At 36.1% G+C, this 229,070-nt stretch overlaps 9 protein-coding genes across 19 annotated transcripts; 5 read left to right on the forward strand and 4 right to left on the reverse strand.

The window, feature by feature from the left end:
* The first annotated feature begins 26,131 nt into the window (after positions 1-26,131).
* Positions 26,132-27,289, forward strand: LOC121415404 (galanin receptor 2b-like). The gene has a single exon (XM_041608603.1). The coding sequence runs from the start codon at positions 26,132-26,134 to the stop codon at positions 27,287-27,289; it is 1,158 nt and encodes a 385-aa protein (XP_041464537.1).
* An 18,319-nt stretch (positions 27,290-45,608) lies between these two features.
* LOC121415907 (arrestin domain-containing protein 3-like) lies at positions 45,609-67,213 on the reverse strand. The gene is made up of 10 exons (XM_041609287.1): positions 66,839-67,213; positions 65,882-66,373; positions 65,036-65,144; positions 63,133-63,211; positions 61,632-61,779; positions 55,195-55,297; positions 53,788-54,044; positions 52,432-52,609; positions 50,977-51,131; positions 45,609-49,291 (listed from the first exon to the last, which is right to left on the reverse strand). The coding sequence occupies exons 2-10, from the start codon at positions 66,029-66,031 to the stop codon at positions 49,223-49,225; spliced, it is 1,248 nt and encodes a 415-aa protein (XP_041465221.1). The 5' UTR covers positions 66,032-66,373; positions 66,839-67,213; the 3' UTR covers positions 45,609-49,222.
* Positions 67,214-70,139: 2,926 nt separating this feature from the next.
* LOC121415908 (membrane protein FAM174-like) lies at positions 70,140-73,758 on the forward strand. The gene is made up of 2 exons (XM_041609288.1): positions 70,140-70,605; positions 72,631-73,758. Exons 1-2 carry the CDS (start codon positions 70,223-70,225, stop codon positions 72,758-72,760), a joined length of 513 nt encoding a protein of 170 aa, XP_041465222.1. The 5' UTR covers positions 70,140-70,222; the 3' UTR covers positions 72,761-73,758.
* Positions 73,759-85,850: 12,092 nt separating this feature from the next.
* LOC121415405 (titin homolog) lies at positions 85,851-109,231 on the reverse strand. Its single transcript, XM_041608604.1, has 14 exons — positions 108,981-109,231; positions 101,884-104,348; positions 99,493-99,526; positions 98,203-98,291; positions 96,985-97,061; positions 95,603-95,688; positions 94,170-94,224; positions 93,720-93,789; positions 92,692-92,739; positions 90,206-90,431; positions 89,791-89,854; positions 88,294-88,422; positions 87,250-87,345; positions 85,851-86,711 (listed from the first exon to the last, which is right to left on the reverse strand). The coding sequence occupies exons 2-14, from the start codon at positions 104,279-104,281 to the stop codon at positions 86,604-86,606; spliced, it is 3,480 nt and encodes a 1,159-aa protein (XP_041464538.1). The 5' UTR covers positions 104,282-104,348; positions 108,981-109,231; the 3' UTR covers positions 85,851-86,603.
* A 6,729-nt stretch (positions 109,232-115,960) lies between these two features.
* Positions 115,961-143,185, forward strand: LOC121415910. Of its 5 annotated transcripts, none has more exons than XM_041609291.1 (5): positions 115,961-116,060; positions 135,110-135,610; positions 141,305-141,530; positions 141,702-141,935; positions 142,454-143,185. In XM_041609291.1, exons 2-5 carry the CDS (start codon positions 135,255-135,257, stop codon positions 142,577-142,579), a joined length of 942 nt encoding a protein of 313 aa, XP_041465225.1. In that variant the 5' UTR covers positions 115,961-116,060; positions 135,110-135,254; the 3' UTR covers positions 142,580-143,185. The 5 variants fall into 5 exon arrangements, with proteins under 5 accessions (XP_041465225.1, XP_041465227.1, XP_041465229.1 ...); XM_041609293.1 differs by having other exon boundaries at positions 115,981-116,103; XM_041609295.1 differs by lacking the exon at positions 115,961-116,060 and adding an exon at positions 122,026-122,044.
* A 2,283-nt stretch (positions 143,186-145,468) lies between these two features.
* On the reverse strand, positions 145,469-159,037 carry LOC121415909 (ubiquitin-like protein 7). 2 transcript variants are annotated; one of them, XM_041609290.1, is made up of 10 exons: positions 158,864-159,037; positions 156,743-156,862; positions 155,484-155,563; positions 154,559-154,643; positions 153,621-153,678; positions 153,145-153,263; positions 152,675-152,721; positions 152,153-152,281; positions 151,483-151,755; positions 145,469-150,381 (listed from the first exon to the last, which is right to left on the reverse strand). In XM_041609290.1, the coding sequence occupies exons 1-10, from the start codon at positions 159,000-159,002 to the stop codon at positions 150,259-150,261; spliced, it is 1,173 nt and encodes a 390-aa protein (XP_041465224.1). In that variant the 5' UTR covers positions 159,003-159,037; the 3' UTR covers positions 145,469-150,258. The 2 variants fall into 2 exon arrangements, with proteins under 2 accessions (XP_041465224.1, XP_041465223.1); XM_041609289.1 differs by having other exon boundaries at positions 152,675-152,724; positions 158,864-159,036.
* Positions 159,038-162,053: 3,016 nt separating this feature from the next.
* LOC121415912 (actin-3-like) lies at positions 162,054-169,296 on the reverse strand. Its single transcript, XM_041609296.1, has 4 exons — positions 169,157-169,296; positions 165,106-165,836; positions 163,681-163,847; positions 162,054-162,809 (listed from the first exon to the last, which is right to left on the reverse strand). The coding sequence occupies exons 2-4, from the start codon at positions 165,797-165,799 to the stop codon at positions 162,654-162,656; spliced, it is 1,017 nt and encodes a 338-aa protein (XP_041465230.1). The 5' UTR covers positions 165,800-165,836; positions 169,157-169,296; the 3' UTR covers positions 162,054-162,653.
* A 7,543-nt stretch (positions 169,297-176,839) lies between these two features.
* Positions 176,840-210,433, forward strand: LOC121415913 (protein FAM227B-like). 6 transcript variants are annotated; one of them, XM_041609300.1, is made up of 18 exons: positions 176,840-176,898; positions 186,820-186,950; positions 187,669-187,777; positions 188,784-188,927; positions 190,697-190,717; positions 194,443-194,555; positions 194,983-195,087; positions 195,412-195,510; positions 195,850-195,954; positions 197,180-197,306; positions 198,015-198,146; positions 198,833-198,990; positions 200,342-200,496; positions 201,353-201,430; positions 204,991-205,135; positions 206,259-206,312; positions 208,119-208,151; positions 210,029-210,433. In XM_041609300.1, the coding sequence occupies exons 2-18, from the start codon at positions 186,861-186,863 to the stop codon at positions 210,143-210,145; spliced, it is 1,785 nt and encodes a 594-aa protein (XP_041465234.1). In that variant the 5' UTR covers positions 176,840-176,898; positions 186,820-186,860; the 3' UTR covers positions 210,146-210,433. The 6 variants fall into 6 exon arrangements, with proteins under 6 accessions (XP_041465234.1, XP_041465235.1, XP_041465233.1 ...); XM_041609301.1 differs by lacking the exon at positions 176,840-176,898 and adding an exon at positions 179,406-179,581; XM_041609299.1 differs by lacking the exon at positions 176,840-176,898 and adding an exon at positions 182,713-182,825.
* A 12,448-nt stretch (positions 210,434-222,881) lies between these two features.
* LOC121414885 (CMP-N-acetylneuraminate-poly-alpha-2,8-sialyltransferase-like) lies at positions 222,882-225,537 on the forward strand. Its single transcript, XM_041607934.1, has 3 exons — positions 222,882-222,949; positions 223,653-224,222; positions 224,604-225,537. Exons 1-3 carry the CDS (start codon positions 222,894-222,896, stop codon positions 224,875-224,877), a joined length of 900 nt encoding a protein of 299 aa, XP_041463868.1. The 5' UTR covers positions 222,882-222,893; the 3' UTR covers positions 224,878-225,537.
* The last annotated feature ends 3,533 nt before the right edge of the window (positions 225,538-229,070 follow it).

Consider the following 229,070-nt stretch of genomic DNA (forward strand, 5'->3'; position numbering starts at 1 on the left):
GACACAATCAACGTATTAATACATTGACCTGTTCACGAAATCAAGTAATAAAATAAAACATTGCTGCTTTTTGGTGAAAAGGGCCTGGGTCTCAATTATTGGCAAAAATAAATTTTGGGATAGACAATCAGTCACACGAGAGTCATGTAACATATATTCAAAAGGTTTGTTGTTCTGAAAGTTGGTTATTTCGAAGATTTGATAAAACTTTAGAAAATGTTCTCATATTCGGATTAACACTCTTGTTTTTTTAAACACTATACTTGAAACTGTTTCTGTTACCAAAAACATTTGTTATTTTGAAAATTCAAGAAACATCGGAATAATCAGGAGGTATGCAATCCAAAGACAAATAGGGCGTACTCCAGTTGCAGAAAAAGGATCTTAGGGTAATTTTTCCCCCAAAAAAAATCATATAGCATACAGATATCTTATGCCTTTTTAAGAATATCTTTAAAGTAAATGATATACATCTTTTTCAGGTCGACCAATTTATGTTCAAACTAATAAACGAACCCCCACCCCTCAATCATGTCAATTTTTTCAAACATGTTCTGCAAAAAATCCTCTGTGTACGTATGGCCAACAAGGCAACAAAACTTTTATCACCTGTACTCACAAGTTTTGTCTTCTCTGGGCCTTCCTAAAGGAATTTGATTTGAAAGAATCTTCTAGACCTAATTAGATATTATCAAAATTAAACTAAAAGTATATTATTTTGCCAGTACTCCATTCTAGAAAGTCAAACTAACAAATGAAACTAAACTATATTGTTTAATTCTATTCTAATAACATTTATCCAGAAAGATAATGACCTGTTTTACCTGTTCTGTCCCTCTCTTTACTTTCATTTTGGCCCGCACCACTTGCCCCCCCCCCCCCCCTCTCTCTCTCTCCCTCTCTCTTCACTAGTTGTCGCGATGATTATTTTCTTCTTATTTTCCATCCCTCATTAGTTCTACTTGTTGATATTTTACGTAGCATGTCAAAATAATAACTGAGAGAAATTATTGTGTGCAATATCTTATTTGATTATTCTAATAATATGACAGAGGTACCTATAACCTATAATTGCACTTGCTCTGTCCCCTCCTTCTCTCTCTTCTTTTTAATCCTCTATTCTTCACTAGTTGCTACTATGATTTTTCTTATTTTTCATATTCTACGTATCACATGATATCTAATTTTATTCTAATGATAGGACGTCCCTCGTTAGTTCTATTTGTTGATATTTCATTTAGCGCGTCAAACTAACAACTGAGACTGTAATTTTATTCTAATGATATGACGTCGCTCGTCAGTTCTACTTGTTGATATTTTATGTAGCCCGTCTAACTAACAGCTGAGACAAATTGTGTATAATATGTGATTTAATTGTATTCTAATGATATGACGTCCCTCGTCAGTTCTACTTGTTGATATTTTATGTAGCACGTCTAACTAACAGCTGAGACAAATTGTGTATAATTATGTTATTTAATTGTATTCTAATGATATGACGTCCCTCGTCAGTTCTACTTGTTGATATTTTATGTAGCACGTCTAACTAATAACTGAGACTAATTGTGCATATGTTATTTAATTTTATTCTAATGATATGACGTGCCTATAATAACATGTTAATGCACCTGCTGTACATGTGTACTTAATCTCTTCACTTTCATTTTTACCTGCACCTCTTCCACCCCTCTCCCCTCTCCCTCTCCTACCCCCCCCCCCTCTTCTTCTCCTTCTCCCTCTCTCTCTCTCTCTCTTCTTTCCTTACCATGCTTACCCTCTCTTCTTCATTAGTATAAATAATGTTATGTTACTTTATTTGTTTATATGAATAGAAAATCTGTGAATACAAAAACAAATTCAAACAAAGGTTAGGAGCAACGAACCTTCAGAATGAATGAATATAAATAGAAGCAGAGGCGGATCTCCGATTTGTCAAAGAGGACGGGGTGACATTTTTTTTTAATAGCTTAAAAAGGGCTGATAGGCACTAGTCTGCTAGGCAAACCCTTCACTCGAGATAAGGGTCTGACTGTGCAACCTACTCATGCCTTGTGTACTGAAGGCTCGAACAGTATGGAAGCAGGAAACCGTCAAAAACACGGATATACGTCGTGTCGTAATTCAATTTACTACACGACGTAAATAATTACGTAGTGTAGCAATTCGAATTACTACACGACGTAAATAATTACGTAGTGTAGTAATTCGAATTACTACACGACGCAATTCCGAATTACTTCCCAACGATTTAATGTCATGACGTTAAATGAATTAGTGTCGCTACATCAAATAATTAAGGTCGTGTAGTAATTCGAATTACTACACTACGTAATTATTTACGTCGTGTAGTAAATTGAATTACGACACGACGTATATCCGTGTTTTTGACGGTCTCCTGCTTCCATAGAACAGCAAGTTATAGTCTTTGCGTGGAGGCACACTTGTTGATCAAAGTTCCAGTCAGGGTCTGTGCCTGCAGACTAGACAGGCACCAAATGGAAAATGGTCAGGTTATGCTTTATAAGAAGAAGTGAGAACAGAAGAAAAAACGTTTGCCTGTTCGAACATGAATAGTTGTTTTTTTTTTTATTAAAGGAAAGTCCCTTTAAATGCATCATCACCCATGAGCCCCACCCCCTCCCACCCCCACCCCCTTTTACACTGGGAGTGTCATCCTCTCTCTCAGCCCCTGTCCTTTTCGCTCTATGGTCTTTTCACCTCTAACCTAAAAGAAACATTGAAAAGGTTTATCTCACAAGGTCGTGTAAGGTTTAATATGAAATTAATTCAATAAGAAAGAACAGAAATTGAATTGGGTCAGAAAACATATACAGATGTGATTTTAATTGTATCAACAGTCCAATAGACCCCGCAATAGACCTCATTCCCTCGCTGTGATGTCCATTTCATTCCATGCAACACTAGATGGCATTAGGGATACCTGCAGGGTATTTTGATGGGGGCGCGCGGGGTATACACGACCTCTCTCTCTATTTCATTACTGGAGTAGTATGAAGTTAATACCCAACCAATATAGCCTTAGCGGAAACACTCGCCTTTTGTCCCTTCGTCCGTCGATCTTCCCTCTTCTTCCTCCTGGTTTCTAGGCTTTTTTTTAATCACTACTTGAAAAAAGGCGGACACCCCCTGTAGTAGCATTGTCTCTACTGGATGCATGCGCTTATTCGGGGGCGCTAGGGTTCCGGGTCCCCAGGTAAGTGAAATAGGGGAAGAAAAGAGTGGGAAAGAAAAGGGAAGAAAAAAAGGAGGGAAAGAAGAAGAAAAGGAAGGAAACAGGGGGACAAAAAGAGAGAAGGAAAAAAAGAAGGGGGAAGGGGCCGAAAAATTGATGTTCAACCTAGGTGCGCCAAATTGATGTCCGACCTACGGGGCGCCGAATTGATTTCCGACCTAGGGGGCGCTGACTTGATTTCCGACCTATAGAGGGAGCCGAATTGATGTTTTACGGGGCGCTGAATTGGTGTTCGACTTAAGGAGTCCCAAATTGATGTTCGTCTTAGGGGCGCCGAACTGATGTTCAACCTAGTTGCCAATGCATATTCGACCTTTGGGGCGCCAATTTGATGTTTGACCGCTCGCATTATTGATTACTAAAAGTGCTTACAGATTCTTCAATTTCGAGGTCAGAATATCAACATTTTTCAGCTCGCGTTTCTCGCTCCCATCTATTGTTTAGACATACATGAAATACGTATACCCATCTTGTTCACGGTTGCAAAAAGTGCTAGAATGTCTGATCGGGAAATAGATGAAAATACCCCCCCCCCCCCCATATAGGCGAATGTTGGATCCGCGCCTGGTAAAGAAATTACAGCTCCTGCACACATAATTTTAGTAGGACCTACCACTCTTATGAGAAGTTAAACTAAATTGAAACCCCAAAGTGTTTAAATTGCTTTCTGGTCGCATTTACTCTTTTCAAAAAGTGGTATTACAACATACTCATGGATATTTTTTTCATGAACACATTAATAAAAAGTCTTCGCGGATTGCCTTTTTAACGTGATGGAATAAGATAATTCAACATGCATTTAAAGCACCTATATATGATTGCCTGGCGGGGGAGTGCCATTTACCGAAAAGTTCAGTTATATACCGTGTTTACACTCAATCGGCTTTTGCATCGGCTCTCGGTTCTGAACCTAAAGCCGATCAAGTGTAAACACGGTAATTGTGTGCCAAAATTAGATCCGGGGCCCCCGGAGTGCAAAATCCTGGATACGCATGATGAAATAATTAAAATGAATATACTGAAGATACAATATGAAATATTGGCGTAAGTTATTTATCAATGAACTTTTGCATCGATGTTTGGTTTCGTTGATTAAAATGTTGGTTTAATCGATGTTTGGTTTCGTTGATTAAAATGTTGGTTTAATCATTTTGCTAGTTAGGGATAAAACCCTCTCACGTCCCTGGTTTGACTCAAAATATAACATTTTATTAAGATTATCCTTCAAAATTGAAGTACTATAACAACAAGTACCGATCGTTTGTGTGTGCATTAAAGTCGAATATGTAATAAGATAAAGAAAAATATACAATCAAAGAAACGTTTTATTTTACACAATTTGATAATATATTGAAAAATCATTAGATCTTATATATTTAATAAAATTCATCGTCATAATCACGACACATATTTATCATTATCGTCATCATAATTATAACGGTCACTATACTTTTCTAATTATTGAAATATCAAAATGACAAACCAATAGTGAACCCTTGCCAAAGATTTACACAGGTTTTAATTGATGTTAACTAAATCTTTGGGGGTTTGACATCCTTTGTTATTTTTTTAATGAAAACAAGATAGCCTATTACAAGTTTGGCCGTGAGTTAAGTGATAAAAATATGCTATTCTTCCTTTCATTACGACCAAAACCTGCAACCTTTAGGCCGATTTGACCTCACCTGAAAAGAATTAACCAAAAGAATATTTCTTTCAAGAGATTTCCTGTTGTTGATGTGAAAAAAATCCATCAGTGTACTTTCGTAAGGTTCTTCAAAAGAAGATGGAAGTCTAACTGTCCATTAAGAGCTATATTTGTTTTCATAGGTGAATAATCAAATTAATAAAAAGCTGAGAAATAAGACGTGGGTAAATAACCCCGGAGATATCAGAATACATCTCTATTTAACCTCGAGATTGAATAAAGATATTTTGCAGGGTTGGATTTATATACATAAACGAAAAAATATACTGGATAAATTGAACTCTTAAGGACGTGAAATCAAGAATAAAAGCTTAATCATAAGAAATCATCACGAAGCCCGCTAAAAGGATTTTTCAAAGAGCGTATATTTTAAAGGTGATGGGGGGAACCTTGGATCTGACAAAAATGAAATGTTGTTGTCAAAGGAATATGTCATCTTCCCTTGGCGTTACATAATCATGATAATGGCTACAATTTTGCAAATGTCTATGGACCGGATGGCTTCGGTTTTGACGAGTGAACAAAGCCAACCACTCGATTGATTATCAGATATTCATATTTTATCAGCCCCCCCCCCCCCCACCGAGATTCATTATAAAAGGATTATCTGACATTGGAAGCATGTGCTTTTAATAAGAAAAATAAAGAAAGAAGTCCCTTCTTCTTTCAAGTTCTTCGTAGATTTTTTTATCAATAAGTTTTTATTCAATATTGTGTATGAAAAGAGGCTAGGATATATCTGCCTCCTCACTGGGTAACGAAACAAACACGCACCATATCTCTTAAAATAAAGCTTTCATGAGAATGGAAAATTGTTTGATTAGTGCTCTTTGGATCGTCTTCCATTCAACAGACGCATTTTTTCTAGCATGTTTTATTGTCTACATTCTATGCAAGGAAGATGACTTGTAATCAATACTGATGAATCATGCCTCGAGCAAGTGGAACGGCACTTTTCGTAGTTATATTTACAATTATCACACTGGCGGATCCAGGGTGGGGGGGGCACAGCAGGCCAGTGCCCCTCCCCCTTGAGAAGCAAAATTTGTAATGTAAAAATGCCATTTAAACAGAGTGTGTCCCCTCTTTTGAAAGTGAGGAACTTTTTTTCTTGTCAAATTGTTTCGGGTACGAAACATCCTTAATTTTTGGTTTAAAACCTTTTCTTCTTTTTTTTTGCTTGTCAAATTTTTCTTCCGAAAAATGTGCCCCCTCTTTTGGAAAATCCTGGATCTGCCCCTGAATTATCAGTTGGCCAGGCCAGGCTTTCCCTTGGACACCCTTCATCATGTTCATTCAGTATTACGTGCCTTTCAGTAAGGCCGTAATGAGCGAAACAAAATAGGGGGTCAGATATGGCGGATATGGAATAAGAATTTTAAAAAGATGCGAGCGAGCACAGAAAAATGACTGCTTAGAAACAAATTACTTTTTTCTCCTTTATTCTTGGTTTTGAAACTTTTGGGGGCCATTCCACCCTACCGCCCCCCCCCCCCCCATCTGTACGCGAATGCACTGCTCCTCCCTACTCAATAAACATTACAAAGACGCAGAGGTATTGCGAGGGCCAAATCTGTTAAAGCCTAATATCTTTTCATTGCAATATTACTTAAAATTCGACCCAAATTTTTCCGATTTAAAAGTAGGATATATACAAAACATGCGTGAGATTCAGTTCGCTTATTTCACCCACTCACCCACACCCACCCGCGAACACATACAATTTTCTCGATCTCAATCATCGCATGTTGCACGTATTCAGGTATTGCGCTCAATGCGTGCAACATGCGATAATTTTCATTGTGTCTGTATTACAATTTATTTGCAAAAAATTACAATATTTTGGAGGTAGCAACTCAGTATATGCAGATCTTGTGACGAGTGCACCGTGACATCGAGACAATTCATGGTAAATCTTATCCGTACAAAGTTCATTTCATAACAAGGGAAAAAACAAAAACGAATTCAAAACAGGGCAACATTATATACATTATACAAATGAAACAGTGAATGAATCGTCAAACCAATCAACCCACAACTGAACTACATGTAAGCAAATTACTCAGTTTATATACTGGATGTAAGTTGTTGTTTTTTTTTCTTAAGTTTTGTCTTAAAGTAATTCAAGGATGGTGCATTCCTGATGTCTTTAGATAAATTATTCCACTTTTTCGGACCTTTAAAACGAATATTATGTTAATAAGAACACGACTTGTGTCTTGGCAAACGAATTCATGAAAAGGAGCGTGTGTTGTGTTTATATAACATATGTTTCCAATGATTCCAAGTATTCATATGAGTCTTTAAAAAAATCTTGCAATCAAGGGAGAGAGAGGATTCCAATTAACTAACGTATGAAAGCACTAAATACAGTTAATGCTCATAATTATTGGTCACTCAAGTATATGTGAAGTGTGATATGCAGGTACACTGTAAAAACTGTGGTGTTAAAGCTGACACCAATTGGTGTTAATAGAGGACCACACCCTGAGGTGTTAAAATTACACCCTAAAGATTGAACATAACACCAAAGAGTGTAAATGTAACAACCAAAGGTGTTGTAATAACACATATAGGTGTAAAACTAACACCACCAATTCAACACCGGTGTAAAATAACTGGTATGGTCCTCTATGTACACCGGTTAACACACAGTTTTTGCTGTGTAGCATTAAAATTTTATCAGTCAGACACAGAGCACGGGAATTACTTAGTAAGTCAGTGACCTGCCTTTGTTCAATAAACTGCTAAATTTCAAGTGCACCCCCCCCCCCCATTGAAAAAAAAATCAAAATTATTGACCCTTTACTGTGCAGCCATAATAAAGGTTTCAATTAGCAGCAACGCGAATAATTTGCAATGGGATTGATCCGGGATTTTATCAAAATGGGGTACAAAATGGTGTCTTTTGTTGAATTCGTTTTACTACAAGAATGGTAATCACTCCTAAAACGATCGGACAAACATAATTATCGTCAATTCCAACGAGGACTGCATGTCACTCGGTAAATATTTCAATGCTTTTCCATTTGGCGTGTGTTAGCATTTTTTAGAGTTTCTTTCTGAGAACTTACTGAACTGATATCGCATAAATGAGCGATGATTGTTTTCCCTGTCATTAGATTGTTCTTTCCCTATCAGCACGATCGAAGAAAGTTAAGATACTAGTACTGTAGTAATTCTGGTTCTAAACAAACGAACAGTATTTGCTGAATCAATTAAAATCAATCTGCTTGTCACATGTTACATTTTCCTTTTGTATAGCTTTTGCTTCATTGTCGTCTAAAGCATTTCAGCTCCACCCCCTGCCCTTGCATATATCTTCCTCCACCTCCCCTCCCAACTTGTCACATATGAGGAAGATTATTGTTTGCTTCAGATGTTGGTACTGATCTTAAAAAAATAGGAGTAATGCCTAAAATTTGTTAACAAATTATAATTTCCTCCTATAAAAAAAGCCTCTGAATTTACTAACACCAGTTTGGTTTTGACATAACACCAGATAGGTGTCTACACAACACCAATTAATATTAAAACAGCATCGGTTTGATTCCAAACTAGTGTCGTTTCAAAACTTCTCTGGTGTAAACATAAAGGGATTCCAATTATGATTCCAAAATTCTTGGAGCACAAAACACAGATTTTCTGTCTTGGTAATCATGAAAGAATCATTGGTATTCTATATTTCCATTTAAGTCCATTAAAGATATAAATAAAATTCTAGTTTTCATTTTTCAGTTGAACATCAACGTTAGTAAAAGCCACTTTTCGGTCGAGTGGAATGTAAATAAGGCTATAAAATGAAATCCTTGGTAAAAACGGTTCTTTGAAATCCCTCAAGTGTCGCAGATGGTTATATTAATATCTAACTCTGGTCACGCTCTTACTTTTGCAACTTTACATCAGCATGCATTGATGTTGAAGCGCGGGTATACCATTAAGTAGTGGGGCGGATGCCCCCCCCCCCCGCGCCATTAAAGGACAAGTCCAGCCCAACAAAAACCTGATTTGAATAAAAAGAGAAAAATTCAACAAGCATAACACTGAAAATTTCATCAAAATCGGATGTAAAATAAGAAAGTTATGGCATTTTAAAGTTTGAACGAGCCAGTTACATCCAAATGAGAGAGTTGATGACATCACTCACTCACTATTTCTTTTGTATTTTATTATATGAAATATTTTCATTTTCTCGTCATTGTCATGTGAAATGAAGTTTCATTCCTCCCTGAACACGTGGAATTCCATTATTTTAACATTTTGTGCTTCAGGCAAGGAGGTCCTAATCGTCAAATTCGTAAAAATGGAAATATTGTATAATTCAAACAATAAAAAACAAAAGAAATAGTGAGTGAGTGACATCATCGACTCTCTCATTTGGATGTAACTGGCTCGTTCATATAACTATTTTGTTGAAAATAAGCGAAACTTTGAAATGTCATAACTTTCTTATTTTAAATCCAATTTTGATGAAATTTTCAGCATTGTGCTTGTCTGATTTTTCTCTATTGATTCAAATCAACATTTTCCTGAGGTGGACTTGTCCTTTAATTTTTTTTGTGATTGTTTTTGTTTATTATATCATTTCATCACATCTCCTTTTTTAGCAAAATGCAATACTACCGTAGTTTGATTGATGAGAATCCGAGGAGTCCTTATGGAAAATGATTGACAGATTCATCCATTCTACTCTGGAAATATTGGTTCGGAATAAAATCATTTTGAGGAAATACCAATCCCGTCTTACATCTTGATATAATCTTGGAAAATCCATGATCTAATCCACGTATCATACCGCATAGTGGTCAGTTATAATACAGGCCTAGTAATCTATAAAAAAAAAATCACGGATGGCGTCGGTCATCTTAATTGGGGGGGGGGTAATGCGAAGAAAAGCAAAAATTGGGACATTTTAATCGTAAGACGATCTAAACGGCCAAGGGCAACAATCTTCATCTTCCTTTCTTCTTCATTTGTCTTCGTCTAGCTCTTCTTTTTCACCACGTTTTCATTTTTTGAATAAAATAGGGGCGCTTGCCCATATCACCCCCTCCCCCGTAGTGCCAGATCCCATCCCTATCAACTAAACCATAATATATCTAAAATGGTCATGATTTAAATCACACAACGCACGACGTTCAATATAAATCTAAAATGCCCATTACTGCCGTAATTTGAATGACAATCATCTAAAAATAAGGATTATCGCCCCCCCCCCCCTCTTCCTGTGCCGCCGCCCAGTCTATAAAAATATAACTATTGAAGATATAAGACTATATACAGTCGAGATTTACCTCACATGTCACGCCTTCAGGCATGTCACGATGTTTGATATAAATTTGATATTCAAAGTGTCCATTATTGTCGTTTATTTTGACAGTAGTAATCCATTCAAAAGGGGCCTTAATCCATGGGAATCTTGGAAGATTTGAATTTTCGCGCATAATGAAGTGGAACTGCGAGCAGAACTAATACAGTATAATATAGGGGCAATTACTTTGAACTCGCTGCATTCAAAGTTCCGATAAAAGCGTTTGTTCGTGGTATATAGATTATAACCAGCTCGTTCTATTTCTGCTGTGTTAATGTTCTTCATACAAGCCTTCCATGTATAAATACAGTGTACAAAATAACGTACTTTGAAATCGCTGCATTCAAAATATAAACGTCTGTTGTAAATAAACATGATAAAGGAAGAATTGTGTAGAAATAAGCTCAGTTTGTTCTATTCTGCCGTTTTTAAGTGTTCTGGTTGCTTTTAAAGTATTTTTTTAATTCCTTAAATTTTGCATTTTTAGAGTGGTTCCATTTTCTATAGAGCACATTATAATAATGTTACAGCAAGAATGGGAAAAAGCAACGTGCACAAAACATAATTATATTTATGTTTATACAAGTTCAATGATAGAAGCCAACGAATGTGTCCTCAATGGCTGTGGATTAATTTAAATAAGTAATGGGGTTTTTGTACAAGGGCCTTTTTCTTACCATGAAAAAAGGTAATCATTATCTCCAAGATATTTTTTGTTATACTATTACCACTTAGAAAATCATTTTAAAGAATGTAAATGATATTGCCATGGTTTAAAGTGATTGGTTAACATTGGTTTGACTTTTAAAAAATCTGAGCTAGAAGGTCACACTTTTCACCTGTGTCTGTGATATGTTATAAAAATTAAGCCCAGAAAAAATTGTGTTCGAAAAACATTATTTAGTGCTTCAAAAATTGAAATATAAAGTGACCGGAAACACCATCTTAATTTCATCCTATACACTTATGTGTACTATTTAGGTGTCTATAAGACGCCTATGTACAAAATCGGGGTTTGCCTTGTAGTTTTAGCTTTTCATTCTCAATAATGGTTGTTTTCAGGGTTTATTAGTTCAAATACATGCACTTGTACACATGTTTCATATTGGTTTGAGAACTTTTTAAATCGGCTGCTCACAAAGTTAAATAATACCTTTAACGTTTCTTGTGAATGGGGGGTACTAGGCTGTATTTGAAGAGCTCACTTGCAAAAGGGGTTAGGTCCATTTTTCATCAAATTTGATTTTTTTTTTATGTCTCAATGAATAGATTTTTAGTAGCTTTATAAGATGATACCAAAGTAAAGTTGAAATTCCTATTAAAAAGTGAACTAAAATGGCAAAGAAATATCACTTTTTTTCAAAAGGGGTCAGGTCCATTTCAGTTTATTTGCAAAAGGGGTTAGGTCCACACAGAATTTTTTGGGAAAAGAATATCTGTAAAAATATGAAGACAGGTAGATTTCTTTTATACCCAATTTCATGTTCTCATGGTAGGGTATCAAAAATTCAGTTTCGTATAAGAATATTGCAATATGGGAGAATTTAACCCTAATACTCCCGGGGGGGCCATAATGCCCCCCCCCCTCGACAATTTTCGCGATATATCTGCGGCATAAAATTTTTTGACCTCGCCGCTCACTGACTTTTTACTTTCAAGTCTCGCACAATTTTGAGACCAAATTTGTGACGTCCGTGTACACGGTTACGACATTACTCAACATTATAATGTATAAGTGCATGTCAGACCCAGAATTGATCATAAGCGTGATTTCATGTATACAAATCCAATGCAAATTGTGTATTAAGCCAAAATTCATAAATGCATCATTATTTCTAATTAATTAAACTTAATTAATTTTGTCTTGTTTATGATCAGAATTAAGTCCGGAACGATTTCCATTAACAAAAAGTGAAAAAACAAAGAAATATATAAGAAATTAAAAAACACTAAAATACATAAGAAATCGTTCTTGATACCAGAATTTTTTATTCACAATTGTTAGGATTGCTATAAAGAATATTTTCACCAAAAATAGCATTCTAGGAGCTCTATTTAGTGAATCAGAGCAAAAAGTATGATTTCATGAATAAATTAGCATATTTTATTCATATAAAATAAAAATATATGAATTTAGTGAAATTTACCAATGCGACTGCGTAGAGTACGTCATTCTCTACTATCATCCAAATTTTCATTGTGATAGCGCAAATCCGCGGCTGAGATCTCAAGGGGGGCCATGATGCCCCCCCCCCCCCCGGGAATGACAAGAGTCAAAATACTCCGGGAGATTTAGGGTTAAAAGAAATATTTTCTTGGAGTGGACCCAACCCCTTTTGCAACAAAACTCTTCTGAAGAACTCATTTGTCAAAAAGGGTTAGGTCCATTTTTCATAAATTTTATTGTTTTCTGTCTCTAAACCTCTAAGTTTTTAGTCACTCTGATGATACCAAAGAAAATTTGAAATTCAAATGAAAACGTGAATGAAAGTGGCAAAGAAAAATCACTTTCTAATCAAAAGAGATTGAATTCATTTCAGTTTGCTTGCAAAAGAGGTTAGGTCCACAATGATAATTTTTAAAAAATATATAGAGAGAAAAAAAAATTGAAGACAGGTAGATTTATTTTATACCCAATTTTATGTTCTCATGATAGGGTAGTACATCATGACAATTTAGTTTCTCATAAGAATATTGCAATAAGGGAGAATAAAAAACGTGTTTTTTCTTGGAATGGTCCAAAGTGGACCTAACCCCTTTTGCAACTAAACTATTTATACATGGCTAAGGGTTATAGAGGTTTGATTGATGTATTTTCTTGTTCATTGATTATTCGTTTATTCATTTCTTCAACTATTCATTTACGTATATATTGATTCATTCACTCACTCACTCACTCATCTATCATTAGTTTAATAATTTATGCATCTATAATCATGAATGTATAAGTTTATTCATTTCATTTTATATGCTGCAGGGTTTACCAAGGCGCATATAGTGGCGTACCTTGGGTTACGGCCGGGGGGGGGCACGATTGCGAGTCACTTATTGATGCTTGCATCAGGCTGAATCAAATAATGAAAGATCGAAGCACCAGGAGAAATATTTTATATACACGAATATTTGAAAACGTAAAATTTTATGCGCCATTTAATTCTCTTGAACATGAATTATGTATCTTATTATGCTGAAATTTGGAGGAAACGACAAACGAAAATGAAATGATAAAGTCTGATGATCATTGATCGAAAAACCGTTGATTTATTTTTAATGAGGTGTCCAGAGGATGTTTTATTTTTGTGTATGTGTTTTCGTGCGGTGTCTATTATCATGATAATACTTTCAATATTCAATGTATTTATTTGATAAAATAGAAAAGGAAGTATTATTGACTCTTAAGAGAGACGTGTTTCCCGGAACACTGTTACCAGCAGCATGAGAATGGTCGAAGAAATAAAATAGAAAGTGTTGATCAAAATCACCCAGAATAATGTGGACCTTAGACTGGGCCTGGGAGTTTATAATGATTTACTTTACTTATATACATTTTAGGTGCAATAGTAACATGATTAATGTGTAATAATTCCCAATCTATAAGCTATGAATATAGAGTCTGCAGCGTCGTTTAAAGGGATGGTCCGGCCTGAAAATATTTATATCTAGATAAATAGAGTAAAATTCACAGAACAAAAGGCTAAAAGTTTCATCAAAATTAACAAAAAACGAAGTTATTGAATTTTAAAGTTTATCAATATTTTGCGAAAACAGTTATATGCACATCCTCATGAATATTCAATAGGTGGGCTTTTCTTATGTTATTACATGCAATCATAAATGTTTCATTTTTCATTCATGTGAAAATGATGTGTCTCCATTATGATGAAATAAGTTACGTCAATCAATAACTAATTTTCTTAATCAGTTGTCAATCCCATTGTATTAGTCTTGGTAGAAAAGTTTTGAATAAACCTAATTTCATATAATAAAATACAAAAGAACAAGCGGACAGGCGCACCGGAACACTTTCAGTTTTTTTTTTTTTTTTTTTTTTTGGGGGGGGCAAATTCCCGAAGGGGGCACAATATTTTTGTGGGACCCCCCACGGTAAGGACTTTGTGTAAAAATGGAGTATAAAAGTTGCGTTTCTAAGAGCATTCAAAAAATATATCTCTTGAGAATTAAACATAGAATTCACTACGAAAGACTATCCTCGTAATTTATGAGAACCTATGAAATCTACGCGCAAAAACGATCGCTTCGGAATGTGGTTTTCATGTCTGATCAATTAAATTACGTATTACGCTAGATAAAAATTACATTTTTCATGCAATATCCTTTCAGAATCATATATTTATGTACATTTACATACACGGACGACGCGAGAGAGCACAATCATCATAAGTTTCAAATAATTCCTTTCAGAACAAGAAGTGTATTAAACAGAAGAAGTGTAACAACAGAAACAAAAGAAATTTTAATGAATGTCTTTTCAAATTCAAAGTGTCATACTGTTCCGACGTGATAGATGTCGATAAGCACTTAAATCCCCATTCTATGCAATTCATTTCTGACATCAGCATTGGAGATAGTCCCTGATTATCCATGCATGGGCAAATACGTTTCATATTTTGTAACTGGAGGAAAAAGAAATATGACAAGCTTAATTGTCTAACGATTTAAAAACTTTTCTAAAAATCATTAAAGTTATAAACATAACTCGATTTATGTGTTTCCTTTTGCATATTTTGTATGTCTGGGAAGCACTTTTGGATGACTCCTTCAAAATCTTCTTTTTTCTTTACATATTTTTCTGGGGGAAATGAGACCATAACTAGGAAATGATGAATATCAAATTCCAGGAAATATTCATTTGTAAATAATCGTGAACTGATTAACAAACTACCGCAATTCATAATGTACATTATGTAACATTATTTAGAAGAAAACAATTACATTCTATTAGCGGATGTGGTTGACGGTACACCATGTGGAGTTTTCGAAAAAGTGAAGAGAGGAAGAAGTGAAAGTGATAGGGAAGTGGACAGTCGATATAGGAGTAATTTTTGTTAAGTAGTCCTGAAAAAGACAATAAAGCAGAAAAGGTTGAAGAGCTAGCATAGTCTCATTTATCCAACTACTCAAGCCTCTTTTACCTTTTCTGTTTTACAGTCATTTTCAGAACTACACAAATTTTCAAGAAATATTACTCTAGGACCTACTCTCAATCTTCCAATTTCTCGCCAATAGATTTTACTTCAGAAGAAGTAAAATTGATAGGCGAGAAATTGGAAGATTGAGAGTACAGTGAGAGTAGAGTAGGTCCTAGAGTAATGACGACCTCAAGATGTTATGGTTTCTGGGCTTGACAGCTATGACATAGATTCCCTATGTGGCTCGAGTATAAACTAGCGTTCACGCGCGTTAGTGATTTCGGGTCCGATCTGAGCGTTTCTGGGCGACCGCGCGTATGTTAGCCGACAAAGCCAGCATGCATTGATTAACTTTCAATTTGCCATTCGGTTTTAGTCTGAAATGTATTCATTAAAAGGTTAAACGATATCACACTGTAATAAGATGGAAAAGGGGCTTATCAAAGGTATGTTTCAAAGAGGGACATGTTCGTCAAAAGACGTGAGGCTTACTATGATATGTAATTGCCCCGTCAGAGGCGAAATTGTTTCATTTTTGACAATGGAAATGACAATTTTTAGGCAGAAAAGTGGCTTCATAGTTTACTTTTGTCCTTAAATAATCTATCATTTTTCTACTTTTTTTTTTGGGGGGGGGGCAAGTGCCCCCCCCCCCACGCTTCCGGCGCCCTTGCAAGTGGAGACATGACATCATCAGCCCACCTAATGAATATTCATAAAGACATGCCTAGAACTGTTTCACCGGAATGATGCAAATCTTTAAAATTCAATAACTTTGTTATCCGAATTTGTTCAAATTTTCAGCATTTTGCTGTATGAATTTTACTCTATTTATCGAGATATAAATGTTTCTAGCCTGGACCATCCATTTAAACATGCGCGTGTAAGCTCCCCGATGAGTACATGGATAATGTTTCGCATTTACTACGGAGACACTCTCTACAACGCATCGATTCCTTTGAAAATGCAAATAAAATCATAATGGAGAGCTGAGAGGCATTTTTCGAAAGTTGGTGGACTGGGACGACAGTGCAGATCATCGGAAGATTTGCACCGGACGAACAATTGCGAAAGAGTCGTTGTCCAGCGTCAAGAGATTCCGATGATGTCCCGGTCCACCAACTTTCGACAATCTCAATCTGATGACGAATATTATTGTTATCATTGTTAGCATTAATCCTATTGTTGCTGTTGCGGCGACACATTTCGGTGCTCTGCCTTGGTGAATCATTTTCCTATATTCTTTTGTTTGATTCTTGTCTTGATTTCCCTTTTCAAGCCTTATTTGAGACATATTTTTCTTGAGTTACTGTTTGAATGTAGTATATATGTATGTATACTTGTATATACTGTATTGAAAGAAATAAATGAGAGTATTTTCATTCTCCCCTCAAATCAATGCCACTTCATTATTGTTTTTATTATTTTCATTTTTAGTAGTATAGTAGTAGTAGTAGTAGTAGTAGGTAGTAGTAGTAGTATTAGTAGTAGTGGTAGCAGTATAGTAGTGGTAGCAGTAGTAGAAGTAATAGTAGTAGTAGTAGTAGTAGTAGTCATGGTAGTAGTAGTAGCAGTAGTAGTAGTAGTAGTAGTAGTAGTAGTAGTAGTAGTAGTAGTAGTAGTAGTAGTAGTGCTACTACTATTGTTCAGTGTTGTAGTGCCTTGATGCTCGGCCTTGGCCTTAAGGCGCCTTAAGGCCTATTTTTTCAAAGCCTTGGCCTTGAACATTCAGGCCTTGGCCTTGAGAGGGCCTTGGCCTTGGCCTTGAGGATTTTGAGCCTTGAAATTTCAAGGCATTTTCAAGGCATTTTCAAGGCTTTTTCAAGGCATTTTGTATTTTGTACTTTCATTTGTTTTATACAAGTAATTATAAATGTTTCAATTGTTCTGTACATGTACATCTAATGACACTAAATACTACCAGTCAGCAGCAGCAGAAGCAGTATGTGTACTTAGCAGTGCCATCAATTGCAATTATCATCACATAATTATGTAACAAAGAGAAGTGATGAAAATTGATATTATTTATTGGTAATATGACGTAATCATGACTAATAAGGATAATGACAATATCAATAATAATGATAATAATTACGATTAGGATTATAGTCAGTGGCGTAACTACAGGGGGGCATGGGGGCACGTGCCCCCCCCCCATCGGCTGACTAAAAAAAAGGAGGAAAAGAGGGAGAAAGGAAGAGAAACGTAGTGGGAAAGAAGACAATGTTCATTATAATGTTATAATTATGTTATGTTACATTACATAAGAAACATTTTTTTCATATAAATGAAACATAATTTGCTCAGGGCATATGTCTTCATTGTTCCTGGTGCTCCCATTGTCTGTTTACCGAGATATATAATCCTGTTATACTAAAACCTCCCGTTTTCAAGTCAATATACTGTACACCAAACTACCAAATATATTTCCTCGCACTTCGAGTTATTCTTTTACATGTACAAAAGTATGCTTCTTTTTCATGAATACTTTAAGTGATTGTCCCATTTTAAGGTCTTAATATAAAACATTTCCTGTCCGTGCTTACGTTCGCAGTAGTGGATTGGTGAAAGATGTCTGCTCTCCATCAATTCCTAGAATGAGTCCTTAAAATGTTCCTTTTTCTGTTTTCTGATCTGAATATCAAAAATTTTCAGCTCGCGCTTCGCGCTCGCATCATTTGGTTAGTGAACTAAGTAAGTCCTTCTTGAATTCCTACAAACAAGCCTTAAAATGCCCCTCTTCAGGTCTGAATTTCCTAAATTTTCAGCTCGCGCTTCACGCTCGCAAGATTTGATTAGTGAGATGGGTATGTTAATTGTTAATCATGATTACAAGTGCTTTATGTGCATGTTTAGATGTAATTCTAACAAAATCAGCAAGCGCTTATTGGCACTCCCATTAGATGACTATGGTGAGATGTGTATAATCTTAATAGATAAAAGATTCCTAAAATATAGTCCTTAAAATCTTCCTGTTTGGGGTCAATATTTACAAAAATTTCAGTTCGCGCTTCGCGCTCGCATTATTTAACGAGACAGGTACGTATCATGATTACAAAAGATTGATTGTAATGTCCCTTTTTAGGTTTGAATATCAAAAATTTTAAGCTCGCGCTTCGCGCTCGCATTATTTGACTAGTGAGATACATGTCCGTTTATTGGCACTGTCCTTATAAAAATATCTCTATTAGTTCAGTATACCTGGCAACTGGGAGCGCTTTGCGCGCTCACTAGGCATTTCCAAGTTTTTGCTGGTGCCCCCCAATGCCGTGACCCACGGTACACCACTGATTATAGTGATTTTATGACAGGAATAACTCTGACAGATCTGACTGCAATTTTGACAACAATTTTCAATTTTTTCATACTCTAAAAATAGCTTACTCTGAAGAATGATAACAAGGTTGATTTCTATTCCATTAGGTTTTCCTTCTATTATTTTCTTTGACCAACAAGAATGTTTTAAGTCTTAATGATATTCTGAAAAGATTCGGTAAACTTGAACACAAACTTCAATTTCGTCACTTCCAAATGGGCTATGGCATCAATGGCATGATGAGCCAAGCATGGCATTCAGAGCAAAATTTTAGGTTTCAAAATCAACAAATTTTGGATTGTGCTTGCATATATTATTGTTAAGTAAGGTTCGCATTCAATTTACACAAAAAAATGCTTAGAATGTCTAGTTTTTAGATCGGAATATTACAAATTTTTGAGCTCGCGCTTTGCGCTCGCATTTTTTTGATTGGTGAGTTATGTATCCAATTTATGAGTCACTAAATGCAGTCCAGAACAGCTTCCTTTTCTGGTCACTAAAAATTTCTGCTTGTGTTTTGTGCTCGCGTTAATTTGTTTAGTAAGATGCACACCTTTTTCATGATTACAAAAACAGCTCAAAATATTTAAATTTCATTTCTTATTACAACATCTCGCAAGGATGCCCTTTTAACAGTGATTGGCACCATTAAATTGACCCAAAATCGAGTTTTACAACTTCAAAATTGATTTTTTTTTTCAAAACCACTTGCTCGCTATGCTTTCTATAGCGGGAAATTAAAGCCTAAATCAAAATATCTGTCTTATCAATTAGAAATCACTTAAAAAAGCTTTGCTGAACTGCACCAAAATTCTCATTTTGACTTATACTGTAAGTGCATTTTTGGCTTTGACCTCCCCCCCAAAAAAATACATTCTGCCTCCCCTGTCCCAGGTAGAGGAGAAAGACATGTTGAGAATGGGCATGCCATGATCAGATCACCTTGGTAATAATAATTATTGCAAAACATGAATCGCCTAGAACAATAATGAATTGTACAAATGTAACTATATGTTTATTTTGATTTCATGTCTAAATCTACATGATCTATCATAAAATTATTTTCGTTTTAAATGTACAAGGGTAAAAAATTTTGCTCACTCACACCTTTTATACATTTGGTCCTGTGTGTCATGTATGCCGCCTAAGCATTGTTGTCTTTTTTCCATATATTGTACAATTGAAATGCCTTGGCCTTGGCCTTGAGGTTTTCAGGCCTTGGCCTTGGCCTTGGGCTTCCATGCCTTGGCCTCAGCCTTGGTTATTGAAGCCTTGGCCTTGGGTATTAAAGCCTTGGCCTTGGCCTTAGCCTTGGAGGTTTGAGCCTTGACTACAACACTGCTATTGTTATTATTTATTTATGTTATTATTATTATTACTATTATTGAAAATTATTGTTATCAAAATTGATATTATTAAGATTATTATTATTGTTGTTATTATAATAATAGTAATTATTGTTATCATTATCACTACTACTACTACTACTGCTGCTGCTGCTGCTGCTACTACTATACTACTACTACTACTATTACTACTACTGCTACGGCTACGACCACGACCACGGCTACTTATACGGCTACTGCTATACTGCTGCTGCTGCTGCTACTGCTGCTACTACTACTACTACTACTACTACTACTACTACTATTACTACTACTTGTATTATGATAATGATATAGGTTGACAGAATCATATACACTGTAAAAAAAGTAATTATAAATAGCTAGATTAATGTTTCATGCTAGACAAAAAAGTGTTCATATCTGGCACTACCAGGTCACATCTAACCCGATTAACCCGATTTCTTGATTTTGTTAATGCTTTGAGAGGTTTTGGAAGGGATCAAGTCGAATGTTATTTTTTTTTTTCTCTCTCTCTCTCTCCTTTTTACCTCGAATGGAGTTAGTCCACAAATGAATAGACTCCCAAGGACGGTTTAGATTTATCATCTTACTCCTAATCCGTCTTTTATTTTCTCCTTCTCTTCCTTCACCACTTGAAACATGTAATTCAATTTCATATTCATTCTATTCTAGAAAGATCAGAACAACCCAGTCGAATGTATCATGACTTCGAAACGAACATGTCTTGATGCCGTAACGACATCATCCACATCGTTTGTTTCATCTTTTTACCATGCTTATTCATGACTTTCGCCTCATTCAGCATGTTCAGAGTCGATATAAGAAGTGCTTTTACTCTCGATCGGATGTATTCCCAAATTCGCAAATGCATTTAAAAAAACACACACACATTTCTGCTCCGGATCATGAGGATAATATATTTTATTTTGTTTTTTACTCGGATAAAACATTGCTAAGTTTAAGGTTGAAGCGTGTAGGGCTGCGTTTATGCGACCTCAACCCAGAATCATGATTGGAATCACGATTTGAATCATGATTCAAAACAGCAACATGAATCACGATCCGACAGAATCAGCGTTTATACGACCATCTTTCTAACGCTGTTTCACCCTGAATTCGGGCCGATCCAGTGCGCATCACAGTGCGCAGTTTGACCCAGGAAGTATAGGTCAACATTTTCGCGCGTGTTTCTAACTTCACGTCGGCTGCTAGATTTTTGCTGCCACCGGAGCTAACGCGCGATCGTTTGTGCAAGTGCAACTCGGCTTCCGAAAAATAAATCTTTTACTTCCAGAATTCCGTGTATTGTACCTCGTATTGTTTTTGTTAACTTGTATTCAATCTTGTCGGTTCATCAAAAATGGTGTTCGGTAGCCGTAGTACTGGGCACGAATTCTGTTAATTTTGTCTCGACAGGCGGTGCCACATCTCCGTTGAAATCCCTCCCTCGCAAGCGCCGCTGAAAGGGACTCGTAGATCGTCTTATATTTCCGTGAATCCCGGTAAGGGATGCTTGTGCTTCAGGCTGAGCCCAAAGCACAAGCAGAGCCCTGAGTTCGTCGTCAGTCCAATTTGTGCCTTTGGAACTTGAAGACATGATTGATGAAAACAGTGAAATCAGGGTGACCAGACGTCCCGTATTTCCCGGGATTGTCCCGTATTTCAGAATATTGAACAAAATGTAGTTAATACATTTTGAAAGTGACGAATTTTCATTAAATAACCAACAGCTGACGAAGCAGGGACAACAATTAAATCGATAACTGTAAACTTTTGCAAGTTCTGCGATGATTTCTTGCTAATACGTTGCAAACGAACTGGCCTCCTGCCTGTGTGTGGCAGGCTACTAGCTAGGCATGGAGGATCGAAGCAAATTCTCAATGGTGCAAACACCTCACATGATAAACAGTTTTTCCACCAAAATAATCACAAAATCGGCGGGAAATTCTTATAATTATACTATGGATTCTCAGTTTAATGATTTGGAGATGTAATCGGAGGAAAATGTTATTGACTTTTCATAGATCTAGTTGTTTCAGCTTTCGTTTTGAGTCTTGGTGTGCACGATGCCGCGATGTTTCATCTAATTTTTAAGTTTGACAATATGTTTCACTTTGAAATTTTATTCATTTCTAAAACATTTTATGTTTAAAATTTTAAAAATACATTTAAAAAAACACCAAATAAAGTTATGATTTTTATTAGATGATTGGATTTTTTGTTTACTTGAAGTTTGAACTTTTCCCTTTTCTTTATTTTATATATACCCTATCCTTTCTGCTTGCCCTTTTTTGTTCCATCTATCTTTATTTCCTATATCTTTCTTTCCTCGACATTTTCTTTTCTCTCTCTCTCTCTCTCTGTTCATTTTTCTTTCTTTCCTTCTCATCCAATATACTTTTTTATTTCCTTCATTCTTTCTTTCCTTATAATTACCTTGGCTTCCTTCTCTCTTCGTCTCCTGTTTCTTTTCGTTCTTTCTCTCCTTCCATTATTTTCTATTTTTTCGTTCTCTTCCCCTTCATTCTTCCCTTCCATTCTTTATTCCTTTCTTCATTTTTCCATTCTTATTCTTTTCCCTTATTTTTATTTTCTTTCTTTTGTTTCTTTCTTTCAAAGAATGAAGGAAACATGTTTATTTCCTTCATTCTTTCTTTCCTCCTTTTTCTCACCTTTCCCCCTTTAATTATCTCCTTTATTTTGCGAGACATTTATTAATCTTCCCTTCCTTCCTTTCTTTCTTTCTATATTCAAAGAATGACGGAAACCTTTTTTAACTCTTATTATTTCTTTCATCCTTTTATTCTAACTTTCTGTTATTTATTTTCCTTCCTTCCCAATCATCTCTTTTCTTTCTCTCCTTCATTCTTTCGTTCACCTTCCCTTCTAATTCTTTATATTTTTTTTCAAAAGTCTTATAATTATACTATGGATTCTCAGAAGCCCACACTTTGTGTGGGCTTCTTTGTTGATCTTCGTTTGTCAATTGTCCCGTATTTCATTTTGTGAAATCTGGTCACCCTGAGTGAAATATACAAATGACGCTACAGTACAACACCGGGGTACAATACACAGAATGATAATTCCTAAATGCACATGACAATTGGCATATACCGGTACTAGTACACTGGCAATCTGCTACACGAAAATTAACCTGCATGAAACACAGCGCGCGCCTTTGAGTCGAACCCGGAAGAAGCACGACACAATGACGTCATAGAATCATGATTCAAATCACGATATCGTTTATACGACCCTTTTCGTTCGTGATTCTACAGAAACGTCTTTCCAAACGCCCCTTTTTCCGTGTTTCATGTTTGTGATTTGAAAGACGTTTATTTCCACTTTCGACTAAACGCAATCGTGATTCTGCAGAATCGTGATTTGAATCATGATTCTAATCATGATTCTAGGGTAAAAAAGTGTCGAATAAACGCACCCTAAGTAATATTTCGGGAACATCCGGTCCGTGCATCCCCCGCCCCTCTCGACGTGAGGAGCATAAAAACTATCGGTTAGTGGGGAAAAAAAGTCATTTTTTCCTGACATGAATCACCATCAATCGGGAGTGAAGACCTTTTCACCTTTTTTTTTGCTTGGGCACTTTGCACGACAAATTCCAGTGGTGGCGCCACGTGTTTTGGAGGGTGAACGAAAGATGACGTCATGTTTTCTCATGTTCGCGATGATTGGGTATCATAATACTCGACGGCCCATGCGTCTTTTTTTTCTTTCTTCTTTCTCCCTTTTTCCCTCCACTTTTTTTTTCGTTCGCCTTAACTTTTTTTTTTCACAGCTTGACAAATAATGGGGCCGTCACCCCATCACCCCTCTCCTGTCCGCCTGGCTACATCCGGTGATGGTTTGTATTTAATCTTTCATGTTTTCATTGAACCTGATACCTGATATTCACCTTTCCTGTACCGGATATCGAAATCTGAAAACTATGGTTCCGATTTATTTTCATTAATGCAAGTCACACCTGCATACCGGTGAAACCGGCTCCAGGTCCAGGTCCCCGTCTTACAAAGAAATACGATTGATCCAATCAACCAGATCTATGGAAAGCCAACAACGTCATGATCAAAAAGGCACGTATGGTCAACGAATTTTCTCGATTGAATGTCCAGTCATAAATTTGTTGTTGTGTTGAAAATTCAGTATGCTTTTTTTTGTTAAAAAAGGACATTTTGCAAGTTTCCTAAGGAAAAAAATATGGCATTGATGGACTTCCATATACTTGAGGTTCATCAGATCGATCGTAGTTGTTTGTATAAGACAAGGTCCTGATTGACCACAGCTTCCACGCAGGATATTTCCAATGTTACCATCGGTCGGTTAGGAATTGGTTTCGTTGGTGTGACTTCAACATATTGGCCTCATTTTAGCGTGATAACAAATGGGTTATTCTTTATTTTCACCTCTTTTTTTGTAAGGTTTATTTGGATGATATACGGAAATGAAATGCAGCGAAACCCTGAGCTGTGTTGTTATGAATGTACTGTATATCGTTCTTTAATTATCAATTTCTAAGTGATCAGGAATTTCCTATTTAATCACAATAACCAGATAACAAAACCATGATCAGTAATGACCACGGGGTCGCTTGGGTGACATTGTCTCCCTATTTCCCTTACCTTACATTACGACACTCTAAATCTATTTTTCGTTGATTATACCAGATTACGTGTATTTAATAATTATGTGTGATACCATGCTTGGCGATTTCGTGAGATTTTTCGCCTCGGCCCGGGGCGGTGTTGGTGACGATACGCCCATCTCCCATAGATAAACAACTATATAACATTCAAAATGTCTAAGTTTGGATACATTAGAGATTGGCCTTGTAACGAACATTACCCCCAACATGCCCAATCATGACTTGTATTTCTTTTGATGTCTAAAACCATGAGATTTAAGAACTAAGAAAGAGCATGGTAGGCCCTATACGGTTGGCTTACTTTGCATGCTGAAAAATATAACACCCTATATACCAGCAATGTTACAAAGCATCAAGTAATTCTCGAGTTACGACTTTAAACGTTAACCTTCTCCTTATCTACCTATTTATAAAAAAAAATATGTTTATCTATCTATCTATCCATCCATATCCATCCATCGATCTATCTACCTACCTATACCTATCTATCTTTCCATCTATCTATTCATAATTTATTTATCTATCAAAGCTAGGTTCTATTTCTCTCACTCTCTCTCTCTCTCTCTCTATTAATCTACCTCCCCACCCCACCCCCCCCCCCTCTCTCTCTCTCCCTCTTCTCTATCTTCCAAATTTGCATGACTAAATCTGCAACCAGTCAAGCACAACCAGCATAATTATTATGTGAAGTAAAATGTCGCCTCCGCGTCAATGAGCGGTTGAACTTCTTACTTGACGTACCGTGTAAACAGTTGCCAACAAAAGGAACGGGTCATAGGAATGCATTTCGGGAAAGTCCTCTCCATAAAGTTTTCAGGAAATTACTTAGCTTTTTTTTCTCTCATTCTCCGAAGTCGTTTGGTTTAATCGATCATACCGGAACTCAACGTAATACACTGCAAGGTTGAATTTTACAGTATAAACATAGAACTGTTAAGGTATTGTCATAATCCCATTTATTCATTGTTTTTTGCGCAGGTTATTCGGGAATAATTATAGTCTGTTTCAACTTCGATTTTGAATTCGACCATCGTTGTTCAATCTGCCGACGCCTGATCTGTCTGTGATCGACAATACGCACGGAACGTTGGTTGATTGAACCAAAGCTGACATTCTGATAGTTTTATCGTCATTTGCCTGCGAGGAATCAAATTAAAGTCGACTGTTAAAATCTGAAGCTGAAGTGTAGCTGGAGTTTACTGAACGTGACCTTATTCTACCCCGTCATTTCCCGGGTAGTTCCCATGTATACTTGTTGAAAGAGAAAGAAAGCCGGAAAGTCAGCGTTTGGGGTTTGATTGTTCTTATAAAAACTGCAAAAAATTACTGGCTGGGCTCACTTTGAAGCAAGCTTGAATCATTAAACATGACTGATTTTATGAACCTGACAGAGAGCACGACATATTTCGGATTCGACGACGTCAGTGGAACAGATTACAATAACAGTAGTGATGAAGGAGGAGGAGGTGGTGGGGATGGGGATGGTGGTTATGGAGGTAAACCTATGATCTGGGTAATTCTTGAAGCCCTTATTGGCTTCCTTGGCGTTTTAGGAAATGGACTCGTACTTTTTGTTTTCTTCAAGGACAAGTCTCTTCGGAATCTCATCAACTCGTTCATTATCAATCAATCCATCATCGATTTCACCACGTCTTTTGTATTCTTGCTGATCTGTTTCCTGCCGAAGATTACGTTAGACCCAACCAGCTTGGCGAACCTCATCTTCTGTCAAATCTGGGCCTCTGAGTACGTCCTCTGGGCCCTTTTTATTTCATCGAGTCTCAATCTCGTCAGCATCACGCTCGACCGGTACTGTGCCATCATCTACCCGGCGAAATACCGCAGTTCTGCCAAGAAGCTAAAACGGCGGATCAAGTTGATTTCGGTAGTGACCTGGTCTTCCGGTTTCGTCCTCGACTGCTACTGGCCCGCCATCCATGTCATCCATCCTATCTATGGCTGCATTCCGGGTTGGCCCAACAAGATCATGCAGGGAGTAATCGGCGTGTTCATCTTTTTCATAACATATGCTGGCCCTCTGGGTGTGATGGGGTTCAGCTATATCCGCATCTTGTCCAAACTGCGGAAGCCAATCGGTCAACCTGCTCCGACAGTGTCTTCTAAATCCACAAATTCAAATACATGCGATAGAGCCATGCATCCACCGAAAAGGGGCAGGTCGGAGAGAAGCGAACGGGCCTCTCGTAATGTCATCAAGACGATGCTTACAGTTTCTCTTACCTACGCCATCTGCTGGGCTCCTATCGCCTTCAACTACTTGGTCTACAACCTCGGTGGGCCCTTGGACTTTCAGGGAATCTGGTACGCCGTAACGAAAATTTTTGTGTACGCTAACTTATGCGCGAATCCCTTCATCTACACGATGCAGTATCAACAGTTTCAAAAAGGATTCGAGAGGGCGTTCAAGGTGAAGATATTCAAAGGTTTGCCGGACAGTACTGATCCTACCAAGACGCAACCAAGTGTCGCTTCTGATGATCGTCAAGCTGATGTCTCTGTATAGACAAGAGGAATATTGTAAGTGCCCGAAGAACTGATGGTGTTTCCACCATTAACGAAGATAAAAAATACCTGGATCGGTATATAGAATGATTGTCAGACATTGCCATTTCAACCTTTAAAACGGTTAATTTCTTGCCTGAACTCCCCAGCAGATATAGTGCAAGTGTCTGTAAAAAAATTATGATAATTCGACCATGGACCACCTAAATCAGTTACTATATCTGGAAAGAATTGAAAAGACACTTAGTATATTCTGTCATGTCCATGATATAACGGTGCATTCTTCTGTGATGGATTCTTTCAGTATTTTCAGGTATATAGGGCCCTGGGAACAATTTTTGGACTGGGGGTGCTGATGTAAATTTGAAAAGAAAAGCACAAAAAAAGGTTTTCAGATCAAAACGGGAAATCAAATTGGCCAGAGACATTTGAAAAGCAAAAAGGGGGTTTCAATATAAAATGAAGGTCATTTTGGTTACGTTTCTACTATTTTATTTTTCTCCAGATGGGGGTGCTTTCTACGAAGAATAATACACACAGCACCCCCGCTTCCCATGGCCATGTGTTCAGGGTTGGTGCAACAGTAGTGGGTAGGTGGGCAACTTCCTCAGTCCTATGACGTACATGTATTTCAAAAGTGTTTTCTGAACTGAAAAAAATACCAGGAAAATATATGAAAGAAGAGTATAGAAGTGTTCGTATTACTATATTTATGTTTCACTGAAAAAAATGTGTTGTCTTGCTTCTCTCTCTTAAAAATGCAATACCAACTTTATTATTGGTTATGTCAGTCAAGGGGTATACCGAATTCAAAGATTTTTTTTGTTACAGCGTATTTTCTCTATTCAGAATGTGTTCGTGAGAGGCTAAACATGGGTTGAATAAAAAAAAACTGTCACCATGGCCACATCAAGTTTAATGTATACCTGACAATCAAAACGTGGATGACCAAAATCAAAGCATATGCTCAAGGTGACTTAAACAAATTTGAATGTAGATTTCCAAGCCAACTTTAATTTCGCATTTTCTTTTCTAATTCTGATGCAATATGTCACCGGGTGTATGGATTTACGGAGGATGACAGGATTGACAGGGGAAAAAGTTGTATTTATGCGTCCTCAAAGTGAAAAAGGTATCTTTGTGCATGGATCTAGGTCCATGCTTTGTGTAATACACAGCAACTTTGTTTGATGTTAATTGACAGTATAATTATTAGTAAAATAGTTCGGTGTCTACTTGGGAAGAGATAAAAAGTTGCATCGATGGCGCATTGTATAATCTCCGAATGACGAATAAAATTGTCACGCTGAACAAGATAATGTAAAATGCACTACACCTGATTAGAATATTAATGAATAAACGAGTAAACCGATATTTTTTCCTTATTTGTGTCCTCATAACTTTGCATTTCTATTCTGGATTATTCTGGAATTTATATTATAAATGATTACCTATATATATTAAAGATAATTAGTGGTCGATCATTGGTCGGCTCATTTTGCTTTGAAAAGTAAATTGAGCCAGTCTATGGTGATCACATTTGTAGTTTATCCACCCTACTGTAATAGTATAGTACAACGTAACTATTCAATTCATTTATACTGTGACTTCCATGGCCGTGCGCAGAAATTTTGAGCGGGGGGCATAAAGAGGGGCAGCACGTGTAATTTTTTTCGAAAAAAACACAAAAGCGAGGTTGCGAAGCGACCGAGCTTTTCATTGAGGCGATTTTCCCCTTTTTCAAGTGGAAATTAAGGATTTCTTGCATACTTTGGGTGAATTTTGTGAAAATTTTCATTAAGAAAATGTTTTGTTGGTGGCAACTGCCCCCCTGCTGCGTACGGCCATGATGATGGCTTCACTTTTCAGGTCATTTTGGGCGATTTTCCCCCCTTCTTGATTTCATTCAAATCAACTTGATGGGGTTTGGCCGATCTACGCCTAAATGGCATATCATCGTAAGTGACGTATTACGATTTTAATCACGATTTTCATTCTTCGAACAACTCCATTTTTACCCATACGGGGTTACATAAAATGGTAACTTCTTACTGAATTCATTATTCTTATTGAATTCAAAATGGTCTAATTATCAGATCGTCTAACAACATCATGATCTACCATTTGGTCTAATCTTCGTCTAATACCAGTCGTAATGTTAGTGTTATTTTGGGTTCAAGGCAGTTGGTAAACCAAGTGGATAATAATATCAGAAGGTATAGCATAAGTGGGAATTAGACAAAAGAGACAAATATAGGCTAAAATAGCAATTAGACCATTATGGCTATATCTGGTTGTAGGCGAACTGGGAATGAAACCAAAGTATAGAAAGTGGTTAGAGCTATACCAAGTGGCAATTTACCTAAAAATATACCCAAATTAGGGGTAAAAGTAAACCTTTTTTAAAGGTCAAATCCACCACAGAAAAGTGTTGATTTGAATCAATAGATAAAAATCAAGCAATCATGATTATGCGCAGATAATTTCATCCAAGTCGGATGTAAAATAAGAAAGTGATGACATTTTAAAGTTTCGGTCATGCACAACTCAGTGACATGCAAATGAAAGAGTCAATGATGTCCTTTTATCACTATTTCTTGAATTATATTTTCCATTTTTGCAGATTTGACAATAAGGAACAACTTGACTGAACCATAAAATGTTAAAGTAATAACACGTGTTCAGGGAGAAATCAAACTTTGTTTCACATGATAGTGAGGCGAATATTGAAATATTGAATATTTTATATTTCATGAAATGAAATACAAAATTTCAAAATGTCACAACTTTCTTACTTTACCCCAGTTTTCGATGAAATTTCCAATGTTTAGCTTGTTGGATTTTTTTACTCAAATCACCTTTTTGTTGGGGAGGAGTTGTCCTTTAATAAAATTAATTGCAAACGATGCACAATCAGTTCCAGTGATCTTTTATCGAAACAGGAAATAAAATATTGAATGAAATTAATGAATTGATATTTTCATTGAAAACCAAACGTGCATCGAAATATATCGAACACTGTTGAATACATTTACATGGGTTTAAAATCTAATAATGACATGAATAGTTTTTAGGAGCCCGAGACAAGCAGACTTGTGGGAGAGTTCCTATAATCAATTCAAATTCACCTTATCAGGTGGGAACCATGAAGTGAAAATTATATTTATTGAAATGTATATCATGCTATACTATAGTGACATTACATCGTTTTGTTTATGTTATGGTAGTGTAAATATGTCGCGATACAAGGAATAAAATTCTGGTTTTCAGTAACCTATCTTGGGTATTGAGGTATGTTTTCCCCTTTCGATTTTCTTGTCAGCAAAAGCCGGACATTGTCAAGCATGTTAAGTCCTGATATACCGGACGTACCCGGCTGCCATTGATATGTTGACATGCAAGAGTTTTTTCCGCTACCGATTTTGTTTGTCTTCTGCACGTTCGTGACCGTACGCAGATTTTTTTGTGGGCGGGGGGGGGGACAGCACGCGTTAACTTTTTCTTTCGTGCATATTTTCGGTGAATTTGTAAAAAAAAATCAGTTAATACACTGCGCAGGGGCGGATCCAGCTTTCGCCAATATTATTCGCCAAAAATAATTATTGCGAGCGCGAAGCGCGAGCAGAAAGTTTTAATATGTATTCCAGTCTGATCGAAAAGGGACCTGTTACGGACTGTTTTCAATTAGCTAGGAAGACGGTACATATTTCAACAATCAAATGATGTTGACGTTCTGACCTAAATATTGAATCTAAGCAAGTTTTTGTAACCATGAATAGGATAAGTATAATTGAACAATTGATGCGAGCGGAAAAATTGATATTGAGACCTAAAAATGGGCCTCTTCCTATTCCTCTTCTTAAGCGCGAGATGAAACTTTTCGATATTCCATTCTAAAAGGGGACACTTCAATTATATAAGATTCCAAATGTTATTATCTTATTTATTAATCTAAGTATGTAAATATGGCTCTTATTTATAACTTTCAAAATGATAGTTAAGCAAATTAACACAATCATTAAAAAAACAGATAGCGTTACATATGAAAAAAAAAGAAAAGTTAAACAATGACGTTTAGTTAAAACCATTTTATACTTTGTATTGCCATCGGAGTGATTCCCTTCTGACATGTCCGAAGTGTTTTTTATCCGAAATAGTCAACCACTTGCAGGTATTTTTCATTAATTTTGGAGTGCAAATAATTTCTATTATTCTGTATCCATACATGACATGGGTCATGCAGACCCTCTATAACACTTGCTTGCGTTGAAATTGGCATTGTAATCAGCAAATAGCTCCTGCTTCATCCATGATTACTTCTAGGCATGTACGTCTCATCTATTATTATTATTCTACTGTGCTTATTTTTCACACAAGGCCCAGAGCTCTTGAAATGAATTAATAATCAACCTCAAACTGCGAAAGAGCTTGGTTTGTAGTTATGCCTTTCTGATAATTGCTAGTGAGGGAGACTGTTTAGTGATATAAATTGATTATTGTTTCTATATGATTATTGTTAATCAGAGGATCATTTTTATTGAATATTTTTTATTATTTTTTGTTTATATCTATCACGTTATGGCCAATGACGGTTAACCATTGCCCCCCCCCCCCCCTCCTCCGTCGAGAATGGCATTTTAGTGTTTCATCGTAACCGCAATAACACATTGTCTATGTTTCTTTAAATTCTACAGTTATAATTCAATTACATTTTTTTTTATAATTTGCTACCCCTCTGCGTATCTTATCCGATACAGTGTGAATAGTATATATATCAAGAAGAACCTGGAGGGGGGAAATTAATAATGATATGAGAACAAGTAGTGAGAAAATCTCAAGAAATAAAACAGCAAATGGGGGGGGGGGCAAAAGGGGGAGAAATGGAGAACTATCACGGAAAGCAGGGACGGAGCTGTAGGTGGGGCAGGAAGCGACCCACCCCGACCGCCCCCATGATTTTTCTCGTAGTGAATAAAGGGGAAATGAAGTGAAAGTGAATAAGAAAGGGAAAGAGAAAAAGAGAGAAGAAATAAATAAAGAAAGAAAGAATAAAAGAAGGAAGAATTGGTGTTTAAAAAAGAAGAGATATGTATTAAAAAGATAGTGTTAACTCACGTATGGACTTTGAACCACAATGTCCGGGGTTCAAATCCCATCGCAGCACTCACCGTCCTGTTGGCAAGGCATTTGTCTGCATTTTGTCACTCTCCACTCAGGTGATAGTAACTACCTGGTAGGAATGAATTCCTTGAATGCTCGAGCATTTAATCAGGATAGCCGTGCTAATTTAAGCCGGGAGTAATGCTGCGCTAAGAAGAAATTGTATTACCGCCTTATCAATTACTATTATTATTGTCATTGCTATTATTATTGTCATGATGATTAACGGTTGGAGTGGATGAAAATCCCCCCCCCCTCCAATAATTATATAAACAAAATGTACATTATGGTAGATCATCCGATTTTATATAAAATAAAACCTTCGGACCAAATTGGAAGAAATGTGTGGTCTCCGTGTGTTCCCTGTTTGCTACCCCTCCCCATCAAAATAATCCTGACGCCTCCGCCGATGAAAGGCTATTCCGATTTTCAGCTCATCATTACTAGACTATCATATTTTGTATAAAGCGGGTATACTTCTATTAAAGTCGATTACACTTCATGTCATGTCCCTCTATATGCATGACATAGTTCGTGTGTGCTCTTCTGCACCCTTAGTTTGAAATATTGAATGTCAAAATCATGAAAACGAAGAGTTTCATGTGCAAGAAATCATACATCTCCCTTTTTGGTCAAATGTCTTTTCGTTACTATTTTTGCAATATCCTCGCAATATATATTGTAATAATTTTAGAAAAAAATCATTTGAATAAGTGTGAGTGCAAAAAATGGAGAGAAACTGCACATTTGATTAAACATCTGCCCTTTCAATCTTCCGAGTCTCGATCAGCACGGGAAGAAATATCTTCTTAATGTATTCCCGTATTCTTCTCTGTTTTTCGAGATGAAGATGTTTAATGTGGCGGAATTGTTTGCAATCAAATCTGCTCCTACCAAGGGAGGTATTGATATGACTCCAAGAATTCCTTTATCTTGTCTAAAAAAATTGATAAAACCTTATAGCTTCGCGATGGAGGAGGAAGTATATTGTCATTTCATCCATGTTGCGCGATCATAATTCCTTTAGAAATCACAGAAAAGTTCCATTGAATTGGAGATGATATTAGGTAATAGAGAAGAGAGAGAGACGAATTCTATTTGATTTTAATTCTAGGAAACAGCGAAAGCTTCGCACTTCGTCCGCGAGGGTGGGAAAACTCCTCCCCCCCCCTACATTCACCCCTATACCTCTGCAGGAAGCGCGCTTCGCGTGTACTTACTCCAAAATTAAATCCTGGCTACATGTGGTTGTACTGTTGAGTGAATTTCATGCTTTAAACAAGTGGGATTCGTGTGAAAGAGCAATCTTTGAGGTCACTACCAAGGAGAATGAATATCGAGAGAAAACAAATTCATTCATTTTAAGTGTTTTATCGAAAACATAGTAGTCCTAAATATGCCTTCCAACGATTCACTGACATTGCTCAAACAAATGTAATGCCAATCATTGAAAGTGTCTGTTCCTTAAAAAAAACTGTATTTAGCAACAACAATAAAAGATTTATTGGTAATAAAGTTTAAAAGGATTATAATTATGTACATGCAGGTAGACATGCAGGTAAGAGTACAAACTAACGTCCCACATCAAGAAGCACGATGTATTCAAGAACAAAGTTAATGTATTGAAAAAGCCAGTCAACTGATGATAATGAACAACTAAGGGTCTTTGCCGAAAATTAAAGAACCGAAAAAACAGTTTAGTCCAAAGTTTCGGAGGTAACGAATTATGGCATATATATCTTTTGTTCATATACCAGGACAAAACTATTGTTTTGATTCACTAATGATTTACATGAACTTCTTGGTAACCGTTGTTCATTGTCATAAATGGCATTAATTTGACAATACATTTTATATGTTCTTGAATGTGTCGTGTGTCACGGAACTCCCTATTGTCGAGTATTGGAATATCGCCGAGCTGGAATATTAATTTCCTTGTGAAAAAAAACGAGAAGGTAAAATGCCATTACGCAGTTCAGTCTCAAATGGATATGGAATTACTTAAAATACTAAATCAAACACGTTGGGTAAAACGTGAAATTGGATCGGTAGAAATATTGGCGAAGTTTTATGTACGGTCATCATAATATAATATCGCCAACGCTTCAATATACAGTGCAGGAGCGAATTCAATGTCAATGACGCGAGCAAGTACACACGGAGGCGGTACAATGAAATGAAATAAAGAAGAGATGTCCGTTGATATTATAGATAATGCTCGCACTACGAGCCCACGGTTAACATGGTCAATTTAAAGGGGGGGGGGCAATTTCATAAAATATGTACGTCCAGAAAATGGCAATTTCGTCTGCTGCGAACTCGTCCGCTAACCACATGGTCTACTTTCATTTAGTCTAATGCCATTCCGTCCATCAAAAGTTCGTCTAACAACCATTAATGTCCAACCCTATCATCGATTCGTCTAATCACCATTTCGTCTATGGCCATTTCGTCTCATAACCAGTTGGTCTAATATCCATTTCATTTTCATTCACTTTGCACGATTACCACTTTGTCCAATTAGACTAAATGGCTATTGGACCAACTGGTTATTAGACAAAATGGTGAATGGACGAATTGGTAATTAGACCATGTGGATAGTGGACGAACTAATGATAGACCAAATGGTAGCAGACGAGTTGGCAATTGGACTGGCATTAGAGGAATTGGAAATAAACCATACGTCCTACCCCATGCATGTATGTGAGACCTTTGTGTGAAATTTTCTGTCTCTGGTTCATGTGACAGTCTTGAATGCTCTCAACCATTATGACTTGGTCAGTTTATGAAGTGAATTAAAACTTTAGAAAATGGGGGTCGGATCTACAAAAAGTTTGATTGTTTTACAGAATTACCCAGGGGTGTACTCCAAGCAGAATATCAGTATATGATTTGAATGAATAGAATATTAAGCAAAGCACTGAAACTCATGAAAATCGGATAAAAAAATAACGTAGATATAAAAATTTACGAATATTCGCATTTTATTTGAAACATAATTCATGCATGTCGTCGTGAATTTGCAGAGTGAGATAAACCACGTCCTAACTTACATTTTCTTCATTTTGGTACATGAAATCTTAATCATTTAATCGATTTATTCGAGTGTAAAAAATGTATGTAAAAATGTATCCCTTATGAAAATTTCATTGGTAATCTTGAGCTCCCACATTTACCAATACCAAGGGCGATGCCAGCGTAGTTTGATGAGGGGCAGATAACAAGGCTGTTCAATAATTTTCTCAATTTTGGGGTAATTGTCACATGGCCTATAAATTCTCTTCCATGTTCTTCTTTCTTTTCTCTTGTATTTTAAGGGGGGTATTCTGAAAAGTCTCGTAAGTTTCCACTTAAATATCCTTTTAAGTTACCCATTTAATGGAGCGCTAATGTACCTCCAAATTCGTATTCTGAAAACTCTATTAGCGCTCAATTAAGTCCCTTTAGGCCACTCCCCTACTGAGCCGAATTAACCAATCAAAAGCGTTCTTACAACGTAAATTTTTCTCCTAGCGCGCAGTGTCTCTTCACTTTGCTGCCTTGCAGCGCAGCGCCCGGCTGATGCACTGCACCACAATCTTGATACAAAGAATTTTTGCTGAAATGCTAAAGCATTTGCATCTGAGATTAGAGGTTCGTTATGTTGTTGAAATTAACTGTTGTCTTTTCCCTTTCTCTCTCATTTATTGTACCTTTGTGCATTTCTCTTTATTTCGAACGCGTTCTGATTTTCACAACCCCGGCTATCCATTGAATCCATTTGTAGCTTTCTTTCTTTTTCTTTTTTTTTTACAATATTTTATTTGCCTCTGTCTCGGGGCCATGATAGGGGGGGGGGTTCTTCTTTAACTTAATTCCTACTTATTCTAAAAACTACATACTTTTCATTTATATGAGAAATCTTCTCCAACAAAATTTGAATAAACATATCTTAGAAATCAAACAAGAATTATTTAAAAAAGCCGAAATTTTATTGAAATTGATGTACAAACGTTATGACATAGGTATCTATAGGTGGAGAAAACGATGGCATCACTTCACTATTTTTTTCTTTTGTATTTTATTCTATATTCGTTTAAATACTAAAGGGGTCTATGCTTATTTTTTCATTGTCAGAAACAAGGTTTAATTCACTCCTGCACATTGCTGCATCTGCCGTGATTTGGCAATTTCATTATTGTCAAAAAAAGTGTGCAAAAACAAAAAAATTTAGGATGCTAATAATAAAAGAAAATATAGAAAAATAATAGTCTTGTTTTCCCTATAAGTACACAAATATTTCTGTCTCCCTTTTCCCCCTTTTCTAATTTATTTATTACCAAATATAGTCCCTAGGCCCTATTCCTTATTTTACTTGTTTCTACACCACCTTTTCCCCCTTTATTCTATTCCCTTTTTAGCTCTCTCCTTTATTCTCTTCCTTCCTCCTAGTATTAAACCGATTTGATGATATTTATACGAAATGAAAGCAACATTTAGCAAGATATGGTGAGACTTAATGGACCTCTTATCACCATTATCTTTCCCCACTGGAAAGTCCGCTAATTGAGCGCTATGAGACTTTTCAGAATACCAAAAGTCTCGTAACTACTCAAGTCTTCGCGCGGTCATAACGCGTAGTATTGCAAGTGCGCGCAACGCAACCCTGCCAAATAAGGAAAGGGGCACTTAAGTGACTTTTCAGAATACCAAAATGCTAATTGAGCGCTAATTGAGCTTTCAGAATACCGCCCCAGACTACACCTACTTTATCTAGTGTCCGTTTAAAGGCCATGGCACACCTTTCGACATGGTCCTAGATCAAATTTTGGAACAAATTGCATTCAGCTCATTTTCTGAAAATGTGAATAAAAAATATGTTTTTATTCTAGGTTCAAATTTACCTCATGGATACTAATATAAGGATTTTGGATGGTTGCACGATTATATTTTGGATTAATCGTCAATTGGTTTCAAATCGTAGCCAATCTTACGATTGATATGACGCCATTACGACTAGATTATTAAATTCGCTTTTATTATAAGGATGAGAGCATAGTCATATATTTGAACGTACAGGTATTCCTACGATGATTTAGAACACTATATTTCATGTCTCAATATTAGCATAAAATTCCACTACGTTTTATTTCAAAATCGGATCGCAGACCAATCGTGAGGTGTGCGATGGCCTTTACTCTCTTACCCCCTCACAACTCCCTGCTCTAATCATGGTTACTCAACTCCATGGTTACAACCAGATAGTTATAACCATTTGGTCTAATTGCCAACTAGCCAATTCACCCAATGTTTATTTTATCTTAAAAAATCATCTAATATTACTCAATAAGTCTGCTTGATTATGTCATGTAGATTATTCTGTTTAAGAACACAAAAATCAATTTGACAAAGCTTGTCACAAAAGATAAGACAAAGAAGAGATTAGACCTATCTGGGCATCAGACTAAATGACAAGTGAGTATTAGACCAATTGATGGTTAGACCAAACTATAATTAGATAAAATTGATAGTATATAGACCAAGGGGATATACAAACTTGTGAGTGTGGTAAATTATATCGGTCGGTTCATCAAATTAAAGCAGAAAGATGGGAAACCCCCGTACCTCCGCAGCGCCTCCAACATGTCCAAGGTCATCATGGCCATGGTCATGGTATTCTACAGAAGTCTATTTTGGTTGCTTTTTTTTGGTAAAGTTACTGGGTGTGATTGGATTCGTATCAATCATTACACCAGGATGTGAATGTTAGATCGTCAAGAAGAGCTTTAAAATCATAAAGCTGTACTTCGTCGATATTGAGTTATACCAGAATCCTTGTCCCCCTTCCCGCTCTTCATCTGTCTCTCCCTCTCTCTTCTGCCTTTTCTTCTTCTTCACCTCCTTCTTTTTCTTCTTCCTCTTCTTCTTTTCCTTCTTCTTCTTCTCCTTCTTCTTCTTCTTTTCCTTCTTCTTCTTCTTCTCCTTCCTCTTTTCCTCCTCCTCCTTCTTCTTCTCCTTCATCTTCTCCTTCCCCTCATTTTTATTATCATAATCATCATCATCATCGTTATTATCATCAACATTTATTCTCCTTCTACTCATCCTCCTCCTCCTCTCCCTCCTTATTCTTGATCGAATTTACTCGATGTCGTTTCCAATGACGCACTGCAATAAATTTATGTTCACTTTCTAAAATCAAACATGATTAAATGCAGATTTGTAGTTAATTCGCTAAATTCATTGCAACGCCCTGTAACTAATACGCCCGATTATAATGGCGCGCAAAATACCTAAAACCTAGCCCCGTAGTCTAGTCGGAAATGTGTTTATCTTGTTTATAATCATTTTAGGACCCCAATACGGTTACATCGTGTTCATGCCTTACTGAAATTGGCATTTCGTCGCAATTCTTTGTTAATTTTGAGGACATGTATATCTTCGTGTTTTATATCTTTATACTTACAAATTACAAATACTTACAAATACAAAAAAAACATAGGGGTCCGTGCACTATCGGAGAACATTTTGCTTTCTCACGTATGCATTGTAAATGACATCAATCTTAGCTTACTGTCACAATTTTTGTGCCAGTCGGGTCCATGAAATTTGCTCCGGCGACATTTGCTCCGCTGTTAGTTCCACACACTAATGGAATTACCAACTTCAACCCTGGCTTTAACCCTTGCAAGACCAAACCCTATTAATATAGCATAAAACCCTATTGCAACCCTAAATCTTAGACAAAATAAGTCCGTTGCAGAAAGAGTTGCGTTTAAACGCAAGTCAAATAATCAACGCAACTCCCAAATGCGCGCTGTTGATCGGTTGAAAATCAAGTTTCGCATGATTTTTAGAGTTGCGATTGATTGCAACTCTTTCTGCAACAGGCCCCCGGAGTAGTTGTCGCAGGAGCAAATGTCTTGTAACCCTGTCAGAGTGTCGGTCATTCCCCAATAATGAGAACCGATCGACACCCATGATAGTGGTTTTTTGGCTCGATTTTATTTTATGCTATTCTCTGGGTTTATCCCGGGGGGCTTAGATTATAATTGGATGGGGTGTTAGGCTCGGGGCTTGAAACCCTTACCCATTTCTAAGGGTCAATGGACCGTGTAAAGGTACCTATGTCTAAGGATTTTTCTCAAAATTCAGAACCATGCAATTCGGTCGGCCGAGTGTGCCAGATATTATGCACTGATTGAGACTTGTGAGACGTACCCCGGTGCCCATTGCTATCGTACTAAGATGTGGAAATATTACAGGTATAATCTACTCGTCCATGTACCGACTACTCGTACTCTCGACCGGGACTAACATAAGACATTTCCGGGGCTTTCCCGGGGGCTTTTCCTGGGGATTCTTATAAGTGTTTTTTTTTTCCCACTGGAGCGGCACATCCCCGTATGCGGGGGGGGGGGGGTTATAACCACGAATAGTGGAAATGCCAACGCCATTATACACCAGTTACAAAATAAATTAACTTTGAAATAAAACACGTGATGTTAACACAATCCTTATGCTCGTTATTTTGACAATATTTTTATTGCACAAATGTCAATATTCACAAACACCAACCGACAAATCACCCAAATACACGAGTACATCACATATATTACTATTATTATAAGTAAATGCAGTGACATAAAAATAGTCTATTTACACCAAATTATAAGCTTCACTATTAGTCTGGCTCCCGGGAGAATCTTATTAATTTCCACTTCACTTCATCCACATGACAAATTATGACTTTCTAAAATATATATTGTATAGTCTACCCTGTCAACCTATTACACCATTAAGCATCTATTTCCAGGATTTTCATTGAACTACCACCTCTAGAGATTATTTCCTGAGAGATGATAAATGTATTCATTTCACTCTTTTTTTGAAGATTGTGTATTCGTTTGAACGCCAGGCTAATAATAAAAACTAAAGGGTGGTGCTTAAAAGAGAGACAGGGAGAGAGAAAAGGAGAAAGAGAACAGGAAGAGTGATATCGGAATAGGAAGAGACAGATGGAGGGGAGAGAGGAGGAAAGAGTGGAAAGACAATACAGGATGAGAATGGGTGAGGGAGAGGGAGATAGAAAGGGGAACGTGCGTGTGTGCATGTGTGAGTGAGGGTGTTTTCATGTGTGTTGTGTGGGTGTGACAGAGAGAGAGAGAGCAGTCAGGTGGACCAGCCATCAGGATACTCTGAGAAAAAAAATATGATCCAAATTATCTTTTTATACATTAAAAGTCTACTGAATCTGACTGAATGATCTACTACACATGAACAACTGCGAAACAAAACCACAAGTATCATAGACTACATGATCACACGATAATTCTTAAGAAACTTCTTATAGACCCCAAAACCCTATTACAAAAATACATCATCATTACTCACCCTCACACTTATACATTGTAATGTTTTCATTTTATTTAAAACTTATTTGCTTTCTTTAAAACAGAGGTTTAATATGGGCACTTTACCATCAGTCTTAACATCAATATTAATTCTGATTTTAATTGGCTGTGGAGGCCTGTTACTATGGTAGCTGTCATTGATCGATAGAAGATTTACATTCTATGTTAAGGATTCAGAACATGATTGTTTTAAATTATAATAACTCACCAAGGGAAGCCACTTCAGCTACTGTGAATTGTTTGCCCACACAACCTGCTTAACAATGTTACTATCAACCTTCTCCAGTCGAGCGCCTGACACGAATGCAGAAGATTAAAAATAAAATTTCAGTCTTTGGTATGACTCAGCTGGGGACCGAACCTACGTCCTCCAGTTCATGAGGCATACACTCTACCACTGAGCCACTATGTCTATGTTTATAGCAACTTAAATAAACAGTAACATTCTTCTAAATCTGTGTCAACTTGTGTCACTTCCCTCCCATCCCCACACTCACCCCCCACCCATCCCCACACTCACCACCCCCCCCCAACTCACCATCCCCAATCAAACAAGGTGACAAGTTAACAATATCATAGCATGGGCATTAAAAATGAAACATTAAAGATGTAACCAATCTGCAATAACGATTCACAGTTACAATTACACCTCCAAGTAATGCTATACTGTATTACAGCATTACAAGTAACATAATTACACAAAAAGAATACAATCATGTGTACTTGATTGTAACTGAGAGGGATTAATTTCCTCTAATTACATGATATGATAGGAACTGGACAATTTAAGCCAGGTCAATAGCTCGTACCTTATAAGTATTTCCATACAGAATGCCCTTTTCTCGCAACACAAGAGCATGGGGAGAAAAGTGCAGGTTACGCCTGGTAACCAACCTTTTTTTTTATTAATCTAAAACTGTTGGTAACAGCTTTCCTAGAACAATCTAAGATGAAGAACTATTTTATGATACCATTTTCAACAGGATTATTATAAAAAAAAAAAAATCACAATTTAAGAAAGAAATGTCCATCTGCAAGAGTCCTTTTGAGCATTTACTACAAAATCGTGGATTTCAAATACAATCATGTAACTTGGTGGAGATGATTGGAAATCCCACCTATGTAACCAACATTTGACAAGGTTAATCTACTTGGACTGTAACAGCAAACGAGGACTAGAAAGTCAAACAAGGAATCTTCAATCTTGATAACATGATGGTATCTGAGACATGAAACCTTTCTCTAATTTACATGAATATGAAACCATGACACAACCAAGCTTTGTGATACTCTTCCTGATGAACCCAAAAATTCATCCATGTCAATTGGTCAATTTATATTCATAGGCCACTAAAGTTTGAAATCTTTCAAAATGTCTGTCTGTGAGAGAGTGCTCAGATTGCTCATAAAGACTGAGCACAAAGTTTCACATAAGAATTGAAACAAGCATAGACAGGGTGCATACAAGTATATTTACATTATTATGCATCACTTATATTCACAATCAGCCTTTTGTTTTTATTTAGAAAGACCCATTTGAAAGGTTAAGATAATGCATGTACATAGCAACCAAATCAAACATGCAAACAAAACCATGAAATGAACAATAAACAACCATAGAAAAATGACATCTTTACAATATATCTAGAATATACAGTGTGACACCGTGGTGAAGGCGTAGTGTAGATATTTACATGCTCATTTCATAGATCAACGTGAGATAGATGGATCTACATCACGTAACAAAATCATCCATACATCACTAGTATCCATGCATTTGTGTATAATATACATGTACATACAAAATCTAAAAAGAAAAAGGATACACGTGTGAAGAACCATCCTGTAAGTTATCAGCAAACACAAAAAAAAACATGAAAACTGGGCCTAGTTTCTCAATTCTCGTGAACTGGATTGTAATTGATTGCAAATCCAATAAGATCAATCATTGAGTTTTGTGTGAAGGTCCAATATTAATCAGCTACAACATTAAGAAAATGGGCAATGGAAGGACAAACATGCATTTCAGATTTCATTCACAGCTACAAAATGTAATAAAGAATACATGTAGCTCGCTGAATATTACACATATAAAATAGTACCAAAAGTTGAATATCGTACAATCAATTACAACAAAAATAGTCACATTTGCAAAGAAATTTGTACATTTTAAGCTGAAGCGCTTCATATTGCAATGATAATTTACGTATAATTATAGTTACTAGGAAAATGAAACGTGACAGTTCGCTTGCATTAAATACGGCTTGCAATTCCATCCAAGTAACTTGATCAAGTATTACCTAAACTCTGAGGGAATTCCTTTTGTAAAGGACCTCTAAGCACCTACCATAAGAGTCTGTGACATACATGTACAAAACTATTAAGTTATTAAATAGAGAGATACCATGGCAAAACTATGAATACTGCATGCACCAAGAAACAGCTTTCAGCTTTTTTATTAATACTAATAGATATATGTTTTCATATGGCCCTAACTATTGCACATCTAGTCTACTTACAGCGGACTACGCACGACATATAGAAAAACAAATAGCATAATATCAAGGTGTGTATTAAAATACAGCCACTTTGGTCTCTTATTCTGTGTAAGAAACAATGTGAGATAATAATATATGTAGGCAATATGTTACAGAGTGACATGCATAATACCACACATGTAGGGGGTACATATTGAAAATGAACATGATGATAGTACAAAGCACACTAAACTATAATCCACCAAGATGCAGGAATAAGTTCAATCTTTATACAATGTTTGTGGAGTATACCGAAGCGATGACATCATTAAAAAAAATCAGTGCTTTTATTTTACCATATGTTGCAGAGCAAGATGAAAAACATCCATAACCCAATTCTGGTGGGAATGGGTCCATAGAGGGACGAGAATTGCCTGTATGAATACCTATGTAGCCTCACTGTAAACAATGTAAATTGGTCTGGTTCCAGACACTACTGTGGGCCCATTGGGTACCTACATTCATTTGGCCAAACCTTGGGTCAACACAAACAGATTCATGTCGTATTTCGTGTGTGGAGATTTTTCTTTATGCTCCACCAAAATACTGTATGGTCATGAAAATGCTAAAATGTACAAGAGAAAATTAATGGCTTCACATTTGATACTCTGTAATGGCCAATGCACACCTGACGATTGGTATGCAACTCGATTTTGGAATTAAACATTTGATGTGAACTCATACTGATAAATACTGAGCTGGGATTTATTAATATTGTTGCAATATAATAATACTAATAAAATGCAACATTTATATAGCGCTTAATACAAATGTTTCTAAGCACTGCATACTAGTACTATTACCCCGGCTTTAGCACGGCTACCCTGATTGGGCGCACCGAGCATTCAAGGAATTCCTTCCTACTGGGTACCCATTTACTACACATGGCAAATGTAGATAAACGCCTTGCCAAAGGGCACTAGAGCTGCGGTGGGACTTGAACCCCGGACCTTGTGGTTCAAAGTCCGAAAACTTATCCACTGAGCCAAAACACCTCTACGAATATGCAATTCCCCTTATAATATAATAGCAACAAAATATTTTAGCTATAATGACATATTAACAATCATTACATCTGCTATGATTTGAAACCAATATAGCCTTTACTCTTTGACAAAGGCTACCAATCACTTCAAATACAAAACTTTTTGTTCATTTCAAAAGTTTCAGAAAATATGTAAAATGTGGTTTTCCAATATCAGGTTGTAGACCAGTCATAAGCTGTGCAGTGGCCTTAAAGGGAAAGTTCACCCTGATAGTAAGTTGGTTTTGATAAAAGCAGAAATATTTGAGAAAAATGTTGGTGAAGGTTTGGTGAAAATCTTTCAAAGAATTACAGATTTATGGATATTTGAAGTTTTTATTTTGTGATGTAAAAGACAAGCAGCTACTGTACATGTATATGTTGTGAGATATAAATTTCCCAGAATGCCATTTTCTAAAGAAAAAATATTGATACTGGTTTCATTTGTGCAGTGGATATATTACGAGATATATCATTTCATACCCCCTTTCTATAAGAAAGACATTTGTATCTATCATATTCCACTGAAACACTTGAAATTATTGACTTTATATTACGAACCGATAATTTACATCATAGGCGCAATAGGAAAATGACAAATTCGCAGAGGAGGGGTGTATGAAAACTATGGTCCCTGGTCATACAGCTGAACCCTAGCTGGGCCATTGTGACATATTTTCTGTTGAGTAAATCAATCAGACAGACAAAAATACGTGTTGATATCTTGTCTCCAAACTGCCTCATTCAGGATTACAATATATGATAGGGAAAAGCTGCTCGCTTATGACGTCACAAATTTAAAAGCTATAAAGATATAACTTTCTTATTCTTTGATATGGATTTAATCAAACCTTCACCATCAAAAGCTCAGAAACATTCATCAGCATTAATAAATAGTGTGAAAATTTGTCCCAATTTAATTACCATTTTTAAGTCTTCAGTTTGATAATGATTAAAAAAAATGTAAAGCCAGAATTCATGACATCATAATGATTTCATTATGATATCATGATGGGTTTTACGATGTCACAATGATTTTATTGTGACATCATGGGTCCTGGTAAATGATGTCATTACTATATACCTGCTCAACTCTATAGACATATTTTTGTACCAACATTTTAAAGAATTTGAATGATACACATTCATATTTTCTTTTCAAAGTGCAACAAATAAAGAAGGTCTTTCATACCATCTGATTTTGGCACCATGTCTTGATTGGCCTTTAGTCAGCTTTCATTATGGGTACAGTACAAATCATGTAGGGAGCAAGAGAAGCTTCCCAAAAAGGCTACAGGTTCGTTCAGATATGGTACAATAAAGCTCTGCATTATGGTGCATTAAAAAAATTGTATTTTAAGCATCACAAAATCATGCAGAGTTAACAGAAACCTCAAGACCAATCAGATTGTTCAAAGAGTTAGCACTGAATAATTTGTCCTAACAAAGTCATAATCTCGTTAAGTATGAAGTCATAAGTTTGTACAACCCTGGACCAAATATTTAGCGCTCAATTTTAATATCAAATTTTTTTTAAATAGATTTGAAGCTTAATCATTTAGTTTTAAACAGTGAGAAGACATACCAAGTCAAAGTGAGGCTTTACTTCATTATTCAAATCAGTTGTACAAGGTATGTTCTAATACTATGAGGAAAACACCCACTTTTTACTACAAGACATAAATGGATAAAGCCATTCATGTGAAAAATATTATTCTGAATTACACAAGCAAATTGGCAGTGTGTGTTGAGTTAAAACACTGATATCATTTCTTCCAATGTGCAATGCATGCATGTAGGTATTGGCATTTGATTGCCATTTTATTAAAATAAATGACACAAAACTCTGTGACATCTCAATTGATTGAACCTTCTACACTTCTTTCTAGGTATCAATATACATTTTATGTAGAAAGATCTGTTTCGGTTGTACGCTTACTTTGGCCATTTATTATACACATTACTAAAATTTTTATTTTATTCTCCCAACTGACCTATTTGGGCAGATTCAACAATTAACAAATATTCAGTATTTTTCTTCAATGATATATATATATAGACATCGTGCAAGAATTTTCATAATCTAAACATATTTTGTTTTGAAACTAATACTCCATTACAAGGGACAAAATCATGGGACATGGAGATCGTAAAAAATGTGATAAAAGTTCAGGCAGCATGGATTTGATTGAAGTCCAGATTGTCATTTTACTTACACTCTTAGCATCTCTCTTTATCGTTGAATAATAATAATAACGGTATACATGTATTTACCCAGGGTAGCCACTTCAGTTCCGAAAACTGTTCTCCCAGCGGGCCCTGCTAATATTATTATTATGAATAAAAGTAAATCATCCTGCATTATGCTTCATACATTTGAAAGTGAAAATGCAGTTACCCTGGGGTTTCCGTTTCATAAACAGTTACAAATATTGCAATTTACCATGGTAGGTGGCCATAATGACATAGTTACGATAGCTACAAGTCCTTTAATAATATGAAACAAGCCCCTGGTTTGGTCGGTCTACTGCCTTTTGCTCTATCTTCCCTTTCCCAGATGTCACTGTATATCGGCACCGATTACGTAAAAACTGCTGTGTACAGGAGCACTCTAAATGTAAATGTATGTAATTGCTTTTCCATACAATCACCTGTTTGATCGATTTCTCATTCCGCTATCATTTGAAACATAAATTATATTATACCGAGGTTTATATATTATACCGAGATTTTTTACCTGACTGCTAAGAAAGCATGAATGCCTGTGAGCAAGCAACCAGGGGACCGACTGCTTAAGGTCCTCTCCAAGGGACCTGGTAATGAGGATAAATGCCTTACCAAAGAGCACTAGCGCACCACTTGGGAATCGAACCCAGGTCACCGGAATCCGAAACCCCCGCTCTACCGACTGAGCTATCATGGCAGTCTTAATTCAGATAATTCAAATATCGAACTTAAGCTGAAATAAAGGTATGTATGCTTTCCCCATGACAGTTAACTAGCTGGCCCCTTTAAATGTAATGAACGGTCTACATGTAGATAAAAAACATCAGTAATGAGTTGTTCTTAGGGTGTGTTTGATGTCGATTTTCAAATTTAAACAACATGATTCACAAGACCCAGATATGAAGAGAAACAAAAGAGTGTTAAATGTCCCCATTCCAGGTTATAAAATTAACCCTCTTTCAGATCACGATCAGGAAGAAACTTTATACTAATGATTGACCCAATTGACAAATCTGCTCATCAGATCCTGGCATGCTCACAAACAATGTATGCAACATCTCCACTCCTCTTGGAGCTTCAAGCAGTGACTATAATACAATACAATAGACACTCTACTGTAATCAATTTTAATTGATTTGTAATGGGCAAATCACGGACCAACTGTTAAAACAACTCTCACAGGATCTTGGCACCACTGGCAGCTTTCCACCGCATCAATGCCAAACTGGTTTCACCAATGACATGGGAAACATCTCACATCAGTTAATTTATTAATCAGTCATAATGGCTGATCTTCTTAGGAGTCATACCTTACTCTTGGGCTTATTTGGTTACAATGTGGATTCAAACTCACCACCTCACAACCATGAGTCCAATACCCGAATAGACCACCCATGTTCATGCATAATTAAGAAGCAATGTTATTGGAGCAATCTCTGACTCCAACCTCTACTGGCAGAGAAAAAAGAGAAAAAATATCCACTTGCATCTGAATCAGTCTTGCTCAGAAATCTACCGTAACGGGATCACACGATGCAATAAAACACAAAGAGAAGACGAAACATCAACACGGAGCAAAAATGTTGTAAAACCTGTACATGAAAATGTTGGTCCCTTTTGAGTGTCACCGTGGAAATATCCACTTCATACCTCATACCAAGAAAGCATTAATGGTGCTAATCTAGTCATAACATCCTGAAACCTGTACAGAAAGACCACTGAAGGGAGACAAGAAAAGCAGTCTTTATGAGCAGGTGGTCTTCATATATAGGTTCCTGTAATACATGTTTCAAAGTGGGATACTATGCAAGGGACACCAACCATGTGAATGGTCTATACATGGTACTTCTATAGTTGTCGCTACTGTACATGCCTAAATAAAAAATTTCTCAAGGTTGCAGAGATCCTGACCCAATGCTGCTTGATGTACCATCACACTCATGCCTATTCACTATTTTCACACCGTCACTATCTTCATGCATCTCTCATGCAGGGTTAAACAAAAAATTCAGTAAATTTGATTCATAGTTTATCTCATATGAGACCACAGTGAATTACATAAGAACTCATAATTGCAAAGAGTTATCTGTGATACTGATAATCATCATCATTAATTTGCATCACTTCCCGTTAGATTTTGTCTCATGATGTGATTCATATTTTACAACTATGCTGGCTTATTTTACATGATTTTAATATAATTCTTAAGTACAATTTTATTTTGCAGAATGCTGAATAATTACAGTAGCAATGACGGCAAAGTTTTTCTTTTGAAAATGTCCAAATACCTGTAAAAAATAATGGTAAATCCATTGGTTATGAACACTTTGATGAAAAGCGACAATAGCATCACACCGTAACATCATCTCAGAAGTGACCATTACTACCAAATAAATGAAAGGACAAGGAACAATAAAGCAAGTATCATCTGAATAACAGAGATGACAACGTGCCTTTTGATATACCTGAGGTACCCCACATGGCACTCATTTGGTACAAACTTGCAGAATGATGATGGCATTTCGATCTTGGTTCAGAGATGGTCCGAAAAACATATTCACCCAGCAGTCAAAACGTGTTGAATCTATGGTCAGGCTCTATGACACTCCCTCACATAGCGACGGTTGTCTGGTTGTTTCTTCGCTACTATGGACGTTAGGATCCGTCTGAGAAAAAGTGTTAGGACAGTAGTCATCAAGATTAATTTTATGACTTTTCAAAACCTTCATGAAGAAGTAAAAATGAAAGATGTCTCTGATTAAGAATGACATCTTTGAAAAACCTGCCATAAAAATTATTACAGGCATCAAGATTAATTTTATGACTTTTCAAAACCTTCATGAAGAAGTAAAAATGAAAGATGTCTCTGATTAAGAATGACATCTTTGAAAAACCTGCCATAAAAATTATTACAGGGAATAAAATCATTTTATTTTTCAAATTAGATTAGCGGTTCTGGTCACTGGACAAAATATCACACTGCCATTATGTACATTCCTATGTCAAAATTCGCTACATGAAAGATATTTTAATAAAATACAAAAATTTATAGCAAATTGCAATGCAATACAAGGAAACTGTTCCCTGTATTATGCAGTTTAGATTTAATTTCATATCCTGTATTTGAATCCCTTCATTGTCTGCAAATTACTTACTCTGTATGCTGCTTCTCTCAATCATTGGGGAATTACTGAGTGAATATTTATATCGTATTGACTGGCCTTAAGGGGAACACCAAATATATTGCCCGCAATAGAATCATATTGGCCTGAGTCTTTAGACGAGGGCAATATGGTTCTTTTAAGGGCAATATAATTTATGTTTCCCGAAAGAAGAGCCAGTCAATATTTTCATTATTATCCAAATCAGACATCTAGAGCAAAATCGTGAAAGGTTAGATATTTTACCCTTTAAGAATGCGATTCTATTTTTCCATGTTGAGCAGACTGTGCCTATAAGCTTAACCATTGTGACGTATTTGAAATGTCGCAGTATCCATCTTAATTGACATTGTGACGTATATTGTGATGAGCGGATCAATATGATGCATATTTCTTTCTACGTGACCACAGATGCCCGGATGTGAGACCAGGGAAAATCAAAGGTATATTTTGCATCGTCTCTGTATGCAAAGTCAATACGCGCAAAGAGACCGAGTAAAATACAAACAATATACCTATCCCTTCCTGATATTCAGAAAATCTAGGGCAATACGGTTTTGTAAATGATCAGCTCAGATGTCTGATACGGATAATAATATTACAATATTTAACTAATTTAATTAATATTCAACTACCATCATGCAATGGCATGAGATGAACTGCAAAACAATTGAAGTTTAAAAGCACCCCCCCCTCCCGTAATGTGGCCACGCCAGCTTTCTGGGCATCAACTCTGCCACAGGCCAATACAGACTTAATGTTATCATGAATTGGTTCTATGATAGAAACAGACATTGAATTACTAGTCCTAATGAAAAAACAAATCAATTCATCATTACAGGATTGAATAATTAGGCGAAAAAAGACAAAAACTCAGTTGCCGTAACCCAAAACGACCTTGGTAAAATTTGCTGAATTTTATTATTGAAATTGTGCATTCTGACCCTTATTTTAATACATGTATATTTTTTTTTCTTTTATAAAGATTGGAAAATTATGTGGTCGAACATTGTCCATATTATAAGCAGTAAACACTTGAGCCTGAACAATCCCTAATCTCCATATAAAATAGATCTAGGTGCTCCTTCCTATCATATCTAAAACACTAAAATTTTTAAATGAAAAAAAGACAACTGCCCTAATTTCATTCCTTCATAACGGCTGACAAATCAATTTCTTTTAGGCCTTACCAATGAATAGGGTGGTGGTGGTTGCCTGAATTCGTAGTTAGAAACGTAAGTATACATCGGTGTGAACATGGGATCCCCCGTCATCTCTGCGTCGCCCGGTTCGTCATCTCGTATATCCACTCCTCCAAACACGCACTCTGCATAGCTTGGGGGTGCTGTATCATGAAGATAAAATACTCAATCGATTATTATCATTCCATCATTTAAAATGCAGTTACAAAATACTTTTTACCTCTACATGTCCCTGTTATCTCTGCATCTCCTGGCCTGTCGTTTCGAATACCAACTCCTCCAAAAATATGTACTGCATACTGCTCGGGCATTTATTTAAGGTCAAGTCCAACCCCATAAAATTGTTGAATGGAACAATTAGAAAAAAAAAAACAAGCATTCAACAGAAAATTTCATCAAAATCTGATGTAGAATAAGAAAGTTATGCCATTTTAAATTTTTGCTAATTTAACTAAAAACAGTCATAAATAAGAGCCAACTTGACTGAACCATAAAATGTTAAGCAATGGTAATTCCACATGTTCAGGGAGGAATGTAACTTTGTTTCAAAGGACAATGCAGAGAAAATGGGAATATTTCATATTTCACATTATGAAATACAAAAGAAATAGTGAGTGATGTCATAAGTCCCTTCATTTGCATACAGACCAAGATGTGCATATAACTGTTTTGTGAAATTTAAAAATGTCATTACCTACATGTACTTATTTTACAACCGATTTTGATGAAATTTTCAGTGTTATGATTCTTGGATTTTTCTCTTTTTTATTCAAATCAACTCTTTATTGGGATGGAATTGATCTTTAACATAAGCATTGCCAATTCCATACTTCTTTATATCGTTTAACCCAAATTGTCCGTGGGTATTCTTAGCCCTGTTATGCCCCCCAGGGATAGGGGGAGCATTGCTTCTCCAAATTCTTTCAAACTTCATAATTTGATTACTTTCACACACAAGTCATTTTATTACCAAGGCTGGATTCCCCTTTCAACAAGCATAGTTGAGTTTGTTTGGTGCTGACACCTACCTTGCAATCAGCAGAGCGTTTCATCTACATTTGATGTCTGACAAATTGCCAGATGTGACAATTTTCATTGAATTTGACTGACTGAGAAGCACGGTTACTGTAGTAACTGTCAGAGGACTTGTCAGATATTAAAGTCTTTTCAAGAAACGCTCCCGTGGTGGTTGTCAGTTCTAATCCAAGCCATGACGTTTATTTCCTTGATCAAGAAATTCATCTACATTATGCTGCACTTTACCAGAGTGAGGAAACGGGTATCGACAGAAAAGAATTCCTCAAAATTCAGTCAGCACACAAAATCGGTAGCCTTGCTTCGTTAGGGCAATTTAGGTGCGCCATGAGCACCTTACAAATAGGATATGTGCAGAATTGAAATACACTAAATCATAGTTATTATCATTGAAATTAACATTCATACCTTCTCCTTCCGAGAGGGACGGTGACGGGAAGATACTGGGATAAGACACCTCTATACCGCTGCTTCCTACCGATAGCACATCAAACGGGGTGTAGGGCGGAGCTCTTAGAGGCACGGTACCAACCACGATGGATAGGTGAAGATACAGGTTCATAGCTCCGGTGATATCTAAACATATCTGTAGTGGAATCAGAAATGATAACCCTGTCAAACAAAGCTTTAATGGCGATGGATCACATGTTGATTTATACAATTAATTGCATTCATCATTGTGTATAATCAATAGTAAAATTCAACCCCAAGATCAATCGCTATGCTTTATGTTAAAGGATCTATAATAGTTAATTTATTTGGTTTATTGCTTCACATTCCACAAAATATACATATTATTCATCTTGTTTTTGAAAATGTGCCCCTCCCCCGGCAAGTTTGGATCCACCCTTGAGTGTACATGTTACTATCATGGAAAACCTGTTATTAAAGACCGAGACCTTAGCTAAAAATTTACAGGCAGGAAGTGTAAGTGACAAAGGAAATGTTACAAGAAATCTGTTATAATGTTAAGATATGTATATATTTTATATGTCACAGGAAATATATGTTACAATGTGAGTTTTATGCATATTCACTAAAAGATAGCAAAGTATTTGCTGAAGAAAAATTCAAAATAACAGATTTCGAAAATAGGCATTATCAAGCTTCTTAATGACCTGAGTCAGAAGGGTTGTGTTTCCTTAGGTTCATACATTTCCAGATTATCAATTTGATTTTTTTCCCCTGCCGTTTGGTGAATATGCATAAAACTCACATTTATATACTATGTAAATATAAATATATTGAAACCTACAACTCTTCACAATGTTTCTTAGTGGAAACCTGTGCCTAATAAGCGAGAAAAATATGGCAAAAACTAGTCCCAATTAAGCTGTAGACGTAATCAACTCAAGCTTAAAGGAAAATATATTTATGATATTTCTATGTGATAAAAGTGAATAATATCAAATGCATATTAAATTTGGAAAGCAAAACTATCACCCGGTTTTTCTGTGTACAAAACTATTGAATCACAAAACACAGAATGACATCACGGATTTGAAAAGAACAATAAGGCTTATCTTTGAAGCCCGATAAATGGAGCTATCCCAAAGCAAAATACTCTGCTGGGAAGTGATGAAAATGTATAAATCTTGCAGTTTATAAACTTTCAATTGATACATAATTTGTCAATTTCAATTTTTGGGCCCAGTCGGGGTCTTTAATCATGAGCTGAATTCTCTTGCCATTGAGATTACCATTCCAAAGTCAACATAAATTATTAAAAAAAAAGAAATTGATAGGAAAAGATACCCTGCTCACCGTAAGGAAATATTCCAGTTTTATTATACCACAGTTGGTCAACGTCGGTGTGATTGGGGGGATTTTCAAGAGTTTATTGTTCCAGTTCTCGGTCCGCCGTCCCCGGATCGTGTTCCCTTGCAGACCGGCTACTGCATTGCGTACGGATCTCGATTTTCCATCGGCAAAGAATGTGGTCCTTTGATACAGAGTAGCACGGGGTTTTATGCGCCGGGCAGAACCGTTCTGAAACTCTGCTGATATGGCAATAGATTCTCCTACAAGAATGAAAAAGTGAAAATAAAAAGCAATTGACCTGGATAGAAAAAAAATGTATTAACATTTTTAAAAGGGTGAGGAGGATTATGCCTTTACTCACCTCCTTTTATATTCTAATTGAGCCAAAAAAATATTTTGATGCTCACTCCAAAGCTACATAACTGATGAAGATGAGGAGTGGAGAAAATAATTCATTATTATTCTACACTTTAACCCATGGGAGATTGGTTGGTTATGCAAGAACATGCATTTTCCAAAGACAATTTCTAACATAATATGTGTGGGTTTAGTCTTCAACAGATAAATTGAAAATCTATCTCACCCTTCCCTCATACTTTTTTTTCCTCTGGATTTAGAACCCTGTTGTACTTTACTGGGGTTTATTTCCGATTCTTCTAATGCCAATGGGTCAAATTGCCAACTCGTCTACTACCATTTGGTCTATCATCAGTTTGTCTACTCACATTATGGTCTACATGTACTTTCATTTAGTCTAATGTCATTCCATCTAATAACCAATTAGTCCTACCACTTGGTCTAATTAAACTAAAGTGTTAATTATGCAAAATGAATGAAAAGAAAATGGGTATTAGACAAAATGGTGATTAGACAAAGTGATGATTGACCAAATGGTTATTGGACCAAAGGGTTGCTAGACAAAATGTTGGACAGAATGGCATTAGACTGAATAAAGGTAGACCATGTGGTGAGAAGACGAATAGGCAATTTACCCTTCACTGGGTTCAAATCCCAGTGTAGCTCTCACATCCTTTGACAAGGTCTTTATCTACATTTGCCACTCTCCATCCGAGTGTAGTAGACAGTACCAGGAAGGGGGCAATTGCTTGAATGCTCAAGCACCTGAACCCAGGGAGAACACTGGCGGGGTCAGCCGCGTCGGCATCATCATCATTATTACTATTATCATTATCATTTGTCATTACTGTTATAATCATCATTATCATCATTATCATTATGATTATTAACATTATCATTATTTTTAATATTATTAGGATTATTATCATCATCACCATCATCATCACCATCATCACCATCATCATCACCATCATCTTCATCATCATCATCATCATATTTACCAGTACAATGCACTGAATAACACACAAGGAGGTGAAATATAGACATGATTACCTGGGCAGTATCCTTTGCGATCAGTCTTTATTGACATGCTAATGTTACCTGCCACGCATAGTCCACAGCATACAGTCTTTTCTTGAAAACCTGTTTGTGGAGCCTATCAAAAGCAAGAAAATAAAACTATAAAAGTATAAAGTGACTACTTGATTTTTCATGCAGATTTATATGTACATGTACGTTACATAAACATTAAAAAGGTATACCTCCAAGATTTCACTTTTCTAACACAAAGAAATAAGCTCTATATACAGAAGTGTCCTTGGGCCCTAAAATTAAACATTGAAATTTTATGCATGAAAGTGACAAGGGAAAAACAGAAAATATTAATTTAATCATAATAATAATCTGATTAAAGTGCTTAAGATATTACACTGAATGTACCTTGTAGCACTTTCAGATAATTATTATCACAGTCATCGGATTCAATCATTCATTCCCACACACAGCCAGGGTATACACATCCTCCACTCCCAAAGGAGTATTTGAGAGTCTCCAATGAAGCTCGCACAATACTGGATAGAGCTACAGTGATATTCACGCTGAGCACCTACATGTAGGCGGAGATTTTAGTGTGGATAAGCGCCTTGCCAAAGGATGCTATGTAGGCCATGGTGAGATTCATACACTTGACAGAGTTCTGCTATCTTGTCTGACCCCTGCACAACTCTGCTTTCACTTTTTCAATGCATCAGCAAGCCTAATTTAGAAAATTGTCATCATTCCTAAATCACGAAATGGTGAAAATAATGAAGTTTGTTGAAGAAATTTCAATTGGCTCTTTTTCAATGCACATAGAACGGAATTCAACAAAACATAGAAAGTGACATACATGTACATGTACAAAGTTTGGTACAGTATATGAAAAAGAGGGGAGTTTGGTTTCTTGTGTGTGTGTTTTAATACAGATACAGCGTACATGTAGTATGTACATGTATACAAACAATACATGTACATGTTAAATTAATGAAAAAAGTGTATCTATTTTGCTAGGAAAGCTACGTGTTTAGGGTCAAATTTGTGAGTGTATAAAAAAAAATAAAATGTTTTATAAAGGGTGCACTGTTTGCTCCATTAACACTACATGATTAGAGCTCGATTTGCGCGAGATGTGGGAGGTTGGGCCGTACTCTACCCATTGATGTACATAGGTAAAGGTAAAACTGACGACTGACCTGGTGACATTAACGAAATATCGCTGTACTTGTTTAGGGGTTCAATTCAGGGAATCGTTTTGTTTCCAAAACTTTTTAACGGTAGGGTTTCACATGCCATGTTCAGAATATGGAAAATACATGTACTTTTTTTAGGGTGCTTTTTGAGACCCCATGGTTGCACATGGTACACCTGTATCCACTCATTAATGGAAGTGCCCCAGGGGCGGTATTCTGAAAACCGTGTTATAGCGCAAAAATGGTGTTAGCTAACACAATTGGTATTCTCAAAATCGTGTAAGCATGAAAAACACGTCAGTCAAGTTGTAACACCGCGCACGGTCATGAAATACACAGTACGCAACGCGCAACCCCCATACGCGGTGTTAGGGCAAAGGGAGGAAGATAACACAAAATTTGGTATTCTGAAAATGGTGTTAGCAAAAATTTTGTTCAAAGATAACACGAACATTTAACACTGCCCTAAAGGAGAAGTTAAGTTGGGAAGACGATGGCTGCACTTTTGCTAGCAGACGGAAATGTCGATAACAACACAAACTGGAGGAGCTGAAGATAACATGAAATAAGATAACATGCAGATAACACGGTTTTCAGAATACCGATTGGGGGTATGAAATAGAGGCGTGTTAAATCAGAGAGATAACACGCTATTTAACACGAAAGTTAACACGATTTTCAGAATACCACCCCAGGTGAAATTCAATGGACCCTTTCATGTACCGGTACATGTATAATTTCTATTCTGAGGGCAACGCTTTCTGATTTGAATTTGAGAAACTACTTTTTCATTTCATATCTACATGTAAATTCATTTTCACTTCCCCTTTAAACCATAGTGGCTCCTACATGTATTTCTCTTTTGCTCTAGTAGCAACTTCATCTGCCTAATCCAAGAAATCCATTCTGATTATGTATGTAGTAATTGGAATCAAGAATAGCAGAAATAATTATGCTTGTCAGTCATAAATAATTATTGTCTGTACTCAAATATTTGAACTATACAACTTTTTTTCATCTGCTTTAAAACTATTAGTTTCACCAACCAGATTCATGAAAACAAGATAAAATGAATACAAATCATTGATGAAACTGTTCCACATGTGAAATAAAAATATAATTTTTACATATACACAAAATTTAATTAAATATATAACTAATAAATACCCTTTTTAGACAGGCTAAAATTTCCTTAACCCCGTACTATTGGTGGGGCTAAATGGCAATTTAGCCCCACCTATAGTACGGGGTTAAGCTTAGCCCACTTTCGTTTTACACAGCGTTTTTGCAAAGTGGGCTAACCCCACCTATAGTACGGGATTATTTGGCCCTGCAAAAAAGCAGGGTTATCCCACCAATTGCGGTGCTAAGAGCAATAGTACGGGGTTAAGATCGCATGTGTAAAACGAAAGTGGGCTAAGCTTAAATAGTACGGGGTTAAGGAAATTGCGAGTGAAGCACTTGTACTACGAATGATCGACAAAAACCACTAGTCCGGGGTTAGCGAGTTTCGTGTGTAAAAAGCAAGCATTCCTTATCCGGGGTTAGCAATAACAATTTGGCATGTGTGAAAAGGAAAAAAAATAGTACGGGGTTAAGGATAGTACGGGGTTAGCGATAGTCCGGGTTAAGAAAATCCTGTGTAAAAAGGGCAGAAGAAAAAGATAATAATTGACACAACCAGGCCTACAGCATGGACTAGCCCAAATTTGCATATGTACATGTAAAGTGTGAAAGTAATGTTTCAGAATATACTATTGTATCTTTTGCTTTGAAAGTTATTTTTTTTAATACAGTATTTACAGAATACTTGAACTGAACCACCGGAAAGTGAAACCAAAAAAGATTTTCCTTCCTGGCCACTCCTACATTTTCACTTTAAATCAGTAATTATGTTTTACAGCTCCTCTCTGCATCATTCCTAGCAGACTAGGCATGGATTATCTCCATGTACACCCACAAGTGAGAGAGTGGTAGAAAGAAATAGGGAGAGGAAGAGAGAAAGGGAGAGGGGAAGAGAGAGAATGGGAGATAGAAAGAGAGTTAATACTACCGAGAGGTGAATCATAATTGAGTTCATCTCAATTTGCATTTCTGAGATACAGTAGTTCCTTCCCCATGTATGGAATATATTACAGAATTTCCCTTAACTAGAATATTCTACCTTGCCAAGTTCGTGTTGTAACAAATTGCAGGGTGCTACATAAGCACTTGCCTGATTGCCCGGGGCAAGTAAAAGTTATATTCAGGCAAGTGTTATGAAGTTAAAGACCAAAACTACTTGGCCGAATTGGGCAAGCAACATTCTCACAGTGGAATGACCAAAATTAGGGTCAATATTGACCCTAATTTTGGTCATGGCAGGCAAGATAAAATCACTTTGGAAAAGAAATGCAATAACAAAGTAGATCAGTTCATGTCAAAAGAGAGAAAAGGTCAATGGATTATAAGGCCGCAAAACTTTGATTTGAAGAGGTAAACTTTTTTTTTTCAATGATTTTTTTCAGGCAAGTATATTCCAACTAACTAAAACTTTACTTGCCCGACTGGCCAAGTGCTTCTAAAAAGTTATGCAACACCCTCAATTGCATGCCAAGTTTTACCCAAAGGTGGAATGTAAGAAAAGGGGATTAATGTATCAACCCAGTGTTCCTACAATATATCAAGTTATTATTAATTATCATCTACATGTATAGAGTATTTTAACAATACATTTAAATGCATATTTTGGTCTGCATCAATTGCCTGTGCAGTATCAGTGTATCCCTAAAAAGGACCGAAATCCAATGAATATCCAATAGGCTCTGTACAAAATTTGAGAGTATGATGAGCATTCAACAGTCTAGTGCGCACGTGCGAATGCATTTAAACATGTACAATGTACAACAATGAAAGCAATGTGATGTGCAGCATAGAGCACAGTGATCCATGTACATGTTCAATCAAATTTCTCCCTCTTTTTTGGGGAGGGGGTGAGTTGGGATAGGTAATAATTACATTGGATGGCTTTATTTCCTAGAATACCAGAAATATTCCACTCATTAGGGACAATATTTTACACATCTGCGATTCATGCAATATTTGCCTTAACTCTTGGAATATTACTGGTATTCCATTCTGAGCCATCCAATATAATATAAATATCTATGGAAAATATACAGTTTATACTAAAGTCAATTAAACAGATGATAGCAACAAAGTGAATGTTCGCAACTCCCCCCCACACACACAACAACAAAAAATATATTAGATTACACCGAATGGGAGCTTAGTAGGAAAACTTGAAAAATTGATTAATTTCATTTCAATTGGATTTTCTGATAAAATGGAAAAGAAAATCAGTCCAATGAATTCATGAGAGGGTAAAAAATTCACATTTCAATGAATGAGCCATGGGTGATTTAGCCCCTGACATTTCCAAAAAAGCCCATTGAAGTTGAAATTATTACTCTCCCAACTTCATATACATGTAAAACTGGTTTAAATAGTCATTTTGAAAGGGGCACGAAAATGGTCTGTACAGAACAGAAATAAAAAAAAAATTATTATTATTTTGTCACCTGCATTCTTCAGACTTGAATACTAATATTGCAATAGTAAACAATAACATACATACATACAGTAGTGTAACCTAGTGTATTGTACATGTAATCTGCTGAAAGTTATCTAAACGCCTACACAGTTAGGCGTTTAGATAACTTTCAGCAGACTTATTTGAATACACCTGTACACTGAATTTCTACATTTCCTTTTTATGTGTGACCAACAGCATCAGTGGGGCATCGATGGACGGACTACTCGACCATTGCATCTACATGTAAGGCAATCTTATTTGTTTTGATATATGTTCTTTGTACATTGCCATCTATTTCACCATATCTGTGAATCTGTGCATGCGAGTAAATTGATATTCATTTTTTGATCACTTTCTAATCTGGAATTTGATCTTGGGTCAAAGAGGAGATTTGTTCTTCCTATTTCACCCCTAAAGGACAAGTCCACCCCAACTTAAAGTTGATTTGAATTGAAAGAGAAAAATCCAACAAGCATAACACTGCAAATTTCATCAAAATTTGATGTAAAATAAGAAAGTTATAACATTTCAAGTTTTGTTTAATTTCACAAAACAGTTATGCTTATCCTGGTTGGTATGCAAATGAGGAGACTGATGATGTCATCCACTCACTATTTCTTATGTATTTCATTATGTAAAATATGAAATATTCTAATTTTCTCTTCACTGTAAAGTGAAACAACAATTAATTCGTCCCTTAAATTAGACAATATTATATGGTTCATTCAAGTTGGTCCATCTTTGTCAATTATGTAAAAAATGAAATATAATCCAAACAATGAAAAACAAAAGAAATTGTGAGTGAAGGACATTATCGACTGTCTTATGTGCATGCCAATGTATTGTGCACATAACTGTTTTGTGAAAAATAAGCAAAAATTTAAAATATCATAACTTTCTTATTTTACATCCGATTTGATGAAATTTTCACTGTGAAATGCTAGTTTGATTTTTCTCTTTTTATTCAAATCAACATATTTTTCTAGGGTGGACTTGACCTTTAAAAGACTGGGTTATTTGAGATGTTCTGAGGAATGTCCCCAACATTAACTACGTCTACAAGCCAAATAAACAAAAAATAATAATTTCCAATAATCATTATAAATAAAATATGAAAACTTATTCGTCTAAAACATTATTTGAATATCTAACACCCAATTTTATTTCAGATTTTCATTTTTTTTCCTTGATGTCATCTTTGTTATCCTATTTAAATTGGATTTCACAAAGACAAATTACAACAGCATAACAGATACCCCCCCCCCATTCATTTTTAACAGGTTAATATGAAATTTGAAAACCAAACGTATTTGAGGAGCTTATATTGAACGAATTTTCTTTTTCTGGCGCACTGTAAAATGAATCAACCAAAGTATGGGGAGGGGGAATGAAATAGGTGGCAGTCAATGGGGGGGAGGAAGCACAAACAAACTTGAGGGGTGGGCAGGATGTGGAGCAATCCCCCCCCCCCCCCCCGGAATGAATTTTGACGGTTTCAGACAATTTTGTCAGTGCTGGAAAATGCTTCTGAAAATGGGAAGTAACATTTGACCTCTTTCTTTTCTTTGTCAATTTGTTCTGCCCCCCACCCACCCTGACAAAGAAATATATTTCCTATATTTCTAGGGACGCCACTGCGGGGGGGGGGGGGAGAAATTGCTCCACTGACAAAATATAATGACACTCACCAATAGTTGAGGTGTATTGATATCGATGTGATCAATGACGGTAAATGCTCTCTTGGTTTTGCTATTGAAGCCCCATGGTTTATCAATCTCAGCCTTTAGCCAGTAGCGTATCCTGCCATACTTTCCTTCAAACGATGTGGCAACTCTCCTGTTAATACACACAAAGAAATACAAGTAAAGTAAAGAAATAAAGTGAAGAACACAAATTTGCTCATGAATTTGAAATAGGGGTTTAAAATTTATTGTGTGTTCAAGCCTCAAAGGTGAAAACTTAATTACTTCTCCCAAGAACCCAATAACTAAAATTGCTTTGAGGAACTGTGCATGGTAATAACTTGAAATTGATGGGTTTTTGTTTTTGTTTGGGGGGTGGTGTTACAAGGACTTACAAAGAACCCAATAACTAAAATTGTTTTAAGGAATTGCACAAGGTAACAACTTGAAATTGGAACACAGAAAGAACTTAAGGCCTGGTCCCACTGGCCAACGGACACAATACCTATTCATAATGGATACAGCGTACAAGCAAAATCTTGGGATGGCTTCATCCGCTCAAGACAAAGGACAAAATGGGCGAACAATGAAATCACAGTGGACGGATGATCGATGGATATAGAGCGACTGACACACGTACATGTATGCAAAGAGTAAACAACGGATAAATACGTTTTCCACGACTTTTTAGGGTGCTATGTAGACGCACTTGCCCAGTCGGGCAAGTAAATTTTTGAATAGTTGGAATATACTTGCCCAAAAATGTAGTTCACTTGCCTGAAAAATTCATTGAAAAAAAGAGTTTTACCTCTTCAAAAGAAAATTTTGCGGTTTTCTACACCATTGACCATTTCTCTCTTTTGACATGAAGTACTCTACTTTGTTATTGCATTTATTTTTCCAAAGTGATTTTTATCTTGCCTGCCATGACGAAAATTAGGGTCAATATATCATATCGTCCCTAATTTTGGTCGTTCTATTGCTTGCCCAATTCGGGCAAGTAGTTTTGGTCTTTACTTCAAAACACTTGCCTGACTCTAGCTTTCACTTGCCCAGGGCAAACGGGCAAGTGCTTATGTAGTACCTTGATTAGGGTAAAGGTACAATCATAAGGATCAAGAACCAAAGTGACTTCTGCTACAAATCATTACCGTTCGTGGCTAGATGATTTCTTGCCCTATAAAGCATATCGGTCCCTGACACAGAAATGCAATTAAACTACATGTACAGCAGAGTGTCAAATGTGATATGCCCTGTCTAAAAAAAATAGTCATGTAAGTCATGTAACATACCATACTTACCAGGAAAAAAAATCCAAAGCTACTTTTTAGTTCAAGAGCCCAATTTTGCTACATTGAATTACAGTTTATATTGCACACCATGAAAATTTCAGGGGCTCTTTACAGTCTTTATTAGTTTTTGCCAGGACTATGTAGGGCATTTGTGGTGGGAGGGGGGGGGGGATTCCCCCCAAGCTCCCCATGTATTTTCTCTCCCTTGTACTTACCCATACGGGATTTGAAAGCTAAATCTCAGTTCATGATGGCCTGCTCTCAGAACGGGATTACTTCCACCTTCATCTTCATCTAAAAAGAAAACCAAAGCAATAGGACAGTTTGAAGACAAAGAGCTCTGGTGTAGTGGCATTTTAAAAGGTGCTATCAAACTTTATTGTCACAAGTCAATTTCACCCATAGGTGGGCTCTACTACTTTGAACAATGTACATGTAGAAGGCAAAAGTACAATTATTGACTCATTAGGTGGCAAGCAGTCTCCATTTTTTAAAAGTTGCAGTGCTAAGGGCCCTGTTCACGGCTGCCCATATCCCTGCGGAAGGGAGTCTATCAGTTTGCAAAGATATGCCTACTCATTGTGTTACTATAAAAATTGATTAGGCCTATAATAGATTCTTCTCAAAGAATTATAATTTCCATATTCATCCTGAAAAAAATGGTATTTTCTGATTTTCTAATATCATCCTTCATTATGAAGCACAGCGCTGTATATGTAAAATACATGCTCAAGCTGTATCAATATTTTTGCATCACTAGTCATTCACTTCTACAGAGTTACAAACACTCATGCAGACATAAGTTATTGGGGGTCATACTTTGAATACAAAGTCATCTGTAGTGCAATTGTTTGCATTGGACCTTTTAATTATTTTCGTAAAACATTCAGTTCACTATAACATTGACCAAATTTTCTTTAAAAATTCATAACTATCTTTGATCACCTTCACCAATATTTTTCTCTTTATTTTTTCTTTGAATCAACTTATCGTCGGAGTGAACTTCCACTTAGTAATCAGTCAATCAGTAACATTCTGTCTGAAGATATATTATGGGGCAAAGGTTAGAGGTTTGGGGTTCAGAATTACGTGATAAGGAGTACAATGAAGGATTGTGTCTGAGGAGTAATATGCAGATTCATCTATTGCCACTAGTCCACTTATCACATGGTCTACTCCACTCATTCAATGAACAAGGATCTCCATGTGTGGCAAAATAAGGGTGGCAATGTTTGGCTTATTTTCTCTTTTTCTTTCGGGCAAATGCTTGATTTTTTTACACTGACAGTTTCCAATACCCCTTTTATTCATACAACTTGGCTCTTATTTAAATTTGATTCTTTAAATCATTTTTTTCTTAATTAAAAATAGAGATCAAAAAAAGAAAATTTTCTTGCCATATTACTTTCCACCAATAGAGGGCGTACACAAAAATATGCCCAAAATTTAACTTTTTGAGCGCTCTGGTGAATACAAAAATTATTCCCAAGTTACTAATGAAAAATAAATTGCAACTGTATGGAAATTAGTAATTTTGGTCACAAAAGTGATATTTTAATGATTTTTTTAAAGTGTGTGCTCTGTACAACATTGGCATACCATAGTCCTACCTGTAGATTCCCCACAGGCAGGGTGGTAGCAGTGAACAAGTGGTCTACTCTCTGTCTAAAGCCACTCTGTCCATTAATCTTTCTTCGAACATAACGACAACTTGGTCCAATAACCATTTGATTCAACCACCACTTCATCTACTCACCAGTTTTCTCACAACCAGTTGGTCTAATATCCATTTTATTTTGTTCACTTTGCCCAACGTTAGAAAAAAGTCCAATTATTAGACCAAATGATATGTGGACTAAATGGCTTTTGGACCAATTGGTTATTAGACAAAATGGTAATTAGACCATGTGGATAGCTGCAATGTGATGGTAGACCAAATGACAGTACATGAGTTGGTATTTGGACAAATTGGCATTAGACCAATTGAAAATAAACCGTCGGAGGGTAAGATGATGTACAGACTAGATCTATGGCTAAAACACTTTTGCTTTGCTAATGTGTGAACTTTCCCTTAGAACAACTGCAGTAGGAGCAAATATGCTGGAATCGTTTAATCACCTTTTCCAAATAAGACTTGTTTCATGTAGAAGTACTCCTCCTCTGCATCATAATATTTGGTGTAGGATCCCGTTTGGTGACCTCCACCTCTAGATTCACTCCAATGTACCTACAATAAAGACAATTCAATGGGAAAAACAATGAAATAAAGTAAGACTTGACAAAGGAAAAAGAAGAACATGTATAATAATCCACTATGATGGCATTGGCAATTCACATAATCTCTGTTTTAGTTGAAGAGGCTACTCATACAGCCTTTGAATTTGTACCAGAATGTAAAATATACATGTACCTATCAAGCATGATGTTTGATTTTAAATGGTGACCTCATCAATTATTACTATATGATTATTACACCTTACATAACATTCATGTTCACAGATCTATGTAAACAATGCAAATAATTGCAAACATGACAATTTTAAGATACTAGTTCATGAAGGCCTTTTGTATAATTATAGAAAATATAAGTTGGCCTATCTATCTGTTTTACAAGTACACTGTACTGTAGGCCTTTATGTACATGTATGTCTGATGACTGTCTAAAAGGCATGGATGGAGCATTTTAAATGATTTGCATCCACTTACATTTGTTTTGATAAAAAATTCCTATTATCAATCCATGGACAAATTTAGATAATCAACATTTTTTTCAGGAATCCATCAAAACCCTGGAAAAGCCCTTAAGAGTTTAAGGGTAGGGTCTATCAAATTAGTGAAACTACTTTAATAAAAAATATCATGTTCAAAATGCTAAGCTTCACTGAGACATCCCTGGACAGCACAGCCAGCCAGTCATCTACCAACCTATACTTCTGAAGTAAAAGTAGGTCTCAGATTTTTTACCTTGGCAAGTCCACGCATGTAGATGCGGATGCCTCGCATTTTCATGTCCCCTCGAAGGTCGACAGCGACATGTCCCGAGACAAACTCTCCTGCCGAATATACATTCTTGTTGTTGTCGAGCACTATGTGGAAATCCTTCAGTTTCACCATATTGCATAATTACACAAAGCCACAAACACACAAGTCCTGGACCTCCTTATTAATAAGCACGTCTTATCCTTTAATCTGCTTGTTTGGGGACGGTGGGTGGTGCCTAGTCTACAATGCATCAAATATCTTAAAAATGCCATTCAAATGTCTCAAATCATTTCAGGTACATTTTTTGTGGCGACACACCGGTCACTGCGACAAGCTGCATTAGACTCCACAAAAAAATCTCGCACCACTCCTGGTCATGAATGTAGTCTTTGTACATGTAACCTACTCAGTCTCATTCCAGTAAGAGTTCAATTTGTATAAAAGATCACTCACAAACTGTTCACAAGATGAAGACTAAACATGAGGAATGACCAATATAAATTTTAGATATTTTCCGCCATCACCTGATCACCGTTTAAATTGTTGCGGAATTCAACGCTGGTGGAATTGCACCATAAATGGGTCAAGGCCCCCAATTTAATAGCCCAAACATGCCCAATTTATCTTTATTAGAAAATATTACCTTAAACTAAAAACACCCCGTAATCCTTCAGTCTCAGACCCTGTTACTATTAAGTTAGACATTCACAGCCAGGCAGGCACAGGCCAAACTATAAAACTTAGTTAGTCAAAACAAAATGGAAAGAATTTTGAATTTCTTGGATTTGCAAATCTGAAAATTTTTATGAACACAGGCACAGCTAGCTTAGATTTTGATCTAATTTAGATCCTACGGTGCTGTTTTTAGTTTGGTTTATCTTCTTGACTCCAGCAATGCTGTCTTCTTGACTCCAGCAATGCTATGTTGACATAATTTACATTTCACTTATTGTTGTTGAGCGATGCTGTCACTGTCACTGTCTCCCGAGTCCTGGCTGTGCGCTGTCATTCAGCTTTGTGATCTTGTTGCTGATTGCGGGCTTGGCACTGCACTGTACGTAGCTGTGCCACAGGCACAGTGCAGCGACAGACGGACTCTGCGGGATGCGAAGTCTGGGTTATGCCTGGCTAGATTCAAGACTCGGACAAATTTACGTGCTTTTACCAAGTTTATACATCTGCTCCAACCAGTAAATTCGCTTTATATCAAAATTCGGGCTGGCTGCTTCTATTTCCAGATTCTAAGAAGACCCTTAGATGAGTTGGGCGTCCTTTTTGGTCTTCTCCCAGCTGATTATTTTGATTTTTATCATTACGAACAGTAGATGGCGCTGTATTGAGAATTGCACTCAATTCAATTCATTTATTTTCTCTTTCAATCTTTTTACATTTTACAATGATAGTTCAATATACATATTTACAAAATAAAACATTTAAATCATTTTTATAATACAATAATACTATGAAATCGAAAGAGAAGGAGGCCAACTAAAAAGCAGAGCTTGTAGGGTGAAGGCCCCCTTTCATAAGTACATTTTATAAATAAAAAATAAGATAAAAAAATAAAATAAAGAAATAAACAATTTTATATATATATATATATATATATATATATATATATATATAAATGAATAAAAAATAAACAAAAATACATATAAATTATTCAGTATACACTGTATACATAAATCATAAAACGATTAAACCGGGATTAAACATATAGTATAAAATAAACATAACTCTGGAAAATTGTATTTGACTATAAATTTTGTAAGAGAATTTGTTCAGTAATCCCGGTAATTCATGCGTGATGTTTTTCAATTTAATTTTGTAATGATTCCCGGGAATGATACTGAAATATGTTTGTAGTCTCGTGGATAATGCAAATAAAGGATTTCAAGCTCGAAGGAGTGGGCCACTTATGGCTCGTCATGGATCAGTTGTGACTCGTCGGAGGGGTCAGGGATACGTCCCTTGCATAGGTTGTGACTCGTCATCAGGGGGGCAGTCTGCCCCTAAATTCTGCCCCCCCCCCCGCAGGTACGCTAATGGATATTTATTTAAATGATTCGTGATTGCAATCTGCTTTAATAATATTTAAGAGGATGAAAGTCAAACATTAAGACTAAATAAAATTGTTGATTTCTTGTAAAAAAAACTGTTGTTTCATATAATTCTTATGATAATTTGCTGTATCACTGAAAAGATGGAGCAATAACACTGAAAATCGTAGAGCGGCATCAGCCATTTGTATATGCTCTCAAAAAAGAAGGCCAGTATCGTAAACTTTTTTTATAATGTGCGTCCCAGAAAGAAACGAAATTGCCTAGAACTATTGATGATTGATGATATAAAATTACAAAGTCAAATTGACCTCTATATAACAGCATTCTTTTTCATCTGGTATAAATCCTCATTCACGCATGAGTGAGCAAAATTATTGATACCAAAAACTCACTTGGCGGGTGGTATCTGAGTTTCCAAAACAACTGTTTAAAAAGCTAAATATCTGCTTTTTAGTTTGATATCTTAATTTACTGGAAAATTCAAATGGGCCAGGAATAACAAAGTTCTATTCATTATAAAATTTAAAAAAAAGTTATGGGATATATAGCTGTCAGACTTAAAAGATTTCCGATCGCACCTCGATCGCGATTGCATTGAGTTAGATCGAGACTTGATCCCCTAGCTTTCATACGGGGTCCAGCGTTGCACACTCACAGGAAGGGGCGGGGGCTTGCATGGGCGGCGATTCCCCCCCCCCCCCCCCCCTCATAAAAAAAAATCACGACCGAGGAAAAACTGATAAGAGAAAAGGAAAGTGAAATGTGATATTATTTTCTAATATGTCAAAATCTATCACAAACTTTGATGTTTGTAATAAAAATGTCAAAGTTATTTAAAGTTAATTTTACGTGACTGATAGGTCATAACAAGCCCGCCTCTGCCCGTTGCATACAAATTAAAGTTACCATTATGGTAACTTACTTTCCATCAAATTGTATAACTACCATGGTAACAAGGCTCAACAGCACCACTAACTTTTACGTGACGGAACCAGACTTTTTTCAAGTATTTCACCTCCCTCTACACTCGTAGATTATTGTTTGGTTATAGTTTCATATCTACTTCACAAAAAGCGCTTTGTTTTGTTTTCAGGTGTAAATTACAAAAAAAATCAGACACGCTCACATGAACTATTATAAGGTAATAATTTTATTTGTTTGCAAAGAATAAAGCGCTACTATGCCTATAGGCCTCTTCAAATTTCAGTGTTTAGGACTACCCCCAACCCAAATTCTACCCCCTCCCCCCTTATGAGAAAAATAACCCTGCATGGATCTGCCCCTGTCGTTCCTCACTCCTTCCCCTAGATAATGCCCAATGTGAAATGGGGCCACAAAAAATGGGGGGGGGGGTGAGCCGTGTCTGGCAAACTTGCGAGCGAGCAAAATTTTGACATTTTTGTTACAAAGATCAATTTTCGTGATAGATTTTGACATAATTTTCAGACTGATATAACATCATAACATCATATTTCACCCTTCTCTCTTTCCAGTTTCTCTTTTTTTTTGGGGGGGGGACAAACTAGTGCCCCAAACCCCCATCTGCACGCAAGTGATCATGCCGATAATGTCATTAAGATCTTGTTCGAAACTCGATAGGCACTCCAGGCTGAACATAATATATAATGAACAGCTATAACCTCACACAAATAAAACAGTGAAATTTTTATCAAAATCGAATACGGAACAATATAAAGTTATGGTATATTATAGGCGGTGAAAAGTCCTGTGCACGTCTTCATAAATATACAATAAGCAAGATATGATGTCATGTTCCTATTTTTTCTTTTGTATTTATGAAATTATATTTATTCGAATTTTGTCCTCCAATAATGAAAAGGATGGATTGACTAAATTTACTAATTATTGCTGATGCAATTTATTTTGCTATATATGGCTGGGATTTTTTTTTTTTTAGTTTTACACACATGCATGAATATGAAATGATTATAAAATCATGTAATATCATGAAGGTGGAGAGTTGGGACATATCGTCATCAGCCCTTCTATTATTGCTGAAGATTGAAGGTGAAGTTTGAAATTCAATAACAAAGAGTGAAAAAAAAGTTTCGATATAAACACAATTTACCTTAAATACCTTTATTTATTCATTTTTTAAAAAATTATTTAGAATCAGACAGTGTTGGCGCCCCCTGCGTTTGTTGGTGATCATATGACGTGGATATTTCTCACAGTTATGCGGTACGAGAAAGTGAAAATCTAGCTAAACCATTGGATTTTGTACAGTATTGAGCTGAAAATGGGAATCAAATTGATTTCAGTTGATATCCTAAGGATGCTTTTTTTCTTCAACACTATGTTTTCGAAAGTTAATAGTTCCCTGCTTTATTTTCTGATTGGGTTTCTTGGATGGCAGCTGGACTTGGCATTAGCAGCGGATCCTGATCACGTCGGCGACGGGGAACCTGCGGCTGTCAAGACCACTCCTTCGGCTACGCCACATTCACCGGGCTCTAACCTCAGCACTTCCAAAATACCGACCGCAAACACAACTTCGTCACATGATGGAAAATTCGATTTTGGCGACGTTTTGTATGACAAAAGCATGCTGAGAAGGAGTTTCTTTGTGCTGATTGGATTTACGTTATTAGCTATTGTGTTTTTTGCTGTCAGATGGTTCAGGTAAGAAATTTTATTTAAGTTAATTCTACTGTAGCACGGAAAAAACATGATTGATCTGTTTTAACTCAGTCAGTCGGCAAGCCCTGAAAAAGTAGCTTCTTTTATCCAAGTGATATTCATGACTATAGGGTTTTTGCATAGTTAATGAGCTTGGTGCGAACCAAAACACCTCTTTTTATTCTGCCATTGCTGCTCTAAATATTAACCAAATTTCATGTTTTTGGTATCTTTGTAAAGAAGAAGAATCATTCTTTCAGGTCATGTGTTTGGAATTCTTTAAAAAACGTTGTAGTATAGGGAAAACTTTTGATATAAAACATGAAACAAAATGATTTTTTTCATGCAACAAATGTTGTTGTTTTCACACTTGATTTCTGTTTGAGTACAAATGATTTTCAGATCATAATAAAGCTGAAGATCTACGCTTTAATATGATATAATTTGTATAAGAAGATGTATCTTAGATGGGTCAGCAGCCAGCTTTTCATAGGCCAAGTACATTTAGCAGCTCAAAAACAAGGATACTGCACTCTGATTGGTCACAGAGACCACACACCCAGGCAAATTCCAATGTTCCCCACACTGGGCCTCTGCAAGGTCACACTCACCATGTGGTAATCTCTTCAAATAACCCGCGCCTGTTGTGAAAACATTATTCAGCCAATCAGAACTCTGGATTTTATGTTACTCAGAAATTTTAGAAATCTCGTCTTGCATCTTGATGGAAAAAGCTGGCTGCTGACCCATCTAAAAGATGCCACATATCAAGAGTGACATTGTAAGAAAGTATAGAGTTTGAGCTTTCTGATGATATAAATAATGTTGGTACCTAAAACACAAAATGTTGCACAATTTGCAAGTGAAAACAGAGGAAGAAGTTTCTGTTTGATGCATCTTTTCTCGTAAAAAAATCACTTATTTATCAAAATATTTTATTCAAAAGAAATAACCAATATGAAAGAGTAACATTTACTCTTCTTAATGGTACAAAAATAATCAATTTTAATCCAGGAGAAAGTGGTTAAATTCTTTGAGAAAGAAAGTCTCACAATTCACGAGATTTTGCAGGGACATGAATTCAGCCACGAGAGGACTTGGATAAATCTGGCCCATTTGCTCATTAACACAGGGGCTTGCCGACTGACTGATGTGTTTTAACTTCAGCTTAGAATTTTCTTAACGTTAGTTCGAATCAGATGAAAAGAAAAAAAGGCACAAATTATAAAACCCATTAAACTGGTTGTGGTTCCAAGAAAAAGAAGGGAAACTAAAAGTAAAAAGGAAAATTAATGTTTAAAATAAACCTGTATTACAAGAGCATTTTAATTATATATTTTTTTTGTTACTTACAAATTGCAATAAACAAGTTAGTTCTTTATTTGATCAAGTAGATCTAAAGAGTTCAAATTTATCTGTTTCGAGGAGTTTTTAAATATTTTTAATTTTTTTATTTCTCCCCATTTACAAAGACGGTTCACGATCATGCAGCCGCCATTTAGGGTGTTCAGCAAAACCCCCCTGACGGGGCTCATCGTTTTTTTTGTCTTTATTTCATAAAAAAGAAATTGACCAAAGTAATGATAATTATTCCGTTTTGGCCTTAAATGCACCAAAAGAGGAAAAATAAACTTAAAAGGACAAAAAACAGTGAATTGCTTTGGCTGTCGCGCAACTCCCAATTCCGTGGTTTATCTGAACTTAATACATAAACATATGTCCATTGAGTCCCAGTACAGATCAAGTTAGAACTTCAGTCTCTGTAAATGGTGAATGGAGCCAACAGAGTTCAGCGGAACAACCAATATAACAGAGATCGAAGCTTTTGGTCTACAGTACATTCATGTTGGTTTAGGAGACCTTTATTTTGAGGCTGAGCCATTGTAGAATTAAAAGTTGCCAGAATGGACAAGTTACCTTGGTTAATTCAAAACGGGCCTCTTGTCTTGAAGGAATCCTCTCTTTGATTAAAAGATTAAAAGAAATTGCGATACACGTGTCACATTCTCTTTATTTGTATTTTCACAGGTCAAGAGGAAAGAGAAAGTCCAAGAAATATGGGGTCCTGGCAACACGTTCATCAGACATGGAATTACGGCCACTAGACCAGGATGATGATGAAGAAGACATGACAGTGTTTGACGTCAACTCAAAATAGTAATAATTTATTCACACACCAAAAACACCTATAACCTATCCAAGCATTTTCAAAATGAAATACATGTAATTTGCCTTGAGGTAAACAAGATGCATGAAGCACATTCCCCAACATATCTGTATTATGTACTAATGCATTCTTTGTTACTTATTGATATGCCAAGATGGATGTGCATGTACAGTATGTAAGGTGTAAATGTATCAATTAAGGGGAATTTTTATAGGGGAAGGTTTGTTTGTTAACCCTGGGTATTGAATACCATTTGTTGTGTCAAATTTTCATAGTTTATTTATAAATGTAATTGTAATTGTGGTTGGCAGAAAGCTAAGTATAGTTCCCCCCCCCCCTGGCCATCTCTCAAAAAGCAAAGGTGCTTTAATATATACATGTATTTAACAGATATTTGTCATTTAAAAATGAAGTTTTGAAAAATCAATGTATTGAATTTCTGTACCATGTGGCCTGTAATTCTTGTGGGGGGCGTATTGGATCAAGTATCATTTTGTGAGCTTTATTTGACCAGACCATGAATACTTTGACCTTGCATGCACATTACCCATGATTCATCTGATCTCCCTGGCCCCTTGCTGTGAAAGAAAACTTGGAGTTAGCAGTAAAATACACACAGTGCAATCTAGTAACTTAAAAGTGGAAATTTCATGCTTATTTGCAGCCAGGGGAGTATTTAATCCAAACCACCCTTGGGAATTAAATTATTTTTATGAAAGAAGAGAATGGTAAAAACAGAAGTCAATAGGTTGAAAGAAATTGGACAAGGAATATGAAAGTCAATGCTGATTGAAAAATAGGATCACTATAAAGACGATGTAAATATGTCAAATTAGCAATTTGTTGAGAAGATAATACATGTACATGTAGGTGGTAAAAATAATGTTCTCTGTAAGGCACCCCCTCCTGCTGTCCTGCATAAATTAGATAGTATATTTATATGTCCTCTCACAAGAAAAATCATTCAAAATGCAAATTTCCAATGCAAGTTTCCAATGCAAAGTCCCATGTGTTTTCATGGGGAATTTTACACTATTGGGATCTACATGTTAATCTCTCAGAGTAGAACAAGATTTATTACCAGCAGATGTTGTGTAATGCTAAGTGGAAATTGCCTTAAAATGCTATAGTCAATTCAATGTTTGTGGCCTGACAGTTGGCCGAGACTAAGCAGGCTGTGACGAAGAATTTCTCGATGGTACACGGTGGACACCAAGTTTGATTTTCCCTATTACATGTCTCTTTTACAGGCATTTGAAGTGCTTTTCACATGTCTGGGGTCAGAAAAAAAAAGATATTCCACTGAACCCTTGAAAGCTGATGCCAATCTGACTCTTTAAATGATATTTTTTTAGTGATTTCATCAAAGCAAATGGAGTAATCTGTACATGTACCTGTATCACAAATAGTGTCATTACTTTTGCAGTCAACTTTGAATCCCCATAGGTACAGTACTGAGTACATGTATTTTGTTTCATAGCAAAGTACTTTCTTGGCATTGAAAATAAACGAAAGTTGTTGCAGAAAACAGTAACACTGATTTGAGAAAATCTGGAAAATCAAGGTTGTCACAATATCATCCTACATGTACATGTGTACATAAAAAAGTATCTAGATCTGGTACAAAACTGAATTTTATACTGGAAATGTGAAAACTAAGCTGAAAGACATTCAGAAGATCATCAACACAGATACATGTAAGCACATGTGGGGCAGTGATTTATGGTTGGAAATTTACTTTTACAATTTGCCAAAGTGCAATATTGGGCTTAATTTGCTAATTTCTTAGCAATTACACCCTATCTTCCAGATTCATTGGGCTTATTTATTTTTATTCTACTGTATGTACATGTATACTGACACTTGGGTGGTCATTTGATTAGATTCTGTACAAAATCATCTTGAAAATCACCACAACTGGCATTGATCTTTACAAAACGTGGTGGCATGATATTTATTCATTATTATGAGAGTCTAGTGGTTGTATAACCCATCTCTCGGAGAGTAGTTGCCAGTGGGTTCAACTCCTACTGCTGTACTCAACCGAGGCCGAGGTGGGTACACTGTAAATCTGGCAGAAAATTATCTATTGAAACACAAGGCTTATATAACAGGTTCTGTGATAATAATGGTAATTATGTTGCATTATTCTAGAGCGGCTTTTTTTTTATATAAGATTATGATACAGTAAGAATTGTATAATAATTTAACACCAGTACTTCTATAATACAGCTATATTGTGTACACAAAGGTTATATTCATTTTACCCATTTCTGTATCTCCCCAGGGCTGCCTATCTTCCTATTAAAGTAGCTAAACTAGCTATTCTTTGGAAATGAACCAAATCATAAGTCCAAATATACAGTTTCAAGTTATGGGGACTATTTTAGTCAAAATACATGTATGGTAGTCATTATAAGGCCATATGGGGGGGGGGGGCTAAATACACTAATCTCTGATGTCTGAACCCTATATGTGTATCAAGCAGTCAGTAGACAAATGAACCTACATGTACATGTATGTAGTCTCATTACTTCAGTCTCTGCATTATCCACTGTGTGAAAGCCAAAGGTCTGTGCCTGCAGACTATATGTACCCCCCCCCCTTACACTCTTTTTTTCTGTACATACTACATACAGTAGTACACTTTTCAGCAAATGTGCAACTTTGTTCATTAATAGAGGAAAAACCTAAAAAGAAACAAAATCAACATTTTAAAAATCTATTTTTCTTTTCTCATTTGGTTGTAAAAAGGAGAATAAATTCTGAACAAAATCTGTATTTTCTTTTGGGGGAGGAGAAAGTGTTCAAGGGTAACATGTATAATGACTTAGTATTAGATGTGATGTGATATCATTTGATAACAATACAATTTTTTTTCTTTCTTTAAATTTCTCCTGGGGGGGGGGGTGGTTATAAAATACAGTGTCTTTGTCACATGTACATGTACTCAGTAAAATGTAAATGAATTTGAGATCCATAAAATGTAATACAACCAAATTTGTGATCATGTGTGCTATGAAGGCTGCCCTCACAGATTTACACAAGTGTTAAGAGTACTTTTGCTGGTATCAAGCTATGTGTTAAACTGTATTCCTGATCAATAATAAACTCACGTTTTCACTATTTCCCCATTTTCCTGGTTATTTGTTTGAACAAAGGTCAAAGTTAAGGGTATTTAAAAATCTTTGAAAAAGAACCATGGTATTTATGTGCAATATGAGTTCTTCTTTTTTTTGTGCACAAGGCTTCCATGTATATAAACTGTGTTTCGTTTGAATGTCTTACTGTGTTTGATTTGTGGTTTTATATTTTGTGGAAAATTATTTCTAATTCTTGTAAAGATCAGTGCAATTACATAGGCTTTGTGGCTTTTAATGACAGAGCATTTCTTTAGTCTTTTCTTTTTTTTCAATTATCTTATGATTAGATTGCTTTTCAAGCACTAGGGATAGTATATTTATAGTGGTACATACATTTGCAGTATGATGTTAGTTGCAAACATGTTTAATGTAGTCAAATCAAGTCCTGTTTACCCCCTTTACATTGACGATGTTCTTTTCACAATAATATGTGATGTGTATGTATGGTATGTTTTGTTGAAAATGAACATGGTTGAATGTCAGATGTGATTTAGAAAAATGAAATATAAACTCGCTATTATTTGCTTTGTGTGCAGATCTGATGCACTTATTACATTTGACTTATGCATTTAATTGTGAAGAGTTCAGATGGATTCGATTCAATAATGTTATAAACTTGTTATTCGAGCAGATCTGTCTGCATCCGTTTCAGAGTGAAAGGAAAAGTAAAAAGGGGCTGCACATTTAGATGCTTGTTTGATCAGCATGGGAAGTCATGATCTCTGGTATCATTTGAATGACTTATCTGTATCACAGAATTGTGATAACCCCATTGGATATGTGTGCAAAGTTGTACATGTATGGTAATGGTAATACATGTATATCTCCATGTAATGTCTCCTTGTGTTGTAAGAGTTTACATTTTCAAAGGGCTTGTACTGCAACATACACATACACGTCTAGGTACGTTAAAAAAATGTTATAATTTCATCTTATATTTAAGGGTTGTGAAGATTTTGTTTAAAGGTCACATATTTGCTTGAAATAATGTACATTCCATACAGTTCATGCCAATTAACAAGTATGTCGTGACATTTTGTATTGTAAACTTGTTCTTATTTTTTAATGATTTATCTGTCACTGTGTCAGTTGTACATGTTTACCTTGATTGTAATGATAAAATGTCTTCATTTCTCATTTTTCTACTCTAAATAGGGAGTATTTCATTAAGCATCTTTTCAGTGATTTTCTTTGATTAGTTTGCTCTTGTCCAATCAGATGCAAGGATTTCAGTGGCTTATAACAATTGTCAATGAAAATTTGTAACTATTTGGTACCTGAAACTGCTCCCCTGTTTGTGATATTGTTTTATTTAAACTTTGGGTATGTATAGAATGTGCTGTTTTCTTTTCCTGCATGATATTCATTTTATAAAGGAAATTTAAAATATCTGTAGGCTACCGCACACTTTACGACCCGACTGGTTTGCGACTGAGTGATGGGAGGTTTGTCGTCACAGCTCTTGTCAGCTTAAGAGTCGCAGACCGGTCCGAGACAAGTCACAAGGAAAATCGTAATCATTTGACATGTCGAATCCTTACATGTATGACTGGATTGCAAGCTCAATCCAACTTTCAGACAGCAGAGTTACACGATGCGTATATGATAAACAACGCGTATACGCATTAAACCGCACTTTCTCAGGTGCTATGGCAAAAAGCGCTTGCGTGGGTTGCAGACAGCATGGTTGTCGGATCACAAGGTGTGTGGTGTCGAGGCTTATGACTACCTTGCGATTCATCTCCCCTCACTCAGTCGCAAGCCAGTCGCAGACTAGTCGGGTCGTAAGGTGTGCAGTGGTCTTATGGGTTATACATTGGAATTTAAATCATCATGATGTGACAGTCACCTTGGTGTGCTAAGTACACTTCATACACAACACCTGCACTTTGTATTGTCAGTGTTCATTATTTCAAGCTATTATATTTATGCCACATGTGAAGTACATCATGTATGTGAGTAAACATTGTATAATCATTAAAATATGCTTTACAGGTGCATGACACTCATATTGCCAACATTACAGTGTTGAGTTATAGTAGTCTGTTGAATTTTCAAAAACTTATTAATTTAAGGGACATTGTTAACAGCCACTTTTTAAGTATACCATACTTTTTAAGTATACCATACTATATATCATGACAATTCATTTTATTATCCCCAAATTATTTGTTATTTTGAAGCTGTAAAATGAATTTTTACACGTACATGTATATTCACTTCAATAGTCTAAATCAAAATGCCAAATATTTGCTGAATACTTTATTTGCCACTTCAAAGGGATTTTCACATTTGGGATAGAATCAGTTGCTGTAAATGGAAAATCTTTTTGTGTGTCTGATTTTTTTGTAATACTGTATGTCTGTATTAGACATAATAAAATATATTACACCAAGATACCTTGTGTGACTGATTGAATCCACATGCCTATTGATGTGTGATGATGATAGTGACAATTTTACAGTCAGGATGATAGTGATGACAATATGAAAAATGGGATGATGATCTTGATGGTGATGATGGTGATGATGATGATGAGGATGATGATGGCGATGATGATGGTGATGATGGTTTTGATTATAATGATCATGATGATGATCTTGATGGTGATGTTGATTATTATTATGATAATGTGGTAGTGATGATGGTGATGGTGGCAATGAAGATGATGATGACAATGAAGATGATGATGACGATAATGAAGATGGTGATGATGATGATGGTGGTGGTGATGATTATAGTGATGATGATGTTAAGGTGATGTTTATGATGATTGTTATGATACTGCTGCTAATGGGGTCATGATGAGCATTGTTGTGATTGATAGTGATGATGATGATAACTCACCATGATCTTGATAATGAGGATGATAAATAATAGGTGGATCATTGAAGTTTTTCAAATCTTTTTAGAAAATAATTGGGTTGAATTTATGTGAGTTATACTCTAGTATAAAGATTCCTAAATTTCAGATATTTTGGTGAAAGTATTCCTAAATTTCAGATATTTTGGTGAAAGTTTGAATTTTGAACTTGGGGTATCTAGCGCCATCTCTCTGCATTTGTTTTAAAAGTATGTACCTTTATAGACAGGTTGACATTATGTCAGTAAACTAAAACTATGAAGTAGCAGATCTATTTTTTGCTAAGAGGGGGTTTGAAATATTTGACAAGCAAAAAGAAAAGGGGTTATTTCTTCCAAATGAAGGCATTTTGGGTTTTTCTCTTTCACTTTATGATTGCTACCCCCCCCCCCCTCCAAGGATCCACCATCCCTTCCATTTTTATTTTGCTTTCGTCATAAGACAGCCCAAGAAGGGGTAGACTTTGTTTAACCCCCCCCCCCCCATATGACCTGAAATTTTCTCCAAATTCGTTATGCGCAAGACGAGGTTTTGAATTTAAAAAAATATATGAAGATATTTTATTTTGATAGGAGATATGTAGGGTCCTATATATAGCAAAACTGAAGTAATGTTGCAGGTTTCCAAATAAAAACTTGACACAAGGGACTGAAGTATCAGGTTCCCCCTTCATGCATATCTGATTACTAAGGCACAAGACTTTGAGATAGCTTCACATGTTACAGAATTAAGTAAACTGATACGGTGATTGCTAGATTAGGTAACTTGTTTATTTCTGTGTGTGCATATGATAAGGAGATTGAAACCACCAGAAAAATAATCCAGTACATTTCAATCAGCCACTCAACTACACAGATTGGAGGACAGTTTTCAAAAATTGCAAGAGAATGCAAAACAATAATGAAAATTGCAAACTAACACACATGCACATATGAACGAGGGTTGTTTTATTAAAATTTATGAAAATATTACAGGTATTCCTTGTTAATCTCCATATACCCATGATAATTATGTGCGTTAATGGTAATTGATTCCACCCCCACCTCCTTCCCCTTCTCTTTCTTTCATTCTCTATCTCTCTCCCCTCCTACCCCCCCCCCCCTCTCTCTATTTCCCCCACTCTTCTTCTTACTCCCTCCTCCCCCTCTCTCTCTGATTCTCTCTTGCTCTCTCCCTTCATCTTTACCTACTGATCTAACAATTCCTTCACTATTAAAAAATCAGCCTTCCATAAGTCAAATAATTCAAAGCATTATCTCAGATCAGAATAGATGCAAAATGTGTTAACATTAATTTCCTATATTTCTCTGGTCTGAAGAGATTTGAAAGTTTATTTCCAATTTGTCTAATGCCAATTCGTCCACTATCCACTTGGTCTAATTGCCAATTCGTTCACACACCATTACATCTAATAACCAGTTAGTCCAATAGCCTTTTAGTATATATACCATTTGGTCTAATTGGACTAAGTGCCAATTGTGGAAAATGAATGAAAATTAAATGGATACTACACCAACTGGTTATGAGACGAAATGGATTAGACGAAGTGATGATTGGACCAAATGGTTGTAAGACGAAATGTTGGACGGTACGGCATTAGACTAAATGAAAGTAGACTATGTGGTGAGAGGACAAGATGGCAGTAGATGAATTGGCAATTTACCGAGTTGTCTTAATATAGGCAGAGGTCACCTGCCCCTATCTAAACAAACATACAGAAGGGTGGATCAGTGATTTAAGCTACATCAGATCAGTGCCATGTTTTACAGAACAGTTGCGCTAGATTGGGAACAAACTAAATTCGTGAAGTCATTGTCAAGAGAGTAACTCAATATTATTCGCAATTGGAGTTTGATCCGTCTGGGCCCTTTGTAAAACCGGACCCACATAACACAGTATACTAACATCAGAGAGTAAGGCATCTCTATTAATTTTATACAAGTGTAAGTCATTTATTCATAAACATCTTGCAAAAAGACAATTGGGTTTACAAATTCAAAATTGTGCATTGCATGGTTGAATAAACTTTCTTGGAAATCTTTACCATTGTGGAAAAGCTATCAAAATCAAGTGAGGTACTTTATATTTTACTTCTGGCCCAGTAGAAAAAGATATCATAGTACATTTAGCAATGTAATGCATGATATTGAATGAAATTGACTGAGGATTTGAAAAAAAATCTGGCTTGATCATCTACATGCAGATTTTTATTTTATACTAAAAATACCATCATTTAACAGTCATGGAGTATATATTATTTATAAATTGGTCCCATGAGTTATTTTATATTGCATTTTAATTAAGAACATTAAATGTTTAAATGAGGGACTGGAATATTTCTTTTTTAATCAGATGTTTCATAACTTTTTTTTAATATCATTTGTCTGCTAGTTTATAGGTATCACACCAATTCCTTGTGAAACACCCCAGATCATAGAGCCCATTCTCATTACACTTTCTAAAACCAGTTTACTGGAAACTGGCTCAGGAAACCAGTTTGGAAGATCGCTTCACTAGCGTTTACACTTGGTCACACGAAAGTGATTTTCAATACCACTTCGAGTAAAGCAATCTTGTTGCTATGGAAACGCTCTCAGTGGGGGACACATTTTGTGCAAAATTAGAAACCACAGCGTAGGCTTTCTACACACAGTGTGCAGAGTAGCGCGCTCAAAATGTGCGAAGATTGCTTCCCAAAGAATGGCTGTGTCCTCACTTACGCTAAAACCAGTTAAACGAGGCAAAGCGACTTTGAAACTACATCGCGAGGTGGTTTTATGAAACGGTTTAGAAGACTGCTTTCTCATTACACGTTAAACTAGTTTCCACTAAACTAGTTTTAGGAAGGTAGTGAGAACGGTGACTAAATTTACTATATTTGGAAAACCAACCTTGATTTGATAGCCTTTTTCACAAAATCATTGTTTATTGTAACTACATTCCATTAGCTGTCAAAAAAAGCTTTCATTTTGGACAGCAAATCTCAATTGGTAATGGTTTTGGTGCCATTTTTCTTTACTTTCTGTACTTTGTTCTAAATGGCAAATCCTACATTACACATGGATTGGTTGAGAAAACAGGTAATAAAACATATGTCTAAGCTCATGAAAAAATATAGACGTTTATATATATTCTATTAAACTTGATCATAAGATAATAATCATGATAAGGCAAGGCTTACACTGGTGTAGATCAACATAATTTGAACAAAAAAGAGGCAACAATAAAAATTATCTGTAATGATGAAGGTATTTTCCGATAGAATCTCACATAATCATATAAAATATATCTGATAATCCCAAATTGAGCACTACATATAAATGTGCAGAAATAAATTGAAATTACCAAGTTTCATTATAAAAATAAAGAACTGAAAAAACAAAGTGCCTCAGGAAAACCAGAAAAGAATAACACAATACATCTGCATCTAATTATATTATCACATTATCCAGAAAACATAATAATCATAGTTTTTAAATTTCATTCTTATCAATTTTATTTAATTCATATTTCCCAAACACAGATGAATCAAATCTTAACTATGAACTATTATTCATTTACTATATATACTTGATAACTCCCAAAACAGCACCATCCTCATAAATTAATACATAAAAAAATATTAAAAACTATTAAGGGCGTGACAATAGATATTTACAGCAAGATAATAATGTCATAAAATGAGTTTCCTTCATGCCAATACATAGACAACTGTCATGTGGTCTCTTGTGAACTATCAAATTTATAACCTGCTTTAAGAGCTTTACATGTTTTTCAATGAGTAAGTGTACAAAAAAGCTTGCTCCAATAATATATACACAACTCTTGCTGATAAACACCAAGATTACACAGATCAATATACATGTTTATACATCATATACTACACATGGCAATAAGTATTTTCTCATGACAAAGAAACAAACATTATACAACAATAACAAAAACAGCTGCAAAATTGTATTGTATTTTCTTAACAAAATATCATTCCTAGGAGATAAGAAAAAAATAATCTATTTGAAAATTAAGGCACCTCTTTTTTGTGTGTCACAAGAAATTAAGTACATAAAATCCTAATACATGTACACCTCTATAAATACAATTAAGAGAGATAATTTGGGTCGTATACTGGTAAAAGTTATTCTGATATTAGATGTTTCAATGGCCAGCATTTCACATTTCCTGTGCCACTAATGTTCATTATCATAAATGGCCTGCTTTTCAACAGCATTTTCTTAGACAGCCTGCCTCATTGAGAATTACAAAGTGAAAGAGGTAATAGAATGAAACCAAAGTACAGGGAACAATAAGGATTACTCAGGGGTATATGTACTAATAGTGATAGTAAACTTGTAGTTTGTAATCACTATAACATGGTGAATAATGAATGCTCTTATCGACCAATCTTTCAGGATTAACACAACGGAGCCATGTTACAACAAAGGCACAAATTGCACACAAGGATTGTAAAATAATGTAATGTTCAGGTAATGTGACAATGCAGTCGGAAGTATAATTCACAACCAGGAAAACAAACAACAGTTTGTACTGAAATCTAGATTTTTTAAAAGTAAAAAAGAATTTGCAACCACACTGAAAAATCGCAGATATTAACTGTTATTCTTTTTTTTGGGGGGTGTGCAACTTGCAATGTTGCATCTTCTCCTGTGACCTTAGAGTGACATCACAATAGTAACAAAGTTAGAATTCAAATCTATTACAGGCACAGTTTATAGGAAGTGGAAAGTATTGAAAACACAGCAATCTGTACCATTCAATGGTACATCTTGGATGGTACGTGTGGGATGGTATGAATGCTGCACCTTTTCGCTTCCATAGACTGAGCAGGAGTTTTGCAACAACAAGGAGTTTTCAATCTGTGCATTCACTGCTGCACTGCTACCCAAGTGCAGTGTATGTTATAAAAATCTGCTTTGTGCTCATGGCATACAAGTTAACTGGAGCAAAGCATGCAAGACACTGGGCACCAAAGACTCGACCAGGAATACTAGCTACGGGTGATGATGTGCATTTCCCCTAAATAACACTAATCGCCAAGGTAAAGACTGGCAACGTGTGATCTGTGTATCGCAGTGCTTCAATCCACTGACCCAATCAGACTAATACAACAGACTCACATAACAGTTCTTTTCCTTCTATAACTTTAAGTGTATCCTTCATAGTTGAATATACAGTATCAACACAATGCAGAATTGGGTGCAATACAGCACAAACACATTTCAAGCACAAATTTATTTATTTTCATGTGAACAGTGTCTAGTGCAGTAGCATACTGTACATATGTATGTATGCACGTACGCTACTGAACATGCAAATTGGAAAGCCCCTTGTTGCTAAAAACATACATGATTATCCAAGGCTCTTAACCTCCTGATCAAGACCAGGCGTTAGGTTTTGTGAGGAAAAGTCGCGAAGCTCGCACAAAAGACTGGCATCGTAACTGTTAGCCAATCATTGATTGGGATGAAATATTAGTGGTTTCAGAATCCAACACGGTTCTGGGATCAACAAGTCTAAAGATTGGCCTCAGAAAAATCATAAATTTAACATTGAATTTCTGTTATTGCACTTATAAAATAAAGAAGGAATGGCTATAAATAGAATCTAATACCAAGTGGGCAGAAACCCTCATTAAAATGACATAATTCTGTTTTTCGCAGATCAACCAGATCTCTTCCTCAGAGCTGCATATACATAACAAACAGAATGAAGACACAAACATACACATGCAGTGTCTGGACCTGAAGCTGTGGAAATCCGACTGATTTCTTTTCGGTATTAAACTGGGACGAGCCAAGATCCGATTAAAAAACTGAAAATTTGGCAGTTGATAAAAAAAAAATTTATATGTCAGATAACACTAGTAACCTAAGTTCAGTATGCTAGATCTACACGTACACTGAAAAGGAATGGGAAGAGTGTGTCTGTAAGCATAAAAAAATAATATTTCAGTTTATAACAAATAATTGATAATGTGTGATTGAGCTTCATAAATTACAATCTAAAGTATCCAGGGGGCTGATCATGAAGCCGTTCAAAAGCTATGAATGACTTTACCTATAACTGGTGACTCTTTGTGGTCAATGATAAGCATACAATTTTCTCTGGTGTTAATTTAGTAGTCGAATTGTTCGTACATTCGATCGTAATCAAACAGCTATATGAAACAACAACCAGGGGCCCATAACACAAAGCAAAGCAATGATCACAGAAACACTTTTCTACGATTGATTCCATTGACTACAATACACAATCAATCGTGAAAATCAAGCGTACGATTAATCGCTAACCTTTGTGTTACAGGACCCAGATGTGTGATGATAAGGGGTAGTAATCATAAAACAAGCCAAAATATATATACATCTTACATCTGACTGAAGTATGTTTTGATTTCATAAGTTATTCATGGAGATGTACTTCAACAGTGTCATGATATGCTATTCTGAAAACCAAAAGTCACTGCTACATGGATGGTAAAACTATGTAAAGGAGCTAATTATTTTTATTTTTCAGAACCTATGTTACCTTTAAACGACAAGTCCACTCCAACAAAAATTTGATTTGAATAAAAAGAGAAATATCCAACAAGCAAAACACTGAAAATTTCATCAAAATATGATATAAAATAAGAAAGTTATGATATTTTTAAGTTTTGCTTAATTTCCCATAACAGTTATATGCACATACTGGTTGATATGCAAATGAGGGGACTGATGACGTCACCCACTCACTATTTCTTTTGTATTTTATTATATGAAATATTCTGATTTTCTCCCCATTGTCATGTGAAATCGAGTTGTTTTGTTCCTTCCTGAACATGTGGAATTAATATTGTTTAACGTTATGTGGTTCATTTAAGTTGGTCCTAAATGTCAAATTGGTAAAAATTGAAATATTGTATAATTCAAACAATAAAAACAAAAGAAATACTGAGTGATGGACATCATCTACTCTCTCATTTGCATTGTACCAAGTTTTGCATATAACTGTTTTGTAAAAAATCAGTGAAACTGTAAAATGTCATAACTTTCTTATTTTACATCCGATTTTGATGAAATTTTCAGCATTATGCTTGTTTCATTTTTCTCTATTGATTCAAATCAACATTTTCATGGGGTGGACTTAAACTTTAAGGATATACCTCTTGTGAGATAAATCCAGGGGGAAAAATTACACAGGGGCTTGAGGTGATGTCAACTCTGAAATGCTCAAAAGAGCCCTGATTTTTTTTTCTAATGCCCCAGAAAATCCCTATTTATTACAATGTTAAAGCTTATTCAATGTTGCAAATTTATACAACTGAATTTTTTTTAAAGCCCTGGAAAATCCCTATTCATTACAATGTTAAAGCTTATTAGATGTTGCAAATTTATGCAGATGGTTTGTGAAAATTAGCCCCTGAAAATCAATAATCATATATTTTTTGCCTGGATACACATCTACCCATGAATTAAGGGAAAGCTTTATCTGAGAGAAGGCTTAAACTTGCTGCTCACTATGCAATCTGATGCAACCTCTTTTTTTCACAAATGATATTTTGCATTACCGGTAAATATGAAAAATCAAAATAGGTAACTTTGATCTTCAATACTTTATACACGTGTAGGCTGTAATACTTGCATCATATGCCATAATATTTTTTCAGAAAATCAGAGTACAAACAGATATCTTTTTGAAACTTTCAAAGCTGCTAAGTGAGATTCTCCTCTAATATATTTCAGTGGTCAGCATTTGCTACGACCACACCTTGACCAATTGGTACTGCTATGGTGAGCAAATGTCCTTAAGTACAAACAAATACACATTATGATCACCCAATGTCCAGATCTCTTGCAACCTGTAGACCATCCGTATGAACGAGTACTTCGGCTTCTTCTTCTCCAACCTTATTAACCTTCTGGTAGGCAAAATTAAGAGCCTGAGACAAAACATAAATAAGACACAAGATTTTGAAGAATAATAAAATATATATATTCTCAATAATGATAATGATAATATGCAACATTTTTTTAGTGCTGTAATACAATGCACAGGTACCCTGATCAGGCAATCAAGTATTCAAGGAATTCCTTCCTACCAGGTACCCATTTACTACATGTACACCTGGGTGGTGAGTGGCAATGTAGATATAAAGGACATAAGTGCTGCAGTGGGATGTGAACCCCAGACCTTGTGGTTCAAGTTTCAGAGACTAATCCACTGAGCCACAACTCCTCTCTTCTCATTTTCTTGGGAATAACTAATGCTTTTTATCCACAAAATTGTCTATAACATTTAACAAATGATCTGAAAAATTCTCAAAATGTTACTTTTACAGTCATTGACTATCAAACATGAAACACAATTTGAAAATGAGTGACAATTTGAATAAAAGGTATTGAATTGAACAAACGAATAAATGCATGGTCGAGTACAAAATGAATCAAAAAAATTCATGGAATGATTTTAAATATTACCTCAGGAAGAGCAACATCCATGATGTACTGATGACTAGACTTAAGAGATTCCTCAATGGTAAGTACATCCTTCAAGTGCTTCATAATTTCATGTCGCTAAATAAGAAAACAAAGAGACACATGTACTTTAAAGCGATGTTAAAGCCTTTATTTTATTTGGTAAATCCCCCGAAAGTGAATGTCACTACTCAAATTCATCATGCCCTAAAAAGCCTGTACCCCATGCCTGTACAGATTTGGGAATAACAAGATAAGCAGAGTAAGACAACACAAAAGACAGGAGTAGTGTATTTAGATTAACATTGTATTGAGCAGCAAACCCAGTAATTAAAGGCCATTCTCTATCAGAGGCATACCTCTAAAAATTGCAAGTCTATAAAAAAACACAAAATATATACTTTTTCAACATTGTAAACATTTCAACACTACCATATAGATATACTTTAAAAAATATAGGAACACATGGTCATTATTGGTGATTGGTGTGTGTTGGTGCGTTGTGTTCTTTCCTCAGAATGGGGACTGTCCACAGTTGTTAAGTCAGAGGCATGGGGAATTCCCCTCTCCTCAATATCAACATGAATGCAGACTAAAGGCTCTGTCACATCATTCTATGCAAACAACCTTACATGTGACTTGCAGGAGACTATTCTGATTACAAGCAGGTCATTCACATAGACAGTATCTCGCACGTATCTTGCACGCACTTGCCTGCAGGAGCACATTCAAGTCTGATTTGCCCACAGAAAAGTTTTGAACATGCTCAAATCTTTGTTATGGGCGAGCTGCAGGTGATTGTCCACAACTCTTCCACAAGGCTGCACAGAACGATGTGACAGAGACTTAGAGATCAGATCAAAGAAGAAATGGCATCAACATTTTTTGCCTGACAAGTTGTCAGATCTGAGAACTTCCCTTGATTTTGATTGGCTGAGAAGCACAGTTGCTATGGTTACTTTCGCAAAAAACAGGACTTGTCGGATAAACATCCAAGAAATATTTTCTTGAAATGCTCCCTTGGGGGAAATGGGTGTATTATCTTACCTTCTCCTCACTGATGAGTGCTCCAAAGGACCCCCGTAGCAGTCTTCCTTTATCAATGGGTTTATTGGATAAAAACCATTGGTGTCTCAGACTTGCCACTTTTCCACGTTGGATACTGACCAAGTATTCCTATGGTGAAATATAAAAGGACAGTCGGGGTAACAATCTAGAAATGAGCTTGAACAGAATTCAATAAATGACCACCCAATTTGGTGCATGTATAAATTGAGAATGGTGCCAAATGATTATGGTAAGAAATTTGCAATTGCTGAGAAATTGAGAGACCAAGCATGGCATTATTTATAAACCAGGGTCCCGTACCAAGAAGATTAGTGATTAATCCATATGCTTGATTTTCATGATTGATTGTACATCGTACTCAATGCAATTAATCATAGAAAAATGTTCTACGATCATTGCTAAGCTTTGTCTTAAAGGCCTCTGACTTTTTCCACGCAATGCATTGTCCGCTCATTAGACAAGGTGGTTCACAGACCACGAGTCTCACCTAATTTTGCAATCAATAAATTATGTGATATGATCTTTTGACCCCTAGATGACCTTTGACCACATATCATTCTTAAGAACACATATGTGGTATTACCACAAGATCATTTCTACCAAGTCTAAACACAATTGGTGCAGATTTAAAGAAATGAGAGTAATTTGAACGAGAACTTAAAAAAAATATTAACATGACCTCATATTATTTGACCTTTTGACCCCTAGGTGATCTCAGACCCCAACATTCTCGCCTGGTCACACAAGATATTACCTAAGGATAATATGTAACAAGTATGGACATAATGGATGCAAGAATAAAGACATGAGATCAAGTTGAACAAAAATTTTAACATTTTCAAACAGACCAACGGAAAAAGTGATTACTAGGTCTCTCCCATACTTCGGTCATGTGAGACAAAGAGTGTGTAATACAAGCATGGTAGCAGCAGGAAGTGGATGCCATCAAAATCACTTTCTTCAATTTTTATTTTTACCACCACCAATTAATCCAAGGCCACCAAATGCCATTGCTTGGTATGTCCTATTGCCCCCTGTTGGCATCAGATATTGTTTGTGCCCATTTTTAATGTTTCCAACTGTGTGCAGTAATATATAAAAATGTGCCCTATAGAAAAGAGGCTTTGCCAAAAAAAAAGAAAATTTGCAGGTGTGTTTACGGTTTTAAGAATATCTTTTATTTCACTTTTTTTACAACCTACTAATTTGTTTCAATTGTAAGATTGCATAGTAAATATTTTCTTGCAACACTCCCTTACTTCATGAGCATTCCTCTGCCTATACTAAGAAGATATTATTACTGCATGTACATGTTTTGCAAATTCTGGTCTGAAATAATGCTTGGAGTTAGGTAATTATCAAACTTATGAAAGGCCGACTTTAGCAGAGTCTACTGTAAGTCAATCACATAATTTTCAATATCAAACCCTTTTTTTCTCAATTCTAATTGTTCATCATTTATGTAATTTTACCTACCATTGCTTCTTGACTTCTCATGAGTGATAGAAGACGTTTCTCTTTACGTTGCCACTTCCTTTTCCTATAGATGGATAGAAAATTCACAGTTCTGTTGTGGTAACAATCTCAGAAACAGTTTGAATAGAAACTAATACTATTATAACCCAAGAGTTTGCATGTGTAATAAAGTGACTAGTGTATAGACTACACATTCCTGCCCCACCCTATTTGCTACGTCATGTACGTGAGATGCTAGATTTTACATGACGCTATTTATGTAAATTACCCATGACACCTGACCCCACGACACGATGATGTTATCCCTACACATTATTCAAATCAGCAGAATCTTCCTCTTTCATGATGTTGATGAAGAGGACAACTATAATGATGATGATGATGTTGTTGTTGTTGATGATGATGACCAACTTACAATTTAGTCATTTCTTTGGGGTCTCTGTGGAAGATGTTCCTATCAATGCTCAATCTATCTTTCAGGCTCTGCTCCTCCTCATCCTTGTCATCGTCGATATCATCAATGGTACAATGGCTGGTCCTTGAGTAGTTTAAGGAATCTTCTTGGATGTTGTGACCGACCCTGAGGAGGGGGGATGAAGGGGATAAATCACAAGGCGATGGGGGCGGAGAATCAGGGTATGCTGTTAGAGAAAGAGAACAAAACAAAAAGTGAAACTGACAGATTATAAAGTAAAAAGTTACAAAGCACAACAGTGCAAGTTTTATACATTTTTACTTTTGCCATCCTGAGTAGTTTGCTTCAGAAAAATAACAAATTAGCAGGACGACATTAGGCTTTATAAAGTGTTTCTGAATGATACCACCAAACTTGTTATTCCGAGAACAAACCTCTCCATAGCAGAAAAACGTTTTAGTATAGCTGGATCTAGACTTTGGAATACACTCCCCTCTTCCATCCGAACACCGACCATATCATCTTTCAAACGACAACTCAAGTCATATCTTTTTCCAAATATCTAGCTTTCTATTTTGATTTATTTAGTATGTATTTGTTTTGATGATTTTTGCTATCACTGTTTGGTTTGACTTGGCTAACCCATCTGGGGCCTGGTGGCCTCAAGTGCTATACTAGAGCTTCTTGTGAATGATGTGCTGACCGGGCTTGTCCCTTAAATTGTTGGTGAACGAAGCAGCAAGCAAGAGGCCACCAGGCCTCATCTGGCGCAGTTGAGAACACCAATAGTTGATGCAATTTAATGTATATAATTCTATACTTTTTGTTACTTAACATTCATATTTATATTTTATTTCAGACAATTATAAGCGCTGTGATACTTTTTGTGTGTAGCGCATATAAATAACCGTTATTATTATTATTATTTCTCACTGTCCTGCATTCTGGGATAGCATATATGGGATCAGGAGATTACTGGAACATATTGGGTTTAACTAATTTCTAGATTTCCAGATAACAGATTTGTTTTGTTTTGTACTTTACAATTTGCAGAGGAAAATAACTGACAATATTTATCATATCATTTTAATTCAATTTCAATCAAAATTTCATTCATTCATTCAAATAAAACACCAATATACCTCAGAGCATATTGTAAATGGAACTTCCGATTTTCTAAGATTAATCACTATTAACAATTGCCTTATCGTCCATTTTGTACACGTTTGTCAATGAAGAAAACAGAACATGTGGTTTAGAAATATAAAAGAACGCAGAATTAGCATTTTAGGAAACAGGAAACCAAAGACCTCACATTTTTACTACAATTTTATTGCTCCAGTTCACACCATTTTCACACAATGGATTAATTATCACTTGGTTTCCATTTCACACAAAGTTCACCATTGTAATGCTAGTGATCTTATTAATTGCATTGGGCCTTGCCATTGAGAGTATGCTCAAAGGCACTTGAAAGCTGGTGACATCCTGGGCAGTATGAAACTATGCTTCTTAAAAGAAAGGAAAGTAAAACTCCCTGCTGGGTGAGAAATTAAGAGGAATATAATATGAGCTTTCAAGATCTATTCATGTTTGATTCAGGAAGAATATGACTGTAATTAAGATGCAATGCAGGCTAGTCTCAGATTGTACATAGCCCCATCCATTCATTTGTCTGTGTGAATCTCGGCAGACTCGAGCTAATTTCTTATCATTGTCCTGATTCTCACAGCATATACATGTACATCTTTGGTGCATTTCGATCAATATTTTCAATCGTTTTGAGGCATTTCTTTCTCATGACTGTTACGATAAAGAGGCAATGGAACAAATAATCTAATTAAAACATCAAAGAAATATAGTACCAATTATTACAATAACAAATAAAAAAGTGATAAAAACAATATCAAGTTAATCATTAAAATGAGAAAAGACAGTATACAGCTAATGTAATTGTTTTGAGATGAAAGGAAGAGAGAACACTCAAAAGCAAGAGTGTGGGGGCATTGTGGTCTAGTGATTTTGACTCTCGCCTTTCAATCAGATGGTCCTTGGTTCAAATCTCAGCCATGGCAGTGTTTCCTTCAGCAAGAAATGTACCCACAGCGATGAATGGGTACCCAGCAAGATTCATTCCTTGAATGCTCAGCACTGGAAATGGCAGCTCAGGCTAAAGCCGGGGTGATAGTGAACCGGGACTAAGAACAGATTATTTTAGAACGATGGCCCTATTCATACATGTAAATGTGGAGTTGCTATGGTTGAGCGGTCCAAGGCATCTGACAAGTCACATGAAAGTCTAGGGTTCAATTCCCAGTCACTGCAGCTGCGCCCATGAGCTACACATTTACTTGACAGTGCTCCTTTACCTGCATCCAAATGAATGGAAATGCTATATGCATGCTTGGTACAGTGTAACTATGTGCGCCCTTGTTTGTTTTTGTTTCTCTTTATATTATGAATTAAGAGGAAATACATGTACACACCTTCACTAGGTTTGAAGAAGTCTTCATGGGAATTCACTTTTCCAAGACCTGTAGAATGAGATAAAGTCAGGTCAATCAGCATATGTCTATCTTTTGAGACAGCACAAATCTTCTCAATTTAGGGAGACAAAAAATTGACTTTGGAAGAGAAGTTATGCATGCTATGTACAGTTATGCTCTGGTCCTTAACAAATAGTTTCTCCTCACCCACTCAGCCAATTATTCAAACTATAGGGCTTTGCAAGAAAATGACATACAATTGCAAACCAATAAGTCCCTGAATTCAATAACCTCAACAAATCTGTGTTTAATCAAAGGACTTGCAGTTGATTTTTGGACCTATGCTTCATTTTGGAATTTTCAGTTTAAGTGCAATATGTTCATATACATGTATTACATTTTGAACAAATGAACGTTTAGAATGGAAGGACATCCCCCCCCCCCCCCCCGAGAAAGCATTTCATGGGGGCTCAGTGTGATTTTGCCCTCAAAATGCTCATAAGAGCAAATAAAAAAAAAAGCCCTACAAACTCCCCATTCATTGCAGTGTTAAAGCTTATAAATCTAATGCTACACAGAAGGTTGTGAAAAGGGTTTACTACCACTTCGTCCAATTGCCAACTTGTCTACTATCATTCCGTCTACCATCAGTTCGTTCAATAACTACATGGTCTAATTGCCAATTTGTCTACTCACCATTTCATCTAATAACCAGTTGGTCCAATAGCCATTTAGTCCATATACCATTTGGTCTAATTGGACTACGTGTTAATTGTACAAAGTGAATGAAAACGAAATCGATATTACGAAATGTTGAACGGAACGGCATTAGACTAAAAGAAAGGAGACAATTTGGTGAGTGGACGAGTTGGCAATTTACCCTGAAAAGTAGCAAAAAAAAAAATTCGAATAAAATTTTTTGCCTGCCCCCCCAATAAAAATCTTGTTACCAGAACTTTTCTAAGAGGAGGCACATCCAAATCAATGCAAGACCAATTGGAGGATTAAAAGACATACCATAAACTCACCTATTTTCATGATAAAGTCATTCGCTATCTGGACGGCTGTGTGGAAATCAGTTACCCCTTTCCCCTTTTCCTGTGAAAACAATTCATGTTACAAGGTATTTAGAGATAGTTATACAGTAAATTTTGATTCCGAGAGGGTGCCATGACATAATATCATATTATAAAGTAGGAATGGCAAAGTGTAGATTGACATCTTATAGGCTGCTCATGCTGCAGTGGGATTTGAACACATGGCTTGCTGATTACAAGGACTAAGTCTGAACCACTGCACTGAAATTCTTCCCTTATGAAATGTAACCATACTGGGTCTAGCTTAAAAAGGGAGCTAGTTGGCATTGACTTTATAATTGTGATGAATGGACAATCTGGCCAGATGTGCAATAACTATGCATAAAAAGTTGATTATCTGACTTTTCATAGTAAGTGACACAATGATATATTTATACTCACTAGGTATTCTTCTTTTTCTCTACAGTTATAAGGCTTCAGGTATCGGGAAGATTTTCTGTAAATTAAAGAGAACAAAATAAACAAGTGGAGCACCTCTGGCAGTCTCACCTGCAGTTCACAATTCAATATAGCAGCAGTGCTGACTTTGAAAATGACTATAGAATAATCATTCACAAAAAACACCATTCATATGATGATAAAATACTAGATCACTGACCCTAAATGACATTTGACCTTGATCGTGTGACCAAAGACTTGTTCAAGACAATTAGTGATACTTGATTACCCTTATGTCCACCAATTCATGAACTAGATCCATAAACTTTCAAAGATGTGATGGCAATTCAGCAAATATCCCTAAACATGGCCAAACTTCATTGACCTTAGTCATGTGACCTGAAACTCACTTAGGATCACTGATGCTTGATTAACCTTATGTCCAATTTTCATGAACTAGATCCATATACTGTACTCTCAGTTATGATATCTAAAAAACCTAACCTTAGTTAAGATTTTGTTTTGATTCCCAACATAATCTAAGTTCATTGACCTGAAACTCAGGCAGGGTGTTCAGTCATACTTGATTACTTAAATGTCCAAGTTTCAGGAACCAGATTCACAAACATTTCAAGTTATGATGGAAATCAACAAATACCCCCAACATGCCCAAAGTTCATTGACCCTAAATGACATTTGAACTATATGTGCATATATTTAACTGTGCTGTAATTTAGAGCTTATAAAATGCTTGTAAACATATTAAGAAAAAGGGAAAATATGATGTAAGGGGATTAGTTGAAAAGATAGGTTTTCAGTCTACGGTTGAACATTTTGACCAAATAATAAAAAAAGTCTTTATTGAAAATTCTCCAACTTCAATTTTTAATCTGATTAAGATGAAATCGTCAGTGTTTTGCTTGTTAAATTCAGCTCTGGTTAATATTCAGTTTATATCACATTCTAGTACATGTACCCAGGCATGGAGTCAAGGCTGGTCTCGAGGCCACATATTTCCAGCCTTGGCTTCGGCCTCGGCCCGGGTCACATGTATGAAGTCTATGGGAGAAGGTTTTCTCCAGCAACCTTGTGACTTTGAATTACCGGCCTCGACTCAACCCCTGCTAGTACACCTTTAAGTTGTCAAATCTGCTCAAAAGCTCTTCAAACCAAACATATTTTCATATACACACACACACACGATGATATTCAAGACTTTCAACTTAATCTTAAATTCATTTATTCAAAGTCTCTAAAAACAAAACAAAACACATATCCTGCTCTAGCTTCACAACACTTATTAATCAATTGCCACAGTTTCAATTGCATATCAACAACAAACAGCAAATCAAACAAATGTTTCCTATAGTTTTTATACCTTGCAATAAATATGAAACTGGAGATTGGATTGGCTGTGCGAAACTGATGATACTTACGCTTGAAAGTACTGTTCTTTCGTTTGGTGAGTCTTGAAGACAGTGTAGACTCGTCTCGACAAATTCTCTCCAGCTACTTCAATTACCTGCCATGAGAAACAATAAACATATACAAAGAATGCCATTTGTATTTGATGTTTAATGTGAACTGCATCCACAACTTTCCATGAAAACTCTCACTTTTTACACTACCTTTTATATACATGTACATGTAGTGATTGGATATAAGAAAGCTACAAAGATTATTCCAAAATTTAAGTCCATTCCATACTTTTAAACATAAAATTGATAAAAAGTAGGATATTTTCAAGTAAATTGCAAAAATCCTCACATTTAACACATTTAACTATTTCATATCCTTCACATAATAACTGTTTTAGGGTAAACACATTCACAGAATGTAATGATGAATTTGAATAGTGACATTCTTATTCATTATATTTTATTTTCAATGGAATGGGGAGAGATTTACCAAAACTAATACACATAAAGGTAATCTGTAGAAGTTCAGAATTCCAGCTTCATAGTGCTGAGGTTTGTTCCAAGGTCTAATGAGAACATGTATACATGCATATCATACCCACTTTGCATTACCAGATTGTTGCAATGAATAAATTCTTTGTTAAAACCACTGCAACTCAAAATTTAAAAGTTTGAGGACGGTTCAAAAAAAGGTTGATTTTCAGATTTATGATGGAAGTAGCAGCCTTCTTTTCTTTGCTTCGGAAGAGATCTCTAGAAATATAAAGAGACAGTTTTCAGACTTCATGAGGTTGCCACCATTTCTGAATTTCCAAAATACACCTACATATAATTCTGAGCTGTCCTCAATTTTTAAAAATAGTTTTGAGATACCACACCAGGGCCCCATCTTACAAAGAGTTACGATTGATACCATCAGTGTCTTAATTTTTTATACAGGAAATTTGCACAATGTCCTCAGTTGTAAACAAAAAGAAGCATACTGAATTTTCAAGAAAACAATGAATGCATAGCTGCCAACCTGAGCAAGAACATTTCAATATTTTTAAAGCTGAAAATCAGTATGTTGCCGAGGAAATCAGTATTTTTAAAGAAATACCATACATGTACGACGACTCATAAAACTGAAACTTGAGAAATCAGTATTTTGCATGAAACCATTGAGTATTCTTCTCATTTTTCAGTACTAAATACTGAAAATCCGTACTACTTGGCAGCTCTGTGAATGCATGAATATACATCATACATGTAACTAGAAAATATTTTGAACAAACATGCATAATAGATGTTGATGTTGCTGGCCATCCATAGTTGTGATTGACTGAATCAATCATAGCTCTTTGTAAGACAGGGCCCTGGTCTTCAGTGATATAAATCAAGTGTTTTCTCTTTCTACTTACAACTGAAGGCCATCTTAGCTTGTCTTTTGGATCCTGGGCCCAGACTACATCACTAATGCTGAAGGCAGGTGGAAGGTCTAGAAATAGGAAGGGAGAAAATATAGAAAATTCTCAATCTCATCAAACATCACGATCACAAAGGGTTTGATACAATCAATCTTGAAAACATTGCAAATGTAGCCAAACTGAAATATTGGAGATAACGAAGTACATAAGTATATACTACTATTCAGTCAATATTCACTTTACTCGTCTACAAGCGGTTGGTATCTTTCAGATACATGTATGTTATGTACCAAATGGATTCATCCATTTGGTATACTATCAGTTTGGTCCATTTGGTCTATAAACTAATGCCCCCCCTCCCCTGGGGTTATGTACATGTGGGAACAAATCCATTAATATCTTTAAAAATGAATGAAATGAAAACATGAAAATAACCGATTGATAATTTTCTATCATCAAACACATTCCCAGAAGGATGGAATAAAGAAGAACAGGAAGGGGAAGACCAAAGAACTGACAAAAAGATATGGTGAAGAAGGAAAATGAAGCAATAGGGTTGGTCTGAACAAGGAGGATGCTCAAGACAAACAAGTGGACAGAGGAAGTGTCATCTTGTGGAGCAAGAGTCAGTGCCCAATCATAAGAAAATGCTAACTGAAATAAGGAATGATGATTCCTTTTTAATCTTCATTATATTATGCATTAACTTTAAAAAGAGAGAAACAAAAGATAATAATACCCTCAAATTTATCCAGGGTAGCCAATCCAGTTCCAAAAACTATTCAAACTACTTGTACCTTGGTCACATTTGCTCTACGGCGGCCGTACGGCGAGTCGAAAACAGTCGTTTTATTCATTTTTATTCAAACCATTTATGTGTAGTTGGTTAAAAAAAATGTTAAAACGGCTGTTTTCGGCTCGCCGTATGGCCGCCGTAGAACAAATGTGACCAAGGTATTAACACTATATTATTACCCCAGCTGTAGGTGGGCTGCCTAGCTGCTCAAGCATTCAAGGAATTTCTTCCTTCCAGGTACCCATTTACTGCACCTGGGTCGAGAACGGCATATGTAAATAAATGCCTTACCAAAGGATGGGAGTGCTGTGGGATTTGAACCCCGGACCGCATGGTTCACTTAATAATGCATCAATGAAAGATGACCATTCATTCATTTATAAGGCTTAAAATAAGTTGAATTGGGTCCAGTTTACCTTTGGTTTTGGAGTCTGGTGTAAGTACCGGATTAATGAGTTCATCATCATCGACTCCACTGTCCTCATCATGGGATGCATACTCCTGTCTGAGAAAACATCAAACATAAACAATTCAGTGGTAGGTTTTGTGTATAACGACCACCTGCTGACAAAAACTGTACAATGTTTGTAAATAGTGCTCCTTCGGTGTTCTCTATGTATAGGTTTAACTGTATTACCAGAACCTGTCTATAAACACCATTTGCTCAAAGAGACGATATTTCTTGTCACTGTATGGTGGCCTTGGGGGTGAGGGGGGTGGGAGTTTGCGTATTCTGAGTATTAACAGTAACTTCAATTGAAATAAATTGGTAAAAAAAATATGGTGATTTGGAGGCATAATGTTGTTAAGGCAGTGTACAAAAAAAGAAATTATGGTTACTTTGTACTGATAAAAGGATCAAAGTTGAGGTTAATGTACATGTACATCTTTTTTTAGCACTCCAATTCAATATCAAAATCTACATAAGCATTTCCAAGAATCAATGCAAATAGAATGAGGAACTTTGATATAATGGAAATGTTTAATCCAGTTTTATCATCTTGAAATCATAATCCATACTGTGAATGTCATTATTGAGTTCTAAGTTCAAGAGGACAAAATATCAAATCCTCCATGCAAGAAAAATCCAAAGATTAAAGTTCAGTTTTAGTAGAATGACAATTCTGCAACAAGTTGTTTCTAGAATTCTTGTTAATTTCTATCTCATGATTTGATTTATGTGTATATTGAACAAATAAGAAAGTCCAATAATACTGGCATGTTTGCCCGGTGATATACATGTAATGGTTGTAGGGTATTACCTTCAATACATACTGTAATATTGTGACATGCAGTCATGCACTAAGCTCCCTTTCTAAAAGGAGTAGCCTTATTTTCAATAAGCCTGAAGAGATAATGCATGTAGGCCTCTACAATTATTAATTATTTGAACCACCCTAGTTACAAACACAAATGCTAAATCTGAGATTGAAGCAATTCATCTATTTGGAAACTGTACACAGAAACATTTGGGACCTCAAACATGTACATGTACAAATCTAGTCTATTCATTCTAAGAGCTTTTCCTTTCTTTCACAATGAAGGAATATCATTTGTATTGAATTCTGTTTGACTATGTTTTTTGGTCATACATGGCATTATGAACTGAAGCTCTTAACTCTGTATCTCCTATTTCTCAGAATCCAACGTTCCCTTTAATTTTTCCATGATATCAAGAGTTTTTAAAGGCTGGATTAAATTCCTACCTGATCATGTCTATATTCTGCCCTGGGTTTGAGTCTGAATAGAAAGAAAAGATAAATATGATTATTAACAAAAGTACTTGAAGTCTAATGGTACACTAACTGTCCAACTTTCAGTTTCACAAAGCAGCTCAAAGATAATTCAAATATTGGCACATACATGTGCACTGAAGAGCATACAAACCCAAACCTACATTGTAGATACTGCATACACTGTATTAAAGCCTGCAGAAAAGTGTTTGATAATTATCATTATTTGGCGCTTCAATGTGCATCATTCAAGAAAAAATGAATAAAACAAGGAAACACATCATGGATACATATCAACCATCCTGGGATGTTCATTCATCAAATTTGACAATATTTCACATTGCCAAACAAATACACAAACCTTCAGGTAAGCTCATTCTTGGTTTCCTGTGTTATCAAGAATCAAGGATTTGTTTCCTGTTTTCTTTCTAATTGTATTTCTTTCTTTTTGTGTCTGTTATGTAGACAATGAAATAATTCTTGATATCCGCTGAGCTACATATACATTATCGGGATACCTGCCACACATTAAATATATTAATTCAAAATTGAATCTGATAACATTTAAAGTCTTGCACATAACCTGTACATTACAGTGGTGCTAAAAAAAATAATAGTGAAGCCCATCAGAAAATGCACTGTGTGTTGACAACACTACAATGTTTGACGAGCCCAGAGAGAAAAAAACTTTATTGAATGTAATATGTTATCACCAGATTTCACAATTAAATACCAGTATCTAAGACATGGTAGAACTTTAAACACTTGAAATATGTTCATTTTCTGGTGGGGTTCAATGTATGTAACTTTCAGCACATGGTACATACTGTATGTATGAGTATATTTGGATAGTTTGCCACCTGGACTAAAAATGTGAATAATTGGAACATTCAAATAACAGAATACAAAATATAGCAAGATATCTGTACATATACTCCAGGGAAAAAAATGAAACAAATTAAAAAAAAATTCTGTGAGCAATTTCTGTAGAGTGTAGATGGAGGAGCTACAGGTAGGACTGAAGACTATTCTACTAAAATGTGCCCAATCAAGTCAACCCAAACAACAAGTTGATTTTAATAAAAAGAGAAAAATCGAACAAGCATAACACTGAAAATTTCATCAAAATCTGATGTAAAATCAGAAATTTATAACAGTTTAAAGTTTCACAATAATTTCACAAAACAGTTATATGCACATCCTGGTCAGTATGCAAATGAAAGGACTGATGACATCACTCACTATTTCTTTTTTATTTCATTTTTTACATGAAATATGAAATATTCTAATTTTCTCCTCATTTTCCTGTGAAACAAAATTTTATTCCTCTCTGAACATGTAGTATTTCTACTGTTATAACATTTTATGGTTCAGTTAAGTTGGTCCTTAATGTCAAATTGGTAAAAATTGAAATATTGTATGATTCAAACAATAAAAAACAAAAGAAGTAGTGAGTGATGGACATCATTGACTCTTACATTTGCATGTCACTGAGTTGTGCATCTACATGTAGTTTAACTTTTTCATGAAAAATAAGCAAAACAATAATGACATTCTTATTTTACATCCAATTTTGATGAAATTTTCAGCATTATGCATGTTTGAGTTTTCTCTATTTTTCAAATCAACATTTTTCTGGGGTGGACTTTTAAATGTGTATCATCATTATTTGTTGTCTGACAGTTTGTCAGCCCATACAACATTCTTTGGCTTTGATTGGCAGAGAAGCACAGGGGTCTGACTGCTACTATGGTAACTGATGAATAAAACAGACTTTGTACGATATCCAACAATCGACTATCATGATGAAATGCTTCCCTTTTTGGACTTGCTGTTACTGTCCAAGAAAGGTGCTCTGACAAAAATAATCCCAACAACAAGATCTTACTGACATGACACATAATCTGTACAAGAAATCAAATGCCATGCTGTATTAGCTTGTGAGCTGTTTCACAAGATGCCTGGTGACTTCTGCAATGTACCAGACTTAACATTTTAGAACAGTTTCCCAGTTGTGAATGAGTCAGCCATAACTTTATGAACAGCTTTATGAAACACCACCAGGGAATGAACAAGTCACTGAGAGAATTGGGGGAAGGGGAAGGGGAAGGAGGGAGGGAGGGGAGTTGGTTGGGGGTATATTACTTTTGAATCAAAGTACAGTTCAGAACCCCCCAATACTGTACATTCTTGTACATTGTACTTTACATGTGCATAGTCATCAAGGAAAAAAAGAAAATTTGATAATTTCCATCTTTCTGCTCATAGTGCATTTGTAAAAAAACAATTTATTCAATGGGTCTGAAGAAAATATGCACATGTAGTGTACATGTAGATAATTAACTGGATAAAGTCTAAACTCACCTCTGCTCTGATTTGGTTCATCTGATGTCTTCACAGGATCATCATCACATTCTAGGGAGCACTCCTGGAACTTCCTCTTCCTAGTCGGTCTAGCCTTGGGTGGCCTACCCCTCCTCTTCTTAGACCCAACCATCTGATCAGCCTGGACGGATTCTTGATTCTCCTTGGGAGATGGTGGTGAGGTGGACTCAGAGACTCTTTTCAAAGCAGATTCAGAAGCGGCAGTCAGGTCTCTGATCATATCACTGGCAGATTTTTTGCTGTTGGCTCTACGCCGCCGAGCTCTGTAGATAGGTCTCTTCTCCGGAGGTGTTGGTCCGTCTACATTTTCATTACTTTCAGGCACTTCTTTCTTTTCAGGCACCAACTCAGGGACTGTCTCTGGGGAGGTTTCCACTGAAGCATTAGAGGATGGTTTGTCCCGTTTATCAATCACATCTTTAGCAGTCTCAAACTGCCTCTGCTTTCTGGGTCGTTTACACACCCTCCTACTTCCTCTCTGTGTTCTTATCAAGGCCTTCTCTTCCCTCAAATTGTCACTTTCACCCTGCTCATTGCTTAGCAGTATTATTTCATTCTGTTTCTGTGAGGATCTTGGACTTCTTCTCTGCCTCTTTGACATTTTAAGAACATCATGACAAGGAGAGTTCGCTTCAACACAAGGTTCATTCATGTCGGTTTCTTTGAATTGATCTTCTTTAGCCGTCAACTTCTCCCGCTCATGACTTCCTTTAAGTACAGGGATTGCCAAGTCTATTCTCTCCCTGAGAGTATCGTCAACATTCAACTGATCTCCTTCCCCTGCTTCTGAAATATCTTCCACATTCTGATAAATAGATTCGTTGCATCTACCTGTAGCATCCAACAAAGGAAATATGGGAGCACCGATATATATTTGACTACTAACTGGTTCACAATCTTTATCGTCTATTTCAGGAACAGCATTTCCATACAAATTTTCACCGTGGCCATCTTCATTCATCAAAGCTGGCCTTCTTTCCTTTCGATGTACTGGACCTATCCCTACCTCTTCACATTCAAAACAATTCATTTCATGCTGGATGCTTCCCTCATCTCTATCACAATCAATTTTTGTCCTACTTTCGAGTGAAGCTTGCTTTGATGTAGACAAAGAATTTTCTTCTTTGTCCCATTCTACATCTTCACACATTGTCTTTGAATCCTTGCAACGTGCAACCGACTTTGAAGGTGTTTTAGACTTACGTGTAGATTTACGAATAATCATGTATCCATTCTTTTTCCTCCTTGTTTTTCTTCTGGTTTTAAGCGAATTATCATTACCCTCGGATGCATCAATGATTTGGCGCTCTGTTTTCCCTTTTTCAGAAACATTATGATCATTAGGGATCTCTGATTCAGACAGTCTTTGGTGTCCAAGGTTAGTGAAAGCTTCATTTTTTTCAACATTTAAATCTCTCAATCCAAAAGCTGTCTTGGCAAAAGCATCACAAGTTCTCTCCAAATCCTCACCCTCGGATGCATCCATGCTTTGGCATTCTGTTTTTCCATCTTCAGAAACATTATGATCATAAGTGATCTCTGATTCAGACAGTCTTTGGTGTTCAAGTTTAGTGAAAGCTTCATTGTTTTCAAAATTTAAATCTCTCAATTCACAAGACGTTTTGGCATGAGCATCACAAGTTCTCTCCAAATCATCACCCGGCACTGCTCCATACCTTGACAAATGCTCAGTTACACTTGTTACTGAAGAGGATACACTGTCCAACTTTCTCTTAGCTGTGGTCACTTCCGGAATGCACTCCGCTTTGCCGGACTCTCCTAACGAACTATCTTCACATTCTACAGCCAACTCACATTTTGATTTTAGGTCTGCAATTTGGGGAGAAGAATCAAGACTCTTCAATTCATGTCCAACACGAATCTCTTGGTCAAAATCATCATCACTGCATTCATCCACCCAGGCACAACTAGAATCTAAGGTAAAATCTATTGATTCAGTGTCCCAGAGCTCATTGTCTGTCACACCCCTCACCAACCCTTGGGAGCTATCCATATTCTGATGAGCATCCACAGAGTGTTGGTCGTCCGACTGCTTCTCACAGCTCATTAAATTGGCAATAGGAAGTGATATTTCTTCTTCTCTCTTATGTTCTGTTTCACTCGCATCTTCAACATGATATCCATCAGGTTTTTCAACTGGTACTTGGATGTCTGTGAGAGTACAGGGCTTGGCAGCATTGTCAAATTCAGGCGGAACTTGTCCTGTTTCACTTGCATCTTCAACATGATATCCGTGAATGTTTTCAACTGGTACTTGAATGTCTGAGGGAGTGCAAGGCTGGTCGGCAGTGTCTAATTCAGGCGGAACTTGACCCACATAGATTGGCCTGTCATCATCAAAGGCTGTGCCTTCCATGTCTATAGGAATCTCATAATACCAGTGTTGTGAATCCTACAATAAAGGTGGCAAGGTGCATGTACGTCTGCAAGTCAGAAATTGATAAATTACAACAAAATAAGTCATTTGAATATGAAATCAAACAATAGATAATGTACATGTACAATAAAGGTGAACAGCTATCAGGTCTGATAAATCAGAGATTTACATGTATTTTTACAAACAAGAGTGTCGCTAAGGCGAGCACATAATACGCCCCCTGTAACGTGGAAAATGGAGTTATTGGTCAAGCAAGGAAAGTGGAAGGTGGCGACTTCACCTTTGACTTTCTGACCTCAAAATCAATAGAATTGCTGGGATCTATGCTAGCATCATACACACTAAATTATATGAGCCTACAGTAGGTTAAGTTAAAATGAAGTTATCGCATTTACAAGGACTGGAGAAGGCTAAGATGAAAACAGGTCACTGTGACCTTGAACTTTGACCTTTTGACCTCAAAATCAATAGGCTTCCTGGGATCTATGCTAGTATCATACACACCAAATTATATGAGCCTAGATTAAGTGAAACTGAAGTTATCGCGTTTACAAGGAAAAGTTAACGGACAGACAGACAAACAGACAGACGGACACCGAGTGTGATACCATAATATGTACATCACGTAGGATGGGCGTATAAGAAGAAATAAAAGTCAGACATTTGAATTTGCACTTTGTCCAGCACCACAAATTTGACATTTTTTAACCCTTCCTGTGACTTTAGTACAAGTAGAGTACGTTTCCATTTGTGATGTAAAATGACGGCCTTCAGATTATATCCAACAGAATATTTTATAAAACAAACTAGTTTGCTGTCAAAATAAAAATAAGTAAAAACAAAATTCCCATATTTTTGTACGGTTTTGATTCTACTAGGCCTAGTATAATCCTAGCATAATCTTGCGTATTAACAGTTTTAATCCAAAATTTTGATCTTGATTTGAAATAGTTTATAAGACTTTGAAAAATGTCCACTTTTACTTGGATTTGCCTATACACAGCGAATGGTGCTTGTGTGAAAATGGGAATTTCTCTAGTTTTAATAAATGTGTCCAACTAAATTATCACTAAAAATCTAAAATCACTGTTTAGGGTGAGTAAATCTAGGAAATCTGCACTAAATACATGTTCATAGGTTTGCTCATAAATGGCCATGTGCCATGAGGTCGCCCACCAAAAAGGGTGGTGCTGTTACATATTTTGGTTAATTTGTTGATTATTGCTAAATATCCTCTAAACCAAATTAGCTCTATTAACAAGTTTTATAGCATCATTATAAAGCTGAATCTATTGGCTAAATCTAGAAAGTTTCATTGATCTAGGATAAATGGAACTTCTTGGAACTTACACATCTTTAAAGACGGAGCACCAGGGGCGGTGCCATAAGCGGTGCCACTTGTACAAAGTCGGTGGGATTCTCAATATGTTCAGAAATATTCCAAGAGTTTCGAAAAAAAAATCCAAACTCTTGGAATATATCTGGTATTCCATTCTGAGCCATCCAATATAATATAAATATTCATGCTGTTTGGCCTGTGACCCTTGCGTGCAATGTTTTGAAATCGGCCGTGTATAATATGTGTGAGGAATTAGATACTGGCAAAAATCACCAATTTTGAGGATGACCGGAGGATAGACACGGAGTGAAATAAGGGTGAAGAGTAAGAAATTAAGCTTTTATTTATTGTTGATTTCTTTTTTTTTACAATAAATGTGCATTTTTTCCCACCATCTTCACCCACGTTACGCGACGCAAGCGTCCGTAGTATCGTGGGTGAAGAACAATAGAAAACAAGATGGCGGCGTAAACATCGGGCAAGTCTCTTCCTTCTTTTCATATTTTTCTCATATTTTTGATGAATTCTTGTCTAAAAATAAAATCCATAGCGTAGAAATGTCGGAAATGAAGTTGTATCCCATGTACATGATTTAGGGCTAGATCTTTTAGAGAGAAAGTAGAAATCTCGGGGGCGAAAGTTTCAGGTGTTTTGGTGGTACACACACACACATGTATAGAAAGGAAGACCTGGCTTAACCTTACGATAGTAAATGATTTTTACTCTCTAGAAGAAGCCTCCTGGCTAAGGTAGGTGGAGCGTAGTGTAGCGGTAGTGAAGTGGAGCCTGCAAGGCTGCATGAAGTCTTGACTGGGTACCTGTCACCCGACCCCCCCCCCCCCATCCTACAGATTTAGACCTAAATTAAACTCTACACTAAAAACTTTTGAAATATTATCAGAATATCAACAAGGCAAGGGGCACATAAGCATATTGCTCTGCGTCTCAACATCCAAGTAAATCCAAGTAAGACCAAGTAAGAAAGAAAGTAATATCACACAGGCACTTGTTCAACACAAACACAGTGTTTGCCCATACAAAAACTGGCTTTTCGTTGTAGGTATAAGTGGCTAAAAAAGCCTCCGGCTCGAGTCCAACTCCAACTTAAGCGGCTTTTTAATTAGGGGGCATACATGTAGCCCTAGGGGCCTAACTTCCCTTAGACAGGAATAATGGTCGTTTCTGGGGATTTATTCAACAATTTCTGACATTTAATACTATCATCCCCATCGAGTGGAGCAACATAGTTCAGCGGAACAACCAAAATACAGAGACTGGGTTCAGTCTGAAGGCGCTTTTGGTCTAAACTTAGTCTGTAACTTGTAAGTGTAAGTAGCGATCGCAACGGGTTCGCGTTTAACACATTTCCTATTCTGCCAACACACAAAATGGGCAAAATTCATTGAGCCAGTGTATCAACATTTCAAATCCTTTTTTCATAAAATGTTACGATCTTTTTCTATTATATCTAAACTTCTTATTTCTAGTCAATTTACTCACATTTGCATCGCAAAAATGTTGTTTTTAAGGCCGTTTTCGAGAGCACCACCTGTCCGTCGTCACACAATGGAAGTCGCCATTTTGGAAAATATGACTCCAGAACCGGGTTAATCTTGCAAGTTATTTTTACTTGTTGACACCCTCTAGGGGCATCAAATAACCATGTGTTATGTATCATTAAAATCGGCAGACTTTCTTCTACAAGTTAGTGACGATTTCAGTTCAATATCGGCAATGTTTTTCGTTACAAAAAGGAGTTTTTTGGACACTTACGGTAAATCGTGTTTCTATTTTCTTACTTCAAAGCTGTATAAACAGAAAATTTCCCAGGGAACAGTCAAATATCAGATATAAATTAATTCTTTGAAGTGTATTTGTATCAGAAAATCTAATTTTGATATATAAGAATGTGTCGCATAGCTGCGCAAGAGGCGAATGCAAGCCCATGTTGTGCCGCCTAGAGTGTGATTTTGGTGCCATGGGCATGGCTGACCGAAAGGAGTGAGTGGGCGTAGTGTCCGTAGGTGTGGTACTTGATGCATGTATGTTATTGTTAAACCCATTGAAATTAGTTGTAGGTGATAAGTTGTGCATTTGATTTCTGCATGAATTATGTGTATTGATGATAAATTAATGATAATTTCAACTTAATATTTCAAGAAAAAAAAAACAGGCGGGAATTAAAGCAGGCGCAGACCATGCATTGACTGCTGCCTGGTACTGGTATTAAAATGAATAGATACATGACTATACATGTATCTATATTCTGTTGTTTTGTGTCATCATATCAATAAGCTGTCTCATCAATTCACATGATGTACACAATAATGGGTCCCTGTTTTATTATGTTTACTAGGAGGGAGATTATTTTGTAAATGTGATTTTAAATGTAGTAGAAATTCAGATGTCAGAGACTTGCTTTTTAACTATATATTCCAATATATTTAATGTTACATGTAATATATTCTATAATTCTAAGCAGTGGAGTACATTTCTAGCTACTGTTGCAGCTCCAGCTGTCTGATCTCGCATTCTCAGATCTGCAAACAAAAAGAGACATCATGGTAATTATACAGAATACAGAGTGAACATGGACAAGCAGAAAGAAAGAAAAAATTTACTTGCAAAACTTAATTTTCTACTTTTGAATGATATAAATCTTACAGATACCGGGAAGTATAGTTGGACATTCATTTTTATTTTCTGATTAAAGTCTGTTGAGGAATGAGACCCCCAAGAGTTGATTAATTTTTTTTAACAACGCAAAGCGTTCCATGCATTTCTCTTGTCTTATTCTAATTTGTTATCTTACTATATTTTCACAAATAGAAGCTGTTTGAATAAGAAAAATATGAAGGTAACACAGCCATGCTCTACAAGATCACCTCTTGTGTTGCATTTTAGTCAAATTAACTTAGTAACCTACATGAAAAAAAAGTATGGAAGTTTCTTAGATCTACAAGTACCTGTAGATCTGCCACCCAATGGGTACTTGTCTTGGGTGGCAGAAAAGTTCTGCGTATAGCGTCCCTTTAAAAGGCCATATCTTCAGTTATGGTGCTCCAATTGTAATTTGGTCTTCACCATTGAATTTGTCTTGAAAAAACCTTTCAAGTGATGTATAATTTGTCTGTATTTAAAAAAAAATAAAAAATCATGTAATATAGCTAGTGTAAGGACTAAACTTCCCTAACATGCCTAAGCTTTTTCTTAGACTTTTTAGTCACATAATCACTCAAGATCAATATGATTCGCTTATAATATGATTTAGCAAAACAAAATGATTTAAAGGAATACAATTTTGAATACTTTTAGCATAATAAAGTTCAACTAACTTACACTTCACATCAGCATCAGACATCGACGTGAACTTCAGCTTCGGACCAGTACCGTACCTTATCGGGATTTGATTGGCATTGGCCCCGGCCGGTCAGGCGGCTGGCGGGTTGAGCGTGGGGGTCTAAAAAGCAGGGATCTGTCGACGCATATTCCCTGCTGGACCACTGCACTGTGTACTATACTGTATACCGTACAGGCATTTTTTTCGACAATAGATGGCGATTACCTACAGGCTACATGGTTGGCTGGTGGTGGTCAGCATCAATCTGGGGAGTGTTTCATCAATATTTTCATCCGACAAAAAGTTGTCAGATCTGACATCTTTCCTTGATTCTGATTGGCTGAGAGGCACTGTTCCTATGGTAACTGTCGGATAAACTGGTACTTGTCGGATAAAATGTCCGACAAGTTCTTTCATGAAACGCCCCCGGTTTTCGGGATTCGTGACTAGCCTGGGGCGTTTTGGGGAGTGAAAGTTATATACTGTACGTATGGAGTCACTCCCCACTAACGCCTGGGTTTCCTCCCTATACTTCCCCACATACGGGTACAAAACCAGAAACTTTTGCCCCCGAGAATTCTACTTTCCATCTAAAAGATCTAGCCCTAAAACATGTACATGGGTTCCAACTTCATTTCCAACATTTCAGCGATATTGATTTCATTTTTAAAGAAGAATTCATTAAAAAAACGAGAGATTTGTTTTGAAAAGATGGAAAGAGCTTACTTCGGTGTTTACGTCGCCATCTTGATTTCTTTGTCTTCCGCTTGGCGACAGCACGCAAATCCAGCGATTTGCGTGCTGTCGCCAAGCGGAAGACAAAGAAATCAAGATGGCGACGTAAACACGGAAGTAAGCTCTTTCCATCTTTTCAAAACAAATCTCTCGTTTTTTTAATGAATTCTTCTTTAAAAATGAAATCAATATCGCTGAAATGTTGGAAATGAAGTTGGAACCCATGTACATGTTTTAGGGCTAGATCTTTTAGATGGAAAGTAGAATTCTCGGGGGCAAAAGTTTCTGGTTTTGTACCCGTATGTGGGGAAGTATAGGGAGGAAACCCAGGCGTTAGTGGGGAGTGACTCCATACGTACAGTATATAACTTTCACTCCCCAAAACGCCCCAGGCTATTCGTGACCTCACCCCCCACCCTATCGAGAGAAAAAAGACACTACTGGAGACATTGGGACATATACTAGGGTAACTCAGCTCAGGGAGCAGGGTCGGCGATTTTTTTTTTTTTTTTTTTTATTCTTAAAAAAAACCGATTTATTTGATTTAAATCAGTTTTTTGTTTTTAAATCGTTTTTTTAACAATATTTTCTAAAACAAAATGGAAACACCAAAATTGACCCTTACACTGAAATTATCTTCAAAATCATGCATTTCACAACTAAAATGATTATCAACTTCTATTCTACTTTATAATTAAATCTATTCTAAATAGAATTTATATAGAATAATTATGTAAGTCATGACGAAGATGCTGTTCTGCATCCTCTCGCTTGGGATATTTAGCTCCTACTGATGACTGGACAGGTTTGGTCCAAGTTGAGGAACTGCCGTGGTACAGCCATGGGCGGAAATCCCAGGGGGGACAGGGGGGACGTGTCCCCCCTTCTAAAAATAGTAGGGGGACACAATATCAAATGTCCCCCTACTATTTTGGGTCTTTGGTGATGCTAAGAAATATATCACTGAAAATGTGAATAAAACGTGCGTTTTTTGACGAGAAGACCTTTTTTTTTGCTTGTCAAATATATTTTCGTCGAAATGACCTGAAATTTTAGGTAATAGCCTTTTTTTCAGACCCTTGTCCTTGTCCCCCCCCCCTACCTTTTGGGAGAGATTTCCGCCCCTGGGTACAGCTAATACTGCAAAGTTAGTGTTCCCATATTCAAACATGAAATGTGGATCAGTTTATTCTTTGGAAGATGACTCAGACTCACATTCTCGAAAGAGACACATTCTTGATTCTCAAGCCAAGGACTGAAAATCACATGTGTTTAATAAAGAAAATTACATTTCTTTTTGTTTCTTTAAACCTCCTTTGGAACTTGAGCCATGCTTGGAGTTTTTTTTTATTGTTAAGTTAAAGCATTGATTTGCAAAGCTGTGATTTGGGAGAAAGTTGCATGTTTATTTGAATTATTTCTTTTAGTACATTAAACCAGGGGCCCGTAACACAAAGGTTAGCAATGATCGTAGAACATTTTTCTACGATTGATTCCATTGACTACAATGTACAATCAATCGTGAAAATCAAGAGTACGATTAATCGCTAACCTTTGTGTTACGGGACCCTGGAGTTGTACATTGTATAATAAGTGCAATGATTTTTTAAAAAATCATACTGAGTAGCGAAAGTGAAGTAGGGGGGCTACGTGGTAACCGCTTATGAATTATTTATTCCTGGTTTGATGATATAAAATTGATAAAATCTTTCTATTTTGAGTAAAAAAAATAAAACTGCCACTGAATTAAAAAAAATGTCAATTATTTGTGCACGTTTCAATGGAAGTTATTTAAAACGATGATTTAAAAAATCATAGTGATTTAAATCGCGATTTAAAAATCATGATTTAAATTAACATGATTTAGATCAGCCACCCCTGGTAGGGAGGGGAGGATTCGCCCCCCCCCCCAAAAAAATAATAATAATAACTAACGAACAGATGGATAGATAGATAGATAGATTGCTAAAAATTAGATCAGCCTGAGTTATTCTGGGTATCATCCCACATCCCACTCCCACTCCCCCCCCCCATAAATAATACATGTTCAAGGTTTCTTTCTGCCTATTTAAATTACTTAGCATATCATTATGAAAGATTTCTGCCTAAATGAGACAGAAAATCGTGTACAACTCTTGAACGCACACACAGATCACGGAGTGACCCTGAGTGCAAACAGCTGTGTTACAACGTAGGGGTGATACATTTTCACGATAGGGGTGATCAAACTCACTGGAGGGACTTTAATTCACTTATAACAAAGAAATGTGTACTACAGTACTCCTGTTGAATGCTCTGATGAAAATTATATGAGTTTCACATTCATTTGAACGGGAGGACAAGATTATTGTATATATCGAGTGCATTATGCATAAATCACACTACCATTGCGACCCCTGCCCGGCCGATGGTTCAGGCATGACGATCCTGAGTGACGTCACCGATAGAGACCTCAAATGCCAGGAGAGCCTATTCGACAACTAACTTCATCTAAAAAACACGTATTGAAGATAACATCCAATGGGGAAATGGCTTTCATTTTCATGAAATATACATTCCGTTTCTCAATAAATCTTTAACCCCGTCGTTAACTGCCCATTCATTCTCGAGCAATGGGGGAATGAATACAGAGTGTCTCAAAGTTTGTGTGAAAAAAGGTGCATTTTCCATAGAACTTCTGCCAAAAAGCAATGCGTAAGGGAAAGATTAGCCCCAAAACACGAATAGATGAGTTAATCAAATGGAATGAATCATAAAAATCAGTGAAATATACTTTCTCCTGTACTCATTACTGAATACCCCGACTTGATACGATTAATTTTTCCCCCTCTCCATCAACTTTTAAGAAAAAGGGTGCATATTTTAATAAAAATATCATGTGTTATATCGACGGACGCCCGTGCGTACGAGCAGGAGGAAGCCAAATGTCTCGTATTTTTCATAATTCGGACATGATAATCAAGGATACACCTTCTTCATCTTCTTCTGGCATTCTAAATACATTTATTTATCATGAAAATCAATAGCGCGAGCCTAATATTTGATATTCCGATCTGAAAAGGGAACGATAAGTACTATTTTAAGCACTGTGTAGGAAAATTGTGAATGTGGAGCGTTGTTAGCCCAGTGGATAAGTCTTCTGACTTTGAAACAGAGGGTTGTTGGTTCGCATCCCAGACATGGCGTAATTTCCTTCAGCAAGAAATTTATCCACACGGAACAAAATACATAAAAGTAAAAAAAAAAAAAAAATCGCTCGCGCTCGCCCTTTTTATAAGGCTTATAACATTATTTCTTGTTTATGTTTTTTTATAAGAATAAAACTAAGAAGTGACTGATCGGGGAAAATATAGGTGAATATAATTAATTAATTTTGTAATGCTATTTCCCCCATAAAACCGCAATGGAACATTCTGCACCACTAGTCATCCGATGATCGCGAGGTCTGCAAACGTCGTCTGCTATGTTTTTACATGTCCGGTACACTGTATGCAAGTTTTCGATATGGATTTTAGGGGGTCTTGATATAGGTGATCCCCCGCCCTCAGGCAGTGGGTGAGGGTCGGGAAAATTGAACCCTATCACTTCCTGATAGATTGGATCCAAGTGAATCCAAAATGGAAAAAAAATTGTTGGCACAAAAGCCCTACAGGAGCTGTCATGACATACCGTACCCACACTAATATCATCATGATAAGTTATGGCGCCATCTAGTGTTGTAGAAAAGTTTCCACTGCATAAAATCCTGAAATTGGGTCGATTTTTACATAAATTGACCAAGAATAATCATATAAATTACATGTGATGTACTCCTCTGTTATTGGACTGTATAGCAAGACATATGCATTTCATTTCGTAATCTTTTTGTCCTAATTCTATTCTAATTTGCGCCAAAAAGGGGGGAAATTACATTTATGGGGTAACAATTTTGGGGCATTTTTCGCAAAATCCGCCCCACATGGTAAAAGTGAAAAACACTGACATCTCAACATCATCAAATATTAAATCTTGTACACCTCAGACAACTTAAAAATAAAATTGGCGAAGAAAAGTGAGAAATAAGGGTGAAAACAATGGATTATCCTATTGGGCTTTGTACAGGCCAATATGGCGCCAAAAAGGACCCCCTACGAAGGGAAGGAGGGGTCTGAATAAATTTTGTTCCGAAAGTTCATGGTTACTGCGAACGCCAAGCGCGAGCAGAAATTTTATTACTGTTCTAGCATTATCGAAAAGGGACCTGTTAAGGGCTGCTTACAGGGCTTACAGTAAGTTACCCACGAAGATGGTATAGGTTTCAATAATGCGAGATCGAAGCGCAAGCAAATTTTTTTGGCATTCCGACCTATAAAAAAGGTCATTTTAAGCACTTTTTGTAATAATAAATGGGATAGTTATGTAACTAAACAATTGATTCGAGCGCGAAGAGCGAGAGGAAGAAAATTTAGATTTTAGACCTAAAAGCGGGACACTCTATTCATATTTTGTAAATCATAAATAGGATATAGTTAATTGAGTATCATTAATTATGCGATCGTGAAGCGTGAGCAGAAAATTATTGATATTCTGATGTGAAACTGGATAATTTATGTACACTTTAAATAAAGAGCATGCAGGCTATCGCGCATGTTTCAGATTTAGACCTAGAATCTGGGCATTCTGAATACATCTGTTCGATGGAATGTTATGGAATACACGTAGACAATAGGAACTTGGCAAATCAAACAATGTGACCACGCAGCGTGAACTTGAAATGCTGATATGTATAGACCATAAAACGGACATTTTACAGAGCACTTAAATTTGTAAATGAGAAAAAATAATGAAAGCTCGATGTTCGAGTAAAATATGTTGTTTATATTGACTTTAAAACTTGCTCCATATCAGCCTATTGAGCAAGATATGAATCTCATCGAACAGGTAATCCTGGCGTGAAGCGCCAGCAAAAATTTTATATAGTAACATGAAAGATTTTTTTTGCAAGTCTTCCCCTCACATTATTTCATTCACTCGTCTTCCTCCTTTTATTTTCCTCTTCTTTTTTTCTTCTGTCTTTCTTCTTTTCCTTTTTTCTTTTCTTCTTTCTCCCTTTTTTTTGCTCTGCCAATTTTTTTCAGGGGGGGGGCACACCAAATCTCAGAGAGGGGGGGGGGCACGTGCCCCCAGCCCCCCCCCCTTCCGTACCTACGCCACTGATCAACTGAACAAAAAATGATGATATAGATTACATGTGATAATTCCTTTGTTATTGGATTGTATAACAAGACATATTTATTTCATTTTGTAATCTTTTTGTCCTAAATCTAGTGCCAAAAAGGGGGAAAAAATGGGGGTAATATTCTACAATTTTGGGGCATTTTTCGTAAAGTCCGCCCCCATATGTTAAAAGAGAAAAAAAAACATTGACATCACAACATCATCAAATATTCATTCTTATACACCTCAGACAACTTAAAAAAAATTGGCGAAGAAAAGTGAGATATTAGGTTGAAAAAAAAGGATTATCCTATTGGGCTTTGTACAGGCTAATCTGGCGCCAAAAAGGACCCCCCCACGAAGGGAAGGAGGGGTCTAAAAATTTGAACCCCATAATTTTTTTTTATCTAAGGGGACCCTATTGAAGCCAAAACAACCAAAAAAAATCAATTATGGCACAAAAGTCCTACGGGAGCTGTGTCAGTGACATATTGTAACACACTATCTATATTAGCCTATAATGAGCAAGATATGTATCTTCGATCAGGCGATGAGAGCGTGAAAATTTTTCATGACATAGTGACATGAAAGATTTTTTTTATTAATTTCCAAGTCTTCCCCCTTATTTTACTTTATTCACTCGTCTTCCCGGCCTTATTTTACTTTATTCACTCGTCTTCCCCTACCCATCATGTACGTACGAATGGAGGGGTCTAAAAATTTGAACCCCATAATTTTTTTTTATCTAAGGGGACCCTATTGAAGCCAAAACAACCAAAAAAATCAATTATGGCACAAAAGTCCTACGGGAGCTGTGTCAGTGACATATTGTAACACACTATCTATATTAGCCTATAATGAGCAAGATATGTATCTTCGATCAGGCGATGAGAGCGTGAAAATTTTTCATGACATAGTGACATGAAAGATTTTTTTTATTAATTTCCAAGTCTTCCCCCTTATTTTACTTTATTCACTCGTCTTCCCTGGCCCTCCCCATCATGTACGTACCAACGAACTACGTAGAGGGCAGCATATCACACCAAATTTTGTCAATTCCGTTATAATGTTCCACTGATGATGATCTGTCCAGATATTAAAGTGGTTCTACTAATTGCAAGGATTTATAAAGAAGGCTGTTGAGCAAGGTATGTTTTCGGCCATGTTTTCTAGTATCATTCTTAATGACAGGTAAGCCTGAAATACTCCAATATGAATAAGTTACGGCAAAGCAAAGGCTAAAGCTTCAGTTACACTCGGTCGGAGCAGCAGAAGCAAAGCGAGAGAACGCAGGCCTAGACTGTGGGATGGTCGCTAAAATTGTGACTTTCCGTGGGGCAGCAAATATACCCAGTTGTTGTGTATCCGGACGGGTTGTGTGTCCGGACGATCAATTTTTGAATGTCATTTGGAAAAATTTACAAGCGGAGTTTCATCAATTATTAGTACAAAATGTTAGGAAATATTATAAAGAACAAAACAGATAATTACGATTACAAGTAATGAATTTATATTTTTAGTGTAATCCACAGACAAAAAAGAAGGCTTCAAAAAGATAAAGACGTGTCCGGACACCCGACCCCCTATCCTACAACCACGGTTCTGAGTTGGACATGATCCTACAATATGTAAAATATTATGAGTGAATACATGCAACATGTTGCCATCGGTAAATTCTGCTCCTGACCTCAAAATTAAAATGATAATATGCGAAATCGTACCATTGATTCGACTGGAAATTCCACCATTCACCCCGTGTGTTAAGCCAAGGACTTCCGCGAACGCACAAGAGCGTGTACAATACAATGCATGTAACCTCGTTCGCGTTTATATTTTTTATTCGTTGTACATGATATACGTTATAATACAGAATGTACAATGGTGGATAAGATGTCGTCGTCTTCGTCATGTTTTGACAGCGAAAATGACGATTTATTACGAGCAAATATATGCTACATGCACGTCTTACCCAAGGAAAGAGGGCCAGTAAATTCCTTTCAACTTCAAGTAAAGAGCTAGAACAAATTTAAGCCTTTGCTGCATTCGTTGATGTAGACTACCTGGGACTTCAGAATAAAAATAGCTACCGGTATTCGTGCAGCAGAGAAGTTTGCGATTGACTTGCATGCAGCCCGGCCCCGGGAGACCAGCCCGACCAGCATTTCAGCAAGATCCGAATGGATCAAAATAATATAGATGTACCACGTTTACATCTTACCCAGAGCCAGGTCAAACATCGTTCGTATCACCAGCATTCACTTATTCAGCAATCAAGCGATCGAAGGTAATTTGTTTTCACTTTGTGCTCTTGCATTTCACTCTCTGCAAAAGTGAAGCGGTACATCTAGATTTCGTAATTGAGTCGATGAATAATGTGATTCATACGCTTATAAATGTGGCGGTGAAGTAAGTCATGACATGAGTCACATTATGTATCGATTCAATTAAGAAATCTAGACCTATACAAAAATCATCAAAGCTTGTACTGGCTTCACTTTTGCAGAGAATGAAATGCAAAAGCACAAAGTGAAACAATTTTGGCATGGACAAAGATCGCTATAACAAGGATCTCCATCTCAAAATCATCCTCTGTATCTTTTTCACCTTCGATAGCTTGATTGCTGGAATGCTGGTGATACAAACGATGTTTGACCTGGCTCTGAGCAAGATGTAACGCGTTACATCCAGCGTTCTCGCCAGAAAAAAAATCACGCATGTCGGGGACTTGTGCTGCCACTCCTGGGGGGTGGGTACGGGAGGGGGGTTCACCCCTCCCGCGCGGAAGCGGCCTTTTCATCAAATAGAGACGCTGAGGAAGCCCCATTGTGGCGTATTTTTAAGCCCACACAAATGCACATAAATGCACAGATACTTGCCGTTCAGTAGGCTTGGGAGCCAGCGCCGAATCCAAGCACTGAGATAGAAAAAACATGGAATTTGGAGCTGACAGAATGATTTACTTCGAGCAGAGGACAAACTTTCTCTGCTTGGAGCCTGCAGTGTGTGCCGTGATGCATCGTGTGTGTTGTGTGTATTTCTGTGACTGTGCAAAGCCAGTACAGAGCACGTGCGTTGCGTTAAGCAACACTTGTGATTGTATCATCAAAGTACATAGGGATTTGTGTGTGACTTGTGTGAGAAGTTTTTTTTTTGGGGGGGGTTTCATTCCAGAACCCCCCCCCCCCACCATCATTTGCTCGCTAGTCTTAAATGGGAGTCTTGTCATATTGGAATATTGACCAGAAGTTAATAAAACACATATTATTGTTCTGTCAGTAATGAAATTAGCGATTGAACTATGGATATTTTTCAGTCATATTTCCTTTAATCTTAGTCTTTTCATTCCAAACAATCAGTTTTTAATGATGTATTTCACCTTTATCCAGTTTGCCATTTTCTTAAGTGACTGAAAACAAAGACTAGTCCCAACCCTCCGCGAGTTGTTTACATAACTTTCTTTGTCTCTGCTAGTATTGCACAATCTTGAGAAGCACATGTTTGGAAATCTGATATTCTTGCGGAGGCTTACTTCGAACCATCGGGCCTTCGCGTCGGGCCGCGTTATCGCGTAACCCGACCTTTCGTGAAAACAGCCCCTTGATCTACGAAAGGTCGGGTAAATCAGGTGGAAAAAGTGTTATTTTTTGTAATGGTGGTCATTGGCATAAGACTAATTCTTTACGTGAACATTTATGAAAAAAGGTAAACTGTACTCACCTCTAAACTTCTCAAGGCAAAGGCTGACTTTGTGCGGATTGAATGCTAGTTTTTATTCAAGCCGTTTTTCATCATATTTATTTGTTGTAGAAATGTGCGTGAAGGACGCGACCCTTCGTATATTTGCTGGCTAAATTTTACGAAGAGTCGGGTTAATGCACCCAACTATTCGTAGATTTAACGGGTATATTTCACAAATGGTAAACCCGACCTTTCGTAAATAATGTGGCTGTTTTCACGAAAGGTCGGGTTACGCGATAACGCGGCCCGACGCGAAGGCCCGATGGTTCGAAGTAAGCCTCTTGCGGAGGGGGGGGGGGGGTTACAAGATTGTCGCCCTTTTCATTCTGTGTTGGGTTTGGCTGCTACATGGCCTGTGTTGAGAAATTAGGTCAGGGTAAATTTAATTGCAAAGAGAGGCTTTGGACGGCATTCATGATGGATAGTCTTTTTTTTAAGTGCATCATTTAAATAATTTCAACTTCACATTTGCAGGCTTGCAGGTATATTGTTAGTCTAGATTCTATCCGTTGGTAGTTCATTTCTCTCCCCCCTCTCTTCATTCTCCACCATGTACCAAACCCCATTGATCGCGATATTCCCTATTTTTGTGGGGGAAGGATAATTCGAGGGGTTGTTTATATTTAGGGCGTAGAGGTCGATTGTGTAGTATAGGGGCCAGAGTAAAAAAAAAACACACAACAGTCCTGACAAAGGACTAGTATATTGTATGATAAAATTACTTTTCTCAGAATTGTACGAAAGTTCTACAAAAACTTTATCTTTTTACATTGTATTTGGACACGAATGCAGATCTTTCTTGACAAATAATGGGCTAAAAATACTAAACAGTAAACATACAGACCTCAAGTAAACTAAGTACCACACATTCAAACTTGGATTAAATCAAAGTTAATAAAACACATATTATTGTTCTGTCAGTAATGAAATTAGCGATTGAACTATGGATATTTTTCAGTCATATTTCCTTTAATCTTAGTCTTTTCATTCCAAACAATCATTTTTTAAATGATGTATTTCACCTTTATCCAGTTTGCCATTTTCTTAAGTGACTGAAAACAAAGACTAGTCCCAACCCTCCGCGAGTTGTTTACATAACTTTCTTTGTCTCCGCTAGTATTGCACAATCTTGAGAAGCACATGTTTGGAAATCTGATATTCTTGCGGTGGGGGGAGTTACAAGATTGCCGCCCTTTTCATTCTGTGTTAGGTTTGGCTGCTACATGGCCTGTAGTGAGAAATTAGGTCAGGGTAAATTTAATTGCAAAGAGAGGCTTTGGACGGCATTCATGATGGATAGTCTTTTTTTTAAATGCATCATTTAAATAATTTCAACTTCACATTTGCAGGCTTGCAGGTATATTTTATGATAAAATTACTTTTCTCAGAATTGTACGAAAGTTCTACAAAAACTTTATCTTTTTACATTGTATTTGGACACGAATGCAGATCTTTCTTGACAAATAATGGGCTAAAAATACTAAACAGTAAACATACAGACCTCAAGTAAACCAAGTACCACACATTCAAACTTGGATTAAATCAAATCAGATATCAGTCAAGCACGGAAATCACTCTCTCATCACAGCACTAAAAATTATAAACAATCACTTCGAAGAAACAATTGCCAGGGTCAAACCACGGTCAAACATGTGCTTGCGTTGTGTCCTGTGTGTGTATAATGTTTGCAGTGAGTTGATCTTGTGATGATGGGGAGAGAATTTGTGTGTGTGGTTTTTATGTCTGCAGTGAGTTGGGTCATGGATGACTGGGAGAGAATGAAAGGACCAGGGAGTCGGGAGGAGAACCGTAGCGAGCAGCCGCGAGCTAGCTGGGGCGCCTTGCCACTTTCCTAGCCGTGGCGTAGGAGGCCTGTAAGTGGTCTTAAGTTGGTGGGACTTCGGCGCAACCCGATAAATTACGTTGATATCACTAAGATGAGTTCAGGGAGTGTATTTTTTTTTAATGAATATTTCCATTTAATTTTTCCACGCATGTCGCCACGCATGTCGCTGAAATTTTACGCATGGTTCCACTTGGTCTCCATTTCCGCACGCATGGTGTTTGCACCATGCGTATTATACACTGGCGAGAACGCTGGTTACATCTATAACGGTAGTTTGATCCATTCGGATCTTGCTGCAATGCTGGTCGGGCTGGGCAGGAGCGTAACAGGGGTCGGTGGTCAGGAGGGGCAAGAGCAAAAAAATCTCCGGTCTTATCAGGGGCAGATCCAGGATTTTCCAAAAGGGGGCAAATTTTTCAGAGGAAAGTTTCGACCAGCCCCCCCCAAAAAAAAGGTTTTCAACCAATTGACAAGCAAAAAAAAAAAAAAAAATGTTTTCACCCACAAATGAAGTATATTTCGTACACGAAAAAAAGAGTCTTCAGTTTCAAAAGAGGGGGCACACCTTTGTTTTAATGGCATATTTACATTACAAATTTTATTATTTTTGCTTCTCAAAGGGGGGGGGGGCAGGCAATGGCGTCATGAGGCAACATTTTGAGGGGCGATATGGTGTATCGGGTAAAAAAAAAACAATGCAAGTGAGCAAAAAATTTTACATTTTTATTACAAAAATCCAATTTTAGATTTTGACATAATGTTAAAGAAGATAACATATTTTTCACCCTTCTCTCTTTCCTTTTCCTTTTTTTTTCTTGGTCTGTACGCCACGGTAAACAAGATTTTGTTTATGATTTTGCATGCTTATTTTTTAAAAATAAAATCACCTTTTCATGACAATCTATCTGTTCTTCTTTCTTTCCTTTTCCAGTTTTCACTTGTGTTTTTTCTTACTTCCCTTTACCCCTTTCCTCTTTTTTCCCCTTTCCCTTTCATTCTCCCCCTTTTCTTTTTTTCCCTTTCATTCTCCCCCTTTTCTTTTTTTCCCTTTCATTCTCCCCCTTTTCTTTTTTCCCCTTTAAGTTCCCGGTGAACTCCGCCAGGGGGTTAGCTTGCCCCCCCCCCGCACTGTTAGGCCACTGCTCCCTGGGCCGGGCTGCATGCAAGTCAATCGCAAACTTCTCTGCTGCACGAATAGCTATTTTTATTCCGAAGTCCCAGGTAGTCTACACCATGCACCAACGAATGCAGCAAAGGCTTTAATTTGTTCTAGCTCTTTACTTAAAGAAATTTACTGGCCCTCTTTCCTTGGGTAAGACGTGCATGTAGCATATATTTGCTAGTGGCAAATCGTCATTTTCGCTGTCAAAACACGACGAAGACGACGACATCTTATCCACCTTCGTATATTCTGTATATAACGTATATCATATACAGCGAATAAAAAAAAAAACGTGAACGAGGTTACATGCATTGTACACGCTTGCGCGCGTTCGCGGAAGTCCTTAACACACGGGGTGAATGGCGGAATTTCCAGTCGAGTCAATGGTACGATTTTGCATATTATTATTTTAATTTTGAGGTCAGGAGCAGTATTTACCGATGGCAACATGGTGCATGTATTCACTCATAATATTTTACATATTATCGTGTCCAAGAACCGTGGTTGTATTTGCCGCCCCACGGAAATGACAAACTAGAGACATTTTCCTTGTCCATCCCACAGTCTACAGGTACCGTACGGTATACCGGATAATCCAGGGTCTGGGAGCTCCCTGGGTTAGGTACCGTACGGTACCGGTAACCTCGGGCGAAGTTCGTGCAGGCTCCACTCCACTTCACTCCCGCTACACTACGCTCGCTCCACCTAGTACATGTAGATGTACCCGAACTTCGGGACTGTAAAAATTATAGAAAAAAAATATAACGAGAAATTAAAATAGCGGCAGCTTAATTTCTTACTCTTCACCCATATTTCAGTTCACTCCGAGTCTGTGTCCATCCTCCGGTCCGGTTATCCTCAAAATTGGTGATTTGGGGCCAGTATCCTTTTCCTCACACCTTCACACGTAGGCCTACTACGGTACTATTCACGGCCAATTTCATGGCCAAATAATAAAATTTAAAACTTGATTATGAATAATCTTGAACCTTGAAGAAGTACTCTCCCAAAAAGCGTACACGCTGTCCTGGAGAGGGGGATTAATTCAGGGTGACCAGATTTCACAAAATGAAATACGGGACAATCGACAAAAAAAGATCAACAAACAAGGCTACACAGTGTTACACCCAGTGGCGTACCGTGAGTCACGGCATGGGGGGGGCACCAGCAAAAATTTTGATTCACCTAGTGAGTGCGCGAAGCGCGCTCAGTTGCTAGGTATACTGACTTATAGAGACATTTTAAGGACAGTGTCATTAAACAAATATGTATATTACTGATCACATAATGCGAGCGCGAAGCGCGAGCTGAAATTTTTGTATATATTGACCCCAAACGGACACTTCAAGGACTATATTGTAGGAATCTATTAAGAGTATACATATCTCACCATAGTAATCTAATGCGAGTACCAAGCGCTTGCTGATTTTTTTAGAATTATATGCATCCAAACACATAAAGCACCTGTAGTCATTGTAATCATGATTAACATGCACTTCTCACTAATCAAATATTGCGAGCGCGAAGCGCGAGTTAAAAATTAGTTCACATCTGAAGAGGGGCATTCTAAGGCTTGTTTGTAGGAATTCACGTAGTCCATGCGTATTTCACTAACCAAATGATGCGAGCGCAAGCTGAATTTTTTTATATTTGGATCAGAAAAAGGGACATTTTAGGGACTGGTTTTAGGAATTCATGAAGAGCGGACATATCTCACTAATGTTTGATATTAAGACCTTAAAATGATATGTCACTGCATAAAACAATAATAATTCGAAGTGCGAGGAAATATATTTGGTGTGTATTGACTTGAAAACGGGAGGTTTTAGTACAACAGGATTATATATCTCGTTAAACAGACAATGCGAGCATCAGGAACAATGAAGACATAGGCCCTGAGCAAATTATTTTTCATAAAGTTATCTTTTTTATTTTTATGTAATATAACCTAATTATAATATAATATAACATAATTAACAATAATTTTTCCTTCCCACTACGTTTCTCTCACTTTCTCCCTCTTCTCTTTTTCCCCGTTTTTTTTTTTTTTTTTTGGGGGGGGGCAGCCGATTGGGGGCACGTGCTCCCCATGCCCCCGTAGTTACGCCACTGGCTGCACCTGTGAAAAATTATAAAGAATTGGAAGGGTGGGTGAACGAAAGAATGAAGGAGAGAAAGAAGAGACGAAAGAAAAGAGATGAATTGAGAAGAAAGAAAGAAAAAATTAAGGGGAAATGAAGGAAAAATGAAAACAAGAATAAAAGAAAGTTAGAATAAAAGAAAGAATAAAAGAGCGAAAAATGTAACCGTCATTCTTTGAATTGAATACAGAAAGAAAGAAAAAGAAAGGAATGGAAGAAGAATACGATGTGTGAAAGACAACATAAAGGAGAGAAAGAAAAAAGTAAGAAAAATGAGGAGGAAAGAAAGAATGAAGGAAAGAAAAATGTTTCCTTCATTCTTTGAAAGAAAGAAGCAAACAGAGAAAGAAGGGAGGAGGGAAGGAAGGAAGGAATTAAGAGAGGGAGATAAAGAATAAGGGAAAGAATTAAAAGGAAAAGTAAAATGAAGAATGAAAGAAAGGAGGAAAGAGAGGGAGAAAGAATATAAGTGAGAAGGGAATGAAAACATAATGGAAGAAGAGAAAGAATTTAAAGAAAAAGGAGAGGAAAGGAGGGGGGAGAAAAAAAAGTTTTAAGAAAGAAAGAATATAAAAAGGGAAATTTGATAAAGAAGACGGGTAAGAAAAAGGGGGAAAGAAAGAAAAATGAACACAGAGAGAAAGGATCAGGAAAGACAAATAGGAAATAAAGATAGATGGAACAAAAACGGGCAATCAGGAAGGATAGAAGGATGAAGAAAGAAGGATAGAAAAGAAAGAAAGAGGAAAAAAAGTTCAAACTTCAAGCAAAAAAAAATCCAATCATCTAACAAAAATCATAATGATATTTGGTGTTTTTCAAATATAATTTTAGAATTAAAAATAATGTTTTAGAAATGAATAAAATTTCAAAGTGATTTTTTTTTACTTAAAAATTAGATGAAACATCGCGGCATCATACACAACAAGACTCAAAACGAAAGCTGAAACAACTAGATCTAGTTATGAAAACTCAATAACTTAATTGTTCCTCCGAGATTACATCTCCAAATCAGTAATCTGAGAACCCATAATATAGTCATCCAAATTTCCCGCCGATTTTGTGATTATTTTGGCATGTTTGGTGGAGAGAATCTGCTCAGATCCTACATGCCTAGCTAGTAGCCTGTCACACAATGGCAGGAGGCCAGTTAGTTTACGATGTATTGGGTTAGCAAGAAAATCATTTGCAAATCGATTTTATTGTTGTCTCTGCTTCGTCATCTGTTGGTTATTTTGATGAAAATTCGTCACTTTTAAATACATTTTGTTCAATATTCTGAAATACGGGACAAATAGGCGTCCCGGGAAGGGTTTGTCGGGACGCCGGGACAAAGAAGCAAAATACGGGACAATCCCGGGAAATACGGGACGTCTGGTCACCCTGGATTAATTACAATAATGATTATTTATAATTAAGTTTTAAATTTTGGGAAAGGAGAAAGAAAGCACCATTGATGTATGATGGTGGGCCCCAGGTCTGCGCACCTAACAATTTGAGTTGAGATTTAACATGAATTTCTCTTTATTTCACAAAATCTTTTGGCTAATAATGTTCATTATATTATTAAGAGTACAGTAAGTGTACCAAATTTCTCATTAAAAAATGAAAGAACATAGGCCTATAGGACTTTCTTGAAAAAACCTCGGGCAGTCATTTTCAGATTGAAAAAAAATGGTACCCCATGTCTGCACACTCATTCACTTTGCACACGATTCGGGGATTTTGATGACAAAGGCTGCATTTTGAGGTCGTCACATGAAATACCATGAATTCATTATTTTTCCACCATTTTGAGTCGGATTTATTTATGAATACCTGTCTATGTATTGCATGTTCGTGCTTGTTGCGTATCTTTTTAATACTAGAATTGCGCAGATACGCAGGTGCGCAGACTTGGGAGACCGCGCAGACATGGGGGAACTGACCATATGAAAATACAAGTGTGGTATTTTCTGATGTATTTGATTGTTTCACCAATTCTAAATGTATTTTATTGTTTCAACAATTTGTTATACAGTACATGTACTATATGTAGCTCTTGATTTTAGAGACCCTGGGCCAATCGATTACAATTTCTTTTTAGTAGGGATGAGCAGCTGAGTTTTAAATGTGTATGTAGCATTGTATGCAATTCATTACAAGTAGGTATGTTGCAAAAAAAATAAAACTCAGAGATAAGGTGTTTACTTCATGGCATCATTTAGAGCTCATCAAGACCTTTAATTTAACACCTCATTTATCTCAATAGCCCCAGAAATAAGAAAGTTATTGTAGTTTTAAGGTCGTATAAATTGCCTATTCAATTCTTATGTATTCCTTTGTCAAGGCTCCACATTAACTTTTTTTGGTGGTGGCCCGTTCGGGCCACCAAAACCTTCAAATAATTTTTTTTGGTGGCCCGTTAGTAAAGTTTGGTGGCCCGAAAAATATAAAGAAAAACATTAATTAAAAATGAATAAAACAAATTTCTTAAATATTAATTCTGCAGCCACTACCACTAAGTTACTTCCACTTTGTACATCTTGTATGTAAATCGTGCTTGCTGTTATTTTACTTTGCTTATTGATTTGTGGTAATATATAAATTGTTCTATCATTGTAAATATGGAATGATTGAAAGAGAACAAAAGAATTGTATTGTTCCCAGGTATTATATACTATATAATATTATAGCAAGAGAAAATCACAAAAAATATGCTGCAAAATTAGAACAATGCATAAAAGGGGGAAACAAAAATAATTTTTAGAATTGTATATTGAAAAAAAGAAAACAAAATTATAAAATAAATAAGTGAAATACAACAAAGGAAAGAAAATAAAGAAAGAAAAAAAAACAGGAAAAAAAATTAGAGAAAAAAACAAAAGAAAATGGAAGAAAAATTAATAGAAAATTCATAAAAAGTAGGAAAAATTATTATTATTGTTATTCAGTAGAAACATATTCTTTAACTAGATTTTAATTCGTCATTAGGACGAATTAGGTGGTCTGTCATGATTTTTCATTCAGTGTCGGCTGATGTTGTATGAAATGATTTTTTAGATATGATTCATAATCTTGATCATAGACATTCTAGGAATAAATTTTTACCATTGCTAAATGATTACAATGATAATGCAATACGGTAAATACGACATGAAGTTTGGAGCACGTAAAATGCCTTTAAACTCCTCAAAAATTTGATACGATTTACCGAAATTGGCTTTCCAAAATTGCGCTATGAAAGGAGCCTTCTATTTCAGAGCAGCAAATTTTTAATCTACAGTTTCATGTTTTGTATGGAAAATCTTTTTAAAAATTGTTTATTCTGTCAACAATTTTTCTTTTAAGCTTTCAAACAAGAATTTTCACAATGTTCAAAACGTCTGGTAAATTTGAATTATTTTTAATGAGAAATTTTGCAATGCTACAATTTCACAGCATTCACTTCAAAACTCACTAGTGATGTATCTGATGAAAGAATTAAGTAGATTTTTTTTTTTGGGGGGGGAATGTTTGCAAAATTTCTGAAATTCCTAAACATTTCACATTATATTTTCCGTCAAGAATTTTCAATATCGATTTATTAATTGTGTATGACTTTAGCATTAACTTGAAAATTCTTTCTTGATGACTTTACAAAAAAAAGTTAGGTGAAAGATTCAAATACAGGCAATTTTCCCGCAAAATTTCAAGAAAATATTTATTTAAGTAAATTGCATTTTTTTTATTTCACAGAAGGTATCTGAAAATCTGTTATATGTTATATTTAGTGAAAATAACCACATAAAAAAAATCTGGAAATTTCCACAAAATGTCCGGAATGAAATTTTTAACACAATAGCTTCTTGATATTGTAGCGTTTACTAAGAAAATGCATAAATGATGTTTTACAATGTTAAAATTAGCTCTTAAAAAGTTCCGGAAAAACTACGAAAAATGTCCTACATGAAAAACCGCAAAACCAGTGGGCTTAAAATTTACAGGAAGACCGTAAAATTGATTAATAAAACATTTTCTTTAAAAAATTCGCAAAAATTAGGCCAAGAAAAATTTGTCGAAAATTTAAACAGCTCACAACACATTGATGCTGTGGTCAAAAGTGAAAATTATTCACACGTTATTTGTAGAGAATTGTTTTGACTACATCATATCAAAATTTGAGAGAAAACTGACCACTAATAAAAAAGATACGGTCAAATATGTATAAATACGTTGACGTATATTGCGAAAATGTGTAATTTTCATTTTTAACGTAATTTTGTAGTAATAACGCAGTCTCCATATGAAATATTCACTATATCCAAGAGTGAGGAAAAATTGGGGGTCAACGGACTCCTTGAAGAGCTACAGTGAATTTTACATAGGCATATTTTGGGCCACTTTTGACTTATTTTGCGAGTTTGCACGCGCGTGTAAGGCACATTTGAATTGACGCGCATTTGCGTATTATTGGTCGTAAGAGGCTGAATGAGGTATCAAATTAATCAGAAGATCATGGACGATGGACAGACACAAAATAAATGACAACTCGAAGAGGCATAGCGATGGTCGGAGCAAGAACGCGCACGCATACCTGTGCGCGCGCAAATTTTTGACATGCTCAAAATGGCCTGAAACGTACCCAAACTTGACCACGGTTGATTTGGAAAATTTTAAAATTTTGACGCGCGCGTACGTGCGCGTCGTGACCTTTGCATGACCTCTGTTAACATGTCCTGATGACCTGTCATCTGAACTTGATATGATGCAAATATGAATGATTTATGATGATTAGTTGCGATGATATGATCAATAATTTAATTTTACAAAATGGCGCCTAGATGACGTCATCAGGATCTGATGACCTTGAAAAGTTTCGTTTCGCGATTCCACAATAATATCCATACATGACATGAAAATCAAGAAATTTGACAGGCCCGATTTTGAGATAACCTGGCGACAAAATTTGGCAATAAAAATAAATAAAGTAAAATCTGACGATAATAGGTGATCTGTCATATTCATGACAGACCACCTAATCAGGCATATTCAATGGGAAGGGGTATAAATGGTTTAATCACTATAAAAAAATAAGAAAACGGCAAAAGTTTATCAGGAAAAAACAGAAAATTCCTTCCCTATATTTGACAAAATGATGGAAAAATTCACATTTCATATCAATGAAATGCCTTCCCAAAGTATTTACTTCCTTAAGAGTGGTTTAAGAAGTCATTTATAAACAAGAAAGAAAGAAGCTGTCTGTTTATTTTTGGCTAGAAACGACACAGCTTCGAAAGAAACCAAATATCAACATACATACAAATGCACACATGGGACTGTGATGTACTCGCCTATGAGTTTTATGTGTATTAATGCATTTGGAAATCGGTCTTTTTGAGTCAAAAGAGAGGTCATAATTCCTCTTTTTAATGCTTGCAAATAATCAGGATTTAGTAATATGGACTGTAGAAGGGCATTTCATTGGTGTAAAATGTGACTTTGACGTAGATTTTCAAAGTTCTGGGGAAGATTTCTTTGCAGTAACATTTCGTATCGCAGCTCCCTGAGTCTGAATAGTCTGCTAGCTAGCTGCAGTGGTTTCATGCATGCAAGCTCGAGCTCACGCACGCCAGACGGCCGGCGCGGCCGGCTGAATATATACTGTATGCTATAGTGGTAGGCCTCCATACTGTCATGACTATGCAATCTTTGTGTGTGTGTATTTGTGTTTAACAAAAAAGGCGCATGACGAATTGGCTTGCAATTTGAACTGTAGAAAGTTGATAAATGCGTGCAAAATCGGGAGAAAAATTGCGCTACTTTGAAAATTATTGGTTGCCCGATTCGGGCCACCAAAACTTAACATTTTTTCAATAATGGTTGCCCGAGGTGAATTTCTGGTGGCCCCGGGCCACCGCTAATGTCGAGCCTTGCCTTTGTTTTTTAAGTCAAAGTTGTGATCTTAATTGGGACCAAGGTGCACTAATAGAAAACAACAACGCGCATACATTGGCATATGGAAGTGCCCAACAACACTCCAAAAAATTACAGATGCTGCCGAAACAGGGACAAAAAACACACTTTTTATAGTCATTAGATTTTATTCAAATTTCACCACAATATAGTTAAAATGTTGCTTTATTGAAATGAATACCTTTAAGAGAGGGATGATACCTGTAAATGTGAATAGCAAGAGGTTGAAAGCAAGGCCAAAGTTCCAGTAGCACACAGAGTCGCAAGATCACCGAGTGAGATTTTTTTTCTCCTGATCCGTATGTCGCTTTTTAATCAAACTTGGATGGTAGATGGACTTGGGGGACCTGCATGTTATTCTGCAGTCGGAGGTCACATGGTAAGGTCAAAGGTCATTTTCAGGTCAACATTAAATTTACTTGCAAGGCTCTTTTGACAAGTGTTATTCCATCCCAGTCATTTCACATTGAAGTTTCAATATAATTCTCTTGCGTGCCCTCGCAAATCACGATATTTCTAGTTATTTTTTATAAGTGGGCGAGACACAAAATTGCTTTTGCCTTGTTAAACAAGAATTCATTAAAAAAACTAGAAAAATATTATGAAAAAATGGGGAAAACTTGCCGCGATGTTTACGTCGCCATCTTGTTTTCTTTGTTTTTCGCCAAGCTACAAGACACATATCGAGGATTTGCGTCTTGTAGCTTGGCGATAAACATTGAAGTGCATGACACTTTTAAGGTGCATCTTAAGACCTATTTCTTCAACCAATAAAACTTAACGTTTAACGCCTTCGACAACTTAATTATCAAAATTTATTAGAAATTGGTTTTTATGCAAATAAAGTACACTCTAAATCTTGTTTTATCATCACTCACTGGTCTGACTTACTTTCTATCAGGGCTGGTGCCCTGATCTGCTAGAGCTCCTGTAAGTTCTGAGCTGACCGGGCTTGCCCCTTAAATTGTCAATGAATGGAGCAGCAGGTAGGAGGGCACCAGCCCTAACCAGGATGTAACTAGGAATTCCGGTGGGTGATGCAAAACTGTTCTTTTTAAAATTATATACTCGGTTGCATTTGTAAAGATCTCTTTTTATTTGTTTATATTTGTTTTTGTAGTAGTAATTCATCACTTTATTAACATTCAAATCGTTCAAACAAAGGAACTGTTGCTGGGCTAGCGCCATGAGCGTTTCTGGACGGTGTGTGTGCTCAATAAGATATCACAATTATTATCATTATTTAATATATAAAGGCCCGGTCCCACTGCACTTACGGATGCAAAGAGGATGTAAACGGAAAAATATTGTGCCATCCGTTGGAAGGCGTTATGTATCCGTTCAATTCCGTTGTGTGCTCATTGCCTAGGTGCTTCATACACTCTATATATCGAGCATCCGTCCACTGTGATTTCATCCGGATGAAATCATGCTCTACCAGAATATGGTATCAAAATTGCTGACTCATTGATTCATACCATAAAGACCAAGAAATACATAGCGGTAATTGTCTTACCCGGTATTCAATTTTGATACCAACAATTTATTTCGAAAATTAATGTACAACAAAGAAGAGTTGGAAAAGACAATGCAAATTCTACTTTGAATACTGGCTTGTACATGTACATAGAGGTAAAATTGAAGTTGTAAAATAAGATTTACATGAAAGCTATAAATAATTGCAAGCAGTTGGGGGATCTAGTGTGTTTTGTAACATAAAACTTGTTTGTATAAATTTTGCCTAAAAATGTAGCTGTGCAAATAGAGGTTTAAAACTTTATAAGATAATAAGCATGTTTTTTTAATATAAACTGCAATTCCATGCTAGAAAATTCAGCCATTTTCACAACACTTTTCAACCTTCTGTCGAAACAGTTGAGGACGATCAAATTGTTGTATGGTAATGATAAAGAAAACTACTAGGTATTCTTCATATAAAAAACATGTCAACCAACAAAAATATGTTGTCCGTGGATGATATAGAGGTGAAAATGTTGTTGTCACACATAACATTACTTTCACCTTTAATTCACCCATAATCAAACATTTTTTGTTGGTTATCAGTGTTTCACATGACTGAATGTGGCGACCACCTATAATCATTGTATAAAAAAATAATAATAATTGGTCAAGCATTCACCTAAAAGGAAGACTAGATATTGGAGAAATTACATGGCACTTTGGAATCTCCCTATAAAAGATATTTGAAAAAAGATATTTTGGTATCTATACTATCTAAAAAAACGATGTAATTAGTGTTAATCAGACTTTGTCTCTGAATCCATATCATCTCCATCATTATGTGTGACATCATCTAGGCAGCATTCCAAGTGATGGAGTTCCCATTGTTTACCCTAAAAAATGCCCTTGTAAATTACAGGTGCATGGGCAACGCCTAGATTGTTGACGTACATGTAATGAATAGTCATTGTATTACATCATCATGAAGGGGGAATCCCCCTTGTCATCCTTTGTTCAGCTTCAGACATGTTGATATTCTGCTCTACCAATCAAAGACCGTGAAGCTATTTATAGAGATAGCTCCATGCAAAGACAATGAAAGTGGTGATTGACTCTGGAGAGATGCACAGTATTGTTTATGCATTTACATTGTGGGCTAGTCTGCAGACTGTACGCTTTATAGACCCTGATTGAAACTTAATCAACAAGTGTGTCTCCCTGCTATACAAAGTGAGTGAGAGGTCCTACAGTACACAAGGCATTTACATGTATGTAGTAGACTGGGCATTCAGACCCTTAACTCCAGTGAAAAGTCTGCACAGCAGACTACATCATACATGTACATGTAGGCTAGAGGGTATAATATTTGTGATGGCATTGTGGCATCATTATGAAGTCATGAATGGAGGGAGATCCCTTCTATGCATATTTGTTTTCAATATGTCTACTCAACACCAGTTTTGAATTTCAGATAGTGACACTGAAAGACTAGGGTGATGTCATCATGATTCTCACTCATTAGTGGAGGGAGATCCCTAGGTATATTGCGAAAGTCCTACATGTAGTGTATTCCAGTCTGAATTACATAAGATTACACATGCATGTACACCTTTAAAGGGGAAGTTCACCCTGACAAAAAGTTTATTGTAAAAATAGCAGAAAAATACATGTACATGTTTAATTTAAAATATTGCTGAAGGTTTGAGAAAAATCCATCAAAGAATAAAAAAGTTATAAGAATTTTAATTCTTTGATGTCATATACGAGCAGCGTTCCTACATATCGAATGGTAAAAAAATTAATGAAATGTCATTTTCTCAGAAAATTATAAACGGTTTTTATTGTACCTTCAGTTAACAATAGACAAATCATTTCACACCCGTTTCTAAAAAGAAAACAAAAGTAGGTCATCATGAACCAATAAAGCATTAAAAATACATGCATTGTGTATACTGTTCATTTGCATACAGTATTTTTCAAAACAAATTTAGGGATGCTTGTATTAGTCATGAACTGTTAACTGCATTCATTGTGGTCTTATCAATGAGTTGTTTTGACTGGATCTGGAGTGGGGATTTTTGGTATTTAGTCTTTGCCACAGACCTTCTTGTACGTCTTTCCCCTAATTGAGATGAGGAGTTCTTGCTACTTTATATGAACCTGGATATCAGTTTATGCAGGAAATCATTGCTGTACAGTCATGATTACATGCAAGAGTAAGCTGGCCAATCATGTTCTCACATTGATCAAGGCCTTCTAAAGGTTTATTGGGGTCTGGAGAGCCAGACTAGAATGTAGGCCTTTTACCGCCTTTTAAATGAACTTCACCCTCAGAAGCAGTTCAGCCTTTGAGAGATAAACATCACTAAATTCTGTGATACAGATCTACACGTGTACATGTAAGCTGCTTTCATTATATGATTTTCTTTTTGATTTATCTGAAGGTTTATTGCTGAGTTTTGCTATAGTTAAAGTCAATTACAAGCCTTGTATCATTAATAAAAATAGTACAGTTCATACATGTTTGTTTCATTGTTATTTTTTTTTAAGGCTGAACTGTTGCCTTTGGCTTGGTCTAGATGATGGCGAAAATACATTTTAAAAAACAAAAACAAAAACAAACATCTATACTATTTGTGTTCCATTTTGCCATGTTATCCTTTGTGTCAAAGAATTTTGTTGTATATATTTTGATGGTAGTTCATGGGTTTTGTAGATGAAATCAATGCCCTTTATATAGCTTGGCCAATTCGCTTCCAGTGGGTTGCACAGTTTCTTTTTGAATTGTTCTTGCCTATTAAACAAACAAAGTAATAAGTCGATGCATATTTAAATTATAGGCCTTGTTGTAACCCATTGAAAGCGAATAGGCCAAACTCTGTAAATAATTGAGTTCTCTATTGCATCCAACTTCATTGGCAAGCCGCCATGTTCTGTCATCAATAAAACCTGGCAATGTGCAGGGAATAATTTTCCTTGTATCGCATCACAATTTGATCCACACTTTCGAAAGACTGCTATGCGAAATTATAGCATATTTTACATACATGTAGGACTGTACGTTAGTTGGGAGCTTTTCTCTTGTGACCGAAAATGCTATTCAAATCTGTAAAGCGAAATTATTCCCTGAATGTGTGATCGTCTAATAGGGGCATGTTTTGATTAAAGGTACTCATGTGAACAGACGTTTGCGTGCTCATGGTTTGTTTACACATACTACATGTACACAGTCACACACGCACTCGGTCAGCGAGATTGCAAGCCGCACAGGGCCAGTACCGGTATATCATGAAGATTCAGTGTGAATCATATTAATTTGATGAGTACGTGTGAGAGTGAAGGTGTATACAGGTGATCTCCTCCCAGACAAATATACATAGACCTTGACTGATTCACAAGTATTTCTATCCCATGTGTAATCCATATTAAAAAAGAGATGATTTGCCTCGCATAGTGGTATATATATTTTCATACTTTCAGAGAGGAGATTTATAAAAGAGAAGCTGCTTTTCCATTTGAGTACATGTACAGAAGTTCATTTTTTGTCTAGGTATGCAATACTTGCATTGGTTTCATTTTATTTTCTGTGAATTTTATAAATTACCGGTAGTAATTTTTCTTTCTGATTTTTAGTTGTCACAAAATTCTTTGAATAAATGAATTATATACTGCAGTTACAGTATATGATTTATAAGGTGCACATTTAAACTAAAACCACCTTGTTACATGTAGGTGCTCAAGGCGCTCCCATATTTTTGATACCTCGGCTAAGCATGTCTACCAATTCTGATTCTCAGCTTTTGGGAAAATTACAAAGTTCTGCTTTTATTAACATAATTATCCTGATTATGTGTAAAGAGCTTGAGTTTTAATTTCTTATTTAATACTCTGATTTCCTCTTATTTCAAATTGCAGGCTTTCATGAATGAAGAGAAATTGATGAGCTTTGATCAAGATTGAGCAAGAGAAGAACAGAGTCAGAAGAAACTTTTTTTTCATAAAAAGAAAAAAAATTGAAAGACTGTTTTCTATTTCAACATTCACACAAAAACACTTAAACATGGAAGAAAAACAGTCTCGGGAAGAGACCCTGAGAAACGGAAACAGTCAAGCACCGTCCACTTTGCCGTCCACAGGAGCGTCCAGCCTTGTCCCCAACGGTCAAGAACACTCGGAAATGTCTCCAACATCCAAGGAGTTCAGGGAAAGCAGCTTCGCAACCCGGAGAAAATCTTCGCAGTTGCTGTCTCCGCTGCGACTTAAGCAGAGCCCCCAGGGTGTAGATATGATTGACGGAGCGCAGAACAGGTCAGAGGTGGAAGAGGAAGGGGTTGAGCTGTTTAGTGTCTTCTTGGGGAACGAGCTCGAAAGGAATGGGATCCCGGAGACTCTCATCATCGAGAGAGCAGTGACAAGGTAAGATTCATTCTAGCTGTTGATTTCATCTTTTCCATTCATTCCATTTTTATTTTTACAATCTACCGGTATGTTTTGTTCGCTTGTAACACTACATTTCATAATTCTAAAAAAAATGCAGCCTAGTTTTTTGTAGTGGTTAGGACTACGATTTGAAAATTTACAATGAAACAAAAAATCATTTGAGATGTACACGTTTATGGGTATTAGGGTTGAAAAATGGTGTTTCAGTGAATTTTCATCATCATTCTTTACATGTACCTGTAGAGGAGAAACATTCAATGATCATATCCTTTTTTATACCCCCATATATTATTGAAACATTACATGTACTGTACACATGTTATGATCTCAATAAGGCCTGGGAGTGAAATATTTGTATATGAATAGCTCAGACGTGAAAGCAAACTTTGATTATTCATTTGAACATTGCCCTGCTGTGAAATGTACTGTATTTTCAAACAGTGTCACAACGAATACATGTTTATTTGAAGTGCATGTCACTGCACTGGGTATTGTCATTTCAAAAGTTAATGGGCCTGTAGTTGTGGGTACTTGCACACATGACAGAACATTTGATAGAGTGAAAATTTTTATTCACTAATTATACACTTTCATCTTCTGTAATGATTCGATTTTTGATAAATTTTCCTTTTGTAACACAACCATTTGATTTTTGTGTGATTTTGATTTATGCTAAAAAAGTATGAAAATCAAATAAGAAAAAAGATTTTGAAAAAGAAACATCACTGGAAACATGTATACAGAAGCAATCTCTCCTTTTAGATCAGTTTTCTTAGACCTTTTTGTTATTTTGGGGGCTTTTTGGTTATGTTTTTTTTTGTTATTGTATATTGTTTCTATCTAATCTACATGGACATGTACATAATTCATATTTTTCATTGAAAAGGTTGAACAGCATAAAAGTTGAGACAGAAGGTTTTGATTTTAAACATCAAGTGTGTAATTCAAGAGTTCTTTAGCCGCCTGTTTCCTGACGATTGGTTTTGTTTTAGAGTCACAGTCACCATCCTTTTTTGTTTTGCAAACATAATAATGACACCTTTTCCTGTCTGATGCTAAGAAGCCTAATTGAATGTACAGAATATGAAGGATATGAATGCAAATGAAAAAAAATCTGCATGTCTGGACAAGATCATGTTTCTTTTGTGTCAAGCTGGCTTCCTTTGTTAACAAAAATACTGGAAATATAATTTACATGTACTTCATGTTTTTAATAGGCATGTTAATACAGTCTACATGTACATGTAATGAATGAATAAATAATTGGGGATTGCACTCGAAAAAAAATAAAAGTTTGCCTGTTTCCGTCTTTCCCCCCCTTCTACATGTACATGTAGCTTCAGGACCAACAATAACATTGTCATTATTATTCATCTTTAAAAATGACCACTTCAAGAACTTCATTTGCCCAAATTTACAGGCAAAGTATTGCACATGTTACACATGTATACACTGTACATACATGTACATGTATGATGTATAAAAATTGGTATTCCCTTGCATGAATCATTAATTGTTATTGCTATAATGTGTATGAAAATGCATAACCCACCACTATTGAGTCATCATTTGGGTGTGGTTCTGGAATCTCCACCATCTCAAGAGGTTTGTGACATCATCTTCTAATTATAGGATATGATGTCATCAGGTCCAGGGTAGCTTTTATTGAAGGATGGATGGAGGAAACAATAGGACAAAGCTTTGCAGCTCAAATCTTCTCAATATTACCCAATTTGATAGAATGATTGTGCAACACTTGTTATTGGTGAAGGTGGATGTTTTGAACCACATACAGTATACATCCAGGGATGGGCTCAAAAGATCAATATTGAGATCAGTTTGTTTAGCATAATTTATTATGCTACTAGAATAAGGTTTAAGGTAATGATAGGGGATTAAACTATTGTGAAATCAGAACCTTTAACAGGCTTTTTTTATTACATGTACATGTAGAGGGACAGAAAATGTTTTGAAATTCACTTTTACACATCATCCTTACCATCACTGATTTGTATTGAATAGACAATAGTCATTGCTCAATCAAAAGTGTACACTAGTAAAGTAGAAGGTGCTCTGTGCAAGAGTTCACTTTAATGATAATCTTTCTGTGTCATATTTTTAATGTACCAGTATGCATTGTGCAATTTGTAATGTTGACAGTGTGATAAAGTAAGGGGGTGACTGGAAAATCAATATCCTTATTTGGGCAAGTCATCTCATTGGGGATGTGTTGATTTCAAAGTTATTCAAGCATATGTTCAATAGAGTCACATTTTAATAGCTTATTTGCATACAAAAAGTATGCAGACAGCTTCCCATATAATACATGTAGTTCACTATGATTTCTTTTTGTATCATATTGAACTAATGTACAGTAGGCATTGTGTCATTTTCTCCCCTAATTTGGCAAGTCCCCTTTATGGGAGATTTGTTGATGTCAAAGCTAATTGAAGCATTTGATGTTACGAACACTTCTTATAGTACATGTACATGTAGCTTATTTTGAGAAAGATTATTTGTTTATTAATTGTTTGATGAAACCTTTTTTTTAATACTCGACCTTATGTTTTATTGAAATAAATAAACACAATTACATATTTACCAGGTAAAAAACTTCTTTTTTCTCTAATGATACATGTAATTTACATGTACACGTGGATGACGGTGGAGACCTCAAAGTAAGAAAATTTCTGGAAATGTATCACCTTGTTTAATAGTTTGCTGTGTTTCACAGCATTTATTTAAATGCATTTTATCTGATAAGCGTATTATACATGTACATGTAGGTCTGCCTTATGAATTTAAATATACATGTAGGATAAATTCATTAGGCGTAATGTTTTTTTGCAGTATTAAACAGGAGGGGGGGGGGGTGGTAGTCGTATATGAATTTATAATATACATGTACATGTAGGATAAATTCATGAGGCCTTATGTTTGTTTGCAGTATTTAACGGGGGGGGGGGGGAGAAAGGGTTGGTCAGTCAGCCCAACTATAATAATTACACACAAAATACCAAGAAAATCATGTTTTTTATAGTTTGATATGGAGAGTTCTTGTTTGTTACAATGTACATGTTTATACATGTACATGTATTGTACATGTACTGGTTATGTACATGTATATGGGGGAAGATTGCGCTCGTTTTAAATAGAGATGTTCACATGTACATTATAACAAGCAGTAACAGAACAATGAACTATCATAGCTTCATGATATTTACAGAACAATAATACACATTTACAGTTTAATAACCTTGAAACCCTTAGATGGACAAAGGCAGTGTTTTGTGTACAATTACAATGCCTCACCCCTCAATGCACAGATGAGTCAGAATGGGATTAAAACATAATTGATTATAAACAAACTGTTTACAAATAGCACCAGGGAAACAGCTTTAATCTAGTGTGTATTGTGGAATCCCAATAAACACCTCATTTTATTGGCAGATTGAGCCTCTGTCTGAAGATTGTTGGGGTCAGTAGTTCACTTAAGGTCATACTGTATTTGCTGGTAGGTCCATGATAGGCCTCTATTTATGACCTACATGTACAGTAAATATGGGGATAAATGTCTACATGTACATGTATTACATATTCTAAACACACAATTTTTAATAATAAACTTCTGTTACAAGTGTACTTTTAATATTGTATCAGGCATAATAGCAAAAATATTCAATGTACTGGTATGTTGCTTTGTTTTCTTTTATGAGATATGAGACTTCCTGTACTTTTTATCATGTACTGTAGTTAACAATAACAACAACAGTTCATAAATGGAGTAGGGTTATTTTCCATACAATTCATGTAGGGCCCAGGCCTAAACTTGATAATACAAAAATAGATCCACTCACGGTAACAGGTGATTTGTATGCCTGCGAGGAAAAGGCAGTTACATGTACTACCAAATATCGGTACTCAAGAGCTGGATAACAAAGAAACATGTTTCAACTTGTCAGCAGATGATGCATTCATTAATATTAGATACTCACTGTAAAAGTGAAAATTACCCATCTTGCTTTTGTTTGAGCGCAGAGCACAACAGTGGGAGTTTTTTTTTTCCCAGAATGCATGAGTATTTATGGAGGAAACGTGATACATGTGCCTGGGGGGGGGGGGGCTATTTTAGTATTTCCCAATGATTTGTGAAAGAAAGGAGTATGCCAGTTTTTCTGAATATTTAATGCCTGCATAGTGTGGTTTATCTATATTCTATTTTATTAATCCCATTTTTTACCACACAAAGGGTTGTCCAATTTGGCTCTTACAGTCTTACTGAGTCTTATAATGAGTATGGATGAAAAGGGCTTCTAAATGTAGGAAATTTTGTGGTTTTATCTATTTCCTGCCTTTTCTGCGTTTTTTTTTAACTACCGGTACCAACACACTTGTAATCAATAGGCCGGTGATGGTGAATTATATCCTTGTGTATTGTATGTACCATGTGGAACACAAGCCTGTTTGATAAATTGCATTGATACATGTACTGGTATTATTTGTTTTCATCCGGATGTGAGACTGAATAAAACTCCCGTTAATATGACATACAAACTGTACTCTGAATATTGATTTTTTCTACACCAAGACATCCATTCCATGCTTTTTAGACTTGGGGCCTTGGGCGATGTCACCCCCCCCCCCCCTACAAAAAATACACAAAAAAGCCCTGGAAAACCCAATGCTTAATAGAACAATATCCATTGTTGCAGAATTTATATGCAGTACTAAATTAGGTTTTGAATAGTACATGTAGCCCCCTAATTTTTTTTTTTGCCTGTGATTTTAGATGCAATTGCAGTCATACTGTGAAGATGTTTATGTTTTAGAATATGAAATATATTGATGTGTGAAATGAAAACAATTGGTGCCACTCAGTGGTCATGCCTTTAGAGAGCAGGCTTCAGCCTGGAGTGATGCCATGATCTTTGTTTTGATGCAAAGACAAAGTACAGGTGTTTGTTGTCCCATTTGAGAGCAATGAATGTATCTAGGCTGTGGGTGGAAGTAATAGCATAATAGAATATAAAGAGAAGGTCATGTCAGGTATTAGGGCTATTAAAATTAGTTGACAACTGGAATAAAAAAATATGCACCATTTTTTTATTTATCATTACTTACTATTTACCCATGTATTTTCACAGTAGGGAGGTACATGTACATGTAGGTGACTATTCCAAATTTTCTTTCCATGAAAAGAAAACATGGGGATGATCAGGATACATGTTTGTCTACAACTACATGTATTTTTATATTTGGATCAGTGCCAAATCATCTGCAAAATACCATTGTTTAAATTTACTTTGGCTACCAATACCACTTCTCTGTTTTGGTCTTATGCAAGATCATTTCTAAATTTAGAGTTCTCATCTTGTTTACGTTTGAGTTCTTATGAAACTTTTTTGGAAAGTTTTCAAGGGTAACTCCTTTTTTTGTTGTGGAGATTATACAAACAATGATTTCATTTTCTATCTGACTTTTGAGGGCTACCATAGAATCCAAACCGGAGCCAGCAAACAGCATTGATAGAACCATGTATCTGCCTCTTTATTTTCAATATTTGTTGGAAGCCTGTTCATCAGCTTCTGTGCTACAGATTCATACAGTAATGTTATTATTAGTTTGTATTGTTATCTGACCAGAATTTCCTTTTTTTTATCTCATTTTCAGTGCGACAATAGAATCCAAACAAAAGGAGCCCGCAGTGAATGTGTCTGCCTTCCATTTTGACCAGCATGTTGAGTCGACAAAGATGAGCGCTAACGGCAACCTTACACCATCATTAAGGTTGTACAAGAATCCAAAGTGGGCCAAAAGCGGTAGAGATCTGAGGCTCCTGGCAGACCAGTTTGCCTCTTCGAGAGAGAGGGCTGGAGTTCGAGAAAAGGCTAGAGAGGTAAACTTGATTTTACTTTGAAATTGAGTGAATATTCCAATATTTCCTATGAAATTGTATGTGCATTTTGTAATATTTCATTCAGGTACACATATTGATATTTAATTTTTTTACTACATTCTTCATGAAGGTTAGCAATATATAGTAACTGACAAATTTCTCTTCCCACAGACAGTGGGTGACAGCGAGATCTCGGCGGCCATGTTCTGGGATCTCCTCTCAGAGTTATTCTTCCAGGGAACGATCACCCGCGAGAGGATCGTCGTCCTCTTTTGCTTCTGCAGCGATGTCGCTATCTTTGCCCTCCAGAGGAATAGCATTGACTACTTCCATCGCTTCATGGTGTGGGCCCTCCAGTACATCCGAAGCAAAGTCTGCTCATGGGTCGCTGATAATGGAGGATGGGTAGGTAAAATGTTCCCAGGGGGGGTTCAAGAAATCTCTTTGCAATTGATTGCGATTCCAGATTTCCATTGGAAACTCGCAGTTAATAAAATAAGTTTTACCTGTAGGAAATTAATTGTTACTTTCTGTTGCAAGAAATAATCCAATATAGCTTTAATATTCGCATATTTTAATACCATGAATACAAACAAATTTTGTTTGCTACAAGTGACATCTTAACATCTATGCAAATTTTGTATTGATCAGTCCTTTCACAGCTGAGATCTCAAGTTGGGGGGTCAATATAGAATTTAACCCCCCCCCTTCATCCCACAAAAATGGCCTTGAAAAAAAACAGGGCTAAGGGTATATTAAGCACTTTATATGTACCTTTACTTTTCTTTTTCTTTAATAGTTTGTAGGTCCCTTTGTGACAACTGTTTCAGAACATTATATCATGTTGAAGACATCAACCAACTGATCTAATCATAATTATCTGGAAGTTTGTAAACATTATCCACTTTTTCTTTTTTTTGTAGGAGGCAGTTTTGTACCTCTCAGTCAATTATATCACTCCTTTGGGGAAGATTGCCATTGCATGTGCCCTTGCCTTTGCTGTCTACAAGCTCGGTAAGTTCACATTCACCAGCATCACCAAGCGATAGCAGGGTCTCCAGGACACCAGCTGCTGACTAGCGATGACTGGAGATCAGCAAGGACGGACTGCCGGGTGGTTTAACGATGGAACTGTTCGCTCTGTCAAGAAGAGTCCTTGGTCCCTTGAGCAAATAACTTGATGTTCATGGTTGATCTCAGGTGAAGTCCTGAATTTAGGATGTGGCACTTTATTTTCTGGTCGCGGTCAAAGTTATTTTTTACAAAATGGCCTATTCCAGGAGATCAAAATTGACTTGTCTGGCAAATATTAAATCTTTCAGGGATACTTACTTTCAGGCAAAAGCCCGATCCAGGTCCTGACAAATTTGTTCTCCCCATAGTCAAAGCGGTTTCTAAATAAGTTGGTCATTCTGGGTGATATTCAGACCTTATAATCAGTTCCTGCAGAAAGCCATGGTCTATCAAGCCTAGGATTCTGCAGAGGGTTTCTTAACACTACATCAAAGGCTACAGAGGAATGCACAGTGCAACCTCTTCTTGGAGGTTTTTTTTTTACACCTCTTGACTGAGTAGATACATGTCTATCTACTTCCTTGAGCATATGTACAAATCTGTGAATGTACATTACATTTGTGTAAGGTGTGCCAGTCATGAAGAATATAATCTATGATTTACCATCTGGAATGTTATCATTTTCATGTGCAACAAAATTCAAATGCACCTGTACATTTATTTTGCATACTGATTTCGACACCTTATAATGATTTAATATGGTGACAATCATTACCGGGCAATCATTGATCATTGACATATAGAAAAAGAAAACATTACCAGAAGACATGTCAATAATCTGGATTTATATCACATGGTTCACAACCATAATAATGCTTGACCTAATCAAGTATTTCTGCTACTTCCGTTATGCATTATCTCTGTTAATACTTTATGTCTATGGAGTGTACATTGTGTTTGAACGGCAATGCATGGTCGGCCACATTGTTCTGGGCTATTGCAAGTTTGTATATATTATTGTTCAAAAACTGTGATCATATGACCATGGAATTGCTTCAACCATTGTTTGTAATTGACCATTGTTAAATCTGTTGGGAGAATTCAAATCTAGCCCTTGTATGTTCCTCAACAGAAGAAAATAAAGCCAAGTGCAAGGGTGAATGACAGATATCTTGTAGGTTGCCATGTTTTGTTGGTGTCATTCATAATGACATGAACATGCAAGAACCTCACATTGCCTACATGTAGGTTATGAAATTGAAACTGTTATCCTCCTGGCATTGGTATCAACTGTTGAAGGACTGTTTGCCAGTGGCATCACTTAGCAAGCAAAGGTACCTACATGTACAGCAAGATGTTGGTGTCCATGTGCCATCCATATTGATGTACTGAGAGACTTAAAAAAAGAAAAACCAAAGCACTATTTCTATGATACAGTGTGTGATTGAAGACATGGTACTAATTCTCATTTACTTTTAGCAAGATATATACAGTATAGCATAGAAATCTATACATTACATTTGATTCTCAGTTGTGAAATGATCTCATAATTCAGATGAAAACTAATTTATGTGAGTGGGGTCATTCACACTTCTCTTTTCAATGGTACATACTCTCTGTATTAGAAATGCAACTCCCTAAATCATAAGTTGCTCTGATGGAAAATCTGCTATAATCCTAATCCCTATCTTTATCCTAATCTTAATCCTATCTCAATCTGTTAATCAAATTGCAACATTTTCTGAAAATGTAAACATCTAGTCACTGTCTTTACCAGTTGCCTACCAACCCCAAGGTAATAGCTCTATGGTTGTAGGCGGGGGGGGGGGGGGGGGTTGCATGTACACCCTCCCACTGAGGCAGAGGAGTTCCGACACTAGCAAGCAAAACAAAATTTGTACCCCTTTTTCTGCTTTCTGCTTCAACTTTAGTTCCACCTCCCCAGGATGTGCACTTCCCCTTTTCAAACCAGCCTACACCCTTGCAACCCTAGATGGTTCTTGGGCAAAAGCCTAATGGCGATCTCAGAATTCAGTAGCCCATGGGTTAACCCCGCAAAATATAATTTCTTCAGCATTGATATGCAAGATAATAAGCAGGTAAAGAGTGGTGCTATGTTTTTGTATAAGTTTTGGTGAGTGTTACCTGTGCTATATACCATGATGCAGTAGTGAGGATTGATGAAAAGAGGGTAAATATTGTGATTGATTGCTTTGTGTTGAGGCTGTAGTACTGTACAGAATAGAAATGGCTTTATTAAATGTGAATTTATGGCAGAGGGTATATATGTCATAAATATATATGTATAGCGAGAGAGAGTGAGTTTGTGCATTTGTGTGAAGTTTATACAGAAATGAGAAATGAGTCTTTGAGAGGTATGTTGTAGTTTAAGGCTTAAATGTTTAAGTCTATATTTAAGTAATTTGACATGTGTTGAAACTGTGTGATTTGTGTGCCCAAGAATGTAATACCATGCAGGTAACTCTGCCGATTAAAATCAGATCATTTTGGAAGACAAAAATATAATAGATTAAGGGGAAATTTGACCAGAGGTACATGTATGAAATACATGCCTTGCATGATCTGGTCTAAGAAATTGCTTTACACTATTTGACTTTTAATAAAGGGAAGTAAATTTTGTTATGACATTTATTCTTGTATTATTAATTTGTTTGATATTCATTTATATGTATATTTGTTTGTTTATATTCATTTTTTTGCAATATTTTGAGAGATACAAGTAGTACATGTGTAAAAATTAGTTCCATGAAGTCTGCTTGTGATGAAAATCCACAATAGACTGAATTCAACCTGAAGCTTTATCCTAATCCTCATTCTGAACCCCTTTATTTCTTGAGTGGCTCCACTGAAGCGAATAGAGCAATAAAAAAAGCAAGCTGTAGTTTTTAATGTTGTGTGGTCTCAGTGTGCAGTAGAATGCTATGACTGAAGAACTAGTCTCCATGAGCAAAAATATGTGTGTCCTGATTGTAGAAATAAAGTGAGAACTCGTGATAATAAAACAAGTAACTCAGGTAGTCAAATCTCTTGGTTTGATGGAATATTTTATGAAGCATAGATAATATGTCAGTGAAAATCACAGACGAGATGATTCAAGGGAAAATACTCAGAATTCTGTTCAACTCCAGGGAAATTTGGCTGTACAAAAGTTGAAAGATTTATTGTGATCTTGTCAAAAAAGTTGCTTTTAGTAAGGAATTTATTGATTTATGGAAGGTGATGTATATGTACGAACAGAATATAGTAAATGTTTCATTGTTGATCGACATGCTGTAGTGTCAAGGTTTTACAAGCCTCGCTGGGTACAGAATAGGAAAATGTAAACTCTTTTTGTATTTAATCCACTTTCTTTGCTAGCCGATTTTTCTTCGAGGAAAATATTGACCTATAAAAAAAAACTTGTTTATGTTGGTGAGAGCGAACTTTTTGACTTGTTGACCCCCCCCCCTTACATGATCCATTGAAGTGAACACACGGATGCTTTTGCCAAAGCAGTTTGTTTGTTTTTAGAATTTCCAAAAGCAGTCAAAGGGTAGTTTGTATCTGTCTGTATTGTGTAGTGCAACTTTTGGTTTCAGAATTTGTTTAGAAATAAAGAACACCCTTTCACTCTTGTTTAATGGAGAACAGTTTTCCGTATCTCAAGTGAAAGATTTGTAATTATCTAAGAAAATAAATTATAGAAATGAAATATTTGTAGAAATGCAAGATTTATTTTTGAGAAATTAATATCTTCAAGATTCTAAATGTGATTTGTACATTTGATTCCAAATGATAATGCTGCTCAAGACTCAGGACTCAAAAGTCAGGATAGATGTTTCTTCAGTCATCCATCATTTGTGTTAAGATGATCAGAGTATCGGTTTATCGTCTCTGTTAAAGTCATCCCATACTTTGTTCTTATGCTGCTACAGTCAATTTACCGGTAGAGTGAAATGAAAAAATGTGATTTTAAAAAGAAGTTTCCTTTCAAAAATTATGTATGACTTTCATTCACCTGGCTTGAGTATATGTATTTGTTTTTTCTCTAATTTATTTATTTATTCATTTATTTATTTATGTTTAATTCAGAGATGTACCCAAATGTACATGACATCATTATTACCTTTTAATTTAGAGAAAGATAGAAAAAAAGAGAAAACCATCACCACATGGTGGTATCAGTAATACTTGAAGATTTTAGCTGTTTGATGTATGATTAAAAAAAACCCACAATATTCATAGAATACAAGTGGTGTGCAATGAATTGAACTCTTGACCCTTTTATTCATGTGTGAAGTCAGGGGCCTCATACCACATCACCTCGACCGGTACCGATGATGTTGTAACCATCTTGATTGTGAAATTCAATCGAGTATAATAGGGGTGTTTAACACAGATTTAAGTTTGACTGAAAGTCACTTAAATTCCCAGCAGTGTGCGTTATAAAATGCATCACTTCATTGGTCAAATCATGCAAAGAGGATGTGTCCTACTTCGTACAAGCAACAAGATTGAATGTTAGTGCCTAACTATGTGTGAACTTCCCTCAGATGACCTCAGTAAATATGAATTCTTGTGAATGTAGTTTAAACTGATAGACATTTGTTGTAGAATCAGTTTTTGGTCAATATATACAGTTTTAACAAAACTCATATTTTTATAATTCGGATGAACCTCTTCATGACCATGTTGCCTTTTTCAACATCTACATATATACACAACATTCCAGGAAATAATTTGATGTGAAATAGTTATATTAGGCACTACAGGCTTGTATATATCTGTTGAATGAAATTACAAACTGTCTGTACAAAAAGAACTACTTAAACAAATATATTTATCTGAGGAAATATTGTATATTTGTAATTGTGTATCAAGATCAACATGTTTACTTATTTGTTTAATTTTTTCTCAATTATTTACAAGGATGTGTTTGTGAATATGTTTCAACTTAATTTGCTTGATTTGAACTGGAATAATGTACATTTTTTGTATAATTTTAAAAAAAAATGTATACACTGTTTTTGATGTTTTTGTTGAGTCCTTTATTTTGCCAACTGTTGTAAATTTGCCACAATAATTTATTTTGTCAAGATTAAAGTAATAAAATCCTCATTGAAATGATATGATTTTTGTGTCAGTATAAGTATGTAATGTTCGTATACTGCGTTATTAATGAAAATCATGCAAGTCCTACATTGTATATTATGGGACCACATGGGGGGTGGGGGTGTTTTTTACAAAGAGCAAAATGTGACTTATAAAACTTACATTTCTAATTTCAAGTTAAATTTGGTATAGAATGCATCAATGCATTGGTCAGATCACACTTGCTCTGGGGGAGGGGGCTCCTCGAATTATAACACGATACCTATGTGCCACACCAAAGTCGAAAATGGGCTCTAGAACTAAATCTTGGTCAAATAGGGGGCTCTTGAACTAAATCTTGGTCTTAAAATGGGGGTATCCTGAAAGGCTCTTCGATCAATAATTGCTAAAAATTGAATGCTCTAGAACTAACCCGTAAAAATCGGGACCTCCAGAACGTAGCATTGTAGTGGCAGTATAAAAGCGCTAAGTCACAAGAAACCACAAATTTGAGGGTAGAAATTTAGGCTGAAAATGAAAGGTCTCGACCGCGGCACATACGCATCATACGTTTATACTACATGTAAGTAGCCCCCCCCCCTGGGACACTTGCGCCTTGCGGGGTAAAATATACTGCATATTATTTAAGGAGATCACACATTGAAATATCACTTAGCATGACTTTTAGACTGACTTAACTTTTGGAACGACACCCCCCCCCCATCGATCAATTCCAAAACTTGCAAAAGCTTTTCAAATCTATTGTTGCATTCACATTATGTTCAAAAGAGACCAGTTAGTCAGTAATTGTCAAACTCTGATAACATGTAATTGGAAACACACCCTCACATACACAAAGAATACATCCAAATTATTTGACGAAGAACAGTTTATTATAATTAAGAACATTTATAAACAAAAGAAACCACAAATATTTCTGATTTGATACATATTAAAACTGCGCACATGGTTAGAACAACAAACCATTTTGTCTCACCTACTTGTGAAAATAACTAGAAATATCGTGATCTCTTTTGCCAATTGCCATGAACAGAATTGTATCAAAACCTCACTGTAAACTATCTGGTACGGATCGTAATAATAAAATTTGAGGGCTATTTTTAATGCTACTTTATTTCATCTTCCCCTGCACCTACTTCACCCCTTTGATATGAATGACATAATTGCACTGATATTTCAAAATGAGTAGAGGTTAAATGTGTTTGTGGGTTCAGTCTAGCTGAGAGCTAGATGATGTAGTATCATAATGAGCTCATTATTTAGAGAAAAGCATTTTTGAAGAAGTGTATCATGGCTTTTCTGTGCATCTAGCTTTTTAAATACAAATATATTTACAGTGCATTCATTTTCCAAGTAAGGATCTCCCCATTCCCTGATTTTACAAATACTGTCTTCCCTCTTGACAAGTGTGTAGATTCAACAGTAAATCCATATTAAGTTACTTTTTGTTTGGCTCACTTGAAGGCCCAATTTAGCAATTTTCAATAAAAAGTAGCACCGACAATAAATTGGGTTACAGAGTAATTAAGTGTGTCCAACTTCCTATTTTTTTCTTCCTAGCAATATCATGACCATATTTGGTAACGAATGACCAAAAAAAAAGTAAAATAAGACATGAATTGGTTTGTATTGGCCCAAGATATGGCCATGAACATCTAGTTCGCAAAATTGATATCAGCGTCAATTGGATTTGGAACCAGGGCAAGTTGATCAGACTAAATTGGATCTGGTACAAGGCCAATTTACACAATTTTCAATGGGGATAAAAAATAGTTAAAGTTGTGCTAAAAATGTAGTGAATCCCACCACAAAATGCACTCCTTCATGCTGAGAGTTGAATATAGACAACAACACTACAATGGGTGATTTCAAATTCAGTGTTGACCTTTTGGTGTTGGTGCTAGGTCAATTTTAACATGATTATAACACCAAACATAGCATGAAGATGGTCCTGAAAAGTCACTCACTGGTTGTTGAGAAGTCAATAATGTGATCTGGATCAGTTTCACAAATCTGAATAAGTTTTGGAGCTACATGTAAGGGAAGCTTTCCAAATTTCAACACCAAGGCCAACACTGGACTTGAAATCACAATGTTTGGTGAAGTAAGAGAAACAAACTTTTTTAATGTAACATCTTTATCACCTGACTTCACAATTAAATTTCGGAAACATGGCAGAACATGAACACTATAAATATATTTATTCTCTGATGGGGTTCACTAACTTGTGAGCACCACTGTAGGTATTTACGCAGTGACATCTCGGGGGAGCCCTTTGGATCGACTCCCACCAAATTTGACATATCAATGTTTTTTTTCATCATTTTCCATTGAGACTTGGTATCCACATCGCTTCAATGCAAAAAAAAACGTCTTATAGTTGCATCATCAGTTCCGTACCCTTCAAGGTTGGTATTCCATTGACATCACATTAAAAAAAAAATCTTTGACCGGACAGAAGAATTCCAGATGTAAGCGTTCATGGCATTGCATAGTTGCAATTGGTAGGCTCAATCACAACTCTCTGTCAGACATGGCCCTGGGTTTTCTATAGGAGCAAGTGCAATGGAATCTCATTCTAGTATCACTGAGCAGTCTATGATCACATTCTTCCCTCTAGAATTAGATGCAATGCTGCTTGTAGATCACCTCCTGTTGCTTGAAGTGCTCTCAGATTAGTAGTGTCGTCTGTCAGTCCCATGTCTCTCAATTGCTGCATTTGAGGCTGAGGAAAAAAAAATTATAATTATAATAATAATATGGTCCATTTATATAGCGCAGCTACTATAATTGCATATACTCTACTGCGCTTGATATTATTACGCGTGCTGTAGCTGAGCTGCCATATAGGCGCTAAAGCATTTAAGGAATAAATCCTACCGGGTAGCCATTCACCTCACCTGGGTCGAGTGCAGCACAATGTGGGTAAATTTCTTGTTGAAGTAAAACATGCCATGGCTGGGATTCGAACCCACGACCCTCTGTTTCAAGTCCGGAGACTAATCCACTGGGCCACGACACTCCACCTTTGATTGTTTATTTTTGTTTTAAAGTTTAGGATTTCAAGTTTGTTCCTTTCATATTTTATGCAGAGCTAAAAGGATTCTTGACTGTGCTCAATCAAAATTTATGCTATCGCCACTGCCAGGTCTGAGATACAACACACATTCACTCCTAAAATGTCAGAATACTTATCTTAATTCCTCATAAGATTATCAATCCGTTATGCTTTCATGAATAAGTTAAATTTCAATTTAAAATTGGGTTATCAAGTTATCAAATAGGCCATTACGTTTGGCCTCTGCGACCTTTGACAGTATTATCCAAACTATGATTGAATTTCTGTCACTCCCATAGGCATAGATGAGCAGAGTTTATGATTTCATATTTTTCTTAAGTAATTTTGAGGTATGTAATGACCAATATATGTGACCCTTCACTTTTGACTTTGTGACCTGCAAAACTCCTAAGATCAATGTCCTTCCTATATGCATGCATATCATAATTTTTTTTCCTTCAAATGGTTTCGTACACATCACAAGAACAAGCCTACTTCTATTAAATACTTCTGTGACCTCTAACCTTGAAACCACAAACATTTATCAGATTATTGTACCTTCCATATACATACACTCACCAAGTTTGTAGTTAATACATCATAGAATTTAGAAATTTGAAAATAATCTATCAGAACACTTTTGCTGTTGTGTAGCCAAGAATGTTGGCCTGATAAAGGTTACAAAATCAGCATGGATAAACAATGAAATAGTTAAGGTTAACTTTTAAAGGAGCACAGGGTTTGGATTTGACAAAGCAGGATGCCTACCTCAAAGTTTTGAGTCGGGGGTGCCGACGTGACCCCATCGGTGGCATCACCTGGTCCTCTCCCCCTCTGAGCCACCTGCAGTGCTTGACTCATGGCTTGTCTGAAAATGTCGGCTGTGAGCAGAGGCTGTGCCCCTCCCCCTACCCCTCCTCCTAGGGGCGGGGCAGCACCCTGGTTGGGAGGTGGCCTGGGGGATGATGGTGCTGCTGCTGCTGATGACGATGGTGACTGATTGGCGCCCCCTACTGGCCCTTCAAACGGTCTTAACATCATCTGTATTGTGAAAGCAAAGATGAATTGACATTTTTGTTAGGGGAAAGGGATATTCCACTTTTGCAGATGAAAGTTTTGGGGAAAAAAGCTTTATGTTGGCAACAAATCAGATGTATCAGTGAAACAACAGGAACAATGCTATTTTATAAAGTTCATATCATATTACAAGACAACACAGAGAATGCCATCTGCTGCAATCAGATCAATTACGAATCAAGTACTGGTTTAGGATTTTCCCCAGTCCTAGCAGATTCTATTAACATAAGTTATATTGTAAAATGATAAAAATAGTCAAGTAAGAAAACATTCTTTTCACTATCATCAATTAAGCTTATGAAAAGTAAGTAACATTTCATGACTGGATAAAAAAGCAATCTACTGCTATCAGATTCCTCACCCCTGCATTTCCCGGTCTGCCAACTCCAGCGGCAGCCAGTGCAGCAGTAAGCTGTGCTGTGGTAATGCCTCCCTGACCTCCTTGACCTCTTGACCTTTGACCTGCACCCTGGCTTGTGCTTGGTCCACCCTGCATGTGTAAAAAAAAGGTGAACACATACATGTATCTCAATAATCAAAATGATTCAATCAGTCGATACATGTGACTTTGCCAAGACAAATCTTTGTGTCCCACAGAAATCTGTTAAATTTATTTAAAAAATTTATTTCTGCATACATAAAGAAACCTCCCTGGAATATTTTCACTATTAACAACTACTTTACTATGGTTTTGTATATCTTATCAAAAATTTGAAAATTCATACTTAGAACACCAAAGCACATGGAATTTGCACTTTAGAAAATAGAAAACTGGGTATTTTTATATAAATGACAATGTAGTGACAGAATAGGTGCAAATATAATAGAATCAAGCAACTTAGGTAAAACAAAGATTTATGAAATATTGAAGTAAAGCGCTCACCTCGGCCGTTTCCATCTCTTCATCGGATGTTAAATCAGGGAAAAAGGCTGCTATAGACACGAAAAAGAGGATATTTCTTCTTCAAAATTACATTAAATAAAACTTTTTGTAAACTATCATCTAAAAATGACTTCAATTTTACTTGCTCTTAGTGCTTAACAATAATTTCATCAGAAGCCTCTAAGCACTCTACAGTAATAAAACATAATTACCCTGGCTTTACCAGAAAGGCCATTATGTCATCTACATTTCAAGAAATAAGTTCCTCACTTTCTTCACCTGGGTTGAGTGCGGCAAAATATGGATTAAGTTCTTGCTGAAGGACACTATCAATAGGAAATATAGATGCAGTTTTATCTCCTTTTACCAAAACATATATTCAGTCATTTTACTTCGAGCTGACAAAATCAACCAACCCAATACTGAGCATCATATTAAAGTGTATAATTGCTCTTAAAATCTATACTCACGATCTAATGGGGCATCTTGTCCGAGAGTTCCCCCTCTGCCACCGAGGGCAGCCTCCTCCGTGACTGATGCTGCAATGTGCATCACAGCATGACCTATCGCTGGATGAGCTTTTACGATCCTACAGAGGAAAAGTGAGGCAAAAGAGAAGAGTAAAAGTCAGAAAGAATACTACTAATAATAGACTATTTGTATAGTGTACATCTCCACCATGTTAGGTGCTCAAGGTGATCCTATAATACCCTGGCTAAGCTAGGCTACCATTTCCGGTGCTCACAGTTTTTTGAAGGAGGACTTTCTGCCTGTACCTATTTACCTCACCTGGGTTGAGTGCAGCACATTATGGATCAATTTCTTGCTGACCACCTGAACATTGAATATTAAACCACTATGCCATTTGAATTCAAATGACCTCCTGATGATCATGTTCAGAGTGGAAATATGAACTGGTCGATTTATTTCATATAAGTTATCCTACCTTCGGACGTTGTCAGGATCAGCAACTTGAACAAGTAGTTGAGGATCTCTCAGCATAGCTGTAAATAAAATCATAATCAGGGGTAGAGTGATTCCACATAGAAAGAGCTGAAATAAAACTAAATGTGTGCTGAAAAAATGCACAATGACTCACCCATCCAAAGATTTATTTGACTACAAATCAAACTTGAATTCCCAGTTGCATCACAACATTGGTCGGATCATATTCAAAGGACACTAATAATAATAATAATAACAATGACAACAACAATGACAGTAATAATAAAATATTCCACTTTTAAAGAGCACAATACATATCGTAACAACGTTTCTAAGTGCTTTAAAGAGAAATGCCAGTAGTTGCAGTAAACACTGATTTCATGAGAAAGTCTGTAAAACCAGGCTTAATTGTCAGTATATCATCGAGGATGTAGATCTAGTACAGTCACATAAACTGAACTTTGTGAAATCTTGAAATCTACGCTGAAAAATATTCACACTGAAGATCACCAACACAGATAAGCGCACGTGGGACAGTGCATTATTATTGCTTTGAATGTCGTGCCCGACGCTTGACCCGAATCCTGTGCTTATTTGCTAATTTCTCAGCAATTACGCAATTTCTGCCAGAATCCTTTGGCACATATTCTTTATTTATACAAACAGACACTTTGGTGGTCATTTCATTGGATTCTGTACGAACTCATTTTGATATCGTTACCAAAAACTTGCATTTACCTTTAACGGTATATTATTACCCAGTCATTGGATCCTGGTACATCTGCACATAAGTTATGTACTTTCTCCACCCCCTGGGGAGTGGAGAAACAGCAAGTGAGATGAAAATAACTTGCTGGTTTAATATCCAAGATAAATAAATTATTTATCTTGGATATTCAACGAATAATGGAATTATACTGCAAAGATATTGATACTTACACATAGCTATGTGGTCCGTAGACATTCCTGGAGTAGCAGCGATGATGTTATCAATTGTTTCAGGACTTGTCAAAATCTTGTGTACCTGTAATGAAATAGGAATAGAGTTGTCAAGAGGTCTGTAGTGATATAGATTTACTATGAGAACTATATTTAGGTGAATTCATATTTTCATAATAACCTTAGAGACTGATGGTAAGAGTAATGATAATTATGATGATGATGATCGTGATAATGATGATGACTATGATGATGATACTGGTGGTGGTGGTGTTGGTGATGGTGATGATGGTGGAAACGATGAAGATGCAAATGGTATAAAGAGAATAATAAATGAAGTTCAATTTAAATAGTGCAGCAATCATACATTATTTTTTTCATTATACTTCATGCAAGCTATTCATAGTACTAAACCAAGCCGAATGTAGTATGCAATAAACAATTCTGTGTTGAAACTAGATTCAACAACACTCTAAAAGTCTTTAAAATTGTAGCAAGAAATATGTAATTCCATTCATTTATGATCAGGATTTTCTTTTCATTATCATCTTGGGGATTACAGTATTATTTTAATATACAAAAGAGAACTAAAGAAGTGCAATTTTTACCATATATAATTGTGAGGTACTATATTGATGGAAATATAAAAGGGGCAACGGACAAACTCTGTTTCTAATATTTAAAAAAAAAGTCAGAAAAATTCAATTTAGTTTGAGGCAACTCAGCGATGGCATGTGACAAATAACTGTAGCTGGAACTGACTGTGCCCCAAAATCAAGCATTTATCCATTAGGTCAAGAAAACAAACCCAACATTTTCAACCCTATTTTAGCACACAGTGGTTACCAACCAAAGGGCAATGTTATATTGTAACCTTGTACACTGATTGAGTGACCCAAGCCAATAGATGGCAGCACATACTTACAGCTTGTCTATGAGCTGGGTTTAAAAGGGCTGCATGAAGAGCATTCAAGAGTTGACGGATTGCAGTATCATCAAGGGGCTCTGTGCAGGAATAAAATAAATAATGTGTTGATTGATTGATGGAATGGTTTATTTATTTCAAATATTCACTGAAAATAGCAGCCAAAGGCTGAATTACATTCAGTTTACAAATGGTATACAGACATATAAACAAATATACAACTTGGAATAAAATAGGCAAATATCAAAATGAAATTATTCTACAAAATAATTATACACAAATATGAAAGTAATTGAACTATCCAGCATATGAGAAGAAAGCCTCAGAGGTAGAATAAAGTACATGTAGTGAGAACATGTTAGAACGCAAGACAAAATGAAATAAGAAGAAGAGAGGGAGACAGGAACAAAGTTAAAGAGATTGGGTTTTTAACAAAGATGGGAAAAAAATTATCAGAAATAGTAATTATAATGCAACAAATGAGAAACTAAGGAAAAACAAATTATATTGGGATAAATGTTTCTAAGTCAGTGCAACGAAAGGAATTCAGAACATTTCAACAATTATGGAAAATGACATATGATATTGAATAACATTATTTAGCATTCTGTTCATGTCAGTACAGAATATATATACAAGATAAAAAAATACGAGTAACTTTTGCCTTTACAAGTCAAATATTTTGGGCCCACAGAAATCTGACTGATAAGAAATTTGACTCAGAAGAGGTAATATTCGCACATTTGACCTAGATGGAAGATGGACTCATGCAAGTTTAATAATAATGAACTAGTGCTTACATAGCGTATAATAAATTAAAACTGATCGATGCATCTCTCCAATTTTACGCTCTATCCCCACATCTACATGTATATCAGAGTAGACATTTATCATAAAGCCATCTCCCCTTCCTCCTACGTCTCCTGTCAAACTTTTCTGATATATGGTAGATTGGACTGACATGCCTTATTTTATGGGGAATGTTAACAATCTGAACTGGTGTTGCAAGAAAACATCTGCAAATTTTGTTGGACTTTTACAATGGACACTTATGAAGCTGTCACTATCAGTTTACACTGCTTGTGACAACAAACACGATGTCAGTGAGCAATTACAAATTTGCAACTAATGGCAAGACATATAATTGGTATTATAATGGGGACCTCAGATAAATTTGCAGTTGATTGCAAGTTTCTTGCAATGCACAATATTTTTTTTTGGGGGGGTGGTGGAAAGTCTCCATATAAATGTTCACATACCTGGTTTGACTTCTGGCTCGGGAAGTTTCTTCCTCAGAATGTGCACGGTGCATCCTGCCTTCACCCCGCATCCTGATAAGGTTTCTGCATCTTTCATCAACTTTCCACAGTAAACTAGATCTGCAAGAGCACATGGAAAGTGACAGTGTTTTGTACATGTACAAGATATATGGGGCATTCAATGGTCAATAGGAAAAACGAAAGGAAATTAGCGATGAAGAGGGGAGTGTTACATGTGCATTTGCAGAAGTGGGATGAACTCACAGAAAGAATGCATTTAAGTCCGGTCAAATTTACTGGAAAAGTCATCTATATCGCACAGGCCTGTATCGCAAGAGGCACCAGTCTGGAATGAGGATCATCTCTGTTTCTCCACACAAGAAATCCAAGAAAGTTCATTCACCTGTCAAGTGCAGACACATGGCCGACACAAATCGAGTGCGATAGTCAATATAAAAATATTTGGGTTTCATCAAGACAAGATTACTGTATAGGAAGTTGGTAAGTCATAAAAAAAAAAGAAATTGAACTGGGGAGGAATGGAGGTCAAATAGTACTCTCAATTCCAGTTACTGCTGTGTACGGTATTTCTCACAAGAGACAGTGGGGAAAAAATTGTTCTCACAAACAAGAACAATCTCAATTCATCAAGACTTGATTTGTTTCGGTTTGTGAGGATATCCTTGTTTTCTGGGACAATCCACTTGTTCACTGCAACCATCCTGCCTGTAGGGAATCTACAGGTAGGACTATGGTAGGCCAATGATGTACATAGCACTTTAAAAAATAATTAAAATATTACTTTTGTGACCAAAATTACTAATTTCCATACAGTTGCAGTTTATTTTTCATTAGTAACTTGGGAATCATTTTTGTATTCACCAGAGTGCTCGAAAACTTGAATTTTGGGCATATTTTTGTGTATGCCCTCTATTGGTGGAAAGTAATATGGCAAGAAAATCTTCATTTTTCAATATCTATTTTTAATTAAGAAAAAATAATTCAAAGAATCAAATTTACATAAGAGCCAAGTTATATGATGACTAGCTGTATTGGAAACTAACAGCGTAAGAAAATCAAGCATTTGTCCCATAGAAAAAGAGAAAATAAGCCAAAACTGCCACCCTTTATTTTGCCACACATGGAAATGTAACTGAGAACAAGGTTATATATCATACCCTTGTTCGTAGGATGAGTGGGACAATCCTCGTTTTTGGACTGGCAGCTCTATACCTCTAATGAATGTGTTATAATTTTGATGTTCATATACTTTTTACAATTCATAACAAAAATGGCCGATCGAGACGGGGGTAGAAGGAGAGAACTTTTCGTTTTTTGAGGTTCCAGTCTGTGCCCAGATGTCAGAAAAACTACCACTCGTTAGACCATCATCCATATAATCGTGGTAAGTGCTTGATTTCTGTTTTAACTATTCTGAGAATTATTTTGACCATACTTCACGCTTGTCAGGTGAGTATGCCAAATTGCACGTATGATCCTGGGCTTTTTCTGGGTTAGATGGTGGCCTGTATACCGTTATCAGAAGAATCTCATCGCAGTTTGATTGCAGTTGCATGCATTTGCAGTGGGTCATTACCAAACAAAATTTCAATATAAAAAACAATCGTTTCTTAAAATTCATTATTAAAAAATACCTAAAACAGAATGGCCAACAAAATAATATTTTTGCCAAGATCAATTCAGATCACACCCTTCTTTGCACATGCAGACAGTCGACAGTGAAATAAATGAAGTGCAGGGTCAGGGACAGTAAAAATCATTTGCTAAAACTGAAACTGAAAGCAACATGCTTGAGTCCTTATCATGATGGTGGTTAAATTAGTGGCAGATAGTAAGGTAGGAGCAATTTCGCAATGGCAGGTCCCTTTAGTTTTACTAGCATTAACAATTAAGGTCAGGACAAGAAGTCAACTAATACGAAGTGTGCACAGTGCAGCGGAAATAAAAATTATCCGGCGCCTACTGCGCTGGCGTGGTGCAGCGCGGTCGTCCGCCAGGGCTATACTAGCTAGAGGCTGCTGGTGTAAGATTGGCTTGATCTTGGTCTTCGATGTGTCTTACGTTCTACTCTGCACAGTTCCAAATTCCAATTTTACTCACTTATATCTGTTGACGGAATATCGAAGACATTTGAAACTCTTTCTCTAAATTCTGCAACAGGTGAACCGAGATCCACTCCATCTAGACGAGGGCGTCCGGGTTTTTCGGAAAATTTGACACAGACAATGCAGCTCGCCATATTTTGTCAGATATCAACAAAAGAAAGGCGTGGTTTGAAATGATGACGTCAGCATATCAGGTTTGATATTCAGTGTGCCCCTGGCCCTCCCCGCCCAAAAAAAATAGATATGGAAATAAAAAGTTTGAACCATTCTAACTGACGAACTTTTGTTCTTGGTGAGAGGTATTTTTCACGTCAGATTTTTTTTATCAACAGCTGATCACGAGTTAGTGGACTGATGAAATTTATTGGAAACATTACAATTCCTATAGTTTTAAATGCACGGCCCCAGAAGTGTATTATAGGTCCATAATGTGATATTATCAAGATTGATGAAATTGGTGGCACCAGGATTTTTCAAGCACCAGGCGCCAGTTACACCCACAAATTAGCTTTGCAAAATTATATACGTGAGTTTTAAACCCCCATTTATGTTAGTCTATGACACTATTTTCGCAAAGTATATAGGGCCTTTATGAAATGAGTTATGGGGGCACTCTGCATCAGATTTTTAAATGCACTTTGCAAGACTTAGGAACAAGGCGACAGACAGTGGAGCTTGTGACAAAGATGACAATCGGGGAAGTATAAAAAATGCATGTATGATGAGTTTGAAAACAACACTCCTTATAATTGAAGCAAATCCTAATAAATCGAAATAGCATGAAAATGAAGATTTTGAATAATCCTTACATGATGAGCTGAAAAAAGTCCCGAAAATTCAAAACCAAAACAGGGATTCCCTTTTCAAATGGATAATTACGCTGATGTATATGCTATAAACAGTCTTGGACTTATGTTCTAAAAAAGGATGACAAAAAATCATAATACATCTGGCATTGAAAATTAATGGCATTAAATCATCAGTGTAAGCACCCAACATCTCTGATATGCTATTTAATTTATTTCATAGAAGGGGACCCAAATAGGCTCATTTCACTTTTGTTTGAACCAGGTATTGCCACTTCACCGGCCATTACGTGGAGGTGCAGATTTTTCAAGAAGTGAGAGAAAAAACGGGTGAAAAAAAATAGGAAGAATGAGGTAGAAAAAAGTAAGATAAAAGAACAAAAAGTATATTAAAAAAACATTGGTTATTGGTAAATCCAACTGCTATATTTTTCTTTTTTTTTCATGCTTCTCCCTGTTTTGTTTTCATTTAGTTTTTATGCTTTTCTTGGTTGACTGAATGAGATTTACATGCAGCCTGGACTCCTGTTTGAAATCACCCTTGCAAAGTTCCCATCTTTCTGTTAATTCTTTCCAGTATCACGTTCCCTTGCTATTATATTTGATAACTTTTAATCTCACCCCTATCGTTTGACCTCCATTCATCTAATTCACACAATGGTTTCCTCTTTTAGTGTCACAATGGACCTAGCATATGCTCTCATCCATCTCACCCCCTCTCTTTCTTTCTTTCTTTCTTTCCTTCCTTCCTTCCTTCCTTCCTTCAATCCTTCCTTCCTTCCTTCATTTCTTTCTTTCGTTCTCACCATTTTACCTTCTCTCCCTCCCCTTTCTTCCCCTTCCTTTCTCTCCTACTCTCTCCCTCTACCTACCATCATCTCTCTCTCACCCTACTCCTGGTGTATTCCATAACTTGAGATGCACAACAGTTTAAAGTTCAGTCAAGATTTAATAATTGACCTGCAACTCTTGAACTGCACAGAAACGTCAGTAGAAAATATTTCAGTAGAGTATATAACTGATCGACATTAACTGAAAGAACCTGAAATGCTTGAATAAAATGATTTTGGAGAAAATGTTTGAGGGCATTTCAATTACATCGCAATAATGGCGAACTACATGTAAACATCTAATTAAAGGACAAGTCCACCCCAACAAAAAGTTGATGTGAATAAAATGAGAAAAATCAAACAATCATAACACCAAAAATTTCATCAAAATCGGATGTAAAATAAGTTAAGGCATTTTAAAGCTTTGCTTAATTTCACATAATATTTAGTTACATATACATCTTGGTCGAAATGCAAATGAGGGATCTCATTATTTCTTAATTCTTTTGTATTTCATTACCTGGACTGAAATATTCTAATTTTCTCCTCGTTGTCCTGTAACAAAGCTTTATTTCTCCCTGAACATGTGTAATTATCAATGTTTTAACATTTTGAGGTTCTAACAATAGGGTCCGGCTTATTGTGAAATCTGTAAATATTACAATATTGTATAATTGAAACAATAAAAAACAAAATAAATAGTGAGGGACATCAGCGACTCTCTCATTTGCATATCGCTGAGTTGTGCATATAACTATTTTGTAAAAAGTAAGCAAAACTTTAAAATGTCATAACTCTCTTATTTTACATCCGATTTTGATGAAACTTTCAGTGTTGTGCTTCTTTGATTTTTCCTGTTTTAAATTTTTTTTGGGGGTGGACTTTACCTTTAACTACATGAAACAACATTGTACAAGAGATAACTATACTGCAAAATCGATAGTGAAGAGTGTTACATACTTCATCAAATTATGCAACATTGTGTGACCTCCTTTGTTTCCTCTACAATGGGATACATTAATAAAAAAAGGCTTGCAATCAAATGCTTCATGCCAATGACATATTAAGATCACTGTTGTGATTGCACTATGCACACAGTTAAAAAAATAAATTATTAAGTGTTAAAACACTTGAGGTATGTGAATTTAACAGTGGAATGTAAAGAGGAAAAAAGCACCAGGGGCACGTAGTAAAATTTAGCCCCTTCAAATATCTGGAACTGCTTCAATGTGAGCATCTCGCTTAAAGAGTTAACTTTAAAATCCTGACCTTCCAACTTTTGACAGTGGCAGCTTCTTTGATCATTTGTTAGATCAAACCATAGAAGTGTTCTTTTTTTCAGCCATTTTTCTTAATTTATCCTCACTTTTGTCTTTCTTTGGGTCACCCTGAAAGAGGTGCCTGGGGCACATGCCCCATCCCGCCCCCCAGATACGCCACTGTACATGTGAAAGAAGAATACAAAATGAAGCTGGCTATTAGAGGCAAGCTGACTAGTAAAGCAGTCATGATAACTTATGGTTGGATATGTGAGGTAGTATAGGTTGTCTTCCATGACATAGAAAACAGAAAATTTAACTGAATATGCTTGACAGAATTTGGCAAGAACATGTACTTTCATACAAAAATATCATGATTTGGGGCGGGTGGACCCTCAAAATAGATAATGAACATACTGTCTGTACCCAAGATAAAATGGACAAGATGATGACATAAATGTGAGTTCCATATCTTCTTTTTCAATATAGATGTACACAAACAAATACATAAATGGAGTATTGCACAGTAACCAAATCAAGGCATTTTAAGCCCAACATAATAAAACCAACTTTGTATAATCAAGACACTTTCTATTATTCAAATTATGTTTAAAAAATTACTCTGAAATGCAATTTGAAATCTTATTCTACCCAATAAGAGATGATAAAAGTACCCGAGACAAAACGGTGAGATGACTCCTACAATCTGCAATTTATAAACAGATGCAAAAGAGGATTACTGTACAATGAACACCCAAGTCATATCTTTTCAATTCATCTGTCCTCTTAAATGGCACCTTTTTTCTGTCACTTTGCTGTGATATTGAAGTCATGAGGGGGCCATGCTTGCCCATCCACGTAGCGCCATTCTTTCTTCATGTTAAAATTTATTAATATGGAAGGCACTTTCTACATAAAATGTTTTCTCCATATTCACTATAATCCTCTTTGGATATCCAGAATGTCTTGAAAGTCGGAAGCGAGGCAGCAACTGAGCCTCCTACCCATGCTGCATGCTGTCGGAATGATGGCGCAATCACACGGACCTAAGAACAGAAATATGTGAAAGAAATGAAATGTTATCAAACCATTTTAGTCATAATACACCTCACCCAATTTTATCTCAAGATAAAGCTATTCAACATCGTCAAGATGAGCCATAAATACTGGCAATTAGCCAGATTTTATTTACTTCATAACACTTCCATGCAAGAATATTGTCAATACGGCAGGAGGGGGGGGGGTGGTTATACAGGTCTCGAGCAAATTTGCCCCCCAATGCTCACTGCAATACATAGCTTATCCAACATTACAGATTTTGGCAGTAGGTTGTGAACAGTACCCCCCCCAAAAAAAAAAAAATAAATAAATAAAATAAATAAATAAATAAATAATAATGATAATAATATATTGCCTGCAATACTGGCAACCATTGGATGGCAAAAATAGTCACGTGCGAGTCACCTGCAAGGCTTGCATGTAACAATGCGACAGCGCCTATACATGTAACAAGTCTGATATCAATGCCTTTGGTTGACAATGGCAAGGAGAGACAAGAAGAAATGTGACCAACTTCAAAGACTCTCAAAATCAACAATATTTAGAGTCAATGTACAGTCACTTTCAATTCCATGATAAATGAATTAATAAAAGGGAATCCAAAGACAAAGCTTATTTAAAAAATGCAACCATGAAGACAATAAAGATCTTAAATTGGCGATCTAGTGAGTTATGAATAATTTTCCTACAAATTCTTTTTTAAAAAAAAGGAAAAATCATATCTTTATTCTTTCTTATTATTGCTTGTCCATTTCTATCAAATTTTGGTTCTCTGATTTTTTAATTTGTTCTTTTTTAGAGCCTGCCATTGGTTGGATTCCCCTTGGCTCAACTTGGATTACGGTACCCCTTACTTACCCCACATGTGAGATAATCTGGTGTCTTTATTTCCAGTTCCAACTTCTCCTTGATTCCAGAGAAGAGAGTGTTTCCGCCGCAGAGCATTATATTGCGGAAATAAACCGGTTCATAGTCATCTTCCTCATCAGTTAGACGGATACTACGAGTAATAGCCTCCTGAAAACCTGTTCAATGATGTGGTGAAAGAACAAATATTATGTCATATTTTTAGTTTTATCAGTTTGGTATGCATATACAGGGGCAATGCCACATAGGAAGGCACAGGGGGATATTTTTTTAAATAGCAAAATTAAAGACAAAAAAAAGGGAGAAAAAAAAGGAACAAGTGGAACACCTCTGACGGTCTCGCCTGCTTTACGCAATTCGATATAGCAGCAGTGCTGCCTTTAAAAACAGCTAATGAATAATTATTCACAGAAGAAAACACTAATATGATAATAAAATACTGTGTTCATTGACCCAAAATGACCTTAGACCATGATCATGTGACCTAAGACATTGGCAAAACAATCATTCATACTTGATTACCCTTATGTCAATGTTTCATGAGCTAGATCCATAAACTTTCTGAATTATGATGCCAATTCAACATCGGCGTAAGACATTCCCAACAAGTTCATTGACCTTTGACCTTGGTCATGTGACCTGAAACTTGCACATGATATTCAAGTATACATGGTTGCTCTTATGTCCAAGTTTCATAAACTAGATCTATAAACTTTTAAAGTTATGATGACAAATCCTCAAATAACCCCAACATGGCCAAAGTTTGTTGACCGTGACCTTTAACCTTATTCATGTGACCTGAAACTCAGGCAGGATCTTCAGTGATACACTATTACCCTTATGTCTAAGCTTTAAGAACTACATGTAGGTCCATATACTTTCTAAGAAATGATGACATTTCAAAAACTTAACCTTGGTTAAGATTTCAATGTTGACGACGCCGTCATTGCCGTTGGAAAAGCGGCGCCTATAGTCTTGCTCTGCTTTGCAGGCGAGACAAAAATGGGAAAAGGGAGTAAAAAGAAGAAAGATCTGGGTTATCTAACCTTTGTGATATCCATATAATTCAATTGAGAAAAAAAAATAGACTCATAAGTTTTGGTCATTGTGCCCTTTTAATCCATTTGTGCTGTCATATAGATGTAGAAATGTGCCCACTGATAGGCGAGTAGTCTAAATACATGATTTCAAGCCAGTTCTACCCCAAAAGAAGTTGAAGGATATTTTACTGAAATTTCAAACTTTTAAACTGAAAAGAAGGAACATCCAAAATCAACCTAACATTCCGAACAGAGCTTTACACTTTACATGTATATTAAGCAATGAATCTTTTCTACCTATATGAACGAATAAGATAGCCATTCCTTACTATAAATGTAGTTTGTATTATGTTCAGATTTACTGTTAAAAACTTACCATAGCAGCCACTTTTAGGGTGCAAGAGATACTCTGCAATCTTTTGCCCAATCTCTTCCTGTTTTTCAGAGCCTGGATTGTATGGTCTCTCTTCAGCATAGAAGTGCCCACTGCGGCACTTAAAATCTTCAGCCTCATCTGTATTCAATGCCTTGCCTAACATATCCTTTACAATGTCTGCTGTGTACAAAGTCACGTCTTTACCTCCGAACCCTAGAGGTACAAGACCATATGGAGGCCTGTGCCCATCATGTATTGTGGAAACGTGTGACAACTCGTGACCTGAAGACAGCACAATCCCTGATGACAGACCAACTGAATAGAGTGCCATGGTTGGTTCACTTCCAAGGTAGAAGTAAGGCACTTCCAACCCTTCAAATGCTAATTGTACCATTTTCTGGCGACAGTGACGGTCAAGACCTGGTTTTTCGACAAGTACTAGAGGATGATCAGAGCTTTTTTTCTTGCTGGTAATTCCTATTGCATGCTGAATTATATCCTCAAATCTATCCCAGTCGGTGACAGTGCTATCTGATATCAATGATGAATGTTCAACCAATTTGTCAGGAAATATATCAGATTCTTGGGATGGAAATATGTGGTCCGGTGAAGTTTTCTCCAACTCGCAAAGTCCAACTTTAGTGAACAAGTTTCCCACGTCTAAAATGACAGGATTTTCAACTGACCCTGCCATTTTAATAACTCAGCAAGGCTTTTGGTGTTATGATATTCTGAAAAGAAGCCAAAAAATGTAATAGAGTGATCATTATTTCATTCAATTACATAACATAGAGCATACCAACTTTAACCGTGCAAGACAGTTGTTCCAAGATAGATATTAAGCAATTTTTGAAAGCTTCATAATATGACATAGTACCGTATATGTTCAAGACTGTATTACCCCTGTAATTCATATTTCAACTACATCTACTTGAGGTTTTTCTCCCTTCTTCATTTGTCATAACACAATAGCAACTTTAGCAACATTCATCTTTATAAAAAAATTCAACTTTTTGTGTAATTCTTAATTATAATTCGTATATTTATGTATTCATTTATCTATTGATTTTGATTTCTGGTACATCTTCATTTTGAACCCCTCCCTTTCAACCCTAGAGACTCAGACACCAAGGACACTGGAGAACATTGTTTTTACATCCGGGGGGGGGGGGGGGGCACTTACTTTGACGAGTGGATACCATGCGCGACCAAAAAATACGTAAAAAGGATGTCTTTTTCAAGATAGGGCACATTACGTACTTAACGAAACAGGGGTGTCAAAAACACTAAAATACTGAAAAAGGGTATCTATTTTTGCTAGGAAAGCTACGTGTTTAGGGTCAAATTTGAGAGGGTGTAAAAAATTAAGACTAAATCACTATAAATGTTTTATAAAGGATGTACTTTTTGCCCTAAGAGTCAACACTACATGATTATAGTACGTTTTTGCGCGAGATGTGGGAGGTGGGGCTGTACTAATCCCAATCAGGTAAAGGTAAAACCGACGACCGAGACATAATAAAAATATTGTTGTACTTGTTTAGAGGATCAATTCAGATAATACTTGCCTAGAGTATTGTTTTGTTTCCAATACTTGTAAACGGTAGGGTTTCACATGCCAATACTTGTTCAGGGGTGTATTTTCAGAATATGGAAAATACGTGTTTAGGTTGCTTTTCAATAAATGCGCAATCTGTGTGGGGAGCTGTGACTGCAGTGTGACAAACGATTCCTATTCAGTTTTTTCTACAGAGGCTGCAATAAATACCTAAATACAGAGAAACCAGCAACTGTTTGGAATTTTAGAGTTAGGGACCTATATTCACTTTGGTTTCATTTTCCTGTAAGATTATGAACATTATTAGGCACAGAAGAAAATACTTTTTTCTTTGCATGATAAATTGAGTGCGTAGTTTTAGGACCCCTTCTATATCGGGCGGTGAAATCAAGAGGTGTTTGGTCTTTGGAAAACACGTCGATGGGATTTTTGTGAGTTTTGTGATATTTTGTTTTTGGTTATGAATCTTTACAATATTTAACACAAATTTGTGAAAGATGATTTGTTAGAAAATTAAAATTGGCATAGTTTTTATCGTTTAACAAAGTGCATAGCTTTTGTTTAACTAAGTCTAAGGTAGGTCCCCCTATCATAAAATCGCACATAATTTATGCGATTTCTATCTTCAATTTCCTAGGGAAATCCACTTGTTCACTGCTACCACCCTGCCTGTGGGGAATCTACAGGTAGGACTCACTCACACATTGTACGAGGTTAGTATGTACTAACCTCGTACAATAGACCGTGTTTGACCCTGGATTTCGAAGTAGTTGGCAAACATCGCTTCATTGCTGAAGTAATATTTGCCGAAGCTCCTTCTCGCTACGCACCGGGGCTCTTGCCGGTAAGTAGCAAGAGTTTGTTGAATATAAAAATAATAATAAAATAATAATCCGATAAAAAAAGCACATTTTGCTTACCTCGGCCTCGAAAGTGACTTCGCTTGTCTCTTCCACGGATATACAAGGAAGCCCGTTGGTGGCGCTAATAATTTCACAACCTTGATTCAGCTCCTCGGTAATTTTATAACTGTATCTAAATTCTTTGAATGCGCAATCCTCATGATTAATTTACTAATTATGGGCACCAATTAATGAAATGCCTTCAAAAAACATAATTAATGATTAAAATTTGGTGATGATAACACTCATTTGCATTAATTTAAAAAGATGACTGATAAAAAAAAATGAAAATAATATACGTGCCTGGAAAGAAACCAGCAGTACAAGCTTTGACGAACGTCAATAATACGTATACGGTATACCAAAGTCTATACAATGAAAAGATTGGACACTTCACGGACTTTGCGTAATGCCTTGCGTCGATATGCGTGTAAAATAGTGTAGGTGCCTATTCTTTCCCTTGTCGTGTCTTTGATATGAATATAAATCGCGCGCCCTCTTCAGGAGAAAATTGATATCAACGCTGACTGATTTCTATCTCCGTAAAATCTTCACTAAAGATCAAGAAAATATACATATTTTTAGAAAGAAACTTCAAGGACAAGTCACGGAAGGATCTAAATGATTCGGTAAGTGTCATAGCAGGATGTGGAATATTTATTTATACATAATATTTTATGTGGGCAAAAGCCCACTGTATTTTCGAAGTGTAGTGGTGTGTCGCGTGCGTATGACTGATAATCCTTCGCTCGCGAGACGATATGAACCCATGGGTGAGGTAGGACTATGGTATGCCAATGTTGTCCAGAGCACACACTTTAAAAAGTCATTAAAATATCACTTTTGTGACCAAACTTACTAATTTCCATACAGTTGCAATTTATTTTTCCTCAGTAACTTGGGAATAATTTTTGTATTCACCAGAACGCTCAAAAACTTGAATTTTGGGCATATTTTTGTGTACGCCCTCTATTGGTGGAAAGTAATATGGCAAGAAAATTTTCATTTTTTGATCTCTATTTTTAATAAAGAAAAAATGATTTAAAGTATCAAATTTAAATAAGAGTCAAGATTTATGAATAATAGGTGTAATGGAAACTGTCAGTGTAAAAATATCAAGCATTTACCCCAAACAAAAAGAGAAAATAAGCCAAACATTGCCACCCTTATTTTGCCACACATGTCAAGCCAAGGTTATATCATCACCTTGTTCATTGAATCATGAATGAGTGGGGAAATCCTGACCTTATCTTTGTTTACAAGTGTCTTTTAATCTAATATATAACGGTATGTACATGGCAGGTGGTTCAACTTCAAGGCTTCGTGATCAAATGACAATATCAAAATCATTAACAAAAATATGATCACGGAGTCCTCAACGGCTCAAGCTTAGGCTAGTTGTAACTTGTCAGTAACCCAGGCAGGCTCTCGGTCTCACGCCGGCCGCCCGAGCTCCGGCGGCATGAGTCATGAGAGCCTGCCTGGGTTGAAGTTAGGTGTGTGTGGTTGCAGACTACAGCTACAGCTACAAAACTACACATGCATTTTAAAATGGTAGTTAGCATTAGACTATATAGTTAGTAACACTCACAATTGATTAGTGCCGTGGGCCATCTACCAGGTACACAGTCAGATTCCGTTGAAGAAATGGCTGCACGATGAAATATCCCATATAACTGTATTTGCACTAATCTGAGTCTTTACCGTCGAAGATCAACCTCAAATCTTGAACTTCGAAGAAAAGAAAAGCCAAAGCGCCATCTACGTACTATACCGGTACGTTAAGTTGCCAAATTAATTGTGTCGACAACTTTCCTTGAAGGTGGTTGGCTAAGTTGGTCAGATAAAACATCCGACCAATAAACACTCCCATATTTGGGGGGGGGGGTGTTCTACTGATTGAAATAATAGCATTGTAAGCAAATTGCTTTTGTGTATTATGACACCTAGCTACGTTTGATTTTTCTTTTAAATCTGATATTTCTCTCATTTTCATTTCATTCTGTTTCTATTTTTAATTTTATCTTTATTTCATTATCTTCTCTACCTCAATCAGTGACAAGTTATAGGTCCTATTTCATTTTCTTCCATTTCAAGACGAGTCTTCTCATTTTCAAAGTCAAGTCCACCGACCCCAAACAAAAAGTTAAATTGAATAAATAGATATATTAAAGCACAAAGTTGAACTTTTCATCAAAATCAAATGTAAAAAGAGAAAGTTGACAACATTTTTAATTTTCACTTTTACAGTCGAGAACATAGCGGTAAGGGTAAGGCCAATGTGAGTCGATGATTTCACGCACTCACCATTCCTTTGTATAATTATGTTATTGTATTGAATTATGCTATATTTTTAACATTCGTAGATTTGAACATGGGAGGAAATCGTTATTGGATCAGACTCCAACAACGAGAGAAATTCCACCTGACCACGGAGGCCTGATTGAATCAAGTGTGTTTTGCAGTCATCATCAGGTTTGAGTAGAATCAAGATTTTCACATTCTGACCAGGATGTGCATATTTAATTTTTGTTGAAATTAAGCACATTTTTAATTGTATAACGATCCTGTTGGCTACATCCCGAAATGCTTGTTAGAATGCCTTTTTTTTATTGACCCAACTTTTCTTGGCGGGTGGACTTCGATCCCTATTCAGTTAATTGAATTCATCTCGATTAAATTCAGCTATCTCTTTTTAATTCCATTATCGTACCTACAAATTAAAAAACCCCCACCCCTTTTTACTTTCCGTTGTGACCACAATGCCATATGCGGAGCTGGCGTCCCATACGGTTCTGAAAATTGGCGGCGGAAGTATAATTACTAGAATTTAGGGGGCGTCAGGGGTTAAAAATCACATTTTCCCCATTCGACCGCTAAAGACTGATATTTTCTAAGGGCGGGGGTAGTCCCTTCAAGAATGATTTTTTTTAGTACATCTTAAGAACTAATGTGTATTTTATGTATATTAAGACTTGAAAATTGGTAAATCCAAAAAGCTTTATAGCTCAATATGATTACATTGTGTATCAAAGAAAGTTATGAAACCGTAATAAAAGTAAAGGCAGTCAAATTCACGTCAAACGTTAAAAACACGTGCGCACACATTCCAACACGCGATCAACAATTTCGGTTAAAACATATAAACTTAATTGCCGGTGCAGTTGATATCAGGGGCGTAGATAGCGGGGGGGATGCATCCCCCAGAATTTTAGGTGGGGGGGATGGTGTGTACAATCATCCCCCCAGGTTTCTGTGGGGGAAGAAGCAAAACTATACAGTAATAAAGCAATGAATGCTAGTTAAAATCAATCAATAATAATAGCAGTAATAATCATAACGTACAGCAATGACAAACATGATCAAAATTGGACTTTTATTCAGAGTCAATCATCTTATATGCATTTACAACTTGCAAGTTTTAAGTAATAACAACTGTCTTGCGTCGTCATATACATTTAAGGATCGTTATTCAGAGTTTCACCAAGTACATTTCCTTATAATAATTATGTATTTGCAAAGGAGATAAGTTCAAAATATTTCATTACAGATTTAAGAAAGTGTCGCTTAATCACTCCCTTTCAGAGCAATTGCTTTCATAACACATTAACACTGTTCAAACGAATTAATAAGAAATTATTTTACCCCTATTACTATAATCGTAATTGATATTTTTTTTTAGTTATTTGGCTGTTTTTTTGTTTATTCCTTTTGTTGTTGATTCATTCGTTTGATCATTAACAATATCGCTACTTTTAAAAGAGTATACTACTATACTAGTAAAATAAGGAATACTAGTTATTCTAGATCATGTTTAGCAGGACTGTCATGACCAAGATGATAACTAGACATCCGACAAATGACATTTCTCTTATGATCATCTTTACTCATTGTCATTAATCAAACAAAAGATTACTGCCATGAAAAATGTGCAAGGAAGTTTGTTTATTACTGGATGCCCTGTTTATTGCTGAAAGCAAACTGATTAAAAGACACACGAGATAATTCATGAGGCAGATCGTGTTATTTTGTTATCTTTAACTCGTCTGCTTTGGCCCATGATATTTTGTTTTTATCGAGTACGTTATCTCCTCCATTCTTTATATTTATATATATATATATATATATATATATATATATATATATATATATATATATATACATTGGCGGCGGAAGCCAAAAATTTTAGGAGGGGACAACCAAAATTTTGTTGACAAGCAAAAAAAAAAAAGGTTCTCAACCCAAAAATTTTAGGGGGGACGTAGGAAAATAAATTGACAAGCAAAAAAAAAAAAAAAAAAAAAAAAAAGGTCATCAACAACAAATTTAGGGGGGGACCGTCCCCCCTCCTAAAATTTAGGGGGGGGGCACGTCCCCCCCGCTTCCGCCGCCTATGTATATATATATAAAGTATGACCCAGCTAGGGATCATCCCCCCCCCAGGTCTAAGGACCTGTCTACGCCACTGGTTGATATTAATCTGAGTTGACATAAATTTTTCACCGGCGGAGTTTTAAATGAAGTTCTACGAGGTATCGGATAGAGCGCCCCCTGCTCACGTGTGAGAGAGAGAGAGGGAGTACAACATACATCCACAGAAACCTAGTTAACAATTCGTTGCATACATCTCTATGGAGTACAATTTGTTTGTACTCCTGAGACGCCCTCGAAATGCACCTCGAGCGGGCTTGTCTACAATCTACATTCCTTTTAACAAAGTAGGCCTACTACAGTTTTGTTGTCATTACTATTTACATTCGCTGTACTTTCAAATGTTTTCTAAATTTGCCTGTGTTCCATATGAAATTGTTTTAAATTTGTTGTATTAAATTCTCCCCAAATAATGGCCAGATTGCACCAGAGAGCACCTCGGCTGCAAGGGTCTTCGCACTTCGCGCATTTTTTTCCTAAGTATCCACTTCACCCTGGCCCTTTTAGGTTTATTTCGAGTCTCATCTGGCCCTTCAACGAAAAAGTTTTGAGAACCCTTGATTTAAAAAATGGTTACATGACAGACAGGCATTTTATATGCATGCACATCTGTTTGGATCGATTTTGTACAAAAATATCATATAAGTCAAGTAAATTAAGTAATTGTTGACTTGAGGTCATCGAATGGGAAAAAAAACAGGGAAAGGGAAAGAGGGACAAAGAAAAAGAAACAGAAGAAAAAGAAAATCAAGAAAAAATAAGAAATGACGGTTATTTTGCAATAGGTATAGGCTCCCTATTTATTCATTTTTGTTCTAAAATTATAATAGAGTTGAATTATACATATTCTTCTTTAATTGCAAAATTTAATGCCATCTGAGAAAAACATAAAAACTGAAACTTGAATTGCTTATGTTTACCACACCACTTCTGGCGCTCAGATTCATTCTGTTTAATGAGAGACATAATCACTTTCAAGAGAAATATATGGCGCTAAAAACATTTCGTTTCAAATCAAGATGTATATTTCCTCGTGGTTCGAGCTTTTATTGTTTTATTTGGCTTTTTCCCTTAAACTTCTTGTCCCCCTTGATCTTATGAAAAATATAGCCCGAGATTCGCATTCATAATATGAATTAGTGAAATACGCATGTCATTTCTACAAACATTCCATAAAATGACCCTTTTCAGATATGAATATCAAAAATTCACAGAAGTGTTGGTTTCCTGTAGGTCCAAATCTAAAAATAGAAGCTCGCGCTTCTCGCATGCATCAGATGAAATTATGGTGAGGTATGTGCTGCATGAATTCGGGCTCGCATGATTATGGTCCGGGCTGAAAGCATTTATAGCTTACTAAATAGAAGAGAATTCACTGAGCAAAATGCCGAAAATTTCATCAAAATTGGATAACAAATGACAAAGTTATTAAATATTAAAGTTTAGCAATATTTTGTGAAAACAGTCGGCATGAATCTTCACATCCCCCACTTGTTCTTAGGTGGGCTGATGATGTCACATCCCCACTTGTTCTTTTGTATTTTATTACATGAAATTAGGTTTATTAAAAAAAAAATCCAAGAACTAGAAAAATTGGATCGAACTGATTTAGTGTTATCAATTATTTCATTATAAGGGATACATATTCACACAAGGATGCACAAGAAAAAGTATTTCATATATGTATACATCATATTGGTAAGGATATCATTATGTGAGAAGTGAGAATTTTATAGATAGAGTCAATGGCGACAATAGTCAAATATGACTAATCGCCACTCAAACAAACATAAGAAGAAGATATTCCGTCCGTATACAAATAAGTTACGTCCCAATATTATTGCTGACTACGGAAATAATGTATGAATGAATTGCTGTTTGTCATTAGCGAGGGCATGTAGTACCGGGTATATAAGTTTGTTTTATTTTTCTTCTGTGTTTGTAATCATTTCTTTCGTTTTTCATGACAACATGTATTATTTTATTGTATAGATCTACTTTTAGTTTTCTTTCTTTCTTTCTTTGGCTTTCTTTCTTTTTAAGTTCTTTCTTTCTTCCTTCATTCTTTCCTTCCTTCCTTCCTTTCTTTCTTTCTTTCTTTCTTTCTTTGGTTTTACTTCTATGTTTACAATCCAAAAGTTAAAAAACTGTGCTACCTGATTTTCTTTGAATATTCATATGTCAAAATATTTTTTTATTGTATACTTTATTTTTGTGATTATACATGTAATTAAAAAAAGTTTTTGTTTGAAAAGTAAAAAAGAAATCTTCTTTATCTACTTTGGCTTTTCATAAATGCCTCATTATATTACAGCATTCCATAACTTTATATTTGATTGGTTGTCAGCACTGATCTCTCCCCTAACTGGATATGCGGGGAGGGTCCTTTGTTTGAAGCCCGCGAGTTCTATTGTCCGCCATACCAGTTCCCCCAAAAGGAACGCGATCGCTCCATTAGCATGTGCATTGTGAGCGATACGCTAGCTGTCTGCACACTGAAGCACTCATTGCTTTTTATATAAAACTTCATATATTTAAGGTGCCAGAATTCGCAATTTTCTTGAAACCATGGTACTTTCCCAGTATACAATTCGGAAACATAATTTTGAAGGGGTTGGTGTTTTTCTCACCTACGGAAGAATGGCCAGATGAAATCCTTGACTTGTCTAGGGGTATTTTGGAGGTTTTTCCAAATAACCATCTTAGGATCGATATGGCGAGGACTTTCTAGGTTATGAAGGCTTATAACACTGAGCTTGAACCCCCCCCCTTTAATTTAAGTCTACCCCACCCCCCCAAAAAAAATCAAACAAGTGTAACACCGAAAAATTCATCGTTTTCAAACGTTGAAAATATAACTTTCATATTTTATTTCTGATTTTGATTAAATTTTGAGCATTATTGTGTGTTTTTCTCTCTATTCAAATAATCATTTTCATGAGGTGGACTCGCCCTTTAAAGAACAAGTCCACCCAACAAAAACTTGATTTGAATAAAAAGAAAAAAATTCAACAAGCTTAACCCTGAAAATTTCATCAAAATCGGATGTAATATGAAAGTTATGGCAGTTTAAAGTTTCGCTTCATTTCACAAAACAGTTATATGCACATCTCGGTTGGTATTCCATTATTTTAACATTTTGTGCTTCCGGCAAGGAGGTCCTAAATGTCAAATTCGTAAAAATTTAAATATTGTATAATTCAAACTATAAAACACAAAAGAAATAGTGAGTAAAATCATTGACTCTCTCATTTGGATGTAACTGGCTCGTTCATATCACTATTTTTTTTTAATAAGCGAAACTTTGAAATGTCATAACTTTTTATTTTACATCAGATTTTAATGAAATTTTCAGCATTGTGCTTGTCTGATTTTTCTCTATTGATTCAAATCAACATTTTTCTGAGGTGGACTTGACCTTCTCTCTCTCTCTTTCCTTCTGTCACATCGATCGACCCTCTTCAATTATCCTCTACCCAGTTTGTTCATATACACTGTAGGCAGCGGAAGCGGGGGGGGGGGGGGGGTCCTGTACCCCTAAATTTTAGGTGGGGGACAGACCCCCAAAAATTTATGTTGACAACTTTTTTTTGTTCTTTTTGCTTGTCAATTTTTTTCCTGCATCCCCCCTAAATTCAGGTGGACCCCCCTAAAATCGTTGTGGTCCGCCCTGAAATTCTGGTTGATAACCCTTTTTTGATGCTTGTCAGATTATTTCTTTTGTTTTGCATCCCTTCCTAAATTTTGGGTTGATAACCTTTTTTTGCTTGTCAGATTATTTTTATTGCGTCACCCCCTAAATTTCTGGTTGATACCCCCCCCCCTTTTTTTTGCTCCACCGAGACATTTTTTTCTTTGAAGACATTCGGCATCTCAAAATAAGTTCTGTGAAATTTCTGAAGTCTGTAAATCCGTCTCTGTAGCTTAATATCTTTTTACGTACTTAAAAAAAGAGTTCTTGGAAAAATTATTCGATCTATTGTTGACAGAGAAATATCACAAATTCACATGCCACAAAATACATAAGCCCCCTAAAGTCCTAGTCCTATATACCGTACATGCTATAGCTTGTAAGTTTTATTGTCCTTTCACAAATAAAAGATAAATAATTTTCAGAATACCTTGTAGATCCAGTCCTTGTCCCAAAAATCAGTCTATTTCGGTCAGGATCTATGCTTGCAAATTTTTTTTTTTAAACTCCTCCGAAACGGCATATTTTCAGTCTTAACTTAAGTTTCACAATACATATGCTATATACGGTCAGTATTTTCGTGTCTCAGTCGTGATATTCTTCTGTCCAAACATGATTGATAAACTCATAAAACTTGGTGACATTTGTGAATATTAATAAACTGAATATTCATTTGAATCATGGTTTTAATTCATCACGCTTCCAGAGAAACCACAACAATCGATAACCCCCCCCCCCCCAGAGTTTTAAAGTTTTGGAAACTTGCTCTGGTAATTTAGAATTACCACACATGTATTTGAGCACATGGGACTACATAAAGTCTACAACTATGCAGTTCACCAGCTTGTCTTATCTGTGAAAAGTAATCCCATTTTCTCTGTTTCCACGGTCGTCACAATAAGTGCAATTATACGTGGCACAGGACGACATCTTAAACTTTGTATCAGGTATAAATTCACATTGAAAAGTGCTGTTATAAGAGTTGATTTGGTAAGTATAATTAAGAATTGACACTATTGCCGTGTACCAGACTCTACTCCGATTTTGGCTTTTTTGGGGGAACTCGGCGTGCGGAGGTACCAACTTCCGGTGCTTCAACACGGAATAGGCCAATCAGCGTTATTGTTCCCATCCAGGTAGGGGAGAGATCAGTGGTTGTCAGGCAGAGAGAGTGCTTGAGCCACGGCTTTGCTCGACAAATTTTATAAAAGGTAAATATGAACTATTTTAGTCTAGGATGTTGGATTTGTATTTTGATGAACCGATGTAAAAGCATTTGGAGTTGTGCAAGAGATGTGTGTCGAATGCAGATTACTCTTTTGAAATGGTAAACAAAGTGGCAGTTAAGGTGCGAATCATATCGGCCACTCGCACTATTGCGACTATGCGAGGTTACCCTGGCCTGAGCTGAGGTACCGGTAACCCAGGGACCGCCGGCCCGCGAAGCGGTCCGGCGGCCAGCCTAGCTCACCGTGTATATATGATGGGGGGACCTAAACTGCTAAAGCTACGCACTTTGTTTTCAAACAATAAAAACTGTCCCAATTTTAATATTTCAACAAATTATATTTCACTAATTTGTGGCAAACATTCTAAAGATCATTAACCAAGTAGAAAATATCACAAAACTCACTAATACGAAAATCCCGTCGTGTTTTTCGAACACCTCTTGATTTCGCCGCCCGATGTAGAAGGGGTCCTAAAGCTACGCACTCGATTTATCATGGAAAAAAAATAGTATTTCCTGTGCCTCAATTTCTAAAATATATTCAAATTATTATAGGATAAAATGAAATTAAAGCGAATATAACTCCAAACTTCCTAACAGTTGTTGGTTTTCTCTGCATTTAGAGATTTACTGCAGCCTCTGTAGAAAAAATTTAATAGGAATTGTTCATCACTCTGCAGTCACAGTTCGACACACAGAGTGCGCATTTGCCATTGAAAACTGCATGCGCGCGCGATGAGTGGTGCGTAGCTTTAGGACCCGTGCAGCTTCAGGATCCCCAACCATACCTATACTCACAGGACAAGGGTAGATTATGGTAAAAATATCTAGCAAAATAAATTGTGAAAACAGAAATTAAGCACTTACCACAATTATAGAGAGGCAGCGTAGCTCAGTCGGTTAGAGCGCATGTTTCGGATAAGAAACGCGTCTAACAAAAAATCTGATGCTATAGCATTGTGTGTTATCGTGCCTCACCACTGTATTCAGTGCAGGTGTGAATGCAGTTGGAAAACACTCCGTCCATCGGAAAGGACACAAATGTTGGTCCCGTGTCACAACGAACAATTGTCCATAGACTGTGTACAACGGATAGATCGTCTCCGCACAGCGATTCGAAGACCGCTGATTGGTCAATCGCGCAGATCACGTCATGACCACGTGGTCCCAAAAATAATTCCTTCGGACTGCGTGCGGAAGTATCGATAGCGATAACGATATCCGGTCACGTTGTGTACGCCGTAAATAGTTTTGGTTCGTGATCGGATCGCTCCGGTATCGATCGAAAATTATCGAAACTCTGCAATTTCATGCATATTCACGCGACGCTCCGAAACCCGGAAGCCAATTGACTTTGTGCACGTTGCGATAGACTCTACAAATTCCAACGAACACGATGGCATATAGACGCTAATTCGTAAGATTTTGACGGAAAAGCAAGAAGTAATCGAAATTTGCTTACCTGTGCAGTATCGGTGAGAAAATAGATCCTCCGAGAATACCTTTCATAATTCATATAAAATACGGGAAAGTGAAATTCTAGGTCGATTTTGGTACGAGGTGATAGAGAATTGCACACTTGTTTTGGTGGAATTCTGTGTGGGGAAATAAAAGGCTTGCACTGCGCATGCTTACTATATTTTCATTCATAAATTGGTTCTCGGCAGGGGCTGGATGACGTCATGTAATAAGCAAAAATGTACACGACCGCTACGTTCACGCTCCGCTATCCGTTGTACACAATTGTTCGTTGTGCGTGTATAGGAGAGTCACAACCTATGCACGTTAAAACCAATACACTATTCGTCAAAGAGTAGGGTGTTCACCCGGTGTATTGCACCTGCGGTCCTGGTAAGTCAAGTCAATCTTGACGTTCATATGCCATAATAATCAATATAATGATTGTGGGCATTAACGGAAAGACAAGACAAGAGATTATACGGATGAAGGTCTATCGAGTGGTAGTAACATGGCATCCAGGCACAGACTGGAACCTCAAAAAAACCCGAAAAGTTCTCTCCTACGTAATCTAGATCTACCCCAGTCTCGTTTGGCCATTTTTGTTATGAAATGGCCGATCGAGACTGGGGTAGAAGGAGAAAAATGAAAAGTTCTGTCGCTATACCTCTCCTATTTCAAAATTCAAAACAAAATGGCTGATCGAGACTGAGGCTATTAGGGACAGTGATTTTCCGCGATCGCGGAAAACGGACAGAATTCACGGAAATGGCCTTTTGAAACGGAAAGTGGCATTTCAAACGGAAAATCACGGAAAACATATTTTTCCTCAAAATACACAGAACAGCAACATAAATTACTCCAAAATCTCAACAAAATACGAATATTAAATGGCCACAAAACCTCACAAAACACGATCTCACTTCACCACAATCACAACAAAATCAACACATCGTGACTGCTCTTCACTCCTACACACCCGATCGTACCCCTCGCCCCGGTCCTTCCCGGTCGATCGGCTGTATCCAAAACATTCACATGCAGGTCATGTTTTGCTGCCCTCTACGTTTGAAAATGTATAGCACGATCTTGAAATCCAAAATGGCGGATAGAATGAAATCGTTGACTGCTCGAAACGATGTCCAAAACCCCCCAAAATTATCTATAAAAGTTCATTCAACAGTGAAATAATGCTAGAAATGTGAAAGGTGAGGATGTATTCATGTTAGATATATGTATCAAAATATTTTTTGTGCCCGCATAGATCCGATTAGAGCGGATTCTACTGCGTTGTTGGTACAGTGACAGATCCAAATTTTGACCAGCGCGAGCGTTAACTTGTGTTATTGCTACTGGATGGGTAAACGGAATTGTCACTTTTCCGTGTGTACAAAGTCTATGGGGAAACGGAATTTCCGTTTTCTGACATGCCGAAACGGAATTTAAGATTTTCTGAAACGGAAAAGGCAATTTTTTGAAACGGAAAATCACTGTCCCTAGGCTATAATTCGTTTTTTAGCTCATCCGGCCCGAAGCGAAGGGCAAGATTAGCTTGTGGCGTGGTGTCCGTCGTCCGTCCACAATTTCAAAATGCTACTACTTCGCCATTTCAAGTCCGATTTCAATTCTGTTTGCTTTATATGATAGCACTGGGTGGGGGTATTTAAAACTTTTACACAGAATTTAGAAATTCATGAAATATAATACAAATTTTTCAAAATTCCCCCAAAATGCTTAGGCCCTATTCTTAATTTTTTTCTTTGTTGACATATTTTGAATTTTTTGCTTCCATCTGGTAGAGCTTCATGAGGTTCACCAAACTTCTACACAGAATTTTGAAATTTTGACCAGAACAATTTTATGCTAATTTATGCGAAATTGATTAATGCAAATTTTGAAAAATTCACATAAAATGCTTCTTCTTTATTTGTTGACCGAATTTGATTTTTTTTTCTTCCATCTGGTAGAGCTTCATGAGGTTCACCAATCTTCTACACAGAATTTTGAAATTTTGACTAGAACAATTTTTATGCTAATTTATGCGAAATTAATGCAAAATTAATTTATGCATATTTTTAAAAATTCACATAGAATGCTTCTTTTTCTTTATTTGTGGAACAATTTTTGTTTTTTTTCTTCAACCTGTAGAGCTTCATGAGGTTCACCAATCTTCTACACAAAATTTTGAAATTTTGATTAGAACAATTTTTATGCTAATTTATGCAAAATTAATTAAATGCATATATAAATTCACATAAAATGCTTCTTCTTTATACGTTGACCTATTTTGATTTTTTTTCTTCCATCTGGTAGACAGTCAGACTGCAGGTCCCAAGAAAGTGGCTTCTTTCATCCAAGTGATATTCATGACTTGAGTTGTTTTGCATATTTAATGAGCTTGATGCGGACCAAAACACCTCTTTTCATTCGGTCATTGCTGCTCTAATTGTGCATCGAATTTCATGAATTTGGTACCATTGTAAAGAAGAAGAATCATTCTTTCAGGTCATGTGTTTGGATTTATTCAACGATTTTGTAATATAGGTTAAAATTTTGATCTAAAATATGCTACAAAATAAATATTTTCACCTGACAAAAGCTGCTATTTTCACACTTTATTTATGTTTGAGCCCAAATGATTTTTATATCATGATAAAGCTGAATATGTATGCTTTGAAATGATATAGGTTTCAAAATAAGAATTGGTTTAATCTGGTCAAGATCACACTTTTCATTTACCAAGTACATAAAGCAGTTTGAAAACAAGAATACTGCACTCTGATTGGTCAAAGAGACCACCCAGTGGCAAATTCCAACGGTTCCAGTGCCTGGGTTCGTGGGAAGGTCACACTTCCCATGTGGTAATCTCCTCAAATACCCCGCGCCTGTTGTTCTGTGAACCTTATCCAGCCAATCAGGACTCTGGATTTCATGCAAGTACAAAATTTAAGAAATCTCGTCTTGTACCTTGGTGGGAAAAGTGTGATCTTGACCTGATTAAAAGGTGCCGCATATCAAGAGTGGCATTGTGAGAAAGTACAGAAGTTCAGCTTTATGGTGATATAGATATCATTGAGGCTCAAAATAAAAAGTTTTGCACAATTTGCAAAAGAAAACAGAGGAAGAAAATTCAGTTTTGAGGCACACTTTCAGGCCAGAAATTTACTTATTTAACAAAATATTGTATACAAAATAAATGACCAATATGAAAGAGTAACTTTTACTCTATCTGATGGTGCAATAATATTTCATTTAACTTGAGGTTAAAACAGGTAAATTCTTAGAGAAAGAAAATCTCACGAATCACGAGATTTTGCAAGGAGGAGGATTCAGCCACGAGATGATTTGGATGAATCTGGCCTTTTTGCTCATTAGCATAGGGACCTGCGGTCTGACTGTAGAGCTTCATGAGGTTCACCAATCTTCTACACAGAATTTTTAAATTTTGATTAGAACAATTTTTATGCTAATTTATGCGAAATTAATTTATTCATATTTTTAAAAATTCACATAAAATGCTTCTTTATATGTTGACCGATTTTGATTTTTTTTCTTCGATCTGGTAGAGCTTCATGAGGTTCACCAATCTACTAAGCAGAATTTTGAAATTTTGACTAGAACAATTTTTATGCTTATTTATGCGAAATTAATTAAATGCATATTTTCATAAATTCACATAAAATGCTTCTTCTTTATATGTTGACTGATTTTGATATTTTTTCTTCCATCTGGTAGAGCTTCATGAGGTTCACCAATCTTCTACACAGAATTTTGAAATTTTGACTAGAACAATTTTTATGCTAATTTATGCGAAATTAATTTATTCATATTTTTAAAAATTCACATAAAATGCTTTTTCTTCTTTAATTGTTGACCGATTTTTACTGTTTTTCTTCTTCCATTTTCTTCCATCTACACAGAATTACAAAGAAATGTTTTTCTCCTTCATTTGTTGATCAATTTCAATTTTGTTTGCTTTATATAATAGCTCGAGGTGGTGATACAAAATTTCAACTTAGAATTTTGAAACTCTTTAAATATGCTAATTTATTCATATATTTTCAAAACTCACAAAAATTACTTATTTATTTGTTGATTGACCTTGGTTATTTTTATTCCATCTGAGAGCTACATTAGGTTCACCAAGGTTCTACACAGAGTTAAGAAACTTGACTAGATAATTATTAATACTTAATTCATATGAAATTTATTCATAGATCACAAAAAAATGCTTCTATGTCATTTCTTCATCAATTTCAATTCTATATCTTCAATTTATGTCACCAATATAATTCACTACAGTGTCAACTGGGCTGAAATTAAAATTATGTTAAATTTTGTTGCGAGAGGCCGGATGAGCTCCACATCATTGATGTGCTAGTTTGAGGTTCCAGTCTGTGCCTCGATGTCAGGATTTGTGTGTCACGATAGACCTGCATCCACATAATCGTGGTAAGTGCATAATTTCTGTTTCCACATTTTTTTTAAGATTACTATTGAGCCTTTTTAATAGTGAGAAGTCTTGCCTGAACAGGGTATGGTTGGCACAGCAGTTGAAATCTGACCATTACAGCTTGATGCAGGAAGTTAGAACTGCTATTGCATGGATATAGTTGATTTGGAGGAGGGATGTTGATGCTCCTCCAGATAAAGAGTGGGTTTTTGTCTCACCTGCGAAGCAGAGTGAGACTATAGGCGCCGCTTTTCCGACGGCGGCGGCGGCGGCGGCGTCAACATCAAATCTTAACCTGAGGTTAAGTTTTTGAAATGACGTCATAACTTAGAAAGTATATGGACCTAGTTAATAAAACTTGGCCATAAGGTTAATCAAGTATTACTGAACATCCTATTAGAGTTTCATGTCACATGACCAAGGTCAAAGGTCATTTAGGGTCAATGAACTTAGACCACATGTGTTGGAGGGATCAACATCGAAATCTTAACCTGAGGTTAAGTTTTTGAAATGTCATCATAACTTAGAAAATATATGGACCTAGTTCATGAAACTTGGACATAAGGTTAATCAAGTATCACTGAACATCCTGCACGAGTTTCACGTCACATGACCAAGGTCAAAGGTCATTTAGGGTCAATGAACTTTGGCCGAATTGCGGATATCTGTTGAATTCCCATCATAACTTTGAAAGTTTATGGATCTGATTCATGAAACTTGGACATAATAGTAATCAAGCATTACTGAACATTTTGTGCAAGTTTCAGGTCTCATGATTAAGGTCAAAGGTCATTTAGGGTCAATGAACTTTGGCCGAATTGGGGGTATCTGTTGAATTACCATCATAACTTTGAAAGTTTATTGGTCTAGTTCATTAAACTTGGATATTATAGTAATCAAGTATCTCTGAACATCCTGTGCGCATTTCAGGTCACATGACCAAGGTCAAAGGTCAATGAACTTTGGCCGAACTGGGTGTATCTGTTGAATTACCATTATAACTTTGAAAGTTTATGGATCTGATTCATGAAACTTGTACATAAGAGTAATCAAGTATCACTGAACATCCTGTGCGAGTTTCAGGTCACATGATCAAGGTCACAGGTCATGTAAGGTCAATTAACTTTGGCCATGTTGGGGTTTTTTGTTGAATAACCATCATATCTCTGTAAGTTTATTGGTCTAGTTCATAAAAAGTGGACATAAGAGTAACCATGTATCACTGAACATCTTGTGCGAGTTAGAGTAGTATTCAAAGTCAGCACTGCTGCTATATTGAACCGCGTGGTGCAGGTGAGACGGCCAGAGGCATTCCACTTGTTATTGAATTGCCTCTGATGCTTTGCAGACTACCATACTTTTAACAGCAGACTTCACAAACTTCTTCCATTGACTGTATGGTACAGGGTGCAGAATGAGAGAGTGGAGGTCTGGAAGCTTGTATCTAGTATCTTGCCAGGCTTTGATAGAGGTGGTTTGACTGGAGAGAGCATGCAGGAATGTCTGATATTTAAAGCGATCGTGGGGTAGATTAAGCAGCTGCCCTATTAGAAGGAGCTTCTCTTGATCCACTTGTGTGATCAGTGGAATGAGGCCGGACTCAGCAGCAGTTTGGGGGATTCTCAAAATTTGCTTGAACAACTGCTGCTGTGCCTGATCAAGCCTTTTCTTCATTCCTTTTGTTATGGTCATAATCGCTGCTCCATACAGCATTCTGGGAATGCAGTAGACCTTCCAGAGAGTGGCACTGTGGTTTGGAAGTAAACCTTCAGTGTAAGCTCCAGATCCAGTTAGTGCGTAGAAATGTTTTTAGCCCTTTTGCGATGATGTCTTTAGTTGGGTCTCGCTTGATGCTGGACTTTTTTATGCCAATGTGAGGGTGCAAAGAGGCTGTTTGCACCACAACATCTCCAAGATGCCAGGCAGGATGCTGAGGAGCATTTTTCCCTTCATTGAATATGACAATACAGCTCATGGAAGGATTAATTCTATAGCGCCATTCCACTGCGTATTTACTAGTCTGATCTAACATGCACTGGAGTTCACTAGAGGATGAACTAAGAAGGGCCACATGATCTGCTAGTACAAGGAGTCCAGAGTATCACACCAGGAGGCTACATCCAATGTTCTTGTCACAAAGAAGTTTGATGAGACCATCAATGAAAGTAATGTAAAGGAGAGGTGAAAGGACACTCCCTTGTCTAACTCATTGAAGAATAGGAAAGGGCGCACCGACTTAACCATCCCATAGGGCTTGACTGCACCAGTAATTTTACAAGGAATTGATCGTGTTGCGATGAAGTGGACAAATGCTTGTGTTCTCTAACTTCTGGAAAATTCCTTTATGCCACACCCTATCGAAGGCCTTCTCTTCATCAAGGAGGGCAACATAAGTAGGCTTCCTGCTGAGTGTGTTGAGTTCGAGGACCAGCTCAAGGCAACACAAGGTAAGGAGACAGGAATGTCTTTTCTGAAACCCAAACTGGAGCTAATCAGGAATATTGCTCTCTAAGAGAGAACTCCCGATATGAGGTTTAAGGACAAGTTTTAGCAGTTTGCATAGTGTTGATGTGAGGGTGATACCTCTATAGTTCTTTGGACGGTATTCTTCCCTTTTCCCTTGTGAATGGGCAGAACGTGGCCATCCTTTAGACTCTGAGGGGTGCATGAAGCAGCCAGGATTGAGTTATATTTCAAGACAATCAGCCACCTGGCTGTTTCACCTAGGTAGAGAAGATGTTCAGGACTGATATTATCTGGGCCACTTGCTTTTCCCCTCTTAAGGCTAGAGATGGTATTGTCGAGTTCCTTAGAAGTGATCAGGGCTGTTTCCAGAAAAGAGCTGGTGTTGGTCTGAGTTCCGCAGATTGCTTTGATGGGTCTTCACAGTCATAACTGGGTGCCAGTGGTATTGCTTCCATCCTTCTGATATGAGAGTTCCCTGATATGTTCTATCTTTGTATTCCAGGGTGTCTGTTTGGGATTTAGAGCCATTCCCAGATCTCTGTTTCTTTATCAGACAATGAAACAGTCTGGAGTTTGACACTGAAGCATCTTCTATATTTGTCAAGTGCTTCCTGTGTTCTAATGCCCTTGACTGTCAAAATTTCCTCCTGAACTCTTTCTTATGATGAAGATAACCTGTTGTGCAAGCATCCTCCATTTGCTTTTCCAGCTTCTTTTCCTTGACTTCCAAACATGTTTTGCTTCTTGGTAGGAGCTAGAAACCTTTGTGTTCCATTCCAATTTCCCAAGACTCTTGTGATTCGGTTTACTGTATGGGAGTTCTTTTGATTGATCAAGCATTTTTGTGAGAGAAGGAGGAGAGCCCACTCTGCCATGTAGAAGTTCTAAAAGACTAAGAAAAATACTCTACTTTCTCACCTCCACTTTCTTACCTATCCATGTCACTTTTATCTCAATCTACTTATCTTAGTGCTATCTATGACTTCCACATGGTGTACCTTGAACCACTTCCAGGGCCCCGTCTTACAAAGAGTTATGATTGATCCAATCAATCGTAACTCTATGGAAATCCATCAGTGTCATAATTTTTTCTACAGGAAATTTGCAAAATGTCCTTTGTAAACAAAGGAGAATTTACACCAAATTGTAAAAAAAATCAATGAATTTAGGGAAATACATTCATATCTAAATATATTTTTTTTGAAACAAACATGCATTTTAGATGTTGATGTTGCTAACCGTCCATAGTTGCAATTGATCGGATCAAATCGTAACTCTTTGTGAAACGGGAACCAGCTCTAAATCTTAAGGTCAATACTTTATCAATTTTGTGGTGGATTCATGTCTTCTTTGATTAATAAATGTAAGAATGCAGACAATACAAGGTTCACTGAGCACTGAGACATAAAGCACCATGCCATCCCACATCCCTCATTCCAACAGAAGCCATTCACTTCTAATAATGGCACTTCATCACTTTAATCATTAAACTCTCTTGAATTATTGTATCCTCTTGTTTGTATCCAGAAACTAATCAGACTTCCGGAGTGCTGCAGCAGTAATAGACGATGTCAAGTTCTAGAAAAAGAAACAAAGAGGACTCCTTTGAGTATCCTGTACAATCTTTTGAAGAATGGTTGGAAAGAGAAAGAAGTGGGGTAGGTTTCACCAATGACTCCTATTGCTTTTTATAAGGAGAAGTCCACCTGATCAAATAGTTGATTTGAATAAAAGAGAAAAATTACAAGTATAGCACTGTAAAGTTAATCAAATTAGATGTATAAGAAGAAAGTCAAGAGTTTTGCTCAATTTCACTTAATCTACATTCACATCATGGTCTCTATGTAAAGGAAGGAATTGATGATATCATACACTCACTATTTTTGTTTATTGGTTTAATTATTCAATAATTTTTTTTGCAGATGTAACAATAAGAAAACTCTTGATATGAATTGTTTTAATTTGTTCCTCTTGTGGAATTGCCATTGTATTGTGGCTCAATGGAGAGTTTCCTTTTTGTCAAATCTGCAAAGTTTTGAATTCAATTGAATTGAATAATTATCATAACAATATATTTTTTTTCGGGGGGAGGGGGTGGTGGGCTTGATATATGACATCATTTCCTGATGCCTATTAAACCTAGATTATAGATCTTTGAGCCTCTTAAATGTTTTGAAAAGCCATTGATGAGAGAGTTTTTGTTTCATGAAGATCAGTGTCTCTTTGAATTTTTCAAAGCAAATAGTCACTATGAATGTTCCTTGTCTATGGAGTATGATCATTGTACATAAATGATTCCAATTGTTTTGTATAATTCAATTCTTTTGATCCTCCCCCCTTCTTTCTCTCTCCCCTTGAAAACGGGATTATATTTAGATGGACTGGCCTATCGTGGAGATGGATAAGATGACCCTTGACCTCAAAACAGATAAGGGACTTCTTGGTACACATGCAGAGATTGTTGAGGCTTTGTCGGAATATGCTTGTATCCTTTAATTTTTTATTTGTAATAATACTACGACTGATGATATCATTATTATTGTTATTATTATTAATAATTATACATAACATTTATAAGATGCTTACTACTGGTTTTTCTAAAGCATGCTGTGTTATTATTATTTTTATTATTATATTTGGCACTTAATCGAAAAGAAAACATGTACAATGCAAGATTGAGAAATATTACAAAAATACAAATAGTTTTTAGACCTTTTCTCACCCAACCAGGTAGCATGGGTAGGGAATAGGTCAACTTAATGGCCATGGCCCACAGGCCTTCCCTCCCACACCCGATTGAGTGAAAAAAGATCATTACATATAATGATCTTTTTTTCACTCAATCTGTTTATGGTTTGTGCTTGGGTTATAAAAAAAAGGGAAAATGATACAGCTAATACAATTATGCTAATAATAAAAATGAAATCTGGTATGCACCTCCAATTGACCGACTCACAACTGTGTATCATCTATTAAACAGATAGGTTTTGAGTAGGGTTTTGAACTGATTCACAGACTTGGCATTATGAATGTAAGATGGTAGCTTATTATTATTGTTGTTGTTTTTGTTATTGTTATCATTATTAATGTTTTTATTATTATTATTGTTATCATTATTAATGTTTTTATTATTATCATTGTTATTATTTAGGTTAAACCATCACATGTAATGCATAGGCATTAAAATATAATTTCTATGTATCTTCTATAAATTTCTTGTAAGAATTGTACCGATGTCTTGTGAATGTGAGCGGCCTCAACATGAAGCCTTTCCCATCGAATTCCAGAATCGTGTGTAAAGTGAATGGATACATGTGCAGACATTGGGCACCATTGTTTTTTTTTAAGTCTGAAAATGACTGGCCATATTTTGGAAAGAAAATCATATAATAACCGATGACTTGTGAATGTGAGTAAAGGGAAAGAGAATTATGTTTGAAATTCTGGTTAAATATAGTCCTTGACTTTACCAACTCTGTCACTCATTTTAGCATTTCCTATTCACATTCTGGACAATCTGGAAGCAAAGGTTGACAGACTGCAAGAGCGACTAGATTTATACGCCACTCAGGTTGTTACAGATGATGGAAGGTCGTCACGGTTGCAGAATGAACTCTTCCATTCCCCAGCAGCAGGTGGAGTAAATGTTTAAATTCTGTTCATTTTTAAGGGCTTCATGACAATGAAAAATCATATCTGTAAAGGAGTTATTTACGGTACCAATAAGCCAGTTCGTAGTTTCTTTCTGCGCATGATCAAAAGATTCTACGCATGATCAGAGGAAGGTCATTTGTACTAAAATGACATGGTAGTTTAAAATCTAATGAGATAAGCACCAACTTTGATGTCTTGATTACTCATATATTCTTTTGAATTGTGGTTTTCATGTACCTCCCCCAAAACAACAATTCGTCCACGAACGACTGGTATTTCACAGTTTGCCAAGTACATTGTGCATCATGCTATGATATGCATTCAAAGTAGGAATGCAACAAATACCTTCATAAAGTGTTCATTGGTGTGCTATTCTAGTCACCTGGTCTTTTCAATTTCTTCATCCTGCTATGTAAGGCAAGCTTACGTAATATCTTGTTTTGAAATCTGCCTATCATCATAATGAAAGAAATGAAAGGTCACTTGACCAAAATTGTCCATGAAGTAATTACGAACTTGTCTATTAGAGTGCTTTCCAATTACATGGCGTAAATAAAACCAAGGCCATGGCCCTTAATGCCCCATCCAGTAATAGCCCTACATGTAGGAAATGTTTGTGGCCTTTTTTTTTTTCATTTTCCCTATTTTGCTGGAAATATAAATAGATAGAAAAGTGGTTTTGCCCCCCTAAAATATTGCAATTACATTTTGAATTAGACTCAATGGCGAATTATGGGGGCTCTTTTATGACTAATTGAGAATCGAGAATTGAGAGAAAGCTTTTAGTTACAAGAGGGGTTATACAAACAGTGTAGGACAAAGTTATAAATCAGAAAGTAGCAGTTTTTGACATTACAGGATATTTATCAAAGAGATATAGGTGGGGGGATGTAGCGATAATGACAGATGGGTACAAAATTGAAAGCTTAGACCTCTCAATGATATACAGAAGAAGAGGCAGTCAGTTATTAAGTTATTTCTGATGTACTTTTTGTTGCACCCCCTTCATAAAACAAGAGGACGGAGACCTTTAAATTTTATTGATTACATATATAGGGATACAAGTAATTTGTCACATGATTTACCAACTCTGTCAGATCGCGAAGCCTGGCGTACCATTGTTGATTCATAATTAGTGCAAAATATTGTATTGACTCTTTTTTTTTTAAATAGAGATTAATAATTGAAGAACTTTTTGATAGTAATTGATGACACTACTAGTCTAGCTACATTGTGTATGACCCAGCATAACATGTGTTTTCGTGCTCAATATCTAGGTTTAGAATATTGTGAGAAATACACTCTTTGAACACTACTTGTCGAGCTACATTGTGTATGACCCAGCATAACATTTTAAGTTTGTCATTCTCTTTTAGGATGATTCAGTTACATTCTTTGAGATGTACTTGAGAGTTTGCCTCATTTGAAAAAGCAAATATACTTCAAAGCCACCCTTATAATTGAAATTATTTTCTTCAATCACGGGGTTTTACTGTGTTTGAAGTCTGTAAAACAGTATTCAAAGACCAATGTGCTTTTGCATTTCTGATATTGGACAAGTATCTTGTTAAGAATCTACTTGTAATCTTAATCTATTGAAAACTTAACCCGTAAACAATTGAGCACTCATTTGGAAAATGATATTATTGCATAACTTGCCACCGTCCAATGTTCTAGATCTGTTACAAAACCTCAAGTTTTTATGTAATATTCTAAATTTCTGAACCTTGATCACTGTATGCATTACCAGGACCCGTTGTATACAAACCAGGTATGTATTGTCAGTAGAGTGAAGCACTTGTAGAAATAGACACACTGCATTGTTTGCTCAGTCACACATGGCTTTCATAATTGTTTTCTATTTTTCATTTTTAGTTTTCTCATCCATGCACAAGCGATTTTACTGATCATGTATGTGTTTGCATTGGTGGAGGGTATAGTTTTGAAAGTCCAGTACACGTCTGTGTGTCTACTTGTAAGAAAAACAAACTTGAATAGATGACATTTAGATGATTTAGTACATTCATGAGTGATTTCAAATCTTGATTCAGATTGTGGTGATGTTAGGTTTAGCACCCATGTATGAAGATGTCTAATAGTGCAGTAGGGTTGCCAATACGTCTTCGAGATTGGCTACAGAGCCCTTTGAAGATTATAGCAGATGATGATGATGACAGGCAAGGTGTCTGGGATTTGATTGCAGAAGTTGATGTTTTGCATATTCCTATTTTAGATCACAATGTTCAATACATGTTTTCAGTTGAACAAAAAATCTGTACCACCAGGGCTCCATAACACAAAGGTTTGCGATGGATTGCAAATATGAAAGAAGCGCACTGATTGGTCCCTGGTCAGCATTTTAAACCGAATGCGCGTGTAACATTGATATTGATTGATCAGTTCATTGATCGCTAATCTTTGTGTTACGGAGCCCTGGTTCATTTTCTTTTGGTCTTCGAGTGGTTGGTCCATACCTCTCAGAAAGTCTAATACAATCTAGGCCTAACTCCTTTGGTCTACCATCAATTTGGTCTAATTGCCCTTTTGTTAATCTACATTATAATTGATCACTCAAATACCCACTTTAATCTATGGTCTAATTTCCACTTGGTCTACTATACATGTATTTGTCAAGTGGAAGTTTTTTTTTTTAGTTCATCAAATCATGTTCATGAATCGGTAGACCAAGTGGATATTGAACAAATAAGTTGTAAATGGGCTAAATTGCAATTAGACCAATGCCCAGTAGATTAATTAAAGGTCAAGTCCACCTCAGAAAAATGTTGATTTGAATCAATAGAGAAAAATCAGACACGCACAATGCTGAAGATTTCATCAAAATCGGATGTAAAATAAGAAAGTTATGACATTTCAAGGTTTCGCTTATTTTTAACAAAACGGTTATATGAACGAGCCAGTTACATCCAAATGAGAGAGTCGATGATGTCACTCACTCACTATTTCTTTTGTTTTTTATTATTTGAATTATACAATATTTCAATTTTTACGAATTTGACGATTAGGACCTCCTTGCCTGAAGCACAAAATGTTAAAATAATGGAATTCCACGCGTTCAGGGAGGAATGAAACTTCATTTCACAAGACAATGACGAGAAAATCAAAATATTTCATATTTCAAACAATAAAAAACAAAAGAAATAGTGAGTGAATGACATCATCGACTCTCTCTCATTTGGATGTAGCTGGCTCGTTCATATAACTGTTTTTGTGAAATGAAGCGAAACTTTGAAATGTCATAACTTTCTTATTTTACATCCGATTTTGATGAAATTTTCGGTGTTATGCTTGTTGAATTTTTCTCTTCTTATTCAAATCAAGTTTTTTTACTGAAAGTATATGAAACAGGTTTAGACTGTAAGTGGAAAATTACCGTCTGAGACCAAAAGCATTTGTGTGTATATCATTATGTGCCATTTTGATTTTCACTTCATTCAAGATTATAAAAACATGTTTGTTTCTTCTGATGTTTTAATTTCTCATGTAGTGAAGTATTGATTGAGCAATTCTTATTATCAACTTGAATGTTTCTGCAATGTTTTTTTAATGAATAAATGTACATGTAAAATTGTATGTGATTGAAATTATAAAATAGCATAAAATTATGATAATTTTTTTCTTATAAATTCTGCAGAGACTTCAATAAAACCTACTTTAAAAAGCAATACATACATGTATTTATAAAGTTGCCTCCCAAAAAGAAAACCAACTCTTTTTCAAAGAGGTCTGAAAATAAGTAGATAAAAAAAATCTTTAGCAGCATATTCATTTTTTCATAAATCAAGTTCATGTAGTGAAGATCGATCATGCAGTGTTATTGACGGTTTGAATGCAAATCATGCATAGAATTGTAAATTTGATATGTATGTTCAGTTCACTTTGAAGACTATGTGGGTGATGGTTGTGCAATAATGATGATGGTGATGGTAGTCAGTCAGACTGCAGGTCCCTATGCTAATGAGCAAAAAGGCCAGATTCATCCAAATCATCTCGTGGCTGAATCCTCCTTGCAAAATCTCGTGATTCGAGAGATTTTCTTTCTCTAAGAAATTACCTATTTTAACCTCAAGTTAAATGAAATATTATTGCACCATCAGATAGAGTAAATGTTATTCTTTCATATTGGTTATTTATTTTGTATACAATATTTTGATAGATAAGTAAATTTCCGGCCTGAAAATGTGCCTCAAAACTAAAGTTTCTTCCTCTATTTTCTTTTGCAAATTGTGCAAAACTTTTTATTTTGAGCCTCCATGATATCACCATAAAGCTGAACTTCACCTTTTTATCAGGTCAAGATCACACTTTTCCCACCAAGGTACAAGACAAGATTTCTAAAAAATTTTAGTAGCATGAAATCCAAAGTTTTGATTTGCTGGATAAGGTTCACAGAACAACAGGGGCGGGTAATTTGAGGAGATTACCACATGGGAAGTGTGACCTTCCCATGAAACCAGGCACTGGAACCGTTGGAATTTGCCAGTGTATGGTCTCTTTGACCAATCAGAGTGCAGTATTCTTGTTTACAAGCTGTTTTATGTGCTTGGCCAATGAAAAGTGTGATCTTGACCCGATTAAACCAATTCTAATTTTGAAACCTATACCATTTTAAAGCATACATATTCAGCTTTATTATGATCTCTAAAAAAATCATGCGGGCTCAAACAAAAATAAAGTGTGAAAATAGCAGCTTTTGTCAGGTGAAAATAATTATTTTGTAGCATATTTTAGATCAAAATTTTAACCTATATTACCAAATCATTGAATAAATTCAAACACATGACCTGAAAGAATGATTCTTTTTCTTTACAATGATTATCATTGATACCAAAATCATGAAATTTGATGCACAATTAGAGAAACAATGACCGAATGAAAAGAGGTGCTTTGGTCTGCATCAAGCTAAACATCTCAAGTCATGAATATCACTTGGATGAAAGGAGCCACTTTCTTGGGACCTGCCGACTGACTGTGGTGAAAATAATGATGGTAATGATGATGGTGTTGTGGATGGTGATGACGGCGATGATGACAACAATGGTAATCATAATAATGATGACAATGGTAGGTTGATGATGGTGTTAAAGATGATGATGTTGATGATGATCATGGTAACGGTGATGATGATGATGATTATAATGGTGATTATGATGGTGATTATGATGATGATGATGCTGGTAATGAGGATGACGGCAATAATGACAAAGATCATGATCCCCAGCTTATTTTGATGATACTGTCAATTATTTGGATACTCTTGGTGCTGCTTTTGTTGCTACTAGTACTACATGTAATTATGGTATTCTTGATGCTACCAATGATTATAATTCTGATATTTGCTTGTTTTTTTTTGTCCTTTATTTCAAATGCTGCTGATGTTGATGACAATACTGATGATATATCTGTTTGTATACACAATGCCTTTTAATAGAAAGTAATAAACTTAATGCTTGTCAATTTCAATTATTTTCTGACTAGTGATGCAACGAGCAGCAAACAGTGACATGGTGAAAGCACATCGTGTGCAGGAGAAAGACAACAGCACTGAACTCAGAGCTCTTATCCTAGGGAGCAAGGCCAGAAGTCTTGAGGTAGACCACACTCCTTGCATCTTTATTGGATCAGAACAAATTAGAAATCACTGACTACTTACTTCAAGAAACACTCCCCTTGGCATTCCCTTTTTTTCTCTATGTTTTCTGTACAGATGTAGAAATGCATGTGGTAAAGTATATGAGTGAAGGAGAATGAAAATTCAGTAAAAAAAAGTAGTCCCTGGAGCAAATTGGACTTGAGATAAATCATTTACAAAATGTTTTCTACAACATTTGGTCTTTATTGTACAAGTGATTTCTGGACACATCAGTATCTTAAAACAAGTTAACATGCTGGGGCAAATGTCATGGAATTGTCTCATACATGTACTTTGCTAGAGATGTTTAATTAAAAACAAACGTTTTTACAAAATTATATGATATTGATGCATGCTGGTTTGTTTCCTATTTTTCTTTTATCAAGGTAATGAGTTATCCAGGCTTCAACAAGAATGAATTAACTGAACTGCCACATGGTCTTGAGGCACCCCAGATACTAGACAGGGTTACTAGGGCTCAGGATTTCAATGTAAGTCATCTTAAAGATCATCAAAAGTTTAAGAATGTCTAAGCTTCAATAAGAATCATTAAACTGAACTTCCACATGTTCTTGAGGCACTTGAGGAAATGGTGATTAGACGAAGTGCTGATAGGACCAAATGGTTTTTTGGACCAAATAGTTTTTAGACAAAATGTTGATGGACGGAATGGCATTAGGCTAAATGAAAGTAGATCATGTGGTGAGTGGACGAGTTGGCAGAAGACGAATTGGCAATTTATCAATGATGATCCTGTGTTATTGTGATTGGGTAGGTTTTAAAACAACATTTTCTAATGGTTTATCCTTTCTTAGGCTGGATTCAACAAGTTTTGGAAGAAGTTGTTCCTATCGGAAGCATCGGTTGCTGTCATGCAGGACATGTTTTGGTGGTTCTTTATCGATAAATATGAGGTTAGTAATTCTATCCATAAAGATTGAAATTGTTAGAAATCTGGAAAGTGAGGTTGAATCAATCTGGGTCCCGTGACACAAAGATTAGCGATTAATCGTACGCTTGATTTTCACGATTGATTGTACATTGTAGTCAATGCAATCAATCGTAGAAAAATGTTCTACGATCATTGCTAAGCTTTGTGTGAAGGAATGACTGATTATATCCGATGACTGGGGTAATAATATATTTTTAAGCACTTAGATCCGTGCAATGTATGTCTGAAGTGCATTATACATGCAAATAACCAGATTATTATTATCATTATGCTTTGTTGATTGTTTGTCTTCTTTGAATAGCCAAAGAGAGAAGAGGAGAAGAAAAAGATTTTCAACAGGATAGCGGATAGCTTTGTTGCCCTGTTTGTCAGCGTTAATCCAGAAATCAAAGATAAATTCTTTGTGGTAAGTCGTATTTGATAATAATAATAATGAATTATTTTGAAGCGCGTTATAGACAGAAAATCTGCCAATGCATTTCACAGAATAAGAGTGTTAATTTACAAGTATTTGAAAGAAATATGAACTAATCAATAAAGGTATATATTACTGATACAAAATTACAATATGAAATTGAAATATAAGATGAATGAATCAACGTCGGCATCAGACATTTGTCAATAACATGAATATTTATGAATACTAATGAAATCACAATAATCAAGTTATTAAATTAATTAGAATGATTTGCAAAGTTTAAATTAGAAAATCGTTACACAATACATGGAATTAAGAACAATACAGGTAAGTCTTCAGAAGTGTATCATAGATCTCTCATGAGGGAGCCTGTCAGATGCAAAGAGGGAGCAAATTCCAAGGTGTTCGGACAGCTACTTCTCTAATTAATTAATTAATCTTCAATAGTTTTAAACTAAACCAGAGTGCAGAATTAACTGATTTCTAAGAAAGCATGAATACTTGTAAGCAAGCAACCAGAGGACCGACGGCTTAATGTCCTATCCAAGGACCTGGTAATGAGGATTAATCCCTTACCGAAGGGCACCAGCGCACCAAGTGTGAAGCAGGACAAATATATGGACCAATGCATTTGGAGCCAAATTGTAAATTAGACAAAATGTCAATTGGGCTAAATGATAAAATCGAATGGGGAGTAGTCACACCTGGGGGGCGTTTCATGAAAGGACTTGTCAGACGTTTTATCCGACAGTTACCATATGAATAGTGCCTCTCAGCCAATCAAAATCATGGAAAGATGTCAGATCTGACAACTTGTTGGATGAAAATATCGATGAAACACTCCCCTGTTGTAGACGGATTAGGATTAGACCATGTGGGATGATGTAGAAAATTAACCAGACCAAGTTGCAATTTAGCTTTTACATTGTCTTTTCAATCAAAAATTGAAATCTTTCAAATCATGTATGTTAATATGGAAATTGAAACATATCGAGTGGTAGATGATAGATCATGAACATGTCCATGAATTAAAAATCTGTCAAATGTTATGATTTTTTTATATGAAAAATTAAAATATTTTGAATTTCGAGCCTGAATTGCCAATGAATTAGAATTTTGTCAAATAATATGTAATATGGAAATTAAAATTTATTGAAATATAGAGCTTCAACTCATCCATGAATGTATGCATTGCTCTGATTGTATTCTGTAGGTGTATGCAGACTGCTTAGCCCAAGCGATATTTGCAGCATATTGGGAAGCCTTCATTGACTCGCATCATCAGCTGGGGGATAGGTTCAAACAGAACATAGCTTCTATCTGCTCTGAGCTTACAGCAGGTAATGAGAAAATGCATGGAGATTTTATTGAGGTCTGACACATGCTCTGATCACACCTTAAAGGGGGAGGGGTTTTTTCACAAAGATTTAAGTCTGACTATTCGTGTTTGAATTGTCTTGTGGCATGTGACACATCACCGCTTTGATTAGATATGCTTGATGGGACAATTATGCATTGAATATCATGCACACATTGGCACTTAATCAAGAAGTATAGTCACATTGAATTCCTGGTGAAACACTCCCCCCCCCCCCCCCCCCCACCCCCCACCCGATGTCATAAAATGATTGGTTTAATGTAATAGGCAAAAGAAAAATAATTGTTGATCACTGACCCTCACTGTATTCAAATGTCAAATTTTCTGATTGAAATGAGTAAAACGTATTGTCATGGACAATGTTTTGTATTTGTTGGGAGCTAAAGTGGTTATTTTTTAATATATTTGCTACAGTCATACAGAGATTTAAATGAATTGGATATCATGTGACCAACTGCCAATGCCAAACATGACTGAACATTTTGTTGGTATTCTTTAATTTGAAAAAAATAGTAGTAGTAGAAGTAGTTAGTAGTATGAGTATCAGTATTTTTATAATTAATACTACAATTATTACTATCATCATCATTGCAACAAATGGGTATTTGTGCATAATTTATACTGCATAGAGATGTCAAGACTACATGTATCTTTGACTTTCTTCCTGTAGGTGTTAAACCCAAGCCGTTGTCATGGAAACACTGGGATGTGAAGAGGCTACAGCCTAAGAGCATGAACAAGGAGAAAGAAGAGGATAAACATCGAGTGGTACTCATTAAGGAAGGTCATATCAATAAAGATGGTGAGAATTCTTTTTCTACGGTATCAGAGCTACCAATCACATATCAATCACAAGAATTGAATGGGAATACAATAAAAATACAAAAGCACCTGTTAAAATGACAAATTGGGTGGTTTGGCTTTCAATACATGCAACATGTGGCAAGCAGATGAATGTCCACATGGTGAATTGAAAACTATGAATTTTAATGGAAAACTACTAACTTTAGAAAAACAGAATACTATTTTGTGCTCTTGCAAAGGTTGACAGCTCTGCAGTTTACAATTTTGAAGCAATATTCACACAATGCACTTATTAAAGTGTATAGTAAGAATAATGTTGTAATTCTGATAATGTATGAAATATAAAATAATCATAGGGATATCAGATTAGTCTCTCCAACTACTCTGAAAAGTGGTGTTAATGGAGACAAAAAAAACTACAAGAAATTAAATTCATGAAGTGTAGATATTGATGAACATCTTGATATCCTTAACTAGAAAATTATGGTACTGATGGTCCCTATGAAAGCTGATGGAAATTATACATGCAGTGTAGCCAATAAGTACCAAAAGTAGTTAATGAATCCCTTTGTGCTATTGTCCATATACACTTGAGTGCAGTCCAGCAAATGTAGATTAATGCCATAATGAGATTGAACTTACTAAGTTCATGCTTTGAATTCTTTTCCTTTTTTGTTTGTTCAGCTGATTTCTCCATCAACGTGGATATACCCGATGAGAGCGATTCCCTTGCCAACGAACTCGGCTCAACGGTATCACGAGAGATGACCCTCCTCAACAAGGGTCACCGCTTCCCTCAGACGATAGCCACCAACGTGGAAGGGGCTCAGACCGAAGTGGAGGTCAGTGGAGTAAATATAATTCTTGCTGAGATTAAAATCAAAGATTCATGTGAACATAAAGATATAATTACTATGAGAAATACACACATTTACAAAGGGTTATTGACACCCAAAAGATAAACGTCATTAATTGTCACAAATTGTAAAAAGGTGGGAGTTAAAGATAAGTACCTGTAGTTTTCAGCAAACAATTGTTTCATGAAAAAGTCTTTAAAATGAAGGTTAATTGCCATGATATTTCAATCTAGATCTGGTACAGTATATACAGTGCAGATCCAAAAAAGTTTACACTAAGAAAAAATCCTGTAAAATTATATATTTGTAATATCCTGAAGATTTTTCCACATTTTAACATTGGTACAGATCCACTTAAGCAAATGATAATATAACTGTCGAAAAATATTAATTTTGTTAATCATTAATAAAGTTAGTGAATAATGATTTGCGCAGAACTATGAAATAGTTATGCGAATAAAAGTAAACCTTAATGATGAAGAACACAAGGAGTTTAGCTAGTACAATTGATTTGATGATATATTTTACCTCTTTTAACTTGTTTCCTTGCCAAAAACACTTTGAAGAGTATATTGCGTCCCACCCCACTCCCCCACACACCGAGGCCCTCGTGACGATATTTGCTTTACACTGAGCGGTGATTTACATGAAATGGCTTAGGCTTCATTTTCATTTTGTTAATCATTTTCAAGCTTGGGAAAAGTGTGGAGAAACAAGTATTAAATGAAAGATGAAATGTAAACCCACTTTAAATGATACAAACTTAGTGAAAAAAATGCTGGAGATGTCTGATATAAACTTTTGTTCAGATTCAGTTATGTCCTCAGATCCAGCTGGCACTAAGTGTTGACATTTCAATTTGGGTGGCAAAATTGTTACAGAATGCTTGAATGTATCCGTTTAATTTCAATTGAAAAGTGCAAGGGAAATGGATGAGAAACGTTTCACAGGGTAAGTTTGATTTCGCCCTTTTTCCCCTTTACAAAGCGTGAAAACAAGCATTTCTGCGCAAACAGATTTCTGTGAGCTTTACAAAAATGGAGAGTGCTCACTCAAGAGTAACATTCTGTCAAAACTTTTACTTGCATTAGATAGATGAGACCCAAACCCAAGATTGAATGTGAAAAAATTACCCACATGTATATTCTTTAATTCCCAGGGCTTTTTCAAAGTGTAAACTTTTTTTGATATGCACTGTATAGGCCTATCTATGTGTGTCTGTGTGTGTGTGTGTGAACCTTATTCTAGCCAATGTGGTATTATATTGTCTGAAAAGTAGACCAACTGCTTGTAGACCAAGTGAATAGAATATAAACAATTTTTTTTTTCATTCTAGTCCCACCAAATAGGTCCAGGTCCCGATTTTGAGAGAGTTCTGTTTAACATCAAGGGTCGGAGTCCTCTAGTGGCCCACTATCTTCACATGAGACAGCTTGCTGGTAATCAGAACATTGGCAGGAATGTACGCAGGACAGAGGTGGAGAAGCTCCCGTATCCTTTCATACAAATGATAAGAAAGTCAAATCTCTTGGGACAATAGCAATCTGTTTGACTCAAACACAAATTTGACCTGCGGGTCACAGTTCTGTGTGAGCACCCTTCTTGGCGACCCAGATTGGCTGGCTCCTCCAATGTGCCTTTGAATGTCTTTGACAGGTATATGGTGCTATACAAATGCTGTGCATCATCATTATCATGTTTTGCATATTCTGGTCTGAAGTAATCCTTTGAGTTACATCTCTACTTGACTTGTGGAAGGTTGCTGTATTATTAAGTTCTTGTATGGCACATATTGTCATCTGTCTCTATGCACCTTCCAAAGGGATCATGGATATTAATTCTGTGGCTTTAGCCCTTTAGCCTTTTACAGAGCACAAGCATTGCAAGGCATGAATTACTGTCAGGCTTCCATTCATCTCACCTTGGTTAATGAACTTAATGTGGATCAATATTTTGCTGAATGAAATTACGCCATGGCTTGGATGTAAAGTTCTTCCCCCCTCCCTCTTGATTTTGTGAATATGCTGGCACATGATTTTATTTTACTGCGCTGCTCATCATTTAAGACCAAATATGTGATGCTCGTTTACACGGTTTGGAAATCATGCAACATTCTGTATTAAGTGCATGTATGACTCATTATTGCTCCAAAACATAATTTTATGTATGAAATCAATGTCAACTGTGTTTTCAAGTAATAATCATTAATGTAGATTATTTTGAGCTTTGCTGGTATAAATGGATTTATTCTGTCTGTAATCAGAAGAATACAGAATTGCCTTCTTGAAATCTGATTGATGTTGATGATAAGCTTCTTTGTTATCCTTGACCTTTAACCGTTGACCAGTCCACCTGCTCCGACCTACCGTGAGGTCATCAAAGACTCAAACCGTATGGCAAAGGCTATGAGTACAGAATACCAAAAGTAAGTCAATAAAAAATGGCTTGTACACTATATCACCTAACACTCTTATCAGAACATACAAGCCCAGGGGGGTGTTTCACAAAGATTTAAGTATGACTTAGGTCGCACTTGATATGCAACGCGCAATCTTATTGATCAATACGCAGTAGTGCACGTCCTCTTGGCATGATCTGACCAATGCTGTCATGCCTTTTATACTGCGCGCAACTAGACATTTAAGTGCGACTCTAAATCATACTTAAATCTTTGTGAAACACCCCCCTGGTGGGTGTTTCATAAAGCTGTTCCAGGGTTCCCACAGTCATGGCAAATCCTGGGAGTCAGAACCACTCCACCATGACTGTTCTAGGTATATAAATGGGAATCAAACAGCAAACTGTCTCATGGCATGTACATCCATCTTGTGTTATGGAAAACTCATTACATATATGAAGTTGGCTCAGTCGGTAAAGCATCTGCCTGTCGAACCAAAGAATGTGGGTTCAAGTCCACCCCGGGCAGATGACTTAAGCCAGTGCATTGTGTGTAAACGTCTCTCCCCTGTGCCATAGATGCAGGTTATGTTACAGTTGAAAAGACTCCATCCTTTAAATAGGACATTAAATGGAGGCCCCGTGTAGAGGAGAGTTGCCACCTTTACATGTTAAGAACCCACTGCACCATTCGTATAAGAGTAGGGGGAAATCCTGGTGTAGTGGTCCACCTGCATTCCCCCAATCAGTTAGATTGGGAGGAGAGACCTGCGGGTCAGAGCGATTCAGTGCACTTTTCACCTCCCATGCACATACAAGGGCGCCGGAAGCGGGGGGGGGGGGGGGGGGGGGGCAGGGGGGCACTTGCCCCCCCAAATAAAATTTTTAGGGGCAAAACAAGATTTTGCCCCCCCCCCAATGTGCCCCCCCTGAAAGTAGAAAAATGATAAATTATTTAAGGACAAAAGTAAACGAAGGCACTTTTCTGCCTGAAAATTGTTATTTCCATTGTCAAAAATAAAAAAAATTTTGCCCCTGACGGGGCAAATACATTATCATAGTAAGCCTCGCGTCTTTTGACGAACAGTTCCTCTGTGAAACATACCTTTGATAAGCCCCTTTTCCATCTTATTACAGTGTGAAAACGTTTAACCTTTAATGAATACATTTCAGACTAAAAGCGAATGGCCAATTAATAGTGGTCCACCAATTATAAGGTTTATAACTCTATGATGCTGGCTGTGTCGTCTAACAAACGCGCGGTCGCCCAGAAACGCTCAGACCGGACCCGATATCACTAACGCGCGTGAACACTAGTTACTCGAGCAACATATGGAATCTATGTGATTGGTGATTGATTGATTGATTGGTGGTGATTTTTTACCTGATTGCTAAGAAAGCATGAATGCTTGTAAGCAAGAAACCAGAGGACCGACGGCTTAAGGTCCTCTCCGAAGGACCTGGTACTGAGGATTAATGCCTTACCAAAGGGCACTAGCGCACCAAGTGGGAATCGAACCGGGTCACCGGAATACGAATCCCCCGCTCTACCGACTGAGCTATCGCGCCTCTATATGTCATAGCTGTCAAGCCCAGAAACCATAACATCTCGAGAAACTTGTTTCAAATATTTTATTAATGCAGTGATAACAAGTCAGTGCCCTAAAGAAAATATCAAGGTCATTTCAACTCAATATAGACATGTTATCAGAAAATTACACACAGAATAATTATGTGTAGAGGATTATAATTTATAATTTGTGAAAATGGTGAATCCCACTCGAAAGCAACTTTGAGATAATGTTTAGACATGAAAAAAATAAAATCATCTGTGAAAGTGTCTTCTTGACCGGACTCATATTATCCGAGATATGAATAAAAATGTAAATAAAGAATATAAAAGAAAAAAAAAATAAGCGTTACAGTACTGCTCTACTATAAAAAATATCTTAAGATATTTTCACAGCCCCGTATTTTCCTCTATTCCTTTTCATTGGCATGATTGGAAGGCGTTTTGTCTGATACTATTTCAGCTCATATGATACAGCACTTATATGTATTTTAGATTCCAAAACTTCTTCCCATTACCTGTTACTAATCAAATCGAGATGGCAGCTTTGTTCTCTGGTTCATCCCAGCTTTTGTTATTCATGGACGTTTGCAAAAATAAAAAAAAAACAATCCGGGAGTGGGTGGGGCTGCAAGACCTAAATTTTCGAAGAAACTTAAGAGCGAGGGGGTTTGTGATGGGGGAGCTTTTGCATTTTCTAGAATAAAATTGAAGGATTTCGTTCACATTTTTGGTGAATTTTGTGAATTTTTCCCTCTCGATCGGCGGCCCCCGGCTGCGTACGGTCATGTTTGTCATAAGTCTTTAAAAGGCCTATATTACATTGGTTTGAAACAATTTCGTTTGCAATAAGGCTCGTCATTTGCTGGAACTGGGACCCTGATCATGAAGAAACACCATTCTCGGTCAGAAGGGAGGAAACAGAAGGAGCAAAAAACTCCAAGACTGTTTAATTCTCAAGAAATTTATTTTTGGATGCTCTTAGAAATGCAACTTTTATATTCCATTTTTACACAAAGTCCTTACCGGGAGGGGGGGGTCCCACAGCCTCTCCCGCTCGATCGCTTCGGTACCTTGCGCTGTAAAAAATATTGTGCCCCCTTCGGGATTTTGCCCCCCCAAAACTGAAAGTGTTCCGGCGCGCCTGTGCACAGATGATGCCAAACAAATAATATTTTTTTGAGGTATGAGAAAATGTTAATGGTGACAGTATGTTGTGTCAGTGAATTCCAAAAGCAATTTCAAAATTGATCTACTTGCCAACATTGTAAAATTGACACAAACTGCTCACTCTTCTGTTGACAGAAACAGCAATGTTATCAAAATTAAAACCCAGACTTGAGATTAAATTTGGTAATTTCATTCTACTTTGTAGGTATGAGTTTACATTCATTTAAACTTAGATATTAATATGCAATTTTCATATAAAAATTATCAACCATTTTGTAATTCTTAGCCCCATTCTTCTCCAATTTTACTACACTGCGCTAGTGTGATATCCTTTCATTTGAGCTAGAAAATTTAGACAACTGTTTCAGGTAGGTCCTGTGTAGAGGAGTTGATCATCTATGCTTTATGGAATTGCACAAATGGTAATCAATCTGTGATCATTTGAGGCACATGTATACATGGGCCCCAACTTACAAAGAGTTACGATTGATCCGATCGATCAACCGCAACTATGGAAAGCCAACAACGTCAGCATCTTAAGTACTTATTCTCCAAAATATTTTTAAGATATAATGTATATTCATAAATTCATTGTTTTCTTGACAATTCAGTATGCTTCTCTTTGTTTTTAAAGGACATTTTGCAAATTTCTTGTATAAAAAATTAAGACATTGATGGATTTCCATAGAGTTAAGATTGATTGGATCAATCGTGACTCTTTGTAAGACGGGGCCCAGTTGTGTTTCCATGATGATCCTCCAATGTCTGGAATTTATATTAATAAACTTTGAATTAAATTGAATGGAATTGTATTTCTGGTCATAAATTTTGGATTTTTTTTCCATCAGGATCAGCGATATTTTGAACAAGGAGTTAGCAGCTATTGAGAAGCAGAGGGCACAGCAGGCAAGGGAGATTGAGGCTCTTAAATCACAGATCTTACAGAGGTCATATGATACCAAGATCTTGAGTGAAAAGATTCTAGATTTCAGGGTAAGGATTCTTCAGGGTTCCGTAACACAAAGGTTAGCGATTAATCGTACACTTGATTTTCACGATTGATTGTACACTGTAGTCAATGGAATCAATCGCAGAAAAATGTTCTACAATCATTGCTAAGCTTTGTGTTACAGGCCTCAGGAATATATCGCCGTCTGCATGATAGGATGATGATGATAATGAGGATTTGTTTTCAGTTTTGAGGAACTCAGTGAGAATGAAGAAGATGAGGTGAAGAGGAAGGGATATTGGGAATGGGGAGAGAAGGGGATAGAAGAGGAGTAAGAGGGAGGAGGGAGAAGAAGGAGGGGTTGTTGTGAACGATGGAAAAGATGAAGAAGAGAAAGTGGTGTAGGGAAGGAGATAGAGGAGGAGGAAATGGTCAAGAAATAGATAAAAATAGAAATGGTTTATTGAACAAAAAAATCATTCGCGGCCCAAAGAGCCAAATTACAGATTTTCAGACATAAAGCAAATACACAAATATTGCGACAACATAATGAAAAATGGAAATTAGAAACACAATTCCAAATTACATAAAAAATAATAATCACATGCCTGAGGAATACAATATATCATTCGTTATTGGAAATCAATCGCCATTGTAATACAATCATTCTATAACCATTTATTATTTAATTCATTATCATAATTAATCTAAGATTTCATTACCATTATTTTATCTTATTTTTTACTAGTAATATTATATGACTATCATTTTTATTATTCACATTAATATCATAAAAATCAATTATTGCACATAGAGAAGCATTGACGCTTTATGTTACACTCATCAAAAAATAAAAGGAGACGTTCGTTCATAGAGAGAGATATTGCAGAGATGCTACTTTTCATGCTAAAGCCCGAAATCATACCAGGGTTTAATTTCAGGCGGCTCAGGCCATAGAAAACAAATGTTTTGTGCACAAAACATAGCTCATTCTTGATGATTTTCAGGCTTTTCCTGGATGTAGGTTTGTAAGTAGAGTAATAGGAAGGAAGAAAACACATAGAATGATCAGTGGATGGTGTTGCTGAAGCAGTTGAAATTTTGTTTTTTTAGAAAATATCTCACCATGTCTTTGTCCCATCGTGTACATGCCTCCTTTACTTTTAGGAGTCTGGAAACAGGAACTACCATAATGTTCTGGACTTTAACGATTATGTAAAGGTAACAGTTGAAGTTGCATGGTGGAATATGAATCATAACAGTTGCCTTCTTTGTCTGCATGACATGTGGAATATATTCACATTTGAGTTGTGATGTTCTGGATATTATGTGTTTGTTGAATTGTAATCTTGTATGTATTTTAATTTCATCATATGCATGATTTATTTACATGCTCTTATAACGCTTCATTTCTTTGCATGACGGTTTATTGTACCATATTTTAGCTAATTAATTTGTTGCTTAAAATTATGTATCTCAAAATTTAATTATTTTTTAGGGCAGCTGAGAAAAGGCTGTATTTAAATATTTTGTAATAGTAGCAACTTCGTATTGGCTGAAAACAGTCTCCTTCCTGTAGTTAACTCTTCTTCAGCAAAAGGGTCGCTACTTACATCATAACTATAAATTCAAGCTTTTTCTGAGCAATCCTCAAACCTTATTTATTATAAATTGCCAGTTACAGCATTTTAAACATCAAAACAATGATATGTAACCAAATAGACATAGACAAATAGACACATCAGTTTCTTTTAAAAGAAAACTATCAAGTCGTTTCTAATTTTTGATGAATCTTGCTTTCAGTGCATGCTTATTTGTTATTCATTATTTATCACATGACTTATTTATTGGAATATATGTTAATATCAGTGTTTATTAATTCCAACAACCCAGATGGTAACACTTATATGGTACAAAACTTGTTGTGTGCCACATCCACGATAATTGTACAGCCATTTTGAATAAAATGTGAAGTTACTTTGGGGGTATTGATTAATGTAAACAAAAATTAATATCAAAAGCTCAATCTATTTGATGATGTACTAGACTGCATGTTAAAAAATTGTTTTGAATAGTTAACTTCTAATGATGCATGTTCTATATCATAATCCAATTTATAGTTTGAGCTTTTACTTATAAAGCAAAGATTTCAGCACTTTGGATACCATGATTCGATGAAGCGTGGTAAAAGACATCTACATCCTGAATTTGGTGGGAATTGAGGTGTGCCCATATGAACACCTACTTAGCCGCACTAAAATTGAATTGAATCACCGTATCTTATAGCCCCTTTGAAATCAGTATAAATTGGCATGGTTTCAAACAGTTTCTGCATAGCCAGTTTACACTGATTTCAAGCACCCGATCAAAAGAAATGTTCCTGTAAAATACATCCACAAGAACATTTTTTTTCCCATGTTTGGGACATGCATGTTCATATATAATGTAGCAAAGAATTGGAACAGTAATATTTTATGGGATTTACCAAATCTTAAATGGGGCTTTAAACCATAAAATGTGATATTGATAATGAAAATGTAATGTTGCGATATTTTCATTAACATGCTAATTTACATACATGTAATTATGTCAAGTATTGAGATTTCACATGGGAGTATTTCTCAGGACTGAGGTTATTTTAGGAGACGCACAAGAGAACACTGCAGTAAAAGAAATACTCTTTGAACATGTCATAAGTGTCAGGTTCAACCCTGAAAAATATATCACTCAATTGACAGAACTAGAAATCATCCTAAGTATTAATGGTTCTTGAAATTAAATGTGTCTTTGCATGTTTTACATTTTAAGATCTTGCTACAAGTAAAATTGTAATTCTGTAACGGAACATCTGCCAAGAATATGATTAGTATCAATTTTTATGTTTGATTGTATTTTTTGTGTTACAAAACCACAAGAATATAGTTCTAATTCCCTTTCATTGTTCAGCCACATGATATAGGTCAATATATTACATTGACAACTTGAGTGTTTTTTTTTCATGAAGAAATTGTTTTTCTTATTTTTCAGGGGAAAGAAGGAATTGTCACCATCATGAAACAAGTGAGTACTTTTCTTATCAACTTTTAGTATTGACAAATCTGAAATGAAATCCCTTAAAGTTCAAATAGGGGCACCACAAAGCTTGTCAGCTCTGAAGTAGGTCCCTGGGAACAATGTTTTAATAGGAGGTTGCTGGTTTGGAAGAGAAAGTCAAGGTTTTCACTACAAAATGAAGGTGATTTTGGTTAAAATTTGACCTTTTAGCATACCTTCCTCATTTCCAGGGTTGCTTCTTATGGTTGTAACACACATAGTACCTCCGAGAGAAATCTTGGAGGTGCTTCAGGACCCCGTTTCCCGGGGTAATACATTGAAAGCACTTTGAAAGAAACCATATCAATGGTCAGAGTCCTGCAATTATCAGCCAATCGTAACCAAGAATTTCACTCAATAATACTCCGCTTTTATATAGCACTTAACCAATAGATCATCTCCCCAGTCATAGGATCTGGCATGCTCAAACCCAATTTATGCACTTGATATGTTCCCTGGGGAGCATTCCAACAAGAATGGCTTATTTTCTGATAATTCCATTAGCATGGTCCATGATATCATGGGTGTAAAAAAAGTTTTAATGAAAAAAATTCAGTCAATAGAGCAGACATTATTTTCTTAGCAGTAAATGCACTTGCAGCAAATAGGATTTCATAAAATAGATTTTAAAATCAAGGTTAATTGTCTCCATACCATCGTATATCTAGATCTGGTTCAATTTCATATTAACCTAAGTCTGTGAAATCACAAAATCTATCATGAAAAACAATCGCACTGAAGATCGCTATTACAGGTAATGGGACTGCAGTGTATTTTTATTGCCGCTTGGAAAAAGACCCGACATCTGGTTGAAATTTTTATTTTGCCAAGATCTCAGCAATTGCACATTTTCAACCAGAATTAATTGGCACAGGCATATATTTTTTTATTCATCCAAAGAAATACTGGGGAAATCATTTTATGGGTTTCTGTTCAAATTCATTGTTTCAAGTTGAGATCCTGGGTCATGACAAACAGGAATGTACACAGCTTCTGTATTTTTTTGTTTGTTTTGAATAAAAAAAAAAAAAAACACCACAAAAAACAAGCTTTGTGGTGCCCTCTGTATAGTCGAGAGAGTAATTATAGCGCCCTCTTTCGGCAGGATCTGTATTGCTCCTCAAACCTCGTGAACAATGCAGATATTGGAACACTCATTTTGAGACCATTACCACAAATGACAGTTATGTTGAAATGGTAAACACAACCAGGCAGAATCTGAAATGGGCACAGATACCCAATTGACACAATGTTGGTTACATAACCCATTTGGAGTTTTCATAATCTTGGGCCACATTTTTCAAAGAGTTGTGATTGATCCAGTCAACCACTACGAAAAGCCAGCAACGTCAACATCTAAAATGCATGTCTCTTCAAAATATTTTCTAGATTTGCTGTTCATTCATGCATTCTATCATCTTGTGAAATTTCAGTGTGCTTCCCTTTGTTTACAAAGAGCATTGTGCAAATGTCCAGTAGAAAACATTAAGACATTGATGGATTTCCATACAGTTGAGGTTGATCAGTTCAATTGTAAATCTTGATAATTTGTGGTCCTGGGACCCGTCTTACAAAGAGTTGCGATTGATCCGATCAATTACAACTATGGATGGCTAGCAACGTCAACATATAAAATGCCTGAGTGTTCAAAAAAATTCTAGATATGAATACCATAAATTCATTGATTTCTTAAAAATTTGGTGTGTTAAATTTCCTGTAGAAAAATTTATGACACTGATGGATTTCCATAGTGTTGCAATTGCATGGATCAATCGTAACTCTTTGTAAGACGAGGCTCCAGGTGTGTTTTTCCCCTCCTTTTCAATCTCATTTTGATTTTCCAGGACAAAGCTGGCCGTGCCCGCACCCGGCCAAGGAGTATGAAAACAGAGAGCAGTGCAGAAGAAGAAGGAGAAGATGAAAATGAAGAGGATCCAGCTGACTTGGATGAAGGAACATGAAGAAAGAAGGAACACCTTTTTAGGGTTTACGCAATTGAAGGAAACCAAAACCCAAGAAGAGAAGCAATCTTATGCATTAAAGATGGGGTTCCGTATTGAAAGAGTTGGGGATTTGGATATTCAACTGATCCGTCCACTGGAATTAATTTGTTTGTGACCGATTCTTGTGCTAAATGTTGCTAAAATGTGCAGACCTCAACCCCGCCCACTCCCTCTCTTTAGATAAAATAAATACCCCACAAAATATGAAAAATGAAAATGTCTACCTGTTTTAGGCATGAATTTCTTAGGGGGGGGGGGGGGCTTTTCAAATTCTTTGCTTATGTTTACCCATTTTACGATCATGATGGACCGTTTTTTTCCATGAGAACCAAATTCTTGAGAAAAAAATAACTCCCTCCCCCTCCCTCAAAACAATGCTTTTACATGCTTTTATACTGATTGAGACTTTTTATTGTAATGTCAATGGACATTCTCTGCAACACTATTTCTGACGTAAATAATTTGAAATCAAAATTTTGAGACAAAGTTTCCCACATTCCTCCACAATGCTTGTACGAACTCATCTTCTCATTTTTCCTCTACTTGTTTTTTATCATATTGTCATTGGAAATTGTCAACAACACTATTACAGTCATAAATAATATGAAATCTATTGTTTTTAATCAATGAAAATTGAATATCAGGGCCGTCGCCAGGGGGGGTGCGGAGAGTGCGAACGCACCCCCCTTAAAAAAAAAAAAAAAACGGAGGGGGGGGGGTAGGGATACTTGAGGGCTCTTTTGAAAAAGATCTAGGCGAAATACTATCACTGCATGAAATTGAGTTAATACGTTGTTTTTTGTGTTTTTTTTTCATAAAAAGCACCCCCCCCCTAGAAAAAAGCTGGTGATGGCCCTGAATATATTGACACATTTATGGTTTCGTATTTTTTGCTAGAAATAAAATTTGCATTTGATCTGTACATAAAATGATACTTTTGTTCTGATAGGCACTTTTGTTCTGACATGCACATTTGTTTGTTGCATATCTTTGGATCTGCATACTTGGGAATCACAAATTTTGTGAAAAGTTGTGTTAAAAGAATTTAACATGAAAGATACTGATTGGGAATGGGGACTAAATAAGCCCCCAGGCATTGCACTGCAAAAATTGCTGTGTTGATTTACACCAGCCTGGAATATATATATATGTCCACACCAGAGAAGTTTTAAACAACACCAGTTTGGTAGGTGTTTATACAACACCAATTAGTATTAAAACAGCATTGGTGTGACTCCAAACCAAAACACCAGGGTTTTTCAGTGTAAGGATGATTAGGAAAATGATGTCATGCAGATGTCATTTCAATGTAACTTTGCCCACTAATGTATTTAATTTACAATTAGTAAGGCAATCTGTCTTCCAGTGTCTTTGAAAACCAGTATTGATGCTGTACAGTATAATTGGAACACCTTGATTACTTATTGTATGACTTTGTAAATTCATGTATATTTTCAAAAATATTTATATGGATGTAATATATAAGTGTATTATATGTAAATATATATATTGTGAATAAATGAAAAATATTCCATTTTAAAAATGTGTAAGATTATTTTTGATTGATTTCTGCTCTGCACCTGTGTAAATTAATCCAGTGTGTGTCTGGGGTGTGTAAAGGAAAGGAAACCAAACTTTCATGATAACGAAGACTTAGCAAATTGATAATCAATGTTGGTTGTCTTGTGAGTCTTGACAGTGATTGTGTGTCTCATCTTGGTGTTGGACGCTATGGCCCCAAATACAATTCAATTCAATTTATTTCCACTTAAGAACAACAACAATACAAATCATTATAATACATCATCATACTTCTGGTTTTCCATTCTGAGCCATCCAATATTATATAAATATTCAATACATATATATATATATCAGTGGGGATCATAAAAAGCTCAAATTGGCTTATAAAAAATGGCCCCTTACAGCAATTCAACATACAACGATAAAATTACACAAATTTTATATACAATATCTAATTCGGATTCCAAAAAAGGCATGACCAAAAGAAATGAAAGGAGTGAAACATACATGAATTAAGTCTCCATCAATTGGGCAAAGTAAGAAGGAGGTGTCTTTTATATAAACTTTTGCTTTTCAGTCTTACTATTCTTAAAATTAAATGGGAAATAGTTCGGTTCCAAAGCATTTTGGACCATTAAAGAAAATTGAATTTTCGTGCCATTAATGTGCGGTTAAGAGGAAGATGGATATTTTGAGCATTCCTGTTATGATTATGAATCGAACATTTCAGAGTGAAAAAGTTGTGAATTTTTGGAAGATTATCATTAGATTAAACATAAAATTATTATACAGTGCGTCCCACAAAAAACTAAACCGAGATTTAGCGATGATTTATCATTACTTAATCATAAAGACAAATGACCTATCAATGTAAAGCTTAGAATCTCCTCTTTCATCTGATATTAGATTATTCCTCATTCACGTATGAGTGAGCAAAAACAATTTGAAGAAAGGATACCAAAAACTCATTTGGCGGGGGTATCTGAATTTCAAAAGAAAATCACATGCCTAAAAGGTTCAATATCTGCTTTTATTTGATACCTTAATCACAAAAATGGTCGAGAAGTAAAAAAGTTATGTTCATTCGAAACAATGCTTCTATTTCCATAATTTCATTAAATTAACGTGTTTTCACCGGTTTCCCACAGAAACTATCGCATGGTTTACAAAACGGAGTGTCGAGTGAGTTTATATGCTGGCTTGTAAAACTTCTTCATTTTATGAAATTATTAAAATTAAAGCCTTATATTTCAAATAACCAGAACTTTGTTATTTCTTGACCATTTTCTGTAATTGAGGCAGATATTAAACTTTTTTAAAAAATGTGGTTTTCGTTTTGAAACCCAGATACAGCCCGCCAAATAGCTTATTGGTATCCCCTCTTCAAATTGTTTTTCCTCACTCATGCGTGAATGAGAAATAAAGTAATTCCAGATGAAAGAGATGCTAAGCTTTACAATGGTAGGTCATTTGTCTATTTCATTTGTGATTAAGTTCTGATAAATCTCGGTTTCGTTTTTTGTGGGACGCACTGTATAAGAATTTTGTTCATAATGGTAGAATCTGCTTTTTTTTTAAATATGTAAAGGTAAACTGTGGGCAAGATATGCTGAATGAGTTATAATGCGAATTCCCCAAACAAAAGTGGTTTCTGGGGTTTAAAACAATGGTTTTTGCAGATTTCATCTTCATTAATGCTTAATTCATATAGAGAGGGATATAGCAATATATATGAGGTAAAACTTTTTCTCGAGTGGCTGGAACACTGCAAAAAGTTACTGTGTATAAACTAACCCTAGCGCTGTTATACGACATTTTAAAAAAAATCATTTGCTCTTGTCTGTAAAAAAAAAATGTGAGAGCAGAAAGTGGAGTTTAAAATTTTGGAGATTACAAATCTTAATAACAGGATAGTTTACACACTTTTTGTAATTATAAATGCGAGCGTGATCACGAGCTGACGTGTTTGATATACCGACACATTAAAAGGAAGATTTCAAGGACTGTTTATGAATTCCTCGAGAGGATACCTTGCTAATGGAATAATGGAATTGTTTGATGTTTAGACCTGAAAACAGCACACTTTAACCACTTTTTGTAATCTTAAACATTTTCCATGCGAGCAGAGTATTCTCGAACTGCCGAGGAGATCAATGTTTGAAGCAGTAATAATGATTATAATTGATGATATATGATTATAATAATTATACTAATAATGTATCGGCCCACTTCGCGCTCGCATGACTTCCATTTTGTAAGTCTAGCTTTTTCCTAAGAGGGAAGCGGTTCACCAATTGGACGCAATCAGGTGATTTTTTTTTTTGGGGGGGGGGTGAAAAATCTTGAAGGGGGACAAATATGACAGATATCCTCGGCAAGAGAGCAGAAAGGGAGAACGAAAAAAGGAAAGGGAAAAGGGGAGAGAAAAGAGAAGGAAAAGAAGGGAAGAGGGGAAAAAGGAAGGGGAGAGAGAAAAAAAAAGAAAAGAAAGGAAAGAGAGGGGATAGGAAGGGAAGGGGAGAGAGATCGACAGAAAGGTAATAGGCAAAAAGGAAAAGGAGAAAAGGAAATTAAGGGAGTGAGGAAAAGAAGAAGAGGGAAAAATTTTGATAGATAAATTAATTGGGAGAGAAGAAAGCAATAAGGGGAATGAGAGAAAAATAAATAAGAGGAGAGAGAGGTAAGGGGAAAAAGAGAGGGAGGGAGGGAAAGGAAGAGAGAAAGAGTGCATGAGAACGAAAGGAAGGGAGAGAGTGAAAGGGAGGGAGAGAAAACAGAAGGAAAGGGAAAATAAAAGGAAGAGAGAGAAGCGGGAACGTGGGGGAGAATGTGAAATTTTGGATGTTTCGATGTAAAAACTGGACATTCTAAGCAATTTCTGAATTACATGGGTATCTCTCAACAGTTATGCGAAAATTTTAACTATGCTGGGAAAAAAGAGACATTTTTAGGACCGTTTGAAACCATGACACCCCACCCCAGTGTTGTAGTGCCTTGGTGCTCGGCCTTGGCCTTAAGGCGCCTTAAGGCCTATTTTTTCAAAGCCTTGGCCTTGAACATTCAAGCCTTGGCCTTGAGAGGGTCTTGGCCTTGAGGATTTTGAGCCTTGAAATTTCAAGGCATTTTCAAGGTATTTTCAAGGCTTTTTCAAGGCATTTTGTATTTTGTACTTTTATTTGTTTTATATTAGTAATTATAAATGTTTCAATTGTTCTGTATATCTAATGACACTAAATACTACCAGTCAGCAGTACATTTAGCAGCACCAGCAGCAGTAAGTGTACTTAGCAGTGCCATCAATTGCAATTATCATCACATAATTATGTAACAAAGAGAAGTGATGTAGATTAATATCATTTATTGGTAATATGATGTAATCATGACTAATAAGGATGACAATATCAATAATAATGATAATATTTATGATTAGGATTATAGTCAGTGGCGTAACTACAGGGGGGGGCATGGGGGCACGTGCCCACCCCCCAATCGGCTGACAAAAAAAGGAGGAAAAGAGGGAGGAAGGAAGAGAAACAAAATAGGGAAAGAAGACATTAATCTTCATTATAATGTTATAATTATGTTATGTTACATTACATTAGAAACATTTTTTTCATATAAATGAAACATAATTTGCTCAGAGCATGTGTCTTCATTGTTCATGGTGCTCCCATTGTCTGTTTACCAAGATATATAATCCTGTTATACTAAAACCTCCCGTTTTCAAGTCAATATACACCAAACTACCAAATATATTTCCTCGCACTTCGAGTTATTCTTTTACATGTACAATAGTATGCTTCTTTTTCATGAATACTTTAAATGATTGTCCCATTTTAAGGTCTTAATATGAAACATTTCCTGTCTGTGCTTACGTTCGCAGTAGTGGATTGGTGAAAGATGGCTGCTCTCCATCAATTCCTAGAATGAGTCCTTAAAATTTCCCTTTTTCTGTTTTCTGATCTGAATATCAAAAATTTTCATCTCGCGCTTCGCGCTCGCATCATTTAGTTAGTGAACTACGTAAAATCTTCTTGAATTCCTACAAACAAGCCTTAAAATTTACCCCTCTTCAGGTCTGAATTTCCTAAATTTTCAACTCGCTTCGCGCTCGCAAGATTTGATTAGTGAGATGGGTATGTTAATCATGATTACAAGTGCTTTATGTGCATGTTTAGATGTAATTCTAACAAAATCAGCAAGCGCTTATTGGCACTCCCATTAAATGACTATGGTGAGATGTGTATAATCTTAATAGATAAAAGATTCCTAAAATATAGTCCTTAAAATCTTCCTGTTTGGGGTCAATATTTACAAAAATTTCAGTTCGCACTTCGCGCTCGCATTATTTAGCAAGACAGGTACGTATCATGATTACAAAAGATTGATTGTAATGTCCCTTGTTAGGTTTGAATATCAAAAATTTTAAGCTCGCGCTTCGCGCTCGCATTATTTGACTAGTGAGATACATGTCCGTTTATTGGCACTGTCCTTATAAAAATATCTCTATTAGGTCAGTATACCTGGCAACTGGGCGCGCTTCGCGTGCTCACGAGGCAATTCCAAGTTTTTGCTGGTGCCCCCCAATGCCGTGACCCACGGTACGCCACTGATTATAGTGATTTTATGACAGGAATAATTCTGACAGATCTGACTGTAATTTTGACAACAATTTTCATACTTTAAAATAGCTTACTCTAAAGAATGATAACAAGGTTGATTTCTATTCCATTAGGTTTTCCTTGTATTAATTTCTTTGACCAACAAGAATGTTTTAAGTCTTAATGATATTCTGAAAAGATTCGGTAAACTTGAACACAAACTTCAATTTTGTCATTTCCAAATGGGCTATGGCATCAATGGCATGATGAGCCAAAAATTTTGAGGGGCCAAGCATGGCATACAGAGCAAAATTTTAGGTTTCAAAATCAACAAATTTTGGATTGTGCTTGCATAAATTATTGTTAAGTAAGGTTCGCATTCAATTTACACAAAAAAATGCTTAGAATGTCTAGTTTTTAGGTCGGAATATTACAAATTTTTGAGCTCGCGCTTTGCGCTCGCATTTTTTGATTGGTGAGTTATGTATCCTATTTATGAGTCACTAAATGCAGTCCAGAACAGCTTCCTTTTCTGGTCAGTAAAAATTTCAGCTTGTGTTTTGTGCTCGCGTTAATTTGTTTAGTAAGATGCACACCTTTTTCATGATTACAAAAACAGCTCGAAATATTTAAATTTCATTTCTTATTACAACATCTCGCAAGGATGCCCTTTTAACAGTGATTAGCACCATAATTGACCCAAAATCGAGTTTTACAACTTCAAAATTGATTATTTTTTTTCAAAACCACTTGCTCGCTATGCTTTCTATAGCGGGAAATCCAAGCCTATAGCGGGAAATCCAAGCCTAAATCAAAATATCTGTCTTATCAATTAGAAATCACTTAAAAAAGCTTTGCTGAACTTAATTTCCACAAAACACACAACTTCTTCACACAGTTGATAATCTCATTTTGAAAATATCTGTTTGCACCAAAATTCTCATTTTGACTTATACTGTAAGTGCATTTTGGGCTTTGACCCCTCCCCCCCCCCAAAAAATACATTCTGCCTCCCCTGTCCCAGGTAGAGGAGAAAGACATATGTTAAGAATGGGCATGCCAGGATCAGATCACCTTGGTAATAATAATTATTGCAATGTGAATCGCCTAGAACAATAATTAAATGTACAAAGGTAACTATATACTTATTTTAATTTTATGTCTAAATCTACATGATCTATCATGAAATGATTTTCGTTTTAAATGTACAAGGGTAAAAAAGTTTGCTCGCTCACACCTTTTATACATTTGGTCCTGTGTGTCATGTATGCCGCCTAAGCATTGTTGTCTACCGGTAATTTTTTTTCCATAATTATATTGTACAATTGAAATGCCTTGGCCTTGGCCTTGAGGTTTTCAGGCCTTGGCCTTGGGTTTCCATGCCTTGGCCTCAGCCTTGGTTATTGAAGCCTTGGCCTTGGATATTAAAGCCTTGGCCTTGGAGGTTTGAGCCTTGACTACAACACTGCCCCACCCCCACACTCGTACTTTTTTTGCATATTATAACTTTGAAAAAAGTCATGAGAATAATTTGCTCAGATGAAAAACATGATTATAATGAAACCACTCGCTAGAAATTTCAATTTCTGTTTATACCAAAATTCAACTGATGATAAAACGACTTTTGCAGCCTAAAATGCAACTATTGTACTTTGCCATGTTTTTTTTTTAAATATATTCAGGCCTATATATGAGGGAATTAAGAAAGTGGGTCGTTATGACAAGCTACCAAAAAAGTTTACAACTTCGAAATGGATGCACTTTAATTCTCATATAGAAAAGAGAAGTACAATATTCCAAATTTGTGTAAATAAAAGAGAGCTAGCTAAGCGATCTCCCCCATTTTCCCCAACTGGCGTAACGATGGAGGAACTGAACTTATAGGAAAACAAAGAAAAATGAAAGCAAGGGTGAATCATGGTGTTATTTTTTAATACAGATTTAAAAAATCATCACAAAGTTAGATATTTATACTAAAACATTCAAAAAGTGAAACTTTTTGCTTTCTCGCTTGCTCGCTCGCAATTAAAAAAAAGATTGCCCATGTCTTGTCACCTCATAATTTTGGGGGTCATTAAGCTTATGCTCACCCCCCCCCCCACCTTTAAAATATCGACCTTAATACATGTACAAGTATGTTGCAGTAAAATATAAATAATTCCAAAGTGGACTCATTTCTTGTCTTTCTAAGATAAATTTCATCTACATGCATTAATCAATATTAGGCGTTCGTATAAGTACAGTTTGTAAAAAAAAAAATCTATTTCATCCCGAGATCTGGGGGCGTTTCGTGAAAGGACTTGTCGGACGTTTTATCCGACCAGTCCCATTTTATCCGACAGTTGCCATAGTAACAGTACCTCTCAGCCAATCAACGCCAGAGAAAGATGTCAGATCTGACAACTTGTCGGATGAAAATGTTGATGAAACACTCCCCTGGTCCCTAGCTGTATGCAGATTTTTTTTTCCCGGGAGGGTGGGGGGGGGGGGGCAGGACGCGTAAAAATTTTCGAAAGTCGATTATATATGCTTCTATTCCTTGTCCGACATTGTACGTGGTTCAATAAAAGATTTCGCCTGAGTCTTGTGGATATTCCGCAAGCGATACTAGCTGTACTGCAGTTTCTGATTAATATCAGAGGGAAATAGATTAATATCTGAGACAGTTTATCTTTTTGATGATATGGCTTTCTCGAATTTGTTGATCATTCTGCTTTATTGCTTGTGAGTGCGAATGTCATACGATATGTTGTCCATAAAAATATCAATTTTTCATGAAAATTGTAAGAAAAACCGTTCATAAAACGACTAGTTACAAAGCATATTTAAGAGTCATTTTAATTAGCAATTTTTTAATACATAGTTTAAATAAACGAATACAAAATCAATTTTCCAAGGAATCGTAAGGTCCTTTTTCATGTACTCATTGAGATACATCTAAATTTTATCTTTAAAAATGACCTAAACACCCAAGCAAGTAAACAGTATGCGTCATCAAGAAATAATTAAGGTCCTTAACATATATAATTTATTTGATTTGTACCTTTTTAAAGGTATACTGTGGTATAGTTTTTTTTATTTTTTTGTGTGTCTGATCTCCTTCCGAATTTCATAATTACTTTAAGGAACCTGCAGACATTACAATCTCTGCTTTTTATCAAGGTTCCTTCATATTTCACTTTATTTACTGCCATTATTTTTTGTATTTTCTATGTAATCAAATGTATTTCTTGTATTATGTTACTATTTTGTTATCTTGTGAAGTATGAAAATAAATTCAATTCAATTTAATATTTTGGTAAATTGCCAATTCGTCCACTGCCATCTCGTCCACTCACCACATATGTTCTTCCTTATTTTAGTCTAAGGCCATCCCGTCCATCAACATTTCGTCTAACAACCCTTTGGTAGGAAATTACCATTTGGTCCAATCATCACTTCGTCTAATCACCAGTTGGTCTATGAGCATTTCGTCTCATAACCAGTTGATCTATAATATTCCTTTTACTTTAATTATTTTACCAGATTAACATTTAGTCTAATTAGATCAAATGATATATGGACTAAATGGCTATTGGACCATAGAGCTATTGGACCAACTGGTTATTAGACGAAATGGTGAGTGAAAGATATGGCAATTAGACCATGCGGATATTGGAATAACTGATGGTAGACCAAATGATAGTAGACGAGTTGGCAATTGGACGAATTGGCATTGGACCAAATGAAAATAAACCAATATTTTGACAATGGTGATAATTTTTTTATAACTGAAAAGTAAATAGATATAGCCCAAAATCAGCTCAAAATTTTTAGAAATGGGAGGGGGGCATCGAAAAAGGTTTTGTCCAGAATATCCATAGGCCTATAGCAAAAGAGGTAGGCCTATTTTTAGAAATGGGACAAGGATGCATTTTAGAAAGACAATTTTTCGTTAGAAATGTCTGGCACATGACACTTAACCCCACCCCCCCCCCGCTTTTTATTGATTCGTGCATATAACTGTTTTGTGAAAAATAAGCGAATTTAACTTTAAAATGTCACAACTTACTATTTTACATCCGATTGTGACGAAACTTTCAGCATTGTTCTTGTTTGATTTTTCTCTATAATATTGATTTAAATTTAAAAAAAATCTGAAGTGGACTTGACCTTTAATGATCGATGGCCAAAGTCTTGTAATATTAACTATAGATTAAATGCGGGAGTGGAGATACCGTGTGAGAAATTTTATCTTTTTAGAATGCAAAATTAGGCTAAGCAATTTTACTGTAAAGATGAAACCATGCTTTAATAGAAATGTTAACCATTTGATGATTAAAAATATCGTTTACGTCTTGAAAAGTGGGGGATGATTGCACATGCCACCCCCCTTCCAAAAAGTGAGGGGATTTGTCCCACATCCCCCGGGATTTACGTCCGTCACGTGGTAATAATGAAGAATCATAAATATATACCATGGAGCTATATTAACACAAAGCTCCATGTATATATAATACAGTGTATCTCATCTACTATTAGAATCGTGTCATACTAATGACATGCGCATTATGATAACTGACTTATTTTCGTGCACAAGTTCATCTTTTAATCAAAAGGATGCAATTGGTAATATTGTTACAGCTCAAGTGTACCTTTTAAATAAATATGTTACATCTGGACAAACGCACTTTTTATTTCTGTTTCCACTGATTTTTTTTATTGACAGAGCTATTTTGAAATCTCAAGATATGCAAACACGGGAAGTACGGCATAACTCTGGCCAAGTAGTATATCTCATGTTCTCGTGACGTTATGAGTGCCAACAATCCATTGAAAAGCGGTAAGCAGTACTAATATTGACTAACAATACCCCTCGGCCCCACCCCCGAAAGAGTGATGTAGAGTGAAAATAAGAATGCACTTTACACAAAATTCATTTTGGTGGCATTCACTCAAGAAGTGAAAGTCACTCTTAATCTATAGTGAAATTTTATGCAAATTTATCCGAGGAATTAATAATTCACACTTATCTCTCTTTGTTCAAGAGTGAAACAGAATTTATATATCCAGAAAGATAAGGCCCAAACTTCTTTTTTTTTCTCCAGCAGTTGCTTATAGTTAGTCAGCTTCCGATGACAGCTATCAAATTATGTTCTCTCAACTGAATACACCTCCCATTCCCGATTATGATGGGGGCCGGGGTGGGGGGGGGGGGGGTTGGCCGTGAGGACGGGGGATCGTGTCCCCTATTTCGAATCTTTTACAAGGTAGCCTATGGGAGTCGTCCTCACCCCAACCCCCCCCCCCCGCCCGAGGGGCAAAAAATCTTACGAAATCGCCACGCATGATATGTCTAAACCTATAACGACGGGGGGGGGGGGGGTGGTCGCGCCCGGCCTACCCTCTATGATGTCTTCAGCACTGAGTCAATAAAAGTCTGTTTTGGAGAGACTATAATCATGCACCGGTATGATCATGAAATCTTAATTTCGAGCTTCTGCCAAATTTAGTGATTAATGTCACCCTCTAATATTATGATCATGATCGGTCTCTCTTCGCCATCTAAAAGGTCACTTTGCTTTGATTGACACTAATTATGTCGTCTGCTAAAATCTTGAAAGCAATGACTTGCGTTATCGTCGTCGTGTCTTTGGTCCACTTCGGGATAGTATGGGTTCATATTTCGCCTCGTGATTTATTGAGCGTTCATCACAACGGTAAGACGTATTGTATGTTAATATGTACATCTCGGTGTCAGCTACAACCGTTAGAAAAGTACGCTATAATAACGTACATTTCTATAACGGTAATTAAAAATTAGTATCATTATAATGCCTATTATCACGGATATATAAAATATTAGCTCCTACCCCTCGGGATCGACTTTTGTGTCGCTTTTCGGGTGCTTTAAAGCATGCACACATCACGACTGGTCTACTATACGATTTGGGAAAGAAAGGCATATTTGCTTATTTCCTGAAATTGTAAAGAATAGAATTTGAAATGCACAAAAAGCTCTCTCGGCTCTCTCGCATTGATATTTTGTTAATCGGTATTTCATACTAATATTCTCAGTGACAAATAGAATCGGACACCATGCGCCCTTACAGATAATTATATTTTTTTCTTGCTCGCACATCAAACCCAAGTTCACTTTGATACTCCATATCGTACTTTTTGTCACACCAAAATCGTGGAGAAACCAAGGATCGCATTCCGTATTTCATCGAAATAAAATCCATAAATAGAGGGAAAGTTTTATGTTTTACAGGATGCAGATATCCCCCATTTTTGTTTAGAAATAGCTCCAGATGATCTATGGGTGCCCCGGTTTTTAATCTTCTGCTCAATATTGCTACCCCAAACACTGCTCTCACGCATGCCTACGAACCCTTCTCATTTAGGCCAATTCTATTAAGTCGAGACATTTATGAATTCAACGAAAGAAAAAAAAATCAATGACTGTTATAACGGGGAAGACACCCTTTTATGTTGGAACTTATGACAAGAGAAAAAAAGATCTGTTCTGTATGCGGCGTCGTAAGATATTACAATTTTACTTAAATCATTTCCTTCCTGTAGATGATAAACATTACAAGATGAAACCAATTTTAACTAAGTCGACACTGAACAGTACAGCCGTCCAAGAGTTACGGTAAGTTGGATTGAATTCTTGATGAAAAACATAAATGATATTGATTTCACAACAGGAGGGGAGGGGGGCAATAAATAAAAAAAAATGTTTGGCAACAAGCTGAAGACAAGAAGAAAACATTTGTCGAAACGTCAAGTTTGGATAGTCCGTTTCAGGATTCACTATTGCCCATGAAAGAATACATGGTATACCGTGAAATCACTACACTCTTCATCTTGGCCATGCATGGAATACTTCAGAAGTTACAATAGGTTTTTGTTGAAATTTAATAAAAAAAAGCAGTTTTATCCTTGACTCTGGACAAACGAAATATATGCATTTTTCGTCAACTCCAAAACTTAAAACAAAAGTGTCGTTTCGGTTCAAGACCTCCTTGCTGTATTTTGTCATTTGACTAGTATATAAACCCCGACGCCGCGGAGAGAAAACATCCAAATCGCCGAGAACGCCTCTTCGTCAAAAGAATCACAAAGGTGAAAGCAGAAACTTTGTCATAACTTGGAACAAATATGACTTGAGTGAGGAAAAAATCGGCCATTAAATGTAGAAGAGTATATAGTTTGTAGTTTCATAGTTTTGGTATTATATAATTTCTATTAATCATTTTCATTATAAGCGCTTTGGGCTTTATGGGGAAAGCGCCGTATAAGTATTGAAATTGCGTTTGAGGTTTTTTTTTTCATTTTTCATTTAATTTTTGCAGAAATATGATAAAGAAGAAAATACAGCCTTGGCAAGCGATCCAGATATTCCATGCCCATGTGGATCCAAAGAACATCACAGCTAAGAAAACAAGAGCTTCAGTGAACAATCTAACGGAAATCATTTCAAAGCGGGCGAAGTCTTGCGCCCTTGTCGGAAACTCGGGGATACTGTTAAACAGCAGTTGCGGCGACCTGATAGACGCCTCGGATCTGATCGTCCGGATGAACTTGGCCAAGTTTGGTCACGAATATTCATCAGATGTGGGTTCAAAGGTCACATTCATGACCATCAACGGAGAACAATGCAAGCTTTTGCAAGCTTGTTTGCGGAATGACGGGAAGTTGGCAAACGAATCCTCCTCCGAATGGCTGGAAAGGAATTTAACAGGAAAATGTGGCGGTGTTATTGACAGACTGGGACTGCTGAAGAATGACAGTGTACTTTGGCCAGCGAGAGGGCGCCGCACCTATAGGATGATAATCGATATACTCCCTCTGTTGAGAAAACAGTTTCATCTTCACTTCAGCGTTGGAATTAATTACGTGTCTCTTATAGGGACCGCACAACGGTAATTGATTAGTATTTAACCCTAGCCAACATAATCATATTCACTTGCAGATATTCAAATAACAATCATGCATAACTAAACTAAATTGAAAAAAAAGCATTTTCCCCCCAAAAGTAGATCATTAAATTAGGACCCGGTCGGATGCGACAGTAGCTTGCATTTTTTTTTAACTTTCTTGAACCTTTCACATATCTTACTGGAATGCTAAACAGGGATCAGAGAGAGTAAAATAAAAAGGTAATGAGCATGGAGACATGCAAGCGTTAAAGTCAAATGATGAAATAATCTAAAGAGAATTCGGGTAATATTTTATTGATTTAGCGATTGACAGGCAAAATGTGTTATAAATGTATTGTTTTTTTTTTTTTTCTGTTTTTACAGGTTGTGGCATTTTCGCAACCCATCGTCTGGCTCAAGCCTTCTCGCGCCCATGACCCAACTCTGTGATGAGATATCATTGTTCGGATTCTACCCGTTTTACATTGACGATTATAACCGTACAATCCCTCATCACTATTATGAGCCTGAAGTGAAAATGAACTACAAAAGGAATTCCCACCGCATGCCAAATGAATACAAGTTCTTACTGGACCTAGAAAATAAACATGCGATCAGAATAATCAACAATTGCTCAACTACTAATCACTTTATATGATTGCTTCCGTTTGTCTTATTTGACAAGAAGCATTTTTATTTAGGGTCTACTGTTTAAATTATTAGAGTTCCATAGGTTGTCTATGTACATTATATATTTATTTCCTGGAATACGCTCCTCAAAAATGTCAACAGGGTGAATAAGGGCAACTTGGGGAATATATAAATTTATGGAATCGGCTCTGAATTGATAAAGCAGGCCTAGTATTCTGATATGAATTTGCGTGCGTCAGGGCACTGTTCTGGGTCCCGTCTGTTCTCGATTTTCATAAATGACCTCCCTGACCGTTTCTCTTTTACCGTTTGAATTTTGTATGCTGATGATGGCTTCCTAAAGGTCTATCAAACCAAAGAATGATATTCCAAAGGATCATAAGTCCGAAAATGGAAAAAGGTTTGTTATTCCAAAGGTTTTTATTCTCAAAATTAAACAAGGTTTTTATGATTCATAATTATTTGTTAACTGATTGACACATTTTATTTCTGGACTATTAAACATATGGAAAAGGGGAACATAATTCCATTGTGGCAAGAACCTTATAAATGACAGGCCTTATTCTATTGTATGATTAATAAACAAACAGACTAACAAACCCTGTTTTCTGTTCCTATTTCACATTTTGAATACACCTTATTTTATTGCCAAGTGAATTTCATTTATTTATTTATTTCAAATATTTAAATAAATAAAATTCATTTGGCAATAAAAAAAACCTTCAGAAAAACAAACTTTTTTTTACAAACCTTATTTCATTGTCAGATAGACAAAGTTTCAGAATAACAAACGCAATTGTTTTCTGAATTGATGAACTTTCAGATCAATGCCACAAAAGTTCAATAAGCCCTTTTTCAAAAACGGCAAATTTTCCAAATAATGAAAGTCACCCAATTCCACAATGCTAATTTGTTTTTCATGTCATTTAAAATCAAATTGTTATGGATAATCATGATAAGCTTAAAGGTCAAGTCCATCCCAGGAAAATGCCAAATTGAATAGAGAAAAATCAACTAGCATAACACTGAAAATTTCATTGAAATTGGATGGAAAATAAGAAAGTTATGACATTTTAAAATTTCGCTTATTTTTCACAGAACAGTGATCAGCACAACTAGGTGAGTCGGTTGATGTCTATCACTCACCATTTCTTTTGTATTTTATTGTTTGAATTTACAATATTTCATTTTTTATAGATTTGACAATAAGGACCAACTTGACTAAGCCATGGAGTATTAAACAATGTTAATTCCAAATTTTCAGGGAGGAATTAATTGTTGTGTCACTTGACAATGAGAAAATTAGAATATTTCATATAATGAAATACAAAATAGTGATTGGATGACGTTATAGTCTCATTTGCCTATTATAATGTGTGCCTATTATTGTAATTACCATTTTATGTTTTTTATTCACCAGGACCAAGATGCAAAACAGTAATTTTATCTCTGATCTTGTGAACCTGTTTAAATATGTGTGAATAAATAAATACCAGTCAGGATGTGTATATAACTGTTTTGTGAAATTAAGCGAAAATTTGAAATGCCATAACTTTCTTATTTCACATCCAATTTTGATGAAATTTTCAGTGTTATGCTTTTTGGATTTTTCTCTTTTTATTCAAATCAACTTTTTGGTGGGGTGGAATTGTCCTTTAAGAAGGCACCTAACATTGAATTCACAAGTCTAAATGTCCTCTACAAATGCAGCACAATACTACTTGCCCTGTGAGGGATCAAACAGATAGGAAAGGGGGGGGGGGAGAGAAAGAGATAAAAGAGAATGATGAATCAAATCAAATATTAATAATATCAAAGTTTTATCAATCTTGTCTTCCTTGGTCAGTCATCGGCATGTATGGGGGATGGTGGTCCAAGGGTGCATTTTATGGTGGGGGGAAAAAGGCAAATCAAACTTCACCCAAGTTGACTAGATGAATAGAGATAAATCCAACAGGTAAAATCAATTTGAATCTGGGACCTGCTTCACAAAGGACTTACACTACAACTGTTGTCACTGCCATTTTGACAACTATATTGACAACAGGGCCAATAACAATCAAGGTTTCCATGGTAGTTGTGATAATCTTAAGGTTACCATAGTTGTAACTCCATATGAAATGGGCCCCTGGAGTAAAAAAAAAAGTTTTACTTTAACCCTATCTAGGCCGGGGGGGGGGCCTCGGAGGCCCCCCCTCAACGAATCGCGCGATATTTTCGCAGTGCGAAATTTTTTGACCGCGCCACTCGCTGACTTTTTACTTTCAAGTCTTGCGCAACTTTTGAGACCAATTTTGCGTCACCCGGGTACGTGGTTCCGAAATTACGTAACATTGAGTAAGTGCATGTCAGACCGAAAATGGCTCAAAAACGTGATTTCGTGTACAAAGTCAATGCAAATTGTGTTTTCAACCAAAATTCATAAATGTATGATTATTTTTAGTTTTGCTAGTCTAAATGTATTCATTTTATGCTTTTTATGATCACAGAAGAGTCCCCAACAAATTTCATTGAAAAAACAATGAAAAACAAAAGGTCAAAAAACAAAGAAATACATAAGAAATTGCAAAAAACAATATAATACATAAGAAAATGATTTGATATCACATTTTTTTTCATGTACACTTGCTAAGGACACCACAAAGAGTTTCTATACCAAAAATTAGTACATTTGGAGCTTTATTTAGGGAGTTAGAGGAAAAAGTATGATTTTGCATACTAATTACGCATAAATTAGCATAATCACTTAATAGCGGTTCGCATGAAATAAATCACTATACAATCTTGTAGATTATGTCCCAGGCAACCCGCGTGCCAATTTTCGGCGCGATCGCGCGGTCGACGGCCGAGATCTTAGGGGGGGCCTCCTAGGCCCCCCCCCCCCGGCAATAGGAACTCCCAAAATACCCCGGCCTAGATAGGTTTAAAGTGTTGCTTATTTTCATGACACAGTTTTTTGCATAAGAAAGGTGATGTGCAAATCGATATCAAATATGCACTATCTAATTAAAAAAAAATCATATCTTAGATGATAAAATACCACAAAAATAGTAATTGGATATTTTTCTTTCCTTTCTTTACACCGCCTATGATAAATTTTGTGAAAATAAGTGAGAATCTCATAACTTCTTTTTTTTTACATCCAATATCAAAAAATTTCAGTGCTTTGCTTGTTTCATTTTTTTTTGGTCTCATTTAAATCAAATTACTGTTTGGGTAATTTCAAAGTCCACCGACTTAAATTATATCAACCAATTCACCTGAGTTTTAAAACATAGCCTACAAGAGGTTATTTTTTTATTTTAGATTAAGACAATAAAGAAACAAGTGCAGAGAGTTTTTGATCTTATTCTTTTATTTTCTAGGTTCATTCTTTTAAATGTACATCAACCTATATCAAGTTTGAAAAATATTTTTTTATAACAATGATGTTCAGTGACGGATGGTTCCACTTCCATAATCAAGAAACATATAACTGTTGATAAGTTTTAAGTTGCAGTGTACGTAATTTTGATTTTCATTTTATTTAAATTATATATACACTCAGCAAAAAAAGTTCTTGGACACTTATAAAAGTTAAAATATTCCATATAGATATTTGATTAAAGGCAAATTATTGTATGTCAACGTGACCAGACAATATTCCTCTTCCAGTATGACATGACATTTTCATTTGAACGGTCATGCATGGATGGTTAAGTGCTTTAAACAATAGCAATGTCAGTAAATGAAAATTGCAAGAAATGGATCAGTCAGTGCATGGCTGGTTACAGGCATTAAACAATAGCAATGTCAGTACAAGAAAATTGCTAGCAAACGATCAGTCATTCTTTCAGTTGTGAAAGTTTGTGTGGCATAAATATCCATTCAACGATAAAAGCAAACTTAAAGTCAAATACCACTTTAATAGTGAAGTCAGTTATCCACCTTGGATGCATCACTATTCCACTGGAATTTTAAGTCAAAGTTAAGTCGATGAACAAAATGTCAAATTTCAGTATCTTGGCATAAGCAAAAGAAAATTATCCTTATCCTCCTATCTACTGCAGCGGTGGTGGCCCTAAGTCGACCACTCCTAGGACGGTCTCTAACTTCATTAGTAGCCAAATACCGCTGGTTCAAATTTGAAATTGTTGTTGGTGACACGTAGAAATATCGAGCCACTTGTCTAAATGACTGCCCAGACTGCAACATTCGGTT

This window comes from Lytechinus variegatus, chromosome 5, assembly GCF_018143015.1.
Source record: "Lytechinus variegatus isolate NC3 chromosome 5, Lvar_3.0, whole genome shotgun sequence".
Classification (NCBI taxonomy): Eukaryota; Metazoa; Echinodermata; class Echinoidea; order Temnopleuroida; family Toxopneustidae; genus Lytechinus; species Lytechinus variegatus.

Excerpts from the sequence above, each read along its gene's own strand:
- LOC121415912 (XM_041609296.1), bottom strand. The coding sequence starts at position 165,799 with ATGGCAGGGTCAGTTGAAAATCCTGTCATTTTAGACGTGGGAAACTTG. Across the intron at positions 163,848-165,105 it reads CCCTAAAAGTGGCTGCTATG|GTTTTCAGGAGGCTATTACT; the intron begins GTAAGTTTTTAA and ends ATCATTGAACAG. Across the intron at positions 162,810-163,680 it reads CAGATTATCTCACATGTGGG|GTCCGTGTGATTGCGCCATC; the intron begins GTAAGTAAGGGG and ends TTCTGTTCTTAG.
- LOC121415405 (XM_041608604.1), bottom strand. The coding sequence starts at position 104,281 with ATGGAAGGCACAGCCTTTGATGATGACAGGCCAATCTATGTGGGTCAA. Across the intron at positions 98,292-99,492 it reads CAGAATATAGACATGATCAG|ACAGGAGTATGCATCCCATG; the intron begins GTAGGAATTTAA and ends ATGTTTTCTCAG. Across the intron at positions 86,712-87,249 it reads TGGATGTTGCTCTTCCTGAG|GCTCTTAATTTTGCCTACCA; the intron begins GTAATATTTAAA and ends GTTTTGTCTCAG.
- LOC121415909 (XM_041609289.1), bottom strand. The coding sequence starts at position 159,002 with ATGGCGAGCTGCATTGTCTGTGTCAAATTTTCCGAAAAACCCGGACGC. Across the intron at positions 154,644-155,483 it reads ACCCAGCTCATAGACAAGCT|GTACACAAGATTTTGACAAG; the intron begins GTAAGTATGTGC and ends ATTTCATTACAG. Across the intron at positions 151,756-152,152 it reads GCAGACCGGGAAATGCAGGG|ATGATGTTAAGACCGTTTGA; the intron begins GTGAGGAATCTG and ends TTCACAATACAG.
- LOC121415908 (XM_041609288.1), top strand. The coding sequence starts at position 70,223 with ATGGGAATCAAATTGATTTCAGTTGATATCCTAAGGATGCTTTTTTTC. Across the intron at positions 70,606-72,630 it reads TTTGCTGTCAGATGGTTCAG|GTCAAGAGGAAAGAGAAAGT; the intron begins GTAAGAAATTTT and ends GTATTTTCACAG.
- LOC121415404 (XM_041608603.1), top strand. The coding sequence starts at position 26,132 with ATGACTGATTTTATGAACCTGACAGAGAGCACGACATATTTCGGATTC.
- LOC121414885 (XM_041607934.1), top strand. The coding sequence starts at position 222,894 with ATGAAACCAATTTTAACTAAGTCGACACTGAACAGTACAGCCGTCCAA. Across the intron at positions 222,950-223,652 it reads ACAGCCGTCCAAGAGTTACG|AAATATGATAAAGAAGAAAA; the intron begins GTAAGTTGGATT and ends TAATTTTTGCAG. Across the intron at positions 224,223-224,603 it reads CTTATAGGGACCGCACAACG|GTTGTGGCATTTTCGCAACC; the intron begins GTAATTGATTAG and ends CTGTTTTTACAG.
- LOC121415913 (XM_041609300.1), top strand. The coding sequence starts at position 186,861 with ATGTCAAGTTCTAGAAAAAGAAACAAAGAGGACTCCTTTGAGTATCCT. Across the intron at positions 195,088-195,411 it reads CTAGGGCTCAGGATTTCAAT|GCTGGATTCAACAAGTTTTG; the intron begins GTAAGTCATCTT and ends ATCCTTTCTTAG. Across the intron at positions 208,152-210,028 it reads TTGTCACCATCATGAAACAA|GACAAAGCTGGCCGTGCCCG; the intron begins GTGAGTACTTTT and ends TTGATTTTCCAG.
- LOC121415910 (XM_041609291.1), top strand. The coding sequence starts at position 135,255 with ATGGAAGAAAAACAGTCTCGGGAAGAGACCCTGAGAAACGGAAACAGT. Across the intron at positions 141,531-141,701 it reads TTCGAGAAAAGGCTAGAGAG|ACAGTGGGTGACAGCGAGAT; the intron begins GTAAACTTGATT and ends CTCTTCCCACAG. Across the intron at positions 141,936-142,453 it reads TCGCTGATAATGGAGGATGG|GAGGCAGTTTTGTACCTCTC; the intron begins GTAGGTAAAATG and ends TTTTTTTTGTAG.
- LOC121415907 (XM_041609287.1), bottom strand. The coding sequence starts at position 66,031 with ATGGTGAAACTGAAGGATTTCCACATAGTGCTCGACAACAACAAGAAT. Across the intron at positions 65,145-65,881 it reads ACATGCGTGGACTTGCCAAG|GTACATTGGAGTGAATCTAG; the intron begins GTAAAAAATCTG and ends TCTTTATTGTAG. Across the intron at positions 54,045-55,194 it reads TCGCAAAGGATACTGCCCAG|GAGAATCTATTGCCATATCA; the intron begins GTAATCATGTCT and ends TCATTCTTGTAG.